At 44.8% G+C, this 288,358-nt stretch overlaps 6 protein-coding genes and 1 long non-coding RNA gene across 38 annotated transcripts; 5 read left to right on the top strand and 2 right to left on the bottom strand.

The window, feature by feature from the left end:
- Positions 1 to 124,491: 124,491 nt before the first annotated feature.
- On the bottom strand, positions 124,492 to 212,597 carry ATP23 (ATP23 metallopeptidase and ATP synthase assembly factor homolog). Of its 12 annotated transcripts, XM_082351296.1 has the most exons (8): positions 212,328 to 212,596; positions 210,383 to 210,471; positions 133,143 to 133,188; positions 132,354 to 132,435; positions 129,246 to 129,427; positions 128,657 to 128,794; positions 126,858 to 126,941; positions 124,492 to 124,943 (listed from the first exon to the last, which is right to left on the bottom strand). In XM_082351296.1, the coding sequence occupies exons 6-8, from the start codon at positions 128,753 to 128,755 to the stop codon at positions 124,740 to 124,742; spliced, it is 387 nt and encodes a 128-aa protein (XP_082207422.1). In that variant the 5' UTR covers positions 128,756 to 128,794; positions 129,246 to 129,427; positions 132,354 to 132,435; positions 133,143 to 133,188; positions 210,383 to 210,471; positions 212,328 to 212,596; the 3' UTR covers positions 124,492 to 124,739. The 12 variants fall into 12 exon arrangements, with proteins under 12 accessions (XP_082207422.1, XP_082207429.1, XP_082207421.1 ...); XM_082351303.1 differs by lacking the exon at positions 129,246 to 129,427 and having other exon boundaries at positions 212,328 to 212,597; XM_082351295.1 differs by lacking the exon at positions 129,246 to 129,427 and having other exon boundaries at positions 133,147 to 133,188; positions 212,328 to 212,590.
- On the top strand, positions 150,391 to 156,695 carry LOC309609600. Its single transcript, XR_014233506.1, has 2 exons — positions 150,391 to 152,066; positions 152,936 to 156,695. It is a non-coding gene; the product is annotated as an uncharacterized lncRNA (long non-coding RNA).
- Positions 212,598 to 218,426: 5,829 nt separating the features above from the next.
- CTDSP2 (CTD small phosphatase 2) lies at positions 218,427 to 241,780 on the top strand. 2 transcript variants are annotated; one of them, XM_082351284.1, is made up of 8 exons: positions 218,432 to 219,027; positions 232,548 to 232,696; positions 234,281 to 234,319; positions 234,753 to 234,854; positions 235,449 to 235,505; positions 237,458 to 237,550; positions 237,674 to 237,859; positions 238,064 to 241,780. In XM_082351284.1, exons 1-8 carry the CDS (start codon positions 218,964 to 218,966, stop codon positions 238,187 to 238,189), a joined length of 816 nt encoding a protein of 271 aa, XP_082207410.1. In that variant the 5' UTR covers positions 218,432 to 218,963; the 3' UTR covers positions 238,190 to 241,780. The 2 variants fall into 2 exon arrangements, with proteins under 2 accessions (XP_082207411.1, XP_082207410.1); XM_082351285.1 differs by lacking the exon at positions 234,753 to 234,854 and having other exon boundaries at positions 218,427 to 219,027.
- Positions 241,781 to 241,896: 116 nt separating this feature from the next.
- AVIL (advillin) lies at positions 241,897 to 261,107 on the top strand. Of its 10 annotated transcripts, none has more exons than XM_082351229.1 (20): positions 241,897 to 244,029; positions 244,965 to 245,049; positions 246,403 to 246,477; positions 247,195 to 247,391; positions 248,811 to 248,919; positions 249,010 to 249,120; positions 249,386 to 249,588; positions 250,023 to 250,101; positions 250,611 to 250,709; positions 251,402 to 251,555; positions 251,658 to 251,758; positions 252,240 to 252,377; positions 252,482 to 252,640; positions 253,431 to 253,610; positions 255,309 to 255,454; positions 255,565 to 255,709; positions 257,182 to 257,370; positions 257,996 to 258,064; positions 258,990 to 259,106; positions 260,525 to 261,107. In XM_082351229.1, exons 2-20 carry the CDS (start codon positions 244,984 to 244,986, stop codon positions 260,636 to 260,638), a joined length of 2,451 nt encoding a protein of 816 aa, XP_082207355.1. In that variant the 5' UTR covers positions 241,897 to 244,029; positions 244,965 to 244,983; the 3' UTR covers positions 260,639 to 261,107. The 10 variants fall into 10 exon arrangements, with proteins under 10 accessions (XP_082207355.1, XP_082207352.1, XP_082207347.1 ...); XM_082351221.1 differs by having other exon boundaries at positions 242,729 to 242,744; XM_082351226.1 differs by having other exon boundaries at positions 251,402 to 251,758.
- Positions 244,462 to 277,926, bottom strand: LOC309609570 (EEF1A lysine methyltransferase 3). 7 transcript variants are annotated; one of them, XM_082351276.1, is made up of 6 exons: positions 270,467 to 270,624; positions 270,070 to 270,243; positions 269,313 to 269,441; positions 268,431 to 268,553; positions 264,458 to 264,545; positions 244,462 to 244,505 (listed from the first exon to the last, which is right to left on the bottom strand). In XM_082351276.1, the coding sequence occupies exons 1-6, from the start codon at positions 270,563 to 270,565 to the stop codon at positions 244,477 to 244,479; spliced, it is 642 nt and encodes a 213-aa protein (XP_082207402.1). In that variant the 5' UTR covers positions 270,566 to 270,624; the 3' UTR covers positions 244,462 to 244,476. The 7 variants fall into 7 exon arrangements, with proteins under 7 accessions (XP_082207402.1, XP_082207400.1, XP_082207401.1 ...); XM_082351274.1 differs by lacking the exon at positions 244,462 to 244,505 and adding an exon at positions 255,750 to 256,026; XM_082351275.1 differs by lacking the exon at positions 244,462 to 244,505 and adding an exon at positions 256,050 to 256,728.
- A 485-nt stretch (positions 277,927 to 278,411) lies between these two features.
- On the top strand, positions 278,412 to 282,205 carry METTL1 (methyltransferase 1, tRNA methylguanosine). 3 transcript variants are annotated; one of them, XM_082351291.1, is made up of 6 exons: positions 278,412 to 278,644; positions 279,627 to 279,790; positions 280,728 to 280,912; positions 281,047 to 281,118; positions 281,276 to 281,377; positions 281,530 to 282,205. In XM_082351291.1, exons 1-6 carry the CDS (start codon positions 278,529 to 278,531, stop codon positions 281,647 to 281,649), a joined length of 759 nt encoding a protein of 252 aa, XP_082207417.1. In that variant the 5' UTR covers positions 278,412 to 278,528; the 3' UTR covers positions 281,650 to 282,205. The 3 variants fall into 3 exon arrangements, with proteins under 3 accessions (XP_082207417.1, XP_082207416.1, XP_082207418.1); XM_082351290.1 differs by having other exon boundaries at positions 281,005 to 281,118; XM_082351292.1 differs by lacking the exon at positions 281,276 to 281,377 and having other exon boundaries at positions 281,005 to 281,118.
- A 153-nt stretch (positions 282,206 to 282,358) lies between these two features.
- CYP27B1 (cytochrome P450 family 27 subfamily B member 1) lies at positions 282,359 to 287,833 on the top strand. Of its 3 annotated transcripts, XM_082351248.1 has the most exons (10): positions 282,359 to 283,409; positions 284,027 to 284,217; positions 284,419 to 284,472; positions 284,720 to 284,922; positions 285,004 to 285,204; positions 285,284 to 285,456; positions 285,664 to 285,836; positions 286,042 to 286,120; positions 286,397 to 286,594; positions 286,923 to 287,833. In XM_082351248.1, exons 1-10 carry the CDS (start codon positions 283,215 to 283,217, stop codon positions 287,034 to 287,036), a joined length of 1,581 nt encoding a protein of 526 aa, XP_082207374.1. In that variant the 5' UTR covers positions 282,359 to 283,214; the 3' UTR covers positions 287,037 to 287,833. The 3 variants fall into 3 exon arrangements, with proteins under 3 accessions (XP_082207374.1, XP_082207375.1, XP_082207376.1); XM_082351249.1 differs by lacking the exon at positions 284,419 to 284,472; XM_082351250.1 differs by lacking the exons at positions 286,397 to 286,594; positions 286,923 to 287,833 and adding an exon at positions 286,242 to 286,388.
- The last annotated feature ends 525 nt before the right edge of the window (positions 287,834 to 288,358 follow it).

The raw sequence follows: 288,358 nt of genomic DNA, 5'->3' as shown, positions 1-288,358 counted from the left end.
AAGAGAGAGAAAAGGGGGTGGCTCTTATAGTTGGTTTTTTAAATCTCAGAGGAAGAGCTATACACTTAGATATATGCGGAATTCACGGGTTTGCATATAAACCCAGATATCAGTCTCTGCCACCCGCCCACCCGCTCAAAAGTGACCTCCCTCCAGTATAATTTTCCTTTCATGGGCTCCTGCATGGAATTCAAGCTGCAGCTCCTCTGTACACCAGGAGCAACTGTCACTCACTGCCAGACACAGCCTGCACCCCTGGACCTCAACCTGTCCTGCTGCTCAACACAGCAGCAGTGGGCTGGGGAGTGGGACATCTCCCTTTGCTGCCCACCCCTTTGTTCCCTCGCATCACCCCTCAACCTGGTTCTACAAGTCTGTCACATTTTGCTGAAAGTACTGTTTGCAATAACCCAAACAGTCGGCTATTAAATATTAAATATCCTGTTCTTAAAAGACTATTAGCCACTCCACTTAAATTTATTCATAAAGAAATACGTACTGATCATCTACAATATGCCAGATACTCTGATAAGCTTGGGGGTTGTATTGGTCAGGGTATACAACTGCAGATAACAGAAATTACACCAGCTAGTTTAAACAGAGAATAATTTTAAAAAGAATTTAGGTGCTCCGCTAAAACATCATTGGAAAGACAAGAGAGCAAGGCTGGAGCAAATCTCCAGGCTGAGCAAGGCAGCCAAGGGAGTGTGTGCTCAGATCTCTCTTTGAGAAAAACTGACTTGGAGGAGCGTAGTTAGCCGACAGCTGCCACTTGCAGGGTCCACCACAGTGTGCACAGGAGGCCACACATTCTCCAGGCTGCTCCCAGCCCCTGACTGAGCCCAGTGGGGTTCTAGACTAGGCTCCTCCTGCCCGGTGCTGGTTCCTCTAATGAGCGGTCTTTGCTCAGGGACTCCCCATCGGCCTGGCCGAGACTTTCTCAGAGCTATGCTGCAGTCTAAAGCTCCTCCTTCCTTCCCTCTAGATGTCAGAACTTCATCATGGTCTGAAGCTCTCCCTGCCCACTCCGGCTGCCTCACCCTTGGTTCTTCACAAGCACTTCCCCCAGTAAACCTCTGACACATTTAACTCCATCTTGACATCTGCTTCCCAGCCTACCTGAACTGACCCTCTGGGCCTCCAGGAACAGCTCCCAGAGCGATGCAACAGAAGTGGTCCACCAAGAGGAACGCAGCTGCCATGATCAGGAAGTCAGGGAATTGGGTAGACCCCACCTCAACAGCTGTGTTCAAAGAACCACCCATCTAAGCCACCGCATCCTGCTTCTCAACACCCACCAAGTTTGGGAAGAGTCTCCACTACAGCTACCATGAGGGAAAAAATTCCACCCACAGGACCATGCTTGCCAGGAAAAAAATAACACAAATGGCAAAAGTGCGGCCTCTTCCTTATAGTGTTCATGCTGGGCACCTCAGGTCATGTTCAATGTTCAGTCTCTATTACAGTTGACTAGCAGGCCAGAAGGTATTTCTCACAAGGAATAGTGATCTGGAGAGGATGGCAGAGCTTTGCTCAGAAACCCAAAGTCTGCTCTAGTATTTATGTATATGGGGCCTGCCAAGGACACTTCCAGAACCATTGAATGAGCTGGGCCCTATGTTTGTCTTTTTCTTATTGATTTTAGGAATTCTATATACGTTCTGGAAATTAAGCCTTTATCAGTTATACAGAATTGAAATTATCTTCTCCCAGGCTGTGGCTTATCTTTTCATGTTATTTATGTGCTTTTTGATAAACAGAAGTTATTTTTAAGGGAGTTGAATTTATCAGTCTTTTCCTTTGTAGTATATGCTCTTTGTGTCTTGTTTTAAAATCCTTTCCAAATCTGAGGACATAAAGATATTCTCCAATATTTTCTTCTAAAGTTTTAAACTTTTACCTTCAATGTTTAAGTCCTTAATTCTTCTAGAATTGATATTTTGTGTATGATATGAGTAGTGATCCATTTTTTTCCAATAAAGACAGCCAATTTCCAAACACTTTCTATTGAATAAGCCATTTTTCACTATGGATCTGAAATATATCATTTCTGTTATATCCTTCCATGTATGGATGGGTCTGTTTCTGGACTCTCTTTTATGTTTCATTAACCTATTTATCTGCACATGCACCAATGCCACATTGTCTAAATACTATACATTGCACAATAAGATTTTTAGTAAAATCTGTTCCCAGCTCATTGTTCTTCAGGAATATTTTGGCCGTTCCTGACTCTTTGCTTCTCAATTTAAATTTTAGAGTAAGTTTTTCAAGGTTCACATAAACTCCTTTTAGGTTTTTTACTGGAATTTTATTGAATCTACTGATCAATTTGGGGATAAATTACATTTTAATGATATTCCTTCTAGACAATAATATTACTCTCCATTTTTAAATGTCTTTCAATAAAGTTTTATGATTTTCTCCATAAAAGTCCCACATATCTTCGGTGAGGTTCATATCTAGGTACATTTTATTTTGTTATTAGCTAATATAAATGTTAGATGTTAAAACTTTGGTTTTTAACTGTTTGCTGCTGTTGTCTAGAAACACATATGATTTTTGTATAATAGTTTTATATCCAGCAAACTTATAAAACTCTCTTATTAACTCTAATAATTTTCCATAGATTCTTGGAGGTTAAAAATTCATATCATTTGAAAATAATTACAATTTTCCTACATCCTTTCAAATTTTGTATTTTCCATTTCTTTTTCTTGGCCTGTTATACTGGATAATATATCTAGTACAAAGGTGAGTAGAATTGTAATAGCATAATTCTTGTCTTTTAAACAGAATGTTTTTAACCATTCATCATTAAATATTGTGTCAGTTCTTCACCAGATCCACCCCTTCATACTCTGCTTTGTGATGCCAAGGCTGGGAACCTACATATTACATTTCCCAGATACCAGCTTCTTGTTAGATTCTGCCAATGAAAGGTACTGATGGGAGATTGGAAGGCAAGAGGAGGGGAGATGGGACTTCCTGTTTTCTAGCTCCTATTGACATTCCTCAAACAGAGACAAACAGCTTCATCTACCTAAGACTTTTGACAGCTCAAGCACCAAACCCCAGGGTGCCCCCTCAGTGAGCAAAGCACTAGTTCTACAGCACCACCTCACAATCACTGGCTGTATGGACCCCCTATGAGCCAGAAGGTGGCTTCACTCAGAGGTATTAAGATATACAAGCTTTATAAAATGAGTTGAGAATATCCCCTCTTTTTCTATTCCTAGAATAGTCTGAATATGATTAGTAATCTTTTATTTGAATGTTCAGTAGAACTTGCCAGTGAAGCCACCTGGCATGGTGTTTTCTTTAAGGGACAATGTTAAACTACTGATTTAATTTCTTAAATCATTATAAGGTCATTTAGGTTTTCTATCTTTTCATGAGACTCTTTTGGGAATTTGTATTTTTCAAGAAATGTGTTTATTTCTGCTAAAAAATTTATAGGCAAAATGTTGTTCATCATATTCTTAAATTTTCTTTTTAATCTCTACGTCATCTGTGGTGATGGTCTCTTTTTTCCTTTCAAATAATTGCTATTTGTGCCTTCTCTCCCGTTTTAACATTCTTCTTAAAGGCTTGTCAATTTTGTTAATCTTTCAAAAGTACAACTTTTGTCTCTTTTGATACTTTCTATGATATCTTTGTTTCCTGTTTCATTAATACATGCTGTATGCTATATTTTTATAGCATGTGTGCATTCATGACTATATATTTTCCTCAAAGTATTATTTTGGCTTCATCTTACAAATTATTTGCTTTATATTATTGTTTAGCATTTTTATTTTATTATAATGTCTTCTTTAATCCATAAGTTTTTTAGATGTATTTATTTTTTTAGATTTATTTAGATTTAGATTTATGTTTTAAATTTTTCTAATATTGTGGGTACAGCATTCTACCTATGTCCATTAGACCAAGATTGTCAATTATGTTACTAAAATCTGCTATATCCTTTTGATTTTTTTTATCTGCTTAATTTATTGATTACTGGGAGAGATAGGTTAAAATCTCCCACTCAGCTACCAGATATGCCTAGAAGCTCCACCTCTTGTCTCTTTGCATCTCTGTCAATTATTGCTTTATATATTTTAAAGTGTGTTATTAGTGTATACCAGCTTAGAATTTTCATATATCCATGGTGAATTGAACCTTCGTCATTATGTGGCAACACTCTTTTTTTTAAACTAATACAATTTTTTTTAATATTTATTTTATTTATTTTGTTTTTATTTTATTCTTGGCTGCGTCAGGTCTTAGTTGAGGCATGTGGGATCTTTGTTGTGGCATGTGGGATCTTTCGTTGCAGCACACAGGCTCTTTGTTGCGGCACGCAGGCTTCTCTCTAGTTGTGGCATGTGGGCTTCTCTCTAGCTGTGGCGAGCGGGATCAGTAGTTGTCGCGCAGGCTTAGCTGACCCGCGGCCTGTGGGATCTTAGTTCCCTGACCAGGGATCGAACTCACGTCCCCTGCATTGGAAGGCGGATTCTTTACCACTGGACCACCAGGGAAGTCCCTATGTGGCAACACTCTTCATCTCTAATAATACTCTTTCTCTTAAAGTCTCTTTTGTCTTACTTGTTATAACTATATCATCTTTTCCTGATTCTGTGAACTTTATTATAGTTATCTGTCTATGTAAGGAATTGAAAATGGTAGCTATGTCCCAGTCTCTTTTTTCAAGAGGCCCAAATGACTCCAGCACCTTTTCCTTCCCTTGCTACATACAGCATGATAGCTTCCAAATGAATTAGGGGTGGATTTTCCTTGCAAGCACTTTCAAATAATCACCTTTGCCACAAGAGCAAATGGCAGATTTTCCTCCTCCAAGCTTCCATTCAGTGGCCCTATAGCAATATATTATGCCTACATCCACTATATTATGAATGTAAGCATTGCTCCTTTATCTCTGGTGGCCAAATTATCATTGTCTGAAAGCTGCATTGATGAGGTTCCATCTGCTCTGCGTAGCAAGGCCCCAAAAAAGGTCTTATACTAACGGTAGTTTTTTATCCATTAAAGCATGCAAATAACCTCTTCAAAATATCTTAAGTTGAAATAGTATGCTTTTATCAACTCATTTATCAAGATTATTATCAACATGAATCTACTAATCTTACTTAAATAAGATAGCTACCATAAGTGATTAAATGAATGTCTTAGAAGATAGCTGACTGACATCTAAATCTTTTTGGTTATCAAAAAGCTTGCTTTTAATCATGTGTCTTTCATGATGACATGCAGTGAGTGTGGGGTATAGCAGAGATGACACAATAAAGTGGGGGAGGGGGAGGGGGGCACTCAATAAGTGAATGTTCACTTCATGTATCCTCCCTGTCTAGGGGAAATATCCATCTTGATCGCAGTGATGCGATTGAGCTGATACTGGTGAAATGAAAATCCAGAACTTTTTAATGGACTGGCTGCACCCCTTGCCTGTCTTTACCGAATTAAGTCCAGACTATTCCGAAGCAGAATAGAACTGAGTTAAAAATCCAACAAAGTCTTAACCACGTCCATAGGACTGAACTATTAACTGAAACTTGTATCATCAAGTTTTAAGTTTAAAAAAAAACTCTGCTGGTATTCCTCAGCGTTAAGTACACTCCAACACACCTTTTTGAATTGATAAAGCTAAAACACTAATAGCTATTACATAGCCTGAAACCTTGGAGACTTTTAAGCTAGGATTCAGAAGATGTTAGAGAGCGGCACCTGCTGGCAAACTGTGATACTGCAGCCCACTGGGTCGTTCAGTGAAATGGACGGTGAGGCCAGTGAAAATCCAGTGTCCCAAAAGCAGTCCTACATTCACATGGAAGGGCAACCCTCCCTCCCACCTCTCGGTCACCCCCCCAATAACGCAGACCTGCCGATTTGCTTCCTAAACAGCTCTCAGAGTCTTCCGTCTTCCACATTTCATCCCCATACTCACTGCCTCAGTACAAGCCACCACCTTTATCACCTGGATTCCAAGAACAGTCTCCTAAGGGATTTCCCAGATTCCAGTCTATTTTCCACTGGAAGTAATCCTTTGTGTGTGGTCTTTTTTATACGGCACCGTTATGATCATGTCACTCCCTGCGCAACAGTTTCTTATTAAAGAGGTTAAACTTCTACCATAGAATTACCAGATTCTTCTCTTCACCGCGGTCGTCCTTCCTCCCCCTCCAGCATCATCTGTCTACACAGCTTCCCTCCACTCTTGGCTTCAGCCGCACCGAATGTCGCTCGGTTTTTGACACAGCACACACACCCACTGCATCCTGCTCTTACTCCACAGCCTGCTATGACCTTTACCTTAAATCTCTGCATTCCCGTCCCACTCACCTAACTCTTACTCACCCTTCAGGTTCACCTTAGCTTTCATTCTGCTGGGAAGATTTTTCTGACCTTTCTAGAATGGATTAAATTCCTTTGCTCTAAATTTGAAACTGTTGTTCCCTTATCAAAGCTGTGGTTTAATTGTCTGCCACCCCCTCTAGACTGTAAGCTTTGTGAGGACAAAATACATGACTATTTTGTTCATCCTTGTAACTTCAACACATAGCATAGTGCCTCAGTAGAAACTTAGTAAATATTTGTTAAGGTATTCAATTGAATTGAAATCTAGTATATATTCAATTGAACCGTATAAAATTGCTTTTTTGGGCTTTCCTGGTGGCGTACTGGTTAAGAATCCACCTGCCAATGCAGGGGACACAGGTTCGAGCCCTGGTCCGGAAAGATCCCACATGCCATGGAGCAATTAAGCCCGTGCACCACAACTACTGAGCCTGCGCTCTAGAGCCCGTGCTCCGCAACAAGAGAGGCCACCGCAACGAGAAGCCCACGTGCTGCAACAAGAGTAGCCCCCGCTCGCCGCAACTAGAGAAAGCCCGCACACAGCAACAAAAACCCAACACAGCCAAAAATAAAATAAATAAAATAAAAATAAATTTTTTTAAAAAAATTGCCTTTTTAAGGTCAAAATGGTCAAATATTGGCAATTATGTATGTTTAACCTAATAGATGCTGCTAATTTGGGAGAAGAAAAGAGCCGTAACAATTGATATAGTTACTGAAAAAAATCAATAAATGTCTTTTTTAAAATGTAAACTTCTTGATTTTCACTAAAATCCATTATCTTGGGCCATATACACAATTAGAAATCCATGAATTCAGAAAGTGACCTTCAAAAGGAAAAACCAAACACCTGTGCAGCCCTTAAAATCACAATGACTAACAAAAATTAACTTTCTGACTTTCATGAGTATTTTGGCTAAAAATGACTTTCTGACCTCATCATGCTGAAGTGCCGATCATAATCTGGCCTTGCATGCAAGAGAGTTAAATCTAGAATATTTCCCATTCTGCCAAATACTCATTGCAGCTGTTGCTTTATCCATCATTCAACATGTCCCCCAAGTGGACATTGCCACACATCATGTCCAGTCCTAGATGGTTGCCTTCATCTGAACAGGCAAGTCCAAAGAAGCAAGCCTCTGGTTAAATAAATGCATCTGTGTTTCCTCTGGAATTCACTCATACTTTCAGATAAACATGCTCAATGGGAGAGAACAGGATAGTGGGCTCCAGGATAAAAGGAAATCTGTCAGGCAGATGTTGCTTTTGTGCAGTTGACTATTCCTTAAAAGCTTCATGTAAGACTAACAGAAGGCAGGGGGCCAGGATAATATTTTTAGCCTGTTTAGTGGTTACTCTACTTTTAAATGCAGAGAACCTAGTTCAATTTCCAGGTGCAATGGATTCCTCACAAACATTCAGTGATTTGGATACTTTTATGCATTATAGTCCATATTTTAAATTCCATACAAAATAATTTATTCTTGCTAAAACACACTGACTTTCTACTTCTGTATATTACTGTTATGGCTGAAAATGGCCTTTCTTACTTAACCTCTGTTCCGTGTTTTATTGGCCCCAAAATAATTATAGTTTATGCTAAAACTTCTCCCACTTTCTTCCCAAGGGAGGGATATAGAGAGAAAAGAAAGAAGAGCAAGACCAAGGATCAGGAGTCTCCAGTAATTAGAGGCTAGTTAGAGATGGAAAAGCTAGGAAAGGAGATGGAAAAGTAACAGCCAATGTACATCCTTAAATTGTCCTAATTAATAACAAAAATGAAACCATCTAAATGTCCCAAAAGGGCATTTGTTAAATAAAGTATGGAACACCTATGTAACCGAATACCATAAAGATATTAAAATGATTATGAAGACCTGTGTTTATTGATTTTGGAGGATGGTTATAAGCTATTAAGTGAAAAAGTGAGTCTCAAAACAGCGTATATAGTATGATTCCATTTTTTAAATTAAAAAGTCTGGAAAGATACATGCCAAAATATTAGTGTTAGTGAGATTTTTGCAAATGTTTCTGTTTTTGGTTTTCCTATAAAGAACATGTATTGTTATATAATAACAAATTTCTTTTATTTATTTGATTGGCATAGGGATAGAAAAGGTGCTCTATGCCTGCAAAGCTGGGGGCTTATCCACAGCAATGCCCTTAAGTTTCAGCCCATGGAAGTTCAGCCTTGATTGGTCTTAACCTGCCTCACTGAGTCTTACATTCTATAGGTTGCAATAGAGGTAACTGAAGTCAGGAAAACTGATAAAAATTTAAAATGCAACTATGTCATCTAAGAGGATAATATTTTATGCCAGCATTTTTCAAATATTTTTAGCCACAGAAATTTTATTTAAATTAAATATTTTAGGAAATCCAAAGCAGACTAAAATAGAACTACTGAAATTGAGGAGAGTAAGGAGAAAGTGGACCCCAACCAGTTCAAGTTACCAAGAAGTTCCCAAGGGAAGAATAATAATATCACAATAATAAGAGAGGAGGTATCATGTAAGGGACAGAGCATATATCCTGGAGCATATTGCCTGAGTTCAAATTCTGGCTCCACCACTAACCAGCTATGTAATTTATTAAGCACTTACTATCTGCCAACAATGTGCTAAGTGCCTTGCATGTATTGTCTCAGTTAATCATCAGAGGACACAGAGAGGTTGAATATCTTATTCTAGATCCCACAGAAGAGCGGGGATCTGAACACCAGCATCTGATTTCAGAGCCCATGTTCTTTTTTCTCTCTTTTTCTTTTTTTATTGACGTATAGTTGATTTACAAATGTTGTGTTAGTTCCTGGTGTACAGCAAAGTGATTCAGTTATACATATATATACAGTAAGTCCCCACATATGAATGAGTTGCATTCCGAGAGCGCGTTCGTAAGTCCAATTTGTTTGTAAGTCCAACAAAATTAGCCAAGGTACCCAACTAACACAATCGGCCTTACAGTACTGTACTGTAATAGGTTTATAATACTTTTCACACAAATAATACGTAAAAAACAAGCACAAAAAATAAAGAAAACATTTTTAACCTTACAGTACCTTGAAAAGTACAGTAGTACCAGCTACATAATTGCTGCTTTTATGCTTGCTTCCGGACATCCTGGGGTTGAAATGAAGATACTGTACTACTGTACTCTATACAGTACTGTACAGTAAAGTACACAAAAGCACAACTACTTTTAGAGGATGCACGCATGTGACAATGTACGCCAGACATGTGAACTATCGTGATTGGACATGCAAATGCACATTCGCATCTTTGAAAGTTCACAACTTGAAGGTTTGTATGTAAGGAACTTACTATATATTCTTTTCCACATTCTCTTCCATTATGGTTTATTACAAGATATTGAATATAGTTCCCTGTGCTATATAGTAGGACCTTGTTTTTTATCCATTTTATATGTAGTAGTTTGTATCTGCTAATCCCAAACTCATAATTTATCCTACCCCACCCCCTTTCCCCTTTGGTAACCATAAATTTGTGTTCTATGTCTGTGAGTCTGTTTCTGTTTTGTAAATAAATTCATTTGCATCATATTTTAGATTACACATATAAGTGATATCATATGGTATTGGTCTTTCTCGGTCTGTCTTACTTCACTTAGTATGATAATCTCTAGGTCCATCCATGTTGCTGCAAATGGCATTATTTCATTCTTTTTTATGCAGAGCCCATGTTCTTAACCCCTACAATGAACTGCAGTTGTTTTAAGGCCATTAAGTTATCATCATTTGTATTAGTCAGGGTTACCCAGAGAAAAAGAACCAATAGCATAGAAAGAGATTTTAAAGAACTAGTTCATGTCATTATGGAGGCTGCCAGGTCCAAAATCTGCAGGGTGGACAGGTAGCCTGGAGACCCAGGAAGAGTCAATATTGCAGTTCAAGGCCATCAGGCTAGAGATCCAGGAATGTTGCAGTTCACATCCAAAGGTCACCTGCTGACAGAGGGAGGTCAGTCTTTTGCCAAGCCTTCAACTGATTGGATGAGGCCCACCCACACTATGAAGAGCAATCTGCTTTACTCAAAGTCTACTGATTTAAATATTAACCTCATCCAAAAGCACTCTGACAGAAACATCCAGAATAATGTTTGACCACAAATCTGTGCACCATGGTCCAACCAAGCTGACATATAAAATTAACCATCACAGCATCCATCCATCAAAACATTGGCCAAAAAGGCCCAGGGAAGGTGGTATTAATGGAAGGACTAGAAAGCATTTGGATACAGAGTAGTCCATTGAAATAGCCTAGGAGAGGTACAATGGAGAGGGCCAAGGACCCACTAAACACATTCAGTACCTAGTGAAAGAAAGCCATAAAAGGGAACAAGCAGATTCATTTGGCCCACACATTCTCCCAGGCTTATCCTACTAAATCTAATTTCTGAGTGCCTTCCTATCTGTAGATCAAGAGTCTTACAGCCACCAGCTGAAGGACCATTTGGTCAGGAACTCCTCAGGTTGGGAAGAGGCACCCTTGGCTCAATGGGCCATGCTGAGCTTGGGGCTGCAGAACTACTATGAAGTGTTATTTGATTTTCCCTCAGTTGTGGGAGGGTGTGACCTTGGGCACTGGAATAAACACCTCCCCCTTTGGGACCATCAATCCAAGAGTATAGGGAGAGTTGTATGGAAACAGCACCTTATCTGGAGTTGTTTACCTTAACTCCTCAACACTGTGAGAACAACAACCTCCTTCTGTCCCTTTTTCCCACATGGAGTCAGGGGATCACACAAGAGACTTGCCTGTCATTGTGTGGCCACAACCTGAGGAAGTTCTATTCACTGTCTGAGAAAACTGCCCTGAATTTAGACTCCAATCAAGGCAGTTAATGACTTAGGTACCAATGAAATTGGCTTCAAAGTAAAATGTGTCCTTGTGGGTAGAAATATGGAGCCAAGTTGTCAGTGTCCTATCTTCTTTTCTAACCAAAGAGAGGCGGAAAAGGCTGGGCCTGGCTGGGTACAGTAATCTGGAGACTTGTGTGAGCTAGTAGACAGTAGAGGGTAGGGTTAAGCACAGAGTCCATGGACCCTGATGTGAGTTCAAACCCTGGCTAGGCAACTAGCTGTATGACCTTGGTTAAGTTACCTAGCCTCCTTGTGCTCCATCTGTAAAATGGGGATGGCACCAGCAAGAACAGTGCAGACCTATGGGCCTCTCCAGACAGCGGAAGTACATGGCATGGCTTCCCACCAAGTCAAGGTCATAGGGGAAAACAGAGGAATCTCAGGTACCAAAAAGCATCAGGAAGAAAGGGTCCAGGTAAGGAGACACCACAGGGATAATCAAGGGGAAGGTCACATCTCAGGAACTTCAGATTGTGCCTAAGAGCTTGGATCATGGTAACAGGACAGCCACAGCCATGTCCAAATCTGCTAGCTTTTCTGTAGTTATACTGAGCAGTCATTCTAAGTAACTGGAACGGACCTGGAGGGCAAGCAGGACAAAAACGAGTTGCCTCCTCACATCAATTTCATCTGTAGTAGGGCTCCAAGTTGACTTACATCACCCTCATAAATCCCAGGAAAATGAAGCTTCATTATTGTCTTATTAATTAATCTCTCTTACAAGTTCCCATCTCCCCTTGCAAGCAGGAAGAGGGAACTAGACATTTTAGTTCAAGTTTATAATCTCAGTCCAATCTAAAAAACTGAACAAAATCCTTAGATAACTTGATGTCTTTTGGATAAATGTTCAGTCTTTCAGATGTCCTTGCTTCTTCTCTTCCCCAAGATGACATTCAAGAAAAGGAAGGAGTCCTTGATTCCAGATGGTGTCCCTTGCTGCAAAATGCCTAGCCTGGGCTTGTTCCTGGACTGATAACCTTTAGGGAGCAGCCGGCTTCTGGAGGGGTGCAAGTTTCTCCTGCAAAAGCCCCTCCCAGGGCTGAGCTGGGCTGGCCTCTTGCAGCTCCATGATGGCCTGGTGATTCTTCCTGGCTGACTCACTTGTGCTCTGCCACATCCTTCCTCTGGCTGCTAGTCTATGTGGCCCAAGGGGGTCACCTTCATCTTGCCATGCCAGATGCCAAGGCAGACCCTGTGGCTCTCATTCAGTCCCCTTTCCCATCCTCCCTGGGGTGTGGGGAAACACGTGGACACTTCTGGATCTCCTCCACACCACATAACTTGGTGCAGGAATTGTCTGGGGGAAGAAGATAATCCAGTTGCCTTCCAGAGTTCCAAAACAAAATTGAAACGAATCACTCCCCCCCATCCTTGAAGGTCTTACCCAACACACCCATCTCCCGTCTGCCTCCTTTCTTTCCCCCACAACCCCCCAAGCTAGAAGAGGTGAATTTTCATTTATCTCCCTTTCCTTGCTTGCTGGGACTTGCCATTGTTACTTTCTTCTTCTCCTTCCAGATTCCAGGCTCATGGCTAAGGCTTACTGGAGAGTAGAATTCAGGAGAGAAAAAGATCATTCTTACCAATAACAAGAGCTAAATTTGAAGCTTTATCATAAAGATGAACCTCATTACTCTGAGAAAAAAAGATCTCTACCAAATTCTCAGAGAGCTCCCTTAAAACCAAGCAAGGAATGATTTGAGGGTGTCCTTGTGTAAAGTTAACACAGATGGCATTTGAATTTGTACATAATTGGGATGCATAGATCTATCTATAGCAACAAGGTGTGCAAAACTTGTGATTCCCCAGACTCAGACCACAAGAGAACAGGATGTGACTATTATGCTAATGAGCTCATTAATATCATGAATACAATTAACAAATGAAGTTGATTATCACTGGCAAGCATTCAATACAAAGAGATAAGTTGCTGTGCTTTAACCACACAAGTTAACTATTTTGCTGTGTTTGTCTGGAAGCACTCTTTTCATCTTTGCTCATTTATTACCACTAAATGGATAAATGCCTGGGAATGTGGGCTCAGCTCATTACTTATACATATTACTTTGATTATAATTTGACCTCACGCACATTTCAGTTAGAAGAACCCTACAAAATATCACTTCTATTTATAATACAGCCTCATCTGCCAAGTCTACAGAGAAATAACATCCTAATTGGAAAGAATAAAAGGTTACCTTTGCATGTAAACTGCACATTCATTTAGTCATCGATTTTATTTCTTTCTAATTATCGGTGGTTGTTCATCTGCTAGTAACTGGGATAGAGTTGATTTTCCTCCTAATAACTCCTGAGAAATGGAAACCCTAATGATCAGATCAGTAGATTGGAAGCTGTAGTTTTAACGTGAGGTTTATTGGGGCTGTCAAAAATTAAGAAATATTTAGGATTCAAACTTTAACTTCCATAAGTTCTGAGGCCAAAGACCTATTTTTACGTGACTCCTTCACTATCTGTGTCATAAGATGTACATCTTCTCTGCAGTTTAGAGTAAAATAATCCTGTTGCCAATACACCCAAAATTAAATATACATCTTGTCTCCAGCAGTTTTTCTTGTTACCCATCCATAAGAAGTGAAGCAATGGTTCCCAGCTGTGGATTTTAAACTCTTTGAAGAAAAGGATAAAGCTCACCTTCACAGGGAACCGTCCTGGTCACCAAACCTCAACACCGTCGGCTCACACAGTCACTGGCTTTCTCCCCCACCCATCTCATCTTCCCTCTCATTCACTGAATCACCCCTTGTATTAGTGTGCTCGGGCTGCCACAGACTGGGTGGCTTAAATGACAGACATTTATTTTCTCACAGTTCTGGAGGCTGGAAATCCAAGACAAAGGTGCCATCATGTCTGGGTTCTGGCAAGAGCTCTATCCTCAGGTGGCAGATGGCCACCTTCTTGCCACGTCCTCACATGGTGAAGAGAGACCTCTGATGTCTCTTCCCCTTCTTATAAGGGCACCAGTTCTATCAGATCAGGACCCCACCCTTATGACCTCATTTAACCTTAATCACCCCCTTAAAGGCCCTGTGTCCAATACAGTCACTTGGGGGTTGGGACTTCAACATATGAATGAGAGGGGGACACAATTCAGTCCATAACACCCCTGGCCTGGCACATTGATGTTCTTAATCACCAATACACTGTGTGGGGAGATTGGCTGGTGGGTAGCATTGCTCACCCAATTCACCAGCTGTATCATTTTTGCCATTTGGCTCCTGAAATATCTTCTCCGTGTGGCCCCTTGCAGAGGCTGAGACAGAAGTTCCTCAGGGAGGTTGTAAGGGTTGGTGGAGTATGCAAGGGATTGTTTAGCCAAAAGAGTTAACTGTGATTATCTGAGCACAGAATGGCTCTGACTGTGGAAGGATGGACACAGGGTTAACCTTAAGAGTGGACTGTCACCTGCATCATAAGAGCTGAGAGGCACTGGAAACGTCCATTAAAAATACCTCTCTTGGGCTTCCCTGGTGGCGCAGTGGTTAACAATCCGCCTGCCAATGCAGGGGACACGGGTTCAAGCCCTGGTCCGGGAAGATCCCACATGCCGCGGAGCAACTAAGCCCTTGCGCCACAACTACTGAGCCTGCGCTCTAGAGCCCGTGTGTCACAACTACTGAAGCCCGTGCGCCTGGAGCCCGTGCTCCACAACGAGAAGCCACCACAATGAGAAGCCTGCGCACCGCAATGAAGAGTAGCCCCCGCTCGCGACAACTAGAGAAAGCCCATACGCAGCAACGAAGACCAAACGCAGCCAAAAAAAAATAAAATAAATAAAAAATTAAAAAAAAAAAATACCTCTTTCATTGGCATGATGCTGGAACTAAAACTTCACCATTAGAGTTGTATTCCATTGGCTTAAGGAAAAAAAGGGCAATGTAGCAGTCAGCTAATAGAACATGGAGGAAGAAGAAGAGACCATTTCTTTTTTTTTTATAAATTTATTTATTTATTTAGGGCTGTGTTGGGTCTCCGTCTCTGTGCGAGGGCTTTCTCTAGTTGCTGCAGGCGGGGGCCACTCTTCATCGCGGTGCGCGGGCCTCTCACTATCGCGGCCTCTCTTGTTGCAGAGCACAGGCTCCAGACGCGCAGGCTCAGCAATTGTGGCCCACGGGCCCAGATGCTCCGCGGCATGTGGGATCCTCCCAGACCAGGGCTCGAACCCGTGTTCCCTGCATTGGCAGGCAGACTCTCAACCACTGCGCCACCAGGGAAGCCCGAGACCATTTCTTAATTGTAGGGCTTTTTTGTTTGTTTGTTTGTTTTTTGGATTATAGGAGCATCAAAGGAAGGAAAAGCATTTTGCTCACCTTTGAGCCCCCACTTCACCTACCATGGTGGCTTGCACAAAAATGGGTGCTCAGTAAGTATATCTTGAGTGACTGCATATTACCCAAAGGATTTGGATTTCTTTTACTTCCACATGCCAAGTGCTGAGCAGAACCTATTCTCTTTATTGTTATCTACGCCACCGAATATATTTGCCCATTTCATTTTCACTTCCTGAGCCAGACTGAGTGTGGATGCCATACAAGGCCAAGCAATAAAACAACCTAAACAGTCACATATTAATACTCACTTCTTCCTAGACTTCTCCCCACTTTATGAATATGTTAAACAGAACACGTTAGTCTCTATTTAGTGTGGATATATAACTGAAAATTATTGTGGGCCACACACAAATCACAATTGATGTGCCATTCACATTGCAAACAAATTTACTCTTTAGTGTTCCAACCATTGATTCATTTATTGTATTTTCTGGTTGTTTTTATGTCAGACAGCTAAATCTTCTGCCTTCTTCAGTTTGCAGTATTGGAAATATTTCTCTTTTGAAATTCATCTCTTAACTAGAGAAGTTGGCACTAAAAGAATGAACAAGTTAACAGGGTCAGAACAAGGTCTTGCCACAAACGCACAGACCTGGTGTCCCTGATGGAGTGATAAGGCAGCAGGGGAAATGTGCCGAACCATAACCAAGGAGAGGCAATGCCCGGTGACTTGGACCCCATACAGGCCTGATCAGTGGGCTCTTCTCTAACTGCTGATGTATCACCTTTTTGACCTAGCCAAGGCACATCTGGTTGGAAGGAAGGAACAGAATCCCCCTCAAATTATCTCAAGAAAAGGGGCTCTGTTCAAAAGATACATCCCTTGGGGAATCTATGGAAAAGCAGGGCAAAGATAAAAACAGACCTCGCAGGACAAAACCAGAGCTTATCTGGGACCCTCTGCAGCACGGGTTCCCTGTATTTACACCAGCAGCACAGTAAAGATGTCTGGGCTCTTAATTCCCTCTGTCTCTATGACTTAGTCCCTTGCTATGCTAAGTGTGGCCCTGGGACCTACATCATTGCATCACCTGAACTTGTCAGAATGCAGACTCTCAGGCCCCACCCCAGCCCTATTGAAGCAGGATCTGCATCTTAGCAAGAGCCTCAGATGAGGGGAGAGAGAGAGAGGAGAAATAGAGGTAGAAAGGGTGAGAATATAATAGGCTGGCTGCTTGGCAGTGGACTGGCCATCCCTGAGGCAAGAGGCCACACATGACAGAATTCTGTTTGGAGTGGATGAACCAAAGGCCATGGGCAAGAAGAAAAGTGAGGTATGTCGGGAAAACTGGTTCCACTACATAATTGAAATGTGTTTCTGAGCTCAGTTGAGCCTGAGTACATTTTGAGTGTTTTGCTCCTGAAAGAGTCTACACTGTGAGCTGATTGTTACAACCTTTATGGCCGTCTCCTGAAATTAGGTATCCTTGTTTCTCAGGTGACTAGAAACGTCAAGCGTCATTAGCAGAGTGAATGTTTGGCCCATTGTGAGCACTGTTGTCACACCTGAAAAATACATTCAATTCACATATAACTAAAGAGAAAAGGGAGCTCTTTATAATTCTTACCAGTTCAGTGATCCAGTAATGAGCTCTCATAACCTCTCTTCTCTAAAATCTGAATCCCTCCAAAGCAGTATCTTCACTGATGCTTTCATGTTGGGTGGTGGTTTCCATACCTGCAGGTATAGAAGAGAGCAGCTGTATGTCATTTTCTCCTTAGGGTTTAAACCTATCTTGAGAAGGCAAGCCTGTGGGTAGCTAATTAATAGATTTTTTTTTTTAAACAATTGCATGTATCTGGAATTTTTCTGGTTAAATTTCCAAGCCAATTAAAAAAAGAGACCAAAAAATTAATAAGCATTTTTTTCCTGCCTTGTGGAGTTGAAAACCAGCTGGGGAAGCCCCCAGGCAAGCTCCTGAGTTGGGAGACATGCCAGAAAAGAGAGGAAGGCTGTGGGCACATCAGAAAGAGGATAAGCATGGTTTCCCTCTCTCTCTCTCTCTTTCCCTTTCTCCCCTCATAAAACACCAATCTTTCTGTGCTCTAGTTTTCAGCACACACAAATTTGTTTCTTATCTACTAACAGCCAGAAATACAGAAACCCCTCCAGGATCACAGACTCAGGATTTCTACTTTAGCCCATTTACTGTGTCCTGCCAATCAACACACATTCAATAGGTCCTGCTCCCTGGGAACAGCCAGCCTGAGCCTTGCCCTGTGCTCCTGGGGCTCACTTTTGTTAAGAATGTTCAGATGCAACCATGAGATAAAGAGAGATTAGGACCTAACAGAGGCTCTCTCTCTGTGATGTCATTTTTTTAAATAAATTTATTTATTTAATTTTTTTTTTTTTTTTTGGCCGCTTTGGGTCTTCGTTGCTGCGCGCGGGCTTTCTCTAGTTGCGGTGAGTGGGGGCTACTCTTTGTTGCGGTGCACGGGCTTCTCATTGCAGTGGCTTCTCTTGTTGCAGAGCACGGGCTCTAGGCACACGGGCTTCGGTATTTGTGGCACATGGGCTCAGTAGTTGTGGCGCATGAACTTAGTTGCGCCACAGCATGTGGGATCTTCCCAGACCAGGGCTCAAACCCGTGTCCCCTGCATTGGCAGGCAGATTCTTAACCACCGCGCCACCAGAGAAGTCCCTGTGATGTCTTTTTTTTTTTTTGAATTTTTGAATTTTATTTTATTTACTTTTTTATACAGCAGGTTCTTATTAGCCATCCATTTTATACACATCAGTGTATACATGTTAATCCCAATCTCCCAATTAACCTGTGATGTCATTTTATAAATACATAAATATAAGGAAACAGAGGGAAGGAGAGCTTCAAAGAAAAATTTATTAAAATGATGCCCAGAACAGCATGTGCAGGTTGATGCTTTTTCAAACCATGTGGTTCTAGTGGGTGTTTCTAACATATGCCAAGAGGAGGGCCCCTGATCCAAGATGGGCCAATCAGAAAGTCTCAATCCTATCACTGGGATTGGTCCAGGAATAGACATTTGACCCAAGTCAAGCCAATCAGATTTCTATGCTGGGATTTTTCAAACTTGAGCTGAGGGAAGAGTCTTTTCTCTTGGCTCTTGGAACTGTAAACGTGCAAGGCTGGAGCTATAGCAACAACAGCCCCAGCCGCATGAGAGCCAGTCTGAGCAAACAAGCTGATGCTCAAAGAAGCCAAGACAAGCAACGAAGAGCAGGAACCCTCACAGTGCTCAAGTCCTTGATGCCAATTTTCCCCAGTGCCAACTCTGGCCCTGCCCTTGTCTGCCTTCCCTAGTTCAAGTTCAGTTTCTTTCATTTGCCACCAGGAAAGTACTAGCTAGTACATCCAGCCCCTCCACTACTACTATAGATGTCCTCAGTGAACCCCCCTTTTTATTTCTTTTTTAACATCTTTATTGGAGTATAATTGCTTTACAATGGTGTGTTAGTTTCTGCTTTATAACAAAGTGAATCAGCTATACATATACATATATCCCCATATCTCCTCCCTCTTGCATCTCCCTCCCACCCTCCCTATCCCACCCCTCTAGGTGGTCACAAAGCACCAAGCTGATCTCCCTGTGCTATGCAGCTGCTTCCCACTAGCTAGCTATTTTACATTTGGTATTGTATATATGTCCATGCCACTGTCTCACTTCGTCCCAGCTTACCCTTCCCCCCAGCTTACCCTTCCCCCTCCCCGTGTCCTCAAGTCCATTCTCTATGTCTGTGCCTTTATTCCTGTCCTGCCCCTAGATTCTTCAAAACAATTTTTTTTTTTTTAGATTCCATATATATGTGTTAGCACATGGTATTTGTTTTTCTCTTTCTGACTTACTTCACTCTGTATGATAGACCCTAGGTCCATCCACCTCACTACAAATAACTCAATTTCATTTCCTTTTATGGCCAAGTAATATTCCATTGTATATATGTGCCACATCTTCTTTATCCATTCATCTGTTGATGGACACTTAGGTTGCTTCCATGTCCTGGCTATTGTAAATAGAGCTGCAATGAACATTGTGGTACATGACTCTTTTTGAATTATGGTTTTCTCAGGGTATATGCCCAGTAGTAGGATTGCTGGGTCATATGGTAGTTCTATTTTTAATGTTTTAAGGAACTTCCATAGTGGCTGTATCAATTTACATTCCCACCAACAGTGCAAGAGGGTTCCCTTTCTCCACATCCTCTCCAGCATTTATTGGTGATGGCCATTCTGACTGGTGTGAGGTGATACCTCATTGTAGTTTTGATTTGCATTTCTCTAATGATTAATGATGTTGAGCATCCTTTCATGTTTTTGTTGGCAATCTGTATATCTTCTTTGGAGAAATGTCTATTTAGGTCTTCTGCCCATTTTTGGATTGGAACCCCCCTTTTTAAAATAGAAATGCTACCTTATAAGCAAGCAGAATTGGTAGAGTGTAAAGAGTCACATCATAAAGCAATCAGAAGATTTGAGGGGATAAGAAAAGGAGAAGAAAAAGACAACTGTCCTAGCATTTTATGTCAAGATCAAATTGCCATTTTTACACAAATCTTCATTATTAATGGAATATAATACTCCTGGATTTTTCTATTTATATATTATCGCACACACCACACTCACACTCACATCTACAGAGAGCATTCAGTAGGTCCTTGCCAGTGCAGAGGGTGGAGGACCGAATTGGACATCAGAGATCATGTGACTCTGGTGGCCAGCCACTTCACTCTGGGACTCTGTTTTCTCATCTTAAAAAGGACTTTAAAAAAGAAGGAAAAAATTAAAAGAAAAAACACTGTTAGAACCAATAAACAAAATAAATTCAGCAAAGTAACAGAATACAAAGTCAACGCACAAAAATCAGTTGCATTTCTATACAATAACAATGACCAATCTGAAAAGGAAATTATAAAAATAATTCCTTTTACAATATTATCAAAAAATAAAATTAAGAATTAACCAAGTAGGTGAAAGATTTGTACAATGAAAAGTACAAAACATTGCTGAAAGAAATTAACAAGGACATAAATAAATGGAAACAAACACATCCTATGGATGTGAAAACTTCATGGATTGGAAAACTTAATATTGTTAAAATGTCAATATTACCCAAAGGATTCCACAGACTCATTGCAATCCCTATCAAAATCCTAAAGATATATTTTGCAGAAATAGAAAAATCCATCATAAAATTTATATGGAATCTCAAGGAACCCTAAAGAGCCAAAACAATCTTAAAAAACAAGAACAAAGGTGGAGAGCTCTCACTTCCTGATTTCAAAACTTAACACAAAGCTACAATAACCAAAACAGTGTGGTAGTGGCATAAATACAGACATATAGAACAATGGAATAGAATAGAGAGCCCAGAAATAAACCCTCACATATTTGCTCAAAAGATTTTTGACAAGGGTGCCAAGACCATTCAATGGAGAAGGATAGCCTTTTCAACAAATGGTGCTGGGGAAAATTGATATCCACATACAAAAGAATGAAGTTCGACCCTTACCAAACACCATATATAAAAATTAACTCAAAATGTATTTGTAGTGAGGTGGATGGACCTAGGGTCTGTCATACAGAGTGAAGTAAGTCAGAAAGAGAAAAACAAATACCATATGCTAACACATATATATGGAATCTAAGGAAAAAAAAAAAAGGTCATGAAGTACCTAGTGGCAAGATGGGAATAAAGACACAGACCTACTAGAGAATGGACTTGAGGATATGGGGAGGGGGAAGGGTAAGATGTGACAGAGAGTGGCATGGACATATATACACTACCAAACGTAAAATAGATAGCTAGTGGGAAGCAACCGCATAGCACAGGGAGATCAGCTCTGTGCTTTGTGACCACCTAGAGGGGTGGGATAGGGAGGGCGGGAGGGAGGGAGATGCAAGAGGGAAGAGATATGGGAACATATGTTTATGTATAACTGATTCACTTTGTTATAAAGCAGAAACTAACACACCATTGTAAAGCAATTATACTCCAATAAAGATGTTAAAAAAAATTTTTTTTTAATTTTGTGCTCCAAAAGACAATATTCACAAAGTAAAAAGGCAATCCACAGAATGAGAGAAAGTATTTATAAATCATATATCTGATTAATATCCAGAATATAGAGAGAACTCCTAAAACTCAACAACAAAAAAACAAACAACTGGATTTAAAAGTGGGCAAAGGACTTGAATAGACATTTCTCTAAAGAATATATACAGGTGGCCAATAAGCACATGAACAGATGCTCAACATCACTAATCATTAGGGAAATGCTAATCAAATCTACAGTGAGATACCACCTCACACCCATTAGGATGGCTACTGTCAAAAAAAAAAAAAAAACAGAAAACAATTGAGGATGTGGAGAGATTGGAACACTTGTGCGCTGTTGGTGGGAATGTAAAATGGCACAGCAGCTGTGGAAAACAGTATGGCAGTTCTTCAATAAATTAAAAATAGAACTACTATATGATCCAGAAATTCCACTACTGGGTACACATCCAAAGGAATTGAAAGCAAGATCTTGAAGAGGTATTTGTACACACATGTTCATAGCAGCATTATTCACAATAGCTAAAACATGGAAGTAACCCATATGTTCACTGAAGGATGAATGGATAAGCAAAATGTGATATATACATACAATGGAATATTATTCAGCTTTAAAAGGAAGAAAATTCTGACACATGCTACAACATACATGAAACTTGGGGACATTATGCTAAGTAAAATAAGCCAATCACAAAAAGACAAGTACTGTATGATTCCACTTACATGAGGTACTTACAGTAGTCAAAAATCATAGAAACAGAAAGTAGAACGTTGGTTGCCAGGAGCTGGGGGGTTGGAGAATAGGGAGTTAGTGTTTAATAGATATAGAGTTCCCATTTCACAAGAAGAAAAAAATTCTGGAGATGGATAGTGGTGATGGTTGCACAACATTATGAATATATTTAATACCACAGAACCATACACTTAAAAACAGTTAGATATTAACTTTTATATTATATTTTTTTTTACTACAATTTTTTTTTAATTAGGAAAAAAGAAAAAAGAGTATCTTAACAGGGTGCTTTCTAAGCCCTTCTAGAGCTAAAATTCTAGAATTATCCAAATTCTAGATATCCAAAGGTACCTCCCAACTTCTCTCACAAATCACGAAATACATTCAGAGTAAACTCTTATCCTCCCTTTGATCCAAGGTCTATAGTTGAATCTCTATGACCTGGAAGGAAAGAAGAGTCCACCGCCCTCTTTATAATGAATCCCAGGAATGTCCATTTCTCAAGGGCAAGAATTTCATCTTATTGATCTTTGTATCTTCAGAACTTAATACAGGCCAAATAATCACATGCTGAAAGAATAAATCATTAAAAGGACCTAGTAGCCTTCAGGTTATGATAGTGGCCAATAGATACATTCTCCCACCTTCCTACTAAACTGCCCAGGAAAGCATAAACAAAAATGCAAAAATTGCAACAGCTTTAACCCATCTTAAAGAACCCAGCAGGAATTTTTCCTACACAAAGGAACATGAGCCCCTGAATGTGAATTCAAAGAACCAAGTAGGAAGGATTGAGAAGAAATTTCCTCTATACCCCCTGAGGGTATCTACGTTTGTGTCAACCAAAAAATTCACAACCACTTTCCTATTCAGAGGAACTGCATTCTCAGGTCGACTCCAATCCAGAACAAGCCCTCTTACAAAAATTTCTAAGGTATCTGGAGCAAAGATGTCTAGGGTTATTTCATCCCAAGCAGGCATCACAATTTATTATAAAACCAAACTTATTAAAACAGTATGGCACCGGCATAAGACTCAACAGATAAATCCATAGTATAGAGTAGATAACCATGAAAAAATCCTATGTAAGAGTTAATGTGGCTTATTCCATAGACTTAGGTATAAATTCAGTTACATCTCTTCCACTTTTCTAATTAGTTGCTCAAGGCTCCCACCTGTTCATTAGTAAGAAATTCAAAATCTTCTTCAGACTTCCCTTCATTCCAGCCAAATTGTTCAGGAACCCTAAGGGCCTATATAGTCCAAGGGCATTGGGATTTAGTCTGGCACCCTCATCCTAGCAGAATGGGAACTGGGTCTAATCAAGTCACTGTTTCCATTGTTTCTCATTGTAATACAATAGTCATATTGAAAACCAATCCTACATATTTTGCCAGCTGTTGCTGGCCCACTGCTACAAAAAGATTTTTGTGGATCTGGATTTCTGTATAGGCAACCTGATTCTTCAAAGAATACTCTTTAAATGTGCTAAGTCAGTCAAGAGCAACATATTCTTGGGGTCTCAAGATTGCAGTTCCTAGTGATCTGTTTTTTCCATTCTCCTTAGAGCCACCTTCCAGGGTGGCAGGTAAACACTTAATAGATTAGAAGGAGGCCAGGTTAGGTGATGTTTAATAAAGACTTTAGCTGGCCTTTGTCCCCAGTTCCTAAGAGACTCCTAAACCCTTAGAATTTCCTGGTGATAGGAGTGTCTTTGTTATTCATGATGGGTCCATCAGACCAGCATGATTTTTTAGGCTAACAAAGTGATTCCTGGTGGACCTCTGAGATGACTCAGAATGGGGGTGGCCATACCAGAAAGACCAAGTGTGTGATTAGATGGTTGAAGCTTTTTTTTTTTTTAACATCTTTATTGGAGTATAATTGCTTTACAATGGTGTGTTAGTTTCTGCTTTATAACAAAGTGAATCAGTTATACATATACATATGTTCCCATATCTCTTCCCTCTTGCATCTCCCTCCCTCCCATCCTCCCCATCCCACCCCTCTAGGTGGTCACAAAGCACAGAGCTGATCTCCCTGTGCTATGCAGCTGCTTCCCGCTGGCTATCTATTTTACGTTTGGTAGTGTATATATGTCCATGCCACTCTCTCACTTTGTCACATCTTACCCTTCCCCCTCCCCATATCCTCAAGTCCATTCTCTAGTAGGTCTGTGTCTTTATTCCCATCTTGCCACTAGGTTCTTCATGACCTTTTTTTTTTTTCCTTAGATTCCATATATATGTGTTAGCATACTGTATTTGTTTTTCTCTTTCTGACTTGCTTCACTCTGTATGACAGACTCTAACTCCATCCACCTCACTACAAAAAACCCAATTTCGTTTCATTGTATGGCTGAGTAATATTCCATTGTATATATGTGCCACATCTTCTTTATCCATTCATCCGATGATGGACACCTAGGTTGCTTCCATGTCCTGGCTATTGTAAATAGAGCTGCAATGAACATTGTGGTACATGACTCTTTTTGAATTATGGTTTTCTCAGGGTATATGCCCAGTAGTGGGATTGCTGGATCGTACGGTAGTTCTATTTTTAGTTTTTTAAGGAACCTCCATATTGTTCTCCATAGTGGCTGTATCAACTTACATTCCCACCAACAGTGCAAGAGGGTTCCCTTTTCTCCACACCCTCTCCAGCATTTATTGTTTCTAGATTTTTTGATGATGGCCATTCTGACTGGTGTGAGATGATATCTCATTGTAGTTTTGATTTGCATTTCTCTAATGATTAATGATGTTGAGCATTCTTTCCTGTGTTTGTTGGCAATCTGTATATCTTCTTTGGAGAAATGTCTATTTAGGTCTTCTGCCCATTTTTGGATTGGGTTGTTTGTTTTTTTGTTATTGAACTGCATGAGCTGCTTGTAAATTTTGGAGATTAACCCTTTGTCAGTTGCTTCATTTGCAAATACTTTCTCCCATTCTGAGGGTTGTCTTTTGGTCTTGTTTATGGTTTCCTTTGCTGTGCAAAAGCTTTTCAGTTTCATTAGGTCCCATTTGTGTATTTTTGTTTTTATTTCCATTTCTCTAGGAGGTGGGTCAAAAAGGATCATGCTGTGATTGATGTCATAGAGTGTTCTGCCTATGTTTTCCTCTAAGAGTTTGATAGTGTCTGGCCTTACATTTAGGTCTTTAATCCATTTTGAGTTTATTTTTGTGTATGGTGTTAGGGAGTGTTCTAATTTCATACTTTTACATGTACCTGTCCAGTTTTCCCACCACCACTTATTGAAGAGGCTGTCTTTTCTCCACTGTATATGCTTGCCTCCTTTATCAAAGATAAGGTGACCATATGTGCGTGGGTTTATCTCTGGGCTTTCTATCCTGTTCCATTGATCTATATTTCTGTTTTTGTGCCAGTACCAAACTGTCTTGATTACTGTAGCTTTGTAGTATAGTCTGAAGTCAGGGAGCCTGATTCCTCCAGCTCCATTTTTCTTTCTCAAGATTGTTTTGGCTATTCGGTGTCTTTCGTGTTTCCACACAAATTGTGAAATTTTTTGTTCTAGTTCTGTGAAAAATGCCAGTGGTAATTTGATAGGGATTGCATTGAATCTGTAGATTGCTTTGGGTAGTAGAGTCATTTTCACAATGTTGATTCTTCCAATCCAAGAACATGGTATATCTCTCCATCTATTTCTATCATCTTTAATTTCTTTCATCAGTGTCTTATAATTTTCTGCATACAGGTCTTTTGTCTCCTTAGGTAGGTTTATTCCTAGATATTTTATTCTTTTTGTTGCAATGGTAAATGGGAGTGTTTTCTTAATTTCACTTTCAGATTTTTCATCATTAGTATATAGGAATGCAAGAGATTTCTGTGCATTAAGTTTGTATCCTGCTACTTTACCAAATTCATTGATTAGCTCTAGCAGTTTTCTGGTAGCATCTTTAGGATTCTCTATGTATATTATCATGTCATCTGCAAACAGTGACAGCTTTACTTCTTCTTTTCTGATTTGGATTCCTTTTATTTCTTTTTCTTCTCTGATTGCTGTGGCTAACACTTCCAAAACTATGTTGAATAATAGCAGTGAGAGTGGGCAACCTTGTCTTGTTCCTGATCTTAGTGGAAATGGTTTCAGTTTTTCACCATTGAGGACAATATTGGCTGTGGGTTTGTCATATATGGCCTTTATTATGTTGAGGAAAGTTCCCTCTATGCCTACTTTCTGCAGGGCTTTTATCATAAATTGGTGTTGAATTTTGTCGAAAGCTTTCTCTGCATCTATTGAGATGATCATATGGTTTTTCTCCTTCAATCTGTTAATATGGTGTATCACATTGATTGATCTGCGTATATTGAAGAATCCTTGCATTCCTGGAATAAACCCCACTTGATCGTGGTGTATGATCCTTTTAATGTGCTGTTGGATTCTGTTTGCTAGTATTTTGTTGAGGATTTTTGCATCTATGTTCATCAATGATATTGGCCTGTAGTTTTCTTTCTTTGTGACATCTTTGTCTGGTTTTGGTATCAGGGTGATGGTGGCCTCGTAGAATGAGTTTGGGAGTGTTCCTCCCTCTGCAATATTTTGGAAGAGTTTGAGAAGGATAGGTGTTAGCTCTTCTCTAAATGTTTGATAGAATTCGCCTGTGTAGCCATCTGGTCCTGGGCTTTTGCTTGTTGGAATATTTTTAATCACAGTTTCAATTTCAGTGCTTGTGATTGGTCTGTTCATATTTTCTATTTCTTCCTGGTTCAGTCTTGGCAGGTTGTGCATTTCTAAGAATCTGTCCATTTCTTCCAGGTTGTCCATTTTATTGGCATAGAGTTGCTTGTAGTAATCTCTCATGATCGTTTGTATGTCTGCAGTGTCAGTTGTTACTTCTCCTTTTTCATTTCTAATTCTGTTGATTTGAGTCTTCTCCCTTTTTTTCTTGATGAGTCTGGCTAATGGTTTATCAATTTTGTTTATCTTCTCAAAGAACCAGCTTTTAGTTTTATTGATCGTTGCTATTGTTTCCTTCATTTCTTTTTCATTTATTTCTGATCTGATCTTTATGATTTCTTTCCTTCTGCTAACTTTGGGGGGTTTTTGTTCCTCTTTCTCTAATTGCTTTAGGTGCAAGGTTAGGTTGTTTATTTGAGATGTTTCCTGTTTCTTGAGGTAGGCTTGTATTGTTATAAACTTCCCTCTTAGAACTGCTTTTGCTGTATCCCATAGGTTTTGGGTCATCGTGTCTCCATTGTCATTTGTTTCTAGGTATTTTTTTATTTCCCCTTTGATTTCTTCAGTGATCACTTCGTTATTAAGTAGTGTATTGTGTAGCCTCCATGTGTTTGTATTTTTTACAGATCTTTTCCTGTAATTGATATCTAGTCTCATAGCGTTGTGGTAGGAAAAGATACTTGATACGATTTCAATTTTCTTAAATTTACCAAGGTTTGATTTGTGACCCAAGATATGATCTATCCTGGAGAATGTTCCATGAGCACTTGAGAAAAATGTGTATTCTGTTGTTTTGGGGTGGAATGTCCTATAAATATCAATTAAGTCCATCTTGTTTAATGTATCATTTAAAGCTTGTGTTTCCTTATTTATTTTCATTTTGGATGATCTGTCCATTGGTGAAAGTGGGGTGTTAAAGTCCCCTACTATGATTGTGTTACTGTCGATTTCCCCTTTTATGGCTATTAGTATTTGCCTTATGTATTGAGGTGCTCCTATGTTGGGTGCATAAATATTTACAATTGTTATATCTTCTTCTTGAATCGATCCCTTGATCATTATATAGTGTCCTTCTCTGTCTCTTCTAATAGTCTTTATTTTAAAGTCTATTTTGTCTGATATGAGAATTGCTACTCCAGGTTTCTTTTGATTTCCATTTGCATGGAATATCTTTTTTCATCCCCTTACTTTCAGTCTGTATGTGCCCCTAGGTCTGAAGTGGGTCTCTTGTAGACATCATGTATATGAGTCTTGTTTTTGTATCCATTCAGCCAGTCTGTGTCTTTTGGTGGGAGCATTTAATCCATTTACATTTAAGGTAATTATCGATATGTATGTTCCTATTCCCATTTTCTTAAATGTTTTGGGTTTGTTATTGTAGGTGTTTTCCTTCTCTTGTGTTTCTTGCCTAGAGAAGTTCCTTTAGCATTTGTTGTAAAGCTGGTTTGGTGGTGCTGAACTCTCTCAGCTTTTGCTTGTCTGTAAAGGTTTTAATTTCTCCATCAAATCTGAATGAGATCCTTGCTGGGTAGAGTAATCTTGGTTGTAGGTTTTTCTCCTTCATCACTTTAAATATGTCCTGACACTCCCTTCTGGCTTGCAGAGTTTCTGCTGAAAGATCAGCTGTTAACCTTATGGGGATTCCCTTGTGTGTTATTTGTTGTTTTTCCCTTGCTGCTTTTAATATGTTTTCTTTATATTTAATTTTTGATAGTTTGATTAATATGTGTCTTGGGGTGTTTCTCCTTGGATTTATCCTGTATGGGACTCTCTGCACTTCCTGGACTTGATTAACTATTTCCTTTCCCATATTAGGGAAGTTTTCAACTATAATCTCTTCAACTATTTTCTCAGTCCCTTTCTTTTTCTCTTCTTCTTCTGGGACCCCTATAATTCGAATGTTGGTGTGTTTAATGTTGTCCCAGAGGTCTCTGAGACTGTCCTCAGTTCTTTTCATTCTTTTTTCTTTATTCTGCTCTGCCGTAGTTATTTCCACTATTTTATCTTCCAGGTCACTTACCCGTTCTTCTGCCTCAGTTATTCTGCTATTGATCCATTCTAGAGTATTTTTAATTTCATTTATTGTGTTGTTCATCATTGCTTGGTTCCTCTTTAGTTCTTCTACGTCCTTGTTAAATGTTTCTTGCATTTTGTCTATTCTATTTCCAAGATTTTGGATCATCTTTACTATCATTATTCTGAATTCTTTTTCAGGTAGACTGCTTATTTCCTCTTCATTTGTTAGGTCTGGTGGGTTTTTACCTTGCTCCTTCATCTGCTGTGTGTTTTTCTGTCTTCTCAATTTGCTTATCTTACTGTGTTTGGGGTCTCCATTTCGCAGGCTGCAGGTTCATAGTTCCTGTTGTTTTTGGTATCTGTCCCCAGTGACTTAGGTTGGTTCAGTGGGTTGTGTAGGCTTCCTGGTGGAGGGGACTAGTGCCTGTGTTCTGGTGGATGAGGCTGGATCTTGTCTTTCTGGTGGGCAGGTCCACGTCTGGTGGTGTGTTTTGGGGTGTCTGTGGCCTTATTATGATTTTAGTCAGCCTCTCTGCTAATGGATGGGGCTGTGTTCCTTTCTTGCTAGTTGTTTGGCATAGGGTGTCCAGCACTGTAGCTTGCTGGTCGTTGAGTGAAGCTGGGTCTTGGTGTTGAGGTGGAGATCTCTGGGAGATTTTCACCGTTTGGTATTACGTGGAACTGGGAGGTCTCTTGCGGACCAGTGTCCTGAAGTTGGCTCTCCCACCTCAGAGGCACAGCCCTGATGCCTGGCTGGAGCACCAAGAGCCTTTCATCCACACGGCTCAGAATAAAAGGGAGAAAAAATGAAAGAAAGAAAGAAAGAAAGAAAGAAAGAAAGAAAGAAAGAAAAAAAGAAAGAAAGAAAGAAAGAAAAGAAAATAAAGTAAGATAAAATAAAATAAAGTTATTAAAATAAAAAATAAAAATAATTATTAAGGAAAAAAAATTTTTTTAAGTAAAAACAAAACAGATGGACAGAACCCTAGGACAAATGGTGAAAGCAAAGCTATACAGACAAAATCTCACACAGAAGCATACACATACACACTCACAAAAAGAGGAAAAGGGGAAAAAATAATATATCTTGCTCCCAAAGTCCACCTCCTCAATTTGGGATGATTCATTGTCTATTCAGGTATTCCACAGATGCAGGTACATCAAGTTTTTTGTGGAGCTTTAATCCGCTGCTTCTGAGGCTGCTGGGAGAGATTTCCCCTTCTCTTCCCTGTTCGCACAGCTCCTGGAGTTCAGCTTTGGATTGGGCCCCGCCTCTGCGTGTAGGTCGCCTGAGGGCATCTGTTCCCGCTCAGACAGGATGGGGTTAAAGGAGCAGCTGCTTCGGGGGCTCTGGCTCACTCAGGCCGGGGGGAGGGAGGGGTACGGAGGAGGCGGGGCGAGTCTGCGGCGGCAGAGGCCGGCGTGACGTTGCAGCAGCCTGAGGCGCGCCGTGCATTCTCCCGGGGGAGTTGTCCCCGGATCACGGGAGCCTGGCAGTGGCGGGCTGCACAGGCTCCCGGGAGGGGCGGTGTGGAGAGTGACCTGTGCTTGCACAGAGGCTTCTTGGTGGCGGCAGCAGCAGCCTTAGCGTCTCATGCCCGTCTCTGGGGTCTGAGCTGATAGCCGCGGCTCACTCCCATCTCTGGAGCTCCTTTAAGCGGCGCTCTTAATCCCCTCTCCTTGCGCGCCGCGAAACAAAGAGGCAAGAAAAAGTCTCTTGCCTCTTCGGCAGCTGCAGACTTTTTCCCGGTCTCCCTCCCAGCCAGCTGTGGTGCGCTAACCCCTTCAGGCTGTGTTCACGCCACCAACCCCAGTCCTCTCCCTGCGATCCGACCAAAGCCCGAGCCTCAGCTCCCAGCCCCGCCCGCCCCGGCGGGTGAGCAGACAAGCCTCTCGGGCTGCTGAGTGCTGCTCGGCGCCGAGCCTCCGTGCGGGAATCTCTCCGCTTTGCCCTCCGCACCCCTGTGGCTGCTCTCTCCTCCGTGGCTCCGAAGCTTCCCCCCTCTGCCACCCACAGTCTCCGCCCGCGAAGGGGCTTCCTAGTGTGTGGAAACCTTTCCTCCTTCACAGCTCCCTCCCACTGGCGCAGGTCCCGTCCCTATTCTTTTGTCTCTGTTTTTTCTTTTTTCTTTTGCCCTACCCAGGTACGTGGGGAGTTTCTTGCCTTTTGGGAGGTCTGACGTCTTCTGCCAGCGTTCAGTGGGTGTTCTATAGGAGCCATTCGACGTGTAGATGTATTTCTGGTGTATCTGTGGGGAGGAAGGTGATCTCTGCGTCTTACTCTTCCGCCATCTTCTCTGTTTCCCCCTGAAGCTTTAAAACACGTGATATTAGCCCAACCTCCAGAAAGGGGAGGGGGACTGGAGACTGAGTTCAAACACATGCCAGTGATTCAATCAACCGTGCCTATGTAATGACACCTCAATAAAAACACCAAAGCTTGGTGAGAAATGGCCATAGGGACATCTGAATTTACAGCTGGTGTTTGAAATGAAGGCATTCTTGTAGATGACTATGCTTTTACCTCAAATTTGGCTACCCTCAGGTATTCTGGTAATAGATAGAGGAGTTAGAAGTGGTGCAGGCAAGAAATTGTGGTGGTAGAGATGGAGAGAAGTGGAGAGGTTCAAGAGATATAGAGTGAAATAAATAGGACTTAGTGATGGATGCTGTCAGATACAACCCCAAAAATGCAAATTTTTAAAAACAATGAGCTATCAATCTTACTATCAAAGAGGCAGATTTTAAAATAGGAACTATAAGAACATATGGTTTTTTTAATCATAACCAAATAATACCTCTATGTATCCCTGCATAATAAGGATAAGGAAAAGCAAATAACTCTAATCTTTATTTTCGTGTGCGCTATTTCACACAAATCACATGAGTCAGAGACTAATAGATATAACTTTAGGGAAAGCAAGCTATAAACCATAATAGAGATTTGGGTTTTTTTAAGTCATTAACATTATAATCTCGTATCGTCTATCATAGGACTTGTCATTATCATGTGATCCTCAGAGCTGTGCCTAACTGACTGAGTAGAAAATAGCTTTAAATTGCTATCTTCCAGACTTCCCTGGTGGCACAGTGGTTAAGAATCCACCTGACAGTGCAGGGGACACGGGTTTGATCCCTGGTCGGGGAAGATCCCACATGCCACAGAGCAACTAAGCCCCTGCGCCACAACTACTGAGCCTGCATGCCACAACTACTGAAGCCCGCGCACCTAGAGCCTGTGCTCTGACACAAGAGAAGCCACCGCAATGAGAAGCCCGTGCACTGCAACAAAGAGTAGCCCCCGCTCACCACAACTAGAGAAAGCCTGCGTGCAGCAAAGAAAACCCAACACAGCCGAAAATAAATAAATACATTAATTTAAAAAAATTTTTTCTATCTTCCTTCTTCTATGGTTGAAATTTAAATCATGCCAGTGTTAGTTTTCATCAATGAGCTTGCCCAAAGGAAAAACTTTAAGAGAAGCTATAATTAAAGGGCTATGGCAAGAGCCAGAGTAAAACATGGAACATCACTGTACAGCACCACCTACAAATAAAACCTCTAACAGTGGCTCAAGAGACTACTTTGTATGGTGAAGTCGCAAAAAACTGAGGGCATAGGTCTTTACTTTAAACTGCACAGGTCCTTAGACTACCCAACCAGTGACAATAAAGTAAAAATGAAAAGTGAAAGAGCCTGCGGAGCGTCAGATGCCTTGATACTCATCAGCAATTCGGCATCATGCAGATAAAGCATATTAATAATGCATTGAGAGTTCATGCTCCATCAAGATGTTTATGGTCCATCCTGGGGTTGTATGAAATAACCTGCAGTATCTTCTATCTCACCAGAACTAAGAGGATATGAGCCACCAAATCTGACTCAGGTTTTTCCAGCAGATATTACAATCCAGATTTTCCAAGGGCCATCCTGGCACTTCAAATATTTTTCCCATTGTCACACCATGTATCTCAATTTGAGATTTACAAAATAGAGCTCTTGTAGTTACATTTTTGTGACCTAAGCTTCCCTGGCCTACCATCATGCACACAAAACAAGAACTATAAACATAAAAAAGTATTTCTTTGGCTCATGCCTACCCACAACTTTGGGAATTCTAGTCACAACTGTCACATGTGTTCCCAAGAAAAATGGACTATTGGAATAGCCTCCTAACCAGACTCCCCACATTCCCTCTTTTTCCCCAAATAGCTACTAAAGGAATCTTTTCAAAGTACAACTCTGATGTCATTCCTCTGCTTTAATTCTTCAATAGCTTTAGTAATTGTTCAATTTTTGATACTCTTCTTTGCTCTTAGGATAAAGACCAAGATCCTATAAGTCCCTCATAGCTGGATCTTGTTCTATCTCTTCAGCCACATCTTGCACCAGCTCTTAGGATAAAGACCAAGATCCTATAAGTCCCTCATAGCTGGATCTTGTTCTATCTCTTCAGCCACATCTTGCACCAGCTCTTAGGATAAAGACCAAGATCCTGTAAGTCCCTCATAGCTGGATCTTGTTCTATCTCTTCAGCCACATCTTGCACCAGCTCTTAGGATAAAGACCAAGATCCTGTAAGTCCCTCATAGCTGGATCTTTTTCTATCTCTTCAGCCACACCTTGCACCATGCACCTTCTCTTCATGTCAGCCACACCAGCCTCCCTTCAGATCCTCAAATGAACCATGGGGCCTTTGCACATGCTGTCCCTTGTGCATAGAATGACCTCTGCCAATTTCCTCCCACCCACAAAATAACTCCCACTCTTCCTGAAGACCTCAACACAATCTTCTTTTTTCTCAGATAAGCCTTTATTAATTTCCATGACTAGGTCAATTTCCCTGAATATATTCTCTCATATCATCATGCACCTCTCTTCTAGAGCTGTCAGTGTGTATCACAGTTATAATTATATATTTCTTTATCTTCATCCCACAGTGAATTTAGAGTCCCCCATTTTATCCCCATCATCTTTCACACAATCTGATATATAACTCACTAAATATTTGTTGGATGGATGAGTGTATTGGTTAGGGTAAGGCTAAACTGATAAAACAAAGAGACTCATAAGTAATTTAAAGATTTAAAAAAGATAGTTTATTTTTTACCTAAAAACTAGTGGTGAGCATTCCATGTCAGTGGGTAGCTCTGCTCCACACAGTCATTCAGAGACCCAAGATGTTATGCTCATCTGCATGCAGAGGTTGAGTTGATGGGTTCCAGCCAGTGGGAAGGAAAAAGAAAGCTAGGAGATGCATATCCAGGTGTCTAAAGTCCCAGAGCTGCAAGTGGCACACATCACTTCTCACATTCCACATGGCAACACCTAACTGCAAGGGAAGCTGATAAATGTAGAGTAGCTTGGCAGCCATGTGCGCAACTACAACTCTGTTATTACAGAAGAAGGGGAGAACAGAATTCATGGACAGTTAAAAGCTCCCACTACATAGTGAATGGATGAATGAATGAGTGAGTGAATGAATGGGTAAATACAGTCCTCTCAGCTTCCACAGGGCAAGCACCATTTGCCCTCACCTTCTCTGGCTTTCTGCCAAGGCCTCCAAAGTCAATAATGGAACACTCAATGCCCAACAACCAAGGTCAGATGTCTTCTTATGTGCTAAGGCAGCTGGCACCTGTGCTGCTAAACCTGTTGATCTGTGTTCTCAGAGCCCCAAGGAAGATCAACTAAAGTTTCTCCTCTCCTTATACTCACTCTTGTAGGACAGTTCTGCTCTCCCTGGAATTGAGGCGTGGGTCCACTGTGGACGGCTGGAAGGCAAATTGAGCGATGGTACTGAATGTACTCAAAGATGATCCAACCCTCTAACACTGAACCATTACCCTGGCACCAAGTTCCTGAGCAGAGGGTCTCATTGTTCAGGTTAAGTTCTTTCCCAGGAGGCTCATTGGTCCTTTGGGCAAAGACTCCTGGGGAAATTACCCTGCAGACAGGCTCTCCTGACTACCCAGGCATGTTTGAACTAAAGAATTTCACAGAGACAGTTCTCAAATTCAGACCACAACAATATGGGATAAAGAAAATGTCTTCAATTTGACTCATAAAACATCTTGAGATGACCAAAACTCACAGAGTTGTCAACAAACAAAAAAAGTGTGTATGTGCTCTTCCAGTTACTACTGCTGCATAGCAAACACCCCAAACTCAGCAGCACAGAACAGGCATTTTACTGGTCTCACAGATTCTCTGGGTTAGGAATTTGAACAGAGAACAGCAGGAAGGGCTTTTCTTTGCTCTCTGATAGTTGAGTATTCAACTAGGAAGCTTCCAAGACTGAAGGTTACTCAACAGCTGAATGGAATCATCTGGCAGGATTTATGGTCACATGTCTGGTGATTGATGCTAGTAGTCAGCTGGAATCTCAGCTGGGCTGTTGGCTGAAACGTCTTTATATGACCTCTTTGTATGGTCTCTCCACATGGGCTAATTGGGCTTCCTCTTAACATGGTACCTGAGTGCCAAGAGCAAATGTCCCAACAGAGGAAAGCAAAAATACATGGCATTTTTGTGTTCAAGCTTCAGAAGCCACATAGTGTCACTTCCACCACACTCTACCAGGTGAGGCAGTCACAAAGGTCCACCCAGGTGCAAGAAGAGGGGACACAGAGCCTACCATTTGATGAGAGGAATGTCACAGTCACATTGTAAGAGCATATGGGGTGGCAGAGATCATTGCTTCCATCTTTGGAAAATGCAGTCTGCAACATGTGTCTAATTGCCTCTGATGGCAGATTTTTTTTTAATTAATAAACTCAGCAATATTTTTGAAGCAGTAATGATTTCGGAGTTTTTGCTTTAATGACTTGAAAGGCAAAGCAATATAGTTAATTCAGACAAAAATACTTTACTTCTATCAATCAAAATAAAATCAGAGCTAATAGTCCTCCGTGGGACTTCCCTGGTGGTCCAGTGGTCAAGACTCCAGGCTCCCAATGCAGGGGCCTTGGGTTTGATCCCTGGTCAGGAAACTAGATCCCACGTGCCACAACTAAGACCCAGTGCAGCCAAATAAATAAATACTTTAAAAAAAAAGAATTTAGAGAAACTTTTAAAAAAATAGTCCTCAATGGCTTTGAGGATCAACTGGCCAAACAGGCAGATTGTCACGTGTGTCTATATCCCATGGACACGATCAAAATGAAAGAGTAGAATGGTAGACGCCTTGGGAATTATTTCTTCACAATTAGGGGCATGGTGAAACTCACTGTGAAGCTTTATTTCTCTTAATATCTTGATTTCTGTCCCTGAGTAACCCAAATGTCCTCAGACCTCACCAGCCTGTGAAGTCACAGTAAAAAAACACCCACATCTTGCTGTTTTATAGCCGCCATTTACATGTAGTTGCTGCCATCTCCCCAGCCTCAAAGTCTCACCCATTCTGACACTCTCCACGTGTTATGCTCAGAAACAAGTCTGCTCACATCCCTCTGCTCCAAATGTCCACTGTCAAAGAGCCACTTGAGGGAGGTGTCCTGACCCTGCCACAGCTGCCAGTGTCCTCTGTGAAGACATCACGCTCTGAGGGCCACAGTCTCACCTGACACTCTTGCGCCACCCTGAGCCCTCAGGTGGCCAGGCTTCGCCCTGGGAGAATGGCCTCTTTCCCAGTGCTGACACCCAGACTCCCAAGCAGGTGCTGCTGGTTCACCAAGGCTCGAAACACTTCATCATAGTGACCCCATCGCTTCTGCTGTCTCCCTCCACTGATGCCTGAAACACCTTTTGCTATCAAAGTCAGACCAACAGAAACAGATGGCTGTGCCAATCTCAAGCCATGAATCCCTAGGGAGCCTGAGCTGGGCTGGGTTCTTTGCAGAGACCTGGGGAATAGACTATGAGAGAGAGAAAGGGAGAGAGAGGGACATGGTATTAACAGTTGCTGAATCTAGAAGGTGAAGCTTATACATCTGTTTATTGTTCAATGATGTCAATTTTCTGTAAGTTTGAAATATTTCAAAATAAAAAGTTGCAGGAAAAATTTAGAAATAAAAGGACTATAGAAGACAGAGGGGCTTCCCTGGTGGTGCACTGGTTAAGAATCCACTTGCCAATGCAGGGGACACGGGTTTGAGCCCTGGCCCAGGAAGATCCCACATGTGGTGGAGCAACTAAGCCCGTGCATCACAACTACTGAGCCTGTGCTCTAGAGCTCGCGTGCCACAACTACTGAGCCTGCGTGCCACAGCTACTGAAGCCCACGTGCCTAGAGTCCATGCTCCGCAACAAGAGAAGCCACTGCAATGAGAAGCCCGCGCACTGCAACGAAGAGTAACCCCAGCTTGCTGCAACCAGAGAAAGCCCGTGCACAGCAACAAAGACCCAACGCAGCCAAAAATAAAAATTAAAAATAAATAAATTTATAAAAAAGAAAAAGACAGAAATAAAAAATCTTTAATGATTACATCCTAAATCTGGTTCAATATCTAGGTTATGGTCATTAAAATGAGAAACGGTGATGGCCTGTGCTAAGGCAGTGGCAGTGAGTGTAGAAGCTAGATTTGAGAGAGATGTCTGGCTGGAAAAAAAAGGATGTGATTTATTGGATATACGGTGTGAGGGAGGGAAGAGTCAAGGGTGACACTATGATATTCAGGTTATGACAGACGATTCAAGAAGAGGACAAGAGATCAATTCTATTTGGACAGGACATCCAGGTGGGGATAGTCAGAAGGTGCACTGGACCATGAACAAGACGTCAGCGCTGATGTTTTAAGGAGTTAGGAGTCAATAGAAGCTGGAGCTGGTGCATGCATCAGGTCCTCCAGGAAAAGTAAGAAGGAAAAGGAGAAGAGGGGGAAATGAGGATGGGCTGCTCAAGGAGGCTGAGGGGAAACCGTTTCCAAGATGAAGCACTCGGTGTTAATCCCACACTCCATGTCATCTCCTGGTATAATTCATTCCTGGGCACATTCCATTCCTCATTAACAGTTCTTCTTTCCTTAGACTGTTTTTTATTATTTCAGTTTTATTATGCTGGTTCAAACACCAAGTACTTCTAACAAACGGCATTTTTCATCTGTTATATCACCCAAATGAATTCAAGCGCTTATAATTAGCAAGGTTTACATAACAGGTATAATTTCTTGATAATAAAGTCAGGCCATTATCGTTGATTTTTCTTAATGGAAGCATTTTGTTTTTGAAATAAACAGCAGGCATTAACCAAAGATATCTGGATAGTAATAATATTCAACTCTGATCATAACCTGTTTGCTACTCTCTTGAAACTAATCATAATTCTACAACAATATAAAAACATTAGGAGATTAATAAAAGCCATTTTATCAGACAAGGCTCATTCTTCTTTAGTGCTATATCTGTCACACAAGGGAAAATTACTTTAGTACATGGGTAGCAATGCATTTATGACAAGGTACTTGAAAAATAAGTCTGATGCTCATTTTGAAATTCCATTTCTTAGTAGTCGTAAGCCATGCAGTCATCAAAATCGTTTAAAAAGAAAAAAAAAAAAACTACCACGTGCTTTTAGTGCTTTTAAGTGCTTTGTTCTTAAACAAAAGGACTTAGTATGTGCAAATATTAACAGTTTAGACTGTTGATGTATGGTTTAAGTTAAATCGTAAATGAAATTCAGTACTATGGCCATACCAGATCTAAATAATTAGGTAAAAGAAAGGGATTTTTTAAATTATTCAGTAATTTTATATTAGTCAAGCAGATGATTCAAAGAAAGGGGGGGAATGCCACTTCTGCACTTAGAAGATAAATGCGTAAATCATTGGTCTTATTACCTATGTATCACTGGCTTACCCCACCAGCCACTTAGGAACTCCAAGGCTCTGCCAACTATCTGCCCCACTCCAAATCCACCCCTGAACAAGCAACTCTGAGAAGAACTGGATGTGGCAGAGACTACCCATCAGAATCCATTCTCCCATTTCATGACATAAAGTTGTCATTGGAAAGCAGCTGCCCAGCCAGGGAAACCCAGTTCCCACTCCTTTTGCAGTTAGGTAGAGACGCATAACTCATTCTCACTGTAAAGTGGAGACAGGGGTGATGTGTGCCACTTCTGGACCTAGCCTTTTAAGAAGGCAGGCATCTCTGCTCCATGATCTTTTTTTTCCTCCTCCACCAGCTCAACGCAAATGACAACTAGGTCCAACAGGACTGCAAAATCTCCAGATGGAAGTCTCCTGGGCCCCTGAATCACCACGTGGAGAACCATCCACTCACCACTGTACTGTACATGAGCAAAATATAAATTCTTATTGTTTGAGCCATTATACATTTTGGGTGTATATGTTGCAGCAAGTTATCTTCTCTACTATACCAGAGATGACGTGTATGTGCTCATAGATAAGTCAAATCAGCTATCCAGTCAGCTACTGTGTACCAAAGCTTTTTTTTCCTCTTTTCTGCTCCACTCCCCCAACATGAGGCATCCCGCTATCAACCAGATACCACAACATTTGCTGGGCTTCACTACTCATGACCTCAGTCAGGCACATCTGCCACTTTTGTTGGGATCATCAGACATCGCCGCCACAGCAACTGGGTACCTTGCCTCCACTGGCACTTTCCCTGCATAATCTGGGTACTGCGTATGCTCTGACCTGACACTACCACCCTCTCTGTACCCTGCTACCTCTTCAAGCTGGAGCCCTTGAAGTACTGAAACGCCTCCAAGCTTTGTGAGGAAGTAGATGAGAGGGTCTCTCTCCATTTCGATGTCAAACTCATTAGGCTCCAAGCAACTGAAAGAGAAAACCCAATTCATGCTGGCTTAAACAACAAAAGCAGTTACTCATGTCACGTGACAAGAAGTCCAAATGCGTTGAGTTCCAGGTTGGGTGCACAGATCCACAACACCATCAAACATCTCATCTCTTTCTCTCTTGACTTTGTCATTCTCATCTGTCAGCTTTTCATTCTTAGGCACGTCACCCCTTGCTCACGAGATAACTGCCACAAATCCAAGCAGTACATCTTCATACAACATCAGCTGGGCAAAACGGTAGGAGAGTTTTCCCCAGAAGCCCATCTGCAGATTTCTCCTTCCATAGCATGAGCAGAACTCGTTACATACACGGCCACCCTGGCTCCAGAGGGCACTGGAAAAGGGAAACCCAGTTGAAAGGAATGAGATCGCCATTCATGACTGAAACCCACTGTGATTTTAGCCCCTAGCTTGCCCCACCCCGCCAAAAAAGCAAGACTGTGTTTTGCCAAAAAGGAGGGGAATGGCTATTGGGGGTGGAACGGCAACTAATGGCGGCTGCCACAGATTCCAGGACCACCATACTGCCTCTTACACAGGCAATGTAGTCAAAGGCTTCTCTGCCTTCTAGACCCAGACATGAGTCCATGCGGGACTGGCCAGGTACAAGGCTAGGTGGCAGACATCGGCCCTCTATATCTCACACACACACACACACACACACACACACACATTTGCTGTGCTTATGGTTTTGATAATGGTCAACCTTTATTAAGCCTGTCTCTCTCATAATATGATAGCTCACCTAGTCATAAAAAGGCTTTCTTGTAGCAGCGCTCCACCAGCTTGAGAGAGGAGCTTACCACGCAAGTGAATAGTACATCTCATAATAGTCATCATTTGGGCTCAAGCCACCGATTACCAGCCCAGTCGTACCACTTCTCATCTGCCGTGACAGAGCTGGTCTGAACAGACTTCAAACTGACAAGCGCATATTTTTGGATACATACACAACACTGGTCAGAATGTATGAGAAAAAAAAGCCTTCTCCAAAAAGAAAATATTGCTGGTTGCTCAAGTCCCATTAACAATAAACACTAATAATGACAACAGGTTGTTTATTCAGTATTAACTGCATTTAACAGTGAGAAAAATCAAAGACTGCCACAGGGAGCACGCTACTTGTTAGGAATGGCATGTGTTAATAATTCCAAGAGAAAAGTTCTAATTCATCCACAATTTCAAAGGGTAACATTTCCCAGGGGAAATGAAATTAATCATAGCAAAGGAAAATGCAACAAAGTTAAATGTATTTTTTTAGGCTGTTAATACTTTTCTTCTACCTATTTAAATGAATTCCCAAAATGATGGGGCTCTGGTTGGCAAAATACTCCAGAACAATCTGAGATGAGGCTTTCTGATCGCCTGTACTTCATACTTAGGGCAGTTCACAGGCCTTTGAGATAAGACAGGCAGTGCCGCTGACACTAGGCTTCTGACAGAGAGGGTAAATTTATTAAAGCACATTATCTATCTAGGCGGTAACAGGTAAGATGTCTTCGGGGCTTCAGTTTAGGTTGGTGATTTCTAATCTACATAAATTTCCTTGGAACTGACTGTAAACTAGTTAAATGGTTGACTGGTGACAAAAGGATGAGGAAAATAATGCATGCATATAAAGCAGCACAAAAGATTTGGAGGGATTTGTATCTGCTCTGTAATTATGTTAGCACATGGGAAATTAAAATTCTTGTTGGCATCTCCCTTCACTTCCTCCCTCCCCACCAGGCCTCCTCCCTTGTCCCCAAGAAGTGCTCTTGGAGCAAAAAGGAATGGTAGTTTGAGGTGGAAGAAAACAAAGAGGAAGGAAGATGAGAGAAGGGGATGAAAACACAGCCCAGCGAGGGCCTCCCTGCGCCCCAGTGAGGCAAAGGGCTCTCGCACAAGCAGGAAAGGCTGTTTTAACTAAAATGTGTGGTCGGTTCAAGGAAAAAAGCCATTCAGATGAATTTTCTTACCTCGTACTTCCCTCATTACAGCTTGCACTTTGGACTGTTTAGGTTATTCCTCTAGACCAGGGATGGGCAAATGCAGCAGGGACAAATCCAGCCCACCACCTGTGTTTGTACTACCCTTAAGAATGGTTTTTACATATTTTAATGGTTACATTTTAAGTGGTTACATAAATACCTCCGTATTACTCCCAATTTTCCCTCTTGGCCCACAAAGTCTAAGATATTTCCTCTCTGGCCCTTTGAGAAAAAGGTTTCCAATCCTTCTCTAGATGAGATCTCCAGGGGTCAGCAAGGCCAGTACATTCTTTTTTTTTTTTCTTTTAATCTCTTGGATCCAATAATGCCAGGTGGTTGGATAGATTTGAAAAAGTTCTAAGAGACCATCCTAAACACGGGGAAGACATTTTTCTCACTTGCCAATGAAAAACACTGAGGCTTAGCAGTGCTAACTGGCTGGTCCAAAGTCCAACTGCTTGTTAGTGGCAGAGTTAAACCAGAATCCGCACTCCAACATACCACCCAGATCTGGTGATGCCAACATAAAGCATTACATCACCTTTCGAAGTCTCTCTTCCTATCAAACTGATTAACCTCTGTGCATCAGTAAGACACAGAGACACCGCTACTTTGTGTACCTCGATGAAGAAAGACAAAGGCATTTAGTAGGAAATTAAAAAAAAAAAAGAAAAGAAACTACTCATTCCTAAAGAGAGGAACAGTTTGAGACTCAATCCCTGGGTAAGTGACAAACCTGACATTGGCCTAAACAATCCATCTATGATTATATGGGCCTGTTGGGGAGGTTCAAAACTGATTTGTGATGTACTTAGTGGTAAACTGAGAGAGGAAAAACACATTGAGAAAACAGAAATAAATTTCTTTCATTATGTGTGCTCAGAATTACATCAGTGAGAAAATAATTTGCTTGGTACATTTTATGCCCATTTTGAATGTGTCAAGTGATAAGAGTTTCCGACTCTTTCCTGCGGAGGCTACTCCCTAAACTAATACTTTCCGTTGTTGTTCCTGTTTTCTAAGGCAGTACCTCAAGGTCTAATAGGTTTACTCACCACTCTACACAGATGCTGAACTGAAACCTTTCTAATAATACCCAAAATGTATTATAATTTTTTGCTATGCTTCCAAAACCTTGGGGATATAAAAGCTTGATGTGTATATTTTAACAAATATTGATGCTTTCTTTGGAATTTGGGAGCAAAGTGTCAATGAATTGGGTGTAACTAAACACTTTGACCTGCCATCTGAACAGTTGTAATTGGTCTAATGCTATTGCATAGGTGAATTGTGGCTTTATGTTATCTAGACAGCATTAGAGAGAAACCCTTCATTCCTCTGTCCCAAGTGCTCTTTTGAAAGTCATGCTGTTCTAGTTAGTTCAATGCTATTTATTTTTACTTGTGCTCATTACTTTCGTCCTCAGGAGTAATGTTCAATGTTTAGCAACAATAAATTTTATTTCCCACGTGTCAGTCTGGTTACAAAGCTGATACAAATCCCTCTAAATCTTTTGTGTTGCCTAGTATGCATTCATTATTTTCTTCATCTTTTTGTCACCAGCCAACCATTTAACTAGTTTACAGTCAGTTGCAAAGTAATTTATGTAGATTAGGAATCAAAAGTAGTCAAAGCCCTCCAGGCATCTCACCTGGCCCTCTCTGCTATGGGTTGGGTTCTTCCTCTACCAAAGCAACCCCTCATACACCTGCTTTAGAGCTGCAATGTTGGCTTTATTTAGCTTCCAACTTCAGAACACACACTCTCTAATCATAATCAATTGACCAACTGTTATTCATTTCCACCCATGTAATGCTCTCCTAAGGCACTGCTCTGGGTAAAAAAAATAAAACCAAAATAAATGACAACAGATGGCAAAAAGGCAATATGAAACAAGTGATTTTTCGGAGTTGATTTAAACTTAGCTAAGGATTCCGGAAAATCTTGTTTCAAAAGTGAGTGTCATACATAAAGGGTAGAGGGAACAAAGTGATCCTCAACTAAAATGTCTCTCTCAGTGTTAAAGGATGGACAAAGACAACCTATGTTAAAATATATTTTTACTGTTTAAGCTATATTGGACACTTTTTAAATATTACTCCTATGGAAGTCAAAATGGAGTCACTGTTGCTAAAAGCGCCCTCTAAAATGGAGCCGTGATGCCACTGAGCAAGTGTGACATGTGCATGTCTCAGCCTGGATGGAATCTGACCTTTTGACCACATCATCTCAACACAGGCATCCAGAACATCTGCCCAACGTTCCAGAAACTCAAGATACTCATCGGACCCTTACTCTAAAATGGCTCCTGACAGCCTATCTATTTATTGCACCCTTACCCTAAAACACCTCATGACAGCCATCCCTTAAGGACAAATATTTCCTTTCTTGGGTCAGAGTACAGTCTCATGGTTTTTGCCTTTGTAAGCCCCTGACTCTTTCTCTTTCCCAGAATACTCTCGGTTTTACGCAAATCTATGTCTCCAGAATTGTAGCTCTCGAGACCCCAGATAAAGCTCTTTTCTTGTTTGCAGCCTTCTGCATTTGGGGGAGGGGGTGTTTTCTTGTGGGTTTGTTTTTGTTGTTGTTGTTTTGATTGACACTCCAATACAACAAAAATCCTTTGTCCATTTAGGCTATGTCAAAAGGGGGCGATGTTATTTTCTCTAAGGTTAAATCAATCAACAAATATTTATTGAGAGCCACTATTTACTCTGTCTTATGTTAAGAGCTGCAGAGAATGTCATAATTGGCCCCAAAGAGATGATGATTGTAGACCCCTCAATACAAAGATGTCAATGAGAAGGCCAAATCCAGAAGGAAGGAAAGCGTGGAGGGAAAGAGAGGCATATCTAAATACCCCTTTTCTCTGTCCTTTTATCTACATCTCTCCCACCCATCACCAGGGTTGTGAAACTTCAACTTGATCCATTAGGACATGGGTGCCATTAAAAATTTTAGAGCAGGGATAGAATAAGACCGTAGAAACCAGAGCAACAAACTTTTCTTGCAAACAAGGTTTTGGATGCTATTTGCAAAGCTCTGTCCGAATTTTCTAAGGCTTTAATGAAGTAAGTCACACACACACACATACACACACAAAAAAAACCCTGCCTTCAGGTGAGATTGTACCTAGACCATGTTCAGCAGGCTCATGCTTTATTTATACCTTTTTTTAAATTATATTATTAAGGAAAAGATCTTTGAGATGTATCAAATTTATAATTGTGTCCTTTTAGAAATTTGGTCATGAGAGGTTGAGTCAAAACGAAAGATTTAAGGCTGCCCAACCCAAAGCAATACAACCAAAATCTTCATCAAGAGCAAACAAAAATTCACCTAAACAGAATTACGGTGTTAGGTAGATAAAACTTACATATCAAATTTTCTTACTGAAACAATTAAGATATTCTGGAATTTTATTACATTTGACCACCTAGTCATTAGTTAGTATGTAATTTTTTTAATCCACCATTATTTTACCATGTCTTCAGGTTAAAAAAAAAAAATTGTGGGTCATGGTTTCCCTGTGGGTTAGTAATTAATCTGTTCCTGCTGGGGCTGATTTTCCACACCTCTTTTCATACTGGAAGCTTCTTCCAAAATTAGTTTAATCTTTTGGACCATTCTAAATGAGCACTAACCCAACCTTCATTAATAAACACATTACAATTCTCTCACCTGGTTTCCCTGCCTCTTCATCAGGGATGCTCAGGGCTAATGCCGGGAGAATGTGTGCAATCTTTCTTCAGCATCTCTGACTAGAAGCAGGCAAACTCCCTTGGCTAGTTTGCATGTTAAAGGTACTTCTGGCAGGTGTCTTGTTGAAGATCTAAAAGCTCCTCTCTTGTGTGTGTAAGGGCAAACTCTCTTCAGTGACATGAAGTAACAGTAAGAAGCATATTCAACAAACTTCAATAACCCTTTGTACCCCTTTTTTAAGCCATAAAACCTATATTAGAGAAAGTTTGGACCTAATGTTCTCTACCATGTCAGTCTGCCCTACTTCCCCCAGTTGTCAACAGCATGAAACCTTTTAATATGTCACTGCTTCCTAATTCTAGCAAACAGAGGCACAAAACTCCAAGTCCAGAACTATTTTTTAAATCCTTTTCAATTTCTAATTCCACTTGCAGATCACTCACTTATTTTCTATACAGAACAGAAGTGCTTGAATTATGCATAAAACCTTTTAAAAGGCATTTTTCAGATAAAGCACTTTGTATTATTAAGCATTGTAAAATTATTATTGCGCATCACTTTTATTATGTAGCTCATTTTATATGGGCCAGAATATTTTAATCATCCAAGAAAAGCCATAGTTTATAGCTTAAAATTGAAAATATATCTGCACATTTTTTCCATAAAATATGCATGCATGATTTTCAGCTCCATTTAACTAATGTGTTTTGGAAATATGTTACAATAGTAAATGCAACAAATCTCAGACAAGGAAAAAAGGTAATATAGAAAGTGTGATTAATAGCAATATATATTTTTTTCATTCTACAGAGGTCCCTATTTCGAAATATGAATCATTTTACATAGATAACCTCTGTATTTCTGTGCCGTTTATCTAAACTGTAGTATATTACAACTCTGGGTGCAGAATTGCAAATTACATCAAAGAAACAGTCAAAACAACATAAATTACCCATAATGCATTTCAAAGAAAAAATTGCAACTGTTAAAGAATAATCCAAAAAATCAGATAATGCCTACAGCATGGATATAAGTATGTTCAGCAATGTAATATATTCGCAAACATATTATTGAAAGTTATTTCTTAATTGAACTAGTGATGTGAAAATGAAAGTTGTGAGGTCATTTGGATTGATATTCTTCATAGTCAGCTCCTGGTAAGCATCTAAAACATGCATGGTCCTGTACGTGAGACACGTTTCCTTGATGGTTTCACTTTTCTCACATGTAACTCCACGGTAAAACTGAGCCAGTCTTTAAAATGTGTATTAAAAATTTTGGATGGGAGCACATTTCTGTAAGGCAAAATTGGTTTGTGGTTTCTACAGTAAGAAAGAGAATTACTGTGCACAGTATAGGAAGTCTAATTTTATGGTTTGCATGGCTGGGTAGTAGCTAGAGTTTTCAGCTCAACCACACATGTCATGAATAACAATATGTCAGATTTACATAGCTATTTCCTCAGTGGAATTCCAAGAACTACATAATCTCATTTAGATTCATAACATCTCTCCCAGGAGCCACGAAGTAGGACGTATGTCCATTTTAAACAATGGAAAAGGGAGAGGCATATAGAGATTGAACCACGTCTTGCACCAGATAGATTAGAAAGTACTTCCCTAATAATGGCAGAACTTCCAACAATCCCCTTAGAGAGATTCCAAGTGTGCAGACCCTGCTGACCACGTGCAGGTGCCACATTTTCACAGTGGCCAGCTCAGACCACCATTGTAAAACAGACAAGCCTCGGTATTGGGAGAACCAGACTCATGCATTTTCAACACTGTCCCCCAGCACTTTTCCCCACCTGGACCACTACCAACCACCACCAGCAGCCAAGCTGAGACTCACACCACCTGACTCTATCTCAGGACTGTGCCTCCTAAGGTCTAGCACTCATCCCTTGGCTCAACCCCTAATGGCTCTGGTCTCCCTAGACTTTGGCTTCTACAAACTACATCTTCTTCCCTGCTTATTCCTATGGATTAGCATATCTAAAAACAGGACTCTCCTCCTCAACTTGGACTTCTGGACCTCAGGTCTCCTTCCTGGCTTCTCCTTCAACGTGGGAGCTGCTGATCATCTTTCAACCTGGCCAGAGACTCGACGCTCCCACACATTACTCCATAGGACAGACCCTTGCCCGCCTATCGGCAGGCTGGGTCCCCTTGGCCCCGGCTGCCACTCGAGGGCAAGCAGCTCCTGTAGCAGTGAACTCTAGCATACTTCTCTATGGCTCAGATGGCCTGAACACGGGTCTAAGGAGGACAGAGTCACAGACCAAGTCCCCAGGCAGCCTCGCCATTCTGTGGCCACAGGTGTACTGCCCAGTGACCAGCCGGCAATGCTAATCGCCTTCACTTTCCCCCTGTGTTCTTCACTGGGGACACAGGGGGAAAGTGAAGGTGATTAGCAGCTGGACAAACAGCTCTAAGATGTATGTTCTGCAAGCAATGGAATGTAGCATAGTACAATCTTCCTAGGAGATGTGGCATTGTAGAATCATGGTCTTGTTCAAAATCCAACACAATGCTTGTATTGCTCTTGTAATCATCTACATTACCACCAAAACAAAACAAAACAAAACAAAAAACTAGCAGCATGGTGGGGGGGGGGGTACTTTTCTTCTGAGAAACAGACCAATTTCCTGAGATATCCTTCTGCTGTATCAGTGAGCAGCTTGCAAACAAGACCACTTTAAGACAGGCAAGATATTGCCTCTTGTGAAGGTAGAGAGGTCACTTTGACTATTTGACTTGGCCTTAAAAAGTATGCCACATAAATGTTGACATTTTCTCTTGGTGCTGGTCCTCCCTGGCCATTTTCTGACTTGGCTCCACCTTGTTCCCATAGCCTCTCACCATCAACCCAGCCACTTAGCTCTGCCTGCTTTTCAGTGCTGGTTACCAATGAGCCAAGCCCAGGCTGAACCAGTCTGTTCCTCAGCCATTGGAACACGCCTAAGTTCAATGCCCTAGTGCCCTCCTCAGCAGCCTCTCCCAAATGAACAATTGGTTTAAGTGATTTTCAATCATTACTCTCCATTTACACTCTCACTCCCAACCTCTCCAAACAAAAAGGAAAAATCAAAGAATTGTACGTGTATTATATATTTTTTTCACTGAACATCCATTTCCCTTATTTCTTCTTTCCAACATAATTTTGCTTTTGTTCGGTATGGAAGTGAACCTAGCTGAAATATTCTCCTTCCCAGACTCCCCTGCAATTAGAGTAGCCCTGAAACCCAGTTCTGAACTACAGTTGCAGAAGGAAGGCTTTGGAGAGAGCATCCCTTTCCAAACACAAAAGACAGACTCAGAGGCAAACAGGTTGGCCCTTTCTTCTTCTAGTATAAAATGTGCATATGGAGCTAGATATAGAAAAGCCAACTTACAATCATTAAGCAGCAAATCTGAAGACAAACCCCATGTTAAGGATGGCAGAAGAAGGATAGAAGGAGCTAGGGCTCGGATGCATTGTGGGGATGTTTCCCCAGGTGTGGACTGCCCACCTCTGGACTTCCTATAAGAAAAAATAAATAAAACCCCTATTTGGTTAAGGCACTGTGGTCAGATTTTTCTGCTTTTCTATTACATATAATCAAATGCATTCATTCCTACCTAACACTTGCTTTCTTTTTTTCCCATTGAATTTCGACTAGACTGAACTATAATTTTTGCATCCTAATGGTCAAAGCTCAGGGTCTTACTTTCACACTTCTTTGCTTTTTAATTTTTAGCTGTAAACACATTGCAGTATTTGACCTAAAGACTCAGCCTCTTCATCTTTTGCATGAAGTGTAATAATGATAAAATAAAATAATATTTAAGCATGAATACTTCAATTATACACCCTAGCTTAAACCAAGGGAACATGAAGTAACGAAAAGAGCAAAGCATTTCATCTCAGAAGATCTAGGTTTATGTCCTCTCTTCATTACTCACTAGTTGTATAGCCATGAGCCAGCCACCTAACCCTCTCCAAGTTTCAGTTTCCTTATCTCTAAAATAGAGATAACAATAATGTCTACTCACAGGGTGGCCATTAATGCTCAATGAAAAAGCACAAAGATGAACAATAGTAGTTATAATTATTGACCATAATAACTATCTAAGAGTCTTTCTTCATATGAATAAAAATGCATTTTTACCTACTTTCTTTTCTGAATGTATTTTCTATAATTTTGGTAACAGCCTTCTAAACATTTCCAGACAAAAGAGAAGGTAAAGGAGCTAGAAGCTACCTTTCTTGTGGATGCTCAGTTCTAATTAGAAGGATTCATCCAATCATGGATTGGATGCATTAATAATACAATGCATCTGGGACACATTAATAATCACAGCCCATACCAGTGAAGCACAAAAGAGCAGATACCCTCCCCCATGTATGATGTAAAAACCAAGCACCCAAAACCAACTAAAACCAGAAAACTGGAAATTTTCTAGTGGGCATATTTTGTATATTCATTAAGGGGAATTTCTTTCACTTCATATACTATGAATTTATCTGTTCTTCACCATGCCTTAAATAGAGATTATCCTCTAGGTTATATGAGTGCGTGCCATATTACTACTATTTTTCGGAAAGTATAGAAAAAGTAAAAAGTATTTGTAAAATTTGTCTTCTTCCCTTTCCTCCATTCATTTTTCTACTTATTAATAATTGGCCATAAATATCCAGGAACTACAAAGATTTGGGAAGAATTTGATATATATCTTACAAACTTACGGAAGAAAGTACCTAAAAGCAAGGACTTAGGGATTCCTAAGGACACTGAAAAGCAGTGCATGTTTCTAAGCATCTTCTCACAGTGACAACAATTTTCCTTAAGTTGTCATTGTCATTTCCATAATGCTTAGATCCTGTGATTTTAAAGTGCGTGTATTGTCTGCAATATGCAGCACCGTGCTGATGAGGGCTACAAACGTTTCCTTGTAGAGTTTAGGCTTTTGTCCTTTCTGTCAAGGTTGGTAAGTGTCACTGTCTTCATTTCTGCCTGCATTTCATGAGGATCTGGACGTTAACTTCTGTACCAATTTCTATGAATACTCATTGCATCCTTGTTGATCATCAAGGCTGACAAGGTTAAATTTGAGAACGTGAAAGTCAGCTGAAAGCAGATTGGAGAAGTGTGCTCAGGGAAGTGTCTGGATGTCCCCAAGCCTGTGGGAGGAGGATGTTAGCGGCCCTCCTGGCATCCTTGAAGCCTGAATCCAGCCCCCGCGCCTAGTCTCCAGCTCTGACCCTGAGTCCAATCTTGTCGCATTTCCTGCTGGTTCTCAACACTGAGTCACGGTGTTGCGTAAAGGAAAGCACGTCATATGGAGTTTGACAGAGAGGATATTTGTGCAACTACTTACTTTCTCTAAAATGCCATTTCTTCTTCTACTTACCTGCTATAAAATGTAAAAATTACCAACAACATATGGGCATCTTCTCAAGTTTCTGGGCTAGGGAATAAAGGAGTTTAAATGGTATGGCTCCTCCCCAAAGCAACTTGTTATCAAGAGCCTTAAAAATATCTAGATCGGGCTTCCCTGGTGGCGCAGTGGTTGAAAGTCTGCCTGCCAATGCAGGGGACACGGGTTCGAGCCCTGGCCTGGGAAGATCCTACATGCCACGGAGCAACTGGGCCCGTGAGCCACAATTACTGAGCCTGCGCATCTGGAGCCTGTGCTCCGCAACAAGAGAGGCTGCGATAGTGAGAGGCCCGCACACCGCGATGAAGAGTGGTCCCCTCTTGCCACAACTAGAGAAAGCCCTCGCACAGCAACGAAGACCCAACACAGCCATAAATAAATAAATTAATTAATTTTTTTAAAAAATGGTCCACATCAAAAAAATCTTTAAAAAAAAAAAAAAATCTAGATCATTTGACCAGGAAATTTCACTTTGGGGAATCTATCCTGAAGAAGTAATCTGAAATGCATTTTCCCAAGTGTGTGCTCGCCAGAGTGTCCTTCTCCCAAAACTCTCTCTTAACATGCTGACCCTGCAGTTTTCCTCCTGTCTTCCAGCCCCAGCTCTCTTTTTTTCTTATTACATAAGTCTACTTCCTTCTCTTGGTGGCAAGGTTTCTTCTCTAAGGAGAAGACAAATGCAGAGTTCTCTTTGGCAGTTGGGAAAGGGGTGGACACTTACCTCCTCATACACCTAAAAAAGAAAATAATCTCTTTTTTTATTGGAGGGAATCTAATCACAGGATATTTAATGCTTTGAGCATAAAGACATCCTACCTAATTATCCTCTTCCTTCTTTCACTCAACAAGTATTTATTAAATACCTACTATGTTCCAGGTGCTGTTCTAGTTGCTGGGATATATTTAGTGGGGGAGGTAGGCAATAAGTGAAAGATGGGAATGACAAGATCAAGTTTACAATGTACAGGAATCACCCTGGCTGCAGTGCATAAAATAGACTTTGGGGGGTGGGGGAGAATGGAGATCAATAACAGGCTGTAGTAGGAGTGGTCTAGGCGGCAGGTGCTGGTCTGGACCAGGATGGAAGCAGTAGAAGTGGTGGAGGTGCTTGAATTCAGAATGTATTTTTTTTAATTGACGTATAGTTGATTTACAATGTTGTGTTAGTGTCTGCTGTACAGCAAAGTGATTCAGTTATACATATATATACATTCTTTTTTTAATATTCTTTTCCTTTATGGTTTAAACCTTAAACCTTATGGTTTATCATAGGATATTGAATATAGTTCCCTGTGCTATACAGTAGGACCTTGTTGTTTATCCATTCTACATATAATAGCTTACATCTGCTAACCCCAACCTCCCAATCCATCCCTCCCCCAACACCCTCCCCCTTGGCAACCACAAGTCTGTTCTCTATGTCTGTGAGTCTGTTTCTGTTTCATAGATAGGTTCATTTGTGTCATATTTTAGATTCCACGTATGAGTGATATCATATGGTATTTGTCTTTCTCTTTCTGACCTACTTCACTTAGTATGATAATCCCTAGTTGCATCCATGTTGCTGCAAATGGCATTATTTCATTCTTTTTTATGGCTGAGTAGTATTCCATTGTATATATGTACCACATCTTCTTTATCCACAGAATGTACTTTAAATGTAGCACTGACACGATTTGCTGACACACTGGATGTGAAGGTATGAAGAAAAGCAATGATAAATAACAAAGTATTTTTCCTGAGCAGGAAATGGTGGTGTCATTTACTGAGATGGGACACACTGGAGAAGGAGCATGTTTGGGGAGTTTTTCTTTGGCCATCTTAAGTTTAAGATGACTATTCAATATCCAGGTGCGGTTGCCAAATAGGCAGCTGGAAAAGCAAATCTGGAAGGCAGGGGAAAGGTCAGAGCTGGTCAGAGATAAAGATTTTAGAGTCATCAGGATATAGATGGTATTTTTAAAGATATAAATAGACAAAATCACTTGAGATGATAAAGCGTAGGTAGAAAAGAGAAAAGGATCAAGAGCTAAGCCCTGCAGAATTCCAAAACTTAGAGATTCAAGAAAAGAAAAGGGAAGAGCAAGGAAAGGAGACTAAGAAGGAATAGGCAGTGAGGAAGGAGAGAACTAGAAGCGGGAGGTGTCTGGAGGCCAAGGGAAGCAAGGGAGTGGGGAGTGTGCCCAGTATAGCTGAGGAAGGAGATTTGGTGACGTTGGCCAGGGTGATGGGTGTGACAGCCTGACTGGAGTCTGCTCCAGAGAGAACAGGAGGCCAGAAAGTAGAGGTGGTGAAGACAACTCTTTCGAGAAGTTTTGCTTTAAAGGGGAGCAGAAGTGTGGGGCAGTAGCCGGAGGAGGATGAAGAGTTAACAGCGACAACATGGGAAGGGGAAACACAGGATGGCAACTCCAGTCTTGTTTCAGGCATCTGAGGGAGGAATCACGGAGAGAGGCAGGTTTGGAGGGAGGATGTGTGAGGCTTGATTGGAATGTCACTTTGAGCTGTAGACACCTGGACCTGGTGGTTGGGTTCACAGCTCTGAATCAACTCAAAGAAAAGTCCAGTTTGTGCCCTCAGTTTGAACTATTTTCAAGCGTCCACAAAGTCCCATGACGTGTGGTGGTTTATAATATCACTCAGACACAAATTTGAATAACACACACTACAAGGCTACCGGGCGGGGCTGAATTATTTAGCTGGTAAATGAACCCAGCTGACCACCCAGGATCCACACCCAACGCTGTTTGTTCATATCTGAAAATGGTGTTTTTAAAAAAGAAATTTGTTTTCAACGGAAAGCCAGTCCTTAGAGCCAGAGGGAGAGTTTCTAGGAAGATGATGATTTTAGTTCATGAATCAGAAATTGTTTGGGGGTGAAGGATTACATACTATAGTGGCCTCTGTACATTTGGGGACCTGCAAAGATTCTGAGATACATTTTTGTGAATGTCAAGGATCTCCGCTCCTGCCCCTCATGTCCAGATACTTCTGCCTGACTTGCTGAGTTCTCGACGTGAACCTCTGAGGCATCAGCAGCTGCCCTCCCGCTGCTCGTGCCCATCTCGGCAGCACTGTGCATGGTCCTACCTGTCGTCTATACAAACACAACCCCTTGTGTGAGGCAGCGTCAGGGGCCACCCTCCTGTACCAAGGGATTCTATGGGCTGTAAAATCACAGCCTTTGGAGTTCAGTGCTTATCGCCTCCCGTGTCAGTGGACGAGCTGCAAGCACCCTGCTGCTGCTCTCACCATAGAGGAATCTGCCTCAATGCATGAAGCAGGAACTTTCCATGCTCTCAGGCTCCTCTGTCTCGGAGAGTAATCTAACTGATGATATGGTGTGAGTCTAACATGCACTGGCTCAAATTTCCCCATTAGGTAGGGTTAACATGTTCATGTCACTGCTCACCTGTGACCTATCCCTCTGGGACTGAAGCAGCCCTCAGTCCTCCACACAGCTGGCTGGGTAAGTGTCCTCTCTGTCTACACAATAATAACCATCATCATCATCATTCTCATAGCTTAGTTTGGCTCAGCACTTACTTGTGCCAGGTTCTGTTCTAAGCATTTTAATTCTCATGATAAGTCTGTGAATTAAATATAATTATTATCCCCATTTTATGGATGGGAAGACTGAGGCACAGAGAGGAAAAGTAACTTGCCCAGGATCACACAGCAAATGAGCTAGTAAGTGGCAAAGCTGGTGTTCAAACCCCGAAAGTCTGCTCTGATCCTCCCCAAGTGGGTCCCATGATCTTGGAGTTGGTGGGGAAGAGGGGGTGACAAGTTTTTAGGAGTCCATTTTGGTGTACATTTCAAGCCACATTCCTAACTGAGTTCTAAGAGTAATAAAGCTATTCGGTTGCTCCACTCAGACTCCTGTGTCTGCTTCTCACTTGGTTCAGAATTTAGAAGGAAAGGGTTGTAAATTACTGACTCCCTCAGAAAGCCCGACACTAACCTTGGCCAATTTTACTGAAGTAGGATAAAGGATTGAAATTAGATAACCCCATCTTTCTAATTTACTCCAAACTGGGGACACTTAGCTCAGTTAGGAAGCATTCATGTTTCCCTTGTGCAAGCACTAGCCTTTCTTCCTCAACACTTGGACCATCACTATATCAACATCTCCCTCAGTCTTCTTGGTCCTCTGGCAACCTTACCCACAGCTCAAATTTCTCATACAATCCAGGTTTCCTCCCATAGTGAGTGAGACTAGAGGAAGGCAGGAGTCCCTTGCTGATGGGTTAGCCCAGGGTCTCTAAGGGCCGAGACACCCAGTTATACATCTTATCCATCGTTCAAGCTCCAAGTGCACTCCTCTTGTCCATGAGCACACGATAGCCCACTTTGCTCTCTCACCTCACTTTACTGTAACCTTATACTCAAAAGCAAAAGCTTTCAACAATTATTTATTGAGTACCATTTATGCACCTAGAATTTAGCAGCAAATAAGAGATAAATATGGCTTTTCTGTGCCTGTGTGTGCTTAGAATTCATTCAGCCTGTGTTAAATGGCTGTAAGGTATGTGAATCTATTTTCCTCCTTTAAATCCCAGACAAGCTGAGTGCCACTCAGGACTAAGCCTGAAAAGTTTACTCTATGTTCAAAAATACAAAGGCCCTTACAATTCTCCAATAAATAATGATTTAGATTAGGGATTTTACCTAAGCTCCTTGGATAGCTTTCATGGGGCCTACAAATCTTCTGATATTGTTTGCAAATTTTTGTGTGCATGTACATCTGTGCATTTTTCTCTGGAAAGGGTCTTTAGAATCTCCAGACCTCCATGAACCAGAAAAGGTTAAGAAACCATAGCTTTAGAGCAACTTCTGATGAACAGACTCCTAAGGTAGAATCTGGTAGGGTTTCCTCACACTCTGAGTCCTGGGGCTCTGGTCCTACCATTAGGGGACATCAAGTCAACTGGATGCAAGAGTACTATGGGTGCTGAACCAAGAGCACTATGGGAACTGAACCAAGAGCACTATGGGAACTGAACCTAGAGCACTATGGGTTCTGAACCAAGAGCACTATGGGTTCTGAACCAAGAGCACTATGGGTACTGAAGCTAGAGCACTATGGGTTCTGAACCAAGAGCACTATGGGAACTGAACCAAGAGCACTATGGGTACTGAACCAAGAGCACTATGGGAACTGAACCTAGAGCACTATGGGTTCTGAACCAAGAGCACTATGGGAACTGACCCTAGAGCACTATGTGTTCTGAACCAAGAGCACTATGGGTACTGAACCTAGAGCACTATGGGTTCTGAACCAAGAGCACTATGGGTACTGAAGCTAGAGCACTATGGGTTCTGAACCAAGAGCACTATGGGTACTGAAGCTAAAGCACTATGGGTTCTGAACCAAGAGCACTATGGGAACTGAACCTAGAGCACTATGGGCTCCGAACCAAGAGCACTATGAGTACTGAACCTAGAGCACTATGGGTTCCGAACCAAGAGCACTATGGGAACTGAACCTAGAGCACTATGGGTTCTGAACCAAGAGCACTATGGGTACTGAACCTAGAGCACTATGGGTTCTGAACCAAGAGCACTATGGGTACTGAAGCTAGAGCACTATGGGTTCTGAACCAAGAGCACTATGGGAACTGAACCTAGAGCACTATGGGCTCCGAACCAAGAGCACTATGGGAACTGAACCTAGAGCACTATGGGTTCCGAACCAAGAGCACTGTGGGAACTGAACCTAGAGCACTATGGATACTGAGCCCACAGGTCTTCTCCTGCCTGTCATCTTGCACAGCGACTGCTGAAGGCATTTCCCTCAGGCTTTCTCTCCTTCAAAACTCCCCTTCCTACTCTTCCATGTAGCAGAAGAAAGAGGTGGACAAGACATCCACACACTGAGAGGATAAAAATCTGTGATTAGACTCTCTCCAATCAAAAAGAAGTAAGTTTCCCTTTCACTTTTTATTTTAATTTAGTAAATTAAAATTTCAAAACTTTAGTATGACTTTATTATAACTTGATTTGTAGCACGAAAACAGCAAAGAGGCAATGAAACACTATCAGTGTCTCAGTTTGGAGAGTCTTTTTTCAAATATCCTGGGAAGCTGGGGGACCATATAAAAATTCACGATATAATGACAAGCTCACCATAGCTACAACGAGTCACTCTTTTGCTAAAATAAGGTGCTTATATTCATGTCTTGATAAATTTAAAAAATAACTCTCCCACTTTCCTCAATTTTCTGTATTTTCTCCTTCTCTGAATATAAATACCCACCTTGCTATACTTCTGTTGCTTTCTTAAACTGTATTTTTTAAATTGGCAAATACACACATCTCCAAAGGGGAGAAAGACATGCTACAATTTGCCCAGAATTTCACATGCCGAGGTACAGCCTAGGGTTTCCTTTTTACTCTTAAGGAAGTGAAATATCAACTTTCTAAGTGAAAGTTTCTAGAGGGGTAGCTTGAAATTTATACGCAACGACACCCTAAACAACTCACAGGGGAAATGGTTGCAACCCACAGCTGGTACAAATGATCTGCAATTCAAAACGTTCTCAAAGCTGTTTCTTAGCAGGACCTACATCTCCTAAAACAATCATTTTGCCAATCTTTCGTTTAAGGTTTTGGTTTTATAGAATTGATTTAGAGTAAATCTGTGACAGGATGACAGAGAATATGGTGTCCCTTTCCACTGAGAGCTAATGTAAGAGAGTTCAAGATATGAAGGTGGGAGCACAGGGGGCTACAGATTGGCAGCAAACTTCCTTTTCAGGAGAAATTGTCTCTTCTCTGGTGGCCTCTTTGGTTATGAAAGGGAAAGCACACAATAGCGTGATCAAGGACAAAACGAGAGAGCTGAATTGTTTTACATTTTTTTATGAAAGGAATTGTGAGTTGCCAGGAGCAAGGAAGGGATTGCAGATTAAAGAGACAAAGAGAGGAGAGAAAGAGGAAGAGGAAACTGGCAGTTGGCCGAAGGCCAGGGAGCTAGACTTTTCAAAACAGGAGGAACTAATATTCAATTTTAAGTCATCTGCTATAGGTATTTTGTTTCAATGCAGCTCCCAGTTTTACCATAAAATCCTAATGAAATTCCCTGCTTTTATGAGTGGTGTCCAAGATAAATGAAGGAGAAGACATGATGTTCTGCATTTTGATTGACTCGGGGCATAAACAAGGGGACAGACACAGGAGTCAAGATGACAGTGAATTTGAAAATTCTGAGAAGCAGGAAATAGACCAATAAATGGCTAAGAGGACCAAGTCTTCCCCTGGGAATCATCAGATGCTGTGTTACTTAGGCTTTGTCAGACAAGCAGAACCACTGTGTGGGATTTAGTGTAAGGATCACACCTTATACGATAGTGGGAGCTGCTGAGGAATTCTACGGAAGGCTGTTGCCTCCTTGTTCGCTGTGGGCCTGAAATCTCTGTAGAGCCCCAGGACCAGCAGCTGGGAAGAAAAGCTGGGAGAGCGAGAACACACTGGAACCCAAAGGACAAACTGGAGCCCTCATGCCTTGCCACCTCCAACAACACAGGTGGCCTGCAGAAGGAGCTGGCACTCTTCACCATGTAGCCACACACACGCCTGGCCCAGGACCCCGAGAAGCTGAAGGAGGTGATCCAGCAGGAGCTGGAGGAGCTATGGGCTTGGCTGCTGCTTGTGCTAACAAGATGTGCCAGCAGATCAGTGACAACATGCCTGAACTCCAAGGGTGACTGGTGCCCCATGCTTAACTTCAATAACTAGTGGCTCACCATGGGCAGTGGTGAAAGGAATCACTCCCATTTTCACAGGGTTTTCCTGGACCCATGGATCCTAATGATACAAGAAATAGCACGATATACTGGTCACTGATTTAGAGCATATATCGCATCCTGGAGGGCTGGATCTTAACCCTGCAAGGTGTTGCCACGCAGCTGGCATGGAAACTAAATCTGCAAATGGCTAGTCTGGCATTCTAACAGGCCAGTGACCTCCGGTGATGAGGAACACAGTAAGATCAATAAATTCCATTAGCACCAGTCCATGGCTGCACTTCAATTACTAGTAAATGAGTTCCTTGGTCAGGAGCAATGCTGTGGGAATACCTCGACATGAATCATATTATGTAAGTCCACAGATGGTGGTTTTGGCCAAAGCACTGAAGGCAAGGAAAACAAATTCATATCAAGAGTGTCACTTCCAGTAGGAACCAAGTACTGCCTCTTCCAAGATGGATGTGGTCCAGTGTAATCAACCTGCGACCAGGTGGCTGTCTCATCGTCCTGGGGAATGGTGCCGTCTCGTGGGGCTCAGAGCTGGTCTCTGCTATTGGCAGGTTAGGCCCTCAGCAGTCACTGTAAACAGATCAGCCTTAGTGAGTGGAAGTCCATGTTGCTGAGTCCATGCATAATCTCCATCTCTGATGGCATGGCCACTTTGTTCATGAGCCCATTGGGCAAGGATGGGGTGACTGGGGAGAGAGCCTGATTGACATCCACAGAGCAGGGCATCTTGTCCACCTGATTGTTAAGATCCTCCTCTACTGAGGTTGATCTTTGATAAACAGTCACATCTTCATGCTCTGTGACCATTCAGAAAGATCTATCCACACACCTCCTTGTCACAAAATTTCCAGTTGTGTTGCTTCTTAGGCAGAGCCATTCCAGTCCATAAAGCTGACCATCTGGTCAAACCATTAACCACTGTCTATGAATCAGCATAGAGCCATATCTCAGGGCATTTCTTCTTCTAGGAAAAATAAATCACTAGATGCACTCCTCAAATTACTATCCAACAATAGGACTTTGCTTCACCACTACTTCAGAGCCACCTCAGAGGGGACCAGTAGTACTTACTGAGCTATCTGCTTTGGTTTGTGCCAGCATATCATGCAGATCTATAAACTAGGCCTGAATTTTGTTCTTCCTTAGTCAACATTAGTCATAGGGAACTCCCTATGAGGCCAACCGTGTGGGATGAGAAGGAGGAGGCAAGATAGCAAGAGTAGGGGCCATGGGCATCTGGGTCTCCTGCTCATTCAACTTACCTTCAGGACCTGCTCAGGCTGTGCTACATGCCCAGCTTTATGGTTTGGTGGGCCAACACTCAGTCTGTAACAAGCAGCTCAGGCTCATTTGATGGCCCATGGCTAAGTGTTGCGTCTCTAGTAAGGCCTAGTAACAAGCCATAACCTGTTTCTCAAAAGAAGAATAGCCATCTACAAAAGATGGCAGAGCTTTGCTCCAAAATTCTAAAGGCAGTATATGCTGTAATTCACCTGTTGGGGCTGCCAAAGCACCACACACATCTTGATCCACACAGACACTTCAAGTACCATTGGATCCGCTACGTCGCTTGGCAGAGCACTCTACACAGCAACCTGGACCTACTGCAAAGCCTTCTCTTGCTGGCTGACATTTTGGCCCATTTCTACAATCACGTGATAAACAATCACACATGATATACAATCACACATGATACAGAATCACTTGTATTTCTTCTCTGCTAATCTAGAACTTAAGTAAGGAAAAGGGGGCTATTTAATTTGTGTTCCTCAAACACTCTAAAAGATGGGATGTGGGGACTCTGGCTTTTCTTATTTAAATATATATGGAAAGGGTAGCTCCATGAGGCTGGAGCTCTTCAGGACACCCAGTGACATGTATAAGATATAGGTCCTAAAATGGAGGAAAGGGCCAAACCTTTGATGACCATAAGACCACTTATCTGATGCCATAATAATTTATCACAAAGTAAAAATTCAGTTAATCATCTCTTTGGTCTTTTTCACTGCGCTAAGCATCCAGTCTGACTGACGGCCCATCAGTCATTTTCGCCGCACAGCCTGTAAATAACAATCTTGTGCTTCCATGAAGAGGAGGGCCTTCCGTGAAATGGAGAATCATTTTGACTATGTGAACATTATAGTTTCCAACTCTTTGCTTCTTATCGTATTACTTTGTATTCTTTCAGGCCAACCTGAATAAAAATGCTAATTTAACCCAGTTTAAAAACCAAAGAGGACAGAGATTTCACTTGAAATGGGATCGTTTTTATTCTTGTCTCTCTGCCTCGGACATAGACATTTAATATTTAAATGCTACTCCCTGTGAGATCTGGACTTTCTGCATTTTGTGGCTGTAACAGAATTCAAATTTCGAATTCCACCTTGTGTGAAAATAGCATTTCAAAGTGTGTGCCCCGGGAGAATAATAATAAACCTGAATCTTGGCATTTTTTAAAATGGACTTTTTTCTTCAGAGGTCTCTTAACATATGATTCATCCTCTCTCCTTCTAGACACCGGGAATTCAGCAATGATGCTTTTCACTTTCTCCCAAGTTTAGTCTGAATCTGTTACCAAATGACTCATGGCAAGCAGAATGATTAATGGCAAAATGAAGATTATTGTGTCTGCATTTAACACATTAATTATAATATTTTATAATATGCTAACCTTGCCCTTTTATTCTAATTTAAAATGTTATATTAATTGTCTCTAATTATAATTTGAGTATTTAAAACATGTCTGTTGTTTTCCTTTGTTGTTAGTATAATCCTGAAAACACCTGCCCACAATCTACTAAATACTAAGGTTGCAGTGATTAATAGCAACAAATCCTGTGAAATCACTTTTTATCCTTAAGCAGTCTGAACAAATTGGGCCATTAAAATATCTTAGCGTAAATGCTACACTGCTCTGGAATGTTTCATAAGGTTGCATAAAATCTGTCACTTCACATCCCATAATTCACATAAGGCGACAAATGCAGGGCAGGGTTTAACCACTTAGTGTCCACAACTGACTGTGGCCTGGGAAAGCTTAATGGTCAGGTCTTTCATTAAAAATTTATAAAATTATGGAAATACTAGTTTTAAGATTTTCTTTAAAGATGATTTTCTTGTTTGAGTTCTCCCAGACTTTTTTCACAGTCTCTATTGTAATAGTATTCAAATGACTTCCTGAAAGAGAACTGACTTTTCCTGAAAGTGTAAATATATAAACTTACACTTCCTGAAAGAGATGTGTAAGTTCTATATTTTGACATATGCCAGAATGACCAGCTAATTTCTGCTTTAATTAGGGTTGGCTCTTTTGCTGTAGACTATTTATATGACTAAAAAGGTAATTAACAGAAAGGTAGAAACGTTAAGAAAATTATTATTACGCCTCTATTTAGCTTTTGTTTTCAAAGTTTGTTATGGTCTGTTTTTATGAATTGGGACGTTCTGCCTTGGTTGAATCCATTAACAGATTAAGGAAATTTGAATTTTACATCAGGAAGTTAGAATTGGCAAGTATTTTCAAGTCTTATATCATTGCATCATTGGCATATGTGGCAACAAGATATCCCCCAGACTTGAAGACAAGGCTAAACATGAAATTGAAAAAACTTTTTTCCTTCAATAACTAAAATAAATTGCTGGAAAAGGTAACCCCATCCTAAGCAATAATTTGAAAAAAATGGCTGAGGAGTTTCAGTGCAACCAAACTCCTGTCATAATTTCAGAAGACTAGGAGTCTATTTGCAGCATGCTCAGTTGCATGATGAAAGAATGTTTTACTGGAAGAGTAAGCTTGATGGCTAGAAAAATGCAAAGACTTACTACCCAGAACCCTTGGCGGATACCTTCTTAGAGTAGAAATGGATGCACCAGGATCTCGTAATTCAAAGACCCCAGACACCAAGTCACCCAACCAGCCCCCTGGCTCTAATTCCATGCTGTTACCACCTCTTTGGTGTAATCTGGCTTCTCGAGTGAATTTTTGACAGAAGTTACTGTTGAACCACAGAGATAATATTCAAGTCCCCTGGATGTTCATTTATTCCACAAATACTAACTGAGCAACATCTATGTGGCAAGTACCGTGCCAAGCACCGGGCAATATGGTAGTAAACTGGAAGTCTAGCCAGAGAGAACAAATTAGCATACAAATTAATGAATAATTATAAATTATATTAAGTGCTATGAAGGAAAGTAAGAAACAATAGCTAGAAGGACTTTCTTTGAATAGGAAGATCAGGAAGGGCCTCTGTGTGGAAGAGATGTTTAAGTTGATACTTGAAACATGTAGTAACCAAGCAAAGGGTTGGGAAGGAACGCCACTGGCAGGGGGACCTGGAGGCAGGAGGGGCTTGGAACAGGTGCATCAGGATCTGAGAAAATACTAGTGTGAATAAAGGAGAAGGGGAAGCAGGCGTGGTCTTGAGATGAGGTGGAGAAGGAGGCGGCGCTCAGAGCAGGCAGGGCCAAACTCCTTCCAGCTTGTACTTTACTCTGATGGTGACCAACCACAGAAGGATTTACAGACTGAGGGGGACATGATGTGATGGATGTTCCTTAAATATCACTCTGGTCGTCCTGTGGAGAAAGGACTGAAGGGAAGCGGAGTGGAGGTGGGGAAGCAAGCTGGGAGCTACTGTGGACTAGCTTCCAGGTGGGAGATGAAGATGCTGTGACCTAGGATGGAGAGAAATTGTTGTCAACTATAAATTTATTAAAGTGGTATTTCAGCTTACCCATCAGTCTCTTCTGAGTTTCCACAGGGTTTCCATGCCCAAGTCCGACTGCAATGTCAAAATACAGATTCTGCGCTTGTAAAGCTGAGGGCTACACTCTGGCACAGAAGAACTACACCCAGCTTCCACTTACCCAGCCTCAGTCTGGGTGACTGGCAGGCCACCCTGGGTGCCACCCTTGCCTCCTCTCACTCCAGATGCGCCACTTCCAAAGGGACAAGTCCTTAAGTCGATTCCTTGGGAACAGGAATGTATAAAGAACGTGAATTCACTTTGTTATAAAGCAGAAACTAACACACCATTGTAAAGCAATTATGCTCCAATAAAAGTGTTAAAAAAAATAAAGAAAGAAAGAAAACTACTTCTTGAAAAGTCAAAAAAAAAAAAAAAAGAACGTGAATAAGTGAGTTTGTCACTTGTTCCTCCTGTGGTGAACACTGGTCCCCTTTGTAGCTGTAACGAGTCATTTATGTCAAATTTAAGACTGTGACCCCCATGAGAAAACCTCTGTTCCCCACCAGTCATTTCCTAACTCATAATAACAGCCATCAAACACTCACCATGTATCAGACCCTGTTCTGAGCGCTTTACATGAATCCACCCATCTCTGGCCTTTAAACAGCCCTGGGCCCTCTATCTGGACTCACTCCCTAAATGAGCTCATCCACTCCCATGGCTTTTAATGCCATCTATATGCTGCCAGCAATGCCAGATCTTTCCAATGTCAACAGTGGGAGATTTATATAAAATCTCAATGACATGTTTAAAATTAAAATCGTTTTTTTCCTAATTATACATGCTCACTGTAAAATATTCAGGAGATATATAAATGTATGTGGAAGAATAAATAACACGTGAAATCCCATTGCTCTGCACTGGCCACCATTAACATTTGGTGACCATATTTTTATGCACCAGCGCCTCTTTTTACCTACACATACACACAAGCATAATTATACCTAAGTGGACTATTATACATGCTACTTTTCACCATGGACAACTTTTTACGATTTTTTCCCTTGCCTTCCCATGCTCCCTTTTTGATTTTTCACCATTGGTACAAATAGTTTCAAAAACACTCTGTGGGCCAGATAAAACAGGTCCAGCTTGAATATCCTCAATTCATCATTTTTACCTTACACATACCCTGACTCATTTCGTGTTCTGTGTTTCTCGGTTCAGATTTTCTAGAGAAAAAAAAATCTAGTATTCCACTGGACAAACCACTGACCAGTCTACTACTCCTAGTCTATGCAGCTATGGAGGAGACCTAAGCCTGATTCTTTACTGTGAGCTAAGGGTAAAGGCAGCTGCCAGACAAGGGAGCTGGGAGCTGGAGAAGCCTCGAAAACATTTCTGCTTCGTGCTAAGTTGTCCAGGACAGTGCCTAAGAGCAAGATCTGTGGAGTCAGACTAGATTGAAATCTCAAATCTGCCAATTTACTGTGTAACCTTGAGCCAGTTACTTAACCTCTCCGTGCTTAATTTCTTTTATCTGGAAATTGAGAATCATGAAAGCCCCTAACCTGTAGGGTTTTTTCTGAGCATGTAAGTGTAAAAGGCTTAGAACAATATTTGGCCCATGGTAAATATTAGATAAATGATAGCTAATGGTAATATTATTTTTTTCTTTATTTTCCCCTTTATCTGAAGAGTTTACTAATGCAAAAGCTTCCACTCAGCACACTGAGAAAGGCTCTTTTCTACATGACAGTTATCTCTGTAATATAACAAGAAGAATTCGTTTATATTTTAGGAAATTGTGACCTCCAAAACATCTATTGTGCTTCTGTTTTCAGTGGTTTCAGACTAACCAAGCTTCTACCAATAGTTTCTGCTATTAGTTGACATGGCTTTTGTAAAGAATGAACTTTCATTCAAAAGTGAGGCAGAAGGGACTTCCATGGTGGTCCAGTGGTAAAGAATCCACCTTCCAATGCAGGGGATGTGGGTTCGATCCCTGGTCAGGGTACTAGGATCCCACATGCCGCGGGGCAACTGAGCCCACGCACAACTACTGAGCTCACACGCCTTAACTAGAGAGCCTGCGTGCCACAAACTACAGAGCCCACGCGCCCTGGAGCCTGCGTGCCACAACTAGAGAAGAGAAAACCTGCATGCCACAACTAGAGAGAAGCCTGTGTGCCACAACGAATGATCCTGTGTGCCACAACTAGAGAGAAGCCTGTGTGCCACAACTAAGACCCAATGCAGCCAAAAATAAATTAACTAATTAATTAATTATTAACTTTTTTTAAGTGAGGCAGAAGACAACTAATAAGGACCTACTGTATAGCACAGGGAACTCAACTCAATACTCTATAATGGCCTATATGGGGAAAGAATCTAAAAAAGAGTGGATATACATATATGTATAACAGATTCACTTTGCTGTACACCTGAAACTAACACAACACTGTAAATCAACTATACTCCAATAAAAAATTTTTTTAAAAAGGTGAGGTAGACCTGCTTCCTATACTCAAGGAAACTTCATCTTAGTGGAGGAGTTAAAATATATCATCAACAACTGTAATACAAGTAGAAAGTAATAGGTGCCATTAAAAAGTAGTAAGTAAGCCCTTGTAGAAACCCTGGTCACATGCTTCCTCCTTAGATTGAAATTTAATCCAACTACACTCTTCAACAAATTAAGAATAATTGTTTCTAACAGAGTTATATAGACTATATCATGGGGATAAAACTTTCACACTATGTATTGGTCAGAAAAGGATAGTTTATAGTGCAGTAACAAATAAGCCAAAAGTTGCAATAGCTTCTAAGGAGGAAGTTTCCTTCTCACTCATCATAAATTGACAAGGAGGGTCTGCTCATCATGGTCACTCAAGGGTGTAGGCTGACATAAGCTCCATTTCAACATGTGCTTCCACTGGAGTAAAAGGTAGAGTTTTGGGGTTTTTTTAATTTAAAATTTTTTTAAAGCATGGCCAGTCACATTTCTTAACATTTCTGCCTGGAAGAGCCACCGTCCATTTCTGCTCACATTTCATTTATCAAAGCAAGTCACATGGCCGTGCCTGAGCTCAATAGGGTTAGGATACGTAATCCTCCCACCAGGTGGTCACTGCAGGCCTGTGAGCCAAAGCATCGACCACACTAGGACTCACATCTCAGACAGAAAAGTAACTCCCTTTATTTTCTAGCGCTGATCTCATCTCCCTCTAGAGCCCAATTCCCAGTGATGGTGAAAGATTCCTGTTCAGGATTTCCCGAAGGTCCTCCGATTACTTCTAACCCCGAGCGCCTAAAGACTTTCAGCCATCATGGCAGAAGGTGGACCAAGGCCCTCAGGCCAGGTCCTTTGCCCTTTTCCTCTGCAACTCTATGCTCCTCCTGAGCTCTAAGCTCAGCCCTCGAAATCTGGAGCTTGTGATATTTAAAGGGAAACTTTTACAATTTAGAAAATCATGTTCTTTTCAACAAAGGCTGGCTTTCAATAACTGCCTCACTGTAGATTTAACAAATCTAGTGTAAATGGTATGAATTGGACAATGATAAATCATCTATGTGAAAACATGGTACTCTATTTTTATGTCTGCACACACTCTCTTTGACAAGCTTCCACTACCACTTGACAGTAAGAAAACTAAATTTAGTCCAATCCACCAAACTTGGCCCAGTCCAGCAGTGTCTTCTAATCCACTTCAGGAATTACTGTCTCAGTTAATATCATCCAAGTCTCTTTCCCAGCTTCCTTCTCTTCCTTCCCTCTGACTCTACACCCTGAGAAAAAGACAGGATTGCAAACCAGCCAGCCACTGCCCCACTCATTTCCACTGGTGAGCTCTGAGCCCACAGAAAATCTCAAGCATCCTTACCATACCATGTGGTGGTGGGGACCCAGCACCCTCTCCATCCCTCTCAGCTGCACCACTCCGTGGGTCTTTCATACTCAGCTGTGGCAAGGCACATCTGTGAGCCCCTAGTCTTCATGGGAGCTCCTGGCAAGAAGTAGGCACCAGCTTCATGTTCTAGAATCACCCTTCAAATCCCATGAGATACTCTCAGGAACCCCTTAGGCTGGTGGGGGTTAGAGAGAACAGGTCAAGTATCCTCTGTACCCCTACAGAAGGAAGAAAGGGGAAGGGACCAGGTGCCCCATGTAACATTCCAGGAATTCTGTCCTCTCTAAGAATTCCCTTCTCCTCTCCCAGATGGCTTTATACTTTCCCTCCAGGCAGGAGGAAGTTAGGAGCACAGTTCTTCTAGGAGCACAGTCACTTTGGCTTACATCTGACAAGTGTCATGGGGCATGGATTTGGGTGATGCATGGGTGAGTAGTCATGAGAAAAGGAAAGCTGAACTTGAGGTCCAATGTTTCAAGTTATTTCATATGTAAACATTTCATGCATGATGCCTCTACAACTTGGTCTTTGAAGGTCAAGTTCATGACTTACCTCTTGTTCCCCTGAATGTCTAGTATATACACAAGGGCCTAATTAATACTTCTGGAATACTGAATGGATGATCTCTGAAGCAATACTTTGAAAAGTTCCTGACTGTCATTCACCCACATTTCCTCTGCTTCTTTGACTCCAGGTCCTTACAGCAGAGACCACTGATGCCTTTGGCCCCCAGGTCAGAGGCAATATAATCTGGGGGTTAAGGTTCTCAGGTGCTAGATTTCAGACCAACTGAAGCACAGTCCTGGTTCTCCAGGGATGCACAATCAATCAAGTATTGAAAAGAAGCCAAGAATTGGGTCATGTCTAAAGAGTCAGGGTCGGGCTCTACTTCTTATTTTATTAGGAAATATCTGTCTGTCTTCAGGTCAATCTAAATGAGGATCTTTGAAACTTTAACAATTTTTCATGTTGTTTTCACAATCGTAAGGAAATAATAATAAGGAATAGAATGCACTTTCTCTCTCTCAACACACACACACACACACACACACACACACACGAGCACAGATCTTAAACCTAAGGGAGTATTCTTTAGCTGTTTTAATAGTAAGACAGTTATGTGAAAAGTTTTGTAATCTGTAATAGGCTTTAAAAGTATGAATCAATGTTAGTATAGATGACCATTTTTATTACATCTCTTGAACTGGTACACTCACGGAGTGAGGGATCCCCCCTTACTTTGCCATAATAGGACAGAGTAGACATGACTCTGACCACTGGTGTCACAAAGACATGGGTTTGAACCTGGCCCTGTCACTCACCAGCTGGGACCCTGAGAAAGGTCCTTAACCTCCCTCAGGCTCAGTTATCCCATCTGTAGAATGGAGATAATAATACCTCTTAATAATAGTTACTTCAGAGGAGTGTTGTGAAGATTAATGTATACTTAAAGCATTTAATGGATGTATAACATTATGGATCATAGAAAGAGCTCAAGAAAGTGCCTATTATTACTTTTCATGACTTTTTTACTTTTGTTGATGTCACACTTGCTTCTCTTGGACCCTTACTCAATAATCCAGGAAAATATACATTTCTGGGCAGCCAAGCGCTCTCTTTTGAGAGCACTCTTCATACAAGTGTTGTAGAAGGAGGCTTAATTGACAAACAATATCAAAAACAGGGACTCTCGAAATATTGAGCATCATCTCTTATCTTGGAGAGCCATTAAAAGCTAAGCAAGAAGCTGGGGTGACTGTATGAGGCCAGCCCACAAGGGGTCTCCAGCACCACGATCAACCTTTGCTCAACAAGCATCTGGCAGTTCCCAGCCTGATTACACCCACTGCCACATACGTGATGGATGGCATTCATGGGCAGCACTAAAAGAGGGGCTTTGGCACAGATGAGATATGCTGCAGGTTGTATACATTCCCCTTTCTCCAGCTCACCCTCATCTTTACTCAAACGAATGTCAGTGATGTCCCATGTCTTCAGACGACCTCGTCGTACAGATCACTTTGAGTTTGCTCTAATTTCTAGCGAGTAATTCATTTTAAAACTTTGGGAACTATTATTAATCACAAATTACTTGCGACATACCTCACGAACAACATATCTCAGTTGGGAACTGCTGCTCCAGGTGAGGGCTGCTGGAATTAGTTAAAAATATTGATGCTAAGCGTTTTTAGTAAAAGTTGCAATAACCTTACCTAGCCTATCACTTGTATTCAGTTATGTTACAATTTAGAATCCACTAAAAAAAAAAACTCTGTTTAATTACCTATGTTTTTTTCTTCAATGATCCAAAGTATTTAAAAGGACAGCATGTTGTAGAAACGGTTTATTACATTTTCTTATCTCAAGCATTCTTCATGTAGCTGCTCATGGTTATTTTGAATATTGTGAATTAACTGCCACCAAGCTTTCATTAAACAGTTTTCAGTAAGGCATGATTTATAAAGTGACTTGTGTCAAAACATGTTTCCATTTTTTCTTCATGTAGTATAGTTAAGATTGAAATATTATATTCACTCGCCAGCACATGTATGTATATAGAGTTCATATTTGTGACTACTTCTAAAAACATTAGATGGAAAGCAAGTAAAATTAAAGATACTTAATATAAATGGTTATTCTCAAGACACACTGCCCATATTAAAGTATCTGCAGATCTGGTGCTCATCTCAATGGTCAACCAACAGATGGAGTGCTCTGTTTGTCACATTACTTTGGAGCTTCTAAATGTGCCTGGTGGGAATTCCATTACTTGCACCAGCTGTACAGGTGACCTCCTTGCCTTCCACTTGCCAGATTCAGAATACATGAGGCAATTTTAAGCATGATTTTAAAATACAACATATGCAAATATGTCTGTACTTGACATAGTTACTCTGGTGCCAAAAAATAAAAACAAAAAAACAAAAACTGTCCTTTTTGCTTTAACCCTTGGAATTATGGGATGTATGGTTTTCCATCTTCTGAGTCTCTCTGCAAAAAGTTATTTAATGCCCTTCTACACTGGGAGAAATTTTTAAGATTTTTTAATACCTACGGAAGGGGTTTGTTTTCTGGGGTAAAACTTTATAAAGAGTTCTTATTTTCTTATCAAACAGAATTAAATAATTAAAAGGTGGAATTTGGTAGACATCTGGAGACATTCTCAAGCTAGAAATATCTTCCTTCGGAAGGCCTGAAAGTTCTCCATTAATGATGCATTATTTAGGGTTCAGCAATCTCTGGGCACCCTTTTTATAAAATGCAGTAAGCAGAGCCAGGATTGAAACCCAGTTCATTGCTGCACCACTCTTGCACTTTTCTCTACTACAAACTGCCTCCCTTTGAGGATGGTCACTAACAAGTAAATGTGAGTTTTTATCCTAAGTGAGAGGAAAGAAATCAGTACATGAAAACACTGAGTAAGAAGAAATGAGGACCCAGGAAAAAGGGAAAAGGAACAGATAAGGAAGCTGAGAGGTGTCAAAAGAATAACGTCTACTTCAGTTTTGCCTCGAGTTGGCCATCGCTTGAGTTTGACTTCTAAGAACTCTGTCTACAATGTTACCTGGTAGTAACCCACTCCACTTTCAAGACCTCCTGTCTGAAATTTCAGTTCAATTTCAGCATATGTTACAATATGTCGGATCAGATTGAATTAGAAATGGAACATCCAGCTATTTTTATTTGCTGCCTTATTGAGTGGGTAAGAGTAACATTACAAAATATTGCAGTAGCGGTGAGCACCCCTAAAAGCAGTTTGTATTGATATATCGTTTCCCACTGAAAGGAAAAGAGCTCCTTGGATAAATAACTCATTCCAAGTAGGGGGCAGAAAGTGCATGGAGATGAATCCAGGAAGGCCTTTTGAAAGGAAGCTTCAACAATGAATAAGTGCACGTCAAAGGGAAATAGGAGCCCTTAAAGGGATACCCACTGGTCTAAAGGAAATCAGAAAGAACGGTAACTGCAATGGATTGAAACTCACCAGTGCTAAGAAGCACTGAAACACATGGAAATGCTATGGAGAAACAAGGAGGAGGAAATGTCTTGGTTAAAAGAAATTTAGTGGACATCCGATCAAGCATTGTTTGGTCCTTGCCTAGACCTTGTTTCAAACAAACCAAAAATAAGAAGACATGAGGACAACTTGAACATGGAAGGGACATCAGATGATATTAAAGAATTGGTAACTTTATTGAGTGTGATCAAGGCTTGGTGGTTATATTAAAAAAAAAAAAAAAAAACTTACGGGAGCTGCAAATGAAAGTATTTACAGGTGAAATGACCTAATTTCAGGAATTTGCTCTAAAATGCTTTAAAAAAAAAAAAAAAGTGCAGTAAAGGAAATAAATGAGATAAAATTGACCAACTCTATATTTGTTGAATCTGGCTGATAGGCATTTGAGGTTCATTTTACTAATCCTTTACTTTTTTATCTAAAATACATAGTTACAATTTTAATTTAATTTAAATTATCTTTAAATCAAATAATTATTTAAGTGTTATTAAAGTTATTAAATTGTATCTAAGGTTTAAATTTTTATATAAGGCTTTTTATCCATTGCATTATTATACCGATGTCTACATGACACCAAAATAAGGAGTTGAGATGAGAAAGCTTTGTGGTTGCCAGCCTCCAAGATGAGTAATGTTGATCCTTGCCTCCTGGTACTCATGCCCTTACCTAGTTCCCCTCCACATTTTTTCAGAGTTGGTCTGGGTGACCAAGAGAAGCCAGTGGGAGTAATGCTGTGTGACTTCTAATGCTAGGTAATAAAAGACATTTCTGCTTCTGCTTTGCTCTTTGGATCACCCACTCTGAGTGTCGTGAGGATACCCAAGCAGCTCTATGGAGAGGTCTCTGTGGCATGAACTGAGCCCTACTGCCAACAGACTACACCAGCTTGCCAGCTATAGGAATGGGCCATCTTGGAAAAAGATCTTCCAGTCCCAGTCAAGCCTTTGATGACTGTAGCACTGGCCAACATTCTGACTACAACCTCATGAGAAACCCCAAGCCAGAACAGCCCAGCTAAGCCACTCTGTATAAGTCAGCATTCAATTAGAGAAGCAGAACCAGTAGCAATATATGAATTTAAAACAAGGAATTGGCTTATGAAATTGTTGGGTCTGGCTTAGCAGGTCTGAAGTCCATAGGGTGGGCAATCAGGAAAGAAAGATCACAAGCAGGCTGAAACCCCAAGCACAGAGACCAAAGCTGTTGTTCACAGGCACTCAGTAAGAGAAGATCAAAAGCAAACAGCAAAGCAAGCAAGCAAAGAAATCAAGGTTGAACTCCTGGATGCAGGCAGAAGCTGCTGTCCACAGACAGAAGTGTCTCTTTCATGTTCATGTGCTCTCTCTCTCTCTCTCTCTCTCTCTCTCTCTCTCTCTCTCTATATATATATATATATATATATATATCTCCCCCCACCCTCCTCTCTCTTGCCTAAACCCTCTTTTAAAAGGCCTTCCAATTGTTTAACTCATGCTCACAATGGAGAATCTCCCTTTCAACTGGATAAGTCAGGCCCACCCAAGATAATCTCCCGAACTTAAAGACAACTGATTAAAGACTTTGATTACATCTGCAAAATCCCTTCTGACCAGCAACTAGATTCATTCCATTAAATAACTGGGAAGAGGTATATGTGTGTTACAAAATGGTTGTGCTTCTTTTCCATCCCCCAACTCTCACAAAACAACATATCTAGGAGCCCACCCTATCTGGAAACATACTAGAAAGGGAATTCTGAAGGACACAGTTTAGCCCAGCCAAGTCAACACACCCCAAACTCCTAACTGACAGAAACTGTGAAATATAATAAATGTTTATCATTGTTTTAAGACTTTGGGTTTTGAAGTAAGTTGTTACCCAGCAGTTGATAACTAATACAGGTTTGATGGAACAAATTATCTGTAATCAAGTGTAACAACAAGTGAAAAGCTGTTGCCTGAGGTCAGCTGAGTTTTACTAGATTTGTACTTACTGAATTCACAGAATATTTGTGAGTGGATAATGGGGGTGGGGGGTGGATTGTGGGAGGGGCTTATATGGGTGGGGTGGGTTTGGATAGTCTTCATCATAATCAGACCAGCAAAATAACAAAGTACAGGGAGACATCTTGATTTTCTCAAAAACACTTCATGACTCCTGAAAACTTGCTGAGGAATAAAGCAAAAAGACTTAGGAACCTACATTAATGCAATCTCCCTGACCCACGATGCCTCATCCCTGACATGATCATACAACTTTGGGGGTGGCATGAAATGGGACAGGTTCTACAGTCACACACACGTGAATTCTTGCCCCAACTCCATACCTTACCAGTTACATGACTTTGGCCACTTTACATAACTTCCTGCTATGGACTGAATTTTGTTCCCCCCAAAAAAATCATATGTTGAAGACCTAACCCCTCGTACCTTAGAATGTGACTGTACATGGGCCTTTACAGAGGTAATTAAGGTTAAAAGAGGCCATAAGAGTGGGCCTTAATCCAATATAACTGGTGTCCTTATAAGGAGAGGAACCCCATGGGCACTTTCACACAGAGGAAAGAGAAGGTGGCCATCAAAAAGCCAAGGAGAGAGGCCTCAAGAGAAATCAAACATGCAGACATCTTGATTTTGGACTTCCAGGCTCCAGAACTGTGAGAAAATTAATTTCTGTTGCTTAAGCCACCCTGTCTGTGGTATTTTGTTATGGCAGCCCTAACAAACTAATATACTTCCTGAGCCTTAAATTCTGCATCTATAAAATAATAATACTTACAGCTCTAGGGTCTAGACCCTCCTTTAGCTGTCAGAATATTTGGGGTTTTAAAGACAGACAAAAATCTTTGGCCAAGAAGAACCTTAGATTTTATTGAACGACTGAGGTCCAGCCTTGGGAGTCAGGCAATGTTCCAGTCACACCTGACTCAGGTTTTACAAGGCAGAATGTTACAATATTTTCCCAATCTTCTCTGAGAAAACACACTCTCCCAACAACTCACATAATAAAATGGGAAGGAAAAGAGGTTCCTGGGGTTGTCTTGTCCAGGAGCTTTATTTTCTGTGATAGCCCATGATTTAAGAGAACCAGTATACATTGTCCATTGTTCTTTAAAGAAGGCAGTTACCTGCATTTTGCATATTAGTGAATCTGGTTCCTATCAGGGAAATGGGAGGAGAGGGAGGAGAAGGTGTTTGTTAGGAAATAAGAAGGATTTCCTAAAGAAATTACTTGGAGCAACAGAAAGATAAAATGAATAGCCATTCGGCAAATACCTGGATATCCATAGCCATTCTGCTCTAATGTCCTTAGGAGAAATGGAGAAAGAGGAAAGATAAAATTTTCTGTCTGTCAAATTCACTTCTGACTTTAGTTTCATATTAAAATTTCTTGTGATTAATAACTTTAATTTTTCTTAATATCAACCTCAGAGGTTATTATAAGGATTAATACAGTAACTTATAAAGCACCAAAAATATAGCAGATGCTCAGTAAATGCTCAGTCCTTTCTCCTTCCCTTAGGACAACAAAAGCAATTCCTTGTGCAAGTTTTTATATCCTCCAACCTTCTTCTATATGTTGCATACACACACACACACACACACACACACACACACACACACACCCCTTAGCCTGGTGATTTTGAAGACTGAAAATAACAGAAGACTCCACCAAGATATTCTCTGAGGTGAGGGACTTTCAAGGGGCATGTCACTTCCCCACGAAGGAACCCACAAGAAGTTGTCTTTTTTTCCTGGAATGCCTGAATGACCCTGTCTTGAGGGTGTGATCATTGAATTCATTTTGATTCTGCTTTGTGGAACTCTTCCCTCTTTTTGGTCCTGACTTGAGCAATGCAACAAAATGAGTCCTGGGGGCTTCCCTGGTGGCGCATTGGTTGAGAATCTGCCTGCCAATGCAGGGGACACAGGTTCGAGCCCTGGTCTGGGAAGATCCCACATGCCGTGGAGCAGCTGGGCCCGTGAGCCACAACTACTGAGTCTGCACGTCTGGAGCCTGTGCTCCGCAACAAGAGAGGCCACGATAGTGAGAGGCCCGCGCACTGCGATGAAGAGTGGCCCCCGCTTGCCGAAACTAGAGAAAACCGTCGCGCAGAAACGAAGACCCAACACAGCCAAAAATAAATAATAAATTTATAAAATAAAAAAAAAAATGAGTCCTGGATGTGGCCCATCCAAGTCGACGATGCTTTGATACATACCTCACCTGTTTACCTCCAAATGCCTCTTCAGGAACAGGGAAGCCCTTAAGCACTTTAACATTTATTCTTTCCAGAGACTTGCTTGACAGACTTTTACAAGCACAGTTTAAATTAGGCAGGATCTCAGAGTCAATATTTTTTTCCCTTTTTCAGATAGCATTTTTCTTTTTCTCCTGGCAAGGGAAAGGTTTGGGAACAATACATATTTGTTTGGTCCAGGAGAGAGACAGGGAGCTGGAATGTGTTTATGTCACTTTTTTAAAAAAGCATTTAAACAAGGTGCTCAGTACACAAAGAGATGCCTCCAGAAACTGAAGAGGGATGGATCTCAGCATATTTAATGTTGGAATCTGGTAAACAGTTCTAAAGGTTGGTTTCCAAATCTCTGCCCGAGAATCATTTCTTTCTCTCTGTGCACAGATACCATGGAGCCAGTGGACCAGAGGAGGTAGATGGACAATCGGGCAGCAGCACAACTCATTTCTCAGCTGGCAACCTTTTAAAGACTTTTAAATCCTCAACAGCAACTGGCCTTTCTATTCTTCTTTTCCTCCTTCTGGCTGATGTCTGCACAGACTTTGCTGCCTCTGTATTGATGGGCCTAAAAACTCCGCCCACTGCCTGTATCAGGAACAACACCCAACGCAAACCATCTGAACATAAACAACCAGCCAGGTAATAGCATGGGATGTTTCCTGGTATCCAAGTTTCTGCCTAATGGGAAAAATCTGTTTTCAGCTTGGACTGCAATAGGAAAGTTATTTATCTTGTGAAAGATAGTGAAATAAAACAGTCCATTTGGTCAGCAAATATGTAAAGAGAACAGAATCTGTAACCCTCCAAGATCTGAGCACTGGGAAAAGACAGAACCAGGGAGCTACACAAACCGAGTAGGAATTCCCGAGTTCATAAGCATTAAGAGCAGGCTTTTTGCCAACCGTTTTTGAGGGAGTAAACCCCCTTAGCAATACTGAAATGAAAAATTTGATGTTTGAAACATTGATTCTCAACTCAGGCTGCATATTAGAATCATCTGGGGAGATTTTTAAACTAGATCCTTGGTCCTGGGTCCCGCCCCCCCAGAGATTTTGTCGGTTTGTTTTTGGTTTTTTTTTTTAATCTCCACCAGGGATTCTGATACACAGCCAGGATGGAGAATAACTGGATTAGAATGTGAAGAAAGTTCATAAACAGATACTGGAGATCAGCACCCTAGCTGCAGAAAGAAACCTCCCAGAGCAGATCAGCCTGACAGGTATATAGCAACAGAGAGTAGAAAAGTGGTTGCCAGGGACTGGAGGGCGGGGGAGACATGGAGAGGCTGGTAAAAGGGTGTAAACTTTCAGTTATAAGATTAATAAGGTCTGGGGATCTAATGTATAACATGGTGACTGTAACTGATAGCACTGTATTGTATAACTGAAATTTTTTTTTTCACTAGAAAACTCAATTTTTTAATAATTTTAAGGAGCAATGATACATGTTACTTGTTAACAAAAAACCTTAATTAACCTGTAAGATTAAACCCTTGTGCTAGAAACTAAGAAGAGATACAACAGGCATAAAAGAATTATGCCTCTTGGAACTTTCTATCTGATCTGTAAGAGAAGACATTTACTTCTCAAACCAGCAAGTAGCATGTGAGCCAATTTATGTTTAAGTATATTAAGTCTTTCAGAACTGCTTCCAGAGTGAGATCAACATAAGCTAGAGTTTTCAGGGAAAAGGCAGGATTTTTGAGCAGCTACCTAACAATTTTGACCCACTCATTTCTCTTAAAGCTGGTAAATATTGTGGACTCACTTCTCTTGCCCAATCCCGACTCCAAAATACACACGCAATTATGTTGTATAACTGAAATTTGCTAAGAGAGTAGAATGTAAATGTTCTCACCAAAAAAAAATTAAAATAAGGTTAATATGTGAGGTGATGTGTTAACAAACTCAATGGGAGAAATCCTTTTATGACATATACGTATACCAAATCATCATTTTGTATTCTTTAAATATCTTACAATTTTATTTGTCAGTTATACCTGAATAGAGCTGGGGGAGGGGAGAAATATGGCATATAGATACAATGGAATATTATTCAGCTGTTAAAAAGAAGGAAGTCCTGCCATTTAAAACAACATGGGGGTGGTGGTGTGATGAATTGGGTGATTGGGATTGATATATATACACTGATGTGTAGATAATTGATGACTAATAAGAACCTGCTGTATAAAAAATAAATAAAATTCAAAAATTCAAATAAATAAATAAATAAAACATGGATAAATCTTGAGGGCATTGTGCTAAGTGAAATAAGTTAGACAGAGAAAGACAAATACTGTATGATCTCAATTACATGTGGAATCTAAAAAATAAACGAACTCATAGAAAGAGAGTAGACTGATGGTTGCCAGGGGTAGGGGGAACGGGTGAAGGTGGTCAAATTCCAGTTCTAAGATGAAAAAGTTCTGTGTATCTATGGTGACTATAGTTAACAACACTGTGTTGTATACTTGAAAGTTAAGTAGATCTTAAAAGTTCTCAACACACACATACAAAAACACAGTAACTATGTGAGATGATAGATGTGTTTAAACTTATTGTGGTAATCATTCTGCAATATACACATGCATTGAATCATCGCCTTGTACACTTTAAACTTAAGCAATGTTATATGTCAATTGTATCTCAATAAAGCTGGGGGAAAAAGAAAACATCAGCTAATAGGTAATAAAAATAATAAATTATCACCACTTGGCAACACTTAATGAAACAAAGGATTTAGGCCAGTAGTTCTGAAGCTTGATTGTACATGGGAATCACCTTTGGGAGCTTGAAACACACCAATGACCGGCTCCCACCCCCAGAGATTCTTATTTGATTCACCTGGTGGGGAGCTTGGCACTGAGACTTGGGAGGATTAACATCTCCCTGGGTGACTCTAATGAGCAGGCAAGGTTGAGACCATTGATATGGGCAATGAGCATCAATAGCCACTGGAACAACCAGATAGAAAAGCTGGTCTAGTATAGATGGATCAGATGGATAACAGCTAAACCCACTGCTCTCTCCCACCATCATAAGAAGATGGGATGCAACTGAAAGTACCCAACACCACTTATGATGTGTACTTGTCAAAAAGTCAACCTGAAACTGATCGAGCCTCTTAATTTAACTATCACCTACAGCAAGTAAAAGGGACTTACACGAAATAAAGGAAACCCTCAGGATGTAATCAGCAAAATCCAGAATGTGGTGAAGTCTACAAGACAAATAATTCAGTTTCTCTAACAAATAACTTATAAGAAAATGATAAAGGATAGGGAATTGATAGATTAAAATAGTCGTAAAAGACATAACCAATGCAAATACATAGACTTTATTTGAATCCTGATTTGAACAAACCAACAGTTTAAAAAAAATTATAAGACAATCAAGGAAATCTGAATATTGCTAGATATTTGATGATATTAAGACATTTATGTTAAATTTTTAGGTCAGCAGCTGTTTCTATAAAGGGCCAAATAGTTAGTGTTTGAGGCTGGGTGGGTCTACAGTCTGTTGCAACTACTCAACTCTGTCATTGCAGCCTGAAAGCAGCCACAAACAACACATAACAAATGGCTGTGACTGTGTTCTTTACAAAAACAGACAACTGCATGGATTTTGTCAACCTCTGTTTTACAGATACATTCAAAAGAGCTTCTGGATGAAAGAATGGAGAGGAGGGGCAGGTGGCTGAGCAGTATAAATGAAACAAGGTAGGTCATGCGCTCATAAATAGCTGAGGATGGGTACATTCTACTCGTGGTTCTCAAAGCGTGGCCCCAAGACCATGGGCATCAGCATCAGCTGCAAACTTGTTAGAAATGCAAATTTCAGGCCCCACCTAAGACTTACCGAATCAGAAACTCTGGGGGTGGATCCCAGCAATCTGGTTTAATAAGCCCTCCAGGTGATTCTCATGCACACAAACTAATGTTATTCATTCTCTCTGTCTCTCCCTGTCTTCCTCTCCCTCTCTCTCCCCCTCCCTCAACTCTCCTACATGTTTGAAATTTTGTAGAGTAAAAAGTATTTTTCCCATCTGGTTTTCAAAGTGGCTGTACCAGATAAGCAGTCCCTTTTTAGGAAATACAGTTGTTTTAGATGGCATATGATTGCTGAAGCAGGGAGTTTAAAAATTCAAATGAAACAACCTTTTTTTTTTTTTTTTTGAGAGTTAAACCATTTTATTGTAGTTGGTGGGTAGGGAGGGACAGGCAATGACAAGCCTCAGTAGGGGGGCAAATACCAGCTAGATCTAGAGGGGGGAGGGGCAGGGTATCCAGAAACGGGACCTTGGAGGGGAAGGTGAGCAAAGAAGACTTCATCCTACCACTCTTACAAGTCCTTCCAGGTCACTCAGGAGCATCTTGGGGCCCTTAAAGAATGGGCCCTCCCGGGGCTTCCCTGATGGCGCGGTGGTTGAGAATCTGCCTGCCAATGCAGGGGACACGGGTTCGAGCCCTGGTCTGGGAAGATCCCACATGCCGCGGAGCAACTGGGCCCGTGAGACACAATTACTGAGCCTGCGCGTCTGGAGCCTGCGCTCCGCAGCGGGAGAGGCCGCGACAGTGAGAGGCCGCGACAGTGAGAGGCCCGCGCACCGCGATGAAGAGTGGCCCCCGCTTGCCGCAACTAGAGAAAGCCCTCGCACAGAAACGAAGACCCAACACAGCCAAAAATAAATAAATTAATTAATTAATTTAAAAAAAAAAAAAAAAAGAATGGGTCCTCCTGCTCAAGGCTCTGGGCTCCGGGTTGGAAAGGGTGTGCCTCTGGAGCTCCCCACCGAGCTTCCTTAAAAGTTCCCAGCTACCGTTACCGTCCGGAAGACTGATTTCAGAGCTGGATGAAGAAAGTGACATGGCGAAGATGGCAGCCGAGGGGGAGCTTAGACTGGAGGATGTGAACGGAAGTCCTCCGGCTGCGGCCTAAGTGCCGCCCCTGCGTCTTTGGTTTCAGCAGCGGCACCCGGTGCCGGCTCAGCTGGCCCTGCAGCAGCTTCCGTTCCTCCCGAAGCAACTCTGACTCCTCCCACGGCAGTTGCTGAGCATTCTGCAGCTCTCGGTGAAGGCCGCTGGTAGCCCTGCACTTTTGTGGTCCTGTTTGTCTCTGGGCTCCGGCGCGTTCCTGCACCTGGCTTCCGAGGCCCTGCAGTTCCCTTCTCGGCCCCTCCAAGCGTTGCTCCAGGAGACGGGCCCTTCGGTGTGGGCCCCCCTGCAGCCACCTTAGTGATGCTTCCAGGGCACAGATCTGGTACTTCTGCTCTTGCTCTTCCAGCAGGCCCTGCACAGCCTGCCTCAGTGCCTCAGTCACCTGAGCCTGGGAGCCGAGCTGGGATCGAAGACTCGTTAACCACACCCCAGAGAGAAGACGCACCGTGGGCCTCAGCCCAACTCAGCCCCTCTGGGACAATGGGAGTCTCTAGAGCCCAAAGCTCTTGAGCTTGCACTCGATCCAGGTCCCAGCGCAGTGGAGACCCCAAGGGGATACAGCCGCTGCTTAATCCCGGCCACATTTCCGTCAATAGCATTGAGAAGCGCGACGAGCTTCTCAGACCAGCTCAGGCGCCTACTCAGAGCCTGCGGCAGAGGTCTGGCTTCCTGGCATCTTGGGCCCTTGCTCTCCCGATCGTGGACACCCGAGGCACAGCCCAGGAAAGACCACACAACGTCAGATGGAAAGAGGTGAGTGGGGATGCAATGCTAAAGGTAAGGATGCAATATCAGAGCAAAACTGCGCCTCTGGGACTAGTCAGGGGAGAGGCATCCTTGGGGACCTGGGGGAAAAGTGGGATGGATACCCTGATACGCAGCTATCAGGTGGGAGTCAAAGGTGCCGCATCTTGGTGGAGACCTCCCCAGACGCAGGACGCTGGCGCCAGCACACCGAACCGCTGCCAGCGACTACTATGAAACAACTTCTGAAATGCTTCTTCTAACTCAAAACACATGACTAGCACACACAGATTTTTGTATAGTCCTGGGCTTTTTTAAAAAGTAGTATTATTAAAACAGGAGCTAACCCACCAAAAGTTTATTTTATATGTACTATCAGCTGAACATTTTTATCAGTTTTTCAGGGAAAAAGTCATTTGTTTGATCTGAAAACACCTCTGTTATCAAGAACAAATTATTTTGCAACATATACAAATATCAAATCATTATTTCATACACCTGTTATCTGTCAATTATGCTTCAAGGAAAAGGAATATTTTTTTCCTAATACTCTACTTTGTTTTTTATAGGTATCAGATATTATTTTCCAGATTTTGTGACATTTTAACAATGATTTTCGATATTTATTATGATGATGTCTTGAGTTAATTTGAGTTGAAAAATGTGCCAACTTTCAGCACACAGCAGCAGATTTTTTTAACTTCTCATTATGCCAGCAAATAGTTTGCGATTGTTTTGGAGATGAGGTATGTGGAGCACGTCTCCATTATTCCTTAAAATTTATTCTAGCTATTATAGAATGAAGATGCTCTCTGGGTGGCAAACAGTCTGTAAACATGCCATTTTGTTGCATAAATTCACTATAAACTCTCTCATTCCTCTACAACTAAGCCCTTCTTTACTTGTATCTAAGTATATGAATCACTCGTTCTAAAATTACTGATGGTGACAAGGAATCTAGAGGAGGCATCCAAAGTATAATATGTTGTATCTAATATAACGTGAGCAGAAGTTACATCATTCCTACTTCTTGATCTCATTTGCCTAAATGCATTTAGTCTATCCGGAAATATACTATCAAAAGTTGTCATTTTTATGTTAAATATTCAGTATCTTAAAAAACATATTTTCTACAGAATAAGTGATCCAGGCATATTGTTTTCAATCTGTATAATAAGATACAGATTCTTCTCCTATGAGAAAGTCAATTATTTTATCAATTAAGATGACCTGGCTGCAAGAAATAGAAACTGCCTGGGGAACTTAAGCAGAAAAAGACTGTATGGAAAGAAGAGAGGGTAACTCACAAAATGGAACAAAATGTGGAATAAACAGATTCAGAAAGGGCAGGAACTAGAGCAACCCTGGAGAAAACAGAAGCCGGACATGATGAATGGTCACTTCAGGGAGTGCTACAGAGATAAATAGCGCCGGCCATTTGGGGTCTTTAGATCACTCTTTTCAAGAACATAAATGCCTCCAGCCACCTGGCTTGGGTCAGGGGTCATCATGTCACTGATTGATAGTCCATCAAAGCAAAGTTGGGGTGCTGTTAAGCGAAATAGCAGATGGGGGCAAATACGATAAATGTCCACTGAAATCATTAATTTTATTTTTTCTTTTTTTTAATTGAAGTGTAGTTGATTTACAATGTTTTGTTAATTCCTGCTGTCCAATAAAGTGATTCAGTTATACATATATACATTCTTTTTTTTAATATTCTTTTTCATTATGGTTTATCATAGGATATTGAATATAGTCCCCTGTGCTATACAGTAGGACCTTGTTGTTTATCCATTCTATATGTAATAGCTTACATCTGCTAACCCCAGCCTCCCACTCCATCCCGCCCCACCCTCCCCCCGGCCGTTGGCAACCACAAGTCTGTTCTCTATGTCTGTTTCTCTTTTGTAGATAGGTTCATTTGTGTCATATTTTACATTCCACATATAAGTGATATCATATGGTATTTGTCTTTCTCCTTCTGAGTTATTTCACTTAGTATGATAATCTCTAGTTGCATCCATGTTGCTGCAAATGGCATTATTTCATTCTTTTTATGGCTGAGTAGTATTCCATTGTATATATGTACCACATCTTCTTTATCCATTCATTTGTCAATGGACATTTAGATTTTTTCCATGTCGTGGCTATTGTGAATAATACTGCTATGAACATAGGGGTGCATGTATATTTTTTAATTAGAGCTTTGTCTGGATATATGCCCAGCAGTGAGATTGCTGGATCATCTGGTAATTCTGTTTTTAGTTTTCTGAGGAACCTCCATACCGTTTCCACAGTGGCTATAACAACTTACATTCCTACCAACAGTGCATGAGGGTCCCCTTTTCTCCACACACTCTCCAGCATTTGTTACTTGTAGAGTTTTTAATGATGTCCATTCTGACTGGTGTGAGGTAGTGCCTCATTGTAGTTTTGATTTGCATTTCTCTAATAATTAGCGATGTTGAGCATCTTTTCATGTGCCTATTGGCCATTTGTATTTATTCTTTGGAGAAATGTCTATTTAGGTCTTCTGCCCATTTTTCAATTGGGTTGTTTGTTTCTTTTGTTGTTGAGTTGTATGAGCTGTTTGTATATTTTGGAAATTAAGCCCTTGTCCATTGCATCATTTGCAAATATTTTCTCCCATTCTATAGATTGTCTTTTCATCTTGTTTATGGTTTTCTTTGCTGTGCAAAAGTTTGGTAAGTTTGATTAGGTCCCATTTGTTTATTTTTGTTTTTATTCTATTGCCTTGAGAGGCTGACCTAAGAAAACATTGGTACGATTTATGTCAGAGAATGTTTTGCCTATGTTCTCTTCTAGGAGTTTTATGGTGTCATGTCTTATGTCTCAGTCTTGAAGCCATTTAGAGTTTATTTTTGTGTATGGTGGGAGGGAGTGTTCTAACTTCATTAATTTACATGCAGCTGTCCAACATTCCCAACACTACTTGCTGAAGAGCCTGTCTTTTTCCCATTGTATATTCTTGCCTCCTTTTTCAATGATTAACTGATCGTAGATTTGTGGGTTTATTTCTGGGCTCTGTATTCTGTTCCACTGATCCATGTCTCTGTTTTTGTGCCAATACCATGGTGTTTTGTGAAATCATTAATTTTAAAATACCGCTTAAAAGCAAGCCAATCATAGTAATCCCTCATTCAAGAAATATGGGCTGTCCATAACACAAAGTCTATCATCTCTTTAATTCTGGTTATATAATTGAAGACACACACACACACACACACACACACACACACACAGAGAGAGAGATATGAGTAAAAATTACAGATAAAGTGTGTTAAGTTTGAATTATATTTGTCTTAATAATATAAGGGGCTCATCCATTCATTTATCCACAAATATTTAGGCACAATTCTAGATATTGGGGATACAAGACTGAAAACAAAAATTTTTTTTAATCCTTGCCTCATTTTTGTGAGAGAGAGAGAAACAATACACAAAATAAATAAGTAAATTTTGTGGCATCTTAGAAGTTGACAAGTGCTATGGAGAAGAATAAATAAGGGAAGGTTGATAGAGGAAAGGGAGTGCCAGGTCAAGGTTCCAAGTTTAAAGAGAGTGATCAGGAAGGGCCTCCCTGAGGTGACAATGGAGCAAAGACTGGCAGGGAGAGAGGATGTAAGTCAGGCAGGTATCTGGAGGAAAGTACTCCAGGAAGGAGCAGCAGGTGTAAGGCACGGAGGCAGGTGCTCACCTGGGGTGTTCAAAGACCACAAAGAGACCAGGGTAGCTGGAGCCCCCAGAGTGAGCCGTGGGAGAGGGGTTGGAGGCGGGGTCAGAGTAAGAGGGTGATTAGGCCATGACAGGCCTTGTAAGCCACTGTGAAGCCTTTGGCTTTTTCTCTAAGTGAGATGGGAAAATCACACCGCAGAGAACCCATGCTCCCACCTAAGAATTCATCTTCCCTTGAATCATCTTTCCAGTCCAAAACCTATCAACTATCAAAACATTCTGGGGGGGCTTCCCTGGTGGTGCCGTGGTTAAGAATCCGCCTGCCAGGGCGGGGGACATGGGTTCCATCCCTGGTCCAGGAAGATCCCACGTGCCGCGGAGCAGCTAAGCCTGTGCGCCACAACTACTGAGCCCATGTGCCACAGTTACTGAGCCTGCATGCCTAAAGCCTGTGCTCCTCAACAAGAGAAGCCACCGCAATGAGAAGCCCACGCACTGCAACAAAGAGTAGCCCCCGCTCGCCACAACTAGAGAAAGCCCGCACACAGCAGTGAAGACCCAATGCAGCCAAAACCAACTAACTAACTAACTAACTAAATAAATAAATAAATTTATTTAAAAAAAAAAAAAATTCTGGGGACTTCCCTGGTGGTACAGTGGTTAAGACTTCGCCTTCCAATGCAGGGGGCATTGGTTTGATCCCTGGTCAGGGAACTAAGATCCCACATGCCTCGTGGCCAGAAAACCAAAACATAAAACAGAAGCAATATTATAACAAATTCAATAAAGACTTTAAAAATGGTCCACATCAAAAAATAAAAACTTAAAAAAAAAAGTTCTTCCCCCCACCCCCACCCCAGTTTTCAAAGCCCGTCTGTACACTTCCTAGAGAACTAAACATTTCTGCAATATCCGGGCACTGTCTCACTCCTCAAGCATTGCTACTCAACTGTATCTGTCAATGTCCAACTGGGAGACAGAAATCACACGGTAATTTTAACAAGGAAAGTTTATAACAGAAGATTAGCTAATGGAGCATAACTAGGAAGAAGTAAACTCAAAAGAATATAGGAATTGCAGGTGGAAGGAGCAGTGACCACCCTTAGGGCTGAGACACAGTGCCCAAGAAGAGCTCCCCTCCTCCTAGGGCTGAGATCTGCACCTTGTCAAGAGAGCACAGTCATCTCTCACTGGATTGAGGGGAGTTGCTGAGGTGCCGTTACTGTCGGAACTTGCTGGAAATCCACCCTCCAGGGCGCCAGAGAAAGCAATTCACAGGGAGATGCAAAGCTGCACAGGGAGCTACCAGGGAAAGCTTCTGGACGCTGGATACTTTTGGTTGCTATGCACTCATTTCTGGAGCCAAACACTGGAGGAGGCATTCACTAAACGAGCTGGGTGCTGGAGAGGCCACGCACTGCAGAAACTGAGTACTGAAGAAAGTTGGGCCCTGCACGCCCAGCCTGTAAGATAGAAGTCACATAGAGAGCAGAAGCCTGCCAAGAAAACACTCTGGAACCAGGACCAAAAAAAGAAAGAAAGAAACAAAAGAATAAAGGAAGAAAGAAAAGAAAAAAACTCTCCCCCCAGTATCCCTCTAGCATCCTCTACCGACAAACTTTAACATCATGCCAGTTGGCACAGGAGAAATATTTCAAGAGCCCTATTCCATTTTCATAGAGCAGGCAATAATGGATGGATTTGAAGCTGAGAGGCAATAAACTGATAACTGGCATGCCCTCTTTTCTTATTTGGATGCAATATTCACAGCATAACCTGTTGATGAACTGCAATATTATACTTTTCTAAGAGTTGCTACTTTCTAATGCAACATACCCTCCCAACCAAAAAAAAATCCAAAACCATGCCTAAGTGTGAAACTCCAGGTCCTGAAAAATAAAGTGTAGTCTATCCATTCTGAAAATTTGACACTTAGAAGATACCTGAATATTTACTTAGGGCACTGAAAGGTACCCTTGTCAAATAATGCCCTGTGTAGGTCTGGGTGCATGCAGTTCTATACAATCATAAATTCAAATTATTTTATTCACTTTAAATTCTTGCCTCTTAGTATTTGCTTTTGTTTCTTCTTTCTGATATAAGCACGCAACTGTTGTCCTCTTCTACTTGGATGTATTATGAATGAATAGCGCAGTAAGATGTATCATGATGGAAAGAGCATTGGCTCTCTGTCAGGCTGACCTGGTTTTAAATTCTGACTCCATCACTTACTGGGTGTGTGACCTTAAGCAGATCATTTAATCTCTAGAAACTTCAGTTTCCTCATCTCCAACTGGGACAATAACACCCACCTTGCAGAGTTTAAAAAGACTATCTGGAGCATCTACTAGAGTACTTGCCCCAGAGAGAGTACCTATTTTTAAAGATGGCCTGCATCTGTGATTTTTGCTGCTCTCATATCTTTAGGAATTTTACTCAGCTGCCCATGGTGAACACTCTAAGCATGCCAAGTTAATTCAAACTTTCATTCCAAAGACAGCCACAGAAGCATAAAGTAAAGCTTTGTAAAATGGTCCACTAATTACCGTAGAATTTCTAAACAATATTCCAGAATTGTTGGGAAAAAAAAAACAGTAATGGGCATAGACACCAAAGGTTAATAGAGATTCTCAGAAACATTAGCTGTCTTGCTGCCTCTCCCTGACTTTTGTTATTCTTTATAGTGAGAGATATTTTTTTAAAGTGAACTTTGCTTCTTAAAAGTGTCTTGCTATAATAATTCTATTCTCAACTTAGAAAGTCAAATAACTTCTTATAGGAAAACTAACCACTTCTTTATATAGAATGCAGCTGTTGACAACAGTTTACCAAATGGAATGAGATGCTGCACTAAAGGACTATGAAATAAAACCCAGACCTTAGATCTGTACTTTTGGTAGAAACACCAGAATGAACTCAGACTCAAGTTTCTCACTGCAATAAACAAGTTGTTAGAACTTTCATCTAGTTTAATCCAATCTCAATTTTCAAAGACCGCAATGGACTTTCTAGACCATATGTTCCTTCGGTTCATAACATATCACCAGTGACTTTCATACTCATCACCAGACCTGATGCCAAATATTTTTTCTACTTTTTTTTTTTTTTTTTTAATTTTCTGTTTCTTTCTTACATTGACTATTAATTTTTTGGTCAACAATATATTTTTTTTTAATTTTATTTATTTATTTATTTATTTATGGCTGTGTTGGGTCTTCGTTTCTGTGCGAGGGCTTTCTCTAGTTGCGGCAAGTGGGGGCCACTCTTCATCGCGGTGCGCAGGCCTCTCACTATCGTGGCCTCTCCCGTTGCGGAGCACAGGCTCCAGATGCGCAGGCTCAGCAATTGTGGCTCACGGGCTTAGTCGCTCCGCGGCATGTGGGATCTTCCCAGACCAGGGCTCGAACCCGTGTCCCCTGCATTGGCAGGCAGATTCTCAACCACTGCGCCACCAGGGAAGCCCTTTTCTACTTTTTTAAAGTAGATGTAGCCAGAGAGGAATGTAGCTCTTCCTTGGCAACAGGGTTCTGAAGTTTCCCCTAAGCCAATTGAATTCTCAACACAAGATCAGACCAACAAGAATATAATGGAACCCAGGTGTTAGACTCATTACTAATTTAGCCATAAATGAAGAAAAGGGAAATATTAATCCATGATGCAAGTTGTTGTGTTATTACAGAATCTATCATAATGAAGTAACGACCTCACTTTGCTCAGAGGTTAACTGTACGGATGGTCCTGTATTGACCGAATGCTAATGAGTTGTGTGTGTGGCAGCAGGTAAACAGGAGATGGCAGAAGGAAACTACTGTGATAGGTACATAATTACAATGGAAGTCATGTCTCGGGTAATGAGCAAGATTCACATCACATCTTCTCAGTCACAGCACAGTTTCTCCAGCTCTGTTTATAGTAATCGGTGGGATTATTTGACAGCAAGATGACATTTTGACTTTGGAACAAATTTTTCTCATAGAAAGCACAATTACCCACCGATGTTGTGATATGCAATTAGATACAGCCATACTGGGCAAGTTACATTGTTTTAAACATGCAAATTGTGGATATATTGTTCATTAGCACAGGAGATTCTTCAGTCTTTGTCTATGGCCCTTTGAGTCTAAATGCCTTCGTCATATGCAATGGATGCATTCTGAAACTTTTTAATTGCCTATTATTTAAGTTTGAAGTTTTAAATTTTTTAATGTAGGAGTATTCTGGCAGCTAAAGCTAATATCTGAGATGGGTCAGATCTTTATTGTATGCAGAGACTGTGTTTCAAGGAACATTATTTGGCTTATATTCTATCTAAACCCATTTAACCAAAAAATCCATATTATAAAGGAATTTTATTACAGTGTAAAATGTAATATGCTGGAAATATGTATGAATTCTTATGAGTCCCGTTGTTTTGTTTAAACTCACTGAGGCATCAGTAATGTATTATACTGAGTATGTAAAAGAGAGAAAACCTCCTTTCGTATGCTTTCCACATTTTACCAAGTTCAGGAAGGTAATTCTTTCTCTGGAGAGGGAGAGAGAGTGTGTGTGTACATGTGTGTGTGGTGTGTGTGTTTGCATGCACATGCATTCATATCTGTCTACTTTTAGTCATCTCTCAATTAACTGCATATAAAATGGCAAAGTTTTCATCTTACACTGACATCCCCTGCCATCCCTCACAACCACCCTCCTCTCTCCTCAGAGTGTATTCAGGAGAAATCAGTACGTTTTGACATTAGACTAAACAAAACATAATTAAATGGAAGAGACGTCTAAAATAAATTATTTGTTATCTGTCATAGTCAAATAACTTAAGCATCAACAATGCACTTAAAATCATGAAAAATAAGATAAATGTATTTTCTTTCTGTGGTATAGGTGACATTTAAAACATCCTCATAGAGGACTTCCCTGGAGGTCCAGTGGTTAAGACTTCGCCTTCCAATGCAGTGGGTGTGGGTTCGATCCCTGGTCGGGGAGCTAAGATCCCACATGCCTCGCAGCCAAAAAAACCAAAACATAAAAAAAAAAAAAAACAGAAGCAATATTGTAGCAAATTCAATAAAGACTTTAAAAATGGTCCACATCAAAAAAAAAAAAAAAACTTTAAAAAAAATAAAATAAAATATCCTCAGAAAACACTGGAAACTCGTGTTGTTCTATGACACCTTACAAACGTGTCGTTAGTCAAAAACAAAAAAATCCCACTAACTTCTTGGTGTGATATCTGATTGCCAGAGATTAGCGGACTAAAATTCTGCAATATTTATCTATAACAAGGGATAATGTAACTACTGTGTGAGGGTTATTGTGAAGATTTAATGAGAATAAGCAGGGGGTAAGCAAATTATGGATGCTGAGCCAAATCTGGTCCACCATCTATTTTTTTTAGCCCACAACGTAAGAATGGCTTTTACATTTAAAAAAAATTTTTTAATCAAAAGAATAGTAATATTTCATGATGTGAAAATTGTGTAAAATTCAAATTTCAGAGTCCATAACTGAGGTGATACTGGAACACAGCGACACTCATTCATTTTGTGCTGTCTAGGCTGCGTCCACGCTACAACAGCAGAGTCGAATAGTTGTAGCAGAGACCTCATGGCCTGCAAAGCCTGAAATATTTACTTTGGGGCCCTCCCCAGAAGAAGTTTGTTGACCTCTGAAATAAGCATGAGGCTTGGCACATAGTAGGGGCTCAATAAATGATATTCATTGACATAAATATAGCCTTGGCATATTAATAACTATTATATGGACTAAAAATGCTTGGTCCTCCAAGTGCTGGTCAGGTCTCCAATACGTAGTGTGCAGACTCAGCTCAACAGAACAGCCAGGCCACGCGGGGCCCCTAAAAGGCTTTCTCCATCCCGCCCCAGCTACACCAGGACTTGCCCCTACTCACGTTCTGCTCTGCAGAGAGGGTGGAGGGGCATCTTCCGTGCGCCTCACCTGTGGCTTTCCATGCTGGTTTAGGTCATTGCTCAGAACCCCTCCCTCCCTCTCCCACCATCTCCACGGATGGAACGTACCTTGGGAACAGCCACTGGACTTGCCTCGGAACAGAACATGAGCAAACATATCATGACCTACTGGAGTCCTTGCTTTCAGAGTATTCATTCTAGACCTCAGTTACAAGAGGAGCAAAAGTTGTTAGAACTAGAAATAATCTATTAATGAACTGGCCACCTATGAACTCAATCCCCAGTTCAAACTTTCCTCACCATTGGGGCCATTCCTGCCCATCAGATCAGAACCTTCATCACCTCTCTCAACTGACCAACATTTCTGCCTGGTTGGACCCAAGTTCGACCCTGCCAGCCCAGATGTCTGCAGCCCACCCAGTTGCTGAGGTTACATTTTTAGGTCTGCAAGAATACTGAAATGGATAATTCGCAAATATTAAGCCTCAGTTAAATGTATTCTTTCTGCCAGCCACATGGAAAACAAAAGCTCTGGTGAAAACATAAAGTGCAGTCAGCCGGGGTTACAGCTCATTTTTGCATGGGATCAGCTTCAGATTAGCATCTAGAATAGACTGCTTCCAAATTCACATGTTTAAAAGTGAGGAATTTAAAAGTGAGGAAAGAAAAGAAATTGGGTTCATAGTCATTTCAGCAATGAATGGTCTATGGACCCCCTTGACCCTCTCTCGAGACCCCTAGTGTCCCAGCCTCTAGGTAATTTTAAAAGAAAAAAAATTTGGAGGAATGTGGTACCATCATTTACTGACCCACTGGAGGAGTTCTCACACATCACTCCAGTTGGGTTTCCTACTGGGCAGGGCATGTGCTCCTCACCATCATTCTCTAATAGCAAAAAGAAAGGACTCATGTCATCAAAGAACAGGGAATTCTGCTCTGAACAGACATCGCCTCTGAAGATTCCACACCACTAGAATTCTTGGCTCAGTTACGTAATGAAATTATCCAAACGCTTTCTACTAACACCACCCACCTGATCAGACTTCCTTCATTCCTGGTTCATTTTTTAATAATGTTTTTAACTTTGTTTTAAAAAAAAACTTTTAATGTAAATATTCAAAGCCAATTCAAGTCTTATTTTAAAGTTACCTCTTGGGGAGGGGAGGAGCTGCTTCTTTGCTGAGGGCACTTTGGTTGCTATTTTCTATTTATAAGAAAGAGTATATTTCCATGTCTGAGCAGTTAGACAGGCATAAATGAATAAATTAGCATTGGCCTACATTTAAATTTCAAAATCTAAACTACTGGACAACTGACTCTTGATTGATTTATTATTGCTCAGAGTTATTGTTTGCCAACTGAAGCCAAATGTTATGGTAAAGGACAAATTACTAACCAAAAAAATGATGCCCCGGTGCCCTGGTTTTGGAGCTCAGAACTCGTCCTGTGGCCCGTGACTGAGGGCTGGGTGATCCTGATTTTCCTCTGCTGCAAGCCCTAGTCAGTCTGTCTGGTAGCACAGCCCATTCTCAGCCATCTGTTTGAGGCTTCGGGCTTCCACAGATTGTGCGATTGGGTTATTCAAAGGCCAAATATATGCAGGTACACTTTGCCAGCCCCCAAAGGGCTCAACGATGTCTCTGTTGTTTTTGAGAGTGAAACCCACGATCCTTCACGTCACTCTTCCACTTATAAGCAGCAACCCCAGCGACCTAAATAGGTATGTGCTTCGATAGACATCGCCCTTCTTCATCCATATACAGATTTCTTTTTCTTCCTGGACAGTCAGAAGAGCATACGTCCCAGGCCTCTTGCAGTTAGAAGGGGCCATGTGACTGGTTCCAGCCAATAGAATGTGAGAAGTGACGTGTGTCACTTGAAGGCTGAGGCGGTGACAAGACGACAGTCCTCGAGCCGCTCTCTGGTCTCTCTGCTGCGCTGCTGGGATAAGCTGAACTGCCGTCAGGCTGGTCCCTGAGCGCCTGTGAGGGGCAGAGCTCCACCAGCACCCTACCCCACAGCCCGTGCCCCGCCACTGCCCGCTCAAACTGGACATGCTTCTGGAGCAAGAAAGCAAGCTTTCTGCGGTGGGCCGCTGAGATTTGGGAGCTCACACATCCCTGGAACACAGCGCAGCCTATCCTACTAAGAGGGTGTCGGCTGTCTCAATGAAGCGACGTCTGTCTCGGGGGAACTTCTTCCGTGTGACTGCTACATGGATGGGTCTCTTGCTTCTCCTGGAAGAAGTCTCTTTGACTTATTCCCTCACACTCAAGACTTGACTTTAGAGGATAGATAGGATTTGTAAGGTGAAGAAAGGGGAGTGAGCATGCCACACCAGAGATACAGGGTGACCATCGTAGGAAACAGTAGGACTTAATAAGCACATTCCTTTGATGAAAATAAAAGGTGCTCAGTTTCAGCTCGATCCTCCCTTCATACATGGGAGAGTGAATAGTGGTCACAAACCACAGGCTGAGGTGCTCCACGGAGGTACTCATTAGAAAGAATTTCTTCCTTCCCACACTTGACTACATCCAACCAGCTTCTTGAGGGTTTGTGTGAATGCCTACCCCCCAGAGGGACTTGGACTAGGCCAAAAAGTCAGCTTCCCACTTGAATGGACCTATCCCTGGGCCGCCACCACAAAGATACCTGACAGTTTTAAAGGTGGAATAGAAACTTTTCAAGGCTGACAGCTTCAGTAACAGTTGGGGTAGGGGGTAATGTGTTTTTGTGATGTGTGTGTACGTGGTAGGGGGTGTGAGCATATGTGTCAGCAGAAACATCACTGTTACACTTGCCACTGTCCTGAGAGGGACACAATGGTGAGAAAGACTGCATCACTACTGAATTCCCTTAGGGAAAAAAAATTAATATAAGATTTTTTTAAGTGGAAAAGTGTTAGATGACATAGAAAGATAGAATTTTATATAGAAAGAAATACAAGAGTTTTGAGCACTTGGTATGTTTCCGACACTGTTCTAAGCACCTTATATGTATTAGCTCATGGATTAGCTCCTAACAACCATGTGAGGTAGGAGCTCTTACCCTTATCTTATAAATTTCTAAAACCGAGGCACAGAGTGGCTAAGTCAGTCACCAAGATCTCACAGTTTGCCAAGTGGTGGAGCCAGGATTTGAATACAACAGTCTGACTCCAAAGCCCACGCTGGTGTGGAGATTGACTCATACATAATCTGAGTTTGATTGATAGATACAAACCATTGAGTTTCCCTCTGGCAACATCCTAACTCTGGAAATCATTCTACTTGGGTTACACATAGCTTCTCTCCATCAGGCGAAGACTGAGTCCTCTACTCACTAAGGGCTTCTGCTATTTCTATCAAGTGTATATTTTGGAGGAAAAGTAAAATATTTTTTATAATAGATGGTCTTTTTAAAAATCTCTATTATGAGATCTTCAGATATCCAGAAGAGTAGAGGAACAGTACAATGAACTCCTGTATGCCCATCACCATCTACCCCTTCACAACCCATTTATCCCTGCTAGTCCCCTCTCCCCACCTATTCTGGCTTCTTTCTCCACGGCACCATGGAAACTCATCAAGGTTCCCAAAGACTTCTTTGAATCATAGGCCAGTGGATGTTTTCCAGCCTTTTTCAATGTCATTCTTCTGATCTATCTGAATCTCCTGACACTCTTGAGAAGATACTTCTAAGATCATATTAATAGGATAGCTACCATGCTTTGAGAACTTTCTCTGTGCCAGGCACAGTCCTGAGCACTTTTTATACATCGTGTCATTTAATCTTCAAAACAATGTTGAGGTAGGTACTGTAATGGTCTCCATTTTCCAAAGGAGGAAACAGACTGGTAAACATTCCTCATTTTGAGGAAACAAAATGAGGCATAAAGAGGCTAAATAGATTTGACTGAGATTGATGCTGAAAGCTCAGCCTCTGTGCACTGGTGCCGAATCGAATCTCAGAGACAGAGTTTTGGGTACAGTAGAAAAGAAGAGCTTTATTGCTTTGCCAGGCAAAGGGGGCCACAGCAGGCTTGTGTCTCTCAAAACTGTGTCGTCCACCCCGCACCCCCCCCCACCGCCCCGGGGGATTTAATGATGGTCTTTATAGCAGTGGTCATGGGTGGGGTTTCTGATAAGATTAGGGTGTGTAAAGGCCTGCACTGCCTTAATCTCCTCTCAGGTGGTTGTCTCCTAATCTTGGTGAGCTTCTCTGGCTCCTTTAATCTTGCCTCAGGTGGTTTCTTGGCAGCTCCTCCCTTGATTAGCAACTGGTCGAATCTGTGCTTTGGAATGCAGGGAAGGTCATGGAGGCTGGAGTCTTACCTACAAGAAATGAAGGACAAAAATGGCTTTCGTGCCCAGGAGCCCCACAGAGTCCTGCTTGGTTTCAAGATCACATAATTAGTAATGGCTAGAACCTGGACTGCAAATGAAGTCTGCCTGACTCTGAAGTTTATGCTGTTCACCACTACACCGGACCCTGAATCTCTCCCCTCCCTGGCTGTTAGTACATCACTCTCTCCTGGAGCTACTTGTATCTCTCTCACCTTCCTTCTCTGTCTCCTCTATGGGCTTATCCTCTTCATTCCATCTTCCAAATGTCAGTGTGCCCTTTGGCGCTGCCATCATGCTCTTCTTCCTTACTTCTCTCTTATACTCCACGATCTGAAGGACCTCAGTCATGGCAATGACGCCCATATGCCAATGACCTCCAACCTATGATTCTGGCTCAAATATCTTGCAAAGGTGCCAGTCCCAACATTCTCTTGACCGTCCCATAGGAGCCTCCACCTCAGCATGTTCATTCATCATCTTACCCTCAAAAGCTACTCCTCCTGTGTTGCTGGATTAGAGAAATTGCAACACACAGATGTCCACCAAGTCCTATCAATTCTGTCTCCAAAATATTTCTTGAACCTGCCCTTTTCTCTCTATCCTTGTTAGTTCAAGTCCACACCATTTTTTCCTTGGATTATGGCAAGTGCTTGATTATTGCCAGCCTTGAGTCCCCCAATCCATTCTCCAAAACTTTTTCAGGTTGATTTTTTTAAATACAGATCTTATAACATTACCTGTAAACCCATCTAACATGATTCAAAATGGAGTAACACCTGTCAAGGGACCCTATTAAGTCTCTTTCAGACACCCAAGAACTGGAAAATTACTGAAGACTGCAAGTCTATTCTCCAAAAAACCACATCCTGTAGAGACACAACCAGCCCAGGTACTGCTGTGGACCAGAGTAGACATCAACCCACTCCCTTTTCCCACACCTTGCCCTGTGAAGCCCAGTAAAAGACTCAAACCCCCACCCTTGGGTGCCAATGCTGCTCTATGCATCTGGCCCCTTTCCTCTCTTGGGAAGTGAATAAAAACTCTCTTCTCCTCTTGCTAATATTTCTGTGAATTCTTTCACAACCCACATTGGCTCACCTAACATTACCTGCCTGTTTAAAATACTTCAACAACTTCACATAACCTTCCGTATAATCCAAATTCCTTATTATGGCCTACAAGGCCCATTGTAGTCTAGACTGATTCTAGAATACCTGTCAGAATTGTACCTCACCACTACCCATTTGCCCTTAATTTTCTAGCTATGTTGTATCTCTCTGAAATGCTTCTTAAGTGCTTATATTCTTTCATATTTCCATATTCTTCTACATAATGTCTAGATTGTCCTTCCATTCATCCCCATCTCTGCCCCCCTGCCACCATACACCAACACAAGCTCACATATTCTCTACTTGGCTAATCTAACTTATCTTTCAAGACCTAGCTCAAGAGTCATCTTTAAGGACCTTCTTTGGCCACGCTCTCTCCATCCCAGTCCAAGTTTGGGGTCTCTCCTTCACGGTCCCATAGCACTCTAGATTTCTGAGGCAGAAACCATAAGTTGCCTACTCAATATCCTTTCTCCCCTCTCCTCACTAACCGAACTCCAATTCTGTACAGTGTACAAGGTGTCCATGTAAAAATACTCATCATCCAGACTCCCTTGAGCTAAAAGTGAGCATGTGACCTACTTTGCTCAATGATATGGAAGTAGAATTTTATTAGGTGGAGCTTCCAGAAAGCTATGGTTTTCCTGATAAAAACAGACTTAGCTGGCCAATGCCCTTGCCATTTACCCTTTTCCTGACCCCCTGCCTAGAACACAGGGCACCCAGAAGTAGAACAACCATCTTGCATCTATGAGAATGGAAGCCAGACACTGAGGATGGAAGAGCAGGAAGTTAGATGGATCCTGGTGCTATTTGACTTCCTTGAGCATTAGTGCCAGCCCTGGACTGCCTTCCTCTGGTCTTCTTGTTACATGAGAAAAATAAACTTCCACTGGATTAAGCTACTACTGTTGAGTTTCTGTTATATGTAGCCCAACACAGTTCTAGCTGATAAACTCTCCCTTTTTTCTTATCACTTGTCACATTGTATTGTTAGTAGTTGCCTATTGTCTAAGTCTACCACTACACAATAAGATTCACGAGCACATGGACTGTTTTATCAGACTCCTCTTCTGCCTTAGCTCACGTCTCTTGGCCCACTTTTTAGTTCAGCCTGGGCCACAGCAGCCAGCAGGAGAAAACGGACAGCATAGTCTCTCAGCTGCACCAGTATCTCTGGCTTTCTATTGGGAGGCCTCGGCCTCTGCTAGGGGACCCCAGGAGTCACTCGGCCATTCTGATTCTTACACAAACTTGGAAGTGGAGGGAGTTAACATCCCAAGGACAATCCTTATTCAAGGGATTGACTGCTGCCCACTTCCATATCTCAAGTGGACAATTCTGAGGGGCATCCTACACAGCTTCTTAGAGGGTGCCCAGTGGGATTGAACCCTCATTGCCCACAGTGGTAAGTCAGCTCAGTAACACTTTGTGTCCTTCCTATTTCATTGTTTCCAGTTCCCACTCTTGTTTATTTCCCAAAATAAAACTTCTGCTTTTGGGGGGAACCTGAGCTAAGACAGCTATGACTTAGTGTGGTGCCCAGCTCTTAACAGATATTTATTTGTTCATTGATACATAACTGAATGAATGAACTTCTTTTCCAGTGACACTTCTTTGTGAGAACTGCTCTTTATTCCATCAAAACATCATAATCATTTGAAAAGATAGCGTGCTCATAGGGGTGGAATTTAATAGCTCCTAACTTCCACAGAAAATACTGGCCCCAGAGAGGGAGGGAATCATAACAGCAGCATCTACCCAGATTTCAATCAGTGAGGATTCACATTTATTACGATCAACTAGATGGGGAATCCCTGAATTATCAATATGAAAATTATTGTCCTAAATACAAGGACACTTAAGCACTAAGCCTTGGTTTATTGATGATTTGAACACTTAGGCAAATAAAAGAATTAAAATATTATAAAAAATTAAAAGACTTAGGAAACCAACAACATCTATGAATATAAAATCATGTTTTTCCAAAAGATGTGACTCCAGTCCCAAAATAAATCATCAGATCTAAAACAGCTATAATAATGTTCCAACCAATGGTTTTAAATTATCATAAAATCAGGAGAAAAGTAAGTAGTTTTTAGGATAATAAGAAAATGTTAGCAATAAAGCATTATTAGAAAATACGGGACAACATTCTGTTATCATGGGCTTTGTTTTTAGATCGATGATTTGATAAAAATTCATGTGGCCCTTTCTATTTATTTTTTAAAAAGAGATAAAAACTGACCACAGCAAAATCCCTCTAGGTCTGTGCACAGTGCCTTAGAAATAAAAATTTATTATGAAAGGATACAGCCTCAGCCCATCCAAAGAGCTCCTCCTCCTGTTTTTTCAAAATATAAAAGGAGTCTGAAGAGAGGAACATTCACTGAAGAACCAGAGCATGACAAAATCAAGGAGTAGCAAGCAAGAGGGTTCAAGCTTCCAAGTCAGAGCTAGGTCTCCGATTCTTCGAGCAGGACGAGCCAGAGGCCAAACTCTGACATGGACAGAGCATCCCGGGATCCTCAGGGCCCTACCTCCCCATAAGCGGCCTTGTTGAGGAACTGTGCTCACCTGCAACTCTACAGGGGCTTTCTGGCAATAATATCTTAACTCCAAGAAATTCAGCTCTAATAGGAAAATAGCATAGGAGAGAGTCATGGGAGAGAATTTTTGAAAAAGGCACCTCTTCCCATTGTTTCCAAGCACTCCTTCAAGGGCAGTCTCTTTACTCTGCACACATCATCTTGAAAGAGGAAACAAAAGGTTTAATTCAGGCATAAAGCAATTATTTTTAAAACAAGTGGTTTGTAGTAAGTTTCTAACTTAGCTTAGAATTAATTTCTAATTAATTCTAATTGCTTAATTCGTCTCTGACATTTTTGGTGAGTGGGTAGTAGATTTTGTTTTTCAACTTATGGGCCGGAGGACACACACCTGAACCACAAAGAGTAAGCTACAAATTCGGAAAATAATACGGGAAGGTGAGGCTCTGGGGAGGAGAAAGACTATGAACTGAGACTTTTTCTTCTTACTTGATAAAATTCTACATTTCTTGAATTTTTTACAATAAGAATGTTTCTGTGTGTAACTTCTGAAATTTTAATTTTTAAAGGATCATCTAAAATCGTATTATTATCTGTGATCTGCTTACCCGTCTAGGTAGTGACCCACCTTCTCTATCTGGTCACTTTGTTCAGCCATTCCACACACTAGAGCCTTTAGGGCAACTGTCCTCAGACCAGCCACTGCAAGGGCTTCAAAGACCGTCCTCATAATAAGCAAATATTTGCGGGATGCTGACGATGTGCCAGGCACTGTCTCAAGAACTTTATCACAACTATTTCATTTAATCCTCACCCAAGTATGTCAGTACTAGGATGTACCCATTCCTCAAAGGAGGAAGCAAGGCACAGAGAGATGAAGGAAATTGCCCAAGTCTATTCAGCTGACAAGGATGGAGCTGGAATTCAAACCCAAGCAATCTGGCTTCAAGCCACATCCCTGCGGGATTCTCCCTGTGGGAGAATGATGCACACCTGCTGACACCTGCCTTTAACCAGGCACCTGGTGAGTGTTTTACACAGGTCATCCCACCCTACCCCATAATAGCCCCATGTAATATGTGGTGTTGTCCCCACTTTACTAATCAAGAGACTAACACCCAAAAAATAAAACAACTCACCTAAAATTGGACAGCTAGTGGGTGCCAGAGCCAAGATAGCAACTCAGAAGGAGCTCTTTCCACTCCCCAATTCCCCCTGCCCACACACACACACACACACACACACACACACACACACACACACAGTAGGAGGAAAAAAGGGAGAAACAATAAGTATAGACAATGTATAGACATACATGAAAACATCCTGGCACAGGTGAAATGGGTGAAGGGGGTCAACTGCATGGTGATGGATGGTAACTAGACATGTAACTACTAAGTGATCACTTAGTAGTGTACACAGATGTCAAATTATAATGCTGTACACCTGAAACTTCAATAAAATTTAAAATCCTGGCATAATAAATCACCCATGTTCTCAAAAAGACCAAAGCCATGCCACTACAGAATGGACTCTCCTATAAGATGAACTTCTATCCCTGGAAAGGTTTGTGCAAATGTTGACATCTGGCTGCCCATCAAGAAGGCATAAGGTGGCAATTCAGACTACCAGACCTTTACTGGCCCTTAAATCTAGAGAGAATATTATTTTAGAGAAACTCTGGGTTTCCACAGTAACACAGGTCCTCTGAGAAGGTAAGTGCAGCCATAAAATGAAGTGCTGCTTAGTACTGGCTTTGTCTCCGTGGCTACATTGTCAGTTCTTTGAAGACAAACATTGAGTCTCATCCTCTTTGTCATCCTGGGCAAGGGCCTCACTCTGCTCAAGGTCAACTACACCCTTTAAGAGACAAATCTGAGGCCCATCTCTCTGTTCTCGTCTTACTGTATCTCTCAGCAGTGGTAGACACTTCCTCCCTAAAACCTCTTTTTCTTTTAGCTTCTGTAACACCTCACTTCTCCAGCTTTCCACCTACCATGCTGGCTCTTCCTTCATCTCTTTTGCTGGCTCCTCCTCCTCCTCTTCCCAACCTCTATATTGGTGTGACCTAGGACGCAGTTCTTGACCATCTTCTTTCGGATCTATACTCTCCCCTGAGATCAGCTGGTCCAGTCTCTGGTCTTCAAATACCATCTATAGGCAAATGATGCCCAAGTTTATATCTGCAGCTCTGACTTATCTGATCTCAGTGTTTTGATGTCCAATAAGCATCTGAAACTAACCATGTTCAAATCAAACTCTTAATTTCCATCCTCTACAACTCTTCTTTCCCACCTCAGTAGGTTGCTCAGAACAAATACCTCTTTTTCCTTCACGCCCACATCTAATCCATCAATATATCCTATTGTCTCTTTCTCCAAAATATATTTTGTTATCAACCGCTTCTATTTCCACCTGAGTCCTAAGCCCCTGGACTTACCTGAAATAGCCCAAAGTGTCTTCCTGCTCCCATTCTTGCCATTTTCACAGTCATTCTTCTAGCTAGAATGATTTTTTAACCCTTCAACAGCTTCTGACTACACATGGAATAAAATCCAAACTCCTCACCAGAGCCTTACAAGATCCCTCATAGCCCAGTCCCTGCCTGCCTCTCCTTCCCCATCTTCCATTCTCCCTCCTTTGCTCACTAGGCTCCAGCTACAAAGGCTCCTTCCAGAGCCTTGCACATGCCAAGCTTGCTGCTGCCTCAGGACCTTTGCACTTGCTATGTCCAATGCTTGGGATGCTCTTCTCCTTCCCCAGCTGACTCCATCTCCTTCAACACTCCCTCAGAGAGGCCTTTTCTCATCTCACACCCATCACTCTCAACCACATTTATCCTATTTGATTTTCTTTATAGACTCTATGTTAGTTTGTTTATTGTCTTTATTCCCACTGGAAAGTAAGCTTTAAGAAAGCTAGGACTTCATCCAACATTTTCACCAGTATCCCAGTGCCCAGAATGATGCCTGGCACAAAACAGGTGCTCAATAGATATTCATTAAAGAAATGAATAGAAGTATTGAAGAGGTTTTGGTTAAGTGATGATTTCATGCCACAACTAGGGTTACAGGGGTTAAAAACATTAATCTCTGTTATAAACAAATGATTACAGAATCCCGAGTTGCCCAAGTTGCCCTAACAAGTTTACGTGAGATCTGGGACTGGAAGAGTGATGCTGGGAGAGGTTGCAGCCAGTGACTCTCAAGTTCAGCTCCTTTTGTTTTGCATTCTCAGTTTCTCGATGTAAGGAACAGAGTTTTAATGATGAACTGGCCTGCTTCTTCCCTGACCCCATAGTGCACTTACATGAAACAAAGAGTAACCAAGGCAGAAAGCCTACTAATGGTGCCAATTTGGACCCAGAGATGAATTATCCCATTTATATGGTCAGATATGTGTCTTGTTCCCCTAGGATGCGATCCAAAGTAATGTCATGAGACACTTCCAATAGCATATGAAAAAGACCCACATGGACATTCTCTGAAATTACTAGTGAGCTTGTAGCTCCACTGCAAGTTCCATTTCCATTTTCAGAAGTGTCCATATTTTTAGATATTAAAGCAAATCTCATGAGGAGGATTAAGGATTAGGGGTTATCAATGTAAAGAGAAAACTATCATTCTTAATCATGACTTCATTATGTAAAAAAATGACTTCCTTTCATTGGATTTTGGTTTAAACCGTTATACTGAAATTGGCTTCTGAAAAGTTATTTCAGGTAACTTATTTATAGTCATGATGCAGAAAAACACAATTTGCCACCAGTATCCTATTATTTCTACACTGCTCAGTTATTTGTGACCTGAATAAATAAGGCCTGGTGGTTTAATAGGATGAGAAGGCTGCTAAGATATGTAAAGGCAAAAATAAAACCTCTGCCCGTTCTCTCCAAGATGATGAACTTGATTCAATGGAGCTGCAAGTCATGGTACTTCCAAAAGCATAACTGTCCACCCAGAGCCCTTCCACGTGGAGCCTACTTCAAAGGGACGTCAGGGTGAAGTAATGGGGCTGGCTTAAATAAGATGATTCAAAAGGAAAAATCAGTTTTTGTTATAGGCAACTGAATACCTCAGGAAAATTTCCAGATAGAATTATCCAGATCATTTTTCATCATTTTCACATTTCCGTTTGCACATCTAATCACAACTGAATATTTCATTTCCAGCTCTTCTGTGAATGGTGCAACCATGAATGAATTTCTTCCCTGTTGGTAGTATGCTACATTGCTTGATAAGGCTTTAAAAGAGTCTTAGAGGAAAGGTGCCAGAATCGGGTGAACTCTCACATCTCTGGAGAAGAAAGACTAGGGATCTCCAGCTTACTGACAACTTGCCAGGCAACAAAATTACTGAAAGATACTGACATTTTTTTATTGTCTAAACTCCAAATCCTTTGACCAATCCCCTGATATAGATATCTACATCCTTCATTTGCTTTTGTTCATCGAATAAATGACATGAAGATGTGATGCTCTGATGAGATGAAATCGAGTGTGTGCATGTGTGTGCACTTGCATGTGAAAAGGAGAACATCTGTTTTCCCAGGGTATGTCAAAGATGTATGATTCTTAATGACTTCTGTTAGGATCTACTCATAATCAAATGTCTCATCCTCAAAACGTCTGAGCCATACTAAATTAATGAAAGAAAATGGTAATTGTTCGCTAGGGGAATCAAACAGAATGCCACATTAAGAAATCACCGGAAACCCTGTTATCCATTAACACTATCCTATTCTAAAAATTGGCGAAATAAGATCACAAGAATTGGGCTTCCCTGGTGGCGCAGTGGTTAAGAACCCACCTGCCAATGCAGGGGACACGCGTTCGAGCCCTGGTCCAGGAAGATCCCACATGCCATGGAGCAACTAAGCCCGTGCACCACAACTAGTGAGCCTGCGCTCTAGAGCCCGCAAGCCACAACTACTGAGCCCGCAGGCCACAACTACTGAGCCTGTGAGCCACCACTACTGAAGCCCACGTGCCACAACTGCTGATGCCCGTGTGCCTAGAGCCCATGCTCCGCAACAAGAGAAGCCATCGCAATGAGAAGCCCACACACCGCAACGAAGAGTAGCCCCCCGGGGCTTCCCTGGTGGCACAGTGGTTGAGAATCTGCCTGCCAATGCAGGGGACACGGGTTTGAGCCCTGGTCTGGGAAGATCCCACATGCCGCGGAGCAACTGGGCCCGTGAGCCACAATTACTGAGCCTGAGTGTCTGGAGCCTGTGCTCCGCAACAAGAGAGGCCGCAATAGTGAGAGGCCCGTGCACCGCGATGAAGAGTGGCCTCTACTTGGCGCAACTAGAGAAAGCCCTCGCACAGAAACGAAGACCCAACACAGCCATAAATAAATTAATTAATTACATTTAAAAAAAAAAAAGTCTCCCTCCCAGGTTCATTTAAAAAAAAAAAAAAGAGTAGCCCCCACTCGCTGCAACTAGAGAAAGCCAGCGCACAGCAACGAAGACCCAACGCAGCCAAAAATAATAAATAAATAAAAAGATCACAAGAATTCAAGCTATATTCCCATTCAAACTAAAGGCATTTTTGCCTCCTCACCTAAACTGTAAAGTCCTCTACAATAGGATTTGTGTCATGTCTCTGGGTCCTAACCGAATGCCCTACAAACAGAAGGGGCTGAATACATGTTCTTTGATGATGATAATAAGAATAACGAACTAACTCCCCTTAATTCCTACCATGAATGATATTCCATATGTTTACTCATTAGACCCATATTTCTCTAAACATGTTCCACAAAAGGTACCTGTGTTGCACTACTGATGGTTGTTCTATTAAAAATGGAGGAAGAAGAAGGGCTCCTTAGATCAATTAAGATTGTGAAACCTGAGGTGTACAAGGTTAAAGATGTTTTTCTGCTACAGAAGTTCTTAAGAAACTTTATAACATGTTTGTGCATTGTGAAACTCTAAGAGATGGTTAAAGTTTGCAATATTTTCCAAAATTGTTTAATAAGAAAAACTTGTGAAACTTTGAAGGGCACCAGTGTCTTTCACAACGAAGTTTGGGAAATGCTACCTTAGACAAATGTTAAATGAGTACCCACTGTATGCAAGAATAGTGTCCATGGAAACACATCCCTTCTCTCAGCCTCGGTTGTTATTGTTTTTTGTTTTTTGTTTTTAATTTTTTTTTTTTTTTTTTTTTAATTTATGGCTGTGTTGGGTCTTCGTTTCTGTGCGAGGGCTTTCTCCAGTTGCGGCAAGTGGGGGCCACTCTTCATCGCGGTGCGCAGGCGTCTCCCTATGGCGGCCTCTCTTGTTGCAGAGCACAGGTTCCAGACACGCAGGCTCAGTAATTGTGGCTCACGGGCCTAGTCGCTCCGTGGCATGTGGGATCTTCCCAGATCAGGGCTCGAACCCGTGTCCCCTGCATTGGCAGGCAGATTCTCAACCACTGCGCCACCAGGGAAGCCCTGTTGTTGTTGTTTTTTAATCTGTAAACAGATGATAATAACACCCATCGCACAGGGTTGTCATGAAAATGAGATGAAATCAAATCTTTAAGAGGTCAAGCCTAGCAGCGCAAATCAGGCACACGATGAATGCTCCTTCTCTGTCCGTACAGGCAGTACTGGGGGGGAAATGAAATTGTCCTGAATTTAACTAGACCTGCATACACCTTTTAGGTGTGTACACGTGAGGACGGAATTGTGGCACGTGCACTCATTCTCTGGTTCAGGAGTTAATTCAGGCCAGCCATGGCCATCTCCCATCCCAACTGGGATTTCCATGTCCTTCACCTGATAAACCTCCACCTGCCGCTGCCTTTGTTCATTAGACCCATGATCACTCACACAATCACACACACTTAAAGACACCCGGGCATTCAAGCCTAAACCGAAAGCACAGTGCTTCCAATTGCCAACATGGGCTAAAGTGTATTTCTCAGCCAAGGATCTTGGGCAAAAGAAATATATCATTTAGGGCAATGCAAGTGCTGAACAGTACACTAGCACTGCATTTGGTTTCTAATCTGTGTTAGCAACACTGCATGGCAAAGTGGACTGAAATAAATATTTAAATAAAATCAAAGTAGCACAAGGCATTGCAAAAATGAGCCTTTTGTAACTCGAAATTCATCAGTGATACACTAGCGCCCTCTGCTGGCTAGGTTTTCCAACAGCTCAGATTGCTCAGTAGTGTTTTTTGGGTTTTTTTCCCTTCTTTTTAAGAACCTGCGATGTTTCATTTCGGTTCAATTTTTTTATACATAAACTAGAAAAAAAGTGTTAGTAGAATGGTACTTACTATAGAATCAAAATGCATGGAATTATTTAACATTATTATTTCTTAACCTTTCAGTCCTCACCTGAAGAGGTATCTTGGTCAAAAACAGAGATTTCCTATTGAGCTGTAATCATGGAGTATTATTATATTATTTCTCTTTAAATTGTAAAATATTCCATAAAAGGCAATTTGTGTAGGCATCCTGCTGGCACATCATATAGGTTCTCATTTTTATTAATTATGGATAAAATTTTTGCCTCATTTTACATGGTCTATTGCTTTGGACTGCCAAATTTGGCAAATAAAAATATGTCCCATGTACTTGCATGACACATACTCATACTAAATATATTAAAGGATACTAAATTATTGAGTAGAAAAGAATCCATTGTTTTTCTGAAATTCAAATTTAATTGGGTTGCCTGTATTTATCCGGAGACCTTACCTATTTTCAGGTGTGCTCTGAATTTCATAATTGAAATTATTTTCTCTTGTGATACGCAGTGCTTATCCTACACAATAATGAATAGAAGCAAAACATCTCTCTCCCTGTTTTCTGTTTTTTCCCTCACATTCTGTGAGACACTGAATAGGTTTTAACATATCAAAGCTTAAAGCAAAAGATTGCATTAGCAGGGTCAGCTAGGCCTGAGATTGAAAACATTTGTTCTTTTTTTAGAAAACATTTGTTCTTTTTTTAAAAAGTTTAATTAATTTAATTAATTAATGGATTGAAAGAGAGAAATCCTGAATTACTGGATTTCTTTTATGCAGCAACAAAAAGTACTATTGATATATAAAACATATAGAATGTTTTGTTTTGCTTTGTTTTCAGAATAGTAAATATGAAAATAAGGGCACCTAGATGCAACACGATTCTAAGGCAGGGAATCTCAAGCCTACACAGTAGAATCACCTGTGAAAGTTTTAAAACCCAAGGCTACCCAGGCCCCACCTGCAGACCAGTTAAATCAGAACCCTTGAGATTGGGATCCCAGGGAACTTTATGCCTTTAAAGCAGCCCAGGCAATTTTAATATGCAGCCAGGGTGGCAAACCACTGTCCTGAGGCCATCAAGTCCCTTCAGAAAGTGCTTCTTGCCTTTGACTTGCATGTGAATCAGTGCAGATTGATTTAGTAGAATCTGGGCATTTTTAACTAGCTTCCAGTTGATGTAGTTGCTGCTGGGCCAAGGACCACATTTTGAGGAGCAAGATTTTAAGAGAGGTCACAAAAGAAAAGGTGACTTGTTTCAATATGGAATTACAGAATGTCTGTGTGAATTGAAAATGCAGATTACTTACAACTGCATTACTGTAATGATAACTGCCACAGAAATGAAGGAGGGAGGAAAGCTCAGAGAAAAACTTAATAGTTCTGGATTAGAGACCTAAATGTAAGACCGGACACTATAAAACTCTTAGAGGAAAACACAGGAAGAACACTCTTTGACATAAATCACAGCAAGATATTTTTTGATCCACCTCCTAGAATAATGGAAATAAAAACAAAAATAAACAAATGGGACCTAATGAAACTTAAAAGCTTTTGCACAGCAAAGGAAACCATAAACAAAACAAAAAGACAACCCTCAGAATGGGAGAAAATATTTGCAAACGAATCAACGGACAAAGGATTAACCTCCAAAATATATAAACAGCTCATGCAGCTCAATAACAAAAAAACAAACAACCCAATCCAAAAATGGGCAGAAGACCTAAATACACATTTCTCCAAAGAAGATATACAGATGGCCTACAGACACATGAAAGAATGCTCAACATCATTAATCATTAGAGAAATGCAAATCAAAACTACAATGAGATATCATCTCACACCGGTCAGAATGGCCATCATCAAAAAATCTAGAAACAATAAATGCTGGAGAGGGTGTGGAAGAAAGGGAACCCTCTTGCACTGTTGGTGGGAATGTAAATTGATACAGCCACTATGGAGAACAGTATGGAGGTTCCTTAAAAAACTACAAATAGAACTACCATACGACCCAGCAATCCCAATACTGGGCATATACCCTGAGAAAACCATAGGTCAAAAAGAGTCATGTACCAAAATGTTCATTGCAGCTCTATTTACAATAGCCAGGACATGGAAGCAACCTAAATGTCCATCGACAGATGAATGGATAAAGAAGATGTGGCACATATATACAATGGAATATTACTCAGCCATAAAAAGAAATGAAATGGAGGTATTTGTAATGAGGTGGATGGAGTTAGAGTCTGTCATACAGAGTGAAGTAAGTCAGAAAGAGAAAACAAATACAGTATGCTAACACATATATACGGAATCTAAGGGAAAAAAAAAAAAAAAAGGCCATGAAGAACCTAGTGGCAAGACGGGAATAAAGACACAGACCTACTAGAGAATGGACTTGAGGATATGGGGAGGGGGTGGGGTGAGATATGACAGGGTAAGAGAGTGTCATGGACATATATACACTACCAAATGTAAAATAGATAACTAGTGGGAAGCAGCCACATAGCACAGGGAGATCAGCTCGGTGCTTTGTGACCACCTAGAGGGGTGGGATGGGGAGGGTGGGAGGGAGGGAGATGCATGAGGGAAGAGAAATGGGAACATATTGTATATGTATAACTGATTCACTTTGTTATAAAGCAGAAGCTAACACACCACTGTAAGGCAATTATACTTCAATAAAGATGTTTAAAAAAAAAAAAAAAAAAAAGACACATGCACCCCAATGTTCATTGCAGCACTATTTACAATAGCCAGGACATGGAAGCAACCTAAATGCCCATCGACAGATGAATGGATAAAGAAGCTGTGGTACATATATACAATGGAATATTACTCAGCCCTAAAAAGGAACGAAATTGGGTCTTTTGTAGAGACATGGATGCATCTAGAGTCTGTCATACAGAGTGAAGTAAGTCAGAAAGAGAAAAACAAATATCGTATATTAACGCATATATGTGGAACCTAGAAAATGGTACAGATGAACCAGTTTGCAGGGCAGAAATAGAGACACAGAAGTAGAGAAAAAATGTAGGGGGGGCACCAAGGGGGGAAAGCAGTGGCAGGTGGTAGTGGTGTGATGAATTGGGAGATTGGGATTGACATGTATACACTGATGTGTATAAAATGGACGACTAATAAGAACCTGCTGTATAAAAAAATAAATTAAATTTAAAAATTAAAAAAATAAACATTAAAAAAATAAAATTAAAAAATTTTAAAAAAAAACTTAATAGTGGGTTATTGTATCAACTTGAGTGATCTTCCTGTTTTCTGTCACAGCATCCCTCACTGGCCAAAAGATGTTAATATTTGCTCCCTGAGTACTTTTGCAGAAAAGGTATGAGAATTTGCATTAGATCGTTTTATTTGCAGCATCTCAAATATGCAGTAATTTAAAGCATACAAGTTTAGGTCATATTAGAATTTAGTTCACAGTTCAATTCCATGAGACCTTTTTTAACCATTTTAGTCTGTTGGAGCCTAAAGTAGCGATATGCTGATTGTGCAACCAAGTGAAGCTGATCAAATCAACCCTTGAAAGTGTAATTGGTAAATCTCCTCATGTGCTTTTGAAAAATTAATCAAGACAGGTTTGGTGAACCTTGCTGAGAGAGTCTCTTTGGGACAAATGACTCGGTTCCCAATGTATTGTCATAAAAGAAAACTCCAGCTGCAAATCCCAAGGTGATCTTGCTTGGGTGGCACATAATGACTTCTTGAGCACTGCAAATAATTCTGCTGGTTTAAAAATCAATTTGGTTAATACAGTTAAATGAAACTGATCCTTCAGTTTCAAAACCCATCAACTTGACTCACACATTAACATTTTAATATGGAAACAGCCACAGTAATCTTCCAGCGCCTTCTAACAGTGTTCTATGGGGTTGTCTGGTCAGGCCACTAAGGATGGCCGTTCTCTTGCTCTCTGTACATCCCCTACTCGACCAGTGCCTGCTTCATCTATACCCTACGCACATGACTGACCTTCCTACGGACTTGCCCCAGCCTCAGCTAATGATTGTTCTGATCGAAGGGGTGGTGAGGGGCGTGTCCCTCTGCTGGTTTCCCTGGTAACTAATAAGGCCACCTGACATCAATTCCCCCTATAACTGGCAATCTCCCCTTCCCGCAACCAGGAGAGAGCCTGCTATCATGTCCTGCCCACCGTCTGTCCGCTGCATGCGGTGGGGTGTCCCTCCAGGACCCTGCTTCAGATCTGTCAGCTCTCCCATCCATTAAACCACTGATGTCTCTGTTGCGGACTCCGGGCTCTTTCTTCGGTTTTAAAGCTGGGCAAGTGCAGGCCTTGTAGGCCTGCGGGGTGCAGCCCAACAACTGGCGGAGCAGCCAGGAGACCAAGGAAACTCCCGAGTGCCGAGATGTTGAGAAATACACGACGGGGAATGGAAAGCTGTGGGGGGCTGTCCACTAACACGTGGGGCCCAGAAGTTCCAGGGGTGATCCCAAAAGTTATGGGGGAAAACCCCGGGTGGCTGTCCTTGATGAATGGGGGCTGCCAAGAGATCTGGAGAACAATGGCCCCTGATGGTTCTGCCATTGTATCAAAGTGAGGCTTTTGTTAACTGGTTAAGCTAGCTCTCTAGAAGCAATTGGTATTCTCTTCTTGTGCCTTTGAGATGTAGATGATCTACCTGGGTTCTCAGGAACTTTAATCACATGTGATCTCTAAGAGTAAATGAAGAAAAGGGAGAGAGGCTTTTAAAAAACCATATAGGAATAATTATGTTTTGGGAATATCTATCTAAAATAGTCTCTCCAGATTTTGGTAACTTGAAACTAAACTCAGTTAAATGAAGAGAATTCATTGACTGTCTGGTTTATTTCAAATAGGGTAAAATATTGGAACATTAATTGCTGGGCAGGCCTAAGTTTGTCTATCTTTGCCTGCTTCGGAGAGGAAGGCTAAAGCATTAAGTTTTCTAATCAGGAAATTTACAATTACTTGCTCCTTGGTTTTTGCCAGAGATTAATGTTTTTAAGGGTTAAGATTACAATCAGACATAATTTAGTTATTGTAACCAAGTTTGTTTATCTATTACATTGTGATCAGGCATTTAACGGTGACTTTTTAAGTCTTTTGTCGTTTATAGGCAGTAATTGTTGTGCTCTGGCGCTTCTGCAAAAGTGCTTCATCTTCAAGAAGATTCATAGGAAGGACTTTTGGCAAGTACAGGTCTCTGATAAATTTCAGATCATACAGCTGAACTGGGTAAGAAATTAAAGAATCCTAATGGAAAACCTAATGGCTTCATAAAAAGTTAACAAAAGGGTTGGTTACTGGTGAATATGGTTATAATGTTTATGGGTTTTTTCTGGAATGTTACTGGTTTTGATCTGTTTTCCAGGTAGAGGGAAGCCCTTCCCCTCAAGTTAGTTTTGACTTACAGCAATTCGGTAAACTACACTTATGGATAGAATTTGTCGACTGAAAAAAAAACGCACAACCTAAAAGTTGAGAGTTGTTTTAGTTGGCGGACTTTCAGAGGACTTCAAGCCAGGACACAGCATCTCAGATAATGCTGAGAAAATTGTTAGAGGCGAGGGGGGAGCCAGGATATATAGGAGTTTCTGCAACAAAGGGCAGGTAGTAGGAATATCAAAAGATTACTGTTAATTAAGGAAAACCGGACATCTCAAGTTAATGAAATTAGCCCTTTTCTATGTATGGGAAGAGGTAAAGTCTGGGCTCATTGAAATCATTCCTTTGATATGCACCTCAGCTGTCTGGGGCCAGTATCCTGTGTTTTCTCCTCCTGAGTTTCAGGGTGCACCAGTCATTGGTGGCTGCAGCAGTTGACTGCGAGATGGCAGGCATCCTGTTTCTATCTTGAGTTCCCTCAGAGCTCACCACAGGGGCGGCTGTAATGTGGTAGCTTGAAGGCTGCAACATCTTTTGTTTACTGATATGGCAGGCAGCATTCTTAGTTCATAAATTGAAGCACTTTTCTGTCTGGTCTGCCAACTAAAGGTTGGCACTTGCCATCTACCTCTACAAGGATTAAATCCCAAGCTGCTATGACTGCTGACCTTCAACACATCCTGAAAGGAGTTCAGGGTGATCAGGAATGAGGTACTCTGTGCTCTGGGAAAAACTGGCAGAAGAGGCCTTCAGATAGATATTTTCAGGAGAAGATTTTATGAGCCCAATTCTTGCATCTCCTCATATCTAGAAAAGCACTAAAGTCTTTTATGGTGATGTCTGCTCCTCACGACTAGCAGTAACCTTCTCGAGCCTAGCAGAAACCTTCTGCAAAAATGTGTGCTTGATTGCATGTACCCGCCCTTCACCAAAATCACATATATGCTAACCTTCCCCCCTACCTCTTTGGAGCAGTTTCTCAGAGCTATCTGAAATGCTGCCTCCAGGGCTATAGTCCTCATTTTGCCCCCAATAAAACGACTCACAACTCTCACATTGTGCAGTTTTTTTTCAGATCACAGGTCCCTCCAGAAATTGGAGACTCTTAGGTTCTGAGCAGCCTTATCAGGTGAAAGGGAAAGACTGTCTCCTGGCATGTGCAGGAATCTCTGTATTTGGGGACCGAGAAATCCAGGGTGGAGCCTGATGGCAGGTCTTTGGCATGGCTTTCTTGGCCTTGAGAGGCCTTTTGGGAATTCAGCCTGAGACTCCTTCTGAGGAGTTCTGCCTCAGCCAGTTTGGAGGAGCCTATGTAGTCAATTGATCAGACTTGTTTTGCAAACAAATTAGTTTTGATTTGGCTGTGTTTGGTGGAGAGAGTAATTTTAGATAGAAAAAGATTGTTTCAATAGATATTAAATTCTAGTTCTGTTAATTGAGGTCTGTATTTATGAAAGTTATTGTGTTAGCCACACTTGCCCTGATGTTCAGGAGGAAAAGATTATCCAGTGAAGTTGTCACAGAGTGTAACTACTCATGATGTATATAACATTGCTCGCTTTAAGTTGGCTGCTAAAAGCACATGTACAAGTCTTGCGTAACAATTTGGTATAAGTGATAAAATGTATGGCCTATAAAGTGTTTCCCCATTAACATACCCCTGAGCCTGTTCACAAGATCTGATTAAGTTTCCCCCAGTGTGAATAACTAGGTGAAAATAAAGGAGGTCTAGCACCGAGGGACATGATCCGAACCTGGGGTAGGAGCCAGCACCCCAGCATTGAGGGGCGGATATTTTGATCATCAATGCTTTCTATTGAAAGATTTGCAATCAAAAGGGGAAATGATGGAAAAATCTACACATATTGAGGTATGGGGTTGTATATGAGGCTTATACATGGTTTAACTTAAATTTTACTGACCAGAGCAGCCTGTTTTGTGGCCTTTCAGGCACACATTTTACATCTGCTTTGGCCATTGAGGAAGGGAATGCATTTGAAAGTCAAAATGGAGTAGCTGTGGTTCAGACACCCAAGGTGAAATGAGGTGGCCATCACGTGATTTTAGACATAGTCGTCTATTACTGAAAACTTGAGTTTTCTGAACTGTACTGCAGACCAGGACAGAGACCACAGGCGGGTGTGGTATTAGCTCAGAACGTGGCTGTGGCTACTGCTTGTATTTTGCTTGTCCTCATCTCCCTGCGTTGGGCCTGTTCGATGTCTTACATTTCGCCCCTAGCCTGAGGGAGGAAACCTATTCAAGGGCTGAGCAGCAACGCTGGCCTCCCCGTGCAAGGAGTCTTATTGCTGGGTCTGCAGCGAGATGCCATTGCTGCCCTCCTCTGGACTTCCATGAAAAATTGACCTGGCTAATGTGACTAAACGGGACGACTGACCATGGGGGGGGAAAGACTTACCAGCTTCCAGTCCCACGTGCCAACCTGTCAGAAGGACCCCCGTAAACGTTACTGTACCACTGACTGCCCGTGACCCTCCCTGGGCTGTGCTGTGTGTGGAGTGGGACAGGCTGGCTTCTGGACACAGAAGTCCAACTAGTGGGACTACTTTCTGCTTGGAAAGACCTAATGAGTCCACCCCTAATGGCACCCAACATAACATGGGGGGACAGATGTGTACTAGGACGGCTGACGCCTCGCTAGGCCACCAGAATGTTTCTTTTAGAGCCAGGCCTTCCACTCCCCATGGGGGTGGCTCTGGGTTTGTGAAAACCAGAGGTGGCCTTACCTTCCTTATTACCGGACAGGGCACTGCCGCTTCGTTGACCTGGTAAGCGCCTGGCTCCAGAATGTGCCCACATCCTGGCAAATGACCGCTCTGAGCACACTAGGTATCTTACTCCTGATGCTGTTTGGCTGCTGCTGTCTGTGTTGTATTGTGGCATCTGGTTGCAGTGCCCCCTACATACCTGACCCCAGGGATGTCATGGAAGAGGGGCTGGACGGAGATAGGTAAGGGTCATACAGGGTATGTAGGGGTGGGGTGTCTGGTCAGGCCACTCAAGACGGCTGCTCTCTTCCTCCCTGTACACGCCCTGCTTGACCAGTGCCCGCTTCACCTACACCTACTCACAGGACTGACCTTCCTACACACTTGCCCCAGGCCCAGCTAGTGATTGTTCTTATCAAAGGGGTGGTGAGGGGCGTGTCCCTCTACTGGTTTCCTTGGTAACTAATGAGCCAACCTGACCCAATTCCCAACCTGTAACTGGCAATCTCCCCTTTCCCCTCCTCCCCAGGGAAGCCTGCCACCACGCCCTGCCCGCCGTCCACCTCACGCGGTGGGGTGTCAGTCCAGGACCTTGCTTCAGCCGTCTAAGCTGTCCCATCACTGATGTCTCTGTTGCTGACTCCGGGCTCTTTCTTTGGTCTTAAAGCTGTGCAAGTGCAGCCCAACAGGGTTACGTTTAGAAAGCAGTGCATATAGTGCTGTCTTTAAAATCTCACCAGAATTAGTCATGGAAATTAGTATTGAAATATTTCTTCAAGCACTCAAAGCCAATGCCTTTACAAGGTCTTTGGCGTGTATTCACCAGAGAAGGCAGAAGCATTACAAATGGTGCCTCAGATTCCACGGGACAGCCAATCTCCCCATTGACCACCTGCAAAGTTACAAGAACTACTTGGAGCACACAGGTATGGTCAACGATAGTTTCAGTTCTCATTGTATTAACTCAATTAATGGTATGTAACCTTGGGACCACTCCCTCGCTTGGAACTCTCTTCTCTGTTTTTCTTACAGGGTACCACACCTATTTTTGGTCTTTTTCACAATATTTTCTTCATGTCTTCTTTCTCTGACAAAACCTTAAATGCTGGTATTCCCCCCTTCTAATCCTTGGCCCTCTTCCCTTCCCTTTTCATTTATTCCCCTTCATTCATATGGATTCAACTATCAGCCATAAGGTGATAACTCCACCTGTAACTCCAGGCCTGGCCTCTAAGCTCTAGATTCTTGCTGTTCAACAGGGCAGTTACTAGTCACATGTGACTGAAATTTTTTAATTAATTAGAATTAAATAAAATTTAAAATTCCATTCCTCAGTCTCACTAGCCACATTTCAATACTGAATAACCACATACGTCTAGTGTATGCCACATTGGATAGTTCAGGTAAAAAACCTTTCCATCATCACAAAAAAATTCTACTGGACAGTGATATCTAGATAACAATAGCTAGTAATATATGTGCCAGGGATTCTTCTAAGTCTTTTATATGTAAACTAATCCTCACAACAAACTTCTGAGGTACTTAACAGTAGTCAAAATCACAGAGACAGAAAGTAGAATGTTCGTTGCTGGGGGGCGTCAGGGAGTGAAGGTTGGGGAATTGTTTAATGGATATAGAGTTTCCATTCTGCGAGATGAAATTAGTTCTGGAGATGGAGGACAGTGATGGCTGCACAATATGAATGTACTTAATACCACTGAACTGTACACTTAAAAATGGTTAAGATGTCAAATTTTATGTGTATGGTAGCACAATGAAAACAAACAAACAAACAAGGTTTGTACTAAGTACTTTTTAAGATTGTGGTGAAACTGGTATGCATTGTAGCTTTGGAAACAGGTATTTGGAACTCCTCATTATAACAGATAACTAATGCCAGCAGTAAGACTACTGAAAGAGAATCCAATTAAAATGGGAATTTTATGGTAGACACTTTAAAAAAAAAAAAAAGTGTGCTTGGGACTATAGCTTGAAAAATGAAACTAATATGATGAAAATAAATTTATCATATATTTAACAACATTGAGGTTAACACTGCAACTATTTGCTCACACTTAGAACAAAGACATTGGTTATACTGACATAACAATTTTGAAAAAATTATGAAGAATAAGTAAATGTGCATTTAATTTTTTTAGATTCTACAAGCACCTGTACAAAATTCAGAAGGTTCAAAAGTGTACACAGTGAATAGTAACACTTCCCTCTCTCCAATATTCAATTCACCTTCCCTGGTGGAGACTTCTATTTATAGCTCATTGTATTTACATACAGGGATATTCTAGAAACCTGTAACATGTATGTATGTATGTATATATTCTGTCTCTTTCCTCCTTTCCTTGTCCAATGCCCTGCTGTTTTCACTTAATATATCATGGAGAGCTTTCCATATCAAGAGTATGTGTATTTAAATAATACCTGTCAAATTATTCTCCTTAGAGGTTACAGTCAATTATTCCCTAATAATGTCTGAGAGTATATTTTTTTAATTTACTTTTTAGTCAGTTAGCTTCAGGTGTACAACATAATAATTTGACATTTGTATACATTGCAAAATGATCAACACAGTAAGTCTAGATAACATCCATCACCTTACATAGTTACCAAAAAGATTTTTCTTGTGATGAAAACTTTTAAGATTTACTCTCTGGGACTCCCCTGGTGGTCCAGTGGTAAAGAATCCGCCTTCCAATTCAGGGGACACAGGTTCTATCCCTGGTCGGGGAACTAAGATTCCACATGCCACGGAGCAACTAAGCCTGTGCGCCCTGGAGCCCGAGCACCACAACTAGAGAGACAAAATACGCATGCCACAACTAGAGAGAAGCCCATGCACTGCGACGAAGACCCAACAGCCTAAAAAATAAAGAAAATAAAGAAAGAAAATAAACATTTTAAAAAAAAAAGATTTACTCTCTTAGCAACTTTCAAATACAGTAGTCCCCCCTTATCCATGGTTTCAGTTACCCACGGTCAACCATGGTCCAAAAATATTAAATGGAAAATTCCAGAAATAAACAATTCATAAGTTTTAAATTGCGCACTGACACAACAAGCGTGACAAAATTTCACACTGTCCCAATCCATTCATCTGGGGCATGAATCATCCCTTTGCTCATCGTATCCCACCCATTAGTCACTTAGTAGCTAACTTGGTTAACAGGTCAACCATCATGGTATCTCAGAGCTTGTATTCAATAACCCTTCTTTTACTTAATAATGGCCCCAAAGTGCAAGAGTAGTGATACTGGCAATTCAGATCTGCCAAAGAGAAGCCATAAAGTACTTTCTTTAAGTGAATAGGTGAAAGTTTTCAACTTAATAAGGAAAGAAAAAAAATCATATGTTGAGGTTGCTGAGATTCACTGTAGAGAACAAATCTTCTATCCATTAAATTGTGAAAAAGGAAAAAAAATTTGTGCTAGTTTTGCTGTCATGCCTCAAACTGCAAAAGTTATGGCCACAATGTGTAACTGCTTGATTATGATGGAAAAGGCATTAAATTTGTATCAATACAATAAGATATTTTGAGAGGGAAACCACATTTGCATAACATCTATTATAATGTATTGTTATAATTGTTCCATTTTACTATTATTGTTCACCTTTTACTGTGCCTAATTTATAAATTAAACTTTATCATAGGTCTGTATGCATAGGAAAAGACATAGTATATATAGGATTCTGTACTATACAAGTTTTCAGGCATCCATGGGGGTCGTCTTGGACCATATCCCCCACAGGTAAGGGGGGACTACTGTATGCAATACAGTATTATTAACTATAGTCACCATCCTGTACATCACATCCACGTGACTTATTTCATAACTGAAAGTCTGCACTTTTTGACCCCCTTAATCCATTCTCCCACACCCCCAACCCCTGCCTCAGGCAGCCATCAATCTGTTCACAATGTCTTTATCCATTCATCCACATCCACTGATGGACACTTAGGTTGTTTCCATATCTTGGCTATTGTAAATAATACTGCAATGAACGTAGGGGTGCATATGTCTTTTTTTTTTAACTTTTTTTTTTTTAATTGGAGTATAGTTGCTTTACAATGTTGTGTTAGTTTCTGCTTTTCAAGTTAGTCTTTTAGTTTTCTTCAGATTAATACCCAGAAGTGGAATTGCTGGATCATATGGTAGTTCTATTTTTAATTTTTTGAGAAACCTCCATACAGTTTTCCATGGTGGCTGCACCAATAGAGCATGAGGATTCCTTTTCTTCACATCCTCGCCAACACATTATTTCTCGGCTTTTTTATAATAGTCATTTTAACAGGTATAAGGTGATAATTTCATTGTGGTTTTGATTTGCATTTCCGTGATGAGTGATATGGAGCATCTTTTCATGTTCCTGTTGGCCATCTATATGTCTTTGGAAAAATGTCTGTTCAGATCCTCTGCCCATTTTTTTAATCAGGTTGTTTGCGGGGCTTTGCTATTGAATTATATGAGTTCTTGATATATTTGGGGTATTAACCCCTTATCAGGTATATGATTTGCAAATATTTTCTCCCATTCAGTAAGTTGCCTTTCATTTTGTTAATGGTTCCCTTTGCTGTGCTGAAGCTCTTTAGTTTGATGTATATCATATATTTGACCCTTGTAAACCTCTTCGGTGAAAACAGTATGCCATAGTTTACACATCTCTTATTATGAGTAAGGTCACATAAGTCTTATGCTTGAAGAGGCACCTATTTGCATTTTCTGTTCATGTTATTTCCTCATTTTTGTTTTTTTTTTTTATATAGAGGTAAATAGTCATCACTTCATTATGAATAACATCTTTCAGGATACTGTGCTGAAAATATTTTATTTAAATTTTTTGAAGATTAAAAAATGCTGTTAAGTATATCAATATCATGTTTTATGGTTTTGCAATTTTTATGCCACTTTAGGCATTCCCATTCTAAGATTATGTTAAAAATTCTCCCATGTTCTAGTATTTTTATGGCTTTCTTTTCTATTAACATCTTTGATATCTCTGGGACTTAACTGTGGTATAAATGAGTGAGGCATTTAACTTAATTTTTTCCAGGTCTCCAGTTTTCTCCAAACCATTTACAGAATATTTCATTCTTTCCCACTGCTTACCTTTTTTACTTGACACTCAGGTCACAGAGCTTCTCCTCTCCCTGGGAATTGGGTACCAGTTTCCTTGGGAACCAGGTACTTTGTTCCACATTATCCCTTTCCACAACCCTTCTCTCACTGTCCCTGCCCCCTTCTAAGGCCTTCACACAAAGGGTCTCTTCTTGTCTGGAAGTCTCCTTCCCCACCCCCTTGACTTGCTAACTCCTTCTCATACTCAGATCTCAAGTTGTTGTTTTTTTTTGTCTGTGCTGGGTCTTCATAGCTGTGCGGTCTTTCTCTAGCTGCGGCGAGCGGGGGCTACTCTTCCTTGCAGTGCACGGTCTTCTCATTGCGGTGGCTTCTCTTGTTGCAGAGCATGTGCTCTAGGCGCGTGGGCTTCAGTAGTTGTGGCACGCAGGCTCTAGAGTGCAGGCTCAACAGTCGTGGCATGTGGGCTTAGCTGCTCTGCAGCATGTGGGATCTTCCCGGACCAAGGTTTGGACCCGTGTCCCCTGCATTGGCAGGCGGATTCTTAACCACTGTGCCACCAGGGAAGCCCCTCAGGTCTCGAGTTTAAATATCACTTCTCTAGGTTGGGTACCAAATGTTATATCCCCAAACAACTCCACACTTCCTCTTTGGTGCAGCTGTTCCCCACGATGACAAAGATCCAACCCACGTTGGACACTTCAGTATACCTAGTGCCTACATCAGTACATAGTAGATAGAGCTTAATAAATATTTATTGAATTAATGCAATGTCTATTTTTTCCCTCTGATTGATTCTCCTCCTTATGCTGTGGTTGGGAGAATGAGGGGGAGCTGTGGTTCCGTTAGTGAATGCTGAGTCCAGCCACTTGACGCTTACAAGGCTCCTCAGGGACTCCTACTAATAAGTGACCACTCTAGTGGCCAGCCTGGCCCCTCCAGACATGTCGGGCTTTGACCCAGCAGATCCAGATTTGAAAGGTACGTGCATATAGCTTTGGCCTTTGCTGTGGGACTCTGGGACTTATTAATCTTCAGAAAAAGAAGCATTATGTTAGGAGAGTTTTCTTGACCCATTTTTTTTTTCTCCCTTATTTTACCACCTTGGATGTGAGGCAGTATGAACGCAGTTAGCACTCAGAGAAGCTGCCACTTGACACGTAGGATGTCACGTGATTAGTTTTTCCCTTTTAACTTAGCCTTGGTACCTGTTGAAAAAGTATTATCCTTATAAAATCCCAGATATTCTACTTGGTAATTTCTGTAGAACCAAATTCTGCTCTTGGGAACTCTAACACTTGCATTATATAAGTTAGAAGCAGAAATCAGCAGGGAAGAGAAAGAAGAAAATAATGTAAGAAAAAAATGCAGGTGATTAGCAGAATACTTAGCTCTTGCTTCTCAAATATTTTTAATTCAGAAGTTTCAAAATTCAAGTGCAATATTATCATCAACAAATTAACATTTAATTAATTATGCACTCAGGGTATTGTTCTGAAGTGAGTTTAATTAACAAATAACTAGGTTTGGTAATATCTTGCCTGGATCTCTATCCCCTTGAGAAGAGGAAGTTGAATAGTTGAAATAGCATGGTCTGATTGCTGCAGACTAAGATTATCCTGTTTCATTCTTCAGTCTGCCCTTCCTTCTCTTTCCCAAGGGCAGAAATGAACAAAACAATAATTTTCTAATTCTTTAGCACTCAGTTTTCTACCTAGCAAAGACAGTGTGGTTGTACCAGCTCTCATTTTTTTAAAAATTATAGCATTTGGAATTCAGTGCATATTCATCTTTGATTCATTTCCTCCCGTTTAAAAAAAATATTGTGGAAAATTTCAAACATTTACAAAGTACACAGAACTGTATAATGAATATCCTTGTATCCATCAGTCAGTTTTGATGCTTATCAGCATTCTGCCATGTTGTTTAATCTATACCTCCACCCACTCTCCACGGGGCATTCAATTATTTTTTTAAGATAAATTTTCTGTATGTTGAGATGCCTAAATACTAACTGAACAACTGTGACGATGGATACATCTGTGTAACCCATACCACAATGAAGATATACAACACATCCATCAGCCCAGAAAGTTCCTTCTCTCTCAGTCAATTCTTTGTCCTCTCCCCCACTCCAGGCAACCACTGTTCCGATTTTTTTTTCAACAGATTAGTTTTGCCTGTTCTATAATTTCATGTACATGGAATCATTAAGTATGTACTCTTTTGTATCTTATGCTTTTAATTAGCATAATATCTGAGCTTCATTTAGCTTAACGTGTATATCAGTAATTCATTCCTTTTTATTGCTGAGAAATGTTCCAGGGTTTAAATATATCACAATTTGTTTATTCATTCTCCTGTTGACAGACATTTGGTTGTTTCCAGGTTTTAGGTATTATAAATGTTATGAACATAACTTATGGTGTTCTGAACATTCTTGCACAAGTCTTTTTGTGGATTTTTTTCATTTCTCTTAAATAAAATACCTAGCTCAGAATAGCAGAGCCAAGGGATAGGTGAATGTTTAACTTTATATGAAAACTGCCAAACCTTTTTTCAAAGTGATTGTATTATTTCACATTCCTACCAGTAATGTATGAGTTCTGTTTGCTTCACATCCTAACAAATATTGTCAGCAGTCTATTAAATTTTTGCTTTCCTAGTGGGTCTGGAGTGGTTTCTCATTGCGATTTTAATTTTCCTTTTGATTAATATTAAACATTTTTCATGTGTTTATTGGCCAATTACGTAGCTTCCTTTGAAAAGTGTCCGTTAAGTGTTTTGCCTATTTTTTAATTGGGTTGTCTTTTTATTCTTGAGTTACAGAAAGTCTATATTTTCACATAAGAGTTCTTTGTCAGCTAAATGAATATTTTCTTCCAGTCCATGGTTTGCCTGTTCATTTTCATAATGTTTTAATTTAATTTTTATTTTATATTATAGTTGATTTACAGTGTTGTATTAGTTTCAGGTATACAGCAAAGTGATTCAGTTATAAATATAGTTATCCATTCTTTCTCAGATTCTTTTTCCATATAGGTTATTACAAAATACTGACTAGAGTTCCCTGTGCTGTACAGTATGTCCTTGTGGATTATCTATTTTATATATAGTAGTGTGGATATGTTAATCCCAAACTCCTAATTTATCCCTCCCCTCCCAAATTTCCCCTTTGGTAACCATAAGTTTGTTTTCGAAGTCTGTGAGTCTGTTTCTGTTTTGTAAATAAGTTCATTTGTATCATTTTTTTAGATTCCACATATAAGTGATATCATATGATATTTGTCTTTCTCTGTCTTACTTCACTTAGTATGATAATCTCTAGGTCCATCCATGTTGCTGCAAATGGCAATATTTCATGCTTTTTTTATAGCTGAGTAATATTCCATTATATATATGTACCACATCTTCTTTATCCATTCCTCTGTTGATGGACATTTAGGTTGCTTCCATGTCTTGGCTACTGTAAACAGTGCTGCTATGAACATTGGGGTGCATGCTTCTTTTCAAATTATAGTTTTCCTTCACTCTGTTAATGTGGTATATTACACTGATCAATTTTCATATGTTGAACCATCCTTGCACTCCAGGAATAAATCCCACTTGGTCATGATGTGTGATCCAGGAATAAATCCCACTTGGTCATGGTGTGTGACCAGGAATAAATCCCACTTGGTCACGGTGTATGGTCTTGTTAATATGCTGTTGAATCTGCTGTGTTTCTATACACTAACAATGAAATATCAGAAAGAGAAATTAGGAAAATAATCCCATTTACAACTGCATCAAAAGGAACTAAATACCTAGGAATATAGCTAAAGAGGTAAAAGACTTGTACTTGGAAAACTACAAGACACTAATGAAAGAAACTGAAGATGACAGGAACAGATGGAAAGATATACCATGCGCATGGATTAGAAGAATCAATATTGTTAAAATGACCATACTACCCAAAGCAATCTACAGATTCAATGCAATCCCTATCAAAATACCAATAGCATTTTTCACACAACTAGAACAGCAAATAATTCTAAAATTTGTATAGAAACACAAAAAACAATAGCCAAAACAATCTTGAGAAAGAAGAACAGAGCTAGAGGTATCAAGCGCCCTGATTTCAAACTATACTACAAAGCGACAGTAATCAGGGCTTCCCTGGTGGCACGGTGGTTAAGAATCCGCCTGCCAATGCAGGGGACACGGGTTTGAGCCCTGGTCCAGGAAGATCCCACATGCCGCAGAGCAACTAAGCTCGTGCACCACAACTACTGAGCCTGCACTCTAGAGCCTGAGAGCCACAACTGCTGAAGCCTGTACGCCTAGAGCCCGTGCCCTGCAACAAGAGAAGCCACCGCAATGAGAAGCCCGTGCACCACAACAAAGAGTGGCCCCCGCTCACTGCAACTAAAGAAAGCCCCCACACAGCAATGAAGACCCAACACAGCCAAAAATAATTAATTGATTAATTTTTTTTTAAAAAAGCTGCAGTAATCAAAACAGTAATGGTACTGGCACAAAAATAAACACATAGATCAATGGAACAGAACAGAGAGCCCAGAAATGAACCCATACTTATATGGACAATTAATCTATGACAAAGGAAGCAAGAATATACATTGAGGAAGACAGTCTCTGCAATAAATGATGTTTGGAAAAACTGGACAGCTACATACAAAAAATCAAACTGGACTACTTTCTCACACCATGCACAAAAAATAAATTCAAAATGAATTAAAGACTTAAAGGTAAGACCTGAAACCATAAAACTTCTAGAAGAAAATATAGGCAGTAAACTCTTTGACATCAGTGTTAGTAATTTTTGTTTGGATATGTTTCCTCAGGCAAGGGAAACAACAGCAAAAATAAACAAATGGGACTACATCAAACTAAAAAGCTTTTGCACAGCAAAAGAAACCATCAACAAAATGAAAAGGCCACCTACTGAATGGGAGAAGATATTTGCAAACAATATCTGATAAGGGGTTACCATCCAAAATATACAAAGAACTCATACAACTCAACATCAAAATAAACAAACAACCTGATTTTAAAATGGGCAGAGGATTTGAATAGACATTTTTCCAAAGAAGACATACACATCATAAAGGGCATACTTCACAGGTTTCATAATCAAGTTTTAAAATGTAATAAAAGCAAATCACAATCATAAAAAATAAAACACAATAACAAGTACATTGTAGAAAATTTTAAAATGCAATTTATTTGCCTTATTTACCAAATGGTTAGCTACAAAGATACAATTTTTGCCTTGGAGTTTAAGGCAGTTTCATTTCTTACCACAGTTACTTTTTCTGATGCTAGAATCAGCATCTTCTGTGTCTTCTCTGTATTTAATTGATCATTTACGTTTTATGTTTGTCCACTTGGGAACCATACTTTCTTCATGATCACTGAAGTTCTGCAATATAAAATGTCATCGTCTTCATATATTTGAGTAGTACCGATCCCGGTTTTGAAAGTCTCTATGAGCATATCTTGCATAGGTCTTATTATGAGGGATCCTTCCAAAAGGTTCATGGTCATTGAAACAAGATTCAAAAACTTCATCAACAGCCTTCTGAGCTACTTCTTTGCTGATGTTCCTAACAGCCAGGATAGAACGAATGGCTCTGTCTCGCACACAAGTCTAAGGAGAAAAGTATGTGGCTTTAATTTTATTAATATATGAAAATTTTGTCATGAAATAGTAACATTTTATACAATGTGTGAACCACAGTCAAAATTAATTTCCTCTCATGTTATTTTATTAATTTCTGTCAGTCCAAAGAAGAAAGATTAAATTATGGAACATGTTTAGCTCAATCTAAAATTATTTAGGTATAAGTAAGATCTCCTTCCCCTCCTCCCTTCTTCTCATCTTTCCTAATGATGATAATTTCTAGGCAGTATCTGCTAAACAATAACTCCAAATTTGCAAAATCATAAAAAAGTCTATAAATAAGGTTCTGGTTGAGTTTTTTAATTTGAATAAATATGAAATATACTCCTGTGCCTCTCTCTCCCTTAGCTTTTCAGGTGACCAATGCTAGATAACTTTTCCTTCGAGAGGGGCATCTCCCCTGGAGGCAACAGGAAACCACACATACATACACACAAAATTTGAAGGCATCCTAATTTTTCAGGGGAAAAAAAAAAAAAATCAACCAACTTTTTTCTTGGGTACATACTGTACAAAAGCAGGGACTCTGTTCTCTAGGACTCTTCTCCCACTACCTCCACGTATTTTCCATCCTATTGCTAGTTCTATTCATTTTCTGCTGCTGCTACCCAAGGTAAAAAGAGGAGAGATTTCTCTTTCAAAGACTCTGGACCCCGGATTACATGCCTTAACTGCATTAGCCTCTTCTCTGGGATGTTCTGATGTAGGATGTCCTACTTCCACTGAGAGCCAGAACACACCGCCCATTCAAATGCTGCCTGAGCTGAATTCACCAGATGAGCAGGGATTGGAGGGCACGGAAGACATGCAGCACAAGTCAGGGGCACATCACTAAGCGGACTTGGCACAGGCTGAAAGCATAACAGCCCTATCAGACTATCAGAGTAGCCACCCTTCCCAGGCCCCAGGTTTGCCTTCTAACTAACTCCCATTCACCGAGTTCAAAATTTCTCTTCGTAGTTCACTGTGACTTTCTACCTTCCTCCCCAGAGTTGAGTTACTCTTTTCTCGGGAGAACCAAGGGCCTTCCTGCTGTTGTTCCAAGCCTGTCCTTTTTGCATCTGGTTAAAACTGCTATCCTGATGCCCATGAACCTGACAAATTGGTCCAGAGCTCTGACCAGCCTTTCTCCTAAGTGTGGACACAGAGCCCCTTGGTTGCTATGGGCAGAACTGCTCACATTCTTCACCAGTCCATCAGTTCTAAACTTCCTCTCCCCATGCCCATCTATCGTGGACCTTAAAAGCTTTCTAGTACAGTAGAAACTAACACAACATTGTAAAACAACTATACCCCAATTTAAAAAAATAGTGTTTCTTTTAGACAACAACAACAACAAAAAAGCTTTCTAGCTTTTCATTTGCCTATAGTTTTCATTTTGTTTTGTTTACAAAATCTCTCAGCTCAGCTCATCATAATCAAGTCTGTGCTGATCCAAAGCTTGGCTGTCACGTCACATAGCCTTTAAAGGTGTGCTAATACACACTGCACTGAAGTGCAGTCTCCGTGCTGACAGGTATTACTTTTTTGTCTAGAGAATACTGTGATGGTTTCAAAACACAAGTCCAGTGCTGTTAGGATAAAAGTAAGACAGGCTGTGATTTCACTTCCAGTCCTTATCTACCCCCATCCAAAAGTATCCCACGTGTGAGACCGTAGCTCTTTTCACCGTGAAAATCTCTCACTTAGTCACATAGCTTGCCCATAATTATAAAATAGAACTGAATTCCATCTATTTGGCTTAAGTGATACACATTTTGTATTCTTTCATATAAGTAGTTCTTTCAAATTTCAAATACTAAATGTACTTCTCATTTTTCTATTCATTATTTCCACTCATAGCACTCTTAACAGTAAATGATTTCATATGTTAGTTTTTACCTGATGGTGTTGTTTTAATCCAAAATGTAACCTGAGTATTTCATTTAAAAGTGAGCAGTCTCCACTAAGGTTAGCAGCTCGAACCTATCACAAAGACAGAAGGCAAACAAAAAGAAAATAAGCACTTGTGCTCTATACCTTTATATCAACTGATTTTTTTAATTGTAAAAGAATATAAAATTGGTATATTTTTCTGAGAACAGAGTACCTGTAAGATTTTTTTTTTAACTCTATTGACTTAAGAAATTCTTAAGAAAAAGAGCAGATATCCATGAGCTACACTAGGCAGCGCCAAATACACTGGGGGCAATCACCTATTCAAAGGGAATTTTCAAAACTTTCCACCAGAGTCTTACAGACAGAACTAATTTCTTTTGGAACCAAAAGTCAAAGAGTTAGACCTCAAAGGTAAAGATTATGCTCTCTACAAAATACAAACACTTCTAGAAATTACCAAAAGGACTTCAAGAAAGCATTCTTCCAAAGCTCTACAAACTGAGTTTCAATGTGAGCTTAAAACTGAATACATCAGTACCTAAGACACTTTAGGCACACAAACCTCCCAGCTCTCCTAGCCCAAATCACTGAAACTCTCTTGGACCTTCCCTTATACCCATGTAAGTTCATGCCCTCCCTCCAGGGTCTTGATTGGCCTATGAAAAATTAAGTGGTACAGAGAATCAAGAACATTCCAAACTGGTCATGCTATGAACATGACAGCCTGAAGTTAGTATGTATTTTCTAATTTTCTATATCTTTAAGGTAAAAAGCAGCTTTAATAGGTGAAAAAGTCATGGAACTACCGACATGGATTCTACAGCCAACCTGGCCAGGTTTTTGCTCATTCACTGCAATCAGAATGGCCCACTTCTTGTTACTTCTATAATAACATGGCTTCATTCCTCTGAGGAGCTCAAAGCACTTAACACACTTTAACTAGCTAACAGGCATTAATTCTCATAACACCCAAGGGAGAGAAATATTTAAAAGCTCAGATTTCGGTCTTCTTTCCAAATAATACGAGTTATAATCAGATGCAGTGAGGCTGCTTATTAATTTCAAGGGAAAGAGAAAATAAGTTTTAAAGTATAAGCTTGAAATTTATATTAGTTTTCTTTAGCTTCTCAGCACATTGCACTCTTCAATTAATGAAATGCAAGTATGAAATACAAATGTCTTTCTAGGAGCATATATGTGTATTTCTGACAGCAACCCAAAATGCTTAATAATAAATATCTTCCTATGTTGTATTTTTGAAACGAACTGTTTTACTCTAGGGAAAGCTAGGAACTTTACCTATGGAAGGCAGCACAGCAAACCAGTCAAGAACCCTGGTTGTAATCCTGCCTCTGCCACTTACTATGTACGGTATCTGAACAACTGCCTCACTTTTCACAGAAATAAAACGGGGATAACAGTATCTACCTCAATGGGCTGTTGTGAATATTAAATAAGAGTCCACAAACAGCACAGGGTTTGGCACACGGCCCCTCAGTAAATGTTAACTATAAATTTTTTGTATTATATAGTTTATTCCATAGGAAAAATAGCTTATTATTAAAAGTCATCACTATTATTAGGATTTAAAGGTTATATTTAAGACAATTCTAAAAAGATACTTAAAATGTCTACCTGCTGTATCTAAAAGAATTGTATTCAATAGTTAAAAATGGAAACTGAAGACTAATGTGGAATTATGACAAGAAAAGGAATACGTTTAAATAAATCATACTTGAATAAAATGTTCAAACACACAACAGTGTCCTTGGGGGAAAAGTACCTTCTACAATAAAACTTACCTCAGAGCAGGCCAAGTGCCTGACGTTGGTGAACCAGTCGACATGAGCTCGACAATGATCGAATGCATGAATGAGCTCATGGGTGACCACTCTGTTCATATGGGCCTGATTACAGATATTATTCTGGCACAAAACAATCTAAGAAGCACCAAAATGAGGAAAGTTCGGTTATTTCTAAGATCTACTCTCACTTCGTAGATTCCATCTTCTCTCCCACCTGAGTGGGCTCAACTGCTTGGAAAGCCTCACCCACTCTATTGACCCAACACCCACCCCTCCATCAAGGCTCAGTCTTCACCATACATGCTCCATGAAGCCTTCCCAATGGCTAACTTCTCCCTTCTCCTCTCTCTGGACTACACAGCACTTAGTTTAAGGACATTTACTCACACACCATCCTCACTGGGTTGACTGTACCAGCCATCTTAGACTCCACAGTCTTATATTAAGAGTGGACCCTGGAATGAAGCAGGGAGATTCAAATTCCAGCCCCACTCCTCACTAAGTCAGTGACCTTGGGCAAGTTTCTTAAGCTTTCTGTGCCTCAGTTTCCTCAACTATAAAAAAGGAGATGACTTAGAGTACCTACCTCTTAGAATTGTGAGAATTAAATGAGAATATGTGTAAAATGTTTCTTATCAAGTTTCTCAATAAGCAATGAATCAACAATGAATGACCACACTGTCCCATTCTACTAGAATTGCCAGGAAAAGTCCTCAGAAAGAGCTTCAGAAAGAAGTGCAAAGAGCCAGCAGCACACTGAGCAGGACCCTATAAGAATAATAAAGACGTGAGGGGTCCTAATAATGATAGTCCCCACTTACTGTGTACTTACTGTGTGCCAGACACTGGGACATGTCCCAGATATTTTATATACATTCATTCAACATTCATTTATTCAACTAATATTTATCAAGACCTACTAGAGATTTATAATCTACTAATGGAGACAGAAATTAATCAAATATTTACCAAAATGTTTAAACACATGCAGTGACAGTTGTCATGAAGAAAAACCCAGGTTGTCACAAGTACATACAATGAGAGTCCCTGACCTGGTCTGCAGGGTTGGGAAAGGCTTTTCTGCAGAAGGAATGTTTAAACTGGGATCTAATGGATGAACAGGAGTTAAATTCGAGGAGAGGGGAAGGGAGCATTCCAGACAGAGAACAACATAGGCAAAGGGTAGGGGGAGGGTTGAAGGAAAAGAATGTTTGAGAAGCTGAAGGCAGGCCTGTAGTACGAAGCACAAAGTTGGAGGCGGTAGGCATGAGATAGGGCTGGTGAGGTCGGCAGGGGCCAAATCACTCTTTATCCTGACAACAGTGGGAAGTCACTGAAAGGGAGTAGTGAAAAGGTGGGTGTTTTATTTTGTTTTTATCCTTTTGACCACAGTTGGAAAAATAAACAAAAGATGATCAAAACTGGATGCATAGAGACTAGTTGAAGGCGAATGAAGTATTCTAGGCAAGAGATAATAGTCCCAGAGCTAGGATGGTGCGAGCCTAAAAAGGTATTTAGGAGGTAGACTGGACAAAATTTGGTGTTGGATAGAATATGGGAAGGGAATCAGAGGTATCAAGGATGATCCTTAAATTTCTAGCATGGGTAATAGGACGATGGTGGTACCGTTCACCGAGATATGCAAAACTAAAAGACCAGGTTGGGTGGGGATGGAGATGGTAAAAATCAATTTGAACTTGGACATGTCAGGTCTGAGGTGCCTTTAGGACATCCAAGTGTAGGTGTTCAGTGAACACTTGGCTATATGGATGTGGAGTTCAAGAGAAAGCTCTGACCCAGCAAAGTAAATGAGATCCCCTTGGTAGAGTGCAGAGTAGAAAAGAAGGGGCTCTAACACCAAGGATTAAGCAACCACAAGAGTCTTGCATACTGGAAACCATGGCAAGAAAGTGGCATTAGCTGTTAAAGTCAAGTGTATGCATGTGATATGACCTCCACTCTAGCCAGATACCTTGGAATAACTCTTGCCCACGAGCACTGGGAGAGAAGGTGAAGAATATTCACAGCAGCATTGTTTATAATGATAATAAAGTTGGAAACAATCAATACTCGATAGGGTAAACTCTACTACAGACATACAATGGAATAATATACAACACAAACTAAATTAACCAGAGGTGCACACAACAACACAGAAGAATCTCACAACGTGAACGAAAGAATTAAGTTACAAAGACTGTATGATTTCATAAAATGACAAAGTATTACACATGACCCCAAGTATAAAGCTTAAAAGGAGGAAACTAAACACATTGTTGGACTGTACACATAGATGGCAAAACCATTCAGACAAGCAGGGAATGGTTATCACAGAAGTCAGAAAAAGGAAGCGAGGGGGTTGTGACCCAAGAGGGGCACACAGGCTTCTGAAGTCCTGGCAGTGTTTTATTTCTCAAATCTGGGTGGTAGTTATATAGATGTTCATTTTACTATTATGTCTGAAAGTGTACATACAGGTATTTTACTCTTCTATATGAATGAGATACTTCAAAACAAAAATTTTAATTAAAAAAAAAAAAGAGTGCCCAACTGTGTATAACACTGCTGAGAAATAAGATGAAGATTCAAAATGTGCACTCTATTTAACCCCCAAAGAGGATGAACTTACCAAGACCCATCTTGGGAGCTAGAGGTGTTGTGATTATCAATTTACAAATGAGGAAACTGAGAATAAAACGAATAACTTGCCCAAGCCCCACAGCTAATAAGCAGGGGAACTAGGATATGAACTCAAAGTCTATCTGACTCCAAAACTCAGACATCTCACCCCTCTGCTATGTTGCTCTTTCCCATGATTACCGTGAAACAGCTATAAATAACTAAAATACATATAAAATTCCCTAGCAGGAAACAATTAAATGTACTTAAATGTGTTATATATTCATGATGGAAACAGTGACTTACAACACTTTTATCTACCCTCATATCACATGACATATCCGTCTACCACCTCAAGACTGTCAAAACCCCCCATTGACTTAAAACTTATAACATTTATTGACTTAAGTGCTCTGCTTACTATGATAAGTAGTTTACAAGAGAAATCTCATTTAATTCTCATAACCATTCTATAAGATAAATACAATCATTACCCATATTTTACAGATGAGAAAACTCTCATCAAAAATTCTCAAAGATCTATCACTTCTCACTGTGTAAAGGTGAAACTCTATCTTGGCATTCAAAGCCTCCCACCATATAGCCTATCTTTCTTTCCAATCCTATTTCTCCTCATTCCCCATGCATTCCTGCCCTCCAGCTGAACTAGACAACATGCCATTCCCCAAATACACCTTGTGCTTTCTCAACACGTCACCTTGGCTCATGCTACCCCTGCTTTTGGCAACAGTCTTTGTCTTCTTTGCCCCTGAAGAGCCTTTACATCCTCTAGCTGAATCTGTTGGCATCTTTCAGTCAATCACATCACTGTCCCATTGTGGTAACCACACCCACCTCAAACAGTTTAACCCACCTCAAATTTTATCATTGTCTCTGCGTTCCTGTCTTGTCTCCCCTGTGAGATGTAAGGACCTTAAGAGTAAGGACCACAATTAACTCATTTTTTGAATTCTACACAAAGTCTACCAAATGGAATGCCCAACACGTAGAAGGCAATCAGCAAACATCAGGAGAGAGAACTGGAGGAAAGAAGACAACTTGGTAGACCGCCTACCTGAGACACTGAAGCATCAAAACCTCCACTGACATTTCCATTACAGTCTTCACAAGAAAAGTGTCTTTCTTTGTTAACAGCGCTGGAAGGTAAGAATGGATTAAAAAGACAACGTCCAGAAGTAGTGTGCATGGGCACAGGGGAAACAGCCCTGGGCCAGGGGACCCGGATGACACATCTCTCCATCACTACCACATAGGACACCTTGGGAAAGCAACTCAACACCTTCAGGGCTCAGTTCTCGCATCTGTAAATATGGAAACTGTCTCTGCAAAATCTATCCCAGTTCAAATTCTACGCTATGATTCCATAAAGAATTTGATCAACTAATTAAGACCATATTGGAAATAAGCTGCAGTTTCTGCCCTTGGGCCAGAATGTTAAGAAGTGGACCTCAGAAATCACTTCTTCCGATCTCCTCAAAGTTAAACAACACCTGGAAGGCTTCTACATGCATAACAAGCTGAGATTTCTTCTCCATTAAGGATAATGCTGAGACTGGCATAGTGGAAAAACCAGGTTTGGTGATTACTTACAAGTAAGATTTTAAGTATCGTCTTTACTAAATACCTGAGGTGAATAGTAGAGCCAGAGATGTGGAGTTAGGGCTGAAGAGGTCCAGAGAGAACAAGGCCTGCCTGGAGGGAGTGCAGCCAACCACCACCACCTACCATAGGGAAAGGGCTTTGTGGCCTGAAGTGAAATATCTGAAGTACTTCCAGTTTTGGTGGGGATTTTTTGTTTGCAGCAGCCAGAATATAGAGCAGCATTTCAAAAAGATTCACTTACCAACCTGAATGCTTCATGGCATCAAGCAGCAGTTTAACATACGGATCTAGAAAGATATTGGTTCAGTTACATATGGTAATTGGACAAAAAGAGCACCAATTAAATTATCCAAATAGCAGTATAAGATATTATCAAACAAAACCTCACAAATCTTAGCAAAGTAATACTATCTTAAAAATGATAAAAAATGAATATGAAAAGCTAAGCTTAAATTAACGTAAAAGCAAGTCTTTAATGAAATGAAACACTGATAGAAATACGAAAATGGGCAGTACCAAACATCTTAGGTAACATCAAATATGCTTTTCAGTTAAATGATCAAACACAATGTATTAAAATATATACCAAGGGGCTTCCCTGGTGGCACAGTGGTTGAGAATCCACCTGCCAATGCAGGGGACATGGGTTCGAGCCCTGGTCCGGGAAGATCCCACATGACGCGGAGCAACTAAGCCCGTGTGCCACAACTACTGAGCCTGTGCTCTAGAGCCCGTGAGCCACAACTACTGAGCCGCATGCCAGAACTACTGAAGCCCACGTGCCTAGAGCCCGTACTCCGTGATGAGAAGTCACCGCAATGAGAAGCCCACGCACCACAACGAAGAGTAGCCCCTGCTTGCCGCAACTAGAGAAAGCCTGCATGCAGCAACGGAGACCCAACACAGACAAAAATAAATAAATAAATTTATTTTTTTTAAAAGTAAATAAATACACACACACACACACACACACACACACACACACACACACACACACACCAAAAGACTGAGGAAATTTGGGACCAATATCCATAGAAACAAACAGCAGCATAGTATCCAGATTAGAGGAAGGCAATAGGTAGGCCCACTGTTGTCTGTCCTGGTCTGTGAATAGTGTCCCATTCTGAGTACCATACTCTAAACAGGACCTGCCAACCGAAGCTGTTCCATAGGAGAAGGTGACTAGAACAGTTCAGGACTATTTTCCACAGGAAGCAAGAAAGGGATCTGTAGATTTAGAAAAGAGAAAAAAGACTTAACTAGGGCCACAGTACCTTCAAGTATCTGAAGGGGTGCCATGTGGGAATAAATTCAGCCAACATTTCTTCAGAGGGCAGTACAAGGACCAAAGGGCAGAAGTTACACAGGGCACATTTCAACTCAGTATGAGAAAGGATTTTTCCAACAATTAAAGCTGTCGATACAAGAGCCCAATAGCCTCAAAGGGCCACAAAGATAACCTGTTCCAAGGATAGAAAGCCCAGAGATAAACCCACGCACATATGGTCACCTTATCTTTGATAAAGGAGGCAAGCATATACAGTGGAGAAAAGACAGCCTCTTCAATAAGTGGTGATGGGAAAATTGGACAGGTACATGTAAAAGTATGAAATTAGAACACTCCCTGACACCATACACAAAAATAAACTCAAAATGGATTAAAGACCTCAGTGTAAGGCCAGACACTATCAAACTCTTAGAGGAAAACATAGGCAGAACACTCTATGACATAAATCACAGCAAGATCCTTTTTGACCCACCTCCTAGAGAAATGGAAATAAAAACACAAATAAACAAATGGGACCTAATGAAACTTAAAAGCTTTTGCACAGCAAAGGAAACCATAAACAAGACCAAAGGACAACCCTCAGAATGGGAGAAAATATTTGCAAAGGAAGCAACTGACAAAGGATTAATCTCCAAGATTTACAAGCAGCTCATGCAGCTCAATAACAAAAAAACAAACAACCCAATCCAAAAATGGGCAGAAGACCTAAATAGACATTTCTCCAAAGAAGATATACAGATTGCCAACAGACACATGAAAGAATGCTCAACATCATTAATCATTAGAGAAATGCAAATCAAAACTACAATGAGATATCATCTCACACCGGTCAGAATGGCCATCATCAAAAAATCTAGAAACAATAAATGCTGGAGAGGGTGTGGAGAAAAGGGAACACTCTTGCACTGTTGGTGGGAATGTCAATTGATACAGCCACTATGGAGAACAGTATGGAGGTGCCTTAAAAAACTAAAAATAGAACTACCATATGACCCAGCAATCCCACTCCTGGGCATATACCCTGAGAAAACTATAATTCAAAAAGAGTCATGTACCACAGTGTTCCTTGCAGCTCTATTTACAGTAGCCAGGACATGGAAGCAACTTAAGTGTCCATCGACAGATGAATGGATAAAGAAGATGTGGCACACATATACAATGGAATATTACTCAGCCATAAAAAGAAATGAAATGGAGGTATTTGTAGTGAGGTGGATGGATCTAGAGTCTGTCATACAGAGTGAAGTAAGTCAGAAAGAGAAAAACAAATACAGTATGGTAACACATATATATGGAATCTAACGAAAAAAAAAAAAAAAAGGTCATGAAGAACCTAGTGGCAAGACGGGAATAAAGACACAGACCTACTAGAGAATGGACTTGAGGATATGGGGAGGGGGAGGGGTGAGATGTGACAGGGTGAGAGAGTGTCATGGACATATATACACTACCAAATGTAAAATAGATAGCTAGTGGGAAGCAGCCGCATAGCACAGGGAGATCAGCTCGGTGCTTTGTGACCACCTAGAGGGGTGGGATAGGGAGGGTGGGAGGGAGGGAGATGCAAGAGGGAAGAGATATGGGAACATATGTATATGTATAACTGATTCACTTTGTTATAAAGCAGAAACTAACACACCATTGTAAAGCAATTATACTCCAGTAAAGATGTTTAAAAAAAAAAAAAGTCTATTGGGATTTACCATATATACACTAATATGTATAAAATGGAAAACTAATAAGAACCTGCTGTATAAAAAAATAAATAAAATTCTAAAATTAAAAAAAAAAAAAAAAAGATAACCTGTTCCAGCAGAGGTCTATAAACACTCTGGTCAATTGATGGCACAGAGGTTTCTGGTCGGTGATGGGGGTTGGAAAGGCCTAGATGACTCCTGAGGCCCCCCACTTCTAAGAATCTATGAGGGATTTCCCTGGTGGCACAGTGGTTGAGAATCCGCCTACCAATGCAGGGGACACGGGTTCGATCCCTGGTCTGGGAAGATACCACATGCTGCAGAGCAACTAAGCCCATGCGCCACAACTACTGAGCCTGAGCTCTAGAGCCTGAGAGCCACAACTACCGAGCCTCTGTACTGCAACTACTGAAGCCTGCGCACCTAGAGCCCATGCTCTGCAACAAGAGAAGCCACCACAACGAGAAGCCCAAGCACTGCAACAAAGAGTAGCCCCTGCTCGCCACAACTAGAGAACGCCCGCACACAGCAACGAAGACCCAATGCAGCCAAAAATAAATAAATTTTTTAAAAAAAACTTTATAAAAAAAAGCGGGGGCGGAGTCAAGACAGCATACTAGGAGGATGCAGAATGCGCGTCTCCTCACAACTAGGGCACTTACCAGGCACCGGTGGGGGACCACAGACACCTAAGGGGATGGGAGGAACCCCAGCAACTGGGTAGGACATGAGGCATTGGGGGAGCGAAGGGGGAGGAGAAGTGGAGGCCGGACGAGACTGGCGCCCCTGAGGGGCAGCTGGGGGAGGGCAAGGGATTCCCACACCCGAAGGGGGAAATTGGGGAACCACTGGGAGGGCAGAGTATCAAAAGGGAGAGTTGCCATGTTTCCCCTGCCCACTTGGGTCCCCAGAAACCTGCTGAGATCCCGGGCCGGATCCTCTGCCCACCTAGGCCCCCTCCAGCCACACAGGTCCTGAGGGAGTGGGAGGGAGGGAAGGGGGAGCAAAAGTAAAGGCCGGACCTCCGGGACCAGCACCCCAGAGGGGTGGCTGGGGGAGGGGAGGAATTCCTACACCCAGCAGGACCCCCCACGGTTAGGGGTCCAGTGGCAATGGGGAGACCCTGTGGGAGATGGTGGGGGAGGGGCAAGAAGGAACGGGGCCAGTGCTTTCCCTGTCCACTTAGGCACCGGGAAGCCTGTTGGGCTCCCGGGCCTAATCCTCTGCCCTTGGAGCCTCCCTCGTGCCCCACAGAGCCCAAGCCCTGCCCCTACACCCCCACCCAGGGCCCCACCTCTACACTCGGAGACACCCTCTGAGACCCCCGCCAATGCGCTGGACCTAAACCCCACCCACACACCCTCACTCAGCGCCCTACCTCCAGACTCTGGAACTCCACACTCCAGAGGCCCTCCTTTTGATGTGCTGCCTCTCCCCTTCCGCAGGCAGGTCCTAAGCAGAGGCCCCGCGCTGTGCTCAAACGTCACCCCCAAGCTGCCTAGGTCCTGCCCCACCCTAAACCCCACCCCTGCCTGAGTTCTGCCCCTGTCTAAGTTCCACCCCCATAGCCAAGGCTTTATTTTTTTTTTTCTTTTTTTCCACTTTTACATTGGGGTTCTGTTTTACCTTATTAATTCATTGTTGTTCATTCTTTTATATTTTTATTTTTCCTAATAAATCTTTTATTTTTCTAATTTTATTTTATTCTTTATACTTTGTTATTGTTCTCTCCTTTTGGCTTGTTCACCCCCCTTTTTTTTTTCTTTCTTCTGTTGTGGTTTTATTTTACCATGTTGCAGTTGTTTCAATTACAGTTTTATTTTTCCTAATATATTTTTTATCTTTCTAATTTTATTTTGTTTTTTATTCTTTGACATTGTACTGTTCCTTTTTTCTTTCTTTCTTCCTTTTTTTTTTTTTTTTTTTAATGCACCACAAAGCTTGCGGGATCTTGGATCCCAGGCCGGAGGTCGGGCCCAAGCTCCTGTGGTGGGAGCACTGAGTCCAAACCGCTGGACTAACAGAGAACCTCAGACCCCAAGGAATATCAACCGGAGTGAGGCCTCCTGGAGGTCTTCATCTCAGCACCAAGACCCAGCTCTATCCAACTGCCTGCAAACTCCAGTGCTGGATGCCTCAGGCCAAACAACCAGTAAGACACCCATCAAAAAAAAAAAAAAAAATGAAACGACAAAAAAAATGTTACAGAGGAAGAAGCAAGGTAAAAACCTACAAGAGCAAATAAATGAAGATGAAATAGGCAACCTACCTGAAAAAGAATTCAGAGTAATGATAGTAAAGATGATCCAAAATCTTGGAAATAGAATGGAGAAAATACAAGAAACATTTAACAAGGATCTAGAACTAAAGAGTAAACAAACAGTGATGAACAACACAATTACTGAAATTAAGAATACTCTAGAAGGAATCAATAACAGAATAACTGAGGCAGAAGAACGGATAAGTGAGCTGGAAGATAAAATGGTGGAAATAACTGCCAGGGAGCAGAATAAAGAGAAAAGAATGAAGAGAATTGAGGACAGTCTCAGAGACCTCTGGGACAACATTAAACACACAAACATTCGAATTATAGGGGTCCCAGAAGAAGAAGAGAGCAAGAAAGGGTCTGAGAAAATATTTGAAGAGATTAGAGTCGAAAACTTCCCTAACATGGGAAAGGAAATAGTCAATCAAGTCCAGGAAGTGCAGAGTCCCATACAGGATAAACCCAAAGAGAAACAGGCTGAGACACATATTAATCAAACTATCAAAAATTAAATACAAAGAAAAAATATTAAAAGTAGCAAGGGAAAAGCAACAAATAACATAAAAGGGAATCCCCATAAGGTTAACAGCTGATTTTTCAGCAGAAATTCTGCAAGCCACAAGGGAGTGGCAGGACATATTTAAAGTGATGAAAGGGAAAAACCTACAACCAAGATTACTCTACCCAACAAGCATCTCATTCAGATTCAATGGAGAAATTAAAACCTTTACAGATAAGCAAAAGTTAAGAGAATTAAGCACCACCAAACCAGCTACAAATGCTAAAGGAACTTCTCTAGGCAGGAAACACAAGAGAAGAAAAAGACCTACAATAACAAACCCAAAACATTTAAGAAAATGTTAATAGGAACATACATATCGATAATTACCTTAAATGTAAATGGTTAAATGCCCCAACCAAAAGACACAGACTGGCTGAATGGATACAAAAACAAGACCTGTACATATGCTGTCTACAAGAGACCCACTTCAGATCTAGGGACACATACAGACTGAAGGTGAGGGGATGGAAAAAGATATTCCATGCAAATGGAAATCAAAAGAAAGCTGGAGTAGCAATATTCATAGGAGATAAAATAGACTTTAAAATAAAGACTATTGGGCTTCCCTGGTGGCGCAGTGGTTGAGAATCTGCCTGCCAATGCAGGGGACACGGGTTCGAGCCCTGGTCTGGGAAGATCCCACATGCCACAGAGCAACTGGGCCCGTGAGCCACAATTACTGAGCCTGCGCGTCTGGAGCCTGTGCTCCGCAACAAGAGAGGCCGCGATGGTGAGAGGCCCGCGCACCGTGATGAAGAGTGGCCCCCACTTGCCGCAACTAGTGAAAGCCCTCGCACAGAAACGAAGACCCAACACAGCCTAAATAAATAAATTAATTAATATTTAAAAAAATAATAAAAATTAAAAAAAAATAAAGACTATTACAAGAGACAAGGAAGGACACTACATAATGATCAAAGGGATCAATCCAAGAAGAAGATAAAAGAATTATAAATATATATGCACCCAACATAGGAGCACCTCAATACATAAGCCAACTGCTAACAGCTATAAAAGAGCAAATCGACAGTAATACAATAATAGTGGGGGACTTTAACACCTCACTTACACCAATGGAGAGATCATTCAAACAGAAAATTAATAAGGAAACACAAGCTTTAAATGACACAATACACCAGATAGATTTAATTGATATTTATAGGACATTCCATCCAAAAACAGCAGATTACACTTTCTTCTCAAGTGCACACGGAACATTCTCCAGGATAGATCACATCTTGGGTCACAAATCAAGCCTTGGTAAATTGAAGAAAACTGAAATCATATCAAGCATCTTTTCCGACCACGGCGCTATGAGATTAGAAATCAACAATTACAGGAAAAAAAACGTAAAAAAACCACAAACACATGGAGGCTAAACACTACATTACTAAATAACCAAGAGATCACTGAAGAAATCGAAGAGGAAATCAAAAAATACCTAGAGACAAATTACAACGAAAACACGGCGATCCAAAACCTATGGAATGCAGCAAAAGCAGTTCTAAGAGGGAAGTTTATAGCAATACAAGCCTACCACAAGAAACAAGAAAAATCTCAAATAAACAATCTAAACTTACACCTAAAGCAATTAGAGAAAGAAGAACAACAACAAAAAAAACCCCCAAAGTTAGCAGAAGGAAAGAAATCATAAAGATCAGATCAGAAATAAATGAAAAAGAAATGAAGGAAACAATAGCAAAGATCAATAAAACTAAAAGCTGGTTCTTTGAGAAGATAAACAAAATTGATAAACCATTAGCCAGACTCATCAAGAAAAAAAGGGAGAAGACTCAAATCAACAGAATTAGAAATGAAAAAGGAGAAGTAACAACTGACACTGCAGACATACAAAGGATCATGAGAGATTACTACAAGCAACTATATGCCAATAAAATGGACAACCTGGAAGAAATGGACAAATTCTTAGAAGAGCACAATCTTCTGAGACTGAACCAGGAAGAAATAGAAAATATAAAAAGACCAATCACAAGCACTGAAATTGAAACTGTGATTAAAAATCTTCCAACAAACAAAAGCTCAGGACCAGATGGCTTCACTGGCGAATTCTATCAAACACTTAGAGAAGAGCTAACACCTAATCCTTCTCAAACTCTTCCAAAATATAGCAGAGGGAGGAACACTCCCAAACTCATTCTAAGAGTCCACCACCACCCTGATACCAAAACCAGACAAAGATGTCACAAAAAAAGAAAACTACAGGCCAATATCTCTGAAGTACATAGATGCAAAAATCCTCAACAAAATACTAGCAAACAGAATCCAACAGCACATTAAAAGGATCATACACCATGATCAAGTGGGGTTTATCCCAGGAATGCAAGGATTCTTCAATATATGCAAATCAATCAATGTGATACACCATACTAACAAACTGAAGGATAAAAACCATATGATAATCTCAATAGATGCAGAAAAAGCTTTCGACAAAATTCAACACCCATTTATGATAAAAACTCTCCAGAAAGTAGGCATAGAGGGAACCTACGTCAACATAATAAAGGCTATATGACAAACCCACAGCCAACATCATTCTCAATGGTGAAAAACTGAAATCATTTCCTCTAAGATCAGGAACAAGACAAGGTTGCCCACTCTCACCACTATTATACAACATAGTTTTAGAAGTTTTAGCCACAGCAGTCAGAGAAGAAAAAGAAATAAAACGAATCCAAATCAGAAAAGAAGTCATCTGTTTGCAGATGACATGATACTATACATAGAGAATCCTAAAGATACTACCAGAAAACTACTAGACCTAATCAACAAATCTGGTAAAGTAACAGGGTACAAAATTAATGCACAGAAATCTCTTGCATTCCTGTACACTAATGATGAGAAATCTGAATAAGAAATTAAGGAAACACTCCCATTTACCACTGCAACTAAAAGAATAAAATACTTAGGAATAAACCTACGTAAGGAGACAAAAGACCTGTATGCAGAAAACGATAAGACACTGATGAAAGAAATTAAAGATAATACAAACAGATGGAGAGATATACTATGTTCTTGGATTGGAAGAATCAACATTGTGAAAATGACTATACTACCCAAAGCAATCTACAGATTCAATGCAATCCCTATCAAACTACCAATGGCATTTTTCACAGATCTAGAACCAAAAAAAATGCACAATTTGTATGGAAACACAAAAGACCCCGAATAGCCAAAGCAATCTTGAGAAAGAAAAACAGCTGGAGGAATCAGGCTCCCTGACTTCAGACTATACTACAAAGCTACAGTAATCAAGTCAGTATGGTACTGGCACAAAAACAGAAATATAGATCAAAGGAACAGGATAGAAAGCTCAGAGATAAACCCACGCACATATGGTCACCTTATCTTTGATAAAGGAGGCAAGAATATACAATGGAGAAAAGACAGCCTCTTCAATAAGTGGTGCTGGGAAAACTGGACAGCTACATGTAAAAGAATGAAATTAGAACACTTCCTAACACCATACACAAAAATAAACTCAAAATGGATTAAAGACCTAAATGTAAGGCCGGACACTATAAAACTCTTAGAGGAAAACATAGGCAGAACACTCCATGACATAAATCACATCAAGATCCTTTTTGACCCACCTCCTAGAAAAATGGAAATAAAAACAAAAATAAACAAATGGGACCTAATGAAACTTCAAAGCTTTTGCACAGCAAAGGAAACCATAAACAAGACGAAAAGACAACCCTCAGAATGGGAGAAAATATTTGCAAAGGAAGCAATGGACAAAGGATTAATCTCCAAAATACACAAGCAGCTCATGAAGCTCAATTATCAAAAAACAAACAACCCAATACATAAATGGGCAGAAGACCTAAATAGACGCTTCTCCAAAGAAGATATACAGATTGCCAACAAACACATGAAAGGATGCTCAACATCACTAATCATTAGAGAAATGCAAATCAAAACTACAATGAGGTAACACCTCACACTGGTCAGAATGGCATCATCAAAAAATCTACAAACAATAAATGCTGGAGAGGGTGTGGAGAAAAGGCAACCCTCTTGCACTGCTGGTGGGAATGTAAATTGATACAGCCACTATGGAGAACAGTATGGAGGTTCCTTAAAAAACCAAAAATAGAACTACCATATGACCCAGCAATCCCACTCCTGGGCATATACCCTGAGAAAACCATACTTCAAAAAGAGTCATGTACCACAATGTTCATTGCAGCACTATTTACAATAGTCAGGACATGGAACCAACCTAAGTGGCCATCGACAGATGAATGGATAAAGAAGATGTGGCACATATATACAATGGAATATTACTCAGCCATAAAAAGAAATGAAACTGAGTTATTTGTAGTGAGGTGGATGGACCTAGAGTCTGTCATACAGAGTGAAGTAAGTCAGAAGGAGAAAAACAAATACCATATGCTAACACATATATATGGAATCTAAAAAAAAAAAGTGGAACCTAGGAGCAGGACAGGAATAAAGACACAGACGTAGAGAATGGACTTGAGGACATGGGGAGGGGGAAGGGTAAGCTGGGATATAGTAAGAGTAGCATTGACATATATACACTACCAAACATAAAATAGATAGCTAGTGGGAAGCAGCTGCACAGCACAGGGAGATCAGCTCAGTGCTTTGCGACCACCTAGAGTGGTGGGATAAGGAGGGTGGGAGGCAGACACAAGACGGAGGGGATATGGGGATATACATATGCATATAGCTGATTCACTTTGTTATACAGCAGAAACTAACACAACACTGTAAAGCAATTAAAATCCAATAAAGATGTTTAAAAAAAAAGCAAGAGGAGAAAAATACAAATAAAAGTTGTTATTTATAAAAAAAAAAAAGAATCTATAAGCCTGCTAAAATTACAGCAAAGTATTATGAACCCAAGTGCCTCTAATATCAACTTTTCGCATAGATGTCCTGTCTGAGAGTATAAATGCACAGCAAATTACGTGACATAAGCAAAAAAAAAAAGAGAGAGAGAGAAAGAAATCAAGGTTTTTAAGTGCTGAAAGCAAAAACAGGTGAGTAAAAGTAGTGTGGGATGAGAAAGTTAGGTATAGGTTACTGCTTTACTAACCTGACCCCTCTTAAGAGTGTTAACAATAAAACAATTATTACTAACAATAAGTATTATTTAGTGTATATCAGGCACCATACTAAATGCATTATTATTCAAGCAACTAAGAGTTTTACAAAGTTGAAATGGATTCAAAAGCCTACAGTCCTCTTTAAAAAAAAAAAATTTCTGGGAGCACATTGGTTTGGTACTTCAAAAATGACCTGCAGTATTTAGAATGGATTTGCTTTGGAGAAAAAGAAAACAAAGGTCGCCCTTGAGGCCTGATTTCTCCCATCACACTCGCCCCAGGCATAGGATTTTAAAGCTTCAAGTTGATGCTTTAATACCACCAACAGGTTCTCCCAGCAGCCTTCCCCTTGGAAGGCTGAGGCGGGTTAATTCCTACTGGGTCTCAAGTTCAGCACCTCGCCCTCCTCATATCCTACCTATATCAACTCTTGCTCCACTTTTTGGCTCTGCCACTGTAAGAACAGCTACCTTTTCTTTATTCAGCTCCTGATATGCTGGCACTTTACACTCATAAAATCTATTCCTCACAACAACCCTAAAAGGGATATTTTTATCCCTCCCCCACTCCCTTTTTTTTTCCTCAGATAAAGATAGAGAGGATCAGAGAGTTAAATCACTCTTCCATACGTAATAAGGAAAGGGATCAAAATTTGAACCCATGTCTACTTCTGCAGCCTATGTTCTTTCCACTACATTCCACTTTGAAACATCTTAAAGGCAGGGTCCCAACTCCTCTCTGTATTTGCCCAAACCAGAACCTAGGAGGCATTCAATACATATTTGCAAAGTAAATACAATGTCATCATTTCCTCTACTCCCTCTCCTCCTCCCTTGATTCCCTAGATGCAGGTAATCTCAAGAAGGCTGGAAAATAATTGGGTGGTTGACTTTTGAACTGTGACTGGCCAGCTGTGAAACAGTAACCTTACGTTGGAACAATAAGTTTAAGTCTTTGATTTTCTAAATGTATCTAAAGTAAACTTTAGATGGCAATGTAAAAAAGTTAAGAAATCTCTAGTGCAATGTCCCTGGGATTAGAGAAAAATTGGTCAGCAGATGGTGTCCCTATTTAACCCACAACAGTGGTTCTTAACCTTTTTGGGATCGTGGGCCTCTCTGAGAATATCATGGAGCTATGAACTCTCTCCCCAGAAAAACGCACTTAGGGGCATACACACACGGTTTCGTAGTCCATGTCAGGAATTTCTACACTCTGAAGTCCACCCATGTATGAAGGTTAAGAACTCTTTCCATCAAAGGGTAGGACTGCACAACTTGTTTTTAACAGGAGGGAAGAGGGCAGGGCACAACCCTTACAGAATGACATAGCTGTTGTGGACACGACATAAACTGGTTAAAACCTGGTTAGAACCGATTAGGCCCAAGATGGCAGAAGATTCAACTTCCAGTAGATCTTGAACCTCATTATACGTTCATTGTAATACATTAGCATATGACACACCCACGGGCACCATGACAGTTCCAAGGCTAACTATAAAAGGCCAAAAAGTGGGCAGTGGCCCAAATCCTGGAAATCCCCACCCCTTCTCCAAAATAGTTGGAATAATCCTCCCACTCATTAGCCTATGAAATTACCCAGCCCATAAAAACTAACCACCTCATATTTCCTGGCCGCTCTCACCTTCTGAGACAGACTGCACTCTATCTATGGAATGTGTATCTCCCAGGGCCTCTCCCCCCTCTGAGATGGCCCACACTCTGTCTATGGAGTGTGTACCTCTCTCAATAAATCTACTTCTTACCTATCACTTTGCCTCTCGCCGAATTCCTTCTGCAGTGAGACATAAAGAACCTGAGCTTCATTAAGTCCTGAGACCAGGAGTGCAATTTCAATTAAAAGGCAGTGGGTTCGAGTCCCAGCCTGCGGGTTCAAGTCCCAAGCTGAGTTTTGGCGGGGTTCAAATCCCATCTGAGTTGTGCAGTTTCAGCAGGTATGCCTTAATTAACATGACTCTTTAAAACTCTGCTTCACCTGGACTCTCAATTCCTCATATTACTGCATAATTTACCTAAAATATCAAAGGATCTGTCAGACCAGTGCACGTGACGGAAAGGGCAAACTCCTAACCCAACTCCTCATTTATGCCGCAAGCAAAAGGAGTGCTGAAAGGGGCCTCAGCGCTTCCTCGGATGGAAACTGAGGCTCAGACCCCCACAACCGCCCCCACAAGAATCTGCCTTAACTCTGCACCTGGTGCCTGAACCCCGCCCCCGACACACCTGGGCTGAACCCAGAGCCCCCTAGCGGAGCGGCACCAAGGCCCCTCCCTGCCCGCCGGGTCTCAGACACCCCCCACCGCAACCTCCGCAGACGCCCAGCCCCCAGGCTCACGGCTCCTACTTGTCTCCAACGTCTGCAAGAGCATAAGCTGGCACTTCTGGTTGTTGGTGAAGACGCTGGAGAGGAACCCTTGCTGTGGCTTCCCCTGAGCCAGCCGCTCCGGGAAGACTTGGCACCCGACGTGTTGCTGCTGCAGCTGCTCCCCCGCAGCGGGGCCCGGGCCGCGTTCACCCGGAGCGCCTGCCATGCCGCCCACAGACTTTGCCGCTGCTTCCTCCCGCCTCAGGCGGCCCGTGGGGGGAGACAGGGAAAGGGAACCTCCCTCCCGCCTACCCACCGCCCAGGCCCTCCCTCCGCCGAGCCGACCTGGCGCCAGCCGGGCGACGGCCGCAGGGGTCCACAAGCCCGGAGACCAAAGGAGCGCTGGGCCACAGGCGCGGGGCGGGAAGACGGTAACGGGGCGGGGCGACGGCTGTTAGGCGGGCAAGGGGCGGGGCCAAGCGCCTGCTGGCTGAGCTGGGGTTGGCGAGTACCCTCGCAGACTACAACCCGCCTGATGTGGGCTCGGCCTTTGCCGCTCAGCGTGCTCGTGCCGTCCCCATAAGCCTTGTTCCGCAGCCCTGCTTACTCGTGCACACTCCTTCCTTACCTCCTGACCAGTACTGGCCATTAAGTACCCTTCTCCCTCTGAAGGTTTCTGCCATCTTCGCACTCCCTGCTTTGTCCACCAGCAGGCTAATTGCAGCCTCTGGTCCACCTCTCTCTTGACGCCCCAAGCCGTATTAAAAGCACTGTTTTTCAGAAACGTTTGAAAGCTGCAATTATAATGACTGGTCAAAACCCTCAAAATACAAGACCCAAATACTTTTTTTCTGCCTCTTCTAGGCCCACTCGCCCACCCTACTCTTTCGCCACCGCAAATAACTCTCTGATAATTGATGAAATAAAATTCATATTTTATGGCAAGACAAGAAAAATTTAAACAAAATTTTTCTCTGCCAGTTTGGGCCTCCTCCCTCCCCCTTAGAGTGTACTACTGTGCATCTGCATTAACCAGACCTTCTTAGAAGATATTCCTTCTTAATCTTGTATAGGGTCAGGATGACCCACTACTCCATAACTCCTTGGGAGATAACCTTCCTTCTGTCAATAATTCATTTGACGTATAACACTTTGTCTCAAAAACTTCTTTAACTGCTGTGACTTCTAGTGGGTGGAACAGTGCTCACAGCTTTCTGAAAGACTGTCTCCCAGGTTATAATCCTCAGGTTCGGTCAAATAAACTTTTCCATTTCTTTCTTAGATCGACTATTGATTAATTTTTTCATCAACATAACAAAACACAACCTTTTTACTTTAACTCCAAGCCTTAACTCATACTTCCATCTTTAAGCCCCCATCCTCAGTCCTTATGATCCAGGTCCTGATCAAATCTACCTAATCCACAGGGCCTTCCCAGATACCTTAATCAAAATTAATCTCTCCTGATCTCCCCATGTACAAAGTACTTCGTACCTATTATGGCTTCATCACTGCCTGACAGGTTTTAAATAATTTGTGTTTCTCTTTTCCCACTAAATTTACTCAGTTCAGCTCACACATTTATTCAGTACCTGCTATGATGGGCCAGGCATGGCAGCAGAAACAGGATAATAAGAGAATTTCTCAGGTTGAGAGGAGCATATGATTTATGTAAGAAATGTATCTAAATCATAAAGGTTCAAGAGACGTTGAGGATTATGAACAGTACCTGTGTGTCATAGGTGCTCAATAAATATCTAAATTGAGTGAGATGCTAGGATTATTCACTCTTTTGAAATATAATATTATGAACACCTTCTATGTACATAGACTACTAAAGCTGTAACAAAAAAGCGCTACTTTTTATTGAGCTCACCTGCAATACATTATTTCTAATCCCTACCACAACCCTGCAAAATAAATATTGTTATCACTATATTTTTCAGATAAAGAAAGTGGGCTCAGCAAAACTGAATAATCCAGGACCACAAAACTAGCTCTTAATCTAGTTAGGGGACTAAAATATACACATATGGAAAACTAAACCATTTCAAGTTAGTGTAATTAGTCTGGAATTCTCAGGGAAGGCTAGATAGAAAAGATGGGGCCAGAAATGGACCACAGACGGTAAACATTTGAAATACTATTCAGCTATATGAATAAGCAAAAAAATGCAAATTAAAAGCTGTCATTTCCCCGCACCAAATTAGCAAACATTTTTTCAATGTTCATTGCTGAAGGCAACAGAGAGAAAACTAGAAAATTGTACACCAAAATATGATCAGTAGTTGTCTAGGTATCAGAATATTTTTATTACATTTTTCCAAATTTTCCTAATGTTCTACAATAAGCATGTATTACCTTTATAATCAGAAAGGTATACTTTAAAAAAATTGAGTAGCCTTTGGATGGCATATGTGTTAACTTCATCCATTTATACTATAAAGACATAGGAGTGGAATGGGACGGCATTAGGGGAGAGATAGGGAAGTGCAAATACAAATTACTAAGGTAAAAAAAGAAAAATAATTACCACAAAGTAATGAGAACATGGGCAAAGATTTAGCTATAAGGATTTTCATTTCTCCATTGCAGTACTAATTAACAAAAAGGATAGAAACTGTTTTAACAAAAAGTGCAATGGAAAACATAACAACCATGTTGTTTTTTAAATGAAATATGTTCATAAAAGCTTTTTAGGTTACAAAATAGCATGTACAACGTAATTACAGCTTGAAATTTATTATATGCACAGAGAGGGTCTGGATGTGTAACCGAGCAGGACGTTATGGGGCCTTCCCAGGACGGACCCCCTCCCCCATATCCTCGCTGTAGCTCCTCTGAAATACCTAGATAATAGTATCTGATGCACACTTCCTGAGTTACACATGCTAAAACCACCACCAAATGGAAGAAATTAACTACTTGATGAGCATGAGCCCCCAGACCCTATAGGCCCCTAAGGATTGATAATGTTAACCGCCCTATTATCTCAACACCAACCAGAGAATTGTGCAGGACCTAATCACATACCCTGCAACCAGCCTCCCTCACCCGGCTTTTAAAAATGCTTTGCGGGGCTTCCCTGGTGGCGCAGTGGTTGAGAATCTGCCTGCCAATGCAGGGGACACGGGTTCGAGCCCTGGTCTGGGAAGATCCCACATGCCGCGGAGCAACTAGGCCCGTGAGCCACAATTACTGAGCCTGCGCGTCTGGAGCCTGTGCTCCGCAACAAGAGAGGCCGCGATACTGAGAGGCCCGTGCACCGCGATGAAGAGTGGCCCCCACTTGCCGCAACTAGAGAAAGCCCTCGCACAGAAATGAAGACCCAACACAGCCATAAATAAATAAATAAATAAATAAAAATGCTTTGCTGAAACCCTTCCGGGAGTTAAGGGTATTTTGAGCAGGAGCTCCGTCCCTTCTCCTTGCTGGGCCTTCAATATACCTTTCTCTGCTCCAAACTCCCACGTTTTGGTTTGGGCTCACTGCGCATCAGGCACACGAGCAACAGATGAAATTTGGGAGTTTTGTTTTGTTTGCACCTGTGTGTGCTTGCCTTCATTCTCTAAAGCAAAAATAGTTGTTTTATAGTAAGTTGTTTGAAGCTGCTTAAATAAATCACAGCAACAAATGAAGTTGCATATAACTTTAAGTGCTTTTTAGCTTTGCTTTTCCGCAACTAATAAATCCACTTCTCCAGGGCCACCAAAACTTGGGGGAGAGTATAGCCTTTCCTTACTGATCCAGTCATTTTGAATACAGGGAAAGAACAAAACAGTTTCCACCACTCTCCGCGGGAATACGCCACACTTGGCCCAGTAATCCCACACCGCTGGGAAACGCAACCCACCAACAAACACACCTACTTGCAGCAGGAGTCAGCCCTCCGAACCCGGAAGTGAATGGGAGCAGGCACGCAGCATTCTGGGAAGATTTAAGGGAGCCGCGTTGGTGTGGCTGGCTGTTACCGGGGCAACCGGAGGCGCTTGGCGGTTATCCGTGGTTTGGCGCCGTTAGCTGGACAGTCTGAGACGCTCCGAGGCCATTTGGGATGAGCGAAGAGGGAAGAAGAGCCCTTTCAGGAGACAGTTGTCCTGTCAGGTTATCTAGTCGTGCCCCAGGCGGGAGCGCCTGATCTGGGGCTCTGGGTCACGCCCCCTTCTTCTTTCAGCCTTTTCGGCCAAATGAAGTAGCTCAGAGGCTCCTGACTGTCATTTCTTTACTTTTCTGCCTCCTCTCAGAAAATGTAAGTTGAGAATTTCTAATTAACACTGTAATGTGTTCTAATATCAACGTAAATTCTTGTTTGAGGACATTTTATGGGGCCACAAATTGAGAACTTAAAATTCACACTAAAATTGTAGACTGCCCCTTGAGATATGGTAAGGGCATAAGGATTTTAGATGAAGAAAAATGTTACTTTCCCCAAAAGGAATTTTTGAATTCCGTTAGGAAAATAAACAATGTGAATATTTTTTTTCCATGTAAAGAACAGAAAATAGAGTGTGTGGGATTAATCACTTGTAACAGTGATCACAGTGTAATTCTGGCCACAAAGGGACATTAATTACCACCCTCCTCCCTCTCCATGCTAAACTCCCAAATTTACGTTCCAGCTAACTTTTAATTTCTGCAGTACTATGCTTTTTCAAGTCTTCTCCTCTTGCAAATGGTAAAAACGCTCTTCCTCGCCTTAATTTTCTTTGTTCAAATCCTCATTTAGGTATTATGTCCTTTACAGTCCTTCCCTGGGACTTTTGTCCACCTCCCATTCAAGATAGAATATGCTCTTCTTTATGAACTTTTGCATATTTATCATAGTAATTATGATTCATTTAGTGACATCTGTTCTTCCAACTTTGGAGACCTCCTTGTGGGCAGGGCATATTTTATATTTATCTCGATTGCATTGATGCTCTGGCTCATTTGGTTCTCAACAGATATTTGTTGGATAAACGTAAACTACCTTTGTTAACTAGTCTGAAGGAATGTGAACTAAAATGAAATAAACAAGGGTAACCACTGAAATAAATAAATAAACTAATTAATTAATTAAATTGAGGCCTTTTTTTTTTTTGTGGCTGTGCGGGGTCTTAGTTGCAGCACATGGCATCTTCGTTGCCCCATGCGGGATCTTCAGTTGCGGCATGCGGGATCTAGTTCCCTGACCAGGGATCAAACCCGGGCCCCCTGCATTGGGAGCGCAGTCTTAACCGCTGGACCACCAGGGAAGTCCTGAGGAGATAGATATATATATATATAGATATATATATATATATTTTTTTTTTTTTTGGCTTTGTTGGGTCTTTGTTGCTGTGCACAGGCTTTCTCTAGTTGTGGCAAGTGGGGGCTACTCATTGCGGTGAGCGGGCTTCTCATTGTGGTGGCTTCTCTTGTTGTGGAGCACGGGCTCTAGGTGCGCAGGCTTCAGTAGTTGTGGCTCACGGGCTTAGTAGTTGTGGCTCGCGGGCTCTAGAGCGCAGGCTCAGTAGTTGTGGCACACGGGCTTAGTTGCTCCGTGGCATGTGGGATCTTCCCGGACCAGGGCTCGAACCCGTGTCCCCTGCATTGTCAGGCGGATTCTTAACCACTGTGCCACCAGGGAAGCCCCTGAGGATATTTTTTAAAAGAAGAAAATAAAACTCAGCAGTCATCCAGAAGTAACTTAAAATTTTCATGTATTACATATAAGTTATTTTCTCTGCATAAATATTTTTTGCAGTTGAGTATATTTGGGGAAAACCATTTTATGTCCTGCTTTTTCACATGTATATGATATAATTCTGTTACTAAAATCTTAGCAACAAAGACGGCATTGAAGACCTTAATGTAAATCGTCTGTAGTGAGTTGAAGAAACAGGGATGAAGTGGATGCAGCAAGTGAAGACAATTCTTTCAAGAAGTTTGGCTGTAAAGGAAAAGAGGTCAGTAGCCAGAGGAGAATGGCAAGTGAAAGAAAAATGTTAAGAGTTTCTCAGTAAGGAGAACAGACTTAGTGATGTTTGTTAGTATAAGAGAAAAAAAACTGGTAGTTAAAGATACTGCCAAGAAAGAGAATAACTGATTGAATGATTCCATAAAGAAATAGGAGATGAGATCCATAGATCAGGTACATAAATTAGCTTAGATAGGAGGCAGAACTAGGAAAGAGGATGTCAATGTGGGTACGGATGTTAGTAATTTTAAAACTATTGAAAATCGGCAAAAGAGTAATAAAAATATGTCAAAAGATATATATAAAAATGGCCAATAGGTATGTTCAGCCACATTAGCTAAAAACATAAATGGCATATCAAATGCCTATTAAATTGGCAAAGATTAAAAAGAAATTAGTATATGCGTTGGGCAAGTGTTCAGTGAAACAAGCATTGCAGGTGGGGATAGAAATTGGTACATGTCCCCCTTCCCCAGGCATTTTAGAAATATGTATCAAAATCCTTAAAATATATACTTTAACTAAGCAACTATACTTCCAGGATGTTCTCAAAAGGAAATAATCAAAACTGCATACATATGTTAAGCTGGGTGGAGTTCATTTCAGTTTGTCCACCAAAAAAGATAGGTTAAATATATTACACCCATACTTCTTAGACTTGGATAATATGGTTGCAGATAAGAGAAGTTCACTCATACTAGTTTAAGTAAGAGCATCCGCAGGCTTTCTAGGAAGGGAATGTAGAGTTGCAGTCTGACTGACTACCCTGATACACAGTTAGTGGGATGCGTTGAACCATTTAAAATGATGATGTAGGGCTTCCCTGGTGGCGCAGTGGCTAAGAATCTGTCTGCCAATGCAGGGGACACGGGTTCGAGCCCTGGTCCAGGAAGATCCCACACGCCACGGAGCAACTAAGCCCGTGCACCACAACTACTGAGCCTACGCTCTACAGCCTGCGAGCCACAACTACTGAGCCCGCGTGCCACAACTACTGAAGCCCACGCGCCTAGAGTCCGTGCTCCGCAACAAGAGAAGCCACAGCAATGAGAAGCCCGCGCACCGCAACGAAGAGTAGCCCCCGCGGGCCGCAACTAGAGAAAGCCCGTGTGCAGCAACGAAGACCCAACACAGCCAAAAATAAATAAATAAATTTATTTTTTAAAAAAAAGAGGTATTAATGCATTTATAACTGTTTTCATACAATGTTATAACTGTCTAATATCAGTGTTTCATCATTCCTTACTTAGGCCTCCAGCCTTCATTACTGTCCTTTACAAAGATTCATGTAATTTAACAGAATTTTTTTTCTTAATTTCAAATTCCTCCTTGCTGTTTAACTTACCAGTAGACCTGAAGATCACTCCATTGTAGAAAATAGACATACTCCTCCTTCCTCTTTACAACTGCAATTATTTTCTTAGTTTATGGTTTAACTTTTTTTTACAAGGATTATATATTTATATAAGTTAACAAAAAGTTGTTATTTTGGAATAAATTTTAAAAATAATGTTCCCATCAGATAATCACATTCATCACTAGTTAATTGATACAACAAATGTTAATATATGAGAAGGACTTCCCTGGTGGTCCAGCAGTTAAGACTCCGCACTTCCACTGCAGGGGGCATGGGTTGGATCCCTGGTCGGGGAGCTAAGATCCCACATACCGCGTGGTACGGCCAAAATAATAATAATAATAATAATAATATATGAGAGATGCTGATAATTGCCTGCCAACTCACATCTTCTTCTAAGGGAACTTGCTTTGTGCACAGATTTTTTTCCCTAAAGGACCATTTACCACACCATATAGCTACCTACCATCACCATCACTCATTGGGCGAGGGGATGTGGCACTATATCCAATATCAGTCCCCCTTCTCCCTTCTTCCATTCTTGTGGAAAATTTTATTTGTTTTAGGTATTTGTTTTATTTGTTAGATATTGGTGTCCAAATGCATTACGACACTTCCTCCTCAGCCTATGAGGATTAATCTTGATTATTCTAAGTCATTCATGATAATTGCTATTTCCCTTGCCAACTCTGCCAGTGAGATGCCAAGGGGAAATCTGCTGGAGGCCTTCTAGGAAAGTTGCTCTTTAAAAGGAACACATGATAGGCACAGTTCATTTCCTGTTTCCTGGTGTTGTCAACCCCTGAAGCTGTGGCAGACAACTTGGAATCATGAAAGAAGCCAACTTCAGAGGAAAAGGTAACATGCTGAGGATGACAAAAAAAAACCAGAAAGATGGAAGGAATGAAGGTCCTTGATGAGGTCACTGAGGACATGCCCTTTCTCCAGATTGTTATATAAGATAGTAAATGTTTAAACAAATTTGAATTGGATTTTCTTTTACTTTTGGCCAAGAGCATCACAACTGATAAAGCACATTTCTGACTCAAGAGTAGCCAATCCCTAGGCTGACAAGTTGGACACAGAAAAGTACAAGGTGTCACTCAATTACATTAATACCAAGAATGGAGCTAAGGTCCACACATTTCTACTTAAATTTGGAAAAGTGAGTACCTTGGAAAATATCCCACTTCCTTAAAGAAAGATGTAGACTTTGTCACCTTTAGCCTAAACAGCATAATAGATACATTATACCACATTTTACCTGTCTGGCTACCCTTATAATAAACTAAAGAAGGAGACCCAAAAAATCATGGTTCTAAAGTCAAAACTATACACAAATGCTTATCCAGAGAAGTGTCATTATCTCTTGCATTCCTTCCACTCTGTTCCCACCCTCCCTCTATAGGTAAATTTCATTAGTTTCTGGTTTATTATTTCAATGTATCGTTTTGTAAAAAATGAGCAGATACAGGTATATTATTTCCCCTTATTTCTTTTTTTTAAAGGTTTTTATTTTTTTGAATTTATTTATTTTATTTATTTATTTTTGGCTGCGTTGGGTCTTTGTTGCTGTGCACAGGCTTTCTCTAGTGGCGGGGAGCGGGGGCTACTCTTCGTTGCAGTGCGTGGGCTTCTTATTGTGGTGGCTTCTCTTGTTGCAGAGCAAGGGCTCTAGGCACCCGGGCTTGAGGAGCTGTGGCACACAGGCTCAGTAGTTGTGGTGCACGGGCTTAGTTGCTCCGCGGCATGTGGGATCTTCCCGGACCAGGGCTCGAACCTGTGTCCCCTGCACTGGCAGGTGGATTCTTAACCACTGCGCCACCAGGGAAGCCCTATTTCCCCTTATTTCTTACCCCAAATGTAGCATACTATTTATTCTTTTTTGTTCTTTGCTTTTTTCACTGAACAGTAAATCCTGAAAATCACTCCATAAAAGCTGCCTGGTAGTCTATTATGGGTATAGCGCTCTAGTATGTGTATTCAGTCTGTCTCCTATGTATACATATTGAGGTTAGCTCCAACATTTTGCAATTACAAGTACACTGTGACATATAATCTTATGCATATGTAGTTTTGTATTGTCGGAGATGGTTCTTCAGGATAAATTCCTACAGAATTGGGTCAAAGGGTAAATTCATATGTAGTTTTCTTAGATATTGCCAAATTCCCTCTTCAAGACAAATACTGTATGAGTTCACTTATATGCGGAATCTAAAAAACAAAACAAATGAACACACATAACAAAACAGAAACAGAGACATAGATGCAGAGAACAAACAGGTGGTTACCCAAGGAGAAGGGGGTGGAGGGAAGAAAGAAATAGATGAGGGAGATTAAGAGGTACAAACTTACAGTTGCAAAATAAATGAGTCATGAGTATGAAATGTACAGTGTGGGGAATATAGTCAATAACTAAGGATTATCTTTGTATGGTGACAAATCATAACTAGACTTATTATGGTGATCATTTTGAAATGTAGAGAAAAAAATCATTATGTTGTGTAACAGGGAATAACATAGTGTTGTAGGTCAATTATACTTCAAAAGCAAACAAACATACAAACTTATAGAAAAAGAGATCAGATTTGTAGTTACCAGAGGTGGGTGAGAAGGGAGGGGGAATTGGATGAAAGCAGTCAAAAGGTACAAACTCCCAGTTATACTGGGAGAACTAGGGATGTAATGTACACCATGATAAATACAATTAGCACTGCTCTATGTTATATATGAAAATTGTTAAGAGAGTAAATCCTGAGTTATCCTAACAAAAAACAAATTTTTTTTCTTTTTTCTATGTCTAATTTTGTACCTATATAAGATGATGGATGTTCACTAAACATACTGTGATCATCATTTCATGATATATGTAAGTCAAATCATTCTACCTTAAACATATACAGTGCTGTATGTCAATTATATCTCAATAAAACTGGAAGAAAAATTAAAAATAAAAATAATTAGGGCTTCCCTGATGGCACAGTGGTTGAGAATCTGCCTGCCAGTGCAGGGGACACGGGTTCGAGCCCTGGTCTGGGAAGATCCCACATGCCGCGGAGCAACTGAGCCCATGAACCACAACTACTGAGCCTGCGCGTCTGGAGCCTGTGCTCCGCAACAAGAGAGGCCGCCATAGTGAGAGGCCCACGCACCGCGATGAAGAGTGGCCCCCGCTTGCCGCAACTAGAGAAAGCCCTCGCACAGAAACGAAGACCCAACACAGCCAAAAATAAATAAATAAATTTAAAAATAATAATAATAATTAGTGATGATTTTAAATTAAGGAATTAAAAATTTAAAAATACAACAACCAGGGTGTTTGCAAAAAAAAAAAAAATACAACCACTATAACCATCATTCATGTCTATTTTTATATCCTAAAATTGATACTTTTCCCAAAAGAATTTTAGGTGGAAGTCCATAGAGCTATAAGCACCCCTCGCATTCATGGTTTTCACTATGTGGATTTGAAACCAAGTGAATTTTCTATTGGATTTCCTTTTTTTTGGCAGCTATGCTCTGGAACAATGTGGTTGAAAACCTGGAAAAAGGCATGGTGCATGTCCGAAACTTGTAGTCAGTCTGGCTATCACCCTGCAGCAGGCTACAGCAGAAATATAACCTGAGGATAACCACTCAAATTTACACCCACCCATCCCTGTCATTATCATTGTCTCAAAGACTAGGTGTTATTGTTTATCTTCCCTGAAACGTGTATCTTAGTTTCATTTACATATTTTCATCCTGTAAGAAAATAATTTTCCACTTTTGGGAACTTTGGCACAAAGAAACAGGGAAATGCTAAACCTATGGGTGTGAAACTAAATGTCACCAAGAGATACATGCAAGGAGAAGACAGCATACCACAGATGTTTCCTGGGTTTGACTAAAAGCACACTGCAAATCCCAAGAAGCTCAAGGATGTTGAGTGAATAGAATGAAGAGAAAGTACATGCCTTTAACCCTCATTGTGTTCTTACCATTCTCAGAATCCCAAGGAGGAAAAAGCACATCTGTCAATGGACAAAGATTTTGGAACCAGTCACAAGGCACAGCTCCTTTTTGAAGGAGTCAAGCAACTCATCAATGTCTTCCCCTTACACCTCCTCAAAGCCCACTTGCCTGGCCGGCTGTCAAGGAAAGGCCTCCAAGCCATCGACCATGGCTGGTGGAAGAAACCACTCTGCTAACTCCCACCCTTCATCCAGCCACCTTTCTCTGTATATGCCACATCTCTTCTGTCTTTCCTTTGCTCCTTCTCTCTCATCCTTCACCCCTGCTTCCCTTGGCCGCTTCACCAATCATCCACTGGTACTTCACCAAGCCCACTGTGGTCGTCTCCTTCCCAGCCTGACAGAGGCTGCATGGCATATTGGAAACAGCACAGGCTCTGGACTAAAAAATGGTAGGTTTGACTCTTGGCTCTGCATTAATGAGCTTTATGAACTTGGAAACATCATAATAGTCCCACCAGGTCTCACTTTTGTCATCTATACATGGGGATAATAAGATCTACTTTGTAGAATTGTTGTAGGATTAATAATGATGGTTTTGATATCTGACACATTAGTGCTCAATAAATAATAACTGGTAGTGGTTGTGGTAATGGAAGGAGGAGAGAAGGAACTTCAGCTTCCTACATAAAAAGCCCATGGAAGGAAGGCCGGAAAAGTATCTTCATACTTTCTCTTCTTTCCACCTTCTATTCTGTGCTTCCTCACTTTAAAAAGGAATTATTTTAAAGGTCTGTCCCAATATTAATATTCTAGTTTTAATGGCAAAAATTAAAATAAACAGATGTATACTAAAGGCCTATTATGTGCAAAGAAGGTCACATAAAATTTCTTTAGGGAAACCAGATTAAATTAAAATCTGCTGAAAAAAATAATCTTTAGATTTTCATTTTTTTCCTTCCTTCATACGTTCTTGCCAGTGGTATCACTATGTATATGATCCAAAGGAGCAGCATGTGACAATCATTCCTCTACATATAAGTACTTTGGCTGTTGAGGCTCTTTTCATATATGTTTATATATGAGTTATTAAATAATGTTTATACCTCAAAAATTTGATTTCAATGCTTCATTATTCTCTAAACCTTTGGATGATCCTCAAATCACTAGATATCAGTGGCTATCTGATGAAGACTGACTGTCACACTCAACAGTGTGCCCTCATTCCAAGGAGCTCATCAGTAAAAGAGCAGGCTGAGATGGTGGCCTTTTAGCTTCAGTATCTATGAAATTCATTTCATTGAAACTGAATTAGTTCAATGCAACCCAGCTAAGTGCTCTCCTGGGTACTGCAACAGCCTTCGGTGGGAGATAACAAGGCAGCCACTTGTACCATGCTTGTCTCCACTAAACACTACCATCTGCAAAGGTTTTTAACCTGATCCATGAGAGGTGCGTTGGTGGGTTCATGAACCTCTTGAAATTATATTCAGTTCTGTGTGTATATGAATTCTTCTAGATAGAAGACCCGTAGCTTTCATCACATTCTCAAAGGTGTCTATGACTCTCAAAAACTGAAGGACTACTGACATAAGAAATTAAGTAGTGGGATTTCCCTGGTTGTCCAGTGGTTAAGACTCCACGCTTCCACTGCAGGGGGTGTGGGTTCAATCTCTGGTCAGGGAACTAAGATTACACGTGCCGTGCGGTGTGGCCAAAAAAATATATATATGTATACACATGTACACATATATATACACATATATGAAAGAAACTAAGTGCCTGGCCTGCTGTATTCGTTTTCTATTGCTTCAGTAACAAATCACCATAAATTTAGAAACTTAAAACTAATTTATTATCCTACAGTTCTGTAGATCAGAAGTCTGACATGGTCTCTCCAGGTTAAAATCAAGGTGTTGGCAGGGCTGCATTCTTTCCTGGAAGCTCTAGGAGAGAATCTGTTTGCTTGATCATTCAGGTTGTTGGCAGAATTCAGTTCCTTGTGGTTGTAGGACTGAGGTCCCCACTTCCTTGCTGGCTGTCACCTTGCTGCTCTAGAGGCTGCCCTCTTGGATGTGGCCCCCTTCCTCCATCTTCAAAGCCAGGGTTTGAGTCCTTTCCAAGCTTCAAGTCTCTCCTGCCTCTTCTTCAGTCTCATACCTCTGACTCATTTTCCTGCCTTTCTCTTCCCCTTCTAAAGGCTCGTGTGATTACGATGTGATTACATTAGGCCCATCTGGATAATCCAGGATAATCTTCCTATTTTAAGGTTCATAACCTTAATTCCCTCTGCAAAGTCTCTTTTACCATATAATTTAGCATATTCACAGACAGCAGGAATTAGGGGGCCATTATTCTATCTACCACACCTTTCCACCCACATTTGTGCTACTTGTTCCATTCCAATCACAGAGAAAGTGGAGTTGGTGACCAGTTCCTATGCAAGGTATCCTTCGGCAAAAAGCGTATGAGGCAATGTTTGTCCTCAACAGCTTCCACAGTCTTCTTTTAGTTACTAATTAGCAAAGTACCACCTAAGTCCCCCCCCCCCACAAAAGATTCAATGCACGTAGGCCCCAACAGCACCCCACTCCTCTTGCTCCTCAGACCAGGCTAGACCCCCAACTCTCCACCTTTTCTCCTCTTTAAAAAAAATAAAGTGCGACATTTACTGTCTGGAAAGGATCTAATAAAATAAGTCCCTCTAAATTGTTGAAGACTAATAAGCAGTAATTCTTCCCTAATAATAAACAGCAAAAAAACAGATATGCAAAAATTTTTAAATCATGTAGACAACTTATTACTAAATGTCTATGAATTTCAGTTAAGCTGTGTCCAAGGCTTATTAAATACTTCTGCTCACGCACATCCTCTTTGTTTTCTTCTTATCATCAGCAATCAACCCCATTCACTTGGTTGTACCCTGGGGACTACCATTCATCCCTCTCCCTTCCAGGAGTCTCATCTTTTGGGTCAGACCTTCAGGCCCAGCTCAGCTCACAGGTCTCCAAGAGAACATCGCGGGTCTGCCTATTGTTAAGCTTACAGACAACCAGGCAAGGAGTCTGCATTACAGAGGGAAACAGGTTTCCTGGCCTAGACCACCTTCGACTGTCTCCTTTATATCTGCCCTAGATATTTCCTCATAGCATCCTTGTTTTTTAGAAATAATCAATGTAAACAGGTATTGGGAATAATTGTCTTCACAGTATAGATGTGAAGATGTGTTTTATATTTAGTTTAAAACAAGATTTAGCAGCCAATCTAAAAAGTTATGAAGAAAACAAAATCAGAGATTGAAGTCTGGCTTGCTTAAAAACTCTCTCCTCTCCCTCTCTCCCGCTCTCACAAGTGTCTGCACACACACACACACACACACACACACACACACACACCTAAAGTATTAAAAATGTTTTGTTGCTGATGGATGATTTCATTTTCAAAACTCAAAGTTTCCAGGTCCCTTTCACTAAACCATCTCCTTGACACAACAGACAAGATGGCGGCCTCTTGAGCACAACACCTGCTCATCTACGAGGGCTCACCAGGGTGGAAAGGGGGACCTCACATGTTAACATGGCTGTTCTGATGTGGAGTTATTTTTTTTTTAAGTCTGAAAAACAAAACATCATTTCTCCTCGCACTCTCTCCCCAACCCCTTCACTTTGTAAAATCATCAGGTAATGTGTAGCATACACATCCTTCTCTTGATACTTATAGCCCATCTCTGATCTCTCCCTCATCCCTCACTCCACACCCTAGTCACCTTCAAAGGTGATTCACAGTGAGGCTAAGGAAGCTTCAGCCTCAGGGCACTAACCTGTGAGGCCTCTGGGCATGTTGGAGTTGTCAAGGGTCTAGATGGGGAAGCCAAGCAATCAGAAGGTATTTCTATGTGAGCAATTCTACTGAATTGCCTAAAAAGAATCAGAAGAAAAGGACTTCCCTGGTGGCGCAGTGGTTAAGAATCCACCTGCCAATGCAGGGGACACGGGTTCAAGCCCTGGTCCGGGAAGATCCCACATGCCTCGGAGCAACTAAGTCCGTGCGCCACAACTACTGAGCCTGCGTTCTAGAGCCCGCGAGCCACAACTACTGAGCCCACGTGCCACAACTACTGAAGCCCGCGCACCTAGAGCCCATGCTCTGCAACAAGAGAAGCCACCGCAATGAGAAGCCCGTGCACTACAACAAAGAGTAGCCCTCGCTCTCTGCAGCTAGAGAAAGCACGCGTGCAGCAACAAAGACCCAATGTAGCCAAAAATAAATTAATTAATTAAAAAAAGAATCAGAAGAAAGTATGCTGAGTCTCCAAAGCATCAGTCATTCACTGTGATTTATTTTTTCATCCTAAATAAGTATCTAAATAGGCAATTTTGTACATACTTTTGCATGCTTTTTCTTAAGGGGCCCCCCAAGTTGTAAAAACTTCAGCCCCACAAAACCTGGTTCTACTTCTGCTCACCTCATCACAGGCCCTCACTGCCTCCCCAGGCCTCCACCAGTCATACTTCCTTCCTCAACCCCACCTCACCCTCCCTCTGCAAGGCTGAGAAAGTAATTTAAAGACTATTTCTAGCACTTATTAGCTATGTGGCCCTGAGTGAGATGTTTAAATTCATCGAGCTTCATATTCCTCACCTGTAAAAGGTGGATAATAATAATACCTATCTTGAAGTGTTATTTTTGAGGATCAGAAATAATGGTGAAAAGTGCCTATTGTGGGCTACCCTGGTGGCACAGTGGTTAAGAATCTGCCTGTCAATGCAGGGGACATGGGTTCGAGCCCTGGTCCGGGAAGATCCCACATGGCGCAGAGCAACTAAGCCCATGCACCACAACTACTGAACCTGCGCTCTAAAGCCCGTAAGCCACAACTACTGAGCCCGTGTGCCACAACTACTGAAGCCCACATGCCTAGAGCCTGTGCTCCACAACAAGAGAAGCCACCGCAATGAGAAGCCCGTGCACCACAACGAAGAGTAGCCCCTGCTCGCCGCAACTAGAGGAAGCCCGTGCGCAGCAATGAAGACCCAATGCAGCCAAAAATAAATAAATAAATAATTTTTTTTAAAAAAAGGCACTAATCCCATTCAAGAGGACTCCATCCTCATGGCTTAAGCACCTCCCAAAGGCTCTACCTACTACAGTATACTAATACCATCACACCAGGCATTAGGATTTCGACATATAAATTTGGGGGGTACATTCAGACCATAGCACACACCCCCTTAAGCCACTTCCTAAGGATTTCTGTATAATCAATTATTCCTCTAATATTCACTGAGCATACAGCATATAGGACATTTTGTTAGGCTCTTAGGAGAAAACAAGGGAAATAAGACAAGACCTTTCTACCTTAACAGGCTTAGAGGGAATAAAATGGATTCGAAATTACTACAGAAGAGGAGAGTATGTGTTGAGTGCTATAGAAGTTCAGAAAAGTAAAAAAAAAAAAAAAAGTTTGGGCTGGAAGAATCAGGGAATGTTGAATGAAGGACTGTTTAATCTTGACCTTAAAGGATGGAAAGAGTTTTGGTGGCAATGCAGAGGAAGGGGAAATGTGTTCCAATGTGCGTAAGGGTCTGCTTGGAGGAAGTGAGTAGAGGAGTCCTGAGAGATAAAGCTGAAAACTATTAAGACATATAAGACTCAAATAAATGGAAAGATATTCCATGATCATAGATTAGAAGAATTAATATTGTTAAAAAGTCCATATTACCCAAAGCAATCTACAGGTTCAGTGTAATCCCTATCAAAATTTCAATGGCATTTTTCACAGAAACAGAAAAAACAATCCTAAAATTTGTAGGGAACCACAAAAGACCCTGAATAACCAAAGAAACTGAGAAAGAAGAACAAAGCCAGAGGCATCACACTTCCTGATTTCAAACTATGTTACAAAGCTATAGTAATTAGAACAGTATGGTAATGGCATAAAAACAGACACATAGATCAATGAAATAGAATAAAAAACCCACAAATAACCCCATGCACATATATCCAATTAATTACAACAAAGGAGCCAAGAATATACAGTGGGAAATTATAGTCTCTTCAATAAGTGGTGTTGGGAAAACTGGACAGCCAACACAAAAGAATGAAACTGGACTCCCATCTTATACCATACACAAAAATCAATTCAAAACGGATTAAAGACTTGAACATAAGACCTGAAACCATAAAACTCCTAGAAGAAAACATAGAGAGTAAGCTCACTGACATCAACCTTGGCAATAATTTTTTTGGATTTGACACCAAAAGCAAAGACAACAAAAGCAAAAATAAACAAGTGGAACTACATCAAACTAAAGAGCTTCTGCAAAGGAAACCATCAGCAAAATCAAAAGGCCACCTATGGAATGGGAGAAAATACTTGCAAATCATAAATCTAATAAGGGGTTAATATTCAAAATATATAAAGAACGTATACAATTCAATAGCAAACAAAACAAAAGCAAAACCAATTCAATTAAAAGATGGGCAGGGACTTCCCTGGTGGCGCAGTGGTTAAGAATCTGCCTGTCTATGCAGGGGACATGGGTTCAATCCCTGGTCTGGGAAGATCCCACATGCCGCGGAGCAACTCAGCCCATGGGCCACAACTACTGAGCCCGCGTGCCACAACTACTGAAGCCTGTGCACCTAGAGCCTGTGCTCCGCAACAAGAGACGCCACGGCAGTGATAAGCCCCCGCACCACAACGAAGAGCAGCCCCCGCTTGCCGCAACTAGAGAAAGCCCACGCACAGCAACAGACCCAACACAGCCAAAAGTAAATAAATAAAATAAATTTATTTTAAAAAAAAAGACAAGAGATAACAAGTGTTGGTGAGGATGTGGAGAAAAGGGAACCCTCGTGCACTGTTGGTGGGAATGTAAAGTGGAGCCACTATGGAAAGCAGTATGGAGGTTCCTTAAAAAATTTAGAAATAGAACTACCATGTGATCCAGTAATTCCACTTCTGGGTATACATACCGAAGGAAACAAAATCATCTCAAAGAGATATCTGCACTCCCATGTTCACTGCAGCATTATTCACAATACCCAAGACATGGAAACAACCTATGAGTTGTTGAGTGGATAAAGAAAATATGGTATATATATATATATATATATATATACACACACACACACACACACACACACACACACACACACACACACATACAGTGGACTATTATGCAGCCATAACAAAGAAGGAAATCCTTTTATTTGTGACAATATGGATGGACCTGGAGGGCATTATGCTAAGTGAAATAAGTCAGACAGAGAAAGACAAATACTGTATTATCTCATTTGTGGAATCTGAAAAAACCAAACTCACAGAAACAGTGGGCAGATTGGTAGTCAGCAGAGGTTGGGGGGTGGGTGGGAGGTGGGGGAATTAGGTGAAGGTGATCAAAAGGTACAAACTTCCAGCTATAAGATAAGTTCTGGGGATGTAACGTACAGCATGGTGACTGTAGTAGTTAACAATATTATATATTTTAAAGTCGTTAAGAGAGTAAATCTTAAAAGTTCTCATCACAAGGAAAAAAATTTGTAACTATGGGTGGTGGTGAATGTTAACTAAATGCACCATGGTAACCATTTTGAATATACACATATTATCGAATCATTATGTTGTATGCTTTAAACGAACACACAGTTATATGTCAATTATATTCCAATAAAACTGGAAAAAATTTAAAATAAAAATAATAAATAGTACTTAAATCCATTCCTTCCTCAATATTCCATTTCCACCATCTCAGGCCCTTATCATTCACTGAATTATTAAAGTAGCCTGCTAATTAGTTCTCTGCTTCCTTCTCACTGCTAACCAAATTATTATTTTTTAATATTTATTTATTTATTTGGCTGCACCAGGTCTTAGTTGCTGCGTGCGGGATCTTCATTGCAGCATGCAGGATCTTTAGTTGCAGCATGCGGGCTCTAGTTCCCTGACCAGGGATCAAACTGGTGCCCCCTGCAGGGGAAGCACAGAGCCCTAACCACTGGACCACCAGGGAATTCCCTAGCCAAATTAGTTAGTTAGTTAGTTATGGCTGTGTTGGGTCTTCGTTGCTGCGCTCGGGTTTCCTCTAGCTGCCACAAGCGGGGGCTACTCTTCCTTGTGGTGGCTTCTCTCTTGCGGAGCACGGGCTCTAGGCGCACAGGCTTCAGTAGTTGTGGCACGTGGGCTCAGCAGTTGTGGCTCCCGGGCTCTAGAGCGCAGGCTTCAGTAGTTGTGGCGCACGGGCTAAGTTGCTCTGCGGCATGTGGGATCTTCCTGGACCAGGGCTCGAACCCATGTCCCCTGCATTGGCAGGTAGATTCTTAACCACTGCGTCACCAGGGAAGTCCTCGCCAAATTATTTTTAAAACATCAATCTGATCCTGCAGCTGCGCTGCCTAAACCCTTCAGTGGTCCCCCACCCCACCCTCCCTCACCTCTTCCAGCATAATGTTCATATTCCTTATGAATTATGGAACATAATTATGGAACATATTCCATAATGTTCATATGATCTGTCCCCCACATAACCTCTTCACCCTCCTCTCTCACCACTCCCGTCATCATCATTCATTCTCTCATTCATTCATTCAGCAAGAATTTATGGAGCATCTACTATGTACTTCCCACCCCATGCCACAGCCGTATTTGAAGTACCTGGACACCCAAAGCAATGTCCCGGCTCCCTGCGTGTGCTTTCCAACTGCCCGGGCCTGCCCCTTCTATCTCCACCCTCACCCAGCCCACCTGGAAAACTCCCTCTTCTGCAAGACACAAATCTGGTGCTACCTCCTCTCTTTCAAGCCTTCCCTGACCTCCAGGTAGAAGTGGCCATTCCACATCTCTGTCCTACAGCAAGCATGGTCTTCCACTGTCACTGCATACTACGTGGCATTTACCTGTTCATTTATCTGTCTTTACCTCTACACATTTAACTCCTTGAGGAGACGGTTTATACGTATCTAAGTCATCTTAGGTCTCTAACAGCACTTAGTACAGAGGCTAATAGTAAAAATTCAACACAATTTTGCTGACTAATTTCTAAGATCTTTTCCAGCTCTAAAATTCTGTGATTCAGACACAGGATAATGATCAAAAAATAATCATTGAGAATATGTCATATATTCATACCGCAGCCACACAAAATTGTGAATTTGGATTTTCCTATTTGGGGTTTTCTCAAATATCCTGCAGGGCAGCAGGCAGCAATTGCAAATGCCATGCCAGTGTTGGCACTCTCCTGGCTCATCTCTGAGTCCTATCTGCTTTATGGGTGTTAAGTTAAAAGTTAACTCTTAAGTCCCTTCCTGATCTGTATCTTTATTTCTGTAATCCTACACCAGGCAGAGAAAGGTTCCTAGGCTGTCATGCTGCCTATTGCCACGAGAGGGCAACTGGGAGTCCAGGTTTGTGTTAAAAACCTTCTGGCCACAAGATGGACCCCAAACACCAGATTAATGCCAACAGGGATTTAATTTCCATCACGTGCATGTCAGACTCAGGTTACTTTTATTCCCTCTTCCTGAAAAGTGAAATCTCTCCCACAGGTGACCAAATACCTGGAAATCGTCTAGAGCTATACATTACTTTGCTTAGGAAGAGGGAATGTAGAAGAAAGGAGGACCAACACTAAGAATTTTTTTTTAATTGCCTAGAAAGAGAGGCCCTCTTCCAGGCCAAATAAAAGACCAGAAATTTGAATGTGGACTGAGGATTTAGGTGAATCCGAAGAATTATCGTTAATTTGTTTAGGTGTGTTAATTAACGGTGTTTTGCTTAAGAATGGTGGTTTGATTAATGGTGTTTTGCCCATGAGGGCAGGACCTGGGTCTCTTCTGGTCACCACTCTCTCAGCTCTTACCAAAATGGCACAAAGTGTGCGTTTAGTAAACAGTTGTTGAGTGAGTGAGTGAAGAGAAAGTTTAATGTCATCCAAATTCAACATACACATAACTAAAGGGAAAACACACTAAAGTTCTCTAAAAAAGTCCTGGGAGATGGGTGGTGAATCCTAATCACAATCATCAAATTATATTCTTGAAAACCTGGTGCTCTCATCATGGCTCAAACAACCAAAATGCAAGTGTTTATGAACTGAGGAAACTCCTGCTTGGCAGAGACTTCTTCTGGGCCAAGAAGACGGTTAAGCCGCCGTGTGCTGCTACTTGGCCTCTGGTGGGCTGGCAGGTGGGAAGGGGAGCAGGGGATTGGGGAGCAGGAAGCAAACCCTCCAGATGCGCTTGGAGGAAGCGGCTTTACTGAAGGGCAGCAAACTCAGGAGAGGAATTGTTCATGTTATTTCTAGACAGACTCTGGAATTTGTATTCTCCTTGGATGCTTTCAGGTCCTCCCATTAAAGATGGGTGGTAGTTATTTACCTCAAGGAAGAGATTTCCATTAAAAATCACGATTCACACCCAGATAGTAAGAAAAGACTGTGCTGGGGGGGGGGGGGGTGCATGGTACTTCCCTTCAGAAGACCTAAGCAGGAGAGGCTGTGCAAGCAGCCTCGTCATTGTCTTAGTTTTGTAGCCCCCAGAAGAAATCATTCCATGTCCTGCTTTTCATCTTCATAGAGTGCCGCTGTTTCTCCTGTGCTAAAAGAAAACTGTTGAGAGGCAGGCTGATTACAGGAGGGATTTTTAACCAAAAATTAAATGTTAGTACCCAATCACCCACAAAAGGTATGTGACATTCCCTGGCTCCCCCCATCTGAAGGTGGTCCCCATATTATTCTCTGTCACGGCACCAGCAAATGTCCTTCACAGCACTGATGACAGCCATTAAGTATTTCATTTGTTTGTTTACTTGTTTATTATCTTCTCCACTAGACTCTAGGCTCCCTGAGGGCAGGACCTGAGTCAGTTCTGTTCACCACTCTCTCAGCTCTCAGCAAAACGGCACAAAGTGAGCATTTAGTAAAGAGCTGTTGAGTGAAAAAATGAGTCAAGAGAAAGTCTAGTGTCATCCAATTCTACCAAATGCAAGAAGGGGAAAATAGATTCATGGCTGGTTTCCTGTGTTGAACATCCTTTCAGGAGTGAACAGGACTATTAAGATGACTGATCTTTTTCAATAGAGTCCAATTATAATTACTGTTCATTTACCTGTGTTCTCCTGGAAGGACTACTTAAGCCAATTACTAACATTAAAACATAGAAATGTGAAATTTCACTGTTGAGATGGCAATCTATTTAAAATATGTCCTAATTTTACGCTCTTGTTAGAAGGTTCTCCTGACAAATCTCTTTATAAAAGCTGAGTCCTCCCCTAATTGAGCCTAATCATGGTAGAACCATTAGTATTACTGCACAGACCTGGCCTGGGAAGTGAGCTAGTCCTGAGCTGAGACCCAGCTTGGCCACTTACAGCCTAGTGACCTGGAGCGAATCAGCTTTCTCAAGCTTCCATTTCCCCACCCAGTAACACCTCCCCTCAGGCTGTGTGCCTGGCACGTCTGGACCCTCAGAACTATTCAATCCCCTACTCTTCACTGCCAGCCAAGAGTAGCCAAGCTACCCAAGACACCTCAGACTTACTCATCCAGGCATTAGTAACATTCGACTTAAGAAATAAGAATGATGCAGGCCACATCACCGTCACCCCAACTCAAACTCTCTCCCCAGCCTCCATTTTTATAACCGCCTCAATATCAGATGGCCGTCCACAACGCACACACGCGCTCCCTACCTCAGCTCCTGCCACTTACACAGAACAACACTCCTCCCTCTGCCGTCCCCACAGCCTCCGATTGCAACTTTTTACTTTATTGCTCAATGTGGCCAAGTGTTCAAGGGCCAAAGAGGGTAAATGTGTTATAGAGACTAAGGTTTCCTTAATCCAGTGGGCCGCAGTGAAGGGCTATGTGTACAACATATAGGCACACACATGGCAGAACAGGCAAATTTCTTGAACGTTCAGAAACCCTTACAAATCCATTAGGAAAGTCAATTAAGAAAAAGAAAAAAAGAAAAAGCAAACTACCCAATAGAAGAAATGAAGAATAAGAACAGAAAAAGAATCCTGTGAAAATATGCTCAGGCTTACTCATAATTAAGACAAATCAAAACCATGAGGCACCATTTTTCAGGTATCAGATTAATAAAAATTAAAACCGATAATGCCCAGCGTTGGCAGCAGTGTGGAGAAACAGGCATTCTTATACACCTCTGACCGAAGTCTAAGCTGGGCAATTAACACTCAAAAATTTAAATACAAAACAACTACATTAGTTCAGCTTTTGTTCATCCAGTCACCCATTTAAAAAGCGAAAAGAAATAGACATTTCTCCAAAGAAGACATACAGATGGCCAAGAGGCACATGAAAAGATGCTCAACATCACTAATTATCAGAGAAATGCAAATGAGGTATCACCTTCCACTGGTCAGAATGGCCATCATCAAAAACTCTACAAACAATATGGGACTTCCCTGGTGGTCCAGTGGTTAAGACTCCAGGCTCCCAATGCAGGGGGCCCGGGTTTGATCCCTGGTCAGGGAACTAGATCCCGCATGCCACAACTAAGACCCGGCGCAGCTAAATAAATAAATAAATTTTTTTAAAATCTACAAACAGTAAATGCTGGAGAGGGTATGGAAAAAAAGGAACCCTCCTACACTGTTGGTGGGAATGTAAATTGGTACAGCCACTGTGGAGAACAGTATGGAGGTTCCTTTAAAAACTAAAAATAGAGCTACCATATGACCCAGCAATCCCACTCCTGGGCATACATCTGGAGAAAACCATAATTTGAAAAGATACATGTACCCCAATGTTCACTGCAGCACTATTTACAATAGCCAGGACGTGGAAGCAACCTAAATGTCCATCGACGGAGGAATGGATAAAGAAGATGTGGTATACATATAAATTGGAATATTATTCAGCCACAAAAAGAATGAAATAATGCCATTTGCAGCAACATGGATGGACCTAGAGATTGTCATACTGAGTGAAGTAAGTCAGACAAAGACAAATATTATATGAAATCGCTTATATGTGAAATCTAAAAAAATGGTACATATGAACCTATTTACAAAACAGAAATAGAGTCACAGATGTAGAAAATAAACTTACGGTTACCAAGAGGGAAGTGGGGGGCAGGAGGGGTAAATTGGGAGATTGGGGTTGACATATACACAGTACTATATATAAAATAGATAACTAATAAGAGCCTATTGTATAGCACAGGGAACTCTACTTAATGCTAAGTAATGACCTATATGGGAATAGAATCTAAAAAAGTGGATATATGTATATATATAACTGACTCACTTTGCTGTACAGCAGAAACTAACACAACATTGTAAATCAACTATATTCCAATAAAAATTAATTATAAAAAATAAAAATTGAAAAATAAAATTTAAAAAAAAGTGAAAAGAGAATCAACAGATTGGGAAAAGATATTATTTAACCCATAACAGACCAGTAAGCACAAAATATAATGAAATTCTATAAATCAATAAGGAAAGTGAGGCAGGAGATAGATGGGCTCCAGGTTAGACATTTACAGCCAGCCTCCTGTTTACACTTCCTGATAAAAATGACAACAGGAATAGGGTAAATAGCTGGACTTTGCCTCCGGTGGACACTTTAAGATAACAGTAATGGCAGGGGCAAAGAGGAGCTGAGTTCTGCCCAGATAAAAGATAAAGAGACCACATATTTCTCATTCTTGAGGTCAAGGAGACCTTCCCAACTACACATGCGCAGAAAGGCTCCTCAGGGGTCAAAAAGGGAGGGGGCACCACCCCATAGTAGGTGATGTCAACCTACCCATAGGCCTCCTCGCTAGAATCCATCTTGGCTGAGAGATGCCCACAAGCACAGGGGAGGACCCTAAGATAAACCAAATACGGACTCAGAGCCAGGCAAAGCAAGATGATTGGCCAGAGGAAACCCGGAAGAAATGCCCTATACAAGTGATTCAAACTACCACGAGGGCGTGACTCTCTCTCTGAGCCCGCCCCTGTGTATCCACACGTACCCTTTTTCCTCCTAATAAACACTTTACTTCTTTCACTACTTTCCGTCTCTTTCAGGAAGTTCATTTCTACAAAGCCGATGGGCCAGGGCCTTGTTACTGGCCACTGATCTAGTTACTAGGATTCAGCGCTCTCACTGCCGCGGCCTGACTTCAGTCTCTGGCTGGGTAACCGAAATCCTGCTTCAAGCCGCTGCAGGCCGAGGCCACCGGAGATCAGAAAGGACAAACACTCCAACAGGAAAAAAATGGGCAAAGGCAATTCACACGAGAGGAAACATGCATGGCCATGAAAAAAATACATGAAAAGACACCCAACCTCATGAGTAATCCAAGAAATGTGAACGAAAACCACAAGCAGCATTTCACATCAATCAAACTGGCAAAATTAAATGATCGGACAATACCAAGTGTATTGGTGAGGATGTCCAGTAACTGACTGCAGTGAGAGTGTAAAACCACTTTGGAGAACAATGTCTAATATCACTGAAGATTCTCATATTCTGTGAACCAGCTGTTCCCTCACAGGCAAATACCCTAGAGAAATCCCCACACGTATACAATCAAGAGAGATACACACAAATGTTCACCGCTGCACTGTTTGTAACAGAAAAAAAACTGGTACACCTTTAATGTCCATTAACCAGGAAATGGATATATAATTTGCGGTGTATTCATATAATTTGAAGTTATTCAGTACTGAAAAGAATAACTTGGTATTCTTTTCAGTACTGAAATGGTATCAGCATGGAAGAATCCCAGAAATATAATACTGAGGAAAAGATGCAAGTATCAGAAGAATATATACAGCAAAGTACTACTTATGTAAAAGTAAAAACATTCAGGGACGTCCCTGGTGGTCCAGTGGTTAAGAATCCACCTTCCAGTGCAGGGGATGTGGGTTCGATCCCTGGTCGGGGAACTAAGATCCCACGTGCCGCGGGGCAACTAAGCTGCACGCCACAACTACGGAGCCCACGCACTCTAGAGCCCACACACCGCAACTACTGAACCCGCGTGATCTGAGGCCTGCACGCGGCAATGAAGTGCCCACGTGCCGCAACTAAGACCTGTCGCAGCCGAGTAAGTTAATTAATTAAAAAATAAATAAATAAAAACATTCAAAGCATTGCATGGGAACAATAAATACCAAATTTAGGATCCTGGTATCCTCGGGGTAGAACAAGAGGGATGGCGATCAGGCTTGTACAAAGGAGAATTTATGTGTGTTAACAATGTTTTTAAGCTGTTTTTATTCTTTATGTCTTTTCATATGTCTTAAGGGGTGCAGAACAAAAAATTTTTTAATTTACGTACACGTACTTTCACCTAATTCCACTGCTAGGAATTTATCTTACATACACACTAGCATATATACAAGTATGCAACAATATATACAAAGATGCTTATTATAGCAGTTTATAAGGGGAAAAAACTGGAAACAACCTAAATATGGGAATATTATATAAAATATTCAATGAAATGCCGGAGCTAGACAATCATTTAAAAGACTGAGATAGACCTGTATGCCAAGATATATATTTAAGTGGGAAAAATAATCACAGAACTAGACCATTTGTGGAAAAATATTAGATGTATATACACACACACAACATAAAAACTTTCTGGGTCATAAGAAACCATTAACTTTGATCGTCTCAGGGGAGTAAGATTGGGTAATGAGAGGGGACTTCTACTTTTCATTTTACACCCTTCAGAAAGATTTGCATTTCTGTTTTTACCATTCGTGTGTATTACCTTTCTAGTGCAAATAAATAAATAAATAAATCAGTGGAAAAAATAAATAACAGCTATAAGATTAGGATGCTAACTTACCAAGATTTTATCTTAAAAGCAAAAATCACATGAAATTCTTCTAATCACCTTTTATGCTTACCTCTTTGGGGAAATGATAGCACTCAAAGAAATGAATCCTACAGGTGGCTGCTTTGAACAGGATGATCGACAGTACTGCAGTGAGAGTACATTATTTGTGGCTCTTTCACAGCTTTATATAACTATCTGCAGAACATGCTGCGCTATTTGTTTTACTTCCAATCACCGTTCTGAAAACCATAAACTGTCTTCTGACCTCAAAGGGTTTGTTTTTCAAGAAACACATTCAAAAAGGAAATAAGGACTCAAAGCACATTAGCAGAGCAGGCCGGCATACCAGCCGGGGTGGTTCCTGGGACCAGGGACACCAGGAGTGGCTGTTCATCGTGTCTGACCAGAGACAGCACCCCGGGCCTCCCGTGTCCGGGCGCCTGCTGGTCCTGCTCGGCTGACGCTCCAGGCAGCATCATCACCAGAGACAACACTTAGCCTGCACGATGGGCATACCCAGGGGTCTGTGAAGCCTTCTTGGGCTCCAGCCAGGCCTTCAAAGTCAGGAAGTTTGTGGCTGAAAAGGAGGGGAAAGAAGCTGAGTGTAGAGACAGAGGCTCTGGGTGCGGGGCCATCCCAGAAGCACAGCCCCATTTCCCAGCCTGGCCTGGGGACCAGCAGTAGGAGCAGAGCCCAGCGATCGAGAATCAGAGCCTCCTGATTCCACTGAAACCAGAACTCGGTTGCCTGTATCTGATTTGACTCCCGGTAAAATTTATTCCCAAAAATAAAGGGCAGAAAAGATTTCCAAAGTTTGGAAATCTTTGAACTAGAGGGTACTGCTAGACATGTGGTTCTCAAACATAATAATCAAACTTTTTACAAGCTTTCTTCCATTTTTCAGGGGGACAAAAAGGCCTGACAATAACTGCCCTCCCGAACCTTGCAGGGCAGCTTGAAAGGATCAAATGAGGTAATAGCCATCTTCAGCTAAGAGATCCTTAGGAAACAAATTTATTATTTCCTTCCTTTATAACGGAGGGTATATCCGGTTCAAATAATTAGTCACGCAAAGACTGTGTTTCTTCTAGAAGGAGAAGAAGATGAAGGCGTCTTGGGTAAGAACAAGAAAAACTACAGCAACAACAGTTCAGTTACAATTTAAGAAGGGAGAGGCTCTGTTCGAGTGCCTGTCACTTAAATGAAATGGGGGTGGGGGGAGTGAGGTGGGAAGGGCAGTGCAGAGAGGGAGGACACTGGGATTGCGCGCGTGCTATGTGCCAAACACCGTGCAGTGTGCAACAGGCTTCATGTGTTTCCCGTAATCTGCACAGAATATGTTAACAGGTGTGCTTATCCCATTTTACAGATCAGAGAGAATCAACAACGTAGCCAAGGTCAGGCAGAGACACTACTCACTGAGGCTGCATGTTCCTCCACAGCCTTACCACTGGCTCCTACCCCTAAACGTGGGTGTCCCCAGGCCCTGTGTCTCCTTCTCCCTTTCTGTTATCTCCCTTTAAAATCTTGGGTCATTTCACCCCTTGGGTCATCTCCTCCGTGCAGATCCTCTGTTCTGATTTCCAGCCCCTTGGACAGTTCCCAGTTAAGATCCACTGCCCTTACAAACCCAACATTTCTAAAAGGAGCTCTTCACCTCACCGCTCACACACCCCCTCCTCCCAGCCTCCCAAGCTCAAAATCACTATCACTTTTGGTCTTTTCTCCTGCATATACACAATCACTCAATGATCTCCATTCTTTCTTCAAAATCTCTCTTACCCTTCACTTTTCATCTCTACTTTTTCTCTTCACAGCCTAGCACTGTGAACCTTCTGTCTGCCTGGTCCCTGCCGAAGCCTCCAGCTGGTTCCCTCAGGGTTTTCAGTTCACCTGTACACGGCCGCCAGAAACATCACACTTCGTACCTGCCCTTCACCTTCACTGGATGGCAGGCTGCCTCCATCAAATCGAGTCCGCGCTCAGCCCTGCCCCCTAGGCTGCCTGCATCTGGCCCCGTGTCTTTCCAGCCTCCAGCCCCATCCTCCACTCCTCTGTTCCACAGTTTAGCAAAGGATTGCTTGCTGCACACACCCCTCCAACACCAAGCTCCTTTCCTCCCCTCTCCTCCCCACTTGTGGCCCCAGTGCCCCCAGGAGGCTGTCCCCTCCTCCCTCCTGCCACCTCTCAGTTCAGGCCTGCCAGCCCTCCCCTCAAAGCCTGCAAGACTCATTATCTGTACTGTTCATCAGGCAGTAATTATGTACTGCCTTGTAACTCTTCTATTTAGCCTGGAACAGGCTTTGAAACATGCTAGTGCTATGTAATCTCTCACAAGTCTGTATCTCATCACCCCAAACAGTATAAACCACTTGAAGAAGACTGTCTAATGGGTCTAGGTTTCTCCCTGCGGTGCCTAATACTTAGATAGTAGGTGCTCAACACGTGTTGATTTCCTTTTTTCTTCCCACATACATTGGCCTCAAACAAATAGCCAGGGCTGGTCAGAATAATAAGCATCAGCCTTGGAAGCCTGATTTTGGCCACAACAGATCTCCCACAGGACAGTTTCATCTTGACCCCTCAGCTGAGGGCTCCCCAGGAGCATCCAGGACGCCAGCAGCTTTCAGGGGGAGCTGGTCTCCAGAGAGGTCTCTGACCCACACCGCCAACCCGGGTTGGCTCTGTCTGCTTCCTTTGGTGATCATACTTCCATGTCCTTCCCTGGTCTCCAGCTAAAAGGAAACATCCCCGAGTATGGGGTGGGGGTGGGATGGGAGTGGGGGGCTCCCTAAACCCTGAACCCTGACGCTCTCATTAGTGAAGCCACCTCCAGCCAGTTCGGGGGCCGTCAGAAGCACCCCGGGGCATCCCTGCCCTTGGGAGAGAAAGAAGACACTGCACCTTTAAGTCTGCAGCCAGCTGAGAAAAACAAGCTGTGATTTATATAAGCGGGAAAATCATGTGATTTGCAGGAACGCTCCCTCCTCCACCGGCCCCCTCCCGGTGTCGCCTCCAGCCCTTCCCATAGGGGCCCAGGCCGCCGGGCTGGGCTGGAGGGGAGGGGGCCAGGCGGGCGGGCCAGGGGGCGCCCCGAGCCTCTCTTGTCTGAGCGCCGGAGCCCCGCGAGCCGGGGCGCGGCCGTGACCGAGAAGGGCCTCGGTCCACGGGGCCTCATTCCTGCGGCGCTGCCCGGTGGCCCAAGACGCCGGCGGAGGGCGGTGTTCGGCCTCGGGGCGCAGCGGTTTGCTCCCCAGCGGTCTGGCGGTGGGTCACGTTCAGGAGCGCTGGAGACGCCCCTACCCAGCCCCGCGGTCTGCGCCCCAGGCCGCAGCTGCCCGCGCCCGCGCCGCCCGAGCATCCCCTGCCCGGGGCCGGGGCCGCCTGCCCCCTTCGGGCCAAAGCGTGCGACGGATAAACTGAGGCTCTCCCTCAAGTACTCCGGGAGAAAGAAACACCAGGGGCCCCCACGGACTGGCTTCTGTGTCCCGGAACACCCAGCAGGGGGGAATGCAATTTAAGAAATAATTTGATCGGGAAAGGGCATGATGAAAATCAGCCATTTCTAGAGCTGAGAGGCGGTTGTGTTTAGCCCAGAGGACCTAGCTTTCAGGAAAAAAAAAAAAAAAAAAAAAAAAGACCGATGTGGCCTTTTCAGCCAGAGCCAAGGAAAATAAATAAGATGATTTGAAGGCCCTAAGAACCAGCACAGATCTTTTAAATATTAGAGGGAGGGTGGTGTAGCTACAAGGAGCCCAGGCCCACGCCCACGTGGAGTTAACTCTGACAACTTATGAAGGAAAGGAAATGCTTAGATCCTCCTGAGATGCAGAAACTGTAGAGTGGGCAAGACTTGGGGAGGTCTTCTCAGCCATCCCCCTGTCTCTGGAGGAACACTATACCAAGCCCTTCCAGGAAGTGCTTACAGCAGGAGAGGATTAACCATCACTTCCAAAACCAAGCCCAAGAGAAGTTGGGGGATGGGGGGCTCCCGCAGGGCATAGAGCTGGGAGGGGAGGAAATATCTCTCTCAGTGCCCTGTCTTTTCCCTAAACCACAGTAATGGGCCCTGAAATTGTCCAAGGAAGGCAACCCATGGTTTCTCCGAGTAACCAGTTCCAGGAGTTAAACCTTGTCAGAGAGAAGGTTTGAATTCCATTTTATTTTCCCCCATTGGTTATCTGCTGGGGATGAGGCACAAGCCCGGTGCTGTCACATGGAGAAAAACATGATGCAATTAACAAAGTTGCTAATGCATCATCTTGCGATGACCTCCACATCACCAGCACAGCTTGGCGAATTTCAGTCCACCCTCTGTATCCCACAGAGCCAGCTGGACCCTGAGAGGTCATTCTGGCCCTCCTCCTGTCTCCCCTCCCCCCCCCAAATGGAGGGTCTTTATGCTGAGATAGTTTCCGGAACAGTGCCTAATGCCCTCTGTCACACCAATGGTAAGATCCTTCCTGAAAGAGAATGCTCAAGTTAGGCAAATACTCTTGATTATTCTTTAAATCCTGAAGAAGAAAAATAGTAGTTAACATAGGGATTCAAGAGAACAGCACTCCATGCGTTCGGACAGATACCAACTTCATTCATTCAGTTATTCAGTAAGCACCTTCTGTGTGCCTGGCCCTGAGCTGGGCACAGGGGGACCATGGGAACAGCACACACAATGCCCCTGCCCTGAGCCCCGACTTTCTTCTCCTCCACTGGCCTCCCCAGGCAGGAGCCTTTGAAAGACTTTCTTCTCCTCCACCAGCATATGTATGTCCCCTCCCCAGCCCACACCCAGCTTGTGTTGCCCCCAGTTCCAGCTGCATATGTCTCACTTGTCTGCCAAGAGCTTCTTTTATCAGAAGGCGATAGCCCTCTGGTGATTGGGTGGTGGGTATAAGAAATAACCCAAAGGCCTGTCCAGAAAGTGAGATCAAAGTTGGCAGCCTCCTGGGCCCCTCCCAAAACTTATAATCAGTTCAGGCCCCACTTCATTCCATGCCCCTTACTCTCTCTCTCTTTCTTTGCTCTTTTTCTCATAGAGCCGGCTGTCCCCCATCCTGGTCTCCTCTTTGCTAAGCTTCCCGGGCCAGAGGCCTGCCTATCCTCATAGCCCTCCCTTATTAATCCGGGTGCCATCTTCTTGAGGCAGCCTCTCTGCTTCCACAGGCGGCCCCAGCGTCCAGCCCTGCACAGATGCGGCGCCAAGGTCTCTTCTGTTGCTGTAAGGCTCCTCGTTGAGGGTGCTCAGACCTCCACCCTTAACCACAGGCCTGTCAACCTCCATCTTCCAACCCCTTCCCCAGACCATACCAACCCCTGCCTTATTCCAGTCCTTTCCTGCGTTTGGTTTCTGGCTTCCCTGGGCCATTCACAAGCACAGCCTGATAACGTGCAAAAGGAGATCTGGCAAGAAGCCTGTGGTGAACAAACAATTTAATGAACAAACAGAAATGATGGCTCCAAACTGAAAGCACCCTGGAAGCCACAAACTCTGTTAATTTCAAAGAAGCGAGATCTGGACCTCTGAGGGTTGTTTTTGTTTGTTTGTTTGTTTTTGTTTTTGTTTTTGTTTTTAATGCACCAAGGAGGCCAATGAGTGAATGAGTGAAATCAACTCATCTCGGACACTGTCCCTTTCAGGAAACGGGGCCTCAGAAGAAAAAAGGCATCCCAGCCCCTGCCAAATTCCATTCTGTTTCAAATTAGCCTCCCAACAAAATGAGGGGGCTGTACTAGCTGGTCTTCAACATCCTTCTAGCACCAAAGCTCTGAGGCTCTGCAGTTCCCCTAAACAACCTATTTTAGAACCCTCCACATTCTCATAACGGAGTAGAAAATGAGTCTGTGCTCTGGGCCTGGGTCCGCAGCTGAAGCTCAGAATTAGGCTTTCACTACAGTGTTTTCAGGCCTGTTTTCCCTCTTTCTCCTTTCCCTGAAAGGGCCTCTGGTCTTTCCCAAGCTGCCTGAGTAGAAGGGAACACACAGCTCCCCCAGAGCAGAGGGGCCCATCAAAGGGAAAGCTGGCCCAGCCCCAGGACAGGCTTGCCTGCGATTCTGCAGAGACATTCCTCCCTCCCAACCTGCAGGGAACTTCTGGAACTTCTAAACAGCACATCCTCGGGCCAGCCCAGGCCCCTCAGCATCCTGCACCCCAGTTTACAAGCTTTTAGTGGCAACAAACACATTTGGCAAACCTCCTCGAGTGTGAGCCAAGCCGGGCCCTTTTCCCCAGGACCCAGCTAACGAAGGGATGCTGGGCTGGGACCAAAATGGGATCCAGCCAGTCAAGCCCTGAGCCTTGGTTCTCTGGGCCAAGGCTGGAGAGGACCAGAGGGAAATGTCCTCGGTCGGCCCCACCGCCACCATGTAGGCTGGTCCTGAGATCTCTGGATGCATCAGTAATTCCAGGCAGGGCTCCATCCCCAGCCCACACTTAGCCCAGGACCTGGTGAGGGAATCTCCAACGTTCCCGGTAACACGAAGCTCGTCTTCCATGCCAGATTCCTCTGGGGTCTCTGGGTGGGAGCAGCCAGACCCTCTCGCTGGGCTCCTGCTATGTCTGGAAGGTCCAAAAAACATCTGTCTCCATCACAGACAGTCACGGCCCCAGATCTCTGCTTTCAGACGATTTTAAAGAGAAGGGTGTGTTTTGAAAGCTCAAGACATGTTCTGGGCTTGGGTTTGGCTCTAGCCCCATCTCCATCTCTCAGAAAAACAGTTCTCTTCCCCATGAATCTGGACATCCTGGAGGCAGTGAGCTGAGCTGATAGGACCACAGAAAGCCTCTGCTTCCTAATGACCCAGGCTGTGCCCAGTCTAGATTTTGCCAAAAGGTCTCCAAGAAGAGAAATCCACAGCCACGCATTCCTTCAAGCTATCTAACTGGAATGCCTGCCCCTAATATTCAAGAAACGACCTGAGCCCCGTCCCAACTATGGGGACCCCATCACTGTGTCCCCCCCTCGGCCTCACAGTCCCTCTGGCCTCTTGCCCCCATCACCGACCATGTGCGCAGGACCTTCAGAAGGTTTATCCTTCCTCTGGCGACCTCTGGCTCTATTTCCTGCTTGTCCGCCTCTCCCCTCCTTCTGCATCTCACCTCCTGTAGCTGCCGTGCTCCCCCAGCACCCCTCTATCACCCGCGCAATGCCCCCTTCCCGCTTCCCCACCAGCCACCCCTCCAACTCGCACCAGGCTAACGGGCACAGTAGTAGACATTTACTTAAAGTTTGGGGAAATGGAGGGGAATCACAGTAAGCACGTTCGAATCTACTAGTAGACATTACTCTCCTAAAAATTTGTCCACCATTTCCCAGCCTTGAAAAATTTCTCGCTATTTCCTAAGTCCCAACTTATACTATCTTCTCCAACCTCTCTCTTCTCCTCTAGACCCTTCTATCCAAACTCCAAGTTCCTGTGGATTTCTCTCACACAACAATTTGCCTTGCCTTCAGCATGCCCAGAGGGGCACACTGTTCTCACCAGACCAAGCGGCTTCTCCATCAGGGTTCTTAATCCTCAAAAAAGAGGCATCTATCTCCAGGGGGGATGCACCCCTCCCCTGGAATGATAAAGCGCGCCATTTTTTTCTAGGTAACACCTTCTCCCTATCCACTCCCCACCACCGCCCCCTTACATCTGGTACCCCTCCCAGTTGAGAAATCCACCCCAAATCACTTTTGTTCTCTCTCTCTCTCTTTCTTTTTACCCCTTTATGGGCATGGAGCACTGCTAATCAGTATCCCAGTTGTAGTTAAAAATGATGATCCAATAAAAAATAAGTCAACGTAAGACAGACACAAAAGGACAAATACTGTATGATTCCACTTACACGAGGTCCCTAGAGTAGTGAAATTCCTAGAGACAGAAAGTAGAATAGTGGCTGCCAGGGGCTGGGGAGAGGGGAGAATGGGGAGTTATTGTTCAGTGGGTATGAGTTTCAGTCTGGGAAGATGGAAAAGTTTCTGAAGATGGATGGTGGTGATGGCTGCACAACAGTGCAAATATACTTAATGCCACTGAACTGTACACTTAAGAGTGGTAAAAGTAGTAAATTTTATATGATGCATACTTTACCACAGTAAAAAAGTAAAGTCAGCAACATTCACTCTGACTCCAAGAGAGACTTGCAGTTAATTCAACAAATGGGGGCTTTTCCCTCTGGCACCTTGGATCTCAGCAGCTCTGTGAACACCTGTCACAGAGTTCCAGGCTAAGGAGGGCACCCTCACCTGCTCTCAGTCATCTCTCTGCTGACCCCACCTACATGGCTGTAGGCTTCTGCTCCCTTTTCAAATTGATGGAAAGCAGAAGGACCACAGAGGAGACATCACTGGAAGAGGAGTCTTCAGACCTTGGCTCTAAACCTAGTCAGTAACTAGCTGTGCGCTCTTGGGCAAATTATCTAGTCTCTGTATCTCAATATCCTTATAAAGGAAACGGAGAAGGGAACAGGCCGCCCCGCGTGAGATAATGGATGTGAACACAGTTTGAGGAGTGCGTGCAAGCTGGTTTCATCATCTCTAATTTCACTTTGTCCAACTAGAAACATCTCAAACATTAGAAGGAAGTTGCTGCCTGAAAATAGGGAGGTAGACAGTAAATCACTCCATAAATACGACCTAAAGATAATAACTTTGATCTTCCACCAACACCCTAAATCATCATCCTCATCAGAGGTGGAATGAAGCCGAGTCCTTCCCAGTCTGGTCTCCGCCATGAAAGCCCATTTTGTCAAGACGCATCTTCTCCACGATTCGCTCTTAACGCAGAGCCGGGATCCAGCTTTGCCCACAGACTGCCCATCGCATCACTTCCACCAGGCGTGCAGTGGGGTTCCAAGCAGGGGCAGAGTTGGGGGAGGGGTACGCGAAAGGCCAGGGAGAGTTGAACCCCTCGAGCACATATTCAAAAACGGCATCTTCTAACGATCTTCAAGGCACTCTAATTCGTTGACATGACTGCCAAAATTTGACTGGTGAAAAGGTGCCAGCACAAGTAGGGCGGCTACAGGACCACAAACCCCACAAAGAAGGTGGTCCAAAGGTGGCTTCAGTTAGCTGAGTTGGCCGCCCCTCAGTCTGACCACCAGCTGGGTTTGCTGCTGTCGGAAGCCCGCCAGCCCTGGCTCTACACGGGACGCAGGAGGCGGCGCTTCTCTCCAACAAGAGTCTCTCTGTCCCTCAGGCCCAAGGACGTTCAGGTCACCCACAGCCCAGGTGAGTCCACACCTGGCCCTTCCCCTTCCTCCTGCTGCCACCCCTACCTCACCAGAACCCCTTCTGGTCCTTCGCCCAGCCTTCCCTTCCCCCTGAGGAGGGGCTTGTCAAGGCCCCTCCCCCCTGCACGGAACACCCCGGAAGGAGGGGGGCCCAGGCCTCCACGTCCAGGGCCCTGGCCGCTCCTCAGGACAGCCTCACATACCTCACAGGGACCCGGCTCAGCCCAGATGGAAGTCATCCGGTTAAGGCTCCACACTGATTTCACCAATAATTACGTTATGCTCGTCCACACCCATTCCCACAGCACCTCCTCCGGGAGCCACCTTCCCACTCACTCAGGCGGTGCCAAGATGTGAAAATGGAAGCAGACCCGAAGGAACCCTGAAGGACGAGCTGGGGACACAACCGGAGCCCGAGGCTCGGACTGCATGCAACTCCAGGCTCCGACCTGGTCGGGCCCAGCCTCCTGCCCAGCGCTGCCCCGCAGCTGCAGAATCTGTAACATCAAGGAGCCAATTCTGCCCTTGAGGCACAGGGAGGGGTCTGCAGACATGTCCCAAGAAACCAGCTCCCTCTAGGGTGGCCTGTTTCCCTTCTCAGCTCTGGGCCTTCCGGGCGCCCCGGGTGGCCTGTCGTTGCTGCGGCCCCAGGGCCCCCACCCCACAGCCAGCCACAGGCGTCTGCGGGTCACCACACCTGAGGTCCAAGGACCCCAGGGGCACGGGGTTGTTGTGAGGGCTCTGAGACTATCACTGTGAGTTCCAGGATATCCTTCTGTCCCATTCTGTGGGCTTTCAACTTTTCTAAGTACGCAGGAGAGCAGACCAAGGGGACGTTGATCCCACGGGCACCTGGTGGAATAAACTGTCAGTGCAAATGGGGCCTTCTCGCCACTCTTCCTTTCAAAGGTGGCCTGTTTAAGAGCAAGCTGCTCTCACACTAACCTGACCACAGTTTCCTGGGAGCTGGAGGGAGCCAGGGTAGGAGGGTAGGGATGGGGGAGCGGAGCCTGGAAGGGGGAGGGAACTCAAGCACCAGACGCACAGCCCCCATCCTTCCTGACACAGAGCCAGAGTGGTTCCTCACAGGAAAGCGTGAAGTGTCAATAAGCAGACACTAGCACAGCCTGAAATGTCTGAGCCGCCACCTCCGCCATCGGCCACCCTCCCAGCTCCCCAGTGGAGGCTGGGGGAGGGGAAGGAGTATAGCGCCCCGGGTGGGGGGGTCCTAGGCCCAGATCCCACCCCTCCCCAGCCTTCTCACACAGTGCTCTGAGGAAGTGCAGCTCCGGCTCCTCCAGCCTCTGCCCTCACAAAGGCACCCTCTGTCACAGCCTCCCAGGAACAGCCCTCCCACTCCCCCCAGCACACACAGGCACTTCCTACAGCGGCGGATTCCGAGCCGAGTTCCCGACGACGACGACGTGCTGGAACAAAGGCTGCACATGACTCCATGTGCCCGAGTGCCTGTCAGGGCTCAGGGCACGTAATTATAGGGGGCCCAGCCGCTCTCGGGGCCACACCTGGCCGTACAGTAAACAGCACTTCTTCCTGTCGAGCTGGGGGGAGTTGAGAGACAGGGAGGCGACAAACCACAATTTGAATCATTTGGAGAGAAGCTATAAATATAATAATGAGTCATTTGTAAAATATAATTTCATCCAAAAGCCTGGAAAAAATGGGAAAGAAGTTCTTATGCTATTTCAGGCTAAATCGTTCAAGGGTGTTCTGCCAGAACCTGGGGAGGAGACCCAGCTGCCCACCGAGAGCTAGGCTGGGCGGCCCTCCAGGCCCGAGCCCTCCTCCTGACACAGCGCTGCCTCACACCCCCTTCCCCAGTTCCCCTTCATATCCTGGGATCAGAATGTCATGATGCAGATTTCTCTCTTGGACAGCTGATAAGAATCACGGGCCGAGCAGCCCTGCGTCCAGGCTGTTCAGCTGAGAACAGTTTAGGGCAGGCACGCAGTTCGTTTTGGGCAAGATCTTCCCCAGCCTTGGGGGCCCCCAGCCTTTTATGCACAGAGTGGCTTTTCCAGTGTGGCCCCATGATCTCCTTCAGAGCCCCGGGAAGCCTTGATTCCAGCCCTGGGCCTCAGCTGCCCTGGGGGAAAAGGAGGCGCGTGGACGGGCCCCTGGGGGAAAAGGAGGCGCGTGGACGGGCCCCTGGGGGAGTGTGCCGAGGTCACCACTGCTGTTGGGGTGGCTGTGAAAAGCATGAGCTCTGGAACCAGACCTCTCCTAGGTTCAGTTACAGGGGGCCCACTTACTCTCTGTGTGATCTTAAGTAAGTGACGTAAGCTCTCTGAGCTCAGTTACTTCATCTATTAGATGGGTTTAATAACAGTACCTTCCTCAAAGGGTTGTTGAGAAGATGAATTAATATGTAAAGCAGTTAGAATAGGGCCTGGCAGAGTGAGCACTCAGTAATGTTGGCTAATAAGATGCTAGTTGTTACTTGTCACTGGGCACTTGGTGCAGCAAGGGACCACAGGACAGAGGCACCACAGAGTACAAGATCATCAACCCTGAGTGATGGTGGATAAAAGAGGGTCAGGGCCCCGGGCTTGTCCTTCAGCCATTTCGTCATCTCAACTTGCCCATGGACCTGAGCAAACTCCTTAATCTCTGTGGCTGGAGCATCCCCTTTATCCCTCCTTACAAGCAGCTTTGTCTCTGGACTGAACTGCAGGCAGCACGAGGGGAGGAGGGTAGGGTTCTACCTGATGTCTAGAGGCTGAAGTCAGTTGGTACTTGGGGGCAGCTGAGTGCACGCTGAGCTCTCTCTCCTTGTTCTCTTCCCTCTTCTCCTCTTTTCTTCTGTCTCTCCTTCCCTCTTTTCTTTCCTCTTCTTCATGCCAGTTCTCTCCTCCCTCCTGGTCTTCTACCCCCAGGTAGAGCTGAGAAGGTGGGAGGAGGCTGAAGTGCTCAAAGCCTCTGTCTCCCCCAGGCTGCTGGGTGCTTGTCCCCTGTTGCTAAGGGTGGCCTTGAAAGCCCTCAACAAGATTTCTTTCCCCCGAGGTGGTCCCTACACCCAGGGAGGCCAGAAGAAGTCAACAGAAATAGCCTCCATGTCAATATTCTGCATTTTCCTTTTTCAGAAACCAGAGCACCCCAGCCAGCCCTAGCTGGGGGGAAAGGTCAGAGGACGCGAAGCGTATGCAGCAGGAGTCTTTTCTCCTGTAACTGTCAACTCTGCCCCTCTCCCTAAGAGGGCGTGCCTTTGCCAGTGCTGTCCCCACCCACTGGAGGGATCTTCCTCCTCTCTTTGGCCTGGATAACTTTTTTTTTCCCCCAATAATTCCTGAATATATCTGTCAGTGTTCGCATTTCCCTAAGTGTCTTATCTTTTTTTTTTTGTCCCTTTTTAGTTAGTTTGAATTAGGAATCTAAAGATCCATACATTGTGATTGATTGACATGGCTCTTAAGTCTCTTGTAGTTTGTAGTTCCCCATCCGTGTAAATGTCAATCTCTCGTTCTCTCTCTCTCTCTCTCTTTCATTTTTTTTTTTTGATGAAAACAATCTGATTGTTTATCCTACGAATTTCCCAAGCCTAGATTTTTTTTTTTAATTAAACACAGTGGCGTCATTTAACGTGTTTCTCTTCCCCTTAGATATCCTGTAAATTGATAGTTAGATCTCGAGGCCAGATTCAGGTTTATTATTATCTCTTTTTGTTTTTGTTTTTTGACAGCACATAGGTGGTGAAGCGTGCCTCTATCAATGTGTATAATACCTGGTTGCCTCTCTTTGTCATAGTGTCAGCCATTGTTCTTCATTGCCTAGATCCATTAATTCAGTAGGGGTTTCAAAACTGTGATGTTCTTGGGACTTCCCTGGTGGTCCTGTGGTTAAGAAACCACCTTCCAATGCAGGAGACGGGGGTTCAATCCCTGGTCAGGGAACTAAGATCCCACATGCCACGGGGCAACTAAACCCTTGAGCCACAACTAGAGAGCCCGAGTGCCGCAACTACAGAGCCCACCCGCTCTGGATCCCACATGCCACAACGAAGAGCCCACCCACTGCAAAGACCTAATGCAGCCAAAAATAAATAAATAATTTTAAAATTGTGATATTCTAGTTATATCATTCCCTCTTCATTTATTAGTCGGAACATCTCATTTCTACTGCTCTTAACTGTCTTGTGTAGATCCAGACTTCTATATATTGCATTGACCAAAAAGTTCGTTCGGGTTTTTCCGTACCATCGTACGGAAAAACCCGAACGAACTTTTTGGCCAACCCAACAGTATAATTTTCCTTCTGCTTGAAGGACTTATGTCAACATTTCTCATAGTGCAGGTCTGCTGATGATGAATTTTTTCACATTTTGTCTGAAAAAGTTTTCATTTCACCATAATTTTTGAAAGGTATTTTTTGTTGGGTATAGAATTCAAGGGTGACAGTTTCTTCTTTCAGTACTTTAACTATGTTGCTCCATTGACTTCTGGCTTTCATTGTTTTTAAAAAGAAGTCTGGGGATTCCCTGGTGGTGCAGTGGTTAAGAATCCGCCTGCCAATGCAGGGGACACGGGTGCAAGCCCTGGTCCGGGAAGATCCCACATGCCACGGAGTAACTAAGCCCGTGCGCCACAACTACTGCCCCTGCGCTCTAGAGCCCCCGTGCCACAACTACTGAAGCCCGCGTGCCTAGAGTCCATGCTCCGCAACAAGAGAAGCCACTGCAATGAGAAGCCCGCGCACCGCAACGAAGAGTAGCCCCTGCTACTGCAACTAGAGAAAGCCCGCGTGCAGCAACGAAGACCCAACACAGCCAAAAATAAATAAATAAAATAAATTTATTTTTAAAAAAAAAAGTCTGCTGAAATTTTTTATCTTTGTTCCTTTGTCATAAAATGTCTCTCCCTCCCCTGCCACCACCGGCTCTTAAGATGTTCTATTTAGCACTGACTTTAAGCAATTTCATTATGATGTCCCTTGTTGAAGTTCAGTTTCTTGTGCTAGGGTTTCATTGAGCTTTTTGGAAATGTGGGTTTATAGTTTTCATCACATTTGGAATATATTTGGCCATTATTTCTTCAAATATATTTTCTGCCCTCCCCCTTTTCCTGGAACTCCAATTACACATATATTAGACCCCCAGAAGTTTTCTCACAGATCCACTGATACCCTGTTCTTTTTTTCTTTCCTCAGTCTATTTTCTCTGTGTTTCATTTTGAATAGTCTCTATAATTATATCTTCAAGGTCACTAGTGTTTTCTTCCTCAGTGTGTAATCTGATGTTAATCCCATCAGGGTATTTTTAATTTCACATTATAATTTTCATTTCTAGAAGATTGACTTGGATCTTTCTTATATCTTCCATGCCTTTACTTAACATGCTTAATATTTCTTTTACTTTCTTGAGCATATAATAACTGTTTTAATGTCTTTGTCTACTAATATCTTTGTTCTAACTTCTGTGTCATTTCTGGGTCTGCTTTCATTGATTGATTTATTTTCCTTGTTATGGGTCATATTTTCCTAATTATTTGCATGTCTGGTGATTTTGAACTGAATGGCAGACATTGTGAATTTTACCTTGCTAGGTGTTGGGTATTTTTGTATTCCTATAAATATTCTTGAGCTTTGTTCTGCGACACAGTTAAGTTACTTGGAAATAGTTTAATCCTTTTGAGGCTTGCTTTTAAGTTTTGTTAGTTGGGACCAGAATAGCCATTAGTCTAGAGCTAATTTTTCCCCACTACTGAGGTGATCCCCTTCTGAGCACTCTATCTGATGCCTTGTGATGTATGAGGTTTGCCATTCTGGCTAGTGGGAACAAAAACTATTATTTGTCTGGTGTGACCTCCAGGGATTGTTTCCTCTGCTGCTTTTATTTGGTTGCTTCTCTAGACTCAGGTAGTTTCCTCATACACATGCTCTGACCAGTGCTCAGCTGAAAACTTGAAGGAACCCTCTGCAGATTTCTGGATATCTCTGTCTCTATCTCTGTCTCTGTCTCTTCTCTATCCTCCTTCCTCTCTCCACATCTCACTCTCTGGTACTCTGCCCTGAAAACTCTAGCTGCCTTGGCCTCCCTGGACTCCCTGGTCCATCTCCCCAACTCAGAAAGACTATTGGACTCCACCTGTGTTCCTCTTCTTTGTGCTGCATCCTGGAAACTCTCTCAAGGAACTAGGCTGAAGCGCTCACAGGGCTCATTTCATTTTTTCTCCCTCTCTCAAGGATCACTGTGCTGTCTGATGTCCATAACCATTGTTTCATATATTTTGTACAACTTTTTCATTGCCTCAGGTGGGAGGGTAAATCCCACCCATTAGTCCATCTTGGCCAGAAGCTGAAGTTGACCTGGGTTACTTATACTTAAGTTTATATATTCAGCCAGGAGCCTGCTCCCAGAAGATTTCGCTACACCCGACCATCATCTCCATCTTTCCAAATTGTATGCCCTTCCTTAGTGAGCTTATAATACCCTGCCTGTGAGTATGATTATTGTTCATGAGTCTCTCTGCAGGGCCACTATGTCACTTCTTAGTCTGTGAGCTCATTTGGGGTGGGGTTGTGCCTACATAGCTTTGTATCCTCCCTGGTGTCTGGCATACAGTAGGTGCTGAATTAAATATTTAGGAGAATGAATAAAGAGAAATCTATGATCACTTGGCCATGACCAATCAGAACCATACGGCCATACTCATGACTGGTATGTGCTTCAGACTTGCTATAAACAGTGGGCACTAACTCTGACAGCTGTCCTCTGAGCACTTCCCTCTTCCTGAGCTGAGCTGGCAGTGTCCAGGGCACTCCCAAGAATGTGGCTTTAAATATCCTGACCTTGACAATTCCAAGGCCTTCGATGGAGGGCGTGTGGAGTTGAGACACATGAGTCACCTAAGGTACTAGAAAAGTGTAGCTGCTTCACTCAGGCTCTAAGAACACTCCCTGTCTGAGGTGCAGTAGAAGGAAGAAAATAAACATGGAGAAGCCTAGTAAACACTCTCCGACATTTGGCACATTCCTCACGCCCACAGATGTATCCAGAACTCTCTGCCTGTACAAGGGGCACTGACAGAGGATCCCAGACATATTCACTGCCAGCTCAGTGTCTGGATAAGGCCACCCCAATAGGTGCAAAGCAGGAGGAACAAGCAGAATCAAGGAGCCGGGGAGCGGGGACTCAGGGCAGATCAGTCTCTGGAATCACAGTCTGCACACTTCCCACATCAACCTTGGCTCTGGATACCCATGCTTTTCAGGTTTAGTGGGCAAGGCCCTGCCAAGCTCCCATTCTGTGCCCTACACAGTGCTAGATGCTACAAGGACAAAAGAAGTCCTGCTGTCCGTAAGGAATTTAATAATTTCCCTAAATGCAATGCTTCCCAAAGTGCGGGTTCCCAGTCACCTGCATGTGAACCGTCAGGGACGTTTATTAATAATGCAGATGCCAGAGTTCACTCCCAGACAGAAGGAATCATATTCTTTAGGAATGAAGCCCAAGAATTGATACTTTCTTTTCTTTCTTGGCCACACCTCACAGCTTGTGAGAACTTAGTTCCCTGACCAGGGATCCCAGGGATCGAACCTGGGTCCCCTGCAATGGAATCATGGAGTTCTAACCACTGGACCACCAGGGAATTCCCAAGAATTGATATTTTTAATAAGCTTCTTATATACATAAAAGTGTAAGAAATACTGCTTTAATGTTTTATCCCTATGAAGGTTGATTCACTGGGTTTGGAAACCTAAGAAATTTGTTAGGAGTTGAAAAGTCTCTGGCCATTGGCATCTGGGCTTAGAGTTTCTTTGGCACCATAACTCCCTTGATAGGCTTCCAGTCTGTTTGCTTCTAGTGGATTCTGTGAGCTAGTATATAAAACCAGAAATCTTGCTGAGACTAGTCTTTGGGTCTGGAGTCTGGTGTCGGTATTTCTTTCTCTAAGTAACAGGCCTTAGTGCTCTCCCAGACACTCAGCCTTATATTTAATCTTGAGCTATACCTTAGGACAACTGGAGAGGCACCCCAAGTCTGGTCCTTGCCTGTAGGCTATATCCCACTTACATATCTAATGGAATTGATGGTTCCCTTTGTCTTGGAATGAAAACCAGGAGGTACTTAGTAAAGAGCTAGGAATCAGACATCATGTGTGTCCCAGTCTTTTTTTAAATTTAATATTTATTTATTTATTTATTTTGGCTGCGCCGGGTCTTAGTTGCGGCATGCGGGAATCCTTTTTTTTAACTGCTGCACGCAGACTCTTAAGTTGCGGCATGCATGCAGGATCTAGTTCCCCAACCAGGGATTGAACCCGGGTTCCCTGCATTGGGAGCGTGAAGTCTTACCCACTGGACCACCAGGGAAGTCCCTGTCCCAGTCTTATCTCATATGATATATTCCCCCATCTCTGCTTCTGCTTATACTCATATACCTGGGGCAAAGTTTTTGGGGCTTTACAGTCCTTCCAGTTTCCAGAATCTTAGCCATTTTTGACCATAGGCAGAAAGAGCTTCTCTTAGCAAAGCTCTATTTTCTTCCTTTTCTGTTTTTGGGTAGGCTAGTTTGAACATAAGTTTACCTTTTTATAGTACCTTACCAATAGCAACAAGAAGGAGCTAACCCTATCCAACACTCTAAATATCTCTACTAAGCAATGTGCTGCTATAACCACAGTAGGCACATGAGCTGCATCCCAAGATACAACAGGAAACTGTATAACTAGCTGTATCAGACTGCCAGTTTCTTAACCCAAGATATAGGGGTTATTACTGCCCTTCATCTTACCTCCTTGGGTTGAATAATTTTAGGGTTGAATCATTTAAGGGGGGAGCTGCCTCTTGAAACCCCTGGCTCATGGTACTAATTTGTGTACTAGTTAGGACTTTTTAGGTTGAAATAAACAAAAATCCAACTCAACTGGCTTAAACAATAAAGAAAATTTATTGGATCACATTACTCTAAAGTCCAGAGGAACAGCTGGCTCTGAGCAAGGCTTGATGCAAGAGTTCATACAGTGTCACCAAGGGCTCTGTTTCCCCTCTCCCACTCAGCTTTTCATGGTGGTTTCATCACCATGTTTCATACAGCTTCAGGCCTTCCATCAGCTCCAGGTTCATACAGTCATAAAGTGGCCACAGCAATTCCTGACTCATATCCTCATTCTAGCATCTGCTTTACAAGTCCTGAGGCTCATATTCTCTCATTCCCTTGAAATGGGTCAAGTACCCACCCCTGAACCAGCCCCTGTGGCCAGTGTGCTGAGTAGCTAAGGGATAATTGGGGATAAGAGTCCATCCCACCCAAATCCCAGGGCTGGGAATGGGTGAAATCCTCTAAGGGGAACCATGTACTGTGGCAGTAGGGAGGGAATGGCTGCTGGGTAGGCAACCAACAAGGATTTTATAGCCAAATGTAGAGGGGAGCAGACACCTAAATGGTCTTTCCAAAATGAGGTTAGGACTGTAACATTAACCAGGGGAATAAAAGAAGGTGCACCTAAGTTTGCCTTGAGAAATTTAGAAAGGCTTCTCAAATGTTGGTGAGGATGTGGAGAAAAGGGAACCCTCCTACACGGTTGGTGGGAGTGTAAGTTGGTGTAGCCACTATGGAAAACAGTAAGGAGGTTCCCTAAAAATAGAACTATCATATGACTCAGCAGTTCCACTCCTGGGCATATATCCGGACAAAAATGAAAACTCTAATTCGAAAAGATACATGCATCCCAATGTTCATAGCAGCACTATTTACAATAGCCAAGACATGGAAGCAACCTAAGTGCCCATCAACAGGCAACTGGATTAAGAAGATGTGGTATATTTATATAAATGGAGTATTACTCAGCCATAAAAAGAACCAAATATTGCCATTTGCAGCAACAGGGATGGACCTAGAGAATATTATGCTTAGTGAAATGTCAGACAGAGAAAGACAAAACTGTAGGATATCACTTGTATGTGGAATCTAAAAAATAATACAAATGAATGTATATGCAAAACAGAAATAGACTCACAGGCATAGAAACAAACTTACGGTTACAAAGCAGAGAGGGAAGAGGGGGTATAAATTAGGAGTATGGGATTAACAGATACAAACTATTATATATAAAATAGATTAGCAACAAGGATATACTATATAGCACAGGGAATTATACCCATTATCTTGTAATAACCAATAATGGAGTATAATCTGCAAAAATACTGAATCACTATGGTGCACACCTGAAACTAACACAATATTGAAAATCAGCTATGGACTTCCCTGGTGGAGCAGTGGTTAAGAACCCGCCTGCCAATGCAGGGGACACAGGTTCGAGCCCTGGTCTGGGAAGATCCCACATGCCGCAGAGCAACTAAGCCCCGTGCGCCACAACTACTGAGCCTGCGCTCTAGAGCCCGTGAGCCACAACTACTGAAGCCCACGTGCCACAACTACTGAAGCTCGTGCACCTAGAGCCCGTGCTCTGCAACAAGAGAAGCCACTGCAATGAGAAGCCCGCACACCGCAACGAAGAGTAGCCCCTGCTCGCCGCAACTAGAGAAAGCCTGCGCGCAGCAAGGAAGACCCAACACAGCCAAATAAATAAATAAATAATTTTTTAAAAAAAGAAAATCAACTATACTTGAGTAAAAAGATTAAAATTAAAATAAACCTACAAGACCATGTTGCCTTTATTTGCCACCAATGACTTCTCTCTTTGACAGGCTTCATGGACATAGTACTTCCCTGGTTTTCCTCCTACATCCCTGGCTGCTACTTTCAGTTTCCTTTGTTAAATTAAGTTAATGGTGTTGAAGCTGTCTATGGACTCATAGGAGGGTGTGGTAGTATTTTATACTTCTCTGTGTTCTACAATTCCCAAGATAATTTTGAAGAATAATTTTTTTTCTTTTCTTTTCTTTTTCTTTTTTTGGCCGAACCGCGAGGCTGGCGGAGATCTTAGTTCCCCGACCAGGGATCCGGCAGTGAAAGCACCGAGTCCTAACCACTGGACCAACCAAGGAATTCCCTGGGAGAATAACTTAAATGAAGTTTCTCTTCCCATCTCTTCCCTTCTCCATCTCCCCCAGTTGCTCTCGAATGTGTGCAAAAGCACATGTAAGCATCACCTGGGGATCTTGTTAAAACTTTGCTCACCCGGCCCTGCTTGGCCCGGCCCTGCTATTTTCCTGACCTTATCTCTCACCACACTGCCTTGTGCTGACGTCACTCCAGCCATTCTGGCCTTCCTATCCGTCCTCAGATACACTGGCAAGTTCTCTCTGACCTTTGCACTTGCACAACCACAAACAACAGGATCCCTGCTCAAATGCCACCTCCTCAAAGCAGTCAGTCTGAAATAATGCGCACACACACGCACACGCTCGATCACACGGACCTGTATTATTGTCTGCATAGCACTTACCATTAGCTAAAATCATCTGGTTTATTTGGATTTTGTCTACTGCTCCATATTGTCTAGCCCTCCTAGAAGGTGAGCTCCTGTCTACTGCTTTATCCCAACTCCTGGCAGATTCAAACTGCTGGATAAAGGAAACTCCCTGGCGGTCCAGGGGTTAGGACTCGGTGCTCTCACTGCCAGGGGCCCAGGTTCGATCCGTGGTCGGGGAACTAAGATCCCGCAAGCCGCCCGGCGTGGCCAAAGGAAAAAAAAGAAAAAAACTGCTCGATAAATATTTGTTGGTTGGCTGAATAGATATATGCCTGCAGAACTCAGGAGAGAGAGCTGGGGGTGTAGATTTGGGAGCTGGCATCACAACAATAACAGGTGAAACCGTTTCATGAATCAGTTTGCCCAGTGAGAGTAGGTAGAAGAAGTGGGGAAGACCAGAATAGAATCTAGGAGATGTCTACAGAGTGGAAAAAGGGAAAGGAGCCTGGGAAGGAAACCAAGAGGTGGCCAGAGAGGCTGCAGAGAAGCACTGGAGGAAGACTGGGCCTAGAAACCAGGGCAGAAGAGAGCTCAGGAGCAGGCAGTGGGGGACAAACACAGCAAAGAAGCAACTGAATAGCAAGATGCCCACTGGATTCTGGTCACCAGGAAGTTACCAGTGAACATCCAGTTCCAGGAAAAGGAGGGGTGACCAGCAGCCAATGAACATCGTTGGGTAAATGCCCCAGCCTCCCGCCATATGGAGGGACAATTCTGATGTCCCTCAGAGGGTCCCAAGCAGGACTAAGCCCCAGTGCAACAAGCTCAAAAGTACACCCTTTATTGGCTTGCCTTCCTTTCCTGTTTCATTCTCCCTACTCTACCCTCTCTTCTCCCTCTCCTCTGCTCCCTGGGATCCCCTCTCACGGAAACCATTAGCATTTGAATCCTTTCTCAGATTCTGCTTTCAGAGAAACCCAAACTCCAAACAGACTGGTTGTGTTTCTCATCTCTTTCTGTTTTTCAAGGAGAGAACAAGACTTTCCCTTACATCTCATTGTCTAGAACTGGACCATGTAATTGCCCATGTGTGAACTACTCATAAGCACAAGGGAAGGCGATGATTATGATTGGCTTAGACCGGTCATGACCCATTCCCTGGGGCTGGGCACAGCATCCATTGAGAACATCAAGCTACATCCCAGCTCCATCTCCAAACCATCACGACTCCCATGACGAATGAGTGTGGGGGCCCCTCGTAAGGATGGCACATCTTAACCCCTGCACGACCCACCCCACAAGCTGCACCAACCACACCTCTGCACTGCTGGATGTTCGGTTCACACCTCCGCTCTGCAGGTCACCATGTTAAGTGCTGGGGGCCAGAATACAAGCAGCGCAAAACAGAATTCCTGACCTGAAGGGCTGTATCATCTAGACACATTACACACACAGGACTATAGTGCAAACATACAGAGAACAGCACAGTTGATTCTACATCACAGAGGGAAGAATTATCAGTCAGAATAGACTAGGTTATGCTGAAGGAACAAACACCCCCTCCGATTTATCTCTCCCACACGTATTTAGCCCTCACGGTGGACAGGAGGTTCTGCTCCGTAGCGCCACGCTCACGCCAGAACCCAGCGTGACAGAGCAGCAGATATCTGGGTATTGCTGAGCCAGAGGGAAAGAGAGCTTGGGAGGATTTTGAATTAGCAATTGAATTCTTGGCTCAGAAGTGAAATGTGTGACTTCCACTTACAACCCATTGGCTAAAACTGGTCACATGGCCCCATCCAACCTCAGAGAGCCAAGGAAGTGAGAGCCCGCCATATGCCAGAAGGCAGAGAGACAGATATTTGGTGAACAGTGCAAAGGCTTCCAGAAAGCATGAAGGAAGAATGACACTCAAACCGAGCTTTGAAAAATAATTTAGCCTTTAATAGATGAAGTTAGGGGGGAGGTGGGAGGGCCTGCCAAACAGAGAGCTGCACAGGAGAAGACACGGAGGTCTGAAAGTGCCTGGCCAGTGTGACCAAAGCCTGGCTTCATGAGGGGTGAAGATCAGGCTGGGATTGGGACTGGGCAGAAAGGCTGAGTTTAGACTGGGAAGGGCTTTGTGTATCATAATAAGGGTTTTATACTCCTGTAGGTTATTGGTAGTAGGGAGTTACCGAAAGATTTTTAAGCAGGTAAGTAACATGATCTGATCTGTGTTCTGGGAGGATAACTTCGGCAGCAAAATGGGAAGGAGATTGGAAGGGAGAGAGACCAAAGGCTAGGAGACTCTAGGAGGAGGCTGTCATAATAGTCCAGGCGCCCAATAAGGTGGACTTGAAGCAAGGGAAGAGCTGGAAGGATGTACAGGAAGAGACACTTCCCATCTAGAAAGGATCACTGCCTTTTTTATACAAGAGCAGAGAAAATAGTTTACCAACCCCCCCATATGCCATCACTCAGCTTTTTTTTTTTTTTTTTTTTGGCCGCGCTGCATGGCATGTGGGATCCTAGTTCCCCAACCAGGGATCAAACCCGCACCCCGTGCATTGGAAGCGCAAAGTCTTAACCACTGGACCGCCAGGGAAGTCCCGTCACCCAGCTTTAACTGTTATCCACACATGGCGGATTGCCAATTTTGCCTCATCTACGCCCCAGCCCCGCCTTCAGTCCACTCAATTATTTTAAAGCAAATCCCAACTACCATATTATTTCATCTGTAATTTCTTCAGTATATACCCTAAAAGATAAAGACTCTTTTTAAGAGTAACTACAATACCACTATCACACCTAAAAAATTAGCAATAATTACTTAACATTATTGAATATCCAACCAATAGCAAAATTTCCCTCATGGTCTCTTTTTCTTCTCCCAGTTGGTTTGTCTGAATCAGGATCCAAATAAGGTCCACACATTCCATTTGGTTCTCCCTCTTTCTCTCTCTCATCATCTACCAGTTGAGGATTCTGGGTCATTTGTCCTACAGAATTTCTGAAATTCTGGATCTAAAACTTCTCCCCTTTGAACAGAAGCAGAGGGAGGAGAAGGGAAGAGGGAAGGGGGCCATTATTTATACAACACCTACTACATGGCAGGCACTGGGTGGGCTCTTTATGAAGATGATCTCATTTAACCCCCACCTCAACCCTCTGAGGTGAGTACTCATTATCACTGCTTTGACAGATGAAGAAACTGGAGCTCAGAGATGTCAAGCAACCTGCCCAACTCACAAAGCCAGAAAATGAAGGAGCCAGGTTGGAACCTGGTTCTATCTGACTCCAGAGCCCCTTCTCTTTCCACTGCCCCAGGGTGGGGAAGGGACTTGACCCACGAGTGGCAGTTAGGAAGGAAACCTAGCTATCCTGACTACTGAGGTAACTTTCGTATTAGTAACAGATACTGTGACTTGAGATGTGCCAGGTACCTTAATACATCACAAGGACCTGAATGATAGATGCATCATTATCCCCACTTTACAGGTGGGGAAACTGAGGTCCAGAAGGGTCAGTGGCTTGCCCCCGGCACTGCAGTTGGTGAGCAGAGCCCGGGTTCACCCCCAGGTTGGTCTGACGGCAGAGCCCATAATTGGCACCACTGCCCTCTGTAGCCTCTCCTCGTGAATGGTTCCAGCCTTCCTGGTGGCCTGGCAGGATGGAGCTGCGTGCCGAGGCAGGGGTCAGCAGGCCACCTTTCCTGTCTGGAGTCTGCAGAGTGAGGTCTCACTGTTGGCCCGGAGTGGATCTACTCCCTTCTGCCACATGCCCCAACCACGAATGGCATAGGCTCAGCTCACACAGCAGTGAGGCAGTGAGGGAGGGCTGGCCGCACCGGCCCCATCAATCTTGGTGGCATGGACTCCCTCCTAGAGTTTTCTCACGAGGCCCCGCTCCCTGGTGTGGCAGAGCAAGGATCCAGGTGGAGCCCACTCCAAGGGGAAATGGAGGCCACGCCGGGGAAGCCCTGTGAGCCCTCTTCCTCCCCAGAGCTGTCACGGACAATTGAGAGAAAAACCGGGACGTTCTCCCCCACCAGGATATTTTGTATGCTTTGCACTTGCTGCTGCGTTTCCTTCATCTAAAAGCTCTAAAATTTCAAATAAAAAGGTACAATGAAAGCATCAGCAGGATAAATAGCCACAGAGATCTGAGCTGAAACCCTGCAAGCTTTATTCACATCTTTAGAAAAACTCTGAAGGCTCCTAGTAGCAGCTGCAGTACAAAGCCTCACACTTTAATTCTAAGGCTGCCAGAAATAGGTCTGTCAGGCCTGAAATATCACTGCATTTCATTACTCTTAAATGTGCATTACCATCTCTGCCTCATTACCAGCTGGGGGGTATTCTCCAGACCAACTCCAGAGAGAACCGGGAATCTGGGACTTGTGGGGAAGGGGAAGATTGTGTTGGAGCTAGAACATGGGGATGGGAGGGGAGACCCAGAGGCTTAAAGCCTCACAAGGACACAGATGAGACGGAGACCCGCGGAAGCGGAGGATGCTGTTAGTAACGTGTCCCCATCAGGCAGGCACTTGGGAGAGTCTGATGTCACCAACCTGGGCGGTGAAGCCGGGAGGAGACAGGGAAGAGGCAGGCTGCTGGGGTGCCAGTGAGGACTGGCTGTTGAGCAAAGAATGGGGCCTGAAGTGGTGCGTAAAGGGCACCGAGGCCTTCATGCCTGGCGGCAGGTAGGAGCTAGTCAAAGGCGGATTAGGCCGTCAAGGCCTGGGGAATCTGAAATCACAGGCACAAAGCAGCCAATGAAAAATCCTGGAGGGAGACGGCTGCTGGAGATTTGGAAGTTTGGAGCCCGGAGAAATCTGCATGTTTATAATAACACTGACACTCAGGGCGGCTCTGAATAATTCAGTAGGCACTGTGATCTCGTTACAGTGCGTGTCCCTGGGGTACAAAGGGAGAGGGGTTGGATCGGCCCAGGCCGGCTGCTGATGCCTGGCTCTCTGAAAGGGCATGACAGATGGGCCAGCGCTGGCCACCACCCAGTCACGCTTCGCACGATGATTGGTTTTCAAAGGAGGACAGGGTTTGTGAATGGAGCCAGCTTGTCGCTTGCTGCCTTCGAAAGGATGCTGCTGGGTCGCGTGGCCAGCCTGGGCCCCCTTGTGAATGGGGCATCACCGGTGGGTGGTGAACAAGCCAGAGGTGACTCCACATCCCCTCCCCCTGTCCCTGATGAGGCTGAGGCAGAAGGAAGGGGGAGAAGTGCCCTAACCCTTCTCTCTGCTGACAAGTCTAATCCTCCATTGGTCTTCCTCTGTGCTAGCCCTGTATCAGTTAGAATCAAGTTTAGTTGCACATACAAAAAAAAAAAAAAAAAAGTTAAGATGGAAGTTTCTTTTTCTCTCATGTAAAGAAGTCCAAAGATAATCAGAGACCTAGGCCCCTTGCATCTGCTACTCTGGCATCCTTAGTCCTTACATGCCACTCCTGGCCTAACATGGCTGCTCACACTCCAACATCATATCCACATTCCAGCCATCAGAAGCGCAGGGCATATGCCAGCCCTTTTTTTTTTTTTTTTTTTGCAATTCCCCAGAAGCTGCCACACAAAAGCTTACACTTAATAGACCACAACTTAGTTAGATGGTTACACCTAGCTGCAAGAGAGGCTGGGGGCCTCCCTGATTGCGCAGTGGTTAAGAATCCACCTGCCAATGCAGGGGACACAGGTTCGAGCCCTGGTCCAGGAAGATCCCACATGCTGCAGAGCAACTAAGCCCATGCACCACAACTACAGAGCCTACGAGCCACAACTACTGAGCCTGCGTGCCAACTATTGAAGCCCAAGCACCCTAGAGCCCGTTCTCCATAACAAGAGAAGCCACCGCAATGAGAAGCCCGCGCACTGCAACGAAGAATAGCCCCCACTCGCCACAGCTAGAGAAAGCCTGCGTGCAGCAATGAAGACCCAACGCAGCCTAAAATAAATAAATTAAATAAATAAATCTTTTAAAAAAAGATTAGGGCTGTTTTACCTATAGGCTTCTGTATCCAACACTTCTCATTTAAAAAAAAAAAGAGAGGCTGGGAAATGTGTTGTTTGTTTTCTCTGGCCATGTGTTTCCTGGCAGACAATTCTCCATGGTTCTATTCCATTTCTGCGCATCTTGCAAGTGAAGCACTGACTGTCCTCCATTTTAGATTATCATTTCCAGGATATAGTGAACATCCATAGAAGGTATATAGTGCCTTCCTCTAGAGTGAAGGGCAAGCATACTTCCCGTTATAAAAGATTTGGGTTCCCCAAGTTCGGGGTTCCTCTCCTGAAATGCTACTGACTGTGTGTCCTGACATCATCACCTGGCCATCCTTGTGAAGCCCTATGGGAACTGAGGCTGATACTCTTCTACTGCTATTGCTGTAATAAACTGCCCTTCATCTCTGACCCAGGAGTCTCAGCTCCCCGGCAACTATCACAGGGGCTAATTTGCTAGCTTGTAAATAGAATAAAATCTCAGACCTTCACAGTTCTCAACAGTGTTCAGCTGAGAATCAGGGTTTCTGTGGGGCGGTTACTAGAAGTCTGCCACAGGTCCCTTCCAGCTGCATAAACTGTCCACACAGGTGTTTTCAGGTACCTCTGCCGCTCCCACAAGCAAACAGAGGCATCAGCCTTCGGATTAAACTCCAGCCACTTGCGCAACTCCAGCAGGTCCTGACATGTCCAAAGCTGGGGGGTGGGGTTAAAACACTTGCTCGCCTCCTCGCCTCTGACCATTCTCTCAGGGCCCCATGGACCTCCTTGTCCCCAGGTGGTACATTCTCAGATTCCAGGAGGATGTTGAATCCTGCTCTGGCTCTGTATCTGGAATGACATGGTGACCTTCCCTCAGTTCCCTGAACCAAACTGCCCTCCTTCTCCATCCCTCACGCCATCTCTTTCAGTGCCCCTCCTCTCCACTCCCCCACCCTCCCACCAATGCCTCCCAGGTCAGGTCCCCCTGACCCACCTGAGGGAGCTACAACCCTCAGTTGGCCTGTTCTGCAGCTGCCTCCCATCCCTAAGACAGTTCTCCTCTGGGCAGTGAAGCTGGGGGTCCAGCGAGCCCATCTGTGCAACACCCCATCCCCGGCCCCCACTCAAGATGCTCATCTGGGGCTTCCCTGGTGGCGCAGTGGTTAAGAATCCGCCTGCCGATGCAGGGAAACGGGTTCGAGCCCTGCTCCGGGAAGATCCCACGTGCCACGGAGCAACTAAACTAAGCCCGTGCGCCGCAACTACTGAAGCCCACGTGCCTAGAGCCTGTGCTCCGCAGCAAGGGAAGCCACCGCAATGAGAAGCCCGTGCACCGCAACGAAGAGTAACCCCCGCTCGCCACAACTAGAGGAAGGCCGCGCGCAGCAACGAAGACCCACGCAGCCAAAAATAAATAAATAAATAACATAAAAACATAAAAGAATACAAGATGCTCATCTGTCTGATGAGCAGCCCCCTGAGCCTCCCTTCCTTCCTCCTGCAAGCCAGGGCTCTGAGGTCACCCTTAACCCCTCCCACCTCTCACCACCGCCCCTGCCATCCAGTCACTAAGTCCTGCCTCCTAAGTTTCTCTGGTGTCTGTTCCCTCTGCCCCAAACCCACCGCCCTGGTTCACACCCCATTGCTTCTTGGCTGGTTTCTCGTAGCAGCCACCTACCAGGTGCCCCTGAACTCCAGTCCAGGCTCCACAGAGTGCCCAAGTGACCATTCCAAGAAGTAAACGGACTCGTAGCCCTCACCCCCTGCTGAACGAGGTTCAAACGTCTTACCATGGCACCTAAGCCCTTATTGTCCCACCCTCTCCTAAACCACCTGAGGGTAAGCCACGCTGGGCTTCCCTGCAGTTCCCCGAAAACGCCCTGCTCTCAAACACCCCTGCGCTTTCACACCTGCTCTCAATCCTTCTGGGAATGCCCTTCTTCACTCCTCTCCCTGCCCACTTTCTGGGCACCTACCTCTTCCTATCCATCTTTCAAGACCCATCTCAAGCATGACCTCATTTGAGAAGCTGTCCCTATGGTCCTCCACAACGCCAGCAGCTGGGCTCTGCCCCCTTTCCTGCCACACAACTGTGCACACACACTATCTCCATTAGGGCATGTCCCCATTACGCAATTATTTGTTCACATTGTCTCCTCCTCCAGATGGTAAGATCCTGGAGAGCAGACACCAGAATTGTTCGTCTTTGTGACCCAGCCATGCTCCATAAATCCTGGCTGACCAAATAAATGGATTGTTTCACTTCACTCATCTCTAATCCCAAGGCTCACTGGATGGTGAGCTGTGACCAAGTAACACAGCTCAAGAGAGAGGTCGCCCTGAGGGTTTCAGGCTGGAAGACGACTCCAGAATGCAGAAAGAGGAACACTGAGGCTGGGGAGGGGTGTATGGGGGTTGCTCCCTCATGAAGACCAAGGAATGGCTGCCAGATAGTGAGGGGCATAGAGAAGAGTCAGGTCCCAAAGGAAATGCAGACCTGGAGCAGCATGGCTATTCCCTGGCAGGTATGTGCATGGTGGAGGGAAGGGGGCAGGGAGGGGAGACCCAGTGGGGTCTGGATTTGAACCAGATGCTACCAGATCCAGCAGGCAGGCCCAGAAGGAATCCCTTAGCAGCACTCTCAGGAAATCCAGGGCTCAGGGTATTCCCTTGGCTCCCAGGACAGGGAGCTCAGTCCAGTGACAAGGGACATTGTCTCCTACCTCACTGCCAAGGAAAGAGACCCTACACAATGAGACCTGGCTCACATATTAAAAAGCTTCACACCCTAGGGACTTCCCTGGCGGTCCAGTGGTTAAGACTTCGCCTTCCAATGCAGGAAGGGTTCGATCCCTGGTCGGGGAGCTAAGACCCCACATGCCTCGGGGCCAAAGAACCAAAACATAAAACGGGGGCAATGTTGTGGTAATTTCAACAGGGACTTTAAAAATGGTCCACATTAAACATTTTAAAAACTCTTTGAAAAAAAAAAAAAAGCTTTACACCCTAAATGCAATGTGACATCCCTGATTGGATTTGGATTTTGGAACAGAAAAAGGACATGAGTGGAAAACATGAAATCCGCAAGAAGTCAACAGTTTGGTTAATAGTATTGCGCCAATGTTAATTTCTTCATTTTGACAAATGTACCACAGTTAGGGAAGTTGTTAACTTTAGGGGAAGCTAGGTAAAATGAAGAGTATTTGGGAACTCTCTACACTATCTTGCAACTTTTCTGTAAGTCTAAACTTATTCCAAATATATTAAAATAAAACAAAACCCCAAAAACCTTTAAAACATAAGTTCAAGATTTAAGAGGCAGAGAGAGAAAGCAAAAGTTCCAAGGGAAGGTAAAGGTGCAGAAAGTGGGATATATGTTTAATTCTTAGTTAGAAATCTGAAGACCTTTGCTGTATGCATTTATCCACTCAACAAATATTTATTGAGCATCTACTATGTGCCAAGCATTGTTTGCAGAGTCAGGGTTACAGCAGTGAACAAAACAGAACCAATCCCTGCCATCCTGGGGCTTACATTTTAGTGAGTCTAGACTCACTAGTCTACACTCTAGAGCTTAATCTGTTTGTCTAACCCCACTCCACCCTACAGGCTCCAACACTCAGCCCCCAGCACTGAAAAGCTGGGCCAGTTCCTCTCGGGGTCATATCAGGGTCCAGGAAGGGCTTGCTTTGACCAGCGAGAGTCAGGAGGCCTGAGGTGGCCCCGGATTGTGCGCCGAGTTCGGCTGCTTCTTGGCTTCTGACTAGAGATGGAACTACATGCCTGACCTTTCTCATTTGTAACATGAGTAAAGCAGTAAGGAACCAACTTTCTCCCAGAGATATGCTTAAGTTCAGTGGGCATGAAAGTGTGTTCAAAGGATAAAAGTGCTTGCATTAATACGATTGTTGTAAATATTTAGATTCAGACTAAGAAGTGGGTTAGGACCTCTCTTCTGTAGTTACTACAAACCCTCCTCCTTCCGTCGTCAAAGAACCTTCGCAACTGGAGTAAAAAATCGAGGCAAACATTGCGCGCTCAGCCAGGGTCAGGCCCACGCAGCCGCTTGGTCCTTAGGCAGTCCTGGTGCAGCGGGCAGGAAGCGCGGAGCGTCCCCGGCCTGCGCTCGCCTCGGCTCCCAGGGGAAGGGCCGGCGGCTGTGGCGCCGCGCTCTGGACGGGGATCCGCGCCGAGGGCGCCGCGACAGGTACCGGAGAGCGGACCGCACCCCTTAGGAGGCCCACGCTGGCGACTCGCGCCGTGCCCCGCGAGGGGCCCAGCGCAAGCTGCCCGGGGCGCCTGGCCCCGGCCCAGCCGCCTTCGGAGGGAAAGTTGTTGCTCAACCCTGAGGAATGCGGAGCCGCAGCGGCGGCGGGCGGAAGCGGCGGGAGGATCACAGCGACGGCCGGCCGGGGACCGCGCTGGGGCGGCGCGCTGCAAACTTGGCCCCGTGAAAACCCCGGGTGCGGCGCGCAAAGCTGGGCCGCCCCAGGCCCAAGCCGGCCCACGGCCTGGAGGTGACAACCACGCGGCCCGGTGGTGCAGCGCGGGGCTAGGATGGCCGGGCCGTTTGGGAAGGGCGGTGGCAGAGGCAGGCCCGAGGACAGAGGCAAGAACCTCCCACTGAGAACTCCAGGAAGGCAGAGGTTTTTGTCTTTTATGATCTCGATTAGCCCCCCACGCCTGCAGAGTGCCATGAACAGAGTAGGCACTCAATAAACAGTTTTGAAAGTGTGATCTAATCCCTCCCGGCCTCAGTTTCCTTCTCGGTGCAACAAACGGTTTGATCTCTGAGGCCCCTAGCAACTCTGAAATTCTAGGATGCTGAGATTAAATCCCATGTGTACTGCTGTGGTTTTGCTTTTAGTTTTTCAGGGACATTTTTAGTGCTACCCTTTATGATGTGCCAGGAGTGAATTTGACACCAGATGGCTTTTTTTTTTTTTTTTTAAATAAGAAAGAAGACAAAGGGAGGGAAAAAAATATTTTCCAACTGGCAGTGCTGCCAGCATTTTGGAAGAGAATCCAGGGAGGCAAAGAGGGGCTGTTTCAGCCTGATTCTTCCTCCTCCCGCACACTCTGCCACCCTGGCCGCCACCATAAATGGGGTAGATCAGATTGGAGCTTTTTATAGATGAGGCGAAGGGAACATCATCACAGGAAGCTCCACCCCGAGTTAGGGCTTGCTTTGTCCTCTCCTGCTCTCACAGGGGACTGGCCCCTGAGCCACAGGGGCAAGGATTCCAGCTACAGGCAGGGCTCCGGCTACAAGCTGACCCTGGCGTTAATTAGAAGAACAGAGAGACACCTGGCAAATCAAAAGCTAGCGTTCCCCGCCTGGGGAACATTAAGGAAAAATAGCCCAAATGGCAGTGTCTCTTCTGGAATTCCTCTCTTGGATCCCAGCTCCCTCTCCTCACACAGGGAGGAGGGGAACTGGTCCTTGCTCAGAATGGCCTCTAGCTCAGTTCTTAATATTGTGGCAAGGAGAAGGGAAATTCCTAGAATGAGCCAGTTTGGCAGTGTGTACTGTGGTGTCAAACAGGGATGGACACCTGCAGTCACACTGCTTGGGTTCAAATCTTGGCTGCACTACCCACTAGTTGTTTGACTAGGACAGTGACTTCGCCTCTCTGTGCCTTAGTTTCTTCCACTGTAAAATGGAATAAACCACCCCCCCCCCGCGCCCCTCCACCGCCCTTGTAGGATTGTTGTGTAGATTTAATGAGATAGCACAAGAAAATTGTTAGTGGTCTGCCTCTTCAACAGATCAACAAGGAACGTGTTCAATGTTTTTCTTATTTGTTCAGCTTCAGGATCCCCCAAACTAGGACCTCTTGCTGGATAGGCCCTTGAAGAGCCCCACTGTGGCACTGTCACCTCTGGGCAAAGGGATCTCAATCCAGCTAACTGGTCCCTCCCTCCTCCTTCTTCACATCCCCAGGAGACTGGAGGAAGGCAGCACAGGATGAACAGAAATCATGCATCAGGCTCCAACTTGATGAATCACCTTAAAGGGATGGGGTGGGGGAAGCTCAGTAAGAAATAGGTCACCCTTAAACCTGGGGGAAGAAGGGCACAGTAGGTGAGGAGAGGGGACCGTTGGTGCTAGGCTGGGAGGGTGTCACCACTGCAGTAGACAGTGAGGGGATTGTGATGGTGATGGTCACCATGGTATATAACCCGATGAGGTATCCTTGATTTTCTGCTGATAAATTGTTTTCTAGTTGTTTCAGATGCAGAGTTCTTGAATCCTTTACCAGCAAGCTCCTTGAGGTTAGGTTTTATCTTTCTGTTGTGGTATCCACCCCACACAAACTCCCAGGAGAAGCTACACAAAAAGTAAACACTCTGGAAGTGCTTATTGATTTGGTTGAGCTGTTTGTTATGGACTAAAGGTGTGTGTGTGTGTGTGTGTGTGTGTGTGTGTGTGTGTCCGTCCATCCATCACCCCCCCCCCACCGCACCGCCCAAATTCATATGCTGAGATCTTAACTCCCAATGTGATGGTATTAGGAGGTGGGGCCTTTGGGTGGTGATTAGATCATGAGCCCTCATGAATGGAATTAGTGCCCTCTTAAAAGAGATCGCATAGAGCTCTCTTGCCCCTTCTGCCATGTGAGCACACAGCTAGCAGCCAGCCATCTACGAACCAGGAAGCGGGCCCTCACCAGACGCTGACCCTTCCTGCACCTTGATCTGGAAATGGGAATGTGAAAAATAAATTTCTCTTGTTTATAAGCTTCCTAGTCTATGGTATCATGTTACAGCAGTCTGAACTAAGACATGTTAAAACAGAGCAACAGGTTGGGACTCTAGACTGGAGGGACAAGGGGAGACAGGTGGTAGCACCAGGGTCACCTGCTGGCCCCAAGTGTCTTTCCTTCAACCCACAGGCTCTCTCTCAAAATACAGCATTCAAACTTTTTCAGCCTCTGGAAACTCAATGACACCTCGGTTCCCAGCCTGTCCTGTCACAGGGGAGCTAATGTCCACGGCAGAGCCAGGAAAATACATGTCTTCAGCTATTCTGTCACTCCTGGCCCGAGTGAGCCTCCAAGGCAAGCTCTGCCGCCATGTCTTTCCCTTTCTGGAATTCCCAGCCAGGACAGAGCCAACTGCTGCTCCCTGAGACATTTTCTGGAATCTCCACATGGTTCTTCACGTGGCTGGCTCATTCCCACCCTTTGGGTCTCCTCTTCAGAGCGGACTTTCTGAACCACCATCTATCAAAATTAACCACCCCCCTAAGATTACCTTCCATTACCTTATCCTGTTTATTGTGTTATTTACATGCTTATTGTCTCTCTGCTCCACTCAGACTGAAAGTTCCGTAAGAGCGGGGATCTTGTCTTCTGCTCATCACCACATCTCAGCCGCTTTCACAATGCCTGGTATATAGTAAGTGTCTACTTAATAACTGGTGGTCCCCTCCCAGAGTTATTCCCCTTCTCTCTAGCATTTTTAGTCAATTCTTATTTATGAGGTAATTCTTGTACCTTCAAAAGATGCATCAGTCTCCTTTATTTTGAAAACTTATCAATCCTCCTCCTTAGCCATCAGCTTATTTTTCCCTCCTTCGCCCCAGGCTACCAGGGAAAGATACTTGGCAGTGTCTTATGTGTCGGTTAGGACCTTTTGGTGGAAAGCAACAAAAGACCAACTAAAAGTGGCTTAAACAATGAACAAGTATATCATTTTTCAGAGGCAGACAGGATTGATTCCACCTTCAACAAGGTCAAGGCTCCAGTCAGCTTCTCTGTGATTCTATGGAGACCCCTGGCCTAGTGGGCTTCCCACCTCATGTCTCATTGACCAGGGTTATATCACATGCCTGGGCCTAAACCAATCACTGGCAAGGAGGCAGAAGCACACTGACTGGTTGCTTAGATTTATCAACATTCATCGCCTGTGGCTGAGGGGGGTCCCCTTCCCTGAGTACAGGGCAGGTAAATTCCAGAACAAAATCAAGGCTTACCAGCCCAGAAAAAAAGGTAGGGAGCGGCTATTGAATCTGTGAGCTGCCCAATAACCTTCCAATAAACTGTTTTTCTGCTTAAGTTAGCCAGAGTTGGTTTCTGTGGCCTGTAACCACAGAATTCTGGCTGATGCAGCTCTGGGGCTGCACAGTGAGGAGTGACAGAAGTGGCATTCATGGCCAGGAAGGGTGATGTCAGCACACAGCCATGAGATGGAATAGAACCACACAAGGAGCAGGCGTGGAATAGCTCTAAGACCCCGGAAACAGCCCGTGGGGTTTTGAGAGCTGGGTGATTAGGGCTTAGAGCCAGAGGCTGTATACTTCAAGTGACTTTACTGTGATTGTACCCCCAGGCTATGTAACCTGGGGAAGGTGGGTCACATGGAAGTTCAGTAAATATTGAAGTGGACTGAAGTGACCACCCTCCCTTTTAAAAACTCTATCCTTCCTCCGTGTCCAAGAGGCCATCCATGTAGATGACTGAAATGACTGGCCTTTCCCACCCACCGCGTTTCCTGCAGAAGACTTGAGCAATCACACAGCCCTTTCCCCCCACCTCACATCTCGCCCTCCTCAGGGACGGGCCGCTTGGTGGTTCTGCCCTTGAGCGGCTCTCCCACCTCTGGACCCAAGACTCCACTGTCACTCCGACCTGCCTCACCTTCAAACCTGAGCCTCAGACCCGCCCTCTCTGACCTTAAACTCCTTTCTTTCTGCTCCTCCTCTCGGCTGCCCACTCCTCTGAGCCTGCTTCGAAGAACTTGGTTCAGTCCCTGGTACATAATCAACATCTGATTAGTGGTTATCAAGACTGTCTCATCCTCTTCTGCCTGCTGGCGAATGGCCTGCCCCAAAGCCAGTCACTTTACTGCCTCTCCCCTCCCCCCTGTCCCCATTCTAGAGCGCCCCCCAGCCCCTCACTCTCTCCCTCCCAGCTAGGGGTTACTCCCTGCCTCTCACTACCTCCTTCCCTGTTCCTTGCTGCCTTCTCCACTGATTCTCAGTCTCACCTCACCCAGGCCTCACTGGGGCCCAGTAATCCTTATTATCTCTGGGGGCCTCGCAATCAGGTTCCCACAGCAGCTCTTCTAAGCTCGGAAGCTCCTCTCCTCCCCTGCTCACCTCCTCCTACAGATAACCCCCTCCCTCTTTGTCAGCAGCAGCAGCAGTGTCAGGCACAGACGGCTCTACTGTCCACCTCAGGGAGACATCTCAGACCTGTGGTCACAAGATGGTGGACTACAGCCCTTTCTGTCCCCTTTTTCTCTCAAAACATCACCCTCAAAACAAGGAGAATCAGAAACAGAAACCCAAGCTCCACCTTCAACTAAACTAGGAGATATTAAGAGTCCTGAACTGGGCTTCCCTGGTGGCGCAGTGGTTAAGAATCCGCCTGCCAATGCAGGGGACATGGGTTCGAGCCCTGGTCTGGGAAGATCCCACATGCCGCGGAGCAACTAAGCCCGTGCGCCACAACTACTGAGCCCGCATGCCACAACTACTGAAGCCCGCACACCTAGAGCCCGTGCCCCGCAACAAGAGAAGCCACCGCAATGAGAAGCCTGTGCACTACAACGAAGAGTAGCCCCCGCTCGCCGCAACTAGAGAAAGCCCGTGCGCAGCAACGAAGACCCAATGCAGCCATAAATAAATAAATAAAATTTAAAAAAATAATAATCCTGAACTACATCGTATGAAAACAGAAAGTGTATGGGAGAGTGGCAAGAAAGGCAGGCCCAGAACATCCAGAGGCACATGCCCACGAGAAGCAAGTGGACTCTCCCCTCAGAGAGGCTAGGAATTGGAAGGAGTCAGTAAACTAGAAGGCAGGGGTCTAAAAGCTGGGGGCTTGTTCAAAGACCTACTTAAAGTGCAATTTGATCGTCAGGAAACTCAATGGTACCCAGCGCAATGAAGTGATTTACTGTGTCCCCTTCCCCACTCATGCAGGAGACAGGAAGATCGATACTAGAGATACAGTATTGAAACAGAGAGATTCTGGACTTTGCGGGGGGTCGGGGGGAGAAGAAGGAGCGGGATCAAAAGCTGAGGGAGGGGGCTTCCCTGGTGGCGCAGTGGTTGAGAATCTGCCTGCCAATGCAGGGGACACGGGTTCGAGCCCTGGTCTGGGAAGATCCCACATGCCATGGAGCAACTGGGCCCGTGAGCCACAATTACTGAGCCTGCGCGCCTGGAGCCTGTGCTCCGCAACAAGAGAGGCCGCGATGGTGAGAGGCCCGCGCACCGCCATGAAGAGTGGTCCCCACTTGCCGCAACTAGAGAAAGCCCTCGCACAGAAACGAAGACTCAACACAGTCCTAAATAAATAAATAAATAAATAAATAAGAACGTGAATTTCTAAAAAAAAAAAAAAAGCTGAGGGAGGGACTTCCCTGATGGTCCAGCGGTTGAGACTGCGCACTCCCAAAGCAGGGGGTCTGAGTTCAATCCCTGGTTAGGGAACTAGATCCTGCATGCTGCAACTAAAGATCCCACATGCCCCAACTAAAGATCCCACATGATGCAACAAAGATCCTGCGTGCCGCAACTAAGACCCGGCGCAGCCAAATAAATAAATATTAAAAAAGAAAGAAAGAAAAGGAAAGAAGGAAGGGAAAGGAAAGGAAGAAAGAGTGAGGGTGGGATAAAGCCATTTTAGGTAGGCAAAAGTCTCTAAACTCTTACCTCCCAGGCATTCTTTCTCAGGAAGCTACTGGAGGATGTGCTTCATCCAAACAACGAAGTAAACCGAGGAAGAGGAAGACACCGGGTCCCTGAAAGAGGAAAAGGGCAAAGTGAATTCTTAATTACTGGCCATGGGAAGTCCCAGGGTGACAGGTGTGCTACAGGCCTCAAGAGCAACGCATCCAGAGAAAAGCAGAAGGATGGAGCACCGCAGGACAAATGTCTCCAAGGAGAAACAAAACAGAACCAATAAGATTATATGACAGGTTTGGCCATATGCAAAACTGTACTGAGAAGGCGTTTTACAGAGCTGTTGAAGGGTGTGGGAAGATGGAGTCAGAGATTCAAAGAAAACCAAGCAAATAAAAAATGAGGCAATTAACTCCAGGAAAAACAAAAAAGTAGTACAAGAAAGGAAATGTAAACAGAGCACACAACAAAAAGTTATATTAGAAAAGGAAATGGAACCAGCATACTTGCCTCAAAAGTAAACAATATTTTCAAAGTCAATAATGAGATCACTGAAGATGGATTTAACCCTAAATTGTGATATAAACATAATGGGGGTGGGAAGAAGGGAAGAAGCAAGGAAGAGAACCAAAACCCTCATCTACCAAGACAAGGAGTCAACAAATTAGATAAATGAACCCAGAATGGCAGTACATATAATATTTAGAAATAAGGAAGGAAATACCAGAAGACACAGCTAAACGAGTTGAAAGCGGTTGCCCCTGGGGAGTAGGATTAAAATTGGGAGAAAGGCCAGTGGGACTTCTGTTTTTATTACAAGCCCTTTAGAATGATTTGATTTGTAAGCAATGTGTTTGTATTAGCTCGATAAAAATAAATATTAATTTTATAAAGCAACTATAAAAGGAGGTGTCACATCCTCCACTACAGAATGCCTGAGGAACTCTGTGTAGACTCAAAGGAGCAAGGGTCTCCCTATCCTCATCCCCTCCCAGATGGGCATTACTCATCAGCTCAGCCCTCTTCTCCCAGATGCACTCTCTCCATCTCCTCCTGTTCTGTCGGCCATTCACAGGGTGGCTGTACTCCAGCCCTACTGAACTGTCAGTGTCCAGAACGTGCTTCTGGGACTTCGCATGCACCACGCCCTCTACCTGGAAGGTTACTCTTTCCTATTCCACTCTCACCCCAACCTATATAGGATAGTTTAAACTTCAGCCCTCAGCTGAGATAACACTTACACCATAGCCATCCTCCTTCCCACCCTAGTCTGGGCTAAATGCTCTTCCTCTGTGTTTTCCTACAACTCTGCGTCCCCACTGTCGCTCTTAGCACACTGCTCTGTAAATATCCCTCACTTGTTTAGCTTTCCCACTAGACTGTAAGCTCAATGAGGACAGGAACTCATTCGTAATCACTCTAGTTCCAGGTCAGGACCTGTGACTGGTAAAATAGTCGATGATCATGCAAATGGCTAAATACATGATTCACATTTAGTAAGAGCTCAATAAAGATTTGAAAGAGTAATAAATATTCAAATGCAGACCTCCCCCTCCATCCAAAATATGCCTCCCTCCTGTCATCTCCATTCTACCCTCTATACTCTCCCTCTCCTACAAGGTCAAACTTCTCAGGCAAGTTGGCTGTGGCCAGTGCCTCAACTTCCAGTCTACCCACTCCTGCCTTGACCTCATAAAGCAGCCAAGGCCCCTTCACGGGACCAGGTTCAGCTCCACTAAAGGGATTTCTAACTGAGTCCACACTAAAATTGACGGAGCAGTTTAGAGACTGTCTGCACAGCCCGGAAGGAAAGCAACCCCCTCTTAGTTTTCTTGTCCCCGGGCCCAAAGTACAGCTCTCAGAGGCCTGGCTGGGCCCCAGGCTAAGCAGAGGGGACACGGTTAGCTCTTGACTTGGGCCTAACAAAGATCCGTCTTGGCATAAACTAAGCGACTGGCTCTACCCAGTCTCTCACCTCCCTGTCCATTTTGCTTTGGTGACTCCCGGCCAGTGTTTCCAATGGGAAAGGCGTGAGGCCCCTGCCTGGGTGCAGGGATGCCTGGAGGTAAGAAGCGTGAGTGCTCAGCGTGGGCCAGGCACACAGTAGGCGCTGGAGGGTAAAAATCCGCCTGGCATCACTCCCCAAACGAAGCTGGCCTCCACGAGGTCTGGGGAGAAGGCACCGGATCCGCCTCACTGCAAAGCCTCTAGGTCGCCCGCCTAGGTCAGGGGCGTCCTGCCGCCCCACCCCCATCGCGCCACGTGACCTCAAAGGGCCGTCCGGGGTTTGGAATGCGGCAACCTCAGCTTTGCCCCCAGAGGGGCCGGCGGAGCGCCCGCGGAGGGAGGGAGGGAGGGAAGAGGGAGGGAAGAGGGAAGGAAAAAGAAGTGGCCGCACCCGCGGCTCGGAGGACTGGAGGGGTGGGGGTGGGGCGCAGGAGGGGGGCCCTTCTCTCCTTTCCCCAGTGCGCGCGCTGGAGGAGCGAGGGAAGGAGGTGGTTTGCCTTCGTCCAGGAAACCTGTAAATACGGGTCGAGAAACTCGATCTGCTCCTGTCGCTTCCCTATTTAGGAGAAGGGACGGAGCCAGGCGATTAGTGGCTCCTGGGGGCGCAGGTCACGTGGCCTCCCAGGACTAGGTGGGGGGAGGGGGAGGCAGTGCTCCCGAGGAACCGGTATCTAGGGAGGCCGAAATCCCGGCCAGGCCCGGCGGCTCCTGTCCCAAATAGTTTCATTTGTCCTTATCTTACACGCTCGCATACTGCCCGTGGGGTGGGAGGGTCGAGGGTCTACCCTGCTGCGGGTTCGTCCACGGCACGCGCCCTTTCTGAGTGCTGGGCGAGGTGTGTCTGTCGGTGTCACCAAGCCTCAGTCGGCTCCGGCCTCGTTTGCAAAGCCCGGGTTAGATGTGACCAGACTTCCGAGTCCCAGACTCTTGTGCCTGTGGTGGCCGTCAGGCTCTGAGGCTCTGCTCCGGGTCTGGGACTCCCTGTCCTGGGTGGTGGAGAAAGTGTCTAGGAGGCTGGCGTCCTGCCTCCGAGCCTCCCTGGCTCAGTGGCCCGGGAGACCAGCAGTGCCCCGGGAGGAAAGTGCCCATCGGGACTGGCTTCCAACAGAGCCTACTGTTTGCCACTCTCTGTGAGGGCATGAGGGGAGTGGAGGAAAAAACACAGTGCCTGCCCTCAAAGGAGCTTACTCTGGAGTGGGGGCAACAGTCAAGTAAACCAGAATGAAACTACAGGAGCACAGAGAAGCATCTAAGTCCCGCTGGGGACCTGGGAGGATTTGAGGAAGAGGTGGCACTTGAATTGTATTTTAAAGGTTGAGGACTCATCACACACCGGAGGGGGAAGGGCACGCAGGCAGAAAGAACGGCCTTTGCAAAAGCGTGGAAGCACACGGTGCCAAAGAATCACAGGTGCCTCGTTCCTCCGGACAGAATCAATCACGGGTGAGTGTGGGGAAGGTGTGCGAGATGGGTGGGGTAAGCCACCAGGAGCCAGAGCCAGGCATCTGTGCTTGTTCTGAAAGTCGTGGGGAACTGCTGAATCATTCCATATAGCCAGGATCAGATTTGCATCTTCTAGGAGAGCTGGGGATGGATTTGGATTTGGGCCCTAGAGGAGAGAGCTTGATGCGGAGCCTGTTGCCAGCCTCCCCTGAGAGAGTGGTAGTGGGAGTGGGAAGAATGCAAAGGCCTGACAAATACTTGCAAGGGGAAGAGCCACTTGGCCTCAGGATGGATTGGGGGGGTGGGTATGAGTGGGGAGGAGGAGTCTTGAGTGACCTCAGGTTTCTGGCATGGGGAACTGGGCAGATGATGGATGCAGAAGGCAAGGTTGATGATGGTGAGAGTAATATTTATTGAGCACCTCCGGTGTTCCGGGCACTCATCGCTTCACATATTATCTCATTTAATCCTCACAGTGATCTATGAAGTAGGTACTATCATTATCCCCATTTTAAGATGAGGAAACTAAATCAAGAGGCTCAATAACTAAGTGGTAAGGTTGGGATGATGAACATGCCTGCACCTTGCCGAATGCATCATCCCAAATCTGCAGCCCCAGTGAGGTTCCCCGGACTACTCTACGTAGAATCTATACCCACCACCACTGGCTCCTCCCTCCCTCCCCAGCCTCCACATCTGGCACCCCCACAACTGTTCAGTCACTGTCACCAGATCTGTCTTTCATCCCACCCCACCTCACCCCCAGGACCTTGTCTGAAACAGCCAGGCAAAAGCCTTGTGACAGGAGGGCACGGGGCTCCGGAACCCTGGTGCTGAGACCCCACCTTCCCAGTTACAATACAAAACGGAACTGAGACTCTGCAGGAACAATCAGAGAAAGCAAGAACATGGATGTGTTCTGTTTGTAATAAAAATTTTCTTAAAACATTTTAATGGAACATTTCAATGACATCAGAGGGTCAAGAAAGGTCTGTCTCGGCCCAACCCTGTGTTTATTTTCTGTGGGGAAAGGGGCAGGGTTCTGGAGCAAGCGTGCACCTCCCATGGAGGAAGCTCCTTCAGCTATTTCCCTTTCCCAAACCTTGGCTCAGGAACAGCCAGTCCAACCGGAGGAGCCATGGGAGACAGGAATGGCACTCCTTTGAGCCACACCCTCACTACCCCACTGCCTGCATTCAGGTGGTGGTAAGGGCAGGAAGGGGCTGTTGCTTCCAGATTGCCTCTCAACAGCCTTCCGGTAGAGGTAAAGGTAAGATACGGGGAAGAAACAGGTAGGTGACCAGAGATAGTTTGTAAGCTTTCTCTTGGGAGAGGTGTTAGGTCTAGAGAGCCCCGGCCTCAGCTGTCACCCTTGAACCTAATTAAACAGGGCCCACCCAAAGTCACACAACCAGCAACTGGCCCAGGGCCTGGAGGGAGGAGGGTATTTATGAGGCTGTTTGAGGCAGAAGTTAGGCCTCCCACTTCCCCAACCCCCTTAACTGTAGGAAAGATGCCCATCATGACCCCAGACAGCTTTCTGGGCTAAAGACCTGTAATCTGGGGACAGAGCAGTGAGAAGCCCATGGCATCAAGAGTGCAAGCCCTCCCTGTCTGTGTTTCAGGCTCCAGTAAAGCTGCCATTGCTTTTGTAGTTTCTGGAGGCACAAAGGTCCTCACCAGGCTTCACAGGGACCTTCCATCATCTCACCCCTCTGCCCTTGGTTCTGTTAGCACCCCTGTGCCTCTGGTCTTAGAAGGGTTCTGTGTGTTTTCTTAAAAATGAACCTTTCTTTGACCTCAGAGCAAGAGGTACTTGAGGGCCACCTCCTCTGTATCTTTCAGGGACAGCTAGAGCCCTACACACAGAAGGCGTCCACAGCACACAGAGAAGAAAGCAGTGTGGTTCCAGCTATGGGTCACAACCTGGTGGTGGGTCATGAGATCCATTTAGAGAGCCATGACCAGCATCTTAAAAAAAAAGAATACAATAAATAGAAAGTATCAGAGTGCATGCACATAGCAAGGATAAGTATTGTTTTTGAAACTTTTGTTTCAGTTATCTCACAATACAAAATGTATTTCTTGCTGTGTGTCTTACTGAAACCCTGGTTCAGAGCACTGGTTAAGACATAGACTCACAAATACATAAAGAAAGTCTGCCTGCTCTGTGTCAGGCACTATGCTAGATCCAAAATGAATAATACAGTCTTAATTCATCTTCTGGTTGGGAACTCTGTAAGCAAACTATCTGCAAGAAATGATGCTAAGTGCTCTGAGAGAGTACGTAGGAGGCTATAAAGCTCTGGCTTGAGAGTGGGTATCTGGGAGGGCTTCCCAGAGGAGGTGATGCAGTCAGAGTTCTTAGCAAGAAAAGACAGTGACCAAAAAAGAAAAGAAAGGACAGTGACTAGGTTCTGGTATCTCTTCCATCTTATAGATAGGAAAGGAACTAGGTAAAGTGTCAAGATTCAAGTCTTAAAGTCAAAAGAGAACTTCTAGGGAGTTCCCTGGCAGTCCAGTGGGACTCAGCGCTTTCACTGCCATGGGCCCAGGTTCAGTCCCTGGTCCAGAAACTAGGATCCCGCAAGCCGCGTGGCGTGGCCAGAAATAAATAAATAGATAAAAAGACAACTTCTAGTCCTGCCTCCTCTTCTTAACAAGCTCTGAGACCTTAGGTGAGTCAGTTAACCTTTGCAAACCCTGTTTCCTCATCTACAAAATGGGCACATCTGCTCTGTCAACCTCGAAGCAATAAGAGATCAAATGTGACAGAAAATGTATGTGAAAGTACTTTGTAAACTATAAAAGGGGGAGGGATTGTCTCTATGGAGGAGGAAATTACAGTGTAGAGAGGTGAAGTGTCCCGCCCAACACTACAGAGTGGGATGGGAGGGGTGGGGGGGAGCAGGTACTCCTCAATCCTCAGTCCTCAGCTCCTGCCTGCACTCCCCCCTCCTCCCACCGCAGCAGCTGAACTACCCCACTAGAGGGTGGGGGGAGGGCCCCAAAAGGCCCCCTAGCAACCTATTAAAGACTTACCTCAAAAATCCTTTTCTATTCATGACCTTTTGACCTTTTGACAAAGATGGGAGGTAAATATGTGAGAACTCCTCCCTTTCCCCTTCTGTTAATGAATTAGGATCTACCCAAACTTAGTGTTTAAAGTTACATAAGCATCATTCAGATCTTCTGTACCAGCTACTTTCATTTTGGAAAAACTGCATTTCCATTAAAATGGTGTTATATAAAAAGGTTTTATGTATGTATGTGTAGGAACAGAAGGAACAGGTGCACGTGAGCACTGTGAAGGCACACAGGCACATACACATCACAACCTCACCTGTCCTCATGGGGAGCAGGTGTTTGATAGTTCCTGGTGAGTTAAGATGTGACCCGCTTGCTTGTCCTCCAACCCCCAGTGAGACCTGGTGCATGTTGGGCAATGGGAACTGCAGCAGGAAGGCCATCAGCTCCCGCCCCCCCCCCCACCCCCCCAGGGACCAGAGAAATCCTGACCTTCCTGAAAGTTCCTTCCTTGGCAGGGTGAGTTCCATTGAATCATAAACTATCAGGGTTGGAAGTAGCTCAGAAGTCACCCAGTGCAATCTCAGTGGACATTACTCTCACCAGCCTTGACTTGAACAGCTCCCTTTCTCCCAAGGCAGCCCATGTCACCTGTGGACAGCTGTGCTCACTGGAAAAGACCTGATACTGAGCTGAAACCTGCCCTTCTGGAGCTCCCACTTCTTGGGAACAAACGTATATCCCTCACCTAGTATCTTGAGCAGGAGGCTCACGAGAGCCCAGGAGCCATAGCCAGCAAAGGGTGCCTGGGGCCTAAAAGCAAGCAGGGAGGGCAGCAAGAGCCCACAAAGCTGAAGCTCTACCCTTAAAGACCTCTGTCCATCTAAACTGAGGCTAGGATTGTGAGGGAGGGGGAGCGAAGCGGGCAGGGCTGGATTGGGAGGAGGGGAAGAAAGAGGGGAAGTCTTGAATGGGAATAAGTGAGTGGCTTTGAGCAAAGCCTGGCTCCTTATGTCTCATTTGAAGTGGGGGGGGCGGGAGGTCAGACCATCCCGAGGTCAGTTCCAGCTCTCATTCTCTGAGGTCCTGAGTCCACCTACACACACACACACGCATCCCTTTCAGGGTTCGATGGTTGTACTCTTATGTGAAACAGTGGGTCCACAATTCGAGCGCCGAGTAGGAAGTAAAACAACTGCCCGAACCCTCTCTCTCATCCTGGCCCGACCTGAGTTAGGCTTCGCGGCTTGCTCGATTACCGGAAGGGCGGAACCATTCTACCTTACCCACGTAGAACTGCACAGACGGGAACACCCCAGCACAGAGTAGGGAAACGTGAGCTTTGGAGTGTCCTTTTAAGTAGTTGGGAAGGGGGTGTGGCCGAGGAGGCTGGGAGGCCGCAGCCCGGCGAGGGGGGAGTGGCCCGGGGGCGTGGCCGTAGCGTCTGGAATGTTGTTGGGTCCTCGCACCGCATAGTAAGGAGCGGTCACGCCCCTTTTCTCGGAGAGGGCCAATCGGAACGCCGGAGCGGTTTCAAGTCTCCCCTGCCAGCCTGCCCGCCCGCTACCCCACCCCCCTCGGGGATTCGCTTTTTCCGTAACAAAATTGCAAAGCTCTGGATGTTCCGCAACCCGGGCCGCTCACAGGTGGAGGATCCCGGGGCCTAGGACGGTGCTCCGGAGCGGGAGGCGCCAGCTGGCTGTAGAGAGGCCGGGTTGAGATCCTGGAGGCGCGCGGGGGTGGGCGCTGCAGCCGCGGGTTGTTTATCTGGAGTACGGAGGGGAGGGGGGGAGCCTGGAAACCGCCCCGTGTCCCATTTCCTCCTCTTGTTTTCGCTCCGGATTCTCCATGTTGGACCCAAACTGAGGAGCCCGGAGCTGCCGCCGGGGGATCGGGGCCGGGGGCAACCGGGGGAGCCGTTGCCCGGGCCTCCCGCTCTCCGTACAGGCCGCCTCCCTTCCTGGCCCAGGGGAGGAACAAGAGCAGGGATGTGAACAGCAGTGGGAGTCGGAGTCTCGGGAGCCGGAGCCTGAGCCGGAGCGGGCCCCCGCCCAGGCCCCCCAGCCCAGCCCAGCCCAGCCTGTGCGCCCGCGCGTCCTCCCGCCCAGCCAGCCCGGGCCCGCGGGATTGTTAGATGGAACACGGCTCCATCATCACCCAGGCGCGGAGGGAAGACGCCCTGGTGCTCACCAAGCAAGGTAGGGGCAGCAACTTCCCAAAACTTTGCGTCGCCCCTGGGCGGGGAGGGGGCTAGCACAGCCCAGAACCCGAGTCTCGGCGCCAGATCTCCCGGGGCTCAGAGTGGGCGATTCCGACCCGACCCCCTACTCCATCCGCCCCTGCGACCTGGTGCGCACTCAGGCCCCGGGGAGGGCTGCGCGGGGCCCCGGGCTCCCAGCGCCCGAGGGGGAGGGGCGTCATCCGCGCAGCTGTCACTCTGTCCTGCACTCCCTCCCCCCGGGCAGAGAGACAGAGGGGTAAGCGCTCGCAGAGCGAGGCGCCCATCCTCTCCAGAGTTGGGGGGTGGGGTCGTCACTTTCCCGCACCAGAGCGCGCGGCTGCCCCAGGACCGCGGGGAGAGAGATGGGGAGGGGAGGGGAACGAGGGGGTCCCGGGCGATCCCGAGCTAGAATGGAGCCGGGACTGGAGTCCAGCACTTCCCAGCCCCCCCCTCCCGCCCCCAAGCCCGAGGCTGCTCAGGCAGCGGTCGGTGACGGTGTCCGGCGGGACTTGGGACCAAGTTCACCGCCCGGAGGCGGGGGCGGCCGCGGTGGGGGAGGGGCCGAGCTCTGGCTGACCGATCTGGTCCGCCTGCGGCCCTGCGCTCGGCCTGGGACCTCGGCGCGCGGGACTCTCGCCCGGCCGTCTCCTGCTGCTTTTGCTGAGCAAACAAGCGCGACCCCGAGGCCCGGCCGGAGCCCCTCCCTGCCCCGGTGCGCTTCCCCGGGGCCGCCGCCGCACACACAGAGCCGCGTTTGTTTAGCCCGAGATTGGTGTCCCTGGTTACATAATTCGCCGGATGGCATCAGACCCGGCGTGTTTCTGAATCGCGCCGCGAAAAAGTGCGAGTTCTCCGTGGGCAGCGGCTCGCGGCCCATGCCTTCTTGCGGGTCGGGTGGAGACACAAGGGGGGTCGCGGGCCCTTTCTGGGGCGGGTTTGGGGACCGGAGGGTGATTAGGCCGAGACCTCTCCTGGGGGCGGGGGAAAGGTTGGGGCCTGAGGGTGGGATCTTTGAGTTTGGTCACGGTGGAGGCCCCGAAACTCTTTTCCCCTCCCCCACGTTCTTCTTCGGGCCTTGAGGAATGTGTCTAAAATAGTGGACAGAATTTCCGCGGGGAGTAAGGACTAGCGTTGTTTTTTTCTGGAGAACTTCCCAGACTGGGGCCACCTGGCCTGAGGCTGGGGAGATCACGCTCTTGGGCCCAAATTCGGAGCGTCTCTGCCCTTCCCCTCAACCCCCCCCAGAACAGGGCAAGAAGGGCCAGTGCTGCACTTGAACATATTGAGGCCTAGAGCCTGGCGGGGGGGCCAGCTGTGGAGCCTGGGTATAGCCCCACATCCCCGTATTTGGCAACATTAGTCAGCAGATCACTTATTTCAGGGGTTCCCGGTCCCAAGGAGCTCCCCCAACTTGCCTAGGGGCAAACGGGCTGGCCTGGTGGTTTCAGCCATTCCCTAATTCCCCGGTGCAATCGGGGGGGGGGGGGGAGGGGGGCGGCGGGGTGTAGTGTGTGTTTCCTGCATCGCTGGCCCTACTTTCAATAAGCCTTGCCTGCTCAGATCCCAACCCCCGCAAAAGACCCTGACCCCCTGCTCTCCTGACTGCATCACTAACCAGGCTGCAACTTCACCCCTCTACTGCTGCTCAGCTGTGCTGAGGGCTGAAGAGGGGAGGCTTTTCTGTGTTTATGACTTAACTCCTGATTCTTCCCGCTCTCTTCCTAACCTCATCCCAGGAAGGGACTCCAAGTGCTAGCCAGAAATGAAGAAATGTGGATGTGGAAGGATTCCAGAGGGGGCAGTGTTGATGAGAAGGGGAAGAAGAGTCCTGAGCTTCCCTACTCTGGTCCTCTCCTCCTGCAGGGGCTCAGGAGGGTGCATTCCCAGTGAGGGGACCACACCAGGAATGAGGGAAAGCTGGACTTCTTTTTTTTTTTTTTTTCAGAAGCTGGACTTCTGAAGGTACAGCTTACAAATCAGAGTTGGAAGTTTCCTCCACCAGGGCAAGTGGTAGGGAACAGAATAGATGACAGCAGAAAGCAAGCAGCTGGCTTCTTGACAGTGTTCAGCTGCTGATGTTGGTTGGATTTTTCTTAGAGTTACGTTTTTCGTTTTTTGTGTGGTTTGTCCTTCAGACTTATCCCTGGAGGAATCTGAATTCTCAAGCCGACAGCTTGGGGGTCTCTCTCCCCCCGTGTAATTTGACTGCATTCCAGAGAAGACATACTTTCTTCCTAGGCTGCTTGGGCACCCAGCAACAAGCAAACCAACTTTCTGAATCCCTCATCACTTACAAACAAATCCTGCATCTTTAAAAAAATAAAATAAAATAAAATAAAAGTAGGGGTGGGGAGCAGATGTTTTATTTAGCTCCTTTGAAGTTCCGTGCCCTCTCCCCTCCTCACAGTGTCCCATTTCTAGGCTCTGCCTCCCTTTGGAAAAAGGGGAAGGAGTACTGAGGCAGTTTATTAATCAGTAAATTTCTAGAAAAATACAAATTGCTCCTATCATGGGCGGTTTTTTAGTGAAGTTGTTTGCCATTGCAGTTTTTTTTTTTCTTTTTTAGCATTCTGTTCTGGGAGCTTTAAGGCTGGCTGGGTGTGTTGATGATTCAAAAGTAATTACAGTAGGGGAAGTAGAACAAACAAAGTTGCTGAAAGCATTGATGATAAAAGGACCAAAATTGGATCATCTTCCCAAACAGATGGGTGAAATGGCTTCCTGGTACAGCAAGGATAGGGTTGTGTACAATACCAACGTAAAAAAGAAAAGTTAACATCAGTTTGGCCAGAAAAAGGCCATTTATTGCAGCCCCATACGAGGGTGTCACGGTGTCGCCCCATTGCTGGGAGATTGTGCCTCGGGCTTTGAGTTTAGATGGGGAGAAGCCAGGGAAATGGGCCCACCTTATAACCTCCCAGTGTGAAACGAGAGGGTGGAGGCAAGCTCCTCCAGAGCTTGAGTGACCCACAGCCCCTCTGGGGGAGTTGGGACCTTTTTTGTTTTGTTTTGTGAGGCCTGACGCCCCTTCCTTTCAGGGAGTGGATGATGATGCCTTGGGTTGTCTTTTCACATGTAGAACAGAACAGCAGGTTCTGGTAGCTGATCATCCCTAAGAATTAGGCTGGTGGCAGGTTTTTCTAACTCTTGCTTTCTCCCCATAAGGGAGAAATTCTGCCTTACGCTCCCTTGTAAAAGCTTAAACACCTTTCACTGTGGTTGTAGCTAGGCCCTTAACTTGAAAAGTTTAGACCAAGTCTCAGTCTCCCTGGGGCTTTCTTCCTCAGCTTGTTCTGTGAGCATCCAGGGTGTGTGTTTATAGCTGGCTCCTCCCGCCCCACTGGTTCCTCTCCCCTCCTTGCGCAGTCTCGGCCTTGGCCTCTGTGGCCACTGTGGCTCGCTCCTCTGTCTCCTTTGGAGTTGTTCCCCCATCTTGGAGTGAGGCAGGGGCTTGTGTGGTGACTTAAGCTTGTGTTTGCTCTCTCCCGAAGCAACCCAAGGGAGCCCTGCTAACTCAGCAACAACGTTTGTAAATGCCCACCATCCCGGGACTGGGAGTTTGCAGTTCTGCTGCTGAGTTTGACTTGCAGAGCTTGCAACGGACCAGGACTCAGGAATTGCTGTGAAAACCCCTTGAGAGACGGCAAGGGGTGGTAGTGTCCCTGAATCCTGTCTCCTCCTTCTCAACTATAGGGGTCTTAAAGAAACTGGGTGGAAGAGAGGTCCCGTTTCGTGCTCTCGGTGGGACCTTCCAAATCCCTCATGATCAAGGACTTTGTTAAAATGGTAAATACGATAGAAGTCACGTTTCTAGCCAAGGTGAGTTGATGCTCCCAGCCTTTCTGTGGCAAATTAATACATGTGCTCATAACTAAGCAAGAGAAAGACAATACGTATTTATATGTAAGTATATATCTCTTCCCCTTCTCCTCAACTTTCTTCCTCCTAGCTTTTGGGTAAGTTGGGTTATTGTCTTTTATTACCGTCTTGGGAAGTTTGTCTCTCAGAGTGAAGAGGGGATTGGGGGGCAGGTGCAGCAGTTAGAAGTGTTCAGAAGAATTGCTCCAGGAGCAAAATTGGTTGCCTCAGGCCTGGATGCAAATCCCTGCTTTCCCTATTTGCAGTGAGACTTGACAAATCACTTTACTGTTCTGAGTGAGTTATCTATAAAATAGGGGTATCGGTCTCTACACTTCTCCAATGCCTTGTACTTAGCAGATAATTGATAAATGTTAACGTCCTTCCTTTTTAGACAGCTAGACCACCACTCCGGTTCTCCTCCATTCCCCCAAGGACATAGTGCAAATAGCACACGGTCATGTGGGTTTTATTGTTAAAGACAGGTGGCCGGGGGTCAGAGGGGACACTGATGTGAGGGCTTAGGCCTTCTGGAAGAATCACCCTCTGAGACTTGCAAACAGCCTTGCTGCACAGACCCCTTCTTTGTGCCGCTGTTACATAGGATGGGATTTTATGTGAGTAGCGTGTGCCTTGGGGCTTATTGCCATCCTGCCTGGCGCCTGGGCATCTGGGACGGGAGGAGGCCAGGGAGCCATGCACCTCCTGTGAAGAGTCTCTGAAGTCTAAACCTTGTGAGCAGTTGCCCGGCCCCTCAGAAGTGGATGTAATGAAGACTTGAGACAACTGTGTGCTGCGTTCTCTTACCGTCTGCATTTGTTTTGAGAGTTAAAGAACCCAGTGAGATTCAGATTTCTTTAAGGAATGCTAGTAACAAGGAAAGAAAAAGAAACTGGGGTTTTGAAGAGAAATAGATGTTAAGCTATGTCTTTGCTGCTGTGGTTTTGGGGTATAACCTTGAGAAAGCACAAACTCAGCATTAAATTGCTTTTCACCCTGTCTCAGGCCAGCCAGCCCGGGAAGCACAGAATTAACTCACTTGTCCTGCGGACACGGGGTTGGGTGTGGCTCTGTCATGATTCCCTCCCTCTTCTGAAATGGAGGAATAGTTCCCAACTGGGATGCAGATGAGCTTATTAACGTGCAAATCTTCTGAAGGAACTAGTAGAAATCAAAGTGGAGAGGTTGAACTTAGAACTTGAAGCCTCTCTGGACCAGAGGCCAAATAGAACAGAGTTTCTTTGTCTGGCAGAGTGCCCAGCCCTTCAGGTCTGAGTGTGCCTGCACCAGGTCTGTTATTACAGAATGGGTACTCCAGCGAACACACGGCCTCTGGGCAGGAGGTGCAAGGATGTCCTGTTTTATATTCGTCAGCTGTTCTAAGGGTTAGCTTTAAACCTGATCTCTCAGTGGACCTGCTGGCATTTCCTTTCCTTTCCCAGGTGCTCCTAGTCCCCCCTCCCACCCTACCCCCCACCCCAAATCAGGCTTTGCTCTTATCCTCTTTTTATTCGATACCTTCTTCTTCTCTCGTGACATATGAATAGTTTTTGCATCCTGTAGAACTTGCTCTTTCCCACCCACACAGTTCTCAGGGAACAAATGTGGCCCGAACCCCAATGAGAGCTAAGCAGATTCATGGGAAGGCTCAGAGTGCATACTGCAGGTGTGTGGAAGTGCCTTCCCAGGACGTGGGTCCTAGCTCTTCTGCCTCCATGGCAGAATGGGGCTAGGGCCCCTCCTCCCAGGAACAGGGACCTGCAGGAAGAGACAGGAGGCTTGGGTCTTTTGCATTGTGATAGATTAGAGCAAGTGCCCCTAGAAAGGAAAATCAGGCTCTGGGGTGCAAGTCCCCTGAGACCTGCAGAGACACTGAGCCAGTGAGATGGGGTGGGGAAAGGGGCCACAGGGACCACTGGCAACCTTTAGACATTGGCTCTCAGCCAGGGACACACATCAGAAACTCCTGTGACACTAAAAATACAGACCCCACCTGGGTCTTACTGAATCAGAGCATGAGCAGGTGGGCCGGGCATCCGTGTGTTCCAAATGGTCCCTGTGATTCTGACAGGTGTCCCTGGAGAAGAGCCAGGTGAGCGCAGCAGCGGCCCCAGCTGCCTGTTCAGCCCTGAGCAGGAGGAGTCCCTGGAGGGATCCAGTTTGCCTGTTTGTTAAAGATCCTGTGGCTCCTAAAGGGGAGTCCAAAAGTTTTCTGAGTGTGAATGGACAGAGTAGTGATCCCCGCTTACCAGTAATGATCACGTGATATTTATAGAGCACTCACTGTGGGGCAGGCACTGCCCTAGCCTTTTATATCTATTGATAGTGTCTCACTTGAGCCTCACAATGACCTTGTGAGATAGGAATGATCCCCACTTGACAAGTGAGGGAAACTTCCGCTGAGAAACCCCAAGCACCTTGTCCACAGGAACGTGGCTGGTTCGTGTCAGCTAGGACTGGCTCAGAGTCAAACCTAACGCTGGCCCGCACTGCCTCTCATTTGCATTGTGCATTCCACTTTTTAGAGTGCCTGTTCAAACTTCAGGGGATCTGAAGCCACCTTGGGAGGGACCATGCAGTGTAGACCTTTCCTGATTGGCCTGTGAGGAAACAACCCAGGGTGGTGGTGCCTTAGGTGAGACCACAAGGCTGCTTGAGAGGCTGAAGTGGGGCAAGAGCCAGGCTTCCTGACGACCAGCTCAGTGCTCTCTCAGTGGACACACCTATCCTGGTGGGCTGGTCCCAGGTGCAGCTGGGGTGTGGGAGGAGTAGGTGAGTGACCCTGTAGGTGGGACAGACTCCCTGCCAGGCTGCTTCCGGTCCTTCTGCGGGGGGGGGGGGGGGGGGGGGGGGGGGGGGGAACCAGCCACGAGAGGAAGGAAGGAAGGAACTGGTTGGCCACCCTCAACGAGTGTGTGAGTGTGTGTGACTGTGATTGGTTTTTGTGGAGTCCTGGAAAAGGCCATTTCCCAGGATTGGCCCTGCCACTACTTCTGTGTGACCTCTGGAATGAGAAGAAATCTCTGTGGTCTCTTTCAATGTGAACATTTTGAGATTGAGACTGAGATAAAGGTATGAAAGTGCTTTGTACTGAATGACTAGCAGCTGAGATTTACTGAGCGTTTTACTAGGGTCAGGACACACCCAGACCGCCTTCTAATTCTCACAGCTCTATGTAATAGGTAATGTTAGTCTTTCCATTTTACAGATGAAGAAACTGAGGCCCAAGGCCACACACTTTACATGTGGCAGAGCCAGGATTTAAGCCTAAGTCCATGGCACCTGTGTAACCACTCTGTCGTTCACTGGTCAGAGGAGAGACTGTTGAGGTCCCTTGCTTTGTCCTGAGCTTTCATTCTTCTTTCTCCATCGCACTCTCATGCATATGTCACCTAAAGCAGGCTTCTTAGCTGGAGAGGAAAGAGGCACTAGATTCTTCAGGTCTTTCACCAGACCCAGGCATTTCAGGAATCGGGCAGAGAGCCAAGAGAGGGGCTGAAACAGCCACTAAGAGGGTGTTCGTGTCCTGCTGGCAGGTTCCTTTTAGCCTCCCGGCCTCCCATAGGAGCTTGCTCCGCACCTCCTTAGGGCAAGAGGGAGGCTCAAGGTGGGCAAGTATGGCTTCCAGTCCCCCACGATGACATCTCTGCTCTAGCAGGCATTGCATACAGTAAAACAAGGGCAGGGTCCAGCCCTTTGGGTTTTCCTGGATGGCATCTCAGCTCTATCCCTGCTGCTGCTGTGAGCCATCAGATCACTTCCTGACATCCACCAAGAGCACTCTGGTGTGGGGCTGGGGGCTGAGCCTGCTGCTGACGTATCCGTGAGGAAACTGCTCTGGTCCAGGGCCTGTTGCTGCTTCTGGGAACCCACCCCCAGCCCCAGCATGTTTCTGAAATATGTTACAGCTGCCCAGGAGGGTGTTCTGCCAATAACTCTTTTAAAGGCTGATTTGGAAATTGACAGAGTATCTTGATCCTCTTTTAGAAGTTGCCAGGGATCCCCTGCTTCCCAAACTTGAGTGCTTCTTGAGGGAAGGTCCTGAAGTCGAGGCCCTGTGTTGAGATCAGTGATGACTGCTGGAGGGGCAGGGAAAAGGCAGGCAAGGCAGCGAGTGACCGGGTCCCCCACCGTCACCCCACAAGTGGCGTTAAGGACCCAGGACTGAAAGAAGTCCTCCTCTCTTAGAAGAGAGGTAGAGGCAGGGAGCTGTCCTGTCCAGGGAAGGGGAACTAACGGAGACGTGTGCGTAGGTGGGACGGCCTGGCTGCTGGTCGCGGGGAGGGCGCTAGTGTAGAACATGCTGGTGTGAGCCAAACAACGTGGCTGAAACTACTTTTTGAAAGTCCACGCTGTCAGCTTCACAGCTGCTCTCTGGAACTTCGGGAACTGGTGCCGAGCTGGGTGAGGCCCCCCCCCTGCCTTGTCACCTGAGGAGAGCAGAGTCAGCAGTTGAGCACTGTGGAAGCTGGTACACCCTGCCTCTGGTTTCCAGTCTTTCCTGTGTGGGGGATGTCTAGGCATCTCTCACCTCCTTGTTCCCCTGCTGACTCACCTGATGGTCCAAGAGCCCTTCTGTCCACCTGGCGCTTTAGGGCCTGTCCTTAGCCAAGGCACAGATGCCCCTTGCTGAGGACCTGGGAGGACTCCTCTCCACGGGGAGCCCCAATCAGATGCATCTTGGCTGCAAGGCCCAGGCAGCTGGCCAAGAAAGGCCAGAAATGCTCCAAATACTCTCCTTCCTCCAAAAGCTAAGGGGAGGGAGGCCCCTCCGGGAGGCCATTTTATAGTGATAGCCAGACTAAATCCTTTGCTGTGGGGGGAATGAGAGATGGTGGAGAAAGAAGTACTCTGAGAGATGAACCAAGAAGGCATCCTTCTACATGAATGGGCTTGTTAAAATCCGACAGCCTGAGAGCTTGCCTTCTGCCGAATCCCAGGCGGATGTGTGAGGAGTTCCTTTGCTGGGACACAAAGCTGTGTTGTTGGCAACGGTGATATCTCAACCTGACCTTCAGAAGAAGGTTAAAAATAGTGTTGTCCAGGCAAAGCCAGTCTTCATCTGTGTGTGCGCGCGTGTGTGTGTACACGCATACATGTAGGTGCACAAGCTTCTTAAGAGGCAGAGGCAAATAGCATCCCCACCTGGTGCTTCTTGGGGGCCAGTGATGGTGGACGCAAGGGGAGAGGGCATTCTTTGTCTCAGGTGGAACAGCCTCACCTGCTTTCCTGTTACTCGCAGAGACCAGCCAAGGAGTTTGCAACTGGAAAACAAGTTTTGTAGTGGATGTGGGAGAAGGTATAGGGGTGGTTTTGACTTTTTGAAACCTGCTCACGATCAGAGTTCCTCTGGCACCTTTCTCATCTTCTGTTCTTGAGCTTCAGCCACATGCTGGGTGGGTGGCCACAGTGTTGCCAAGGAGTGGTCATCTCCCCTTAGATAATATTAAAATGAGCATGGCATTTAAGTTTAGTCTGCACAGTGCATGACTGTGTTCAGTCTTGTTTATCAGGAGAGTGGTCTTGCTGTTATCCCAGTTAACGGATGAGGAAACTAAGGCTCAAAGAGGCTGTGTGGCTGAGTAGTAACTGGCAGAGCCTGGACCCCAGCCCAGGTGATCCTGGGGGGAGGGGGAGGGGGAATACCTCCCACATCCCCCCTTCTCTTCACATCCTGCCTCAGTAGGAAGCCTCGCAGCAGTGAGCTGAAGGGGTGGCTTGGCTTCCCTGTTCTCAGCAACCTGCGCACCTCCTTCTTGAGCCAGAGCTCCCCCCTGCGGCCCCCGCCCCGTTAGGTCTGTGCTGGTCCTTTCCGACATTCAGCTCCAAACCAGATGTTCGGAGCAGGGAGAACAGGTGCACATCAGTAATGGAGCTATGTGGTACCCACTGGAATCCTGCCCTTCCTCACTGGGGAAACCTGTGCAATGAAATCCTCACCGGCCTGTAAATCCTCTTGTGCCAGTGTTCCTCTTCCGGGGAGGGGGCCACTGCCCCTTCCCATCACACACGGAGGGATGGGGGTGACCTGCACCTGGCTGTCACGGACACAGTGCTGAGCGCTGGTTGAAAGGAGTCCTTTGAAAGGCTCTTTGATACGAGTCTTAGATCCCTCTCTGGGTGTACCCCCTCATCCTTAAACCCACTCAACAAAGTGGATCTTGGACCAAAGCTCCTGGCTCCAGCTCCCCCCCACCCCATTGTCCTCTTGATCTCCCAGAGGTATCTGCCAGTCAGAGCAGGTGCAGGGCCGGGGTGGCGGTGAAGGGAGCCTTGTACTATTTCACCCCTTACACCTTTCATGGACTGCCCAAGGGGACAGCAAAGGAGGGGGGCTGGACCCCAAACTGATCCTTCACCAGCCCAGCCTAGAGAGGAGTAGGGCACACACTCTTGAGAGATCTTAAGAGTGCACCACCACTTCCCACTTGTTGCAGGAGTAATCGGACACGATGCCCGAGCTGTAGGGGACCCTACAGAGTAGTTGTTAAGAGCCCTGGCTCTGGGTTCAGATCCTGGCTCTGCTGTCCTACTACCTGTGTAACCTCAAGCAGGTTACTTAAGCTCTCTGTGCTTCCGTTTCCCCTCTGTGAAATGGGGGATTAGTGCTTAGAAATGGGTTTGTAGTGAGGATTAAATGAAGTAATGATGTCAAGTGTCTTGACACAGGCCTGGCCCATCGCTGGTGCTCAGTAGACATGAGCAAGGCCCAGAGAGGCCGAGCAGCTTGCCTCAGGTGCTCGGCTCCTCATAGCCCGCTTCCCTGTCCTCGGAAGGGAGGGAGCCTTTCTGTTTCTAACTCTTCTGGGCGGTTGCAAACCAGCAAAGGCTTCCACAGGTCCTGGCTCTGTAGAAGCGACAAAGGCCCTGGAGGCCCCGGAGTTATTCGCTCAGCCAGAGTCACGGGCACCTGCTGCTCAGAAGCCAGAGGCCAGTGAATGTACCCGGCTGAGGCCATGGCAGGCCCCGTCAGGAGGCCGCCATGTTAGCGGGAGGCCGAAGAGGCCCTGACAGCCACTGATTGTCAGTGGCAGTGTTTGTGAAGGTGAGGAGGACACACAGCCTGGAGGAGGACAGAGGGAAGTGGGGCCCCAATGGGGGAGGGGGTAGTGAGGAACATCTGGGGTACTGACCTTGCTGTTGTGGGTCTGCGGTCCCCTCCCCAGGCGCCCCAGCTCTTTGCTCTGCTCCGAGCGCCTGCCCCCGGGGTCAAGGCATCTGTGGTCTCTGAGGCCCAGGGGCTGCCTGGCCGCATTGTGTTTTAAGAAGACCTCATCCCCTGCAGAGTCCGAACCGAGCTGAGGAGCGCCCCCGCCCCCTCCCAAGCTCCCTGTCTGAGGCTGAAGCGCTCCTGCCTGTTGGGCCTCCCGCAGTGGGCACCGGCGAGGCCTCTCCACGGCCCCAGCCAGCTGCCCCTTTCACCCCCTGCCTCTCAGGATTACTCAGCCTTCACGGCGTCTGTCACTAAGATGCTGAGTGCGTTCTTGATGGCCTCTCTTCAGGAAAGGCTTGGGCTGTGTGGCCTTTTAAGAAAGGCTCAGTGCCCGGGTTAAGCCTCTGATTGTGGTTCTGCGTGAAGAAACCATAAACCAAAGGAAAAGAGATGGTTCAGCTTTGGTCTTGGAGCTTTGTGTCAGCGTCTGCTTGCGTCCCTGGGCTCGGAATTGAATGTGGGCCGTACAGGCAGGTGGAGAAGCTGTCCTTTCCTTCCGATTTCTGGGTAGATTATTCAGAGTAGGAAAGAGTCCGAGGAACCTCTCGTCTTGCTGTCTTTAAGTACTGAGCTCTGCTCTCAAGTTTGTCTCCTGGACTCAGGGGCCTTGGGCGAGGCCTCCAACGCAACTTTTTCCTTCAGGGCAAAATCCCCAGTCCCTGGAAATCTTGATTTTTTCCAGCAGGGCCAGGAGCTTGAGAGTGATATCCAGGTTTTTAGGCTAATTGCTGGGGAAGCCTGAACATTTTCTAAAAGGTTTCTAATGGTCATACCAGTGTCAAGGGATCTGCCCGACCCAGGGAGGGGAAGGAGAGAGCGCTGGACCAGACGGACTGGGGTGCCCAGCCTGCACCTGCAGGAAGCCCTCAGCCTTCCTGTTGAGCCAGAGCTGAGTCGGTTGTCCTGGGGTGGTGCTGACTGCCCCTTGACTGAGGGTCAGCGGCCTCACCTTTGGTCCCAGGAACAGAGTTTGGTTTTCTCTCCTCTCCAGGGGCTCAGGCAGCCCAGTAACTGGGTGTTAAATGGCTCTCCCATCACCTCTTCTGCCGGAGCCACCTCCGTGCAGGTGCAGCCTGTACTCTGAGGACTGAGCCAGGGAGCTTGGCCTTGCTGGGGTGGGGGGCTCACCACATTGCCCCCCCCCTTTCCCTTCTTAAACCCAACAGCACGGGGAAGGTTATCCTCAGTGCCACGTTCTGTCTCTCCCCCGCACCTACATAAAGGCAGAGACATGTCTGGCACTTACTTCCCTGCGCAGGAGTTTGCCCTGTGCTTTAAAGCGGAGTGGGGTGGACTTCATCCCAAGGCCTGTCCCCGCCCTGGCCCCTGGAGAGGAGACCTGTGGCTGAGGACCATTCTGGCAGCGGTTGGGCGGCGCCACCTCCTGGCCACAGTACCCATCCTGGCTCCCTGCTCTTGCTCAACAGTTGCTGCAACAGTTCCTCTAAAATAAAAGGAACTTGGTGGGGGGAGGGGAGGAAGGAGGTCCAAGAGGGAGGGGATGTATATACACATATAGCTGATTCACTTCACTGTACAGCAGAAACTAACAACATTGTAAAGCAGTTATACTCCAATTAAAAAAATAATAATAATAAAAGGAACTTGAAAAAGACTTTCCAAAGTCCATTTCTGGTTGATCCTGTAAATGCCTGTAGCTTTTTCTATCGGCTTGGCCTTTCTGGGGCTGCCTTGCCAAGCCTCCTATTAAAATGGCTTTGTATTTCCAAAGCTCAAATTGTCAAGGCAGGACTTAGCAGCTGTAGCCTAGAAGCAGGGACGTCAACCCAGAACCCAGCGCTGGGTGTATGTGTCCCAAGAGAGTGATATGCCTGTGGTCTTTGAGGGGAGGGAGTGTTAAGGAAAGTGACTGGAGTGTGGGATGGACACAAGGGTGTGAACGAAGCTTGTAGCTTCTTGGGGCTGAAGCTGTTCTGTTTTCTAGTCTGGGCTCAGTGCTGCCAACTTAACTGATTGAAGGAAGCTGACCCAGAACAGGGCTGTAGCTGCACCGACTTGAAGAGGTCTAGCTTACTCCCTTCTCTAGACTGGGTGGTATTCTGGGAACTGGTGTTAGGGAGGATTTTTGTGAATTACCTTGGAGGGTTCCCTCAGTGTGCTGCTACCAAAGTGGATTCTATAGCTGGCCCCATCTCTGAGTGCCCCTTCACCCCCCATGGAATGAAGAGCAAGTTTTCTGCAGTTTATTTCCCAAACCAGGGACTGGGGATTCCTGCTGTTTCTACTTTACAGAGATGATGTTGGAATAAACATGTACATTTCACCGTTGACTGTATTTGGTTGTTCGCCAAGCACGTGCCTTGTGCCCCAGTGGAGCTTATAAACTAGAGGGGATACAGCACGGGGGTGGGTATTTGTGGACAGACGCCCTGTAGCTAATGCCTCTGTCATTCCCTCCACTCTAGGCCTGGTCTCCAAGTCCTCTCCTAAGAAGCCTCGTGGACGTAACATCTTCAAGGCCCTTTTCTGCTGTTTTCGCGCCCAGCATGTTGGCCAGTCAAGCTCCTCCACTGAGCTCTCCGCATACAAGGAGGAAGCCAACACCATTGCTAAGGTAGCTGGATCCAGGGTGGCGTGATGCCGGCAAGGACGGGACTGCTGTGAGCGAGTGGGGGTCCCTGCAACCACGGCAGGGAGGCAGGGCAGCCTTGCCTGAGTTGGAAGATCTCTGGCCCAGAGGAGGCCCTTCCTCCGTCCTTCCCATAGCGGTCCATCTTCCTGTTGATTCCCATTTGTGGTGTGGGCCATCCGGATGTCCCTGTGGTTTCTGAGGGGCCCCACGGCCCAGATCCTTCCAGGTTCCAGGAACCATGCAAGGTGCTTTGCGTAGATTGTCTCATGTGACCCATAGCAGCCCTGCAAGGAGAGCCACAGGATTCCCACTCACAGACGTGGACACAGACTCAGAGGGTGTATGTAGCCTCTGAAGAGTTAATGGTTAATAAATGGTAGTATCAGGGTTTGAACTCAGATCGCTCTGGTTGTAAGTCCTGCGATCGTTGTTTCTTATTTCTAACTAAGCAAAAATACCTTCCAAGTTTCTAGGCTTTCAGGGAACCAAGGAATTGAAATTCTATCACATTCTTGATAACCCCTTGCAGCACTCTCACCTTGTACCTGTGAGAGACATTTGGAAATGTGTGGGTGTCTTTGATTCTTATAATTACCAGAAGATATGTCTGGCATTTCAGAGGCGGGGGAACAGAAATCCTCCTTTCTCCAGTGCCATTTGTACTTCTTTCTGAAACACCAAGGTTTAGCTGTCCTTCCTCTCTTTCAAAACCAGGCTAAAGATACGTACATCAGTGAAAAATCACCTCATTATCCAAAAGGGGAAAATGGCTAAATGAAGTACAACATGACGGTATTAACTGAACTGTTAATTTTTACTAAGAGTTCACAACAATGTGGAAGAGTATTGAGTTGCAACATTAAGTCAAAAAGCAGAATGCAAAATTATATATCATGAAGAGAAAAGACTGCTTGCTAAAGCAAGCTTGAAGGAAATGCACTAAAATGCCAACATTAAGTTTTTCTAAGTGCTAGGATTTTAATTTTTCTTCAGGGTTCCCATTAAGATCACTTAGTTGTTACATCATAACGTTTTACTTATTAGCCAAAGGCGGGAAGAGGCTTTCTGAGCTCTCTGCACTCTACCTCCCATTTCAGGACCCACAGTGTGGGCTCACATTGGCTTACTTGTGTTTTGTAGGGGCTCAGCGCACCTCCCCCTAATCTAGGCCCCCAAGGAGGATGGAGAAAACACATGTTCTCAAAGAGAAGCCTGGGTTCCAGGACTAAGCAAGAGGCTAAACCTCCACAGTGAGGAGTTCCGATTTTGATTCTGCCTCTGACTCTGTGTCCCTGCATCAGCTGCTTGAGTTCCCTGTTCCTTGGAGAGCCAATGGCAGCTGAGAACAGGGACACTTCCTTCTCCATCCTTCATCAAGCCTAGTGTGGAAAGAAGATTTTGGCCCCTTTCCTGCCCAGCTCTTAAGGAAAGTCACTTTTGTCATGTCAGAGCTTTCCAGGGGGCTGGGGTCTTGGGGAGAAAATTCCCCTCCAGGCCTGAGTGGGGTTTAGACAGCCAGGAAAGGCATTAGTGGGCTGGCACTGACCACCTTCTTTTCTCCCGTAGTCGGATCTGCTCCAGTGTCTCCAGTACCAGTTTTATCAGGTACGTGAATCTCACAGGGTATGTCCTCAGAAGCCCCAACACCCAGTGATACCTGCTAACCCCATGCCCCATGCGGTGATGCCCTCATCCCTCTGTGTCTGGCTGGCTAACTCCCTGCCCCCGGAAGCTATTTGTCCCAGATATTTGCTGAGGGCCCACCATGTGCAAGGCATTAGATTGTGCGGGGGACAGCTGGTATCCATCACCAGCTCTGGCCTCCATCTCCAGTATCCGGATCACTTCACAGTCCCAGGCTGAAGGAAGGAGCCAGCTCAGTCTCTTCTTTCTCTACCTCTTGGCCTTTAAGTGTCGCCTCTCTTGGGCTGAAGTAGGGGGCTTCCATCTCCTCAATGGGCCCAGCTCTTCCCAGAGTTCTGTTGGGGGAAATTAGTCTTTCTCGGTGGCAGATTCAGTAGCCTGGCTCTGGTTTTAGATTCCAGGGACCTGTCTGCTCCCGGAGGTGACAGAGGAAGATCAAGGAAGAATCTGCGTGGTCATTGACTTGGATGAAACCCTTGTGCATAGCTCCTTTAAGGTAACTGGACATCTGGAGCTCCTCTTACACTCATCCTGGGCTGTCTTGGAAGCCTGACTGCAGGTGCCAGTGAAGTGGCCTAAAGTTGATGATGGAAGAGTGATCAGAAGTAGGGCCGGCCTCTGGCATTTAGCCACAGTCGCATCACAGATACCTGGAGGCCCCACCAGAGAATGATGTTGAGTGGGACCTCCTGCTCTCCGCAGTCACTGACAACAGGCTACAGCTGCCCCCCCTGTCACAGCACAGCCACCAGGGCTCTGTACAGGGGTACAAAAGAGGGGTTAAGTCAGCCTTGGGCCATGCCCCTATCCATTTTATCAGGATGTTTGTTAACTCAAGAAGGCCCAGAGACTGTCTCAGCTCAGGTAGAATTTGCAGGTGGTGGTAAGTAGGGAAAACCAGAAGGGGTATCGCAGCCTGTACTTGGGTGAGAGCCACTTAGTTGGGGCAGCAGGAGCTTCCTAGGGCCTCTGATATCTGTCCCTCCCCACCCCGCCCAGGGGGCGGAGCACTGGCTGTGGCGGGGACTGGGGTGTGGCTGGGCTCTTGTCCCTTCCCACGAGCTGACTCATTAACTCCTCTGCCTTCCAGCCAATCAACAACGCTGACTTCATAGTGCCTGTAGAGATCGAAGGGACCACTCACCAGGTGAGCTGCTGCCAGGCCACGCCCAGCCTAGGAACTCGGGGTCTTCTGCTCCTCGGGGCTTGTGTTCCATCAGTTGATCCTTTCCTGTAACTTCAGCCTCTCTGTTTTTATTGGTAACCTTTCACATTCTAGGCTTTCGCATCTTAAAAAATGCAGCCCTTCATCCCCCTCTAGCTGTCACCTTTTTTCTCTTTGCAGCCAAGCTGTTTAAAATTAAATTATTTAATAGTAGTAATAGCTATCATTTACTTATCTCCCCTGCCCCTACTGAATGTGACCAGCGCTGTTATATGACTTAATACATTTTCTCTAAAGCTGAAGAGTTGGTGTATCTGCCTATTACAGACAAGGAAGTCAGTACTAGCTGTTTTCTCTCCTCCCCTGCCCACCCATTCCATCTAGCTGGTGAATTTCTTTCTCCCCAGAACAGGCATCTCCTCCTCTGTAAAGCCTTCTCCAATTCCCCTCCCCTTGGGGTCCCTACACTGGATTCTGCCACAATAAATACTCAGTATCCATCTATCAAAAAGCGCTTGAATCTAAATAAGGTGAGGCTCTGGCCCTACACAACCTGCTCAGTCCAGGGTTAAGGATCCTGTGGTGTTGATAGTCAAATGGAAGAGTTACTTGTAGGGAAATGGGGTTTGAGGCTTCCATGGGTGGTCAGCACTACCCTGTGTCCATTAGAAGCTTTCTTCACCCCACCACCGTCCTCCCCGCTGAGGTGCTCTCCCAGTCCCAGTACTGGACTCTGCACAGCAGCTCTTTACAGTCCAGTTGAGGGTACAGAGATACACAGAACCCACAGATAAAAGACAAAGGCGTATCTTCAAACACTGTGAACTCCTGGCTAACAAGGAGAGGTGTGAATAATGGAAAAGGGATGACATTTAAATGAGCGGAGGTGGGGGTGAGGTGTCTACCTGCAGAAGGTGCATTTTCAGCAAAGAGTGTTGAGAGGATGCCAAGCTTGATGAATAGCCAGGAGGAGGGAGGGACTTGTTGAAGGTTAAAGAAATGGTAAATGAAAGGAGGCCCGGTTGTGGCTACCTGGAGCAGAGGGTTTCTGCTGCAGAGCTGGGAGGGGTCTGGTGAGTCGATGGCCAGTCCAGGCCATCTCCAGGAGGGAGAGTCATGGCAGGCACATACTCTTGAGCAGGGAGTGAGCTGGATGAAAAGAACTTTGAAGGAGTGGTTCCAGTAGCACCTGTGTAGGCTGGATGAGAGGAGAACACCTGGGTGGAGACAGGGAAGCAACAGACAGCAGGCCCATGAGGGACATGCAGCCAGTGAAGCTTTTAGGCCGTAATGTGCAAGGTTATGAAAGGTGGACACCAGGGTTAGGGGTGGCTGTCAGGGGCAAGCACAAAATGGGGGGGTCACTAGAGCAAGATGCTGCAGGGTGTCAGATCTGCGGTCACTGAGGGGAAAAAGTCACTTTCCCCTGGTGCATTTCAGAGAAGCTCTGCGAGGGCATAAGGTTTCAGGAAGTATCTGCGACCCTGCCTGATGGGGACCTGGACTAACTGTCCTGTCAGAGCCAAGGACAGGAAACTCCCACAGAGGCTGTGGCTGGATTCAAGTAATCCAGGATAGGCTGTTTCCATCTGTGAGGCCTATTCTTGATTACTTGTTTCTGGAGGCAGCTGATGGTTCGCCGCCGGAAACAAAGATGGCTCCCGGGACATTAGGTGTTTTTGTTTCTTCCTGAGCTGGGTCAAGGTTGGGACCACTGAGCCAGCAGAAGCCTGGTGAGGAGGTGACGCTAGTGCCCTGGTCTGTGGGGCAGAAGGCTTCCAGCCAGGTGGTCCCAGAGGCTGGGGTGTGGGAGTCCAGACAGAGTAAGGTCTGAACCTACTTACTGCTCTCTGTGTAGGTGGTGACCGTGACCGATGCTGTGATGCTTCACCCTCACAGGGATGCCTCCAACAAGCCTTTGTGCTTTTCCTCAGGTGTACGTGCTCAAGAGGCCTTACGTGGATGAGTTCCTGAGACGAATGGGGGAACTCTTTGAATGTGTTCTCTTCACTGCCAGCCTAGCCAAGGTACCTGGGGGCAGGAGGGGAGTAAAGAGCCAGGAGCAGGTGTGGCAGCTCCTTGCTGGTCCACGGGATACCACGGGGAAACCAGGACTGCATCCAAACAAAAAGCATCTTCTCTTTCCTCAGTATGCTGACCCTGTGACGGATCTGCTGGACAGGTGTGGGGTATTCCGGGCCCGCCTGTTCCGTGAGTCCTGTGTGTTTCACCAGGGCTGCTATGTCAAGGACCTCAGCCGCCTGGGAAGGGACCTGAGGAAAACCCTCATTCTGGACAACTCGCCTGCTTCTTACATCTTCCACCCAGAGAATGCAGTGAGTGGTCCAGATACACCCACACTGCAGGGATTGGGAGAGTCCCTGCCCTGGAAGGAGGAGGGAGAAGGGGACGGTGGTGGAACCATGGGCTTTACCAGAGGAGGGCACCACCCCAGGTGGACCAGCCAGCCTCCGGGGGTCTGGGGCAAGGGAGGGAAGCACTGGCGGTCGGGAGACTTACGCTGCCTTTTCCCTCTCCAGGTGCCTGTGCAGTCTTGGTTTGATGACATGGCAGACACGGAGTTGCTGAACCTGATCCCAATCTTTGAGGAGCTGAGCGCAGCGGAGGATGTCTACACCAGCCTTGGGCAGCTGCGGGCCCCTTAACCTTCCCTGCTGCCAAGCAATGGCCATCCCAGTAGGGGACTTTCCTACACTGTGCCTTTATGATCAGCCTGACAGAGCGGAATCTGGAGCATCTCACTAAATGAGACCTGGAAATAGAAGTGATTGGAAAGAGCTTTAGGACGGGTTAGATGCTGAGTGGGCAGATATCAGACCAGCGATACCCAGAGCTGCCTGCTCCCTGAGTTGGGTTCCCGAGATGTGAGTAAGTGTGTGTATTTGTGTGTGTGTGTGTATGAGTGTGTCTTGCCTTGAACTGTGGCCCCGGGATATAAGCGTGTCAGGTTGGGGGAGAAAGTGAATGATCAAGACTCTCCCCAAGTTAGTTTGTCTCCTCTCCTGTCACCCTGAGAGCCAGCGAGCTCTATAGGGATGAAGACCATTGAAGGCTCCGTTGCCAAACCTATGGCCTTTCCTCAGCGTTGTAAGGCTTATGCCACGGAGAAAGGTAGGGTCAGAGGCTGCCTTCGGGTGCCCCAGGCACACATCTTCCCGAAGCCTTTCTCTAGCCGACTGCTGCAGACAGAAAGACGACATTTCTGGGAAGATGAAAGCTTGTATCCAGAACTGGTAGCCCCAGTGGCCATCAGGTCCTGTGGCCCAAGGGCTGCACTAGCCTCTGGCCGAGTGCCTGGCTCGGGCCCTTTCTGTGTCTCCCCAAGGCTTGGGTGCCGGGCCTGCCTTCCTCACCACCTAGCCATAGTCTTGAACCTGTGGGGAAGGAGGTCTTCTCCCTGCCCTGGAAGAGGACAGATAACTGATTTCCGTTCTTTTGACTCTGTTTTAAAATTTTCTTTGGAAATATGGAGTGTTGGGCTGTTTTGTTTCTGACAGAGCTGCAGTCCTGGGCCTGAGGTGAACGTGGGAGGCCCTGGAGGTGCAGGGAAGAGGAAAATCCCAAGGGCGTGAGTGTGTGTGTCCCCTTGGCTTGTAGGTCAGATGGGCTCGGGATGTGTCCCTCAGTCTGCCCTTCGGGCATTCTCTGCTGGTGCTGCCGCAAGGACTTTGTCCCCAAGTCCGGGAAGGGCGCTCTGGGTCCCACCCGCCTGTGTCTTGGGCAGGGCTCTTTTCTCTCGTGTCTTCCCGCAGGGCCAAGTGTCTTCGTCCTTCCTGGCCGTTGCTTTTTCTCTCCAGGGTCTCAGGCACTCCTGCATTTCCTGGGCTGAGGGGCTGGGTGTCTCACCGTTCAGTTTCCCAACGTCACGCACGTGCCTCCTGCCAGTGGTAACAGGTGTGAGTGAGCTCTTCACACACCTGCGCTTTGCGTGTCTCTTCGCTTTCAAAGTTTCTTAATAGTGAATGCTTTAAAAAATAAGTCACAAAAAGGAAGTTTCCCCAGAATGGAAAACAAAAGGGGAAGTGCTGCTGTAATTGGGAGCACAAGGGGTCCCCCAGAGGGAGCCCCACTTCAGCATCACTGCCTTAACCATGGCCTATCCCCCTCTCTGTTTTCCCTGGAGGCAGATGTCACAAAGCATTTGTAAGTTGCTTCAGGTGCAAGAACACCGCCCACTCAGGACTTACCCCCATTATCCTTTCCAGACTGGCCACACACTAGGCCAGTCTGAGGAGCTAGCCGGGACCAGGTGGTGGAGCAGCAGCTTGGCGTTCTGACCGCCTAGCATCCTTCTCTAGCATTGTGATGCCACCTCCCCTCCTTGTCCCAAGGTTGTGAGGCTTTGTCTTTCCCTTCGGTGTCACATGAGTAGAACAGGGTCCCCAAAGCCCATGTGATCATTTCCCAGGCATCATTCCCGGGTGCCTGTGGGATCCTGCTTCATGCAGGTAGGGGAAGAGGGCTCCAGGGCTGGCCAGGAACGACATCTCCTGAAGGAAAATGGGAGCTTCTGATTCTAAGGCCCTGGCCTAGGCCTCTATCCTAATATTGCAGGAGGGGCCTCTCTCCCGAGCCCCATCCTAAGGGTTAGCCCTTGGGCCAAATCTGCCATGGGGTCCAGCTATGCTTTTCTGACTAAATAAGCAATAAGAGGCTCTAAGCTGATCCAGTTCCAAGGACCCTTTCTGCCCTGCTTTGGGTCTCCTTGCCTCCAGGTGAAGGAAGAGCTGGTGCCACCCTCTTTCCTATCAGGCTTGTCCAAGTGTTCCAAGGGACTCGTGACTAGAGCCCAGGATGGCTTGGTGGGAGGGTCCCCGCTGCTTCTGCATGAAGCCCGCCTCCATAGGCCTCGTTCTCGCCAGAACCCTGCCCTGCCCCCATGCAGTTCCTCACCGGAAATGCCACACCCCGCTCACCCTCTCCTCCCTTCCCTGGAGAGGCAGCTCAGCCAAATAAGTCTAAGCAGGGTCCATCGGTGTGGACCAGAGCCAGCCTGGAGTCATTATGCACCCTCTGGTCTCCAGTTTCACAGTGTGTTAGGGGCAAGACTTGCTCCTTAGAGGAATCAGGCCAGACTCAGTTTTGGAGGAGGGCAAGATTGAGAGGGAGCCAGTTCACCCCAGGATCTGTTCCGGGGTTTCCTACCAGCCCTTCCTGTTTGAGGCTGGTCTTCGGGAAGCAATAGGCCACCAGGCCTGGTCGACCCCAGTTCACGCAGTGCCAGGAATCTGCCCACCTGCCAGGTTCAGTTCTTTAAGGTGCCTCTTCAGGGACACAGTGTGTCTCTCTGATTGGGCTTCTAAATCAAAAGCCTGATGTTCGTGTCCCTCTCATAGGGGGAGCTTTGGACACAGGACCGGTTTGGAAAGGGTCAGGTAAGAGTTTCCACTCTGCACATTGTAGAGGGGACACTCTGTAGGTCCATGGGTCCCTTACTATAGCGAGGTTGAGTAAATTTGCCTTCAGTTAACCTGGGACCTTCTGTTTAATTCCCTCCTGCCTCCCAAAGAGTTTGACCATTTTATAAATTCACCTCTGTTAACAGTGGCCCACAAACTTCTCTGTGCTAAAAGCATAGGAAGTCTAAAGGCAGTCATTCCCTGGGAAATGGATTCCATTCTATTTTGCTACCCCTACTCTGTTCATGAGGCCTCATTCAGTAAGGCAACCCCCCCGCCCCCCCGTAAGGCTGTCCTATATCCCATGTCCCAGACAGGTCAAGCATCTCCGGAAGGTAAGCCTGTTTTCCCCTTCAGGTCTTCAGTCGGTTACTTGCCACTACTGTCCCTCAGTCGCCTTTTTGGTAAAATGGGGTTTTAGTTTTGTCCTTTTATTTTAATACTGGTAAATACTTGCACTCAAGCAGGGGAGGGAAGGCAGGGGTCTGGCCCCCTGCCCCATTCCTTTACTGCTGTGGGGCTTGCCCCTGGAGCAGACCCTCCTCTTTGCGCCCCGTGAGCTTCTTTGCTTGTAGTATCTCAGATTTTACATGTTCCATGTCGTGCCACGTAACCCTCTTCAAGATACCGTTTGGAGGGTGGGGGAGATATGCTTCCCACTGTGACTGGGCTGTGGGGTTCTGACTACCTTGCTTACAGGTTCATGGTTTGATAAACGTTGTATTCAAAAACTTGAAATGTAGGATGCCATTAAGTGTCTGTTTATATTTTTGGAATATTTGTACTACTTACAATTAATGAATAAAAGTGGGTTTAAAAAACCCATCCGTGAATGGGCACTGCCTCCTGACCCTCCTGTTGTTCATTCGGGCACTTAGCCCCCTTCTTCCCTTAAAACGCCTCTGTCATGACGAGGCTGGGGCGCCCAAGCTGGGGGACCAGCCACGCACTCACTCAGCACAGGGATTTTGCTCAAGGTTACAGAAGTCGGGCTACATTAGCTCTTCCCTGGCCCCCATGTGGAATCAACCGCATTGCCATCCAGGTGCTTAATAAGCATATCCTTGGTGTCCTGTTGACTTCTGGGGAGGAACCAGAAGCCCCAAGGGATTTAGAGTCTTCCTTCTGTGCCCCTTACCGATTTCCCCAAACTAGGAGCCTTGAAACGCAGAGCCCAGCGTGGTTCTTGGCACATAGTAGGCACTCAGATATTGACTGGACTGATATATGACCCCAAGGGGCAAAACAGGATGACCTAATAACTCACTCCAGGCCCTTCTCCCAGACTTCCCCTCTGAGAAATGCCCAGGAGCTTCTCGGGAGGCACTTGCCAGCCTGGACATCCCAAGCGCTTGGAGGGGCGGGGGTGGGCAGCCCCAGCCCCTGCTTCCTGTCATCAGTGTAATGCATTCATATCTACAATATGGCAAATTTCATATCCTCCCACCCTCTTTCCTGCATTATTGATGGGCTGTGCACTTTTAAAAAATCAATTAGATCAGGGCGTGGAGCTGGAGTTAAAAGAAGCCTTTAAAAGTCTGCTCTTGTTTTTGCTGTTTTGAATAGGAACAGATACAGCTTTCTCTCTGGTTTGAATAAGTCAAGCCCAGGGCTAGGTTGGCTGTGATTGGCCAGGACTAGGAAAATGCGGTTAGGATGCAAACGCAAGCAAATATAACCCAGTGTATGCGCAGCCATTACTAAGGTAAGGCAGCAGGACCTGGAACCTCCAGCATTGGGTGGTTCCTCAACAGTGCTTACCCGCCAGAAAACTGGGAAGACCGCTGAGAGAGAAGGCAAGGTAAGTTCTATTTGGTTTATGGATGCACGTCAATAGAGCAATTTTACTTGAACTAGAAAGAAACAAAAGAGAGAGGAGATTAAAATTTCCTTGGCTTTGTGTTCTCAGATGAGGCTTTTAAAGGGTTGAACCAGGAGTTTGTGACCAGTTTTGCAAACTTCCTGCTGAGAAGTCGAGGTGCTTTTTAGAGACCACAAAACATAGGGCACACTTTCAAAAGCTTGGAAAGATTCACCCATCTCAAAGAGATGGTATGGGGCAAGGCAGACATTTAAACCAGCTTCCTCTGGGGTCCGTTCCTAGGAGTATTGGTAAGAATTAAGGGCCACCAGCTTTTAAACTGGGATTTCAAAACTGCACCCCGCCCAGCGGTTTGTGCAGTGGTCTCAAAGGGTGCTGAGTTGATAAATCAGGACTTGAGGAGGAGGGAGGGAGAGACTGAGCTTTGGGGGACTTTGCTCAGTCCCCCAGTCACATTTTCTGGGTGTTCCAGTATGGCAAAGTCCCTGCTTTGAGCATGTCCTCTCCTGCATTTCAGGGACCCTGGCCCAGTGAGCATTTTGATTGCTAAGTCCCTGCTGGAAAATGGGACTGTTTTTGGCCTCTGGACTCACAGTTCTAATTAGTGCCAGCTGGTTTGACTTTTACCAGGTTTACTCTTAACCTCTCTCCAAGGAATGAATTCCTTGTCCCCTTCCCCTAATTGGGTCACAGCATTTGCCTTTAATGACTGAAATCTAGGGTCTGAAGAAAACCTGAACAAATATTTCCTGGCAATTCTAAGCAGCACAGGGTGGGGCAGTGCCAATTATCAAATTAAATCCTTAAACACTGGCAGCTCCGCATCACTGCTCTGCTTTAGTCCTGCTGTAGCAGTAGACAAAGAGAGTTTTTTGTTTGTCTTTTGTTTTGTTTTTTTGCCAATGTCCATACTAGATAATGGCACATACTCTCCAAACCTGGGTTCATCCGCCAAGGCTTAAGAAAAGAATGGCCAGACATGCTCCTCTTAACAAGCACAATATGCCTCCAAATAGCAAAACCCCAGATAGTCCTTTCTGGGTGGGGTTGTTTTTTCTTTTGTTTCTTTTTCTTTATCCTATGTAACTTCATCAGGCCCTTCCTTTTTCCTTTGCCTCTTGAGAGCGTTCATCAGTGATGTGTATCAATCAGATTGCAAGCCCCTTGAGAGCAAGAACCAGGCAGGAATTTTCATTATTTAAAGCCTGTGTGGCCATGGACGTGTAGGTGCTTGATAACCCTAGACACACTTCGAACAGAGATGGTACGCAGTCCACACTTCTCTTTACCTCTTCCTCCCTCTCCCCACCCTGTCTGTGGGCGGCCACAGAACCACTGTCTGGGTCTGTGTGGGAGGGGGCGGGGGGTGGGGGGAGGGTCTGCCCACAGGCCACGCCTACCTACCCCTGCTGGCACCCTGAACTCTTTGTCCCAGGCCCAGCCCTGCCATTTTACTTTCCCTTTTCTTCTGTGAGACACAGGGAATATATTAGTCATGTGACAGAAGCAGAATGGGTTGTCTGAGTTTTAGGATAGTTTACTTAAAAAAGTCTGGGAAGTAAAAGATCAAATTGTTGACTGTGGAGAGGACCTGGCAAGCAGGGAGTCTGGGAGAGTTAGAGGGATTGGGAATGAAAGAAGGAAACCCAGTTTGGAAATACTTATTCCGACATGGGCTTTTCAATCCCATATGCCACTGAATTTAGGTAAGTTACGAAGGGCTGCAGTACATCACAGAAACTAGAAAAGAGCACAGATTTTAAGATCAGGTATGGATTTCATTCTAGTGATATTGAGTAAATTATTTAACCTCCCTGAACCTCAATTTTCCCACAATGTAAGACAAAGAAAATATACTCAGCTTATGAGAATTAAATGAGAGAACATAAAGTCAACCAGCACAGGGCTTAGCATATTTGTCACCCCTTCAGTAAATAATCATGGCTGTGTTGTCAGAGCTCTTAACAAGGAAAGTGGCAAGTGGGAAGCAGAATTTCCGGTGGGGATCCCTGGGCCAGCCAGCCTTATGACATGAACTTGGACAAGTCATTTTCCGCATCACTGTGAGATAGTGCAGGGATGCACCACAAGGACATGGCAGGATGGCTGACAAGAGATTGGGAAGTGACTTAGGAGGAAAGCTGGCTGGATGACTGCTGTGAGAGGCGTCATCTCCGTGCTTGCTCTGTGATGTTTCAGTCCCAGGAAGACAAGTGCCATGTCTCTGAGCAGCGCCTTTCAGGCTGTGGGCAACGACCCTGGGATCATCACCTGGAGAATAGAGGTGAGCTGGGCTGGATGGGGGCAGAAGACTCTGGTCTGCTGAAGGCCCTCCACATGCCTTGGTCTCCTGTCTGTGGTTCAACAACAGTGAGAGGCAGCTCCAAAGGGCACGTTTTCCGATCCTTGACCCCTCCTGGGTGCTCAGAGCAGGCGGGTGACAGGTGGAGGAAACGTTCTTGGCCTTGGAGAGCAGGGCTCCAAGCAAAAATAGGCTTGCCTTTTATCCAGCCATCTGCATTTCTAGTAAATGCCCTGGAGAGATGGGTGGGGCCCAAGCCCCGAGACACCTGGCCGCTTCTGTCAGGACAATGGAACCTGTCTTCCACGGGGCACTCTGGCTCCTGCAGGGTGGTAGGAAGATTTGGCGGGTACAGCACAGATCGGTGCCCTGCTCATCCCTTCTCCCACTCGGGCTTGAGCCCCTCTGGCTGACCTCAAGCTCTAGCGGTCTATAGTTGGGAACCGCCCTGGCCTGGCAGCCTCACCCCACCTCCCTGCTCTGAGCCCAGTGAGTGGCTCTGCTGCAGAAAACGCAGAGGTGATGTGCCCCACCTCACCATCCTCCACCACGAGGGGAGTCACAGCCCCCCAGCAAGCAGCTCAGAGCTTGTGAGAGCCCAGGTCACTCCCACTGTTTTAAGGCTCCCGGTTTATTTAAAAACTAATAAGTACTAAAAGAGTTAAGCAAATTGTGGGATATTTAACATTTTTACATTTAACACACATATTTTACACAGAATACACTCAAACATGACTGCAGGTTTACCTACTTGGAGATAGTGATGAAAGTCCACGTCTGAGGCCATTGCAATGGCTCTCCTGGGACGAGCCAGACATGCAGGTGACAGGTGCATCAGGGCTCCAACCCAGACTCCAAATACAGAGCCCTCGGCAGGAAGCCTGCACACGGCCGGCACTCCCCCCCCCCAGAGCCTCACAGAATCCTGGCTCCCCCCGTTCTCTCAGAACTTGGCCAGCTCTGGGTGGTCAGAGTCAGCGCTGGAGGCACTCTGGTGCAGCGGCTCAGAGATGGGCTTTTACTTGAGGGCTTACACCCAACTCTACAAAGGACTGAGGCGGCTCACAGGCTGTAGCAAGATGAGGCCAAGCAGGCGGCGCGAGGAGGATGGGGTGAGGACAGGCACCGGGATCCAGAGCCAGGGCCGGGCAGGTGGAGTTCAGCAGAAGCCAGAGGGGTGGCCGCACTAATCCTGTGGCTGACCGCCACGCCCCGTGGGGACATCTCCCTTCTCTCCCCTGCTGCCTGTGTCAATGATGGCGTGCAGGGGGAGGCCTGGGGGGGTCGGGGGAGGAGGGAGAGAATGCAGCCTATACACACCCCTTGTCCTTCCAGAAAATGGAGCTGGCGCTGGTGCCCCTGAATGCCCACGGCACCTTCTATGAGGGGGACTGCTACCTCATCCTCTCGGTGAGCACCATACCCCCCATTCCCATGAGCTGCTCCCCTGAGAGCCAGCTCTGGGGCCCCACTGGGAGATCTGCCCATGAGGTTAATCTGGTATCCATTTTGATTCTTCCTTGCTGTTATATAGAACAGGCCTCCACTTTGACTATCAAAGGGTTTCTTAGGCCAGGGTTTTAAATTTTGCATCAGAGGGTATGGGTGTGGCCCTCAGTCTGAACCTCAGCGAGTAGCCTACAGCAGCACTTCTCCCTCCGGGACCCAGACCCCAGATGACAGTGCTGTGAAGGAAGGCCAGGTGGATACAAGGCCATCTCTGGCCTCAAAGTACTCATCTAGCGGAGGAAACAATCTCCCGCGTGGACAGTACTGACAGAGCCATGCAGATGGACAGCAGCACTGTGCCAGATGTGCAAGCGCAGGGGTGCGAAGGAGCAGCAAGAAAAGCCTGCAGTCCAACCCGGAAAAGATCCCCGTTGGTCTCTGTTTATTTTGAGAACAATAAGCTGTCAACATTCCCCAGATGTGGGGAGGGATTTGGGCTGCCAGGGCTTGAGCCACAGAGGAGGTCTGCACCCGGGCCACTGCAGGGAGGGAGGGGCCCCAAGCCTGCCAAGGGCAGGACACAAGTCACCGTAGGCCACGTTCTTCCCACGCCAGAAGGGCCAGCAGCGAAGGGGAGGCGAGCTGGCGCCTGACCTCATCTCTCTGACTACATCCCAGACCCGGAGAGTGGGCAGCATCCTCTCCCAGGACATCCACTTCTGGATTGGGAAGGACTCCTCGCAGGATGAGAAGAGCTGCGCAGCCATCTACACTACGCAGCTGGACGACTACCTGGGGGGCAGCCCCGTGCAGCACCGGGAGGTCCAGTGCCACGAGTCCGACACCTTCCGCGGCTACTTCAAGCAGGGCATCATGTGAGTAGCTATGCACAGAGCAAGGACGTAACCGCAGTTTACCAAAGAGGAAACCAAAAGGGCCAAAACGTATATGAAGAAAGTCATCAGAGAAATGCAAATCCAAACAAAGCCATCATTTCCACCTACTAGAGCAGCGTAAATTAGAGAGCTGAGAGGCGCCAAGTGTCCTCGAAGCTCTGGGGAGACAGGTGCCCTGCTGGTGCAAGTGAGGACTGGCCCAGCATTCCGGAGAGTAGTCTGCTGCCACTGGGGCAGATCTCACCCCCCGGGGTGTGACCCAAAGGAGCGCTCACGTTCCCAGGTCCACAAGGGCACATGAACCAGAACGTTCACGTTAGTGGTGGTGGGAAGCTGCAGGCAACGTGGACAGGAAAAACACTCCGCGACACGGCGGAGTACCATACCACAGCTGGAAGCAACAGATTAGAGGCACATCGGACATGTGGACAGACCTTAAAAACACGGGGCTTAGGGAGCACAGGTAGAAACAGGCTTGAAATATAGAACAGAATGCCAGTGTCTGTTTTTAAAAAAATACATAAACTCAAAACAACAGGCCACATTTTACCAGAAAGAAAATAAAAAGACAGATGTTAAACTGTTAGAATGGATGCCTATGGAGGGGAGAGAAAGGGGGGTAGGGTATGCAGATAAAAGGGAACACACAAATACTTACTACAAGAGAGGGTTCTCATAAAGGCCAATGGTGAAAACCTTCCACGAACTGAGGAGCTTGATTACCTCAAAACTTTGCACTTGAGATTGAAAAGAAAAAGGAATTCCAGTGGGCTTGAGAGTTCTGAGGCTGGTCCAAGGCCAGCTTCTTGCAGGTCAGCAGTCCCCACTGAGGACCTACTGGGCACAGAGCACCACAGTGAGTCACCAGGGAACCCTCTGCTCCCCGTGGCTTTCTGCGTGCCCTTCACGTGTGGGACGCCGGGGGGGGGGGCTGGGCTGGGGTGAGGGCCAGGGGCGGGAGAGCGGATTCCTGGAGTGAGTTGGTTTTAAGGCCACGGTGTCATTAACGTTTCTGCTCCCGCCTGACCTGTGCCCCTCTCCCCATCACACGCGACATTCACACAGTTTCTAGAACGAAACAAAACAAGTTCTTCTGTGCTCTGGGGACTTCATCAGTGATGCACCCTCTGTCTGGAGAACTAGTCCTCTGGTGGTTGGTTCCTACTCTTAATATCCCAGCTCAAATGTCAGTCCTTCGGAGAAGACTGCCCTGAACACGCTGTCCAAAAGCCCACCGCTGAGTGCACCTCTGTGGCAGTGGTGACCAGCATCTATGTTTACCCGGCTCGTTTACTGTCGTCACCCGCGTGGGCAGAGGTTGCATCTGTGTGACCCACAACTGTCTCCCCAGTACCTAGCACATAGCAGGTGCTCAATAAATAACGGATGTTCCCTCAGCTACAAGAAGGGGGGTGTGGCCTCTGGGATGAAGCACGTGGAGACCAATACCTACGACGTGAAGCGGCTGCTGCACGTGAAGGGGAAGAGAAACATCAGGGCCACCGAGGTAAGTCCTGCCCCTTGTCTGTCCTGGGCCCAGGGCCTCTCCGCCTAGCACCTAAGAACTCCTCCTACATAATGTCTACCTCCCCTGCAGGTGGAAATGAGCTGGGACAGTTTTAACCGAGGTGATGTCTTCCTGCTGGACCTTGGGAAGGTCATCATCCAGTGGAATGGCCCAGAGAGCAGCAGTAGGGAGCGTCTGAAGGTGTGGCCTGTTCTGTTGCTCCCTCCTCTCCCCCAGGGCCTCAGGGGCTTGCACTCCCTCAGCTGCCCTTTCCTTCTTCTTTCCTCGCTGGCTCTTTCCTGCCCTTCAAGCCAGACCCCTGCCTTTGAGCAGCATCTGTTTCAGAGACAGGCCACATGTGCGAGCCCGCGACTCAGCCGGGGCTCCTCAGCATCAGGGGAACTCCTGTGTCTGGGATCCAGGCTGCTCCTCCGGGAGCTGAGTGCTTCCTCGGGCTTCTTTACAGGCTATGCTTCTGGCAAAGGATATTCGGGACAGGGAGCGAGGGGGCCGTGCTGAAATAGGAGTAATAGAGGGAGACAAGGAGGCGGCCAGTCCAGAGCTGATGAAGGTCCTTCAGGACACCCTCGGCCGGCACTCCATTATCAAGCCTGCGGTCCCCGATGAGATCATAGATCAGCAGCAGAAATCAAATATCACGCTGTATCAGTGAGTAGTTAAGCCTGGCTGCTGGTTGGAAGCTGGGGTAGGGGGAAGGTGTCCCCCCGGAAAACCAGCACTTCTGCTTGGCTCCTCGTTTGGGGTGCAGGTGACTGGCTTTCTTTCAGTCTTTTTCAAATGCAGCTTCTATAAGGAGCTCGGTGTTCCCTGAGCAGCTACCATCTGCTCTTGTTAGCAACTCTTCCTGGTCTCTGGGGGAGACCATTCCTTTGCTCAGATCTATACGTGCCTAGGGATGTGGACAGGATAACGTTCGGGAGAACAGAGTGCATCACATTCCTGTCTGCATTCAAGCCATGCCTGTCGCACGAAGTCGAACTCTACCCAGAAACTCCATTCTAAGACAAAGCCATGAAATATCAGATTGACTACACGATGCTTTGTAGAAGAGAAGGTACAGGCTAACTTCTCCCCTTCTCTAGTGTCTCAGACTCAGCTGGGCAGCTGGCGGTCACAGAGGTAGCAACGAGGCCTCTGGTCCAGGGCTTACTGAACCATGATGTAAGTAGAGCTTGGGTGGGCTTGGCTTGGGGTAGCCAGACCTGGCTTCAGAGGCAGACCCTAGGGAAAGGCCTTCCTCATGGTCTTGGGCAGGAGTAACCACTTTTTTTTTTTTTTTTTTTTAATTTATTTATTTAATTTATTTATTTTTGGCTGCGTTGGGTCTTCCTTGCTGCGTGTGTGCTTTCTCCAGTTGCGGTCAGCGGGGGCTACTCTTCGTTGCGGTGCGTGGGCTTCTCATTGCGGTGGCTTCTCTTGTTGCGGAGCACGGGCTCTAGGCACGCGGGCTTCAGTAGTTGGGGCACGAGGACTCAGTAGTTGTGGCTTTTGGGCTCTAGAGCGCAGGCTCAGTAGTTGTGGCGCACGGGCTTCATTGCTCCGCGGCATGTGGGATCTTCCCGGACCAGGGCTTGAACCCTTGTCCCCTGCATTGGCAGGCGGATTCTTAACCACTGCGCCAGCAGGGAAGCCCAGGAGTAACCACTTTTATCCCTGACCATCTGCTTCAGGACTGCTACATCCTGGACCAAAGTGGAACCAAGATCTATGTGTGGAAAGGAAGAGGAGCCACAAAGGTTGAGAAACAGATGGCCATGTCTAAAGCTCTGGTAGGAGCTATGGATGTGCAATCGTGTCCAAAAAATTCTGTCCATAACACATCAGATGTGCTCAGAGAGCCATATGAGGCACCAGAGCATAGAACATCGCAGTTACATACATGACTTCAAAGTCAGACAGACAAACTGGGATTCAAATCCAGGTTTAATGCCATCTCCTGGGGTTGTTGTGAGGATTAAGTAACATTTATAAAGCACTCAGAACAATACCTGGCACACACAGCTGCTCAGTAAAAGGTGGCGGTTATTATTGAAGGAGATATCACATATCAAGGTCAATGGCCCTGTCCTCAAGGAGCTTATGACATTGTGCAGACCCATGCAGATGAACCAGGCAGGATGCACTTACAAAGCAAGAAAGGGGCAATGAAGGTGATACAAAGTCAGTAGAGTACAGGAGTGCTGAAGGAACACAGAATAGAGGATCTTACAAAAAAAAAAAAAAATCAGTAATAATCAGGACAGGCCAATGAAGAGATGCCAAAATGTTCCGCTCAGTCCTTTCCTTGAGGGCAGGTAACTTGGTCCCTAGACAGAAGTGAGTTAGAATTTGACTCTGACTCCCAGAAGGGAACAATCCTACCAACTGGCTTCACAGGGGTGAATCACCAGCCAAGTCAAGAGCCCAGTGCAGTCCCTGACTGACCTGTCCTTCGGGGGTTGGGGGGGGGGGGCACCTGCAGAACTTCATCAAGATGAAGGGCTACCCCAGCAGTACCAACGTGGAGACCGTCAGTGATGGTACCGAGTCAGCCATGTTCAAGCAGCTGTTCCAGAAGTGGTCAGTGAAGGAACAGACCGTGGGTCTGGGGAAAACGTTCAGCATTGGTAAAATCGGTAAGATTGCCCCCAGATCGTGTTCTCACTGCCAGGACTCTTTAGAAAGGCAGGCACAGGTGCTTTTTGCTCACTTGGCTTCTCCCAACCCCTTCCGTGCAGCTAACGTTTTCCAGGATAAATTTGATGTGACTCTGTTGCACACCAAACCAGAGGTGGCAGCCCAGGAAAGAATGGTCGACGACGGCAACGGCAACGTTGAGGTAAGCCCAGTGACCCACATCCCAGGGCAGGCGGCAGCACTGGCCCTCCTGGTTGCTCTGCTGTACAGAAGGGGCACGTGATTCCGTGTCTGCTTTGCTTTCCTTTCCACCTCTGGCACCTCAGGACTATTCAAAGGGGTGTCTGAGTCTGCAGGGTTTTCCCACAATTCTTCACGGAAGTGAAAGGTAGATACTCCAGTGTGCTATCAATAACTCACCTGGCAGACATATTCAAATCATCTCTGAGCCATGATGGGGATGCATCTGACCAGGGACGATCCAGTTCTTGGGATTCAAATCATGCAAATGTGATAAGCCCTCACCACTGGAAAGAAGCACCAGAGGGGGAAGGTGTACTTTGAATGGACGTTAGTGCCTCCCCCACCTGGATTCTCTGCTAAGCATGGCCCAGTTCCCTCCAGGTAGCTGTTTCTTCACAGGACTCCCATCTCTGGGGAACTGTGTCTCCTTCTATGCCTAGGTCTGGAGAATTGAAAACCTGGAGCTGGTCCCCGTGGAGCATCAGTGGTATGGCTTCTTTTATGGGGGAGACTGCTATCTGGTTCTCTATACGTACGAGATGCACGGGAAGCCGCACTACATCTTGTACATCTGGCAGGTAGGCCTGGGGCAGGCTCTCAGCTTTGGATCCTGGCGCCTCCTCTGGCCACTGAGCTAGGGCCGGGGGTAGCAGGGACCCATCGCACCCGCTCACCACTGCAGGGCCGCCACGCCTCACAGGATGAGCTGGCAGCCTCGGCATACCAGGCGGTGGAGGTGGACCGGCAGTTTGATGGGGCCCCTGTGCAGGTTCGGGTTACCATGGGGAAGGAGCCACGCCACTTCATGGCCATCTTCAAAGGAAAGCTGGTTATCTTCGAGGTGAGAGCCCTCAGATAAAATTACACCATAAGCAGAATGCTCAGAACCAGCAGGTCAGCAGGAGACTACAGTAGAGGAGAGGAGGGGTGGAGAGCAGGGCTTGGGGAAGACATAGACAAGGGGGTGAATCTCTCTAAGACACTGAAGTGAATCCCGACTGCCTAGGGCTTCAGGTCCAAACCACTTCCTAATTCATGTTCAAGGTCTTTTATAATCTGACCCATATTACCTGTGCAGGCGCATCACCCTCAGCTCCCTAGCCTACACACTCCACTCCCGTCAGGTGGGTGTCCTCATTAGACCTCACATGTGCCATATCATTACCTGTCCACCTCCCCCAGAGAATGTGCCCCTTCAGATTCAAGTTCCGTTTCTTCCATGAAGCCCTGGCTGAAGCACTACCAGGAATGTATAATGTCACATGTTTGATATACACAAGACTGTGGTCAAGTCCTAGTCTTGTCATTTATTAGCCAAGTTTCTAAGCCTGTTTCCCCATCTGCACTGTGGGATAATAATACCTACTTCACAAAGTTATTATGAGGATCTATAAAATGATGTAGATAAGGCACCAGCAAAGAGCCTGGCATATAACCAAGGTCTCAGAATGAAAGCTAATACTATTGGTACCATAACTCCAGCTCACCTCAGCCTCTCCCCGTTAGCCTAGACGCTCCTTGAGGGCAAAGACGGTGTCAAACAAACACATCCATGTTCTCCACAATGCTAGCCCAGTGCCCGGCGCACATGGTGCACCTTAGTTCCGGACTCTGCTTTTCTCTCTGTCTAGGGTGGGACTTCCAGGAAGGGAAATGCCGAGCCCGATCCTCCGGTAAGGCTCTTCCAGATTCAAGGAAACGACAAATCTAACACCAAAGCGGTGGAGGTTCCAGCCTTCACCTCCTCCCTAAACTCCAATGATGTCTTTCTGCTGCGGACCCAGACAGAGCACTACCTGTGGTATGGCAAGGTAGGATGGCTGGCCCAGTGGTCGTACCAGCCCCTCAGAGCCCAGCCCTGCACCAACCCTCCTGTCAGCAAGGGCAAAGGAACTAAAGAGTAGGCTGGAGCAATCCTCAAAAAAAGGAACCTTCTCCTAAAGGATCTTCAAAGGGACTGACAATGTTCCCCACAGTTAGGCCTCCAATTAGAAACTCACTAACACACTGCTTATATCCAGGAGACCATCCATAAACCTCTAAACACATGGAGGCTGGATGCAGGCTGGATAAGTCAATCTTTCCACACCAGTTTGGTGAACTGTAACAGGACAGCCATGAACACTGAACAAAAACACTAAAAATGTGATTTTTGTCAATTTAGATTGCATCTGCATTAAAAAGCACTAAAATTGTTTTGCAAAAGAGAATTGAACAGGAAAAGATGCTCAACATCGTTAGTCATTGGGGAAATGCAAATGAAAACCCCAATGAGATACCACTACACACCTATTAGAATGACTGAAAAAAATAAAGATAATATCAAGTGCTGGTGAGGACGCAGAGCAATAGGAATTCTCACACACTGCTGGTGGGAAAGCAAATACGGCCTTCGGAGAACAATTTGACAGTTTCTTATAAAACATACACTTAACATACGACCCAGCAACCCCATTCCTGGGTATGTACCCATGCGAAATAAAAAACTATCTTCACACAAAAACCTGTACACAAATGTTTATAGCACCTTGATTTGTAATCACCAAAAACTGGAAGCAAACCAGCTGGAGGATGGATAAACAAACAGCGGTGCGTCCACACAATGGGATACTACTCAGCTATGGAAAGGAACAAGCTGTTGATACCCGCAACTGCAAGGATGAATCTCAAATGCATTATGCTAAGTGCACAGTGCACTAGCACAAAGGCTACATAGTGTATGATTCCATTTATGACGTGCTGGAAAAGGCAAAACTATCATGATGGAGAACAGATCAGTGGTTGCCAGAGGTTAAGGATTCAGGGAGGGTTTGACTACAAAGGGGTAGGTAGCCCGAGGGAATTTTTGGCAGTGGTGACACGACTGCTCTGTTTTTGTTGTGGTGGTGGCAGCATGATTCTATGCATTCGTCAGGAGTCATAGAACTCTACGGCAAAAAGAGTGAATTTTCCTATATATAATTTAAAAAATAAACTTAAGGGACTTCCCTGGCGGTCCAGTGGTTGGGACTTCGCCTTCCAGTGCAGGGGGTGCGGGTTCGATCCCTGGTCGGGGAGCTGAGATCCCACATGCCTTGGGGCCAAAGGACCAAAACATAAAGCAGAAGCACTATTGGAACAAATTCAGTAAAGACAAAAGAAAAAATGGTCCGCATCAAAAAAAATAAATAAATAAAAAATAAATAAACTTAAATTTCCTCTTAAAAAATAGTCAAAAGTAGGTGCTAAAATTCCAACTGAAAGCAAAACAAAGGTGACTTGTCAATATCCACTGTGGGTTTCAGAGTTTAGTCTTGTCCTTTGCCACCACTGTTTTCCTCCGTGCCCCCCCGCCCCTTGCCCCCTGCCCCTCCCAGCACCAGAACAAACCTATCTATCTCCCCGTGCTGAGGTACTGTGGCTTGGTAGATGATCCTGGCTGCACTGAGCTATTAGTCTCAGACACTTTTTTCCCACATCAACGTGCCTGTGTGCAACTAACATCTGTGTTCTCCCCACCCCACTCTCAGGGGTCTAGTGGGGATGAGCGGGCAATGGCTAAGGAGCTGGCCGGACTTCTCTGTGATGGCACCGAGAACACAGTGGCTGAGGGCCAGGAGCCAGCTGAGTTCTGGGACCTGCTGGGAGGAAAAACTCCCTATGCCAATGACAAAAGGTAAAGGACCACAGCATCCCCTCCTCTTGGCTCCCCCTGCCTACCAGACTTGTGAACTGCACATGATTTCTAAGCAGCTCAGTTCCTCTACTAACTGGACTGTATTGCAGACTACAGCAGGAAATCCTAGATGCCCAGTCCCGTCTCTTTGAATGTTCCAATAAGACTGGCCGGTTCATTGTCACTGAGATCACAGACTTCACCCAGGATGACCTGAACCCAGATGATGTGATGCTCCTGGATACCTGGGACCAGGTAAGACAGCCAGAGAGCTTGGAACAAATGACAAAGATCCTCAAGCTTTAGGCTATTTTTTGTGTAGTACCTCTCCCCAACCCCCCAGATAAAGCCAGGGTAGCCCTGGACCATCCCCAAGTCAATCAAACATTTGTCAGTGGTGACTAAAGGAAGAACCTGCTTTTTGCCAGGGCTGGAGAGAATAGAATGTTGTTTAAAACTCACCATCCTGGGAATTTTCCCACTTTGCTTTAGGAAAATCACGCCATCCTATCATCATGCACTCCATTCTCTCAGGACCAAGCGCAGCAGGCTCCACACCCAGGGATACGGGCCTTTTAGGGAACAAAGGGATACGAAAGCGTACCTTCAAGGCAGCCCCTCCGCCACATCCCATTTTCTTCAATTCGGCTCAGCAAACATACTCAACACCTTGTCCGTTCTAATCACTGTGCTGGGTGTGGTGTCACCAAGGCCAAGGGCCTCATCCTACTCTCAGAGTTTACAGGCTGAGGCGGGGTGGAGGAGACCGGACATAGAAACATCATTTTAGTATGATGGAGGTACGTATGAGGTGCCATGGGAGCACAAATAAGGGGCACTCAACACAGTTTAGGGATTCAGTGAAGACTTTCTGGAGGAGATGGCTCTCAGACTCAGAGGATAAACAGGCATTAATCATGTAAAGAGGGCATTCAGGCAAAGGAAAACCAAGGCATGAATAGTCTAGTATACAGGGAACTACAAATAGTATCATCAGAGCATAAGACAGAGTTAAAAAGCACCCTAGAGGTGGAGCTAAAGAAGTAGGGGTGGGCCTTACCTACCATGTCAAGAAATTTGAAATTCATTGGGGAAAGCTACTGAAATTTAAGCAGGCGAGTGACATGGTCAGACTGTGCTTTAGATAGATCACTCTGGCGAGTGTAGGAGAGGAGGGATGGCTTGTGAGGAAAAAGAAGACTGTATGTTGGGAGACCAATCAGCAGACTACCGTCCTAGTCCAGTAAGAGCAGCTGCTGGCCCACACAGGAGCTCTGGAGTAGAGACAGAGGGATGGTGACAGATTGGACAAAAGCATAGGAGGTAAATTAGCTAAGTCCTGGTGTTATGGAAGGCATTTAGGATGACTCCCAGGTTATTGCCTTGGGTGACTGAATGGACACCACTCACCAAGAATGAAGACACAGATACAAGTTTAGAAAAGAGCTACATTTTGGGGGTGTTATATTTGACGTGCTTGGAGTCAGCCAAGAGGAGGTGTTTTGCAGGAAGCTGGATTCAGGAAGCTAAAGTTCAGAGAGAGAGAGTTCAGGACTGGAGATGTAGATTTGGGAGATACATAAATCAAAATGAATCTGAGAAAAGCTTTACTCTGATGAGGCTGTGAACTGCTGACAGGGAAAGACAGGGCAGCATGTATGATCTAGTATTGATACTTAGCCCTTGGTATGAGTGCAATAACAAATACTCAGTCTCTACCACAACAGGTGTTCTTGTGGATTGGGGCTGAGGCCAACGCCACAGAGAAGGAGAGCGCTCTTGCTACCGCCCAGGAGTACCTGCGCACTCACCCCAGTGGCCGAGACACCGGCACACCAATCCTGATCATTAAACAGGGGTTCGAGCCTCCCATATTCACAGGCTGGTTCTTGGCCTGGGACCCTCACATTTGGAGCGTAAGAACAGAGAGAACCGGGAAGATGTTCTTACTGCCAGGGCGCTCGGCACTGAGAGTTCAGTGGGATGGCGGGGTACTCAAGGGCTGAGTAAACCCAGGACCGCATCTCCCCCACTCCCTCTCCTCTCCCGCTTTTTACTTTCCTTCTCTTTCGCGCCCACCAGGGCACTAAGTCCAGTTAGAGAATTCACAGCTTGCCTCAGGAACAAGCAGTGTGTGAAAAAGTAATAAAGTTTATAAAGTATATCCACACACATTACTTTTTGAGCTCTACATCCTGATAGCTAGGGAACATTGTTTCCTGTGTTAACAGATGAGGAATCTCAGAGAAGTTATTTGTCTGAAGTCACAATTAACCAGTAGGAAGAAGCCAGGTTTACTGACTCCTAGTCAACTGCTCTTAGTATGAAGCATTGAGGGGCCACCAGCAAAGAATGCAGACCATGTTTAAGTACCTTCCAACCCTGCATAGACCCAGAAGGGGGGATTTTCATTTTTGCTTATCCCTGAAATGTCTTCTGTCCCCTGGCTTTTTTGCTTCTCTTGAGGGTACAGACCAGGCCTGACATGTCCCTCCCCTATAAGCAGCATCTCATGCTGTATTTTCTATCTCTTCTTTTCAGGCAGGGAAATCATATGAACAGTTAAAAGAAGAGCTGGGAGACGCTGCTGCTATCACGAGAATCACTGCTGTGAGTTTCTTGGAGGAGCTGTTCACAGGCAACCAGAGCCAGAGAGAAACAGCAAATGCTACAGATGCAACATGGCCAAAACCCTATCATGTCCTTCTTAGTATCACTCTGGTGGTCTATTTTGATATGAAGATTGTTTTAATCGGTAGAAATGCAGGTCTCAGAGCCAAGTTCCTTATTTTACTGCCTTCCAGAATTTAGAACAGACTTGCTGTTTAAAAAAACAACGAAAACAAAACCAAATTTTATTATTCAACTCTCTCCGTCATTCAGGACAAATTAAATTTACTGGTAGTATTTTTCAGAAATAATAAGCTTCTAACCCAAATGATAATGTTTATCAGTTTCTGACAGGGGCGTCCACAGAAACTCAGGCCATTACCCCTATTTTAATGGCCAAAAGAAGTGGAGCTTCTGGCCAGGAATCCAACAGCTCTTTAACATCAGGACAAGTACATGGCACCACTGTCCAAACGATCTGGCAGTTTTGTCCTTTGTGCTGTACAAACTCAGGATTTCAAAGCTAATGGCAATGTAGCATCCTTTAAAAATATTTAAAAGAAGTATGACTTCAACTTGAAGTCATTTGAAGGCTGGAAATGTAGAGCCCAAGTAAAAGTACCAATAGAAGGAATGTGATCACAGTATTTAAATGATGTTTAAGCAAAACATCTAGGCCAAACTGGCTATACAGGATTTACCTTAGACTTACTGAATCACCTTCCCAAGAAGGACCCTAAAATCTTAATATTTTAGATTCCCAGACGATTCTGACATGCAGCCAGTTTTGGGGACCATTGTTCTAAAGGATGATTATAAAGTATCAAGTGGTAAAAACCAAAATTTAAATATTATAAACACAGAACTTCAACTGCACAGACCTGAAGAGTCTTTTATCCAGTGTCTACATTCTTATTCTCCCTAGGATATGAGGGACACAACCCTCTCCCTGAATTCGGAGCCAAAATATTACCCTGTAGAAGTTCTGTTGAAAAATCAGAGTCAGGAGTTGCCTGAGGATGTGAACCCTGCCAAAAAGGAGGTGAGTGGCTGCATCCGATGTAAGTGGAGCTCTCCATGAGTAAAGCACCATCTCAGTATACAGCCTAGGACAGATCTGGAGCGCTGTAAGCACTCAATAGACATCTGAATCACCCAGGAGCTCAAGCCGAAAACCCAGGGCTCCTTCTTGCTTCTTTTTTCTCACCTCCCACATCAATCCATCAGCTAGCTTCCATCTACTGCTCTCCATCTCTCTGCTGCCAGTATGGCCCCCAACTGGTTTCCACCCCTGCCCTACAATCTGTTCCCCACATAACAACCAATGGGCTTCTACAACAGATGATACTTTTCTATTTAAAACACCTTGAATGGCTTCCCACTGCACTTAGAATCCAAAGTTCTTCTGATGGCCCCGAAGGCCCCAAACAATCCGGCCCCTGCCCACCTCTGATTTCATCTCACAGACCACTACCCTTTTCACTTACCGCCCTTCAGCCAGTGGCTGTTTTTCTGTTCCTCGAACATGAGCCTTTATGCTTGCTATTGCTCCTGCCTGAAAACATTTTTCTCCCAGATCATCAGACAACCAGCTCCTCCTCACTATTTAGGTCTCAGCTGCAATGCCACCTCCCCAGGAAGGCCTCCCCTGACCACCCCGACACTGCCTCCCTCACCGCCTATAGTCCCTTTATACTGGGTCACCGTCTATCTGCCCCGCTCCAGTGATACCCTCAAGAGCAAGGACCTTGTCTGTTTTGTTCACGCCCACATTCTCAGCTTTTCAGCATCTAGAATGGTGCCCAGCAGATCACAGGCACACCTTAAGTTTCAGCTGATTGAATTAACAGTCATGTTGAATGAACTAATTTATTTCCCCCTTGAAGGGGAAGGGCCTCTGGATTTTCCACAGTGTCTTATCTAACCAACTCTTAAGTATCTGGGCTGCAACTTTCTTGAAAACAGAGACCATATCTTAATAATTTTACTTGGACAGAAAATATTCATTAATCATTAATAAATAAATGTTAGGAGAATTTTATGCTCTCACTAAGGTCCACCTGATCTTGCATTTGAAAATGTCTGGATAAAAAATGGCACATAAGGGCAGAAAGCAAGGAAAACCATCACTCGATTTAGTTCTCCATTCAGCCAAAGCCTGATGTTCAGAACTTGTACATAATATATAACCCATTTCTTGTCCTTCTGGCAAGACACTGGTGCCAGGTAGGGCTGTGAGCGAATCCAGCCAGGGCTTTCAGAGGCCAAGGTGGGACTCCACAAGCCAAAGAACTCTCCAATGAATAATTTAAGTCTATTAAAAACTTTCTGAAGAATTCATTCTACTTCCCCTTTCAAGGAACTACCTGGGACTCTCTCTTGGCCCCATTTCCCCGACCCCGTTAGCACTGACAGGTACTAGGTCTTCCTTCTAACTAAGAACTTTGTCTTCTCTCTTAGAATTACCTCTCTGAACAGGACTTTGTTTCTGTGTTTGGCATCACAAGAGGGCAATTTGCTGCTCTGCCTGGCTGGAAACAGCTCCAGATGAAGAAAGAAAAGGGGCTTTTCTGAGGCAAGGCATCTGCCTACTGCAAGACCCCAGAAGAAAGCAGATAGTGCCAGTACCAGGAAGGAATTTCTCTACTAATTTCTGTCTAACATCCAGCTACTTAATGTTGATACAGTAGGCTCTGCAAATCACAGCATGTTCTCCATTTTTCTCATCCCTGCGTTCCTTAGTTGTTATATACCTAAAATGTTAGCTGCCCACTTTTTAATTTTTGTGGCCTCAGCAGAAAGCACTAAAACTGCAGGAATCTGGAGAAGTCAAAAGTAAGAGAACAAAAAAACTAAGTTTAGAGTGGTTAATATTGGGGCAAGGGCCTAAGTTTGTTTTAAATCTTAAGATCGGTATTTCCTATTTAACCCACAAAACATTGAAGTTATTCACATATACACCCTGAAGTCAAAATCTAAATGCTCAGAACTGTATGTGCCAGAGATTTTTAAATTTTCAAATAAAGATACCTGTAAGAGCAAATGGGAGTTCTTTTCAGTATTTTGGGTCTGCCCATTATGGTAACTATTTTGTTCTACTGGGAGAAATGTCTCAGTCCTGGGCAAGTAAAGAGGCACTGTTGAGTGAGCTCTCTGGATAACTGGAATCCCTGTTGACCTAAGAATGCCAAAATCTGCCTTACAGCTGTCCAGGAAACCTCAGTCCCCACCCATCCACACCCCACTATCCAGAGGAGAAACAGGGCCATGTGTTATTAATTTCAGTAATGAGGCCAGAATCAGTGTGTATACCACTGCAGAGAGCCTTCAAAGCACGCTACAGACATCAACAAATGAACCACATTTTCCAGACAACTCCAAGTTTGAGTCAACAATTCCAAAAGAATCCATGTGGCACAAGTAATGTAACTGGGGAAGTTCCAGGATAGAAGCATAGTCCAAAGCGTCACAAAGCGAAACCGAACAAGAGAGTTCTATGTCACAGGAGTAGGATGGAACAAGGTAGACATTTTAGGGACACCATAATAAATCCGCGTTGAAGGCAGCAGCAGCACAGTTGGTGACACCTGTTCTCCCAGACACTGTCAGTCACTTCAATGAGACCCACCTGTTGTTCTCTAAAACCTGTCACAAGTCAGGCACAAAAAAAGCTAGACCCAGCACTACGCAAACAAAGAAAAGATTCTATTCTCTTTATTATATAACAATTTTATTTAATAGCTTAACCCATGAAGTATATAATTTCATTATAAACTCAAATGAAAAACAAATGCTGGGTTTGAAGAGGCTTAGGAAATAACTCCTTTTTGTAATAATGTCCAGAGTTAAGAATAAACATTTTCTCCTGGGCCAAAAGTCTCTGGAACCTATTCAGCCTCTGCTGCCTCTTCGCCTTCTCCACATTCAAACCGCACGAAGTCTACTACAGACACCCCTTGGGGCTGCACATACTGTCCCAGTGTGATGGAGGGATCCAGCAAGTACGGCTGGGACAGCATCTTGGTTTCTGCCTCTCCCCCAGGCTCATCGTCCAGGGAGCCAACAGAGAGAGGAGCCATGCCCACCACATGCTGCCCAAGGCGGCGGCCAAGGTCTTCAAGGTTTGCTTTCCGCTCAGATGTCTCGCAGATGACCAGGGCCCCATACTTCCCCAGCACCAGGTTGTGGAGCGAGGGACTGTGCATTGCCCCATGGACATAAGAGCCAACATAGAACCCAGCTGGCACCTTCACCCATGCAGCTCGTTTAAGAGTCATGTTTTCTCCCAGTTTCCCTGTGAGAGAGCAAAAACAAAAAACACACTTCCAGAATATGATGCCCATGGTAGTACTAAAATACGCACAGAAGCAGCCAAGTTTGGGAGACAGTCCTCCGCATTTACACCGTGGATGTGCCACAGAGGGAGAGATACCATTTTCAGTGTAAATAGGAAAAGAGGTGTGGGGGGAGAGGGTGGGAGAAATGGAGTGTACTTTACAGAACACCAACTAGGCGCCATGCTGGTATTTAGAAACACAGGCTCTGGTGTCACACAAACCCTGGGCGCAGGTCTCAGTTCTGCCTCTCACTGGCTACGACCTTAGGCAAGTAACTTAATGATATAACCCCATTTACTAATTCATCAAGCCTTCATTTTCTCTTCTGTAAAATGGAGATGATGCCACTTAAAATAACCAGAGAACAGGGTTATTGGGAGAAAAAAATGCGTAAAAGAACTTATTACAGTATCTGGCACATAGTGAGTGCTCCAATCTGGCTATCATCACTACCTTAAACTCAGGCTTAGAGAGCTTAAGGAACCTGCCTAAGGCTACAGAGCTAATGTATGGCAGAGCTGGAATTAAAACTCAGATCTAGGGACTTCCCTGGAGGTCCAGTGGTTAAGACTTCGCCTTCCAATGCAGGGGGTGCAGGTTCAATCCCTGGTCGGGGAGCTAAGATTCCACATGCCTCGTGGCCAAAAAACAAAAATGTCAAACAGAAGAAATATTGTAACAAATTCAATAAAGACTTTAGAAATGATCCACATTAAAAAAAAAAAAATCTTAAAAAAAACAAAAAAACCCCCCTCAGATCTGACTCCAAACCATTTGTGTTTTTTCCCACCAAATCACCATCCCTCCCAAAAACCACTATAACTGACACAGACAACTCCTGATCATCCATTGTATCAGGAAAAAGTCCAAAACTAAAAGCCCCAGAAAATCCAAAGCCCCATGTCATCTGGTGGTTTCAGCTTCCCCTCATCAAAAATTAAAAGATAATATTTTCAGAGTTATTTATAAGAACCAAAAACAGATTCTAGTTTCCTCCTTTCTCTCAGGATGCTATCCCCTCTAACAGAAGTCCAAAGAAGCCAAAAGGTAGGTAGGGGTAGGAGAATAAACAAAGGCGTCTGGGTAAATATTCCTGAATTAGCCATAGTTATAACTAAAAGTCATAAAAGGGAAGTAACCAGAAACCAAAAGGAATCTTAAAACAGCTCAAAGCATCTACCCAATAGTTAATTCCCAGAAACTGGCAAGGCTGAAACACCCAATTCTTCCAGAATTTCTTAATAAGTTCCATACACGGCTGTCTATCTGGTTTTTCAAACATGACTCACTGAAACATCATACATACTTCAAGATGACCTGATAAAAACAGAATTGATGTCCTGACTGGAAACATCAGATGAGCAGTAAATTCCCAGCAAGCTCCAACCCCAGCCGTACCTCCCTCCTTCCATCGAGGACATGTACGAAGAAGGCAAAATCCCTACTACTCCCACCGCCAATGATCCAGATACGGCTCCTATATCCAGTGGTTCTGAAAGAATGTAACTTCACAAATTCAGGATCAGATTTTTTTTTGAAGAGAGGACAAATTCCTAAACATGATGCCCTGAAATACTCCTGGATCCCTTCATAAAGAAGATGAAATGACCTCTGACGGACTATTTCCTTCCTAGTGTATAGAGAGGTAGTCAACCAGAGGTCAAAAGGCCATCTCTGCCTAAAGACATGCTTTGTTTGGTCAGCACAGTGATGCCTACTAATTTTAATTAGTTGCAAACAGCTAAAAACTAAAATTTTTTTCATACAGATCTAAATTCTTTTAAAGGAATTTAAAAATTCTGATGACACTGGGATCCCATTTCCCTCAAAGTAATAACAGGTGGCTTGGTAATGGTTTTCTTCAGCAGAGTGTGAGCTTTTCAGGGTGTCCACTGCTCACTAAATATCTAACACACAACCCACCTCTCACATTCAGATTATCAGACCCTTGAAGGAACTTGACCTTGTAATTCTTGATCTAGATTTGGAGGAATAACAAAGATACCAGGAGATCCAGTTATTAACCTCCAGTTTCCAGATCCTTACAAATACTCACCAATTGCTAAGGCCAGCTGATCCTTGAGAGAGCCTTCTCTCTCACGCCCAGCTGGAAGTTCAGAGAGCTCAGAGGAATTCAAGAAGCCCTAAGTGCACAAAGAAAATGAACACGAGTCAGTCTGTATAATTAAAATTACCAAGAGACTAAGCAAAAATATAGTCTATTTCTCAGAAAATGATTTAAGACAACTAAGTATAAATAGATAATGTTTTCATTAAGCCAAGAACGTTAAAAATTGCTAAGCACTCCACCCCCAATTCCATCCCAATCTGTGGCCTAACTTCTTAGAATGTAGTTTCCTAGAAATCAGAAACAATATTTTCATACAATCATAAAATGTTGAAACTAAAAGGTTTGTAGATTGTTGGTAGGAATGAAAAATGGTGCAAATCCAATGGCAGGGAATTGGACAATAGCTAACAAAACTACATACACTTTTATCCTTTGACCCTGCAATCCTTTTTCTAGAAATTTACTCTAATACACTTCCAACAATACAAAAGTACATAGGCACAAAGTTATTCATTGAGCAATTATTTCTAATTATAAAATACTGGGAAGTCTAAATGTCCAAACAGGCCGAGTCTGGCTGAATAAACCACAGTACAGTCACAATATGGAATACTATGCGGTTGGGAAAAAAGAGAGAAGAAAAAAGATGGTCTCCATGAGCTGCTATGGAATATTTCCAGGATATATTAAGTGAAAAAAGCAAATTAAAAGAATACATACATATTATACCAACATTTGTGTAATAAATATTTGTATAAATATGCTTATTTTTGCAAAAAGGATAACCAGAGATTAGTGGAGATGGTTATCTACAGGAGTGGACAGGAATGGGGTGGAAGGGAGAGGAGGGAAGACTTGTTTATGTGGTTGGGGGAGGAGGGAGGAGAGTTTTAACTTCCAGAACCTTGTTAATGTTTTACATATTCAAAAATAAAATTAAATTAACAAGGATTGGGGGTGAAAACAAACACTGACTAAACAGAAACAGAGATTGTAACTGTATTTCAAAGGAATAACACAATCTCAAAAGGGGGAAAAAAACTAATCCAAGTTACTTTTGATACAGTCCTTTGGCCACATAACTTCAAAGTAAGGACAAAAAGAACATCAAAGAAATCTTGAACTCCTTAGTAGGTTTGTTATTTGCAGTGGTCAGGGATAGTAACTCTGAAACAAAGTGTGTACCCTACAGAGAGTAAATAAGCAAACATACTGAAGTTGCTAGAAGCCAGTGTATTCACTATGAGAGAAGGAAGGTACAAATATAGAAAGGGGGAAGAAAAGAAGCCTGTGGTGCAGGATTAGAACTGAAACACACACACACACACACACACACACACACACACACACACACACACACACACTCATTTCCTAGCTCTGCTGAAAGAGCAGAGCAGCAATGACATCTCAGTAGAATTAAGCATACCTAATGCTGCCCAGATCTTGGTTTCTAAAAACCATTCCCCCACCAGAAAGGATCAGGACCCCTTGGAGAAGTTGCCAATCCCATGGCTGGGGCAAGGAAAGTATGACATATACCCAGAATACTCTGTTATGCCAAAAAGTACGGAAATAGTCAGAAAATAATAAGGCCATACCAAAAAGACAATGGAGCCGGCTTGCATAGCCTTGGCTTAAACTTGCCAAATCCGGGGATAATTTGAGCATTAAAATGACTAATGGACCCGCATGCAGCAACAAAGACCCAACACAGCCAAAAATAAATAAATAAATAAATTCATTAAAAAAAAAAAAAGACCAATGGATTGTATAATGAATTGTATAAAAGAAGAATCTATGAGTCAATGTTGCTACTGAGTAAATCCCTAAATAAAGAGAGGAGAAGTCTCCTTATTACAATAGAATGCCACCTAATAAAACTAACACATGTGAAAGAAACTGTAAGGGTTAGAAAAATAACCATTATGCAACTATCACAGTAACAACTGATCCTGACAAGAATCATCAAGGGATGCTAAAACTTTTAGGCAAAAGTTTTTTGAAGAACTGGATGTCTACACAGTCTCAAAAAAATCTCCCATACAGATTACTTACTAGTTACAAAAAAGGAACATGGTAAGTTTAGAGTGGAGAAACCTGGCAGATACTACCTTAACCAAGAGATCAAAATTAGCACCATCAATAACAAGACCACAGTCCCACCCCCCCGTGCCTCCTGATGTGATGTTCTGAGAAAAACAGAGGGTAACTTATTTAAGATTCTTACAAAAATCCATATTTTAAGTATGAAGAAACATCAGTTGAACCCAAATTGAAGGACATTCTACAAAACTGTCCTGTACCATTCAAAAATGTCAATGTAATGAAAGACAAAGAAAGGCTGAGGAACAAAGAAAGGAAACCAAACAGACATGGCAACTAATTGCAACACATGCTACTGGACTGGATCCTGGATCACAAGAAAAACTGCTAGTTGCCAAAAACTGAATGTATATTGTATATTATCTAAATAAAAATATTGTATCAATGTTAAAATTCCTGAATGTGATCATTGTACTGTGGTTATATAGGAAAATGTCCTTGTTTTTAGGAGATACATGCTGAAGGGATAAAGGGTTCTAATGTCCGCAACATACTCCCAAAAGGATAAAAAAAACAATAGTGATGACAATAATATGAATATAAAAAATGATAAAGTAAATAAGGCAAAATGTTAACAAATGGTGAATCTAGATAAAATTATTCGGTAGTTTACTGTAGAATACTGGCAACTTTTCTGCAAATTTGAATTTTTTTCAAAATAAAAGTTTTAAAAAGATAAAGACCAAAAGGAAAAAATTAATAAAGCTAGGGCTTCCCTGGTGGCACAGTGGTTGAGAATCTGCCTGCCAATGCAGGGGACACGGGTTCGAGCCCTGGTCTGGGAAGATCCCACATGCCGTGGAGCAACTGGGCCCGTGAGCCACAACTACTGAGCCTGCACGTCTGGAGCCTGTGCTCCACAACAACAGAGGCTGCGATAGTGAGAGGCCCGCGCACCGCGATGAAGAGTGGCCCCCGCTTGCTGCAACTAGAGAAAGCCCTCGCACAGAAACAAAGACCCAACACAGCAAAAATAAATTAATTAATTAATTTTAAAAAAAAATTAATAAAGCTAAAAGGGACCAAAGTCCCTTGTTACAGATAATGAAACAGAGGCACAGTAAAGTAAGTGAATAGCTCAGGGTTACAAACAGCTACTGGCAAACTCAAGATTAGAATTTCTACTTCAAGTGACTCATCTATTCAGTACAATTCTAAAAAATAATCTCAACATAGTTTTCCATGTAATATGACTATTTAATGCCAGTAATAATTAACATTTACCATAAGATCTCAAAAGAAAGATAAACAGAAGGAAAAGGGTGGTACTAAACAAAAAAATTGTTGTGAGTAGTTGGTTCATTTTTGCCTTGGCAATAAGGATGGATCAAAGGCATACTGATACAATTCCTTCCTTGATCCTATAGATAAGAATATGCTTAGTCTCCTAAATTGTGCCTTCTCCAGTATCTACATTTAGAAATCCTTTCCTCAGGCCATTCTAGATTTCTGAACACAAAGCTTCACCTGATTTGATGGACTGTCTTCCACTGGCATTCATTCATTCATTCAACAGAGCCCCAAGCAAGTGCTGGGCCCACTCCTCATGCACCAGAGACACACTAGTGAAAAGACAAATCTCCTGCCTTATGAAGCTTACGTTCTATTGCGGAAGGCAAACGAGAAATAAATAAATTAAAATGTAATATATAAGAACTATAACAACAGATTTTAAGTGAAGCAAAATAAGGGGATAGAGCAATAGGAGGAAGGTACTCCTCTCCAGAGAGATAACATTTAAGCAGAGACATGAAATAAGGAAGTGAGACATGAGAATGTCTGAAAAAATGGAATAGCAAAGACCTTAAGAGGGGAGGAACAAATCCAGCATGTTGGAGACAACCCCAAAACTCACTTTACTATATGTGGACAGTTGATCCTTTAGGCTCTGACAATGCAACAGGGTTCCCAGGGCTACTTGCTGGACCAACTGTTGAAATTTTAAGTTTCTGGAAACAAAATCTGTCTCACAGTTCACCTGTGGGAACAAATTGATGTTGCTGTATAAGCTGTTTACTAATAGTCTGTTTACTAATAGCTGTTTACTAAAAGTGCCTTAAAGCAAGGTATTGATAAAACAGGCAGCAGATGCAACAAAACAGAAATAAATGTCTCTAGGATTAAATCCACAGTTCCTCTACTAGCTTGAGGCCAGAAACTGAATGAAGTGATTCCTGCTGTGCCAATGAGTTAGCAATAACCTGCGCATTCACAGGACGGTTCCATAACGTCCCCCAAAGGATTCACTACAAGTTCACCACCTGCCTGTGGCACATGCCATAATCGCCTCATTCCCTAGGCTCCTCCGACACCAAACCACTTTTGTTTATCAGCCTGTTTATCTCTTCTCTCGCTCTAGACTAATCCACATCTGATTCTTCACCAACTGGGCCCCTAAACCTCCTCTAAAACAGCTGCTCGCTGTGCATCATCTAATTAGTATAATTCCTAGCTTTAAAATCTAACTATTCCAGGAAACAATCAGTGACGAGGTGTAAGGCCACAATGGACTCACATTTAGGAATAACAGTCTACACTACTAGGCCTTTTCTCACCCACAACCTGTGCATTTCTATACTTAAATGAATCCATAGCTGGTAACTGGGGTCTCACGGGCTTAATTCTAACTAGCTTTTATGGTTCTCGAACACCTCTTCTTTAAGAATGCAAAGGGTCTACCACAAAGCCTACACCCAACGGACAGCTGTTCCTGGCATCTGGAACTCTGACAACTCACCTCTACTAACACAGTCGCGTTTCCTTCCTGCAGCAGCCCAATCAGACCTTCTTTGGTCTTCCTTCCATGGAGTCTGGCAGCTTTACTCCAGCCCTCCTTCTGGGCCTGTTTGTGGAGCCAGCTCTCTGCCTATAAATAAAAAAGAGAAAGGGCAGATGACAAAGGCACAGAATTTAGAACAGAATGGGGCTCTAAAATACCTCAGGTTCCCCAATTCTTTCTCCTTCCCCTCAGCCCTACAAGAGAAACTAATCTATCATTTATTGGCAGCCTACCACTAAATGACAAACAGTGGGCATCGTGCCTGGCGTTTTGGATAAGTCTAATCTTCACAACAACTCTATGGGGCATATACTACTATTTTCTTTATATAAAAAAGAACAATGCAACTCTGAAATATTAAGTAAGGTGTCCAAGGTCATAGGATTAGTGTGACGATACCACGACCTGGGTCTTGGTCGTCGCTCTGACTCCAAAGCTCCCACGAGCCCTTTCAGCCCCAAGCAGCAGGAAACCTCAGAGCAGCCTTGCATGGAATAGTTTGTTAGCCGTGCGACCCTGAGTCAATTGCTTCGACACAGGTAAGAGTCAAAGGATGAGATTGTCACTCAAGTCAGAATCCTATCTAGGACTCTGTCGTTATGGGTCACTGGGCAGCAGATCTGACTTCTACGCGACCTCCCAAACGCACTGGCGTCGGGCCCCAGTACCCCACTCCCACCCCCGAGCCAGCTCCCCTCTACTTCCTCCCCCACACCTGTTTGAGATCCCCGCCACAAATCTCCAGAGCCTTCTTGCAGTTTACAAAGGAGTAGCCCGTTCTCCGCCGCAGCTTCATGAGGAGCTCCTTGCTGGAAGCCGAGGAGGACAGCCAGGGCCCAGCGTGAAATGTATGCCACGGTTGGGGCGACTGAAGCAGAAGGGGTCCCGCCTGGAAGGAGTAAGAAAGCATGAGAAGCAGGAAGCAGCGAGGAGCTCGTGGGGTGGGAGCACGTCGGCCGGGAGGCGCCCTTAGGAGAGACAGACCCAGGGGGTGGGGGACAGGCAGCGCCCGGACGCTGCACCGCGAAGAGGGACCGAGGTGCGGGGAAGGGGGAGATGGAGCCGAACGCAGCCGGGGGAAGGGGAGGGAGCGTGCCCGGCGCACGGGAGACCTGCAAGGAAGGCAGAACGGGGCCGGGGCCAAGAGCCCGCACTGGGCAGCTCCCGGCCCGCGCGACCAGACAGAGGCGCAGGGACCGCAGCAGCGACATCTTTACGGGGGCCGTACACTGTTGCCGCACCGGTGAGGCCACGGGCCTACGGCGTAGCGGCGGGGCCAAAACTCTCCACCGGAACGCGCCAAGCGGAGATGGCGCCACCTGCTGTCCGGGGGGCGCATTCGCCTCCCCTACTAGGCGTATTGAGACTACATTTCACAAGGGAATTACCTACCCCCCGCAGGTAAAATAACGGAAAGCATGAGACAGAATTGTCACAAAATAACAATACAAGACACGTGGTAACACTTCATGTTTATTTCCAATGTACTTTCATATTCATTATCCATTTATGACTTATGACAAACTTGTGAGGTAGTTGGGTGGGTTCAGAAGTTTGGCCAAGGTCACATAGGGAGGAGGAGTAAATATTTGTTGAATGAACAAAAATATTTGATGAACACCAACTGTGTGCCAGGAACCATAGCCCTGCCCTCCAAGGTAATCTAATGGTGAGAAAACAGGGAGCAGACAAATGATCACACAAGACAAGGTAAGCCTCACAAGACGAACAGTTAGTTAAAGCGTCTCAAGGGAGAAAGAAATCATATTCAAACAGGAGGCTCAGGAAAAGCTTTTTTCAGGAGAGAAGCTAAGGGTAATGAAGATTTTGAGAGGTAGAAATAGTCCTTCTAGGCAGGGAATCATCAAAAAGAATGAAGGAAGAAGGCAGGGAATCTTGGTGTGGATTTAGGGAACAAAGAGTAGACCTTTTGTAATTTGGCCAGAGGTTGCAATACATGTAGGAAGCCAGTAGGAAATGAAGTAGAAGGATAATTTGGGATCACACGGGACACACTGAGTACCAAGCAGAAGAGCTTATTCTTGCTTCTGTTGGGCAGCAGCAGAAGCTAATCAGAGCTGATTTTGGAAGATCACCAGAGTTTACAAAATGGTTTGAAGGGGAGTGAATGGAGGCCAGGAGGCCCCAGGAGGTGATGTGTGGCCCAAGGAGTAAGGCAGGAGAGCCCCCGTCAGAGGCCCCACAGTGGGAGGAGAAAAGAGGTGAAGGCAAAACACATTAGGAAGGAAGGACTGACAGGGACTGGAAACCTAAAGAAAAATCAAAGAGAACCTGGTACTTAGTGATCAGGGCTGCAACTCCAAAAAGAGTGAAGGAGCTAAGGTCCAAAGGACAGCTCTGCTGCCTATCCCCAACTTCAGGGCTGGGAGGACTTGACCCAGTTAGAGCCATGGTTCCACCAGACTATCTCTAGAAGCAAGAAGTGGGTGGTCAGAGGTTTCTTGCTTCCCAGCCCCCCAGTAAAAGCCCGAGTTCTCTGGATGCAGAAGAGATCTTCAATGCTTATTTATTTTCCTTTTTAAAAAATTCCAGTAGAATCTGGAAAAAAAATCATCCATTCTGTATAAAAAGACAACAGCAGGACTAGACAGGATCATGACTGTCTCTCTGCGGCCACTGTTCACACATCCCACTTACCTCCCCTTCCCCTAAAATCCTGGATACCCTCCCATCTTCCTCTGCTGAGAACAGGAACTGGGAATTTCCTTTGCACTCTAGCCCAGTACAGCTAGGGCTCTAGTATGCCTAGCACGTAGCACCTCCCTGCACCTGCCCAAGAGTATCTCAGGAAACAAAAAGCGAAGGAGGAAAGACAGCGGCAAGGGAAATCCATCGTTTTTGGTCCTTATGTTTATAGCTCTGGACATATGGCAGTTCCTTCATTAGAACAAGGTGTTCAGAGGAGCAGATGGGTGACATCAAGCAGGTCTTGGTCCCCTGTGCCTGGCCCTATAGATGTTAACATTCTCATTCTCATCCCGCTGGGCCAGCTCCAGTTGGAAATGCTGGGGCAGGAGGTGCTGAAAGAAGCTCTCTGTCCCGTGCTCCTCTCTCATCTTGGAAGCCAGATAGATGGTGCCATGGGGCCCGCACAGGTGTTGGAGGGTCCCCAGCAGCAGTGGGAAGGTGGGCTCCAGATACACGATATCAGCCCCCAGCACCAGGTCATAGTCTCCAGGGAAGACATGCTGGTCAATCCCCCAGGACAAGGCGCGGACCTGGGCCCGGCCTCCAGCCGGCACATTGGCCTGGACGTTGCCCTGGATCTGTTCTAGGACCAGGGGCAGGTCAGTGATGGTAACATCACCCCCTGAGAGAGAGGAAGGAGGAGAAATGCAAGTCAGAGGGACCAACCAAGGGGTTTCGGCTCCTGCCCAGAAGGTCCAGAGACCTCAGGGCTTAGAGGATAATGTTTGGACAGCCCAAAGTCCACACTTTGAGTTTTAGTTATCCTAACCTCAACCTCATCCACAGCCATCTCATTACTCTACATTCTACAACATTAACATTCTCTCTAAGCTAATCTTCAACCTCTCTGCCCAACACACAACAATTAGATGTCAGCAGAAGCCTGGGCAGGACTAAGCTGGAGGTGGGCTGCGCACCCACCCCCTACTGACACAAACCAGCCCTGATGGATCTGGAAAGCTTCCCAGAAGACATGAGCTCAGCAAGCCTTAAAGGACAAGGAGGAATTGGTCAAGTGGAGCTTCCCAAGCAGAGATCAGAGAGTACAAAGGCCTGGTTGCGAGAGAGCACAGTGTATTCAAGGAAGGCTGGATCTCAGAGGATGTGGAAGGGATGTGGAAGGGAAGAGAAAAGTGTCAAGACATGAGAGTACAGAGGAAAATGATTATGACATGCTAAGGAGATTCAGGCTTGATCCTGAGAGCAACAGGTTTTAAGGGCAGAAGCAGAGGGTGAAGATGATTAGATTAGGACTTCAGAAAGCTTCGTTCATGCAGTAAAAATATTTATTGAGCATCTACTAAGTTCTGGGGGTACAGGAGTGAGTAAAACAAAACCTTGGCCTTTCTTGAGTTTTGTTATAGAGGTAGAGACAAATGAGGTAATGCAAAACTATTTAATCACGATCATGGTGATTATTACAGAAAGAGAAAATACTCAGAATTCATTCATTAATATTCATTATGTGCCTATATGCCAGGTGCTGAGAATACAGCAGTGAACCAATCAGACAAAATCCCTCTGCTCCTGGGGCTTATAGTCTAGTGGCAAGAGACCTACAACAACAAACAAAATGAAACAAACAAAACACACTGTAAGTCAGATGGTAATAAATGCTATGCTGAAGCATTAAGCAGGGAAGGAGGATAAGAAATGCTTGAGGGACAGGGCAGGAATGTCATTTTAAATTGGGTAGTTAGGGAAAGCCTCATGGAGCAGATTATGTTTGAGTAAAGACCTGAAGGAAGTGATGGAGCAAACTCTGTGGGTCTCTCAGGTTAAGATGTACCAAATGAGGGACTAGCAAGTGTAAAGACCGTGAGGCAGGAGTGTGCCTGGCAAGTCTAAGGACCAGCAGGAAGGCCAGTAGCTGGAGCAGAGTAAGTGAGAGAAATAATAGTAGGGGCCAGATTCTAGGCAGCGCAGCAATGTCTAGGAAAGTGGTCAGATCCTGAATATATTTTGAAGGTAGACTCAATAGGGTTTGCTGACAGATTAGATACGAAATATTGGGAGCGGGGGGTTGAGGATGGCTCCAAGATATTTGGCCTGACCAACTAGAAGACTAAGTTGTCATTTATTTAGGTGAGGAAGGCTGCAGAAGGAGCAGGTATGGACAGGAAGATCATGAGTGCATTTCTGGGCACATTGAGCTTGAGATGTACATCAGACAACCACAGGAAGATATCGAGTAGGTAGCTGATTATACAAACAAATCTGGAGATATAAATGGGAGGGTCATAGAGTCATCAGCATGGAAAGGGCATTTAAAGCCACGAGGTGATGGAACTGCTTGGGAGTGAGTGTAGACAGAAAAGGGGAGGGGTCAAAGGACTGCTCCTGAACCCTGGCGTGCTCAGACTTTCAGTTGTGAAGAAGAACAGGAACCAACAAAGGAGAATGGAACAAATGCCAGTGAGGTGGGTAGAACCCAGAAGTGTGGTGCCCTGGAAGCCAAAGGAAGTGTCTTCCAAGGAGGAGGGAGAGACAAACACTGCCAAGTCCAGTAAGGTGGGCTCATAACTGACTCTTGTACTTAACAACATGGAGTCAGAAGTGAAGCTCACAACCTTTCTGGAGCAACTGGAGTGGAGGGGGCAGGATGGGCTGGGGAGGGGGGTAGAATCTAGAATGGAATTGAGGAAACAATAGGAAGAGAGGAACGACAATGAGCATTAACTTTTTTGAGTTTTGTCATAAAGCAGAGCAGAGAAATGGAGTGGTAACTGGAGGGATGTGTAGAACCAAGAGTTTTTTTCTGATAGGAGAAATTACAGCATATTTATGTGCATAATACACACAAACACACATATGGAATGATCCAGAGAGAAGGGAAAACGGATAATGCAGGAGAGGTGGGGGAGCAGGGTGTTTGCAGGAACAGTGTCTTTAGGTAGATGAGAAGGTTTGGGGTCTCATGACACACACTTGACCTTAACTAGGAGCACAGCACGTCTGCCATGGTAACAGGAGAGAAGGCAGTGCAGACAGACACAGACACAGCTGGGGGAAGAGATGCTGTGATAAGAAAATGTGGATATTTTCTATGAGAAAACAGAAGCGATCAGAAGAGCTAGGAAACAAAGTCATCAGCTGAGGAGACATTTGGAAGTTTGAAGGGCAAAAAGATAAGAAACAAGATGTTTAGGAGAGCAGAAGAATAAGTGGGTGAGGGAAGGGTAAGAGGCTAGCTGGGCAGCGCTTAAGGATGCATCTGAGGATAGTGACAACAAATTTAAAATGAAACCAGGGACTTCCCTGGCGGTCCAGTGGTTAGGACTCTGTGCTTCCACCGCAGGGGGCACGGATTGGGGAACTAAGATCTTGCATGCTGCGAGGAGCAGCCAAAATAAATAAATAAAATAAAACCAGTCAGCACAGTTGTGTGTATTATACTAGGAGGGCCTAGGGGTGGGAGTGTCCAGGAGGTTTTCCCTTGGTAGTGACATTTGAGCTGAGCGCTGAAGAAGGCATATGCATTAACCAGGTGGTACAAGGGTTCCAGACATAGAGTACAGCCAGTGGGAAGGCTCCAAGGAAGGGGACATCGAGATAGGCTTGAGGAACTGATAGGAGGGCACTAGGTAGCACAAGGAATACAAGAGGGAGAGGGAGAGGCACAGAAAGAGGCTAGAGGGAGACGCAGGGCCTTGGAGGCCATGCCAAAGGGGTTAGTTCTATCCTGAAAGCAACAAGAAGCCACTGAAAGATGGGGAAGAGATGCTGAAAGATCACTCTGCCAGCCGGGTGGAATGGGCAGAGGTCTAGGTGTGGGCAAGGGGTAGAAGCAGGAAGACCATTTTGACTAATTGTAGCCTTCTAGGCAAGTGATGGTGACAAGGACTGGGGAGCCATCAGTGTGGATGGAGAAACAGGAGATTCAAGAGAGTTTTAGGAGATAAATCCGTCGGACTTGGATAATGGAGTTGGGGGTGAGAAAAAGGGACGTGTCAATTGTGGGTCTAGATTTCCCACTGGGTGGATGGTAATTTGATTCACTGAGATGGGGAAGGCTGAGGGAGAAACAGGTTTGGTGGCGGAAGAGCACAAGATCTAGTTTGGGCAAGCCAAACTTCCCCATAGGGAAGCTCGAAGACACTTGTGAAAATCCAGGGAAAAGATGGCAGTGGCCTGAGCTAGAGATGGAGGGAAGAGGAATAGACAACTGGGGAAGTATTAAGTTCATATGACCCAAAGGACTCACTGATTGCCAGGATGAGAGGGGAGAGGGCAACAGATGAGAATGACACCCAGATTTCCGACTCGGAAGCAGAATAGGGAGCAAAAGAAGGAGAAGCCAGTCTGGGAGCAAGTGAAAGATGTTTCCATCCATATTACACCCATTTTTCTCCCATTTTAGCATAGCTGCCCACTTCTCATCCACCCATTCCTTCATGGAAAGCTGCTGTTGACACTCCCTCGGTTCTTTCTGAGCCTGCTATGTTCATACTCCTCATCTGACAGAGCTTCTCCCTGATGGGTTCCCAGAGAGTCAAGGGAGACATGGCCAGAGCATGTCCACTGCTCTGCACATACCTTGCCATAGTTCTCATCTAGTAACATCTTCCCCCATCTTCACCGCTAGACCATAAACTCCTTGGGGAGAGGAAATCTGTCTTACTCATTGTTGTATCCCAATACCTAGCACGATTCTTGGCACATAGAGGACTCCAAATACCTGTTGGTTGGATGAAAAGAAGAATGCCTGCCTCTGGGAAGACTTCCCTGAATGTGTTTTCTGTTATGTCCCTATGAACAAGGACATGTTAATTTGCATTCCTAGGGAGATGACATCATAAATGTTTTTAAAGGAATGTTTTTGGTGTGAAGTTTTGCCTGCCCATTAGATTATAAACTAAGAAACCGTTTCCTTTGTAGTTTTTGGTTCTTGACAAAAATGGAGGAATATTTTCCTTACCTTTTCCTTTCCCAAGTCTGCAGTGCCTAATTCCTACCCCACTTCCCACAAAGCACACCCTGACCCTCAGAAACTCATAAGCTTGTTCCTCCCAAGCAATGAAAACCTAAAGAATCAAAAATATATTCACAATGAAGTCATAAATTACTCATGAGGTTTAATACCTGCAGATTGCTCCCCCTACAGGATACACCCTTTTATGCATTTTGACAGAAGACCATATATAAAGCAAAGGAGATTTTTCCTTGTAAATCTCCATGAAATCACAAAGAGCAAAAAGGTAGGAAAAACTCCTTCTACTAAGGCCTGCCCGATTTTTATTCCTTGCCCCCAAATCAACCACCTTGGGTGCTCTGACAGCCAATCAGCGCTGTCTGGCACACAGGAGCAAGTAGGGGCACACACACACACAAAAGTTTGTTAGAAAGAAGGGACTAGGCTGGTTCCAAACCACTCCCCTCTCCCAAGAACCCAGGAAGTGACAACTTCTCCATATCCTCGTCCTCCCCCCAACTCCCTCCCACCGCAAAGCTCACGCACCCTGCAGCGCTGCCAAGATACCCACGATGCCCGTCCCAGCGCCCAGTTCGATCACTTTCTTGCCTCGGAAATCCACATTCTGACTCTCGAAATAGTTGCACAGGCTTAGAGCCTATGGGAGAAAAGAGAGAAAAGATAAGACTGTAGCGGGGATGCTCCATATGGGAAAGCGAGAGTCCGGGGTCTGACCTTCCGCGGACCCTAGCCCAAAGCCGCTCACTCCTCACCGCGTCCCACACGTGCGCTGCCACCCCGAGGCGGGACCCGAAGTTCTCCGTGATGCTCAGCACGTGCCCACAGAAGTAGAACCGGCTCTTCTCCGAGTAAGAGTCGGCGAAGAGTCCGACCTCCCGTGGGAACACGGATTCAGGCTCTGATTCAGGATCTGGGCGGGGGTCCGCCATCTGGCCGCGAGAGTGCCCGGACGCCGGCCAGTGCTCGGATCCCGGATCGTGGGGGTTGAGGACCGCGGGCCGTCTCGGCTGCCCAGTGGCACCGAGCCCCGCCTCCCCGAGTTTGCCCTCCTTCCTCCAGTTTGACTTCCTGGAGGTGGAATGAGGAGCTGCCTCCCTAGCTCCGGTCCCCAGCGCACACACGATGGGACTCACGCCGGACCACGGGGGTCAGACCCGGTCGACTGCTCGGAGAGCAGGAGAAGGGGAGAGGAGGGAGGATTAATTCACCGTAGGAAGCGGGGTCCCTGGACCCCTCTCACCTGCGGGGTGCACGGGGGCCTGCAACCGGGGTGGTAACCCAGACCAAACAGAAGCAGGCTAAGGAAAGAGGCTGGGTGCGGGTCTGGCCTTGCCAGCCCAGTTAAAGACCAGCGGCGCGGAGGCGCCCTCCCGCGCGGCCCCTCTGCGGTCCTCCCTGCCCAGCCCGGCAGAATTCACTCCTGGGGCTTTAAGGGGTGGGCTCTGCTCACTACGTGCCTTCGTGCGTCATTCTCGTGCGCCTTGAGCCTCGGTCTCCACGTGGGTTCGGTGGTTAAACCCGGGCTGGGGATCATGGCGGGAACGGAGACTGGGGACGCCGCAGCAGGAGCCGAGGCCCCTCAGCCTCAGAAGCGCTACTATCGGCAGCGGGCTCACTCCAACCCCATGGCGGACCATACGCTGCGCTAGTGAGTGAGCAGGGCAGGGGCGAGCGGGGGAGGGAGGGGAGGGCAGAATTCTCAGAATAGCCCGGAAAAGCGATTGTGCTGGGACGGTTGGAGGGTTTAGAGTAGGCTCGGGAGGATCAGCTGGGTGACGTCAGTTTGCGGAGGGTGGGTCGGGGAGATTGGGCAGAGGGCGGAGTTGGCGGGTTGGGAGGGGGCGTGGCGTTCTGGCCGAAGGCTGGGTAGGGTTGCAAGTCTGGGAAGAGAAAGAAATTGTTACTGAGACTAGAGTAATGGAGGCCGAATGTCGTTTCCATCTTTCAGTTTCATCTGTGGGATTTAAAAAAAGACATTTGGGGGGAGGGATTAATTGGGAGATTAGGATTGACATATACACTACTATATATATAAAGTAGGTAACTAATAAAAACCTACTGTATAGCACAGGGAACTCTACTCAATACTCTGTAGTGACCTATATGGGGAAAGAATCTAAAAAACAGTGGATATATGTATATGTATAACTGATTCACTTTGCTGTACAGCAGAAACTAACACAACATTGTAAATCAACAATACTCCAATAAAAATTAATTTTAAAAGAAGACAAACTTATACACAATCCTGCCCACACCTTACTCCATCCTCTTCCCGCAAGGAACTTCAACAAAGCAAAGTCCCTATGCCTTAGGCAGCCAATCTCTGGGACAAGGGAAACTTGAGCCCCAGAAAGGAGAGCTGCCCAGCCAGGGTCACATCAACCCTGGAAATGGAGACAGGCACATCAGCAATCATGGGCCTCATGATAGGCCTATGATTCACACTGGGGGGTTAAGGGTGGTTTCCACTGTGCTTCCTAGAGGCCAAAGGGCCCGCTCTTACAGAATTTTTGAGAAACCCTCCTCTCATCCATCTCCCACCCTCACCCATCCACCCACACACACAGTACTGCTTCTGCAATGGTATGACCAACCTTCTCATGTTTCTCACGTCTTCTCTCCAATAGCCCTGTGAAGCCAGAGGACATGGATTGGTCTGAGCTATACCCAGAGTTCTTTGCTCCACTGACTCAAAATCAGAGCCACGATGACCCAAAGGATAAGAAAGAAAAGAGAGCTGAAGCCCAAGTGGAGTTTGCCGACATAGGCTGTGGCTATGGCGGCCTGTTAGGTAACACCCTGGCCCTTTCTCTGGGGCAAGGAGAGGCAACGGCTAGGTTCTGCCAACTCAGCAGGTTTGGGGGCGGGGGCATAGTTGGCCTTTCCCCTTCGGACCAGACATTGGTGCTGTGACATCAGTGTGGAGAACCTCCACTTTCCCTCCACTCTGGGTCTGTGGCCTTTGCCCTGGAGAAGGGAGGGGGCTGCCTCAAAGCCTCTTAGAAATTGGATTGTCTTGTCTGGCCCTGCCCCTGGCCCCAGTCCCTACGTGAGCTATTTCACCTGCCAGGTGCCGGGTCAGTGAGCTGGTCAGCACAAGCGTCAGAGATTAGTCGCTGTGGCTAGTGATCCTGAACTGTCTTTCTCAGGGATTCCACCACCACCCCTCCCCCTCCCCCCTTCCTCACCAGAACTCATTCCTTCTCCATGCTCATATTTTCGAATTTCTCTTGTGTTGTCTGTATTGTCCCAGCCATACATGCTGGACCAACTTCTCTGTTTTTAGATCTTCCATAGAAATAACAGCATGACAGAGAGGAAGCGCATGGTACTTGGTGGCGGAAAACCATGGTTCAAGTTCTGATTCTACCTCTTCTTAGCTCTGTGACTTCGGGCGTTTCTGACCCTCAGTTTTCTCATCTTTGCAATTTACCACAGAATGTAATGAGGATTAAATGAGACAATGTGTGAAAACACTGTGAAGACTTTAAAGCACATGCAAAGATACATGTATTCCCAGGCCCTCCCACTTCCAGTCCTGGTGACTTTTTTTGGGTCTCCCCCAGCCCACTCCTCCAGCACAGAGCCATCCATACAGGTAGCTCTCTTGCCACACTTGTCATTACTGATTTTGGTAATTGCAGATTGAGGCTTCCTTTCCTGTGTTGACTCCTTTGTATATCCTGCAAGTATGAGGTTGATGATTCCATTCCTATTTCTGTGTCCAGTGGAACTGTCACCGCTGTTCCCAGACACGCTGATTCTGGGTCTGGAGATCCGGGTGAAAGTCTCAGATTATGTGCAAGACCGGATTCGGGCCCTACGAGCGGCTCCTGGAGGTGGTTTCCAGAACATCGCCTGTCTCCGTAGCAATGCCATGAAACACCTTCCTAACTTCTTCCGCAAGGGCCAGGTGGGGAGGGGCACCCATGGGTTAGGCTGGTAAGCAGGTGGGGCATGGAGGCCAGGCTCTCACAACCCTGTTGGTACACGTCTGTCTCACAGCTGACAAAGATGTTCTTCCTCTTCCCTGACCCACATTTCAAGCGGACAAAGCACAAGTGGCGAATCATCAGTCCCACACTGCTGGCAGAATATGCCTACGTGCTGAGAGTTGGGGTGAGTCGAGAGTGGGAGGGAGGATGGGGTCAGGGGCCTAATAAGGGACCTTCCACTAAGAATTCAGTGGGGGTGCATTTAGGACTCACCACCACCCCCGTGATCCTGCTGCTCAGTTGCATGCAGCCCCCTATCTAAGGTGACTTCGCCTGCGCAGGGGCTGGTATATACCATAACTGATGTGCTGGAGCTACATGACTGGATGTGCACCCATTTTGAAGGGCACCCCCTGTTTGAGCGTGTGCCTCTGGAGGAGCTGGTAAGTAGGGGGCCTAAGGGAAATTGCAAAGATTTCTGGAAAGGTCCTTTCCAGAGTGGTTCTGTATTCTTTGAATCTAGCTTAATGCCAGGAGGATGGGATGGGTGTCTTGGGACCAGGGCAAGGACTTATTGAACCCTTCCTTCTCCCAGAGTGAAGATCCCATTGTGGGACATCTGGGCACCTCGACCGAGGAGGGAAAGAAAGTTCTACGCAATGGAGGAAAGAATTTCCCAGCCATCTTCCGAAGAATACAGGATCCCACCCTCTAGGCAGTGACCCCCAATCCTACCCTTCCTGATCACTGACTTTGCCTTTGCTGACTTTGCCCTAGTTGGACCCCATCTTCCAGGGACTGGAAAGAAGACTGGGCCCTTGGACCTTCCCAGCTGAGCCTGCTAGGGCTGAGCAGCAACAGTCTCTCAAAGAAGTTGAGGAACTGCCCAGGGCAGAACCCTGGAGTTCATGACCATCCCTGACTCCTCTCACCTTCTTACCCTTCCAGTGGCAGCAGAAAGCAAAAGCAGCTGACTGGGAAGGTCAAAAGGCCTTGGACCAGAAGGGATCTTTGGAAGGGAGTGGAGTCTTGCTCTCCCTTAGCAGTCCCTTCTCCTGGGATTTCTCCTCAGCTGGAGTGAAGAACGCAGTTCTCCACTGTCCATCTAAACTGCCTGCTAAGCTCAAATCACCTGCCCACTCGTGTTTACTTTGCAGTTCAGGGGGTAACATGTGTTTGTGTGCACATCCCATGCTGCTGTTTCTCAGGAAAGGCTAGAGTGTGTATCACTCCTGTCCTCTCCCTGCCTAAGACTTGACCTGTGGAATCTGTGTTCCGTTTATTGTTGCTGTCTCTGGAGATCCTGGGAGGGTGTGGTGGTGGAGACCCTCTCCTTCATGTTGACCTTTGCTTTGATTCCAGAACTTCAGAGCTGACTTGCTGACACAGAGCATGCCAGGGCCGGGGGCGCGGGAGTGAGGAGCAGACAGGTGAACTGGGGAGGATTCTGAGGCTAAAAGTGGAAAGGGGCTGCTGACTAGAAAGCCCCACAAAGGGGATTGAGTCAGCTGGAGATTCAGAGCACTCGCTTAGCCCTTGCTCTGTCCAGGAGCCCAGATAAATCTCTCAACTTTTATAATTTGCAAAAAGTTCCTTCATTTCTGCTTCTCAAGCCCCAAATTACCATGGCTGGAAGGACAGGGCTTGTTGACGGAAAAGACCAACCCCCCTTCCCAAGGAATAAAGATGAAGGCTCCTGGAACCATCTTAACCCATTAACCCACCTGCTATCTGCCCAGTGTCAGGTACAGGGGGAGGGGGAGATGTAGTAATGCAGGAAAATTGTGCTCACATACCAAAAAGGTGCATCCCGATGAGCCTGGAATCTGAGGACAGCTACAGCTGTGCCTCTTCCCTGCTTCCCTTCCCGGAGGAGCTGGAGGATGGGGAATTCCTGAGGATGGGCCCCAGTGGGCCTAGCTCCCTGAGGAAGTGATGGGAATACCAGGGACCCAGTCTGTATCTTGGTCACCTAAGCCTCACCAAATAGCCTTTCCGAGGAAGAGATCTTTAGGCTGCTGGACTAGGGCACCAGCCCAGAAGGAGAAGCCTCCCCTCCCAAGAGGGTCATTGCAGCATGAGATCCAAGGGAGCCTCTGTGGCAGCTCCGGCCCCGCCTACTCTTCCTGGGTGCTAATCCCCAGCACAGACCACTCCTGAGAGGGGATTGGCTGAGGAGCTTGAAGAGGGGGCGTTGCCACTATCGCGCCCAAGAGTTAAATAGGGGCTGGGGCAAGATGCTCCGGAGAAGCACGCTTTCGCGGGTTCCCCAGCCAGACCATGACCCAGACCCTCAAGCTCGCTTCCAGAGTGTTCCATCGCGTCCGCTGCCCTCCTGACCTGGGCGCCTCACTGGGCTCCAGAGGCTCGGACTCAGCGCCCCGGGGCTTGGCGGACATCCCAGGCCCCTCCACGCCCGGCTTCCTTGCTGAACTTTTCTGCAAGGGGGGACTGTCACGGCTACACGAGCTTCAGGTAGAGGGAACCGTTCTCGGGACTGGAAGCTGGGGAGGTTGGCTTTAACAACACCCTAGTGCAGAACGTAGGAGGGAGGGCCAGTGAGAACAGATGCCCATGAATTATGGAAAAGACAAGTTGGGACTGGGGTCGGTGGTTCGCCCCGGGCGGAGTCTGTCCCAACACCAGCAGAGGAGTGCGTTCAGAAAGCGCCTTCTCGCCGCGCAGAATTCTGGAGACTCGGTAGATCCAGGACAAGTGCGCGGGAGGCACGTTTGGCTTAAAGTTAGTGCGCTCCTGTACATTCAGTGGAGGCTCGTCCTGAGATGGACAGTCCACGTGAGGAACCTTTAGGGGTTTCTCCGCCCAGGTGACCAAAGAGAAGTCCTGAATGTCAGCTTTGCACCAGGTCCCCCGTCCCCGCCCCCCCCCCCGGCTTTGTCAATCACACTCAAACTTCCTAGGGATGGGAAGTGAGGGAAAGAGGAGGAGGGGTTTGCAGCATCAGAGCCTTACACTGCTTGGGAGCAGAAGCTCCCTCTTTCAAACCCCAAACAACGCCCTTGGCGTTGGCACGAGCCGAGGTGGCAGTTGCCGGCCCGGGTCTCCAGTGTCCGCTGCTCCTGTTCTCCCAGGTGCAGGGCGCCGCGCGCTTTGGGCCGGTGTGGTTGGCCAGCTTCGGGACGGTGCGCACTGTGTACGTGGCGACCCCTACACTCGTCGAGCAGCTGCTACGACAGGAGGGACCCCGGCCCGAACGCTGCAGCTTCTCACCCTGGGCGGAGCACCGTCGCCGCCGCCAGCGGGCTTGCGGACTGCTCACGGCGTGAGTCCTCTGGCCCCAAAGCCCCGACGCCCAGCTGCGTTCCTCTTTTGTGGCCGGTCTGGAGGCAGTATGGGGATGTGGAGGGAGGTCGGTCGTTTCCCCGAACCTTCTGGCAAATCGAGGTTTCCACCCCAGTCTGTTTCGCCCAAGCTCAGGTAGAGCCCGGCTCTCGCCTCCCTTTCCGCTCTTTTTCTTTTGAAGCCAGAATCCTGGGAACTCACGGAAGGGGCTGAGGCACCAGGATCTAGATGTAAAGTAAGATTCTGTGACTCAGCTTACCCAGGAACCCAGGCCCCTCCGGGGCAGGAAATGAGTAACGAGGAGGGGGGATGGAAAGCGGGTGCAGGCAGGGGCAGGTTTCTGTACCCCCAAGGGAACAGACGCAATCCCTCTCCTGGCCACCCCAGCCCAACACACTCCTTCTCCAGCGCAACCAGCCCCGTCGGGCCGCCTCTACACACCACCGTCTGCCCTGATGCGCCCCTTCTCCACACCCCCGCAGGGAAGGCGAAGAATGGCAGAGGCTCCGGAGCCTCCTGGCCCCGCTCCTCCTCCGGCCTCAAGCGGCCGCCCGCTATGCCGGGACCCTGCACGACGTGGTCGGTGACCTTGTGCGGCGACTGCGGCGCCAGCGGGGACTGGGCGCTGGGCCGCCCGCCCTGGTTCGAGACGTGGCAGGAGAGTTTTACAAGTTTGGACTAGAAGGTGAGTCCCTAGACAGGGGCAAGTGTAGGAGGCACCTGGTCCGGGTCTCCCGGTGCCCTGACAGCGCCCCCTCCCGGCCAGGCATCGCTGCGGTGCTGCTGGGTTCCCGCCTCGGCTGCCTGGAGGCCGAAGTGCCACCAGACACAGAGACCTTCATCCGCGCGGTGAGATCGGTGTTTGTGTCCACACTGTTGACCATGGCGATGCCCAGTTGGCTGCACCGCCTAGTGCCCGGACCCTGGGGCCGCCTCTGCCGAGACTGGGACCAGATGTTTGCATTTGGTAAGGCAAATGAAGTCGGAGCGGGGGAGCACAGAGGTGTTCAGCGGTAGTGAGGCGTCCCTGTCCCCTGTGCCCGCAGCCCAGCAGCACGTGGAGCGGCGAGAGGCCGAGGTAGCCATGAGGAGCCAGGGAAACTCTGAGGAGGACACGGGATTTGGGGCGCACCTGACCTACTTCCTGTTCCGGGAAGAGTTGCCTGCCCCGTCCATCCTAGGGAATGTGACGGAGCTGCTACTGGCTGGAGTGGACACGGTGAGGTTCTCCCTCCATGTTGGGAGTCCCACTTCCGCAGCTTAACCTCCTCAATCTCAGGGGCCATTTTCCTGCTGCAGGGGATCCATTATGGTCCCCTAGGCCAGTTTGGCTTAGCACCTCCTGGGTTCCTGACTGCCTCATATTCTGCCCCTTATGCTGGGTCCCCACTCTCAACCCCTCTGACGCTCTCACCTGTCCCCTCAGGTGTCCAACACGCTCGCCTGGGCTCTGTATGAACTCTCCCGGCACCCCGAAGTCCAGACGGCACTCCGTTCTGAGATCACAGCTGCCTTGGGCCCCGGCTCCAGTGCCCACCCCTCAGCCACTGCTCTGTCGCAGGTGCCCCTGCTGAAGGCTGTGATCAGGGAAGTGTTAAGGTGAGGGGGCAGAAGAGGAGAGCTAGAGAAAATGCTGGGGAAGGGCTGGGGAAGCAGCTAGCGGACGGGAGCAGGGAGAGAGATCAGAGGAAAATGGTACTTTACGCCTGGCCAAGAATGGGTTTGGAAGTTGGGGGGGGCATGAGAGGGAGGCTACAGCCCCCAGCTTCATCTTGTTGTCTCCCTTTTGTGCCCTGCAATCCAGACTGTACCCTGTGGTACCTGGAAATTCCCGTGTCCCAGACAAAGACATTTGTGTGGGTGACTATATTATCCCCAAAAATGTGAGTAGAGCCTATGGGCCCCTTTTGCTAAGCCATCCCTTACTACCTTGGGACTGTTCCTGTTCTCAGATACTCCCAATAAGCCCTTCAAACCCTCTCCTTGGCCTCAATGCCTCTCTAGGATATAATGGGGCAGTAGAGAAAAGTAGCCCCAGAAAACTTCCACATCGCAACCAACCAGAGCCTGCCTTCGTCCCAGTCCATAGATCCTGTTCTCTACTTCCCTCCTGGCGTTCCTGGGCCCAAATTGACAAGTTTGTGTGCCTCCCTCACCAGACGCTGGTCACTCTGTGTCACTATGCCACTTCAAGGGATCCCGCCCAGTTCCCAGAGCCAAATTCTTTTCGTCCAGCTCGATGGCTAGGGGATGGTCCAGCCACCCACCCATTTGCATCTCTCCCCTTTGGCTTTGGCAAGCGCAGCTGCATGGGGAGACGCCTGGCAGAGCTTGAGCTGCAAATGGCTTTGGCCCAGGTGAGTGATCTAGATCTTCTACCTTCCCCAGACCGGAGCTCTAAAGCCATGAGCTCTTCTCCTGATAGGCATAGGAAAATATATAAGACTTGGGAGACCTAATCCTCTGAAATATGTCAATCCCATCATAGGCCTGGAGGGTGAGCGAGGGTATTTGGACTATCTTTTTCCCTACGATAATCTCTTACCGTCATTAACTAAGACATCCCCTACCCGACACAGGTGCCATTCCAACACTGACCATCCTAACACTAATAATGCCCATTACCAATCAAGCCCACCGTTGTAGACCCCTCCCATAGTGATAGCCTTCCTCCTCCCTTTCCAGATCTTGATCCACTTTGAGGTGCAGCCTGAGCCAGGTGCTGCCCCAGTCAGACCCATGACCCGGACTGTCCTGGTACCTGAGAGAAGCATCAACCTACAGTTTGTGGACAGATAGTCCTGTGGAAGCACACTGTCACCATCACCGTTTCTCTCATCATAGGGGTTTATCAGGCATAAGACCAAGATATGTGTATTCCCCTGTGGCCTATCTGACCAAACGGGTTACAAAGACCATAGCAAAGTGCTTGAAGCAGCCCTGATCGAGGTGTGAAATATGCACTTGGCCTGACCCAGCAAGCCCTGAGAAAACCATGGTCCATTTGCCTGCTTAGCCCTTCTGGTCAAATCATATGCATCCTTCAAGGGCCAACTCTGATTTTAACTAATAATGCTGGATGGCCTGAGGAAGAATTCGACCACTGGCCTTTTGGGGCTTCACAGTATTCACTCTTGCTGCTGGCTAAGCACTTATCATGGCATGAGCTAAGTAACTGTGCATCTGGTCTGCACCTGGTTGATCCTCTCTCCTTGCATGTGAGCTCTTTGAGAGGAAGGATGAGGTCTTATTCTGTCTTTAAACACCCTGCCAGGGCCTATCCCTGACTGGGTGACACCATATCGATTCTCAGATTGTATTTGGACAATGTGGCAGAAGGGATAAGCAGCTTACCAGGCTCTGTCTACCCTGCTCCTTCCTCATTTTGCCCCTAGGAAGGTGAGTCTATCCTCACCTGGTGTATGATTTTTAAAAAACTCTCCTTGGCTCTCTGGTCACTATTAGGTTTGGCTTGTCCCACCACTTAGGTCACAGGCAGAGATATCTTTGGACCTGTCCCTGCCCAACCCTTCCTTTTATATATTGAAGTTTTTAAATATTCAGTTTTTAAATTAAAAAAATTTTTCAATGTTCCATCCTTGACTTTTGACTGACTTATTTTCCACTCTCACTTCCTATAAGACCTGGAGGCAAGACCATCACACAAACCCTCCACTTTGGTTTCTCAGGTCCTGGGAGTGACCCCATAACAGGACCTAGGTGGGAGGTCTAGACACCTGGGAGAATGGTTTGCATCACAAACCCAGACACATTTCTTTTCTTTTTTCTTTTTTTTTAATTAATGAAGATACTTTTAATAATTACGGCCATCACAGATAGAGGCAGTGATTTAAATTACAGAACTGTGGTCTAAGTAATTTAGCAATTTTCTTTAATTTTTTATTTTCTTAACTTAATCTTAAAGACAAACCACAGAACTTACTATTCACTTGTGATTCTACATTTAATTATCTCCAAAATATAGAGAAGATCATTGAGGACAAGATTTTATAAAAATTTGGGGGACTATCACAGGTACATAAAGAGGACTAATTATTAAATTATTCTTTATGTTTGGTCAGTTTTGCCAGACACATTTCTATCTGTAGTGGGAACAGCCA

This window comes from Balaenoptera borealis (assembly GCF_965194805.1).
Source record: "Balaenoptera borealis genome assembly, chromosome: 13".
Taxonomy (NCBI): Eukaryota; Metazoa; Chordata; class Mammalia; order Artiodactyla; family Balaenopteridae; genus Balaenoptera; species Balaenoptera borealis.
This window is presented reverse-complemented; position numbering and strand designations above follow the sequence as displayed.

Excerpts from the sequence above, each read along its gene's own strand:
- METTL1 (XM_082351290.1), top strand. The coding sequence starts at position 278,529 with ATGGCGGGAACGGAGACTGGGGACGCCGCAGCAGGAGCCGAGGCCCCT. Across the intron at positions 279,791-280,727 it reads TGGCTATGGCGGCCTGTTAG|TGGAACTGTCACCGCTGTTC; the intron begins GTAACACCCTGG and ends TTCTGTGTCCAG. Across the intron at positions 281,378-281,529 it reads GTGTGCCTCTGGAGGAGCTG|AGTGAAGATCCCATTGTGGG; the intron begins GTAAGTAGGGGG and ends TCCTTCTCCCAG.
- ATP23 (XM_082351293.1), bottom strand. The coding sequence starts at position 146,361 with ATGGCAGGCGCTCCGGGTGAACGCGGCCCGGGCCCCGCTGCGGGGGAG. Across the intron at positions 126,942-128,656 it reads GGCACTTGGCCTGCTCTGAG|GTTCGAGCTGCTAACCTTAG; the intron begins GTAAGTTTTATT and ends TCTTTGTGATAG. Across the intron at positions 124,944-126,857 it reads GATTAAAACAACACCATCAG|ACTTGTGTGCGAGACAGAGC; the intron begins GTAAAAACTAAC and ends TTTTCTCCTTAG.
- LOC309609570 (XM_082351278.1), bottom strand. The coding sequence starts at position 277,925 with ATGGCGGACCCCCGCCCAGATCCTGAATCAGAGCCTGAATCCGTGTTC. Across the intron at positions 270,244-277,748 it reads CAGCGCACGTGTGGGACGCG|GCGGGACCCCTTCTGCTTCA; the intron begins GTGAGGAGTGAG and ends TACTCCTTCCAG. Across the intron at positions 269,442-270,069 it reads GTGGCGGGGATCTCAAACAG|GCAGAGAGCTGGCTCCACAA; the intron begins GTGTGGGGGAGG and ends TTTTATTTATAG.
- AVIL (XM_082351220.1), top strand. The coding sequence starts at position 245,859 with ATGGCTCTCCTGGGACGAGCCAGACATGCAGGTGACAGGTGCATCAGG. Across the intron at positions 252,641-253,430 it reads GAAAGCTGGTTATCTTCGAG|GGTGGGACTTCCAGGAAGGG; the intron begins GTGAGAGCCCTC and ends CTCTCTGTCTAG. Across the intron at positions 253,611-255,308 it reads ACTACCTGTGGTATGGCAAG|GGGTCTAGTGGGGATGAGCG; the intron begins GTAGGATGGCTG and ends CCCCACTCTCAG.
- CYP27B1 (XM_082351248.1), top strand. The coding sequence starts at position 283,215 with ATGACCCAGACCCTCAAGCTCGCTTCCAGAGTGTTCCATCGCGTCCGC. Across the intron at positions 285,205-285,283 it reads GGACCAGATGTTTGCATTTG|CCCAGCAGCACGTGGAGCGG; the intron begins GTAAGGCAAATG and ends CTGTGCCCGCAG. Across the intron at positions 286,121-286,396 it reads ACTATATTATCCCCAAAAAT|ACGCTGGTCACTCTGTGTCA; the intron begins GTGAGTAGAGCC and ends CTCCCTCACCAG.
- CTDSP2 (XM_082351284.1), top strand. The coding sequence starts at position 218,964 with ATGGAACACGGCTCCATCATCACCCAGGCGCGGAGGGAAGACGCCCTG. Across the intron at positions 234,320-234,752 it reads TCCAGTACCAGTTTTATCAG|ATTCCAGGGACCTGTCTGCT; the intron begins GTACGTGAATCT and ends CTCTGGTTTTAG. Across the intron at positions 235,506-237,457 it reads TCGAAGGGACCACTCACCAG|GTGTACGTGCTCAAGAGGCC; the intron begins GTGAGCTGCTGC and ends GCTTTTCCTCAG.